Source organism: Delphinapterus leucas, chromosome 4 (assembly GCF_059928025.1).
Source record: "Delphinapterus leucas isolate spDelLeu-1000000601 "Yukka" chromosome 4, BTC_Dleu_Yukka2, whole genome shotgun sequence".
Taxonomy (NCBI): domain Eukaryota; kingdom Metazoa; phylum Chordata; class Mammalia; order Artiodactyla; family Monodontidae; genus Delphinapterus; species Delphinapterus leucas.
Window position 1 is genome coordinate 58547897 of NC_143132.1, and position 288358 is coordinate 58836254.

A 288358-nucleotide genomic window follows, 5' to 3' on the forward strand; every position below is an offset into this window, starting at 1 on the left:
TGGCCATGACAATAAAAATAACATCCTAATGTAACCATTTCCTTTATTAGGGCTTTTGTTCAGATATAAAAAACAGCATTGATTAAATTTAGTGTAGTCAGTTGTTTACTGACCTCTGCTGGTTCAAGTCCTTTTTCCTTTTCCTTCCAAGCAAGATAAATGGTTAAAAAAGGTAGGTCGCAGCAAAGGGAAATATTGTCTGTAACACCCACTTTGCATAACCTACAGTTAAGTAATGAAGAGGTGGTATCATTATTGTTTTGTTTTGTTTACTTTATAGTATTTTTTTAAAACCCATCCACTCAGTTTTTGAGTTAAAGGGAAAAACACTATGACCGTGGGTGATGTGGTCACGCTGTGTTTGTTCCATCCATCCTGAGCCTACTTATCCCCTGACTATTCCCAGTTCACAAGTATTGGGTAAGGGAATGGAGAATAGTACGTTTGGATTTGGTGAATGTTACTTTGAAAAAGCAGAAGCTGACTCTGAAGAGAATGTATTTTGATCGGTAGTGTGGAATGGGGACAGGATGCTGTAAAGATCAGAGTTTGCTCCACCAACTCTCAGCTTCCAATTCCAGCCCATAGGGGTGGTTTCAGGGTCAAGAGAGAGCATCTTCATCCCCATGTGATCCCAGAGTCAATATTTTTCTTGCATAAATTGGTTTTAGAGGATGCTTTTTCCTGGAGTACCCCTCTGCTTCAGGAAGTAAATCTGAAGCACAGGTGCAAACAGACATTCAAGACCTCCAACTTAGTTATTCCATGACTCTCTGCTTCTTGGCTTTGTCTCACTGTGGTGATCACATAATACAGGAGGATTGTTCAGAGGCTACAGTCAGAATCACCTAAACCCGGGGATGAATTATACCAATGATCAGGAATAAGAAACATCTGGAAATATTTGCTTTACTTGGGAAAATTTTAGAAACCTTTATCTTCAACTAAAGCTATCTTAGGATTCTATAAAGAACCCTGAAAATATGGGTCTGTAATTTCCTACCTAAAGAACTCTCCCACTTTCAGAGAAGCCATCACATAGTTTAAGAATCTATAAAGTATGTTGGTCTCTGTCTTAGCATAAATATGGAAGGGTGTGTGTGTGTGTTTTAATGGTTTTTTGAGGCTGAAATTCTTCAAGATATGGCAGGTTTGTCAGTTTTTGTGTTTACATTTTAACTTTCTGAAGAGGTGGGTTTTATTTGAATTTGCATAGTAGTGAAATTTAGCTATTGTGACCTACCATTATCTTGCAAGTATCCGAAATATAATGGCCTGATACTTGTAATCTAGACAATGCATTTCCTTTCAGATTTCTCCAAGGTACTTAAAAAAAAAAAATCTGCTTTTAGGAGCTTAATTCAATATGACAGAAGGTTAGTATTTCGTACTTTTTAAAAAATCAGCAAGGAGCCACTGTATGAACACATCCTTCTTTGTAAACTGAGCCACTATCATTTTTAAGTCAGTATATATTCATATATTTTTATTCATATTGGTTTTCGGAATGCACACATCTTTTACTTTTTAAATATTTTTATTATGGAAAATTTTAAACATACATAAAAATTAAAAGAATAATGCAGTGAAATCTCATGTACCCATCATTCAGTTTCAACAGTTACCTACATATGCTGATATTGTTTCATCTGTAGACCTTACTTCCCCCCAAACATAGATTGTTATAAAGCAGATTCCAAATACTGTAGTATTTTATTCATAAAAAATTTAAAATATAAATCTAAGAGCTTAGGATTTTTAAAAAATACAGCAAATCATTATCACACCTAAAAACAAAAATGGCAGTAATTAAAATATCTTTTTTCCAGTCAGTGTTCAGATTCTCTGATTGTCACATAAAATTTTTGTTTAATAGTTGGATTGTTCAAAACAGAATCCAAACAAAGTCTACATATTGCATTTAATTGTTAATTGGTGTATCTCCTGGTTCTTTTTAAATCTAGAACTGTTCCCTCTCTTATTTTTTTCCTTGCCATTTGCTGGTTGAAGACATTGGTTATTTTTCTGTAGACTTCCACATGTTTTAGATTTAAGTGATACTGTCTCCATAGTGTTGTTTAATGTATTCCTCTGTTCTTTGTATTTTCTGTAATTGGAGACACCATGTTTTGTTGTTTTTTTTTTAATAAATGTATTTATTTATTTATTTTTGGCTGTGTTGGGTCTTCGTTGCTGCACACGGGCTTTCTCTAGTTGTAGCGAGTGGGGGCTACTCTTGGTTGCGGTGCGTGGGCTTCTCACTGTGGTGGCTTCTCTTGTCACGGAGCACGGGCTCTAGGCGCGCGGGCTTCAGTAGTTGTGGCACACAGGCTCAGTAGTTGTGGCTCGCGGGCTCTAGAGCACAGGCTCAGTAGTTGTGGCACAGGGGCTTAGTTGCTCCGCGGCATGTGGGATCTTCCTGGACCAGGGCTTGAACCCGTGTCCCTTGCACTGGCAGGCGTATTCTTAACCACTGCACTACCAGGAAAGTCCGCAGACAGCATGCTTTTAATTTGAGAACTTTCCTACCGCATCATTCTGTTGAACTTAATTTATAACATATATATATATATATATATACTTATTACATTCATATTGTGTCTCCTTCAAATATTGCTAAAGCTGTTTTTTAAATTTTATTTATTTATTTATACAACAGGTTCTTATTAAGCTATTTTATATATATCAGTGTATACATGTCAATCCCAATCTCCCAATTCATCCCACCACATCCCCACCCCCTGCTTTCCCCCCTTGGTGTCCATACGTTTGTTCTCTACATCTGTGTCTCTATTTCTGCCCTGCAAACCGGTTCATCTGTACCATTTTTCTAGATTTCACATATATGCGTTAATATACGATATTTGTTTTTCTCTTTCTGACTTACTTCACTCTGTATGACAGTCGCTGGGTCCATCCACATCTCTACAAATGACCCAATTTCATTCTTTTTATGGTTGAGTAATATTCCATTGTATATATGTACCACATCTTCATCGATTTGTCTGTCGATGGGCATTTAGGTTGCTTCCATGACCTGGCTGTTGCTGCAATGAACGTTGGGGTGCATGTGTCTTTTTTCCTTTTTTTTTTTTAACATCTTTATTGGAGTATAATTGCTTTATAATGTTGTGTTAGTTTTTGCTGTACAACAAAGTGAATCAGCTATATGTATACATATATCCCCATATCCTCTCCCTCTTGCATCTCCCTCCCAACCTCCCTATGCCACCCCTCTAGGTAGTCACAAAGCACCGAGCTGATCTCCCTGTGCTATGCAGCTGCTTCCCACTAGCTATCTATTTTACATTTGGTACTGTATATATGTCCATGCCACTCTCTCACTTCGTCCCAGCTTACCCTTCCCCCTCCCCGTGTCCTCAAGTCCATTCTCTATGTCTGAGTCTTTATTCCTGTCCTGCTCCTAGGTTCATCACAACCATTTTTTTTTAATTCCATGTATATGTGTTAGCATACAGTATTTGTTTTTCTCTTTCTGACTTACTTCAATCTGTATGACAGACTCTGGGTCCATCCACCTCGCTACAAATAACTCAGTTTCGTTCCTTTTTATGGCTGAGTAATATTCCATTGTATATATGTACCATGTCTTCTTTATCCATTTGTCTGTCAATGGACATTTAGGTTGCTTCCATGACCCGGCTATTGTACATAGTGCTGCAATGAACATGGGGATGCAAGTGTCTTTTTGAATTATGGTTTTCTCTGGGTATATGCCCAGTAGTGGAATTGCTGGATCATATGGTAATTCTATTTTTAGTTTTTTAAGGAACCTCCATACTGTTCTCCATAGTGGCAGTATCAATTTACATTCCCACCAACAGTACAAGAGGGTTCCCTTTTCTCCACACCCTCTCCAGCATTTGTTGTTTGTAGATTTTCTGATGGTGCCCATTCTAACCAGTGTGAGGTGATACCTCATTGTAGTTTTGATTTGCATTTCTCTAATGATTAGTGATGTTGAGCATTCTTTCATGTGTTTGTTGGCAATCTGTATATCTTCTTTGGAGAAATGTCTGTTTAGGTCTTCTGCCCATTTTTTGATTAGGTTGTTTGTTTTTTTAATATTGAGCTGCATGAGCTGTTTATATATTTTGGAGATTAATCCTTTGTCCATTGATTCATTTGCAAATATTTTCTCCCATTCTGAGGCTTGTCTTTTCATCTTGTTTATAGTTTCCTTTGCTATGCAAAAGCTTTTAAATTTCATTACGTTCCATTTGTTTTTATTTCCATTACTCTGGGAGGTGGGTCACAAAAGATCTTGCTGTGATTTATGTCAAAGAGTGTTCTTCCTATGTTTTCCTCTAAGAGTTTTATAGTGTCCGGTCTTACATTTAGGTCTTTAATCCATTTTGAGCTTATTTTTGTGTATGGTGTCAGGGAGTGTTCTAATTTCATTCTTTTACATGTAGTTGTCCAGTTTTCCCAGCACCACTTCTTGAAGAGACAGTCTTTTCTCCATTGTATATCCTTCCTCCTTTGTCATAGATTAGTTGATCATAGGTGTCTGGGTTTATATCTGGACTTTCTATCCTGTTCCATTGATCTATATTTCTGTTTTTGTGCCAGTACCTTACTGTCTTGATTACTGTAGCTTAGTAGTATAGTCTCAAGTCAGGGTGTCTGATTCCTCCAGCTCCATTTTTTCCCCTGAAGATTGCTTTGGCTATTCAGGGTCATTTTTATCTCCATACAAATTATGCAATTTTTAGATCTAGTTCTGTAAAAAATGACATTGGTAATTTAATAGGTGCATTGAATCTGTAGATTGCTTTGGGTAGTATAGTCATTTTCACAGTATTGATTCTTCCCATCCAAGTACATGGTATATCTCTCCATCTGTTTGTGTCATCTTTGATTTCTTTCATCAGTGTCTTATAGTTTTCTGAGTACAGGTCGTTTACCTCCTTAAGTAGGTTTATTTCTAGGTTTTATATTCTTTTTCCTGCAATGGTAAATGGGAGTGTTTCCCTAATTTCTCTTTCTGATCTTTTGTTGTTAGTGTATAGGAATGCAAGAGATTTCTGTGCATTAATTTTGTATCCTGCAACTTTACCCAATTCATTGATTAGCTCTAGTAGTTTTCTGGTGACATCTTTAGCATGATCTATGTATAGTATCATGTCATCTGCAAACAGTGGCAGTTTTACTTATTCTTTTCCAGTTTGGATTCCTGTTATTTCTTTTTCTTCTCTGATTACCGTGGCTAGGACTTCCAAAACTATGTTGAATAATAGTGGCAAGAGTAGACATCCTTGTCTTGTTCCTGATCTTAGAGGAAATGCTTTCAGTTTTTCACCATTGAGAATGATGTTTGCTGTGGGTTTGTCATATATGACCTTTATTATGTTGAGGTATGTTCCCTCTATGCCCACTTTCTGGAGAGTTTTTATCATGAAAGGGTGTTGAATTTTGTCAAAAGGTTTTTCTGCGTCTATTGAGATGATCATATGGTTTTTATTCTTCAATTTGTTAATATGGTGTATCACATTGATTGATTTGCATATATTGAAGAATCATTGCATCCCTGGGTTAAACCCCTCTTGATCATGTTGTATGATCCTTTTAATGTGTTGTTGGATTCTGTTTGCTAATATTTTGATGAGGATATTTTCATCTATATTCATCAGTGATATTGGTCTGTAATTTTCTTTTTTTGTAGTATCTTTGTCTGGTTTTGGTATCAGGGAGATAGTGATGGTGATGGTGGCCTCATAGAATGAGTTTGGAAGTGTTCCTTCCTCTACAGTTTTTTGGAAGAGTTTGAGAACGATGGGTGTTAGCTCCTGTCTAAATGTTTGATAGAATTCACCTGTGAAGCTATCTGGTCCTGGACTTCTGTTTGTTGGAAGCTTTTTAATCACAGTTTCAATTTCATTCCTTGTGATTGGTCTGTTCATATTTTCTGTTTCTTCATGGTTCAGTCTTGGAAGGTTATACCTTTCTAAGAATTTGTCCATTTCTTCATGGTTGTCCATTTTATTGGCATAGAGTTGCTTGTAGTAGTCTCTTAGGATGCTTTGTATTTCTTCAGTGTCCATTGTAACTTCTCCTTTTTCATTTCTAATTTTATTGACTTGAGTCCTCTCCTTCTTTTTCTTGATGAGTCTGGCTAAAGGTTTATCAATTTTGTTTATCTTCTCAAAGAACCAGCTTTTAGTTTTATTGATCTTTGCTATTGCTTTCTTTGTTTCTATTTCATTTATTTCTGCTCTGATCTTTATGATTTTTTTCCTTCGACTAGCTTTGGATTTTGTTTGTTCTTTTTCTAGTTGCATTAGGTGTAAGGTTAGATTGTTTATTTGAGATTTTTCTTGTTTCTTGAGGTAGGCTTGTATTGCTATAAACTTCCCTCTTAGAACTGCTTTTGCTGCATCCCGTAGGTTTTGGATCGTCGTGTTTTTGTTGTCATTTGTGTCTAGGTATATTTTGATTTGTTCTTTGATTTCTTCAGTGATCTCTTGGTCCTTTAGTAACGTATTGTTTAGCCTCCATGTGTTTGTGTCTTTTACATTTTTTTCCCTGTAATGGATTTCTAATCTCATAGGGTTGTTGTTGGAAAAGATGCTTGAGATGATTTCAGTTTTCTTAAATTTACTGAGGCTTGATTTGTGACCCAAGATGTGATCTATCCTGGAGAATGTTCTGTGTGCACTTGAGAAGAAAGTGTAATCTGCTGTCTTCGGATGGAATGTTCTATAAATCTCAATTAAATCTATCTGGTCTATTGTGTCATTTAAAGCTTGTGTTTCCTTATTCATTTTATGTCTGGGTGATCTGTCCATTGGTGTTAGTGAGGTGTTAAGATCTCCCACTGTTATTGTGTTACTGTTGATTTCCTCCTCTATAGTTGTTAGCGTTTGCCTTATGTATTGAGATGATCCATGTTGGGTGCATATATATTTATAATTGTTATATCTTCTTCTTGGATTGATCCCTTGATCATTATGCAGTGTCCTTCCTGTCTCTTGTAACATTCTTTATTTTAAAGTCTGTTTTATCTGATATGAATATTGCTACTCCAGCTTTTTTTAATTTTCCATTTGCACGGAATGTCTTTTTCCATCCCCTCACTTTTAGTCTATATGTGTCCCTAGGTCTGAAGTGGGTTTCTTTTAGACAGCATACAGATTGGTCTTGTTTATGTATCCTTTCAGAGAGCCTGTGTCTTTTGGTTGAAGCATGTAATCCATTTACATTTAAGGTAATTATCAATATGTGTGTTCCTATTACCATTTTCTTAAGTTTTGGGGGTTTGTTTTTGTAGGTCCTTTTCTTCTCTTGTGTTTCCCACTTAGAGAATTTCCTTTAGCATTTGTTGTAGAGCTGGTTTGGTGGTGCTGAATTCTGTTAGCTTTTGCTTGTCTGTAAAACTTTTGATTTCTCCATCAAGTCTGAATGAGATCCTTGCTGGGTAGAGTAATCTTGTTTGTAGGTTCTTCCCCTTCATCACTTTAAATATATCATGCCACTTCCTTCTGGCTTGTAGAGGTTCTGTTGAGAAATCAGTTGTTAACCTTGTGGGAGTTCCCTTGCATGTTATTTGTCATTTTTCCCTTGTTGCTTTTAATAATTTTTCTTTGTCTTTGATTTTTGCCAATTTATTACTATGTGTCTCGGTGTGTTTCTCCTTGGGTTTATCCTGCCTGGGACTCCCTGCACTTTTTGGGCTTTGGTGGCAATTTACTTTCCCATGTTAGGGAAGTTTTCAATCATAATCTCTTCAAATATTTTCTCAGGTCCTTTCTCTCTCTCTTCTCCTTCTGGGACCCCTATAATGTGAATGTTGTTGCATTTAATGTTGTCCCAGAAGTCTCTTAGGCTGTCTTCATTTCTTTTCATTCTTTTTTCTTATTCTGTTCCACAGCTGTGAATTCCACCATTGTGTCTTCCAAGTCAGTTATCCATTCTTCTGCCCTAGTTATTCTGTTATTGATTCCTTCTAGTCTATTTTTCATTTCAGTTATTGTTAATCTCTGTTTGTTCTTCTAGGTGTTTGTTCTTTTATTCTTTTAGGTCTTTGTTAAACATTTCTTGTATCTTCTTGATCTTTGCCTCCATTCTTTTTCCGAGGTCCTGAATCATCTTCACTATCATTATTCTGAATTCTTTTTCTGGAAGGTTGCCTATCTCCACCTCATTTATTTTTTTGTGGGGGGGATTATCTTGTTCATTCATCTGGTACATAGTCCTCTGTCTTTTTATTTTGTCTTTCTTTCTGTGAGTGTGGTTTTCGTTCCACAGGGTGCAGAATTGAAAAGCTGTTTTAATAATGATATAAACACAAATGTGAGTCCAATTGGTAAAAGTCACATCTTGAATATTTAGATAAAAGTCAGGAGTTTTGCAAGTGGGAAGGGAATTTGAATGACCCAAATGTTTTTTGAGGTTTTTCCTGCTTTCTGTCCTTCTTCCCCTGCCTTCCTCACAGGCTGAAAAGAGTTATCACAGGAAGCATGCAGCCAAATTCCTTGGGTGGTCTAAAGAATATTTTAAAGTTCAGGCAGACAAGTCTTATTCAAGGGACTGGCACAAAATGGTTTAAACATCCCTATTGATGCTTTACCCTCTTTACAAGAGTCCTCTAAGATTCTTAAGAATTCCTCATATAAAACAATCTAGAGTTATTTAAAAGGAACCTCTGTCACAGGAGATAAAGATCCTCATTTGAATATGGTTTTTGCTATTGATTGTGATTACCTTTAGGAACCATTGGATGTCATCTGGACTTCTTTTGACAGAGCTTAGACTTCAGTGGGCTGGAGATGACAGAAAGGAATGGTATCATGGGGTAGACTGATTTGTTGTGATAGGAAGAAGCCGAAACTTTTTTTTTTTTTTTTTTACTTTTTGTCATCACTTCTTCCATCTCTCATTTCCTCCCCCTATTCCCCATCACGCCCCAGTCCCTTCTGTGCTCCCTTCCTCCCTGTGGCATCATCTGATACTTTTGTTCTTTCCTTAATGGTCTCCCTTACCTCTTCTTTTAGTTGTTTTCAGAACATAATAAAGTAAAAATTCAAAAGGGAAAACAAGGAAACCAAGAAAGGAACTGTGTAATCAGTGTCCTGAGATCATATCAGCATTCCAGTGGTCCTCCCTTTCTCCCCAGCCTGCCATGCATCACCCCAACACCTGGCAAATTCTGAGGATGCCTCAACTTACCTGGGTTCTGAAGAGCCTCCTCTGGCAGTCACAAAGTCTTTGTGCCTTTTAGACTGCTATGGGCATGTGGGCAGTGTATGTCTGTCTCTGTGTGTCTGTGAATGTGTGTCTGTCTGCATACAGTAAGATTTACTGTTGTAACAGGCTCAGTCTGAAAGAACAAAACATCCTCCTTATTCTTGGGTCCTTTTGAGAGATAAAAATGCCCTCCTTGGAGATTATTAATGTATCTACATGTATCTAGTAGATAATAATTATTTTGTTCAAAAAGGCTGATCTTTAAATGACAGAGAACATGGCGCAAGGAATGAGGAATGAGAATCCATTTGCTGCTGTTTATTTGCAAAAAAACCAATAAGGGCTCAGTGTCCACTAACAGAAGTTTGGTTTTATGGTTTTTGTTTTTTTCTTCCCTGCGCTGAGACGTAAAATCTTGAGTGTGGAGGAAGAGTTTAAAGGAACAGAGTTTAGGAGGCCAGGTTGCATGAATGGGAGATGAAGTTCTGTGGGGATGGATGTTGAGACAGTGGGAAGGTCCAGATTTAGGGATGCTTACAAAACCTGTGTATGGGGGCTTCTCTGGTGGTGCAGTGGTTAAGAATCCACCTGCCAATGCAGCCCTGGTCTGGGAAGATCCCACATGCCGCGGAGCAACTAAGCCTGTGAGCCACAACTACTGAGCCTGCGCTCTAGAGTCCACGTGCCACAACTACTGCAGCCCATGCGCCTAGAGCCTGTGCTCCACAACAAGAGAAGCCACCGCAATGAGAAGCCCACGCACCACAACGAAAAGTTGCCCCCGCTCTCCGCAAGTAGAGAAAGCCGCGCACAGCAACAAAGAACCAAAGCAGTCAAAATAAATAAGTAAAATAAATAAATTAAAAAAAAAAACAAAACCTGTGCGTAGGAGGGGATATTTGAAGAACAGAGGATCTGGGAAGGTGTTTGCCAGTGGGTGTGGGGTTGTGTGGAGAGGTGTGGCTTGTGTGTAGAGAAGCAGGAGGCTGAGGATTTAGTGATGAAAGGAAATACATGTGGAAAAGGAGGGTATATTTGCAAAGGCGGAGTCCAGAGGACTGAGGGTTTGTTTAACTGAGGATGGTGTTTGGATAACGGAGGGTGGGGAAAACAGGCTGCTTTCCGATGTCTGAAATGAGAATATTGCTAGAGGAGGAAGTGGTTGTTCCTGAAGCTTCTAAGTAGTCCCCCTCCCCCTTCATCATGTTTTCATGTTGGGATTAGTGGGAAAAGAGGGAGGTTTTTGTGTCCATTGTTCTCCATTCTTAAGCTTGGAGTTTGGGGCTGAAGTAGATTTCTTAGTTTTTCCTATTCAGTCTTCTAAAAGCTTCTTCCCTCAGGCACCACTGGTCACCACAGAATTCCCCCCCTCCCCTCCACCTCCCCAATGGCACTGCTTCTGACAGACTGCTCTAAGCTGGTGTCTGAATTCAATTACGTGTCATCAGTACGTGCTTTAAAACATTGCCATACCGTAAACGTCAGTGCTGAAAGAGGCCAGCCTGTGGACCACCAGTGTGCTGGGAGAGTTTGAAACACCAGGCATCAACCCCTGTCTGTGGCAAACTATGCTCCCAGAGCCAGCACCTCAGCTCTAAGGCCCCTCATAAGAACAACAGAGACTCAAACTTTTTCATAAAGTGGAAATTTTAACCTAAACCCTCCTGATTTTTTTGGTAAGATTCTTTTTGTGAATTTGCTTCTGTAATCTACATCCATCCCCTTTCCCCAGCCATATGAAAAGATTTCCACTTTCCTATCACTTGCTCTTGCACTCCCCCTTTGATTAATTCCTGCTATATTGGGTGATCCTGAGAAGTGTTTGTGCACGGCGATGTAAAATGACAAGTAAAGTGTTGTATAATTTAAGAATCCTCCGAACTCTTGGTATAAATTACCTGGAAAACTGCATTTACATATATAGGCCAGACTTTAAGACTCCTACTTCTAATGCAACACACACAACACAACACAGTAAATACTTCATTTTAATTTGTTCGTTTTTTAAAACTTTGCTCCCTGGGTGTGTATTCATTATCTTGAAACCAAGATCCCTACAACTCTGGCCATCACAGTGCTCTGAAGTCACCATTAGTGACTTACAGTTTGGATGGGATTAGTTTCACTGTGGTGTTATTTGGTACAAATGGAGCAGGAGAATTATATTTTAAAACATATACCAGCATTGTGGCAAAGAGGAAAGAATCTACCAAGAAACTTTCAAACATGATCCCTGAGATTAGTTTTTCCAATAATTTTCTCCTTAAGGGAGAATGTACCGTGACTTTCCGTGGTACCTTCCAGAGATCTCTAAATGACTCCTGGCATTTTCTAATCGATAATGAGATGATATACGTTTCAGGTGATAAAATAACAAGAGAGCTCTGGAGGGATTAAATTTATGGATTGGAAAGTAAGCCCAAATGTTTCAACACACATTAACTTCTTTCCTGTTTAGACGACCCGGTGTTGTCTCTTCTTTCAGATGGGCACCAGATGCCTTCTTCCCTTCTCCACACCGGTTCTGTTTCTGTGCGTATGCGTGCAGTATATGGAGCCATTAGTGCCCTTGGGGCTGTTTTACTTCCACAATAACATAATGCAGTGATTTTATAATTTCCATGAGACTTCTTTTTTGTTTACATAAAATGTACAGGAAAGCAAAAAGAAATACACCAGCGGAGATCAAGAAGCCAGGCTAGAAACCTCGGAGAATTCCTCACCTTTCTTACATGTGTTAACATAGACCTCTCTCCGGCCGCCCTCTCTCTTGTGTGTCACTTTGACAACACCTCTTGCAGTGTGCCCTTTCACCTCCCACAGCCCTAGTTCTTCCTCTGCTTTCTTTTCCTAACCTCAGCTGCAGTCTCTAATACATTGTCTTCAGGGCTCCATCGCGTTGCTATCTCCCTCACTGCTGGGGAATTAAACCCAGTCTCTCCCATTGTATCCTCTGCCCTCCTGCCTCTACTCTCCTTGCCTTAGCTCTCATCCTCATTCAGAGTACATTACTGCTTCCTGTTCTACATTTCCCTATGCTTTTCCCACCTCTAGGCCTCCACTCGTGTGATCTCATCCGCAATGAAAAGAGCACCCTGGAACTGGGGAAGGAGAGAGAGGTATCATGAACCATTATTGTCACTCCTAGGGTCAGAAAGACCACCTGTGTGATTCTCCACCTTTTGAGTTGAATTGATTTATGGGATTAAGAGATCTCAAATTGACACAAGTATACATACATATGTACTCAGCTATGGTAAACTCAGCTTCAGGAAAATGAGTGAATTACATGTTTATACTTGATGATAAATCTTTAAGTGTACAACTTTTTACACATCCTTAACAGACCCAATAAGGTTGAACTGAAAAACCAGGGTATCAGACATGAATATCTTAAAATATTCTCTGGAATGTTCTTCCCTCCAGATCATCTGTAGCTTTCTTCTGCAATATGTGTGGTGGAGAAATGTTGCGTGGCTGTTTCTCAGATGTGGTTTATTATTTGCAAATGTCCTGCTTGTCTCTTCCCTAGAGACTGTAAAGCTGATCTTTCAGCTAGTACTACTGTGGAATATTTTGGTGTTGTATTTTGTTTGGCCAACTAAACTGCGTCAATAATTACATTTTTTGGCGGTGGCGAGTTTTGGCTGAGCTGCGAGGCATGAGGAATCTTAGTTACCTGACCAGGGATCGAACCTGTGCCCCCTGTAGTGGAAGCACGGAGTCCTAACTACTGGACCCCCAGGGAATTCCCAATAATTAAATTTTTTGATTAAAAAAAAAAGTGTATGTGAGGAGGAGAGAGGGGCCAAGTGTTGCCACCCTGTAGGGTAGTAAGAATACCCTTTAGTAGTTTGATACTATGTAGTTTTGTTGGAAGAGGGAATGATATTTGGTAATATTTTGTTTGGGTGATTAAGTAGCATTTGCAACTGCAAACTGGTTGAAATACATTAATACATTTTATCATCTAAAATGACATTAATGTCCTATGCTGCTGAGTCAAAAATTAAACTTTTAAGTATCCTTTTTGACATAAACCCTCAATTCTGCGCCGTTAGAGCAAATATTGAAAATGCAGAGTTTGGGCTCAGTGCTTAGCTTCTGACTTCCATTAAACAGCATCTGCTCTGCCTTGCTTTCTGGATGGCTAACTCTGCACTATCTTAGCTCTGTTTCCTATTTTGTATGCACTACTTTATAACCAAAGTCTTCCCCACTAACTGGCTTTAATTTTTTTCTTGTTATTCTAACATCTCACTTATGGATTTCCCTTTGTATCCTTATCTAAGATATCCTAAATGGTTGGAGGATTGCTGTCCAATTTAAACCACACTTAAGATAGGCATAGACTTGGACCCCAGAGATCCTATCTTACATGGTGGTGGAGACGGGAGAGGACTTAGAGAACTATGAGAGAGAAATACATAGTTATTAAATATAGAAAATAACTGTTGCTTTTTTCCTACACAATTTTTGTTATTAATTCTGTCAGAGACAGGATGTTTGCTGGATGTACCAGTAGTCTGACCTTAGATGGGCTTGAGATTTTGTTTATATTTTTAAAACCACAAAATTTTAGGTGTGGAGGTGGCTTTATGCTACCATTGGATAATACCCATCAGATTCCCTTTCTTCAATAGGACTTAACTCCATTGTCATTTCTTTCTATGATAACTTCCCCAGACTACCAGTCTCACTGGGTTAGCCCCTCTCCATGCTCCTTTACCGATCTGTCAATCGATCCTCTATCAAGGCATGCATCACACCATATAGCATTTATTCGTATGTGTGTTTTCCCCTTTGGACTGTGAGCTATGTGAAGGCAGGAAATGGTATCTTTGACCACATATTTTCCAGGGCCTAGCTTAAAGCCTGGTTTATAGTAGGCACTTAATGAAGATTAACACCTCCATAGTAACACACAACTCCCGAATCTCAGTGGCTTAAGATGATCTTGGATTGGCAGAGACCCTGCTCTCTATTGCCCTCACTGAGGGAGGTAGGCTAAGGAAGCCTCTACAGACTTGGATACAAGTGAGTCATCTTAGCAGGGGATGGAGACGGTGAATCATGCTCCAGCTCTTGGTGTTTCAGCTTGGAACTGACATGTCACTTTCTCTCCTGTTTCATTGATCAAAGCAAGGGACATAGCCACACCTAATGTCATGGGAATGAGGAAGAATAGCACTGCTTTGTTTCTGAAAAGAGAGAACGGGAATAATAGTGAGCAACACTAGTGCCTGTTAAGCCAAAGTCTGATACATGGTAGGCACTTAATACCTAGTCAATGAATGAGGAACCTGAAACTACCTGTTAGGATTTTAATTTTTTTCCATACAATAAGCAGAATCATTCCAAGTAATGAAATAATCTAATAACTACATTAAAAAATGAGCATACTAAATATATTGTCTAAGCCATATTCAGCAAACATCTGGAGACTTTTTTTTTTTTTTTTTTTTTTTTTTTTTTTTGCGGTACGCGGGCCTCTCACTGTTGTGGCCTCTCCCGTTGCGGAGCACAGGCTCCGGACGCGCAGGCTCAGCGGCCATGGCTCACGGGCCCAGCCGCTCCACGGCATGTGGGATCTTCCCGGACTGGGGCCCGAACCCGTGTCCCCTGCATCGGCAGGCGGACTCTCAACCACTGCGCCACCAGGGAAGCCCTGGAGACTTTTTTTGTAACCACTCTGTTCACTTTATTCATATTAGGGAAGGTGTTATGTTTGATTTTGCAGTTTTTTCAGATGCATGAAGTATGGAATGGGTAAATTTGCATAATTGTCATTTTTGCCTGAGTCATTTAGAAGATTTGGAGAAAATGTTGAAGTCTTCAAATATTTACGTATTTAGTCTGATGAAGAAGTTCTTTAAAGTAACCTTTTTCGGAAGAGTTAATATCTGGATCAAAAACTGGACAAGAGCTTAGGAAAATGAGAGTCTAATCAACTTAAAAATGAAGTATTGCTGCAGATTGTATGCTAATATTTTACACTAATTTTTTTTCTTCATTGTTAAGGTAACCCAAACACATTGTATAAAATGTGGAAAATACAAACTAGTTTGAGAAAGGTGAATTAAAAATCACTGGTGTGATTTCTTTTATTCCATTGTTCTTGTTATAGAATACGCATATGGACAAGGGAAGAGAAGATATTGGCTTGTAATGGGGGGTAACAGTGGAAATATCCAGAAATGATCAGATTGAGACTATGGATTAAGGACAATATTGATAGGATTTGTTGATGGATAAAATGAGGAAGGAGGGAATAGAGAAGTGGTAGAGATGGTAGAGGATAGAGGATATAGTGAGAGAGGGGATCAGTGACGATTCCCCAGATTTTCGCTTGAACATCTATGTGTAATCCACGTGTATATGTGGGTGTATATATAAGACTGCACTCATTGTATGTGTGGTTTTTAAAATTTACTTAACATTATATTAATGTATTTTTAATGGTATAAACATACCTTGAAATAAGATTTTAAATGGCTTAATATTCACTCATATGATATGCTATAGCTTTTGATTTTCTCCCTTATTTCGGGGGCAATTAAGGTGTTTTTTCCCCTTTAATAAATAACATGGTAATGTTCTCAGGATCCACCTACTTCCTTGTCTCCTCAATTCAAAAATATTTAACTTGAGGGAATTGACCAAGGTTTGCTGGAATTTCAACATAGCAAACCAACATGTGATAAAGTTAGTCGGGAATAGAAGGAACCAAGACTAGAGGTCATCGTGGTTTCAGTCTTCCAAGGGGGCATGGTGAGATATAGCTCAAACCAGACTGGTGCTGCTTTCGAGGTCAGAATTGGTAGTGGCAGACAATTGCTGAGAGGGACATTTGTCTTGGATGCAGAGATGGCACTGTCCCCCAGGAATGAAAGACCTGGCAAGAGCCAGATGGCAGGGCCAGATCCCAGCTGGGAGGCAATTCTAAAGGAGAATCTCAAAAATTTTTTTGAGGTCCACTTCAAAAGACAATCATGCTTTTATCCATCAGGGTAGGGCTTTGGGTTGGAGGATAAGGTACCCAAGGCAGAGCTTCCTGTGGGAAGCTGCAGCTTTGAGGAGTATGAGGACTCAGCCCATCTCTAGGATTTAAGCAGCCAAACTGTTTCTTTGCCCCGCTCTCTGGGTAAGAAGCAGTTCCTTATTGGGCTGCCTGCATTTGCCCAGGAAATCTCTGAGGCTGACCAAGCAAGGTGAAGGTCCTCCATCTGTGGCTGGGAGGGAGTGGGGAAGGCTGTGATGGACACTGAAAACTTGCGTTCATTGAGTGTCTCACCTGTGGGGCGATGGGAGTCAGGAGGGGCTGGAGATACGATAGAAATACTAGAAAACCCTCTGCCTTAAACTTGTGTCTTGGTCACACGTTATGATTACTAACCATAAGTAATACTGTTTATATATAGTGCAGAGATGCAGTAACCAGTGTTGGAGGTGCCTAAGGAGTTGGAGGACCGTCTTAGCAGTACCTGAGTTCAAATTTATGTTTAAATTGTGTTTTCACTTTGATGATAACTTAAAGAAAATATTTTTATCCGTTTGAAATATAAAGCTTCACATTTACAGTGATAATTTGTGATTAAAAAGACATTTTCATAGACTAAAACTACAGTTTCTTACGTTAATATTGTTCAAACTAGGGTCCAAAACATATTCTTATGGGTACATCCATTAAAAAAATTTTCTTTTCATCGTGGAAAATAGAATCCTAATCTGATCCTGGAAGAATGGGTGGGTTCGGATGGGTGCAAAAGGAGAAAGGTGTTTCCATGAGAGGAGAGAGTTAGATCAAGGATGATCATGGTGCCTCTGGGATGCCTGGGAGCTTGAAGGATGCGTCAGTTTCAGGTTTTTAAATACTCCACCCTGACCCTGATATGTCAGGAATATGGGGAACACTCCTTCCTCTACTATTACCTACCTTTCTCTGGTGGATGCGGGAGCTTTATTAAGTCTTTTTGTTGAGAAGGTAACTCTCATAGTCCCCCTTTAAAGAATCATCTTCTAACCCTCATGTTATTGATCAGCGTCTAACACAAAATTTTCTTTCTCTGCCAGAATGTGAATTTAGTTTCCTCAGGACTTAACTTCTGAGCGGTTAATGATTCTTGCAGAGACATCTAAAGGAAGGCCCATTGCAGCATCCCTTTGGGTTTTTGCTAGGTACTCAGGAAGCAGGTGGTCCTCCAGGGACTAGAAAACTAAAGGGACATTGTCTTTTTTAGGTACCAACCTCATCTTGCACTTGTACTTGGTTAGGGATTTGTTCCTCTCAAATTTCATTGACGTCCTCTTGAGTTATTTTTCTTTTGTACAAGAAACATCCCAGATCAGTGGTCTTTATTCATCTTCATTTTGCAGGACAGCTTTTCTAGGTTTATTACTAAAACAGCATTTGTGTTTTTTAATTACAACAGATTGGACTGCAAACCTATTTGTACTGATGTAGGATGAAAAATGTGGTTCATCTTTTTAAATCTTCTTTGTTAAGTAAAGCTTTCTCTTTTTTTTTTTTCCTTTACAGATTCCAACAAGATTATGGCAGAGCAGAGCCACATGCAAAAGCAGCTGGATTTACAGAATGGTAGCTTAGAGGCGGGCTTTGTGGCGAATTCCCTCGAAAACGATTCCCAAAACATGATGGAGAGCCTGAGCCCGAAGAAATATTCTTCCAGTCTGAGATTTAAAACCAATGGAGACTATTCTGGTTCCTATTTAACCCTCTCACAACCTGTGCCTGCTAAAAGAAGCCCTTCTCCTTTGGGAACCAGTGTCAGAAGTAGCCCCTCCTTGGCCAAAATCCAGGGAACCAAGCAGTTCTCTTGCGATGGAAATGACAAAAATATTTCTGTGAAACCTCCCACCCCTTTACGCAGCACTTCACCCTCTCTTAGTGGATATCCACTTGGGAGAACAGACTTTGATCATTTTACAGGCCGGGACACTGAAAGGTCCTTGAGGCTTTCAGAGAAGCCTCCCTATTCCAAATACAGCTCAAGGAATAAATCCCATGACAATGTCTACTTTCTCGGAGGGCTGGAAGGCCGAAAAGCATCTGGCTCACTCTTGACCATGTGGAATGGAAGTTCCCTGGGTGATACTGGCTCCTTGCCCATCGGTAGGTCAGGGGCAGCCAGCATGCCTTCAAGCCCAAAGCAAGCCAGGAAAATAAACATCCAGGACAACCTGACACTTCAGCCCAAGATGACCAGACACAAGGATCTGGCATCTGAAAACATCAGTTTAAGAACTAGGAAGTACTCGAGCAGCAGCCTCAGTCACATGGGCGCCTACAGCCGATCTCTCCCCCGGCTGCACAGAGCCACAGAGAATCAGCTGGCACCTCTCAGTTTGCCTCCAAGAAGCTCTCTGGGCAATTACAAACGAACGAAACTGGGGGAAAAGGATCTACCTCATAGCATCACAGACAATGACAATTACCTGAATTTTTCTTCTTTGAGCTCAGGAGCTTTACCCTATAAAACCTCTGCCTCTGAGTGCAATCCTTATGTGAGTTCCACCCTCAGCGTCCCTGCCAGTCCTCGAGTGGCTCGGAAGATGCTTCTGGCCTCCACCTCCTCCTGTACCTCTGATGACCTTGATAGGGCTTCCTACTTGGGGGCCAGCCCAGGTCATTCATTCCCTCCCGGAGAGCTTGACAGAGCGTTTGCGGCCAGGAGGAACTACTCGTGTGGGTCTGTTGAGTTTGATGATGCCGATCCGGACAGCCTCAGACAGGCCTCAGGAACCCCCCAGCCTGTCCTTCGGGAACGGAAAAGCAGCATTAGCTCCATTTCAGGACGAGACGACCTGATGGATTATCACCGGCGGCAGAGGGAGGAGAGACTCAGGGAGCAGGAGATGGAGCGATTGGTAATCTTCTCATCTGACTTGACCTCACTGTTTCATTGAATAACTTCTTGGAGACAAACCCCAAGGATATATGCGTAGAATTTCCATGTGCACCAGCCACTGGCCCCTTCCTAGATTTCCTCCTGCTAACCTTCCTCTTCCCAGATCACTATTATTAGTCACAAATGGATAGTTTGAAGGCCTACGTGTGCCTAATGTTATATTAAGTTGCTCTGCAGAGGTCTCACAAGTATAAATTCTTGATAAATCTAACAAAGATAGCTGTGAATTTTACTGAATTACTTTAAAAGTCTTACAAACTTCTCTCTTAAGACTATGAGGAAACACTGATTTGTATTATTTATGTCATCAAATTTGCATGTATATGCTATGATGGTAATAATCAGTGAAATGACAACTCATTGGAAATTAGGCAGTAAGTTTCTCTGTATAGCAAGTTGTCTGTAAAGTTGAAAGGTTGCCCCAATGGTGCTCAACCTTTTTTCTGCACTGTATATAGACACACACACACCATACTCCCTTCAGCCATATCTTAATACATATAGTGACTCCAAACTACACATGCTCAAAAAAAATTACTGAGTTGTCTTTTTCTATGGATTTATGATTACTGTAAAAAATATTGAAAATAATAAGAAAAGAGGAAACAGGAGAGTCCCACTAATGAATAAGAACAAACTGCTGCATTTTTCTATTTTCTTTTAAGCATAATTTTTTAGGGTGAATACCTGTAAGATTATTTTGGTTCATTAATGATTAATGATTTCCTTAATGTGGGAAGCTGCAGGATGGTAAAGCTGATTTACAGAAGTGTAGGAGTATCAAAAGTATTTTAGTTACTAAAAGAAAGTATGCTGGAATAAGATTTCTGAATCACATACAAAACTAGTTAATGCCCTACAGGACAATAAAATTATAACTTCCGGATTATAATGAACAGAAACTTTTGCATCTATACAGGACAGAATTTGCTTGAAATTTTAGAAAAATAATTATTCACATCTCTCACAGTTTTTGATAAGTTAATATCTATCCTTACAGAGTTTCCAAATATCCTAATCACTAATAGTGAATGAAAACAAATGTGTATACCCCTAGAGAATTTGGTATTCTGTGGGTGGATGTTAGATGGTGCTCCAGTATGGCAGTTCCTTTGTTATCATAAATAATCTCCAAAGATTTTTCATGATCACAAAAGGCATTGTATTTGGGTCTGATTCATTGACATAAGCTAGAAAAACTTTTAATTAGCATGTAAAAGCCTTCTTGTATATAGATAGCAAATCTAGTGCTATACTGTGCTGAACAACTGTCATTGATAAAGCCAGAGAATCAACTTCTATGATTTATTAAGTTACCTAGGAGAGCGTTTCAATGGCTTCATCACTCCAGAGGTCTTCCTTAAATGCTTTTATTTACTCTTCTGTTCTAAGGGTAGGAAACCAAACTCTTATTTATTTATTTATTTTTATTTTTGGCTGTGTTGGGTCTTTCTTGCTGCACGCGGGCTTTCTCTAGTTGAGGTGAGAGGGGCTACTCTTTGTTGTGGTGCGCAAGCTTCTCATTGTGGTGGCTTCTCTTGTTGCTGAGCATGGGCTCTAGGCCAGCACGTGGGCTCGGTAGTTGTGGCTTGCAGCCTCTAGAGCACAGGCTCAGTAGTTGTGGCGCACAGGCTTAGTTGCTCTGCGGCATGTGGGATCTTCCTGGACCAGGGCTTGAACCCGTGTCCCCTGCATTGGCAGGAGAATTCTTAACCACTGCGCCACCAGGGAAGTCCCAAACTGGTTTCATCTTTAGCACTTATAAGAGTTGGTGAATTTTTCTTTCCTCTGGTTTTCCCAAATCTGCTAAGGTTCCTGGCTATCCAGCAAGTGACCTTTTTACTGCCTATAAGGTTGGTGCCCTGTAAGCCACAAACAGGTCCTAGTTCAACTTCTTGGGAGAAGCTTTGGGTATTAGCTTCAGATATGAAGTTATAACCCTTTCTCCTTAATAAGGGGCTTGTCATATCTGATGAAGTGAGGCTAATTTTTAAGTAAGACACTCTACATTTGGCCTCTGTTGTATTGTCTATTTGCCTGATTATATTCCAGTAAAAGGGAGGACAGATTCTTATTGAGCCCATGCAAATAATGTTATTGCCATTAAAAAGTCTCAGAAAAAAATGTTTCTTCCTGAATCTGAAGGACCAAGGAGAACAAACTAACATTAAAAGAATGTTTCATTTAGTTTGCAACATCGGAGTCAACTAAATTGATGGTTAGAGATAGATCAGCATGAATGCTAAAAGGGTTTTCCCCATCAGAAGATAGAACATTAAGATAATGCCAGTAATTTTCCAAAATACATGTCCACATTCATAAATTAGATTTCCAGTTTCAGTTCAATCTGTTCTATGTAATTAATTCTTATTCCTCTAACCTTGGGTCATTAATTTGATTTCATGAAGTTATCTATTTCTGAACTAAAAGAAGTCCTGAAAATCTGATTTAGCCTCTAGTACTATCTCATACTTGTCTATGTAATGTCAGCTCTTCTGTCAGCCTCTGACCCTAAGTCCATTCTTTGAATATCAAGAGTGCAGAGTATCTGGTAAAGTTCTGTCCACGAGGCTCTGAGACTGTCTTTCTTTGTGTTAAAGGCACATCCTCACCTATAACTTAAGCAGAGTCTTTAGGAAAGCATGAGAGAAAATCGTGGACTACTGGGTGAGGGTAAAAGTAAGTGGCTATGGTTAATCTACAGTTAATTTAACAAACAGTTTCAACGAGAAAGAGAATTTAAATCTTCTATTAGGCAATAAGATGTTGATCTTATTTTTTTTAATAAATTTATTTATTTTATTTATTTATTTTTGGCTGCGTTGGGTCTTCGTTGCTATGCGCGGGCTTTCTCTAGTTGTGGCGAGAGGGGGCTACTCTTCATTGCAGTGCACGGGCTTCTCATTGCGGTGGCTTCTCTTGTTGTGGAGCACGGGCTCTAGGCACGCAGGCTTCAGTAGTTGTGGCATGCAGGCTGAGTAGTTGTGGCTCGTGGGCTCTAGAGCACAGGCTCAGTAGATGTGGCACATGGGCTTAGTTGCTCCATGGTATGTGGGATCTTCCCGGACCAGGGCTCAAACCCATGTCCCTTGCATTGGCAGGTGGATTCTTAACCACTGAACCACCAGCGAAGCCCATGTTGGTCTTATTTAATCAGTGTTTCCCCTGAGGGTGAGAACGTATTACAGAGAGTGAGGATGTTGACATATATCCAGGGCCTTTCTGTAAAGTATGCAATCACTGAACTTTATGTTATAATATTTTGCCTGTACAAAATTAGCCTAGGGAAGGCTGAGCTTCCCATTTGATTTGACAAATCTTCCTATGCATTTCTTGATAGTGTTGAGCTATTTATCAAGAAGGGGCTTAACAAATAAACCTAATTATTTCTAGCATTCTTCTTTTTGTAAGGTTAAGAAAAAAATTCTTTGTCATTGCCCAATAGTCCTCTGGGAAAACTTAAAGACAGTTCAAATGTAGAAGGTATCTTGGAAAAAATTTGTTTTCCTGAATTTAAGGTCTGATCTTGGGAAGGCGAAATCAAATATTAATCGGAGATTATGTTATTTGAATAATATAGCGTTGTGGATGCCTGAGAAAAATGAATGTTCGCAGTTTGGGTACCTAATAAAGTGAGAATAAGTTATTTATTATAAACAATAAATCTTAAAATAATCAGATGAGGAACTGTTTTTGGTCATTTTAAATATGCAAGTATATATCCCAGTTAGGACAAGGCACAAAAGATTACTCTTGTGAAATACTGAAACTCTTCTCTCTAGGCAGATTACAAAAAAAATAAATAAACTTTTGCTATCATTTGTAAGCATAGGCTGATTTCTCCAAGATAAGTAAGTAAGTAATTTCAATAAGAGATAATTGCATTTTACTTTTACAATAGGATACTTCTCACAAAAAAATTACTTCATAAACTCATCAATGTTGTTCAAACTTTGCCAAAGTTTTAACATTTTATTACATCTTTACAGAATTAACTATTTGCAGATATTATAAAGTAAGTCAAATAAGCTCCCTTTCTGCAAATCTAAAATTTTTAATGTAACTTTATTTTATTAAAGTACAGTTGATTTACAGTATTGTATAACTTTCAGGTGTACAACATGGTGATTCAACATTTTTATAGATTATACTCTACCTAAAGTTAGTATAAGATATTGGCTGGGGGCTTCCCTGGTGGTGCAGTGGTTGAGAGTCCACCTGCCGATGCAGGGGACACGGGTTCGTGCCCCAGTCTGGGAAGACCCAACATGCTGTGGAGCAGCTGGGCCCGTGAGCCATGGCCGCTGAGCCTGCGCGCCTGGAGCCTGTGCTCCGCAATGGGAGAGGCCACAACAGTGAGAGGTCCGCGTACCGCAAAAAAAAAAAAAAAAAAGATATTGGCTGTATTCCCTATACTGTACCATATATCCTTATAGTTTATTTATTTTATACATAGTAGTTTGTACCTCTTAATTCCCTACCCTTCTATTGCCTCTCCGTCCCTCTCCGCACATGTTATCACCAGTTTGTTCTCTATATCTGTGAGTCTCTTTCTGTTTTGTTATGTTTATTCATTTGTTTTATTGTTTAGATTCTACATGTAAGTGCTAACATACAGTATTTGTCTTTCTCTGGCTGACTTATTTCATTAAGCATAATATCCTCCAGGTCCATCCATGTTGTTGCAAATGGGAAAACTTCATTATTTTTTTATGGCTGAGTAATATTCCATTGTCTGTATATACCACATCTTCTTTATCCATCTGTTGATGAACTCTTAGGTTGCTTCCATATCTTGGCTATTGTAAGTAATGCTGCTATGAACATTGGGGTGCATATGTCTTCTCAAATTACTGATTTCTCTTTTCTTTGGGTATGTACCCAGAAGTAGAATTGCTGGATCATATGGTAGTTCTATTTTTAGTATTTTGAAGCATCTCCATACTGTTTTCCATAGTGGCTCTGCCAGTTTACATTCCCACCAACAGTTTACTAGGGTTCCCTTTTCTCCACATCCTCACCAGCATTTGTTATTTGTGGTCTTTTTGATGATAGCCATTTCGACAGGCATGAGGGGATATCTCACTATGGTTATGGTTTGCATATCCCTGATGATTAGTGATGTTGAGCATCTTTTCATGTGTCTGTTTACCATCTGTATGTCTTCTTTGGAAAAATGTCTTTTCAGGTCTTCCGCCTATTTTTAAATTGAGTTGTATGAGCTGTTTATATACTTTCGATATTAACCCCTTATTGAATATATCATTTGCAAACATTCTCCCATACAGTAGGCTGTCTTTTTGTTTTATTGGTGGTTTCCTTTGCTTTGCAAAAGCTGTGAAGTTTAATTAGGTCCCACTTGTTTATTTTTGCTTTTGTTTCCTTTGCCTGAGGAGAAAGATCCAAAAAAAATACTGCTACAACTTATGTCAAAGAGTGTTCTGCCTATGTTTTCTTCTAGGAGTTTTATGGTTTCTGGTTTTACATTTAAGTCTTTAATCCATTTTGAGTTTATTTTTGTATATGGTGTTAGAGAATGTTCTAATTTCATTCTTTCACATGTAGTTGTCCAGTTTTCCCAGCACCACTTGTTGAAGAGACTGTCTTTTTTCCATTGTATATTCTTGCCTCCTTTGTCACAGAGTAATTGACCATAAGTATATGGGTTTGTTTCTGTGCTCTCTATTCCTTTTTTAATTCCTTTAGATGGCAATTTAAGTTGTTTATTTGAGATTTTTCTTATTTCTTGAGATAGTCCTGTATTGCTATAAACTTCCCTCTTACAACCACTTTTTCTGTGTCCCATAGGTTTCGGAAAGTTGTGTTTTTTTTTTTTTCTTAACTATTTTATTTATTTTTGGCTGTGTTGGGTCTTTGTTGCTGCACATGGGCTTTCTCTAGTTGCGGTCAGCAGGGGCTACTCTTCATTGCAGTGTGCGGGCTTCTCATCGCGGTGGCTTCTCTTGTTGCAGAGCCTGGGCTCTAGGTGCATGGGCTTCAGTAGTTATGGCATGTGGGCCCAGTAGTTGTGGCTCTTGGGCTCTAGAGCACAGTCTCAGTAGTTGTGGCACATGAGCTTAGTTGCTTCACGAAATGTGGGATATTCATGGGCCAGGGATTGAACCCATGTCCCCTGCATTGGCAGGCAGATTCTTAACCACTGTGCCACCAGGGAAGTCCCTGTGTATTTATTTTCATTTGTCTCAGGGTATTTTCTGGTTTCCTCTTTGATTTCTTCATTGGTCCACTGGTTTTTTAGTGGCATGTTGTTTAATCTCCACATGTTTGTGTTTTTCCCTGTAATTGATTTTTAGTTTCATACCATGTGGTTGAAAAAGATGCTTGATATAATTTCTAGACTCTTAAATTTGTTGGGATTTGTTCTGTGTCCTAGCATGTGATCTTTCCTGGAGAATGTTCCACGTGCACTTAAAAAGAAATGTGTATTCTGCTGTTTCTGAGCGGAATGTCCTGTAGATACCTGTTAAGTCCAACTGGTCTATATGTCATTTAAGACCATTGCTTTCTCATTGATTTTCTGTTTGGATGATCTGTCAATTGATGTAAGAGGGGTGTTAAAGTCCTCTACTTTTATTGTATTATTGTTAATTTCCCCCTTTATGTCTGTTAATATTTACTTTATATATTCAGGTGCTCCTATATTAGGTATATGTTAACTAATATAGGAGAACCTAAATATGTTAATGAGTGTTATATCCTCTTCTCGTATTGATCCCTTTATCGTCATATAATGCCCTTCTTTGTCTTTGGATATAGACTTTGTTTTAAAGTCTACTTTGTCTGATATGAGTATTACTACCCTAGCTTTCTTACATTTCCATTTTCATGAAATATCTTTTTCCATCCCCTCACTTTCAGTCTGTGTGTGTTTTTAGCTCTGATGTGAGTCTCTTGTAGACAGCATATAGATGGGTCTTGTTTTTTTTTTATCCAATCAGGCATCCTGTGTCTTTTTTTTTTTGCGGTACGCGGGCCTCTCACTGTTGTGGCCTCTCCCGTTGCAGAGCACAGGCTCCGGACATGCAGGCTCAGCGGCCATGGCTCACGGGCCCAGCCGCTCCATGGCACGTGGGATCTTCCCAGACCTGGGCATGAACCCGTGCCCCCTGCATCGGCAGGCGGACACTCAACCACTGTGCCACCAGGGAAGCCCATCATCCTATGTCTTTTGATTGGAGCATTTAGTTCATTGACATTTAAAGTGACTTTTTTTTTTTTTTTTGCGGTACATGGGCCTCTCACTGTTGTGGCCTCTCCCGTTGCGGAGCACAGGCTCTGGACACGCAGGCTCAGCGGCCATGGCTCATGGGCCCAGCCACTCTGCGGCATTTGGGATTTTCCTGGACTGGGGCACGAACCCGCTACCCTTGCATCAGCAGGCAGACTCTCAACCACTGTGCCACCAGGGAAGCCCTAAAGTGACTATTGATAAGTGTGTACTTCTTGCCATTTTGTTACTTGTTTACTGGTTGTTATTGTAGTTCTTCTTGTTTTTTTCTCTTCTTTTAGTTTGTTCCCTTGTGGTTTGATGATTTTCTTCAGTGGTATGCTTGTGTTTCGTTCTCCTTAGTTTTCGTCTATCTGTTGTAGGTTTTGATTTGTGGTAACCATGGGGTTCATATGTTGACCTATATCTACTTGTTCTAAACTGATAGTCATTTAAATTCAAACACACTCTAAAAGATCTACGTTTTTTACTCCCCTCCCCCACTTCTGGGTTTTTGATGTCATATTTTACATCTTCATGTCTATCCCATAAGTGTTTATTGTAGTTATAGTTGATTTTACAATTTCTGTCTTTTAATCTTCATGCTCGATTATTTAAGTAGTTGATCCACAGTCTTTACTATATATTTGCCTTTATCTGTGGGATTTTTTCTTTCCTATAAACATTTTGTTGTAGCCTTTTCTTTTCCTCTTAGAGAAGACCCTTTAACACTTCTTTTAGGATCACTTTAGTATTGCTGAACTCTTAGTTTTTGCTTGTCTGAGAAGTTCTTTATCTCTCCTTCACTTCTGAATAATAACCTTGCTGGGTAGAGTGTCCTAGGTCTTAGGTTTTTCCCTTTCAGCACTTTGAATATATCATGCCACTCCCTTCTGGCCTGCAAAGTTTCTGCAGAAAACTGTATTTTTGGTGTGTTCCTGGGGGGAGATGAGCTCAGCGTCCTCTTTCTCCACTATCTTGATCTCCCTGACATCCAAATATGTAATTTTTAAATTTTTTAATTTCCATCAATTTTTGTTCTTCACGGTCTTCTTTCACTTTCTGGAACAATCAGACACTCCAGACAGAAGCCCTTAACTTAAGATATTGTAAACTGTGTTTAAGCTGACACATCACAGAACATAATTACTATTGATATAAAAAGGTTTGTCATAGTTATAACTGTTTGGTTGAACACAAATTTTATGTTTTTCTTAATCTTACACTGTATATAGAAGTGTATATAGAAGCTTATCTTTTCAGTAAACTAGTAAAGAAGTTCAGAGAAAGTAATCTCTTTATGATAAAACTAATCCAAACTTATTTTAAAGATGAAATTAAACTTGTATTATTCTGTACACTGATAAGACAAGGTAAAGACATACAGCTATTTTTTAAACCAAATTATCAAATCAGTGTTTGATAATTTGTGTAAGGATCCACTTTATTCATCTAAACTTGTTTTCTAAGGCAAAGAAAACTGCTCCTGAAGTCAACAGTTTTGAAGAGGAAGGTCTTTTCTAAAGGAGAACACATTTAAATTTTTAGAATTTCCTTTTTATTTTTTTGGAATTTTGGGAATGTTAGATTTACTTAAATGCTTATTAGTCTGTATAAACCAATCATAATAGAGGTCCTTTATTTTAATGTATTATTATCCTCAGGAAGTAGGAAAATATTTCACTCACACACAGTGATTTTTTTTTCTCAGTTGCAGAGACTAGGTAAAAAAAAATGTCCTGATTTGAGTTCACAAATAGAAAAACAACAAACAAGTGAGAAATGATGACAAATAAATGCTCAGCCATCTCTCACCAGAGCAAGGGTAGCTTCCAGTTCTGCCTGACAGTTCACCAAGTGGTCAGATCATAAAACCAGATTCCCAGTCATTGCACCATCAATGCGGATAACTATTGATTGTGTGCAATCCAAAACCCCGATCAAATGTAGACACGAATCAGAAACCCAGAGCAGGAAAACAAAAATTTCAGAAGATAGTGAGTCAGTGAAGGTAAAGTTCTACTGCCATATGGGGTTTACTCCAGGAGCCAAGAAAAGCTGTGCCTGGGCTTCCAGCCCACGAGCTATTCTTCATGAGCAGTACAGTTTAATTGACTCTACAGGCTGAGTCCACTGGGACCTCCAAATTGTCAAAGCATAATTTTCAAAAAATAAACCCAACTCTTAGACAAATATAGAATTAATAGATGCCAAAAATTTATTGAATTCATTAATGAGGAAACCAAGCAGGATAAAGTTGATTCACTAAGCATAATTTCTGTAGTATATTTTAGCTTGAGTTGTGATTATCCCAGTGTTTCATTTGGATGTTTTTACCTGTGCAATCTTTATTTGAAAACTCAAGGTAATTATATTGAGTATAAAAGGCTGAACCCTAGTCATGAATCTCTAAGGGCCTACTAATGGGGTACAACTGTCCACAGTGAGTCAACATTAAATAGCTTCCAACTGCTGTGCTAGTTGAGTTGTTTTGTTTTTTTATAATTTTTCTTCTTTCTTGCTCTAAGCTGCCAATTTTTCTTTTGTCATTAAGCCAGCCTTCTTTTTTAAATGTATGATTTTTAGAAACCAGATATCAAGACTTGTTTAAAAATACTGCCAACTAAGAGTTACTAGGTGCAAGTGAGGTCTTAAGAGGGTCCTGTGTGCGCGAAGTGTGTGCACTTCAGCTCGTAGACCTTGTGACATCCTTCTGGGCTGGCCAGTGGTCATTTAAACTTCCCAGTTCTGAGCTGTTTTCCAAGTAGGGGAATGGATAAGGTACCTCTAGTGGGCTGGGATGCTGATCCTTTGACAAACTAGATGCTTGAAAGGCTAAAGAAATCGTTACAAAGTAGACAGGATATTCTTTTATTCATCTCATTTGATACCTGCCTCCCTTCCAGTAATACAGAGGTAGTGATGCCCATCTAGTTCATCTTACGGTCCAGGGCAGTTAAAGTCATTTTAGGAAGAAAAGGGGAAAATACAAAACTTAAAGCAAACCCTACTGCTATTAAGAGTATTCGTTTGGTTACATCACCAAAAGCATCTGTGTGCTATTGTGGAGAACCAATAGATTCCCACAAATTGAGTTGTAGCAATCCATTATTTTCTTTCTGGCTGATGGCAGTCATCTGTGGTACCTTGATAAACAGTATTGTCACTGTTTAGAACTATGTAGGGTCACACTTGGTGTTCATTTCTCCAGCAAGTTGTAACATGATGCCAGCTCTCATGAGGCACCATGGAATAAGGTTTTCTAACTTTTTACATATTCTGCCACCCCGGGATGAGGTTGACTTTCTTTCAAGACACGTAATAATACTTCCATGGTATTTATTATGTGAATAGGTGAAATGTCTGTGACAGTGATTCTCTACAATTTAGAAGATGTTTTGTTCTAATAGCGTTTCTGAAAGTGCTTTACAACTAAAGAATTTTAAGTTGCAAAGGGCTGGGACCATGCCTGTCTTGCTCACTGCTGTGCATCCACCTTGTAGCCAGATGAGTAGAGTATGGGAAACATTGTAGACATGTTTTTAGAAAGAGTGAATGATATTCATTCTGGCTTTCCTTATTCTGTGGCCATAGGCTGCTCCCCTAGTTCCCAGACATCTCAAACTTAAGTTTACATACTTAGTTCTTGGTAACAGTGAAGCTCTCCACAAAAGAATGCAAATATCTCAGCATAAATGCATTCTTTTTACTTCCAGAAACAGAAAATTCTCTTCCACTTTTCAATTAAAAATAAAAAGATGAGAATGAGTTATTTTTCTTTATGCTGAAAAATTTGTAGCATTCTTTGTAAGAATTGGTGCTCTCCAGAATCATACAAAACCAAGGCTTGTGTACTTTTGAGTAGACAATAGGTCTAATGTTTCTAAAATTAACTAAAAGTATAATTGAGCATATTTAAGGAGTTATATAAAATGGAATTTTATAAAATAAAAGTGTATGTTCTCTAATCTCCTTAAGGTGGTAAGACAGATACTATTTTAAAGACCAGAGAGTAAACAGGCTTTATAATTCAGTTCTATAATTAGGAAAATTTCGGAACTCAAGAAGAGTGAGCATTGTCAGGTGAGAGTTACTCTACCTGTGGATGTGTTTTGCTTTTATATCTGCTTCTTGCTGCCTTTACTTCCTAGTGACTCCTGACCCCAAAAGACAGTTTGGTCATTCAGACCTTTTTGTACTGTAAATTTGACAACACCTCTTCAGTGGAAGCAGAAAGGACAGTGTTATAAGAATGCCTATGGCTTCCTAGCCATCTTCCTTTTTTCCTAAGAAGAATGTGTTTGAAATGTGAAGGCAAACTTAAGTATTGAAAGCTATTTTGCACTCCCATCTGACTTGAAAGGCATCTGCTTCCTGATGTGGCCCTTCCTCTTGCTACATCCTGACTATAGTTTTAATTAAAAAAAAAAAACAAGGGTTGCAGTAGTGGGAAGTGAGTCAGTTAAACTGCAAATGGGGTGACAGGTTGGTTTACTAACCAAATAAATTTGATGGCTCACACTTTTTAAAGGGATATTTAGAAATTATGACTCTCTTCCTGTATTCTGTGTCAGAATGTCCATTCATTCATTAATTGATTTAATCTTCAGGTTTGACATAAGCTTTAGAATGATTTGTTTCTGTGGAGCCTTGCTTTTCCTAGCTCTAATGTTTAAAACAGTCAGTCAGTTCTCTGCCCCCTTTACTTTCATGACTCGTTTGGATGGTCTGTAGAGTCTGACGCAGAAATACAATGTGAGCCATAAATGTGAACCATGTATTTTAAAATTTTCTTACATTGAGAAAAACTACAAAAAAAAGATGAAATTAATTATAATATATTGGATATTGGTCAGCACAGGATTAGATTGGTAATACTGTCTACTTACTAAATAAGCTATCCATTCTCTAAGACAACTTCTTTAATTTCTAATAAAATAAGAGTAAGTCTATAACTAGTAGATAATATAAAGTAGACTGTTATCTATGGTCAGATCACCTTGGGTCATTAGAGAATAAAGACTTTATCTTTTAAATAGCAAATTGCTGGCATAAATGTAGATGTTCAGTAAATATTGAAGGAATTAATTCTTAGCAAATTAGAGTTGCCAACTGTCCCCAGTTAACTGAGAATAAAAAGTCTTTTTTTTTCTTCTTCAGTTGGAGGGCTAGATGGGTAGAAGAGGAATGGGAAGGGAAAAAATAGCATTTAGCAATAATCTAGTGACTCCACATTGGGGAAAAACTGAGCCAAAGTCTTGGTGTAATTTTGTGTTAAAATAGTCCCCTATACTTGAGAGCAAACCCTAGGTTCTTGTTACAGTGACAGTACAAGCTCTTGCCTCTTGATGGTGCCACACATTTAAAAATCCCAGCTTAGAACTGAGGGATGTGTACTGTTCATCTTATGTAGCATAATTTAGCATTCTCGGGCTGAATGCTGAAGTACAGAATGTAACTTAGACTAAAAGGAGGCCCTGTATGCCACTATGTCTGGGAAAAGTCACATTCTTTTTGTAAAAATGATAAATCAATATAGAAAATTGTACAAGCTACATGAACACTGAAAATACAGTATGTCAACACCAACAGGTACATGGGAGAGGGGCGATGAGGGAGGACTATTGATTCTTCATAGGAAAAGTGATCCCCATATTTGTTGTTAAATTACTTAGTATTTCTAAATCAAAAGCCATTTATTGACCTGCCTTTTAAAAATCTCTCATCAAAGATTAGATTTAGTGACTGTGCTGGCTAATTCTTATAATGAGAAATTTTCTTAGTTCTAGAACAATTTATGGGAATATCTGCTGTGAAGACTGCTTTTAAAGTTTGAAATTGATTCTTCCAAAAAAAAAAAAAAAAAAGAAAAAGATGAAGAAGTCCAAAATAAGTATTAGAAATCAAACACATTCATCACTTTTTCAATGGAAGAATTTTGATTCAGCCATCTCAATGTGTACGTTAAGACATATTAGAAGGCACTTTTTAAAAAAAGTTAATCTCTTTATTTTGCGGTAACTGTGGATTCCCATGCAATTAATTATAAGAAATATTGATAATTCAGAGAGGTCCTGTGCACCCTATACCCAGTTTCCTCCAGCGGTAACATCTTGCACACTCGAGTACAGTGTCACAGACAGTGTTACCGAGTCCGAGCTCATACTGCTTGCCTCATGGCAGACCAGTAAATCAAGAGACGAGTGGTTGGAGTAAGGAATAGCAACTTTGTTGAGAAAGGCAGCAGACCGAGAAGATGGTGCACTAGTGCCCAGGAGACTCATCTTACCCCAGTTAGAATTCAGGCTTCTTTTATACTAAAAGGGGCAGAGGTGGTTGGTTGTTGCATACTTCTTGGTGTCGGAATCCTTTGTTCTTGCAGCTGTCCTTGTAGGTCAGTCATGATGTTCCTGTAAACCTCCAATAAGACAAATGGTATTCAGTGTTCTGCAACTTTGTATCTCTATATGAATGGGAAAGTATTATTTTTTTAAAAGTCAGACCCTTGAGAATGGCCTATCGTGTATTTCAGGCTATAGGCAACATTCTTAACTTGTAGCAAAAGCAATAAAATACAAAGGTTGAAGTAAAAGAAACAGATCTAATATGGAGTCAGATTTGTTCTTCCCTGTTACACCAGGATATTCATGATGATGCAGTCAAGGTACGGAACAGTTTTAACACCACAAGGGTTTCTCCTGTTGCCCTTTTATAGCCACTCCTACTTTCCTCCTACCCTCATCTCCTCCTCAACCCCGGGCAACAACTGGTCTGTCTTCCATTTCTATAATTTTGTCATTTCAAGAATGTTACACAAATATAATCACATACTATGTAAACTTTTGCATTTGGCTTTTTTCACTGCATAATTGTCTAGCGATTGAGCGAGGTTGTTGATGTTGTTGACTCTTCTTCAACTCTAAGTCTGGGACTTATGAGGCAAAAGAAAATCCCAGGGAACCTGTCTCTGTGCTTTTCCTTGAGTCCCTACTTTCCTAACTGATCTGCTGCCTTCTCTCCATTTTTCAGGGTCTTATGCTTGTCTTATATTTAAAATGTCCGAGGTTCTTAGTAGTACTTAGTGAGAAGAATAGGGATAAGGACCCCTACACCATCTTCCCAAAAGCAGAAATCGGTGAGACTGGTTTTTGAAAGTTCAGAATAGCCAAGAACTTTGCTCTGGTGAAGTCTAATTGACTGCAAGGGGGAAATATTTCTGTGGGGGCATGTTTTATAAAAGAATTTTGGTTTGGAAAAATTGATGTTTTTCTCATTCAAAGTGGCTAAGACCCTATCCCAGCTCTGGGATTGTAATTCAGATTTTGAAAAAAGATAATTTTAAGAAAATGCTAAAAGTACAGTTAAAAAGAACAAGTTTCTTCAGACATGTATTATTCTTTCATTTTGATTATAGAATAACAGAGCCAGAACTTTGAAAGTTTGTCTTTTCCATCAGCTCATGAAGACCAAGGCCTAAATCATGTTAGACAGAGATTGCAATTTTTGAAAGTTGTCTTGGGAGAAAGGAAAATATTGTTACTTTCCTAACAGCTCAAATAAAGAAGATATGTCATTGTTTATTTTGAATTTCTATATATAAAACTTGCTAGCATGCTTTTTATTTTTATTTTTTTTGTGGTACGCAGGCCTCTCACTGTTGTGGCCTCTTCCGTCGCGGAGCACAGGCTCTGGACGCGCAGGCTCAGTGGCCATGGCTCACAAGCCTAGCCGCTTCACGGCATGTGGGATATTCCTGGACCGGGGCTCGAACCCGTGTCCCCTGCATCGGCAGACAGACTCTCAACCACTGCACCACCAGGGAAGCCCGGGTTGAGGTTTTATTCTATGTGGTTGTTAGGTTTCAGGTAGACTTGGACTCTCAGCATGTTCTGTTTCTTTGTAATAATATGTTGCGTTTCTAATGGGGTTCTCAAGTAGTCTTTGTGGGGCTAGAAGAAAATACTGTAAGGCAGTTCCAGAGGTGAGCTTTTTAAATTTTAACACATAGTATTTCCCATGAGATGTATCTCCCATCAATAGTTGCATTGCAGTACTTTCAGTTGATATGTGATAGCCCAGTCTCTTTTTTTCACTTGTTAGACTTTCTTACTTTTTTACTCCACCAACTTGTTTGTGCATTAAAAAAAAAGAGAGTTTATTTTCTTTTAGGATAGATTTTCGAATGTGAAAATTGAGTTTTGATACCTCTCATGAACTGGTTTTGATTGAACAAAATAAAATATTACATAATATTCTAAAAGTATTTCAATGGATTGTATATTGTAAACTGTGGTCTTTCAGGAGAAACAACAAGAACAACAAAACAAAACAGAAAGATCCTCTGGAACTTAGTTAAGCCAAGGTGAAGATGTAAAGAAATGACAGTACTATTGGACTTTTGTTTTGTCATGTTTTCTTTAATGGTATAGAACAATAGCATAATTTCTTTAACAGAAGGGACTCAGACACCATGTAGATTTTCTTCCAAAACCCTGTCCGTGTAAGAGGAAAAATACCTGGCATATTTTTCTTACACACTGTGGAAATTATGATTATATTGATCACATGAATTTCATTTCTTTACAGCCAATGTTTTTCAGTCTATAGGGAGAAGTGTATTATTTCCCCCCTTAAATTTTCTGTTATGTAGTCATTCATAACGGGCATTTTCTTTCAAATGGCATCTTGTAATATTTTAAGAGTAGGTCACCACAAGACTGATATTTTATAAAAGTAAAACTTATCAAAACTTGCACGTCTGTCAGTTGATTTTAAATGGCAAAATGATGCAAAAAAGGCATCAGGAAAGGAGTAAAATACAGAAGATCCTAGCTAGGTGGTCAGAGATTAACTTGAGTCTGCCTAGCAAATGCAAGGAATAGATAGAGGTGGAAAAAGCAAGTTGAGAAAACATTCTTGGATTAAAAAGTAACAGGATTAATTTAATCAAGTGGTAGTATTTTAGGACATGCCTGATATAAATGAGAATAAAAATAAACGTTACCTCAGCATACACATGTATTATATGTAATTCATATAATTATATATTAAGCGATGAAACTAACATTTAAATATATTTTATAAATGTGTTAATAATTAAACATATACTTATATTCATACATATTTTTAAAATATAAGCTCTTTCTAGGAGAGGGACACAGCTAAAAATAATAGTAGAGGCAAGCAGGTTTAAGGGGCTATGAGTAATAGTAATTAAAAAAAAATGATCAGGAGTGTGAGGATACATTTATGAAATGAGATGAAAAGAACTGAATTTCTTTGGGTATGAGCAAAGGCAGGATGTGATAAACTCCTCAGGTATTTGAATGAGGCATGTACTCACAGGGCAGGGACTGGGGGTTTTTTTTGGTTTTTTTTGTGTGTGTGGTACGCGGGCTTCTCACTGTTGTGGCCTCTCCCGTTGCGGAGCACAGGCTCCGGACGCGCAGGCTCAGTGGCCATGGCTCACGGGCCCAGCCGCTCCGCGGCACGTGAGATCTTCCCGGACCGGGGCACGAACCCGTGTCCCCTGCATCGGCAGGCGGACTCTCAACCACTGCACCACGAGGGAAGCCCAGGGACTGGGTTTTATGTCAAGGGTGAAGTGTGCACTGGATAGGAGATGGATTTTTTGGAAGGTAGTTCTTTCTAGAAGCTACTCCACTGGACTTATGCTGTAGGGAATATATGTTGCTCTGTAACGGTGGGGATAGAGGGACCAAATGGCAGTCAGTGACAGAAAAAATTCCTTCCTCCCTGGGTTACTATGGCGACTGGGCTCAGGCACATGATCTACCATGGGGAGGCATTTTGGGCAATGAGGGCATTCTCTCTCTTTCCAGATTGGCAAAGGAACCCCATACATTTGTGAATTTTCAGGGAGCCATTTGCCTACATAACATATTTTTCCTGTATTTCCTTTGCCTGAAAACAATTGGATTTGTTTTTCAGGTTTGTTTGTTAACCAGGATTAGAGATGGTTCCCTAGGACCCACAAGACAATTGTCTATTTCACGTCATACACATGAAATGGGAACAATGGGAACAATCTCTAATCCTGTTTAACAAACACTGAGGACCTGCTCAGGCACCAGTTGTAAACTTTATAGTATAAAGTGTATGAAATGTTCTCATACACAAGCTCTTATCGGTTTCTCCAAGAACTTAAGGGTAGGCGCTAATTTTACAATTTCTGTTTTACAGACCAGGTAATAGACTAGAAAGATTGAGCTTCTGTGTTATGGATCTGGTAAGTCCAGAACTTCAAATACAAATAAATGTTCTTTCCGCTTAATCAAACTTAACACAGATTCTGCCCTGAAAATCCAGTGGTTCTCTGAGAGGGAAAAGCCATTTTACCCCACAGATCATTAAAATCTAAGATGACAGAGAGAGTTACCAAGCTCCCTTCATGAAAATATCTTTATTTCAAAGTGCTTCTCCTGTTTCTGGTCACTTTACCCCTAATTTTACTGGAGAAGTGGGAGGTGCCCCCTTCTCTTACCGTGTGTCCAATCCGCACAAATGCAGGACACACTGCCCCAGACTGCAAAGGGCTGGGGTTGATGGGAAGTGACGTGTTGAACATTGGCAACTTCTTTGAGATCGGGAGTGTGGAGTGGTGGGGCACGAAGGAAGGAAGGGAAGTAGAAGGGTAGAGCTACTGCCTCATCTGATAAGGATAATTAGTTGTTTAATTGATAATTTAATTGTTATTGGGGGTGTAGGGAAGGGGTTTGAGTACGTTTTCAGACAGAGGAGAAGGAGTCAATAGAGAGGAAATAAGAGTGTAGGAGGAGAGATAATTAATAGACCAAAGCCACAAAGAAGGTGGGAGAGAAATGGATGCAATGGCGCAAGCAGGGGGCTTTGCCTTGGAAAGACTGAGGGACGCTCCTTAGGTAACTGAGCTAATTCTTTTATTATGTTTACTGTGTCCCAGACAGCATTCTAAGTGCCAGCTATCTATATATATATTTTTAAATCTTCACAACCACCCTATAAGGTAGATACTCCAGTAATCCCCTGTTCTATACATGAGGAACTAAGACTCAGAAAAGCTAAATGACTTGCCCAGGGCCACATGAGTAGCTATGGAAGCAGCATTCAAACCCAAGCAGCATGGCTCCAAAGTTAATGCTTTTAACCACTATGGTACAGTGAGGAAAGGAGGACCAGCTAGATAAAGATGATAGAGGAGGGAAGTTTAGGGAGTTTAAGCAAGATGGCCTTGACCTCCTTAGGCAGTGTTTGTGCATTTGAGTGTACTGAGTATATTTGCGAAACAGGTACTGAAAACTGACTGAGTGGTATGTGTTGCCTTAGTTATTTGCATATGTCTGAACTCTCCCTCAGTACTGAGTTGTCCATTACTATGGAAGGAGAACAGCTGTATGCAATGCAACGTCCTAATGGTAATCTGTGTATAACAAATGTTTGTTGATCAATTAGTAGCTGTCACATTATTAGTAACTCTCTAAATAACTTGCAGTTGCCTCCAGAGCAGATACAGTCACACAAAACCATTACTCTTTTGTTTGTCAGATGTGCCTCCTTCCAGCTCAGCCCTTCTGATGGCACACATGCACATCTATTTAAACTCAGGGTGGCAGAATAAAGTACTTTCCTGACCACAAGCCTGAAGGTAGACTTCCCGGCCAGTCTATAAAGTAAAATAAAATATTCTTAGCTACACATTAGACTGACTTCCATGAAGATAATTTGTAAAACCAAACAATAAAAACTCCTTACTTATGTATACAGTTTCTTAATCAGATCTTTTGTCCTCAACTGATGAAAACAATACTAGGGCAATGTTTGGGTAAGTGTAAGGCCAATTACAAGGTTAAAAGGCACAGTCTCCAAGACCAGTCCTCACTTCTGACACTAACTGCAAGTTCAAGGTGTTCCCCAGACCACTCTCAGGTTCAATAATTCCATAGAAAGACTGACAGAACCCACTGAAACCCACGATTATTGTTTGTTACAGGGAAAGGCTACAGACAAAGATCAGCCAAAGGAAGAGATGTATAAAGCAGAGTCAGATGTTTCCAGATGTGAAGCTTCCACTGTCCCTTCCCTTTGGCGTCAGGATGCATTACTCTACTTTCATTGGTGTGTGATAGCACACATGGAGTAGGCCACCAAGGAAGCTTACCTGAACTTTGGTGTCCAGAGTTTTTATTGGACTTCATCACACAATCCATAGTTGATTGATTGTCCACGTTGTTAATCTCTGTCTCCAGGTCGATTGATACCACATGACCCAAAGCACCCACGTGAAATCACATGGTTGGTGTTTCTGGAGTGTCCAGTCCCCACCCTAAGATTATCTGGTGTGGCCAAACTTGCCCTAATGAACAAAAACACTCATATCAGGTATGAAATAGTTTACCTTCCAGAAGCCAACGGCAGAGGCAGACTTCTCTTTGGGCAAAGTCAAATTCTTTATTATATAGCAAGTGTATCTCAAAAGCTCAACGCAACATAGATCTGTTTCTCCTTCATACCCCATGGCCAGCTTGGGATGAATGAGGCCTCTGCTCCACAGTTCCTCACTCAGGGCCCAGACTGATGGAACCAACGTCATCTGGAGTGTCACGCTGCCATGACAAAGTCAGGCATGTAATGAATCATGTGCTGGCCGTTCAGGCAGAAGTGACACTTGTTGCTTCTCACATTTCATTGGCTGATGCAAGTTTGACAGTCATATCCAGTTTGGGGGTTGGGAAGAGAAGAACCATTTTATTCTGTGCCCTGAAAGAAGAGGACTGATCTTAAAAGCCCCAGGGACTTATCTCTACCCTAAGGGATTTATCTCTAAAAACAAATAGACCCACAGAAAGGACTTTTAGCCATTGCTTCTGTTTTTCCTCCTTATTGACCTACCTAATTGAGACATCAGAGTTTGATTGTGGAATCCTAGAAATTCTGCTTCCTTGCTGTCAGCTCCAGCTCTTCTCATTCTGCCATCCACTTTTAGACCAAGGTCTCTGACTCTTGCTGGTATACCCGATGAATTTATTCCCAAAGTTTATTTAGGGTATTGGGATCTAACAAGTCCTGATATAAAGAGGAAGAAATTTGGCCCATTTCTTGCATGTACCTCATTCCTCTTCCTCCAAAGAACCCCATCTCTCTAGCCACATAGTAGTTGCTGATCTCTGAGCATACTATGAGAATCCATGACTCTATGCCTTTGATTATATGGTTCCTTTACAGAAATGCCCTGCCCACCTGTCCAACAGACCAGACTATTTATCCTTTAGGACTCAACTCACATTTCTTTTTCTGTAATTTTTGTGCGTTGCTTTCCCATAAAAGAATCCATTGGCTTTCGGTAAACCTCTGTTATCACTGTTTCTTTAATCGATTGACTATTTGTGCCTCTTGTTAAAGATTTGAGGGTAGAAATGCTGTCTATTTTCCTCTTTGTATCCCCAGTATGTTACCGGGCAGAGTAACTTAATAGATTGTTATTGAACTGAAGATGTGGAAACATTGAATCCCTAGAGTTAACAGAAGAGAGAGGTCTTTTTTATCAGTTATAACAGGTCCTCTTAACTAGAGAAAAATCTTTCAACTAAATTATTTCTAACCGTTAAAGGTTAACCCTTTGTTTTATGTAATAAATGACCTAACGTATATAATTATAAAAGAGGGATTTCCTTTTCTTTTTTCTTGAGGTTTTTTTTAATTGAAGTATAGTTGATTTATAATGTCCTGTTAGTTTCAGATGTACCCAGTGATTCAGCTTTATATATATATATATATAATATGTAATATATATATTCTTTTTCAGATTCTTTTCCCCTATAGGTTATTACAAAATACTGAGTATAGTTCCCTGTGCTATACAGTAGGTCCTTGTTGGTTATCTATTTTATATATAGTAGCGTGTATATGTTAATCCCAAACTCCTAATTTATCCCTCTGCCCTCCTTTCCCCTTGGTAACCGTAAGCTTGTTTTCTATGTCTGTGGGTCTATTTCTTTTTTGTAAATATGTTCATTTGTACCTTTTTTTTTTCGAGTCCACATATAAGCAATATCATAAGATATTTGTCTTTGTCTGACTTACTTCACTTAATATGATAATTCTAGGTCCATTCATTTTGCTGCAACATGAATTTCATTCTCTTTTATGGTTGAGTAATATTCCATTGTGTATATACACCACATCTTCTTTATCCATTCATCTGTTGATGGACACTTACGTTGTTTCCATGTCTTTGTCATTGTAAACAGTGCTGCAATGAATATTGGGGTGCATCTTTCTTCCAAATTATAGTTTTGTCCAGATATATGCCCAGGAGTGGGTTTACAGGATCATATGGTAACTCTGTTTTTAGCTTTTTAAGGAATCTCTGTACTTTTCTTCATAGTGGCTGTTAAAAGAGGGATTTTAACAAAGATTTCACCTGTGCTTAAGTATCAGCACTTGATTTTCTGCATAATGTATTTCTATATTATATTCACAGTCCTAGGGCCTAGACTGGCTGCTGTTGATTACAAGGGGACTGGATGGGTTCAGGAGATGGAAGAGTTTCCTGACCGAGAACTGTGAACTGAAGTGGGTCAGTGCCAGACATATTCCTCTGAAAAATAAAGAAAGCTCTGAGGTCAAAAGACATACACTCGGCCCACAACATTTTTTTTAACCAGTAAGGAAAATAATTGTGCAACATTTTCTTCAGGTATATATGTATATATATATATATATATATATATATATATATATATATATATATATATATTTAACATCATTATTGGAGTATAATTGCTTTACAATGGTGTGTTAGTTTCTGCTTTATAACACAGTGAATCAGTTATACATATACATATGTTCTCATATCTCTTCCCTCTTGCGTCTCCCTCCCTCCCACTCTCCCTATCCCACCCCTCTAGGTGGTCACAAACCACCGAGCTGGTCTCCCTGTGCTATGCGGCTACTTCCCACTAGCTATCTATTTTACGTTTCGTAGTGTATATATGTCCATGCTACTCTCTCACTTTGTCACAGCTTACCCTTCCCCCTCCCCATATCCTCAAGTCCATTCTCTAGTAGGTCTGTGTCTTTATTCCTGTCTTACCCCTGGGTTCTTCATGACCATTTTTTTTTCTTTTTCTTAGATTCCATATATATGTGTTAGCATATGGTATTTGTTTTTCTCTTTCTGACTTACTTCACTCTGTATGACAGACTCTAGGTCCATCCACCTCACTACAAATAACTCAATTTCATTTCTTTTTATGGCTGAGTAATAGTCCATTGTATATATGTGCCACATCTTCTTTATCCATTCATCTGTTGATGGACACTTAGGTTGCTTCCATGTCCTGGCTATTGTAAATAGAGCTGCAATGAACATTTTGGTACATGACTCTTTTTGAATTATGGTTTTCTCAGGGTATATGCCCAGTAGTGGGATTGCTGGGTCATATGGTAGTTCTATTTGTAGTTTTTTAAGGAACCTCCATACTGTTCTCCACAGTGGCTGTACCAGTTTACATTCCCACCAACAGTGCAAGAGGGTTCCTTTATCTCCACACCCTCTCCAGCATTCATTGTTTCTAGATTTTTTGATGATGGCCATTCTGACTGGTGTGAGATGATATCTCATTGTAGTTTTGATTTGCATTTCTCTAATGATTAGTGATGTTGAGCATTCTTTCATGTGTTTGTTGGCAGTCTGTATATCTTCTTTGGAGAAATGTCTATTTAGGTCTTCTGCGCATTTTTGGATTGGGTTGTTTGTTTTTTTGTTATTGAGCTGCATGAGCTGCTTGTAAAATTTGGAGATTAATCCTTTGTCAGTTGCTTCATTTGCAAATATTTTCTCCCATTCTGAGGGTTGTCTTTTGGTCTTGTTTATGGTTTCCTTTGCTGTGCAAAAGCTTTGAAGTTTCATTAGGTCCCATTTGTTTATTTTTGTTTTTATTTCCATTTCTCTAGGAGGTGGGTCAAAAAGGATCTTGCTGTGATTTATGTCATAGAGTGACCTGCCTATGTTTTCCTCTAAGAGTTTGATAGTTTCTGGCCTTACATTTAGGTCTTTAATCCATTTTGAGCATATTTTTGTGTATGGTGTTAGGGAGTGATCTAATCTCATACTTTTACATGTACCTGTTCAGTTTTCCCAGCACCACTTATTGAAGAGGCTGTCCTTCCTCCACTGTACTTTCCTGGCTCCTTTATCAAAGATAAGGTGACCATATGTGCGTGCGTTTATCTCTGGGCTTTCTATCCTGTTCCATTGATCTATTTTTCTGTTTTTGTGCCAGTACCATATTGTCTTGATTACTGTAGCTTTGTCGTATAGTCTGACGTCAGGAAGCCTCATTTCTCCAGCTCCGCTTTTCGTTCTCAAGATTGTTTTGGCTATTCGGGGTCTTTTGTGTTTCCATACAAATTGTGAAATTTTTTGTTCTCGTTCTGTGAAAAATGCCAGTGGTAGTTTGATAGGGATTGCATTGAATCTGTAGATTGCTTTTGGTAGTAGAGTCATTTTCACAATGTTGATTCTTCCAATCCAAGAACATGGTATATCTCTCCATCTATTTGTATCATCTTTAATTTCTTTCATCAGTGTCTTATAATTTTCTGCATACACGTCTTTTGTCTTCTTAGGTAGGTTTATTCCTAGATATTTTATTCTTTTTGTTGCAGTGGTAAATGGGAGTGATTTCTTAATTTCACTTTCAAAGTTTTCATCATTAGTGTATAGCAATGCCAGATATTTCTGTGCATTAATTTTGTATCCTGCTACTTTACCAAATTCATTGATTAACTCTATTTGTTTTCTGCTAGCATCTTTAGGAATCTCTATGTATAGTATCATGTCATCTGCAAACAGTGACAGCTTTCCTACTTCTTTTCCGATTTGGATTCCTTTTGTTTCTTTTTTCTTCTCTGATTGCTGTGGCTAAAACTTCCAAAACTATGTTGAATAAGAGTGGTGCAAGTGGGCAACCTTGACTTCTTCCTGATCTTAGTGGGAATGGTTTCAGTTTTTCACCATTGAGGACGATGTTGGCTGTGGGTTTGTCATATATGGCGTTTATTATGTTGAGGAAAGTTCCCTCTATGCCTACTTTCTGCAGGGTTTTTATCATAAATGGGTGTTGAATTTTGTCGAAAGCTTTCTCTGCATCTATTGAGATGATCATATGGTTTTTCTCCTTCAATTTGTTAATATGGTGTATCACATTGATAGATTTGCGTATATTGAAGAATCCTTGCATCCCTGGAATAAACCCCACTTGATCATGGTGTATGATCCTTTTAATGTGCTTTTGGATGCTGTTTGCTAGTATTTTGTTCAGGATTTTTGCATCTATGTTCATCAGTGGTATTGGCCTGTAGTTTTCTTTCTTTGTGACATCTTTGTCTGTTTTTAGTATCAGGGTGATGGTAGCCTCGTAGAATGAGTTTGGGAGTGTTCCTCCCTCTGCGATAATTTGGAAGAGTTTGAGAAGGATAGGTGTTAGCTATTCTCTAAACGTTTGATAAAATTCGCCTGTGAAGCCATCTGGTCCTGGGCTTTTGTTTGTTGGAAGCTTTTTAATCACAGTTTCAATTTCAGTGCTTGTGATTGGTCTGTTCATATTTTCTATTTCTTCCTGGTTCGGTCTCGGCAGGTTGTGCATTTTTTAGAATTTGTCCATTTCTTCCAGGTTGTCCATTTTATTGGCATAGAGTTGCTTGTAGTAATCTCTCATGATCCTTTGTATTTCTGCAGTGTCAGTTGTTACTTCTCCTTTTTCATTTCTAATTCTATTGATTTGAGTCTTCTCCCATTTTTTCTTGATGAGTCTGGCTAAAGGTTTATCAATTTTGTTTATCTTCTAAAAGAACCAGCTTTTAGATTTATTGATCTTTGCTATCGTTTCCTTCATTTCTTTTTCATATATTTCTGATTTGATCTTTATGATTTCTTTCCTTCTGCAAACTTTGGGGTTTTTTTGGTCTTCTTTCTCTAATTGCTTTAGGTGCAAGGTTAGGTTTGTTTGAGATGTTTCCTGTTTCTTAAGGTAGGATTGTATTGCTAAAAACTTCCCTCTTAGAACTGCTTTTGCTGCATCCCATAGGTTTTGGGTCGTCTTGTCTCCATTGTCATTTGTTTCTAGGTATTTTTAGATTTCCTCTTTGATTTCTTCAGTGATCTGTTGGTTATTAAGTAGTGTATTGTCTAGACTCCATGTAGTTTTTACAGATCTTTTCCTGTAATTGATATCTAGTGTCATAGAGTTGTGGTTGGAAAAGATACTTCATACGATTTCAATTTTCTTAAATTTACCAAGGCTTGATTTGTGACCCAAGATATGATCTATCCTGGAGAACGTTCCATGAGCACTTGAGAAAATTGTGTATTCTGTTGTTTTTGGATGGAATGTCCTATAAATATCAAATAAGTCCATCTTGTTTAATGTATCATTTAAAGCTTGTGTTTCCTTATTTATTTTCATTTTGGATGATCTGTCCATTGGTGAAAGTGGGGTGTTATAGCGTGTTACTGTCAATTTCCCCTTTTATGGCTGTTAGTATTTGCCTTATGTATTGAGGTGCTCCTATGTTGGGTGCATAAATATTTACAATTGTTATATCTTCTTCTTGGATTTATCCCTTGATCTTTATGTAGTGTCCTTTGTTTCTTGTAATAGTCTTTATTTTAAAGTCTATTTTGTCTGATATGAGAATTGCTACTCCAGCTTTCTTTTGATTTCCATTTGCATGGAATATCTTTTTCCATCCCCTCACTTTCCATCTGTAAGTGTCCCTAGGTTTGAAGTGGGTGTCTTGTAGACAGCATATATATGGGTCTTGTTTTTGTATCCATTCAGCCAGTCTGTGTCTTTTGCTGGGAGCATTCAATCCATTTACATTAAGGTAATTATCGATATGTATGTTCCTATTCCCATATTCTTAATTGTTTTGGGTTTGCTATTGGAGGTCTTTTCCTTCTCTTGTGTTTCTTGCCTAGAGAAGTTCCTTTAGCATTTGTTGTAAAGCTGGTTTGGTGGTGCTAAACTCTCTCAGCTTTTGCTTGTCTGTAAAGGTTTTAATTTCTCCATCAAATCTGAATGAGATCCTTGCTGGGTAGAGTAATCTTGGTTGTGTTTTTCTCCTTCATCAGTTTAAATATGTCCTGCCAGTCCCTCCTGGCTTGCAGAGTTTCTGCTGAAAGATCAGCTGTTAACCTTATGGCGATTCCCTTGTGTGTTATTTGTTGTTTTTCCCTTGCTGCTTTTAATATGTTTTCTTTGTATTTAATTTTGATAGTTTGATTAATATGTGTCTTGGCATGTTTCTCCTTGGGTTTATCCTGTATGGGACTCTCTGTCCTTCCTGAACTTGATTAACTATTTCCTTTCCCATATTAGGGAAGTTTTCAACTATAATCTCTTCAAATATTTTCTCAGTCCCTTTCTTTTTCTCTTCTTCTTCTGGGACCCCTGTAATTCGACTGTTGGTGCATTTAATGTTGTCCTATAGGTCTCTGAGACTGTCCTCAGTTCTTTTCCTTCTTTTTTCTTTATTCTGCTCTGCAGTAATTATTTCCACTATTTTATCTTCCAGGTCACTTATCCATTCTTCTGCCTTAGTTATTCTGCTATTCATCCCTTCTAGAGTATTTTTATTTTATATATTGTGTTGTTCATCATTGCTTGTTTCCTCTTTAGTTCTTCTAGGTCCTTGTTAAATGTTTCTTGCATTTTTTCTACTCTATTTCCAAGATTTTGGATCATCTTTACTATCATTATTCTGAATTCTTTTTCAGGTAGACTGCCTATTTCCTCTTCATTTTTTAGGTCTGATGGGTTTTTACTTTGCTCCTTCATCTGCTGTGTGTTTTTCTGTCTTCTCATTTTGCTTACTTACTGTGTTTGGGATCTCCTTTTTGCAGGCTGCAGGTTCGTAGTTCCCGTTGTTTTTGGTGCCTGTCCCCAGTGGCTAAGGTTGATTCATTGGGTTGTGTAGGCTTCCTGGTGGAGGGCACTAGTGCCTGTGTTCTGGTGGATGAGACTGGATCTTGTCTTTCTGGTGGGCAGGTCCACGTCTGGTGGTGTTTTTTTGGGTGTCTGTGGCCTTATTATGATTTTAGGCGGCCTCTCTGCTAATGGACGGGGGCTGTGTTCCTGTCTTGCTAGTTGTTTGGCATAGAGTGTCCAGCACTGTAGCTTGCTGGTCGTTGAGTGAAGCTGGGTGTTGGTGTTGAGATGGAGATCTCTGGGAGATTTTCGCTGTTTGATATTACGTGGAGCTGGGAGGTGTCTTGTGGACCAGTGTCCTGAAGTTGGCTCTCCCACCTCAGAAGCACAGCACTGACTCCTGGCTGGAGCACCAAGAGCCTTTCATCCACACGGCTCAGAATAAAAGGGAGAAAAAATAGAAAGAACGAAAGAAAGAGGATAAAATAAAATAAAGTTATTAAAAAGAAGAAGAAGAAAAAAAAAAGAACGGAGGGACAGAATCCTAGGACAAATGGTGAAAGCAAAGCTCTACAGAGAAAATCTCACCCAGAAGCATACACATACACACTCACAAAAAAGAGGAAAAGGGGAAAATATAATATATCTTGCTCCCAAAGTCCACCTCCTCAATTTGGGATGATTCATTGTCTATTCAGGTATTCCACAGATTTAGGGTACATCAAGTTGATTGTGGAGATTTAATCCGCTGCTTCTGAGGCTGCTGGGAGAGATTTCCCTTTCTCTGTTCGCACAGCTCCCAGGGTTCAGCTTTGGTTTTGGCCCCGCCTCTGTGTGTAGGTTGCCTGAGGGCGTCTGTTCTTCGCTCAGACAGGATGGGGTTAAAGGAGCAGCTGATTCGGGGGCTCTGGCTCACTCAGGCCGGGGGGGAGGGAGGGGTACGGAGCGCAGGGCGAGCCTGCGGCGGCAGAGGCCGGCGTGACGTTGCACCAGCCTGAGGCGCGCCGTGCATTCTCCCGGGGAAGTTGTCCCTGGATCACGGGACCCTGGCAGTGGCGGGCTGCACAGGCTCCCCGGAAGGGGGCTGTGGATAGTGACCTGTGCTCGCACACAGGCTTCTTGGTGGCGGCAGCAACAGCCTTAGCGTCTTATGCCTGTCTCTGGGGTCTGCGCTTTTAGCCGCAGCTCGCACCCGTCTCTGGGGCTCCTTTACGCGGCGCTTTTAATCCCCTCTCCTCGCGCACCAGGAACAAAGAGGGAAGAAAAAGTCTCTTTTCTCTTCGGCAGCTCCAGACTTTACCGGACTCCTTCCTGGCTAGCCGTGGCGCACTAGCCCCCTTCAGGCTGTGTTCACGCCGCCAACCCCAGTCCTCTCCCTGCGCTCCGACCGAAGTCCGAGCCTCAGCTCCCAGCCCCCGCCTGCCCCGGCGGGTGAGGAGACAAGCCTCTCGGGCTGGTGAGTGCTGGTCGGCACCGATCCTCTGTGCGGCAGTCTCTCCACTTTGCCCTCCGCACCCCTGTTGCTGTGCTCTCCTCCGTGGCTCTGAAACTTCCCCCCATGCCCACTCCCCGTCTCCGCCCGCGAAGGGGCTTCTAGTGTGTGGAAACCTTTCCTCCTTCACAGCTCCCTCCCACTGGTGCAGGTCCCGTCCCTATTCTTTTGCCTCTGTTTATTCTTTTTTCTTTTTCCCTACCCAGGTATGTGGGGAGTTTCTTGCCTTTTGGGAGGTCTGAGGTCTTCTGCCAGCGTTCAGTAGGTGTTCTATAGGAGCATTTCCACGTGTAGATGTATTTCTGATGTATCTGTGGGGAGGAAGGTGATCTCCGTGTCTTACTCTTCTGCCATCTTCTCCTGGTCCCCCCTTCAGGTATATTTGTTAAGCTCTTTTGTCCCCTTCAAAGCTTTCTTTGATATATGGAGTTGGAGGAAAGGGAAAATGGAGAGAGAGAGAAAAAATTAAAATGTATTTTAAATAATATAATTCAAAGGGACCTACATTCTAAACCCTTAACACCAATGTTTTGGGCCATTTAGATATTTGGGCTGTGTGGATTGCTGGTTTGGAAAGGTGGATAGGAATTAGGAGATGTCAAAGAGGGTAGCCTCCTAATTCAGCAGGTTGTTAGGTGAAGCCTCAAAGAAAATTGAATTTTAGGAAGAGAGCCACACATCTCAGGTTGCCAGTGCCAGTTAGCGCTTGCTGTCCCAGCATAATTATTAATAGTGCCCTATTTGATTCTCAAAAGTGTCCTGTGTGGAATGGCCCCCCTCGTTTTAGGTCATGCACGGTGGAGAATATTGGCGTGATGAATGGGAAAGATGAAGAGGGCTCAAGGGAGAGTTATGAGGGTAAATTCTGTGCAGGGTTTCCTTAAAAGGCTTCTCGTGCTTTCTGAAATGCCTCACAGACTTTCTTCTGACGCACTTCTCATCATCAGTTTATTTTTCTTTGATGCAGTTCTTATGGGGCCAGTGTGTCTCAGCACGGCCTGGAATTCTGTTAGACTCGTGGGCAGCAGTGCTGCATCCATGTGTGATTCAAACCTGAACAGATGGGCTGTGAATGGGGTGATAAGAATAGAGAGAAGCACATAGCAGTAGACCAAACTTCCTGTGTACCCGCCTTTGAATACTGTTTCACTGTCTGAAATAGCATTCGTCTTTTGGCTGGGATCATTTATTCCCTCTGGAATTAAGCAATGGCATTGGCAGCAAAAGAAACTATTTTGGGAAGGAGATGTGGGAGGAATTTTGCCATGTATGACAGGCTGGGCAGGAGTACCTTTCATGCTTTTGAGGACCGCACTGTTCATTAGTGCCCTGGTAAAGAGAAACTGACAACTTTCCGATAATCCCAAATGTAGTGAATGTTGAGGTGAATGCATATACACTGTCATCTACGAAGATTAGCAAAGACTGAGTTTAGATGCTTCAATTTAATTCACCTACATGGCAGAAAGAGAACTTTTCTTTGGAGATTAGCCTCTAATGCAGGTGCTTTTGAGAAGGGGTAAGATATAACATCTTGTTCCTGTCCCCTTCCTCACATACGCCCTTGCAGTTGTCTTTGCATATTCACATGCAGACTTTTCTAGATTGTTGGAGTTTAAAATAAGGCAATGAATGCTGTGTGTCTCCCCCTCCTTCCCCAAGAAGCTGAGGTGGGTAGGGCTTGGCAGCTGGTAACGGCTACAGAGATAAATAAGCATCAGGGGTCCTGGGTGGACAGGGTGCAGAAGCGCCTGGAATGAGGTTGTGCAGCTGAGTGCCTTCCGTGGGACGAGGCCATGAGGATGGAGCTGCAGCTGGAGTCCAGAAGTTCAGGCAGTGAAAGGGAGGTGGGACTTATAAGAACTCGTTTAGTAGTCCTTTTGATCAAGCTGTTGCATTTTTGGGGTAGGGAGAGTACTTTAGAGGACAGATGAAAGTCATTTCATGCTATTTTGTCATTTAATGGATGTATTTAATGAAAACCAGGGAATTATGTTAGTCTGCTCCTATTTGATTTTTCTATTTGATACTCTTCCGCTAATAAAGAGAACTACCTTCAGAATTTAGTTTTTACAAATTTTCTGCAATTAGATATTAAAAACAGCAGCCCAGGGCTGCTTAACACTTTTCTATTTTGTTACTGATAACCAGTTTGGAAAACGTTTCTCTTTTTTTTTTTTTTAATTAATTTTTGTTGGAGTATAGTTGCGTTACAATGTTGTGTTAGCTTCTACTGCACAACAAAATGAATCAGCCATATATGTACATATATCCCCTCCCTTTTGGATTTCCCTCCTGTTTAGGTTGGAAAACATTTTTCTATGGAAGGCTTTTGAATTCTCTTTTCAATGTGGTAGATGTAATAACCAAAGATGATTTTTGCTCTTTTATTATTTTTTTCACTTCGGCAGTTGGGCTAATGAGAAAGGTGAAGATGTTGAGATTCCCCACTCCAAAGAGTGCTGTCTGGGTTTATGATAAGCATTTTGTAAACTTTGTGAACCCTTGTTCACAAAGGTATAGTAAGTTTACTTAAAGTCAAAAATCATAAATACCTACGTGTTTTACATGGGGAGCTTGGTGAAGTGTCAGTTAGTGGTACCATTATAGACATCAATGGCCTTATATTAATTTTTTTTAGACAAATAAACTATCATTTTATTTTCCAGCTAAATGATTCAAAGATTGAATGAGCTCAGAATTTGAAATATGCTGCTCTCTTTCTATCTGGACATGACATTAAATGTTCTTCATCTTCTTGTGACATTCTCTTTTTTTAAAAATCATTTCAATTTTTCATTTGAGAAATTGGTGGGAAAGACCTTTATATGGTGACAAGACATAAAAAAGAGTTTTAAAAAATTTGAAGCATTTCAAGAAAAAAATTGAAGACCTAGTTATTATGCCTTTCAAATTAAGGCTTTTCTAAAGTAGCATTTTCCTTTTGTGTGTCTAAACAGTAGAATGACATTTCTATAAGGAAGTTAGAGAATTAATGTTTTTAATAGTTTTTAAAAAAATTTATTTATTTTAGGCTGTGTTGGGTCTTCGTTGCAGGCTTTTTCTCTGGTTGCGGTGAGCAGGGGCTACTCTTCGTTCATTGTGGAGCACAGGCTCTAGGCGCATGGGCTTCAGTAGTTGTGGCACACGGGCTCAGTAGTTGTGGCTCGCGGGCTCCAAAGCGCAGGCTCATTAGTGTGGCGCACTGGCTTAGTTGCTCTGCGGCATGTGGGATCTTCCCGGACCAGGGCTCGAACCCATGTCCCCTGCATTGGCAGGCGGATTCTTAACCACTACGCCACCAAGGAAGCCCTAGAGAATTAATTTTAAACTCAAATATTAACTCTACAGTGATGAATGAGCTAGATATTGTTGAAGGTGGATAGTAGAGGGAGGGAAGGGGATGAAGATTTTAAAAAGGAGATTAAACGAAAACATTTGAAGTGTTTGGAGAGTTGATAAATCAAGAAAGGTCTCACTGAGTGCTAGTATGTGCTAGGATCAGCACTGGGATATACAAATAAAGAATTGAATTTGAGAGGAAAATCATGCATTGTTAACCTAGGTTTCATCTGGATTTATAAATGGGTTCATCAAAGATGATGAAAAACATCACCAGCCAAGTATCTGTGGGATTATGTGTGGGTTGAATTCACCAGGGGTCCCAGCCTCTTCCATCTTTTTATTCGGAGTTGTCGCCTCACAAACTCACTGACCTTCCCTCCTCTGTGTTCTAGGAGAGACAGCGTCTGGAGACCATCCTCAGTCTCTGTGCTGAGTACACAAAGCCTGACAGTCACGTGTCCACTGGCACCACTGTGGCAGATGTACAGAAAATCAATAAGGAACTGGAGAAGCTGCAGCTCTCTGACGAGGAGTCCGTGTTTGAAGAAGCCCTGGTGAGCCCTGACACCAGATACAGGTGCCACCAGAAAAGCTCTCTCCACGATGCAGACCTGGCAGGCTTCGGGAGCCTCAGTCAGAGTAGCGCCAGCTTCCTTTCCCTCAGGAGCTCCAGGAATGATGAACTGATCAGGGACCTCACCAGGACTCCCCCACCGCCCTCCTCTGCTTTTCTGAAAGCTTCCAGCGAGTCCGCTTATCTAAGCATCCTACCAAAGGTAAAGCCGGCCACACACAGATTAAATTTAGGGCCTGAACCATATGCATCTGCACTGGCCTAGACACTAGAGGTTTTATCCTGGTTGTTTTCCAAACTGTTTTCAGTGAAGCTTCAATTTAAGAGGTAATCAGCTAAGCAAGGTGCAGCAAATTAGGGTGTTTACTATAAAGTAACAAATTTGCACTCTAGAAAATGTAGCAGTACAGAAAAGTATAAAGAAAAACAATTTCTCTTCTCCCTGCCCCCTCCAATTGTACAACTGAGAGAGAAAAACACAAAGTGTCTTACACGCCTTCTCAGTATTTCTGTACATATATGGCCGTATATTATAAGCATAGACATACATATATAAAAGTATAGTGTTCTGTACGATTTTTTTTTCCCTCACTGAATGTCTGGAGCATCTTTGCATATTACTATACACAGTTCTGCCTCATTCTTTGGTTGACTAGTATTTTATTGTTTGGAAATCCTATTTAAATGGTTTCCAGTATTTTATCAACAAAATATATATGCAACAAATATTCTGGAAAATATATAGCACAATTGTGCAAATGTGTCTGTAGGATCACTTACTAAAAGTGGAATTGGTAGGTCAAAGAGTTTGTATATTATTCATTTTAATCAATATTCCCAAATTATACTCTCAAAGGACTGTGTATTTCCAGGTGACACAGAGTAAGAGTTTATCCGTGCACCTTGTTATTCATACACTTGCCAAAGTTATGTATTATCAAAAATTTTTAATATGCTAAGATAATGATGTTTTAATTTTCTTGCCTTTAATTATGCATAAAATTGGACATCTTTTCATATTTTTAGTTGTTCGTTTGTATTTTGAGACACTCATGTTCTTCACCCATTTTTTTGTCTTTAGGACACCTTTATTATTATTTAACTTTTTAAAATTAAAGTATTGTTGATTTCCAATATTATATTAGTTTCAGGTGTACAACATAGTGATTCAATATTTTTATAGATTGTACTCCACTTAAAGTTGTTATAAAATATTGGCAATATTCCCTGCATTGGACAATCTATCCTTATATCTTATTTATTTTATACATAGTTGTTTGTACCTCTTTTTTTTTTTTTTTCCCAGAACACAAATTTATTTGGCATTCGGATGAAACAGTTCTCACAGCATCTTAAGAATTAATGCCAACCCAACCAAAATAAACCCAAACTTAGTGAAAGGAAAACATAAACAGGCCTTGAGACAATGGCCTATAGACACCCACCCCCACCAAGCAGGTCAGCAGCTCTCACAGGAGCACGAGACTCTCAGCCAGGGCTGGTCGGGATTCGTCTGACCACGGAGCACAACCAGATCTCATGATGGCTGGCCTAGGCAGAAGGCCGACCCCACCTCTCCCCTTGCTCCCCCATCCCCACCTGCAGTGGAGCTCAGCCCCTGGGGCACTAGCTCCTGGGGACACTGCGGGCAGCAGGCAAGGCCTGAAACAGTGCTGCACGTGGGCTGAGCAACCCCGGAGCCCTGGCCTGTCCAGAAGCAGGCCCCCCTCTGTGGCCCCCACAGCCTGCTTTGGGCCACCCCCTTAGTGACTCCCACACGCCCAACTGGCCCAGCAGTCCTTCGGTCCCCAAGGAAGTCCCCAGTCCCACACATCTAGTGCCAGCCGCCCTGCCTTGTACACACGGGTCTGAGGCCTGGGCCAGAGACATGGGGGCTGGGAGGGACCCTGAGCTTTTGGGGCCAGGCCCCTCTGGGGCTCCACGGGGGAGCCCACTCCAAAGCAGGAGTGCTCAGGACCCTCACCTAGCACCAACAAGGCCTGTGACAGCTGCTCAGTGCCCAGAACACAGTGGAGGCAGGACACGCTTTCTGCTTTTTCTTCAGCAGCCAGTGCAGCCACTCTCCAGTCCCAGTCCTTGGCAGGGGGAGTGCAGGCCTGATCGGCATGCAGCCTGCCCGCGTGGGGCCACCTGCAGCACTCTGGCTCCTGTGGGCCGAGCCCCGGTCTGTGGGCAACTTGAGAAGCTCATGCTGCCCAGGGAAGAACAAAACGGTCCCCAACGGGAGACTGTGAGAAAGTGTCCAGAAATAGACTGTGCCAGCGAGGGCTGTCACCACAGAGCACCCACTTCAAGTCATCCCCCGCTCACTGCCGGTCTGGGAGGGCGCGAGGGGCCAGGGAAGGGCTCCCTGATCTCAGCTGAGGGCCACGCCTTGGGGCCGCCCAGCACGCCATGGCTGGCCCTGGAAAGGGGGGCCCCAGGCCTGTTTGTACCTCTTAATCCCCTACCCCTATCTTACCTCTCTTCCATCCCTTTCCCCATTGGTAACCACTAGCTTGTTCTCTATATCTGTAAGTCTGTTTCTGTTTTGTTATATTTGTTTGGTATTTTTATTTTAGGTTCCACATGTAAGTGCTAATATACAGCATTTGTCTTTCTCTGGCTTACTTATTTCACTAAGCATGATATCCCCCAGGTCCATCTATGTTGTTGCAGATGGGAAAATTTCATTCTTTTTTATGACCGAGTAATATTTCATTGCCTATATATATACCACATCCTCTTTATCCATTCATTTGTTGATGGACACTTAGGTTGCTTCCATTTCTTGGCTATTGTAAATAATGCTGCTATGAACATTGGGGTACATATATCTTTTCAAATTACTGTTTTTTGTTTTCTTCAGATATATGCCCAGGATTGGAGTTGCTGGATCATATGGTAGTTCTGTTTTTAGCTTTTTTGGGGAACCTCCGTACTGTTTTCCATAGTGACTCTACCAGTTTACATTCCCACCAACAGTGTATTAGGCTTCTCTTTGCTCCACCTTCTTCCCAATACTTGTTATTTGTGGACTTTTTGTTGTTTTCTGACAGGTGTGAGGTGATATCTCACTGTGGTTATGATTTGCATTTTTCTGATGACTAGCAATGTTGAGCATCTTTTCATGTGCCTGTTTGCCATCTGTATGTCTTTTTTGAAAATATGTCTATTGAGGTCTTCTGCCCATTTTTTAATTGAGTTGTTTTTCTGATATTGACTTATATGAGCTGTATATTTTGAATATTAACTCCTTATTGGTCATATCATTGCAAATATTTTCTCCCATTCAGTAGGTTGTCTTTTCATTTTGTTGATGGTTTCCTTTGCTGTGCAAAAGCTTTTAAGTTTAATTAGGTCCCATTTTGGGGGCAGTGGGGGAATCCAATTAAATTTTGGTGGAAACTTCAGGGTTTTGTGTATATGGTCATGTCATCTGCAAATAGTGACAGTTTAACTTATTCTCTTCCAATTTGGATGCCTTTTTATTTCTTTTTCTTGTCTGCTTGCTGTGGCTAGGGCTTCTAATATTATGTTAAATAGATGTTCTGAGAGTGAGCATCCTTGTCTTGTTCCTGATTGTAGAGGAAAATCTTTCAACTTTTCACGATTGAGTATGTTAGCTGTGTGCTTGTCATAAATGGCCTTTATTATGTTGAGATTTGTTCCCTCTGTATCGACTTTGATGAGAGTTTATCATGAATACATGTTGAATTTTGTCAAATTCTTTTTCTGTGTCTATTGAGGTGATCATGTGATTTTTATCCTTTGTTTTGTGAATGTGGTGTATCACATTGGTTGATTTTCAGATATTGAACCATCTTTGCATCCCTGGAATAAATCCTACTTGATTATGGTGTGTACTTATTGCCATTTTCTTATTTATTTACTGGTTGTTATTGTAGTTCTGCTTTTTTCTCTTTTTTTAGTTTGTTCCCTTGTGGTCTGATGATTTTCTTTAGTGATATGCTTGTGTTCTTTTCTTTTTAGTTTTTGTGTATCTGTTGTAGGCTTTTGATTTGTGGTTACCATGGGGTTCATGTATTGACCTATAGCTATATCTACTTGTTTTAAACTGATAATCACAAGTTCAAACACATTCTAAAAGATCTACATTTTTACTCCCTTTCCCCATGTTTTGTGTTTTTGATGCCATATTTTACATCTTCATGCATATCCCTTAACTGTTTATTGTAGTTATAGTTGATTTTACAATCTTTGTCTTTCAGTCTTCATGCTCACTTACTTAAGTGAGTGATCCACAGCCTTTGCTGTATATTTGCCTTTACCTGTGGGATTTTTCCTTTCTTATAAATTCTCACTTCTTGTTGTAGCCTTTTCTTTTCCACTTAAAAAGACCTTTTTCTTTTAGGGTCACTTTAGTATTGATGAACTTTTAGTTTTTGCTCGTCAGAGAAATTCATATTTTCTTCAAATCTGAATGATAACCTTGTTGGATAGAGTATCCTAGGTTGCAGGTTCTTCCCTTTCAAGATTTTGAATATATCATGTTGCTTCCTTCTGGCCTGCAAAGTTCCCGCAGAAAAATCAGCTGATAGCTTTATAGGGATTCCCTTGTATGTGACTCTGTTTTTCTTTCGCTGTCTTTAAAATTCTCTTTTTATCTCTAGCCTTTGCCATTTTAATTATGATATGTCTCAATGTGGGTCTCTTTACGTTCATTTGTTTGGGACTACCTGTGCTTCCTGTACTAGAAATCTGTTTCCTTCTTCAACTTCAGGAACTTTTCAGCCATAATTTCATCAAATACATTTTCTATCCCTTTCTGTCTCTTTTCACTCTCTGGGCCCCCTATAATGTGAATGTTATGACACTTGACGTTGTCCCAGAGGTCCCTTAATCATTTTTTAAAATTTGTTTTTCTTTTTGCTGTTCTGATTGGGTGATTTCATTATTCTCTCTCCCAGATTGCTTATGTGTTCTTCTGTATCACCTAATCTGCTATTAATTCCTTCTAGTGTATTTTCCATTTCAGTTATTGTATTTTTGAGCTCCGTTTGGTTTTCCTTTCTTTCTTTTTTTTTTTTTTTATGTTTTCTGGTTCCTTGTTAAAATTCTTCCTGTGTTCATCTATTTTTTTTTTAACCAAGTTCAGTTAGCATTCTTATTACTAATGCTTTGAACCCTTTATCTGGTAAGTTATTTATCTCTGTTTCATTAGGGTTTTCTTCAGGTTTATTTCCCTGTTCTTTCATTTGAAACAATTTCTTCTGTCTTCCCATTTGTTTAACTTTCTCTTTCTCTATGAAATTAGGTGAAATAGTTACCTATCCTGGTCTTGAAGGAGTATCCTTGCATGGGAGTGTCCCTATGCAGTTTGCATGTGCCCAGTGGCTTTGGTGGGAAAGCTGAATCTTAAGTGAGCATGGGTCACATCTTCTCCTGGGGTGTGCAGGCGGTTATCACCTTGGTGAGAGGTAGGGCTAGAGATGGAGGGACTAGAGCCGGAGCCAGGTGCAAGCTGGCTTCTCTTATGCTCGGTGGCAGTCACAGCCCTATCTGGGTGTGATCAGAGCTCAACGTGATGGAACAGAAGCCCTGAGGGTCGGGTCCAAGCTGGTTCATTTCCTCTAAGTGTGCACTCCCCCCCACCCCCTAAAGCACCTCCATCCTAGTAGAGAGCTGCACAGGAGCAAGAGCAGCTGGGTCAGGCACTTGCTGCAGACAGGAGTAGTTGTGGGAAACCAGCCAGAACCCCACACAGTTTTAAATCTGCTTCCTCCCCCTTGTTCCCTAGAGTAGGCAAGCATGTGCACCTGCTCTTCATGAGTAGAGTCTCGGCTTCTTACAACCCTCCTCTAAGTCCCACTGGTCTTCAAACCAGCTAAGGGGACTTGTCTTCCTTGTGTTGGACCCCAGGGCTGGTGTGCCCAAAGGTGGTTCAAACCCCTAACTCTGCAGGGAGGATCTCTGAGCCCATCATATCTCCCTTCTCCTCTGTGTCCTGCTAAATGTGTGGGTCTTGCTGTTGGCTTCTCCTCTCTTCCTACCCGACGCCATGTGGATCTTTACAGCCTTGTTTGTAGAAGAGCCTTTCTTGCAGACTCCTGTTTGTGTCCGGCAAGAGTAGCTCCATATTTAGATGTATTCTTTTTTTTTTATTGGAGTAAAATTACTTTGCAGTGTTGTGTCAGTTTCTGCCGCACAATGAAGCGAATCAGCTATGTGCATACCTACATCCCCTCCCTCTTGGACCTCCCTCCCATCCCTCCATCCCACCCATCTAGGTCATCACAGAGCACCAAGCTGAGCTCCCCACTCTATACAGCAGGTTCCCACTAGCTAGCTATTTTACACATGGTAGTGTATTTATGTCAAACCTAATCTCCCAGTTTGTCCCACCCTCCCCGTCCCCTTCTGTGTCCATATGTCCATTCTCTACATCTACGTCTCTATTCCTGCCCTGCAAATAGGTTCATCAGTACCATTTTTCTAGATTCCACATATATGCGTTAATATACGATATTTGTTATTCTCTTTCTGGCTTACTTCACTCTGTATGACAGACTCTAGATCCACCACGTCTCTATAAATGACCCAATTTTGTTCCTTTTCATGGCTGAGTAATATTCCATTGTGTATATGTACCACATTTTCTTTATCCATTCATCTATTGTTGGACATTTAGGTTGTTTCCATGTCCTGACTATTGTAAATAGTGCTGCAATGAACATTGGTGTACATGTATCCTTTTGAATTAGCTTTTTCAGGGTATATGCCCAGTAGTGGGATTGCTGGGTCATGTGGTAGTTCTATTTTTAGTTTTTTAAGGAACTTCCATACTGTTCTCCATAGTGGCTGTTTCAATTTACATTCCCACCAACAGTGCAAAAGGGTTCACTTTACTCCATACCCTCTCCAGCGTTTATTGTTTGTAGATTTTCTGATGATACCCATTCTAACCAGTGTGAGGTGATACCTCACTGTAGTTTCAATTTGCATTTCTCTGATAATTAGTGATGTTGAGCATCTTTTCATATGCCTCTTGGCCATCTGTATATCTTTTTTTGGTGAAATGTCTATTTTTTAATTAGGTTGTTTGTTTTTTTGATATTGAGCTCCATGAGTTGTTTGTATATTTTGGAGATTAATCCTTTGTCCATTGCTTCATTTGCAAATATTTTCTCCCATTCTGAGGGTTGTCTTTTCGTGTTGTTTATGGTTTCCTTTGCTGTGCAAAAGCTTTTAAGTTTCATTAGGTCCCATTTGTTTATTTTTGTTTTATTTTCATTACTCTAGGAGGTGGGTCAAAAAAGATCCTGCTGTGGTTTATGTCAGAGTGTTCTTCCTATGTTTTCTGCTAAGAGTTTTATAGTGTCTGGTCTTACATTTAGGTCTTTAATCCATTTGGAGTTTATTTTTGTGTATGGTATTAGGCAGTGTTCTAATTTCATTCTTTTACATGTAGCTGTCCAGTTTTCCAAGCACCACTTATTGAAGAGGCTGTTTTTCTCCATTGTATGTTCTTGCCTCCTTTGTCGTAAATTAGGTGACCATATTTGTGTGGCTTTATCTCTGGGCTTTCTATCCTGTACCATTGATCTATATTTCTGTTTCTGTGCCGATACCATACTGCATTAATTACTGTAGCTTTGTAATATAGTTTGAAGTCAGGGATCCTGATTCCTCCAGCTGCATTTTTCTTTCTCAAGATTGCTTTGGCTATTCGGGGTCTTTTGTGTTTCCATACAAATTGTAACGCTTTTTGTTCTAATTCTGTGAAGAATGCCATTGGTTTTTTGATTGGTATTGCATTGAATATGTAGATTGCTTTGGGTAGTGTAGTCATTTTCCCAATGTTGATTCTTCCAATCCAAGAACATGGTATATATCTCCATCTGTTTATATCATCTTTGATTTCTTTCATCAGTGTTTTATAGTTTTCTGAGTACAGTTCTTTTGCCTCCTTAGGTAGGTTTATTCCTAGGTATTTTATGCTTTTTGTTGAGATGGTAAATAGGATTGTTTCCTTAATTTGTCTTTCTGTTTTTTCGTTGTTAGTGTATAGGAATGCCAGAGATTTCTGTGCATTAATTTTGTTTCCTGCAACTTTACCAAATTCATTGATTAGTTCTAGTAGTTTTCTAGTGGCATCTTTATGATTTTCTACGTATAGTATCATGTCATCTGCAAACAGTGACAGTTTTACTTCTTTTCCAGTTTGTATTCCTTTTAGTTCTTTTTCTTCTCTGATTGCCATGGCTAAGACTTCCAAAACTATGTTGAATAAGAGTGGCGAGAGTGGCCATCCTTGTCTTGTTCCTGATCTTAATGGAAATGCTTTCAGTTTTTAACCATTGAGAATGATGTTTGCTTTGGGTTTGTCATATATGGCTTTTATTATGTTGAGGTAGGTTCCCTCTATGCCCATTTTCTGGAGAGTTTTTATCATAAAGCGGTGTTGAATTTTTTCAAAAGCTTTTTCTGAATCTATTGAGACGATCATATGGTTTTTATTCCTAAATTTGTTAATATGGTGTTTCACGCTGATTGATTTGTGTATATTGAAGAATCCTTGCATTCCTGGGATAAATCTCACTTGATCATGGTGTATGATCCTTTCAATGTGTTGTTGGATTCTGTTTGGTAGTATTTTGTTCAGGATTTTTGCATCTATGTTCATCAGTGATATTGGTCTGTAATTTTCTTTTTGTGTGATACCTTTGTCTGGTTTTGGTATGAGTGATGGTGGCCTCATAGAACGAATTTGGGAGTGTTCCTCCCTCAGCAATTTTTTGGAAGAGTTTGAGAAGGATAGGTGTTAGCTCTTCTCTAAATGTGTGATGGAATTTGCCTGTGAAGCTATCTGGTCCTGGACATTTGTTTGTTGGGAGATTTTTAGTTACAGTTGCAATTTCATTACTTGTGATAGGCCTGTTTATATTTTCTAATTCTTCCAGGTTCTGTCTTCGAAAATTGTACCTTTCCAAGAGTTTGTCCTTTTCTTTGTGGTTGTCCATTTTATTGGCATAGAGTTGTTTGTAGTAGTCTCTTGTAATCCTTTGTATTTCTGCAGTGTCAGTTGTGATTTCTCCCTTTTCATTTCTAATTTTATTGATTTGAGTCCTCTCCCTTTTTTTCTTGATGTGTCTGGCTAAAGGTTTATCAATTTTGTTTATCTTCTCAAAGAACCAACTTTTAGTTTTATTGATCTTTGCTATTGTTTTCTTCGTTTCTATTTCATTTATTTCTGTTTTGATCTTTATGATTTCTTGCCTTCTACTGACTTTGGGTTTTCTTTGTTCTTCTTTCTCTAGTTGCTTTAGGTGTAAGGTTAGATTGTTTATTTGAGATTTTTCTTGCTTCTTAAAGTGAGATTGAATGGCTATAAACTTCCCTCTTAGAACTGCTTTTGCTGCGTCACATAGGTTTTGGGTCATCATGTTTTTGTTGTCATTTGTTTCTATGTATTTTTTAATGTCTTCTTTGATTTCTTCAGTGATCTCTTGGTTATTTAGTAGCGCACTGTTAGCCTCCATGTATTTGTGTTTTTTACAGTTTTTTTCCTGTAATTGATTTCCAACCTCATAGCATTGTGGTCAGAAAAGATGCTTGATATGATTTCAATTTTCTTAAATTTTCCGAGGCTTGATTTGTGACCCAAGATGTGATCTATCCTTGAGTATGTTCCATGTGCACTTGAGAAGAAAGTGTATTCTGTTGTTTTTGGATGGAGTGTCCTATAAATATCGATTAACTCTATCTGGTCTATTGTGTCTTTAAAGCTTGTGTTTCCTTATTCATTTTCTGTTTGGATGATCTGTCCATTGGTGTAAGTGAGGTATTAAAGTCCCCTACTATTATTGTGTTACTGTCGATTTATCCTTTTATGGCTGTTAGTATTTGCCTTATGTATTGAGGTGCTCCTATGTTGGGTACATAAATATATATAATTGTTATGTCTTCTTCTTGGATAGATCCCTTGATCATTAAGTAGTGTCCTTCTTTGTCTCTTGTAATAGTCTTTATTTTAAAGTCTATTTTGTTTGATATGAGAATTGCTACTCCAGCTTTCTTTTGATTTCCATTTGCATGGAATATCTATTTCCATCCCCTCACTTTCAGTCTATAAGTGTCCCTAGGTCTGAAGTGGGTCTCTTGTAGACAGCATATATATGGGTCTTGTTTTTGTATCCATTCATCCAGTCTGTGTCTTTTGTTTGGAGCATTTAATCCATTTACATTCAAGGTTATTATCGATAGTATGTTCCTATTACCATTTTCTTAATTGTTTTGGGTTTATTTTTGTGGGTCTTTTTCTTCTCTTGTGTTTCCTGCCTAGAGAAGTTCCTTTAGCATTTGGTGTAAAGCTGATTTTGTGGTGCTGAATTCTCTTAGCTTTTGCTTGTCTGAAAAGCTTTTGATTTTTCCATCGAATCTGAATGAGATCTTTGCTGGGTAGAGTCATTTGTAGGTTTTTCTCTTTCATCACTTAAAGTATATCCTGCCACTTCCTTCTGGCCTGAAGAGTTTCTGCTGAAAAATCAGCTGATAACCTCATGAGGATTCCTTTGTATGTTATTTTTTGCTTTTCCCTTGATGCTTTTAATATTTTTTCTTTGAGTTTAATTTTTTTTGTTTGATTAATATGTGTCTTGATGTATTTCTCCTAGGGTTTATCCTATATGGGACTCTCTGTGCTTCCTGGACTTGATTGACTATTTCCTTTCCCATGTTACGGAAGTTTTCCGCTGTAATCTCTTCAAATATTTTCTCAGACCCTTTCTTTTTCTCTTCTTCTTCTGGGACCCTATAATTCGAATGTTGGCGCATTTAGTGTTGTCCCAGAGTTCTCTGAGATTGTCTTAAATTCTTTTCATTCTTTCTTTATTCTGCTCCTCCGCAGTTATTTCCAGCAGTTTGTCTTCCAGTTTACTTATTCGTTTTTCTGCCTCAGTTATTCTGTTATTGATTCCTTCTAGTGTATTTTTCATTTCAGTTATTGTATTGTTCATCACTCTTTGTTTGCTCTTTATTTCTCTAGATCTTTGTGAAACATTTCTTATATTTTCTCAATCCGTGCCTCCATTCTATTTATGAGATTCTGGATCATCTTTACTATCATTGCTCTGAATTCCTTTTCAGGTAGGTTGCCTATTTTCTCTTCATTTATTTGGTCTTTTAGGTTTTTACTTTGCTCCTTCATCTGTGGCATATTTTTTTTGTCGTCTCATTTTTTTGTTTTTTTGAGGGATAGGATTGTGTTCCTGTCTTACTGGTTGTTTGGCCTGAGGCTTCCAGCACTGAGTTTGTAGGCTGTTAGGTAGAACTGGGACTTGGTGCCAAGATGAGGACCTCTGGGAGACCTCACTCAGATGAATATTCCCTGGGGTCTGAGGTTCTCTGTTAGTCCAGTGGTTTGTACTCGGTGCTCCCACTGCTGGAGCTCTGGCCCTACCCCCGGCTCATGAACCAAGATCCCACAAACTGTGTGGGGCAGGAAAAAAAAAAAGAACGAGGAAAAAAAGGAGAACAATAACAAAGAATAAAAAGTAAAATAAGATTAGAAAAGTAACAAGTATGTTAGGAAGAATGAAAAAATAAAAATATAGATGAAACAACAACCTGAATGTAAAACAGAGCACAATAGTAAAAAAGAGGAGAAAAAAAAAAGCCGGAAAAGGCCTTAGCTGTGGGGGTCGAGGTTTAGGCAGTGGGCGGGGCATATGCTTAAGACCCACAGGGCCCGAAAAGGCCCTGGGGAGGGGTGGGGCTTAGGCTCAGCAGGAGGGGCCCAGGGGTGCCTCTGGCCTTGGAGGTTGTAAGACCAGGTCCAGGACCACAGCAGGCTCACTGGGCCCGAGTAGGCAGGGATAACACTAGGCACATTCCCCCCTCATCTTCCAATCCCGGAGGGCCCCTCCCCATTGGCGTCTCTTTTTCTCCCTCTCCCTCCTATGCTCCTAGGAGTCACATGGTAGGAAGGGACCCCAGAAGGCAGGGGACCAGACCTGGAACCCCAACAGGTTTCCTGAGGCTGAGAGGGTGGGGGAAATGCTCTCCGTGCCTCCCTTGATCTTCCTGATCCCAGAGGGCCCCTCCCCGACCGCCTCTCCTCCTCCCTCCCTCCCACGGCCCTAGGGCCCACAAGGCTGGAGGGGGCCTCGGAGAATAGAGGACCAGGACTGGGAGCCCAACAGGCTTCCTGAGGCTGAGAGGGTGGGGGAAATGCCTTGTGTGCCTCCCTTGGTCCTCTGATCCCTGAGGCCCCCTCCCATCCACCTCTCCTCTTCTCCCCCCACTTCCCTCCTACCCCACTAGGACCAACGCAGCCTGGAGGGGGCCTCAGAAGGCGGAGGACCTGGCCCGAGAGCCTCGCAGGCTTCCTGGGGCCCGACTGGGCTGGGGAAACGCTAGGTGTGCTCCCCCTGGTCCTCCAAGCCCCTGAGGGTCCCTCCAGGAGTGGGAACCTGTCCCCCCTCCCAGCCACCCCTCAGGGGCACCGGTCCTGTCCAGCCTCCACTTCTCCTCCCCCCTCATTCCCCCCATGTCCTACCCAGTCGCTCAGGTGTTCCTCCCATCTCCTTGGGCGTTGAGGTCCTCCACCAGCAACCGGCAGGCGCCCTAGTTGTGGGGAGATGCGAACTCCATGTCTTCCCACTAGAAGTATTCTTGATGTGCTCATCAGGGAGGTGAGCTCAGCGTCCTCCTGCTCTGCCATCTTGATCTCCCTTGTCTTCCTCTTCACCCATTTTTTAAAAATGTTTTGTCTTGTTTTTATTCAGTAGTAGGAGCTATTTGTGGTAAGGAAATTAGTCTTTTATCATGATTTGTCTTCCCCTTGGCTTTATTAATGATTTTTTTTCAATGTATAGGACATTTATATGTAGTCATAATCATTGCTTAGTTTTCCAGTTGTTTGCTGATCTAAAAGTGTCTTCCAAATTTGAGGATTTCTTAAAAGGAGTTCAGGGAAGATCTTTTGGTGCTATATTTTTCACACAGGTTAAGAAAGTTTTTTTCTATGAAATAAAAAGAAATTATTCCCCTACCCGTTTTCTAGAAAGGACTTAAGAGACCTTATAATAAAAGACATCAATTTTATTAGAATAAAGTCTGAACACCAAAAACAGTAAATAAGAGAAAAAGCAGGTACCATAGTCACAAGAATTTATTTATTGAAAGATAAATTAGATTTATTAATTTATTTAAGTAACCCTGACCATTAAATTTCTTGGCAGTCATGCCCGAAGAGCCAAAAATTTTAAAAGGTACATTAATTAGATTTTTGTTATAAGAGGACACATACTGATTCTTTAAGAGAAAGATGTTATCATACTAAATTCTGCAGGTAGTTTATCACAGGGAGTACTATTCAGGGAGATTTGTGTCTTTGGTTTTATTTTTGTTTGTTTGGCTGCAACAGGACTTTCTGACTGAATGTTCCTAGTCAGAAATCCTTATCTACCTATGGAGTTCTCCCATTGTATTCATCAGGACTCTGGACTGTTCAATTCTTCTTTCTTCTAATGACCAGGTTTACCTTACTTATTCTCAAGGGAGAGTAATTCTGATAGGACATCTGTCCCTCTTGCCAGAAAGTTGCAACTGTTAGAAACTAGGATCTGGGGTAGAAATCAAAAGTTGTTGGTTTCAGGCAAAGTAAATGACCCATCATTTGAACATTTGAGCTGTTGTCATCAGCTATTGGGCTTCCTGCACTGCCTTTTTGTGTTAAATTCTTTCCCTTTCTTCCTTCACAGAGATCTACCAGATTTTTGCTGAAGTGGTGAGCTGTGTGCTCTAAGATCTAACTTTTGGGAAATAGGTTTCCTCCTGAAGAGGGCTTTGACAAGAAAGCTGTTGGGTGTAAATAAGTGGATCATGACAGATGTTTTTCATTGCTCCAGTATGCTTTTGTGAAATAGGAGGCCTTTGAAGCTTGGAGCAGCTCCCCTGTGGCATGCAATAGAAGACTGTGCCTCCTTTAGACACAGGGAACATCAAGGGCACCTCTGGGTACCACACGGCAGCTTAGACAGAGTGCAGCTGAGAGGCAATGGGTTTTTCATTTATTACTCTTTGAAGACAGACATATGTTACCTCGAGACAGAAGACGGAAGAATCTTAAAAAAGAAAAAGAAGTCCTGATTATTTGTTTTAGATGCTCTTCCTCTTTGAGTAATCTGCTCACTGGATTAGTTACTTAACAAAGTACAGTGTTCATAGGATTAATGGAGAAGAGAGGAATGTGAAAAACACTCTGAGCTGGTTTAATGAAACAAAGATGTTAATGATATTTAGGAAGCCTGAGATTTACCATTCTAGACTTTGTTTTACCTAAGACTTAAAGATGTAGATGACCTTGGAAATACGCTCATTTTAATTGGCTTTTGTGAACCTGTCTACCACCACCTGAGGTGAAAGCCTAGAATAGCTCACTCTTCTCTTTTTTTTTCCCTTGCAGTTTTACTGAGATATAATTGACATACAGCAGTGTATAAATTTAAGGGATACAACCTAATGACTTGACTTACATATTTTGCAAAATAATAAATTTAGTTAACATCCATCACCTCATGTATTTGCCAAATGTTTTTTTCCCTTGTGATGAAAACTTTTCCACTCTTCTCTTCTTGAGTAATCATTCTGTCTGCAGTGGAAAGCCCTCACACTCGTAAACTTCTCTGGTCGCAAGAGGTTTCTAAGAAGAAATCTGCAAAGAAAAAGAAAAAAGGTTGATGCAAACTGTCTTGTCCCTACTGTCTCCCCTTTCTGTGTATGTGTGTATCAAGTTACCTCAAAGACAGAATATTTGGGGATGCACATATATGTGCTTTCATTAAAACACGTCACTCTCAGTAGTACCCTATACATTACTATTAAAAAAAAAAAAAAACCCGGATAGATCAAAATTTCACTTTTCTCTGTCACCATAAACTAAAGCTATTCAGTGGCTACTACACCCTTGGCTCTCTATTGTTTTTTTGTTTGGATATAAATGATATTACAGTATCCTCATCGCAGTCTATTACAAACCAGAGTTTAGAATGCCTCTTGAAGATTTTGCTTTTTATAAACAACTTAACAATAAAAAACAGTCATTACCTAGATAACATTTATTGCTACAGACTCTCAGGTTGTTTATTATTAAACATACCTATTGTGATAAATTTTCTAGAAACTTTGAGCTGTACAGATACTTATAATTGCCACTATTATCTATCTTTATAGTTTTGCAGATCGTTCAGTTTTTGTTTTCTTTTGATGCTTTGCTTCCACCAATGAGAGGAATATTTTTAAACCATGCTGGAAGTTGAAACCTAGTATGAAATGTTGACCGGACAGGATACTGGCCTTCTTGAAGCTTTCCTGCTAGGATTACTTGTCAGTGATTTAGGAATGCCATTCACTGTTGTAGGCATTCCTCATGCCCTAAAACAGGCACCCAAGCATTAGGACAATGAGATTCATTGTATGTGAAGAAAGGTCAGCAGTTGTTTTACTAGTTCATAAGATATTGGAATTCAGATGACAATTTAAAAGCTAAATGTCAACAAACAAACAAACAAAAAAACAAACAAAAGCTAAATGTCAAGGCTTGGAAGGCCTGCATACCTTTGTTCTAGTCAACCTGAGATACTTGACTTCTCAATGGTTTAATCTTCAGGAGCAGCGAAGTAGGGTAAAGAATAAAGAATATGAATAAAGAATAAAGAACCCAACATGATGCCTATCGTGTTACAGTAATCTTTAGGATTGTTAAACACTAAATGAACTTAGTAAGGAACACAAAATGTTAATGGTTTCTTTAGTTAATTTGAATATTCTTTTCAGTGGTTAGTGAGTAATGTTCAATAATTTACTTAACTAGGCTGCTGTTTCCAATTTCCAATTGTGAAATTATATAATTACTGACTTACTGGTGTAAAGAAATTACTTCTTTTTCAAAGAGAGATAAAATTAAATAAATAATATACCAATACGGGTGCCCCTTCACTTACAGAAAGACTGGTCTCCACGAGGTGATATCCAAAACGACTAGCCTGAAATTCTTAAGAGAAGAAGCTGTTTTCAATTCACTGTATTCTCTTCTTAAAATAATTGGTAGTCATATTTTGGCTGTGTGTATCATCTAAATGTTCCTTTCTTTCCCGGGCATTTGTCATAACTTTGTTCGGGGTATAAGTATGCCCTCTCTCACTTAATTTCTTTCCTGACTTTCTCATTCCTTGTTAAGGATCTCAGTTTTTCCATGAAATAATTTTATGAATAATGGCTAGTATCCTATTTCATGTCACAAAAGTGCATTGGCCCAGTTAGTGTCTTAATCATTACATAGGATAAAGACCGATAAGTAGTGTGCTAATGCAAAAACTGAAACATGAATTAATATTAAGTGTGTAGCTTTAAATCATTTGGGGGGTCACTAAAGTAATAAAGCCTTGTGTTGTCCTGGTTATTAACTTTGGGAAACATTTCAGTGAGGTGAGGCCAAATGCCATGTCCCTCTTCTCCACCTTGTGTTGGAAAGGAAATAAATAAGAGTGCTTGCTCATTTGCAGATAACCCTAGCAGTGGGACCCAACAGAGATTCTAGAGACTGTGGTAGGAGATGCACTCACTTGGAGACGGGAGAGAGTATGGAGCTTATGATGAAGGTAGCAGCGTGCCCAAGAAACATCCCTGAGGAGGTTGTTGAAAGTCTAGTCCAGATTCTAGTTCTCTGCTCTGCTGAACTTTGTCTATAACCTGAGAGAAGTCCTGACAATCTCTGTGGACCACAACTTCCTCCTCTGTATAACCTCTTAGTTATTTCGGCTTTAAAAGGACGCGAATTTGTACACTGAAGTTGGTTTGTAGGAGCTAAACTAAGCCCCTATGTACTGAGGGTCTATGGGAAAATGCAGAGTTCCAAATAAACAATCACAAGGATGCTTTTATTATAGAATCCAAATAGACACAGACTGTGAAACGCTAGACTTGTGACTGGTTTATTAACTGGGAAATTCTGGAATTGAAGTGTGACTAGCCCTTTTCTGTGTTGATTAATCACAGACCCCAGAGGGTATAAGTGAAGAACAAAGGATTCAGGAGTTGACTGTGATGGAAGAGTCCCGGATAGCAATTCTGAACAACCTCGAGGAACTTGAACAAAAAATCAAAGATATAAATGACCAGATGGAGGAATCTTCCAGAGAGGTATAAACCACAAGTTCACTTATTACCCTGTCTCATTTTTCTTTCTTTCCTTTAGCTTAAATATATCAATGCCTATTAGGGCACAGGCCTTGGGGGGCAGAATACATAGAGGTCAACATGAGCAATTTGTAGCTGTGTAAAATGAGTACGTATGTGGGGTAGAAATGCCTTTTTTAATGTTTCTTTCTTCTTTCTGGGTTTTTTTTTTTTCATCCAATGAGGTGAACATATGAAGCCATTTTTAATGTGCGTCATATATGACCGACTTTGTCTTAACTAGTATATGCTTTCTGAGCTGCTTCAAGATCTGTCAGCTGAGGTACCATGTATTTAGACGTTTAAGTTCAAATCCAACAGACATTTTCTGAGCATGTTAAGTATGAGTTGGGTATCATCTTGGCACTATGGGGGGATTTACATAATTAAAGAAAGGGGCAATTTTTTAATACCTCCATGGAATGAGAAGAAGCAGCTAACTCTGCCTAAGAAGGATCTGCATGTCTGTACTCACGGATGATGCAGTCAGCCCATGTGTGGAAGGGGACTGCTCACCTGTCATCTCATGCATAGACCCTGGGGAGCCCCTCCTGCTGGCATTGCTAGGAATGCAGCGCTTGCGTGCTGGGCCGAGTATAATTTTCATTTCCCATGCTCTAGGGACAAACAGAGACGTGGCTGCTCCCAAGATGGTTCACACTTGAGCTTGAATCTAAGCGAGTAGGCAAAATATCCTTGAGAAGTAAGCAGAAAAGGGGTTATCATAGAAAAATTAAATGAGAAGATAACTAGTGTTCTTAGCCAATATATTCTGGCCTCTCCACTTTCTCATATAGGAATCCTGAGTCTCACATGGGTTCTCTGGAGTGTTTTCTGGGCTCCATAATCTGACTGATAATGGTAATACTTTTTGCAATTTGTAGCTGTTAAAAATACACCTCTAAAGGGGGCAGCTGAAAATTTCTCTGAAGGTGAAACACCTCTGAGCTTTGTTTTGTGTCCTCAGTTGGATATGGAATGTGCCCTCTTGGATGGAGAACAAAAATCAGAAACAGCTGAACTTATGAAAGAGAAGGAGATTTTGGATCATCTAAACCGGAAAATAGCAGAACTGGAAAAGAACATTGTTGGTGAAAAGACCAAGGTAAAAGAAAATTATATTTGATACAAATTTTATGGGCAAAATGGTGCTTCCATTTGATTGAATTTAAATGTTGTATGAATCGCCATGGTTTTGGATTTGTGTGTCATGTTCCTGGAGACAGCGGCACTGGAAAAAAGTCTTAAGATGAGGTAAGTAGTTGCAAATTAAGAACTGTCAGGTGCAGAACAGCTGATGCTAAGATAGTAGAGCCTGTTTAGTTTTTGAGCCAGTATTCATGGCAGCCTTTTCTGCTTGAGCTGAGTGAATTGCTTTTTTCCAATCAGGCTTTCTGCTCTTCTGATCCTGCTTTGTTTTTAAAGAATCATTTTAGTACTTTGGAACTTCTTTCCAGCATTGCCCTGTAAGGGTGGCTTAAACATATTCAAATATGGTTGCCTCATTTCTTTTCATTTTTCTGTTTATTAAAACGATGAATGGGAACCATGCATTTCATCTGTCTCGCCTTGCCATTGGCTTCAATGCAAGTGCACTGCTCTTTGACAAATGCACTGCAGTTTTCAGGGGATCCTCACACACTGCTGAGTGAAAACTGTGAAACACAGCTGACACTTATTTTGGAAAAGAATATTTTTGAAACGCTTACACATTTCAGGCCACAACCTGAATGTTAGCCGATACCTCCTAGGGAGTATGAAGAATTACTTGCAGTTTTTAGAATTCGGGGTGGTAGTTGGGATTTTTGTTTTTCTGCTTGTCTGTTTTTTGCGGAAAATATTTCACTTACTCTCCTCTCAAATTCTGAGTTAGTTACAACTGAACTAAGCCTAAATTAAAAATTAAAATTCCAATTTGAGAAAGAAAAACTACTGAGCTTGAACACATTCCTTTCTTGCTCATCACGTTCTCCACTAAGCTGAGAAAAAGAAAAGAAATTCAGTTTGAGTAAACTCCAGTGGTAATATGTGGAAAGGATTTCTGCTCAGTGTGGCTTCCTTTTTAGGCTTCTCTTTGTTTGCATTTGATCTTGGTGCCAGAGAATGAGCTCAAAAAGATATTGTCAGAAATTGAAGTCAGATTAAAAGCTACATATCAATATCTTGGTTGCCTGCTTATCAAGATTAAAATGCACATCTTTTTCAAATTAAATTTTATGTATGTGCCTTCCAGCTCTAGACTTTGAAATAGTAAAGAATCCATTTGGGTAATAGTTATATTTTTCTTTAAAAGCTGAAAACCATATCGAAGGATTGCTTGTCTAGTTCTGCTGTACAGGAGGATCATGGTTTTCAAAGTTTCCGCACTGATACAGCAAGAAACTTTCATTGGAGGCATCAGATGTTTTTGTTTTGGTGCTTACTAGTATTTTACTATTTATGTCATACTGGAAAGGTCACGGGACATAGGAATGGGGTCTCAGGTTCCCTGTGAACCTGTCTGCCTTCCCCATCCATGTAGTTGTTTATCTTTGTGTAGCCCGCATATGACATGACCTATAAATTCTATTTGTCTACCTGTCATTAGCATCATATTCTACACAAAAGTGAAGCAAGTTGAGTCAATGCTAAATCTCACTTCCCAGGCACAGTTGTGTTATATTCTCCAGACCTAAGTAAGGTAGAGTCAGAACTCCAGGAACATGAGTGGAAACAAGCAAGGAGGAGGCTACTTCCATCCTTCCTATTATTGTTTTGGTGGCTTGATAGAGGCTGTGCATAGGAGAGAGGACGCTGGGGGCTTGAAGTATAGAATCAGCTCATGCAGCTGTTAGGGGATTAGTTGGTCTCGGAAGGTGGGATTATCGTCTGTCATCACATGATATGAAAACTGGCAAAAACTGGCTTTGGGTGAGGGATTCCAGAGGAGAATGAGGGAAGTGAAAGCAGACTGAGCTGGATGATGTTACTGCATATTCTTGACAACCAACCTCAAATAGAGACCCATTACTGCTTGGCAACATCTCTCTGTTTCTCAAGTAAAGTTATTCTACCATTTTATAGCACGGCTATTTCATACCTTCGCTCTGTTCAAACTTCTAGTCCACTTTCATTCCCCTGGCTCTGAGATGATCTCACCACCTACTTCACTGAGAAATTAGAGCATCTCATATTCACAACTAAGGAAGGCTCTCTTCCCCTCAAATACCAGTCCCTTTGGATGTGCCCAGGGTACCGTCCCACCATCTAGAGGTCTACAGTCCTTCTGTTCCGAACTCCCCCCAGCCTCTCCCTCTTCACTGGACCTGTACTGTCAGTATGCCAATATTATTATTTTTTAAAATTATTATTATTTAAAAATAAAGTTCCTTCCAGCACCTGCCTTAGCTAGTTTCTCTTCAGCATAGCCAAGCTTTTCAAACAGTTTTCTCAGTGTACTGTGTGTTCCCCTGCTTAGTTCACCATTCCTCCCATTCTTGTTCCACTACTCCATCAGATTTGCTCCTGTTAAGACCACTAAAAGCCCTGGCGCTGCCTAACCCACCCACTGGGTGCTTTTCAGCCCTCTTATGAGCAGACTCCTGAGCGGAATTCAAGACAAGGGACAACTCTTTTCCTTGACACTTCCCCTCCCCCACCCCTTTGCCTTCGTGTACCACACTCCTCTGGTTTTCCTTCTCTTTCTCTTACTTATCTCTCTGACTTTTCCACCCGAGTTCCCATTCCTTCTTCCTCTGCTTTATCCAGCCAGTTGTTACGGTGTCTCTGATCTGAACCTTCTTTTTTTTTTTGAAGCAAGCTCAGACTTCCCCAGAAGTCCACAGAAAAGTTCTGCTTGCTTTCATTGGTCTGAATTAAGATATATGCTTTGAATCATTTACTTTTTTTTTAAATTGAGGTGTAATTAACATATAATATTATATTATTTTCAGGCGTACAACACGATTCGATATTTATATACATTGTGAAATGGTCACCACAATATTTCTGGTTAACATCTACCATCTCTTGTTGAGAACTCTCTTCTCTTATGTTCTCACATTCTTTTATAGCCATGGCTTCAAATAACATGTACATGCTGGTGACTGCCAAATGTATGTCTTTAGCCCACAACCCTATTCTGTACTTCTGACTCATATCCTGTAGCCTACCTGATATCTCCACTGAGATATTTCTCAGGTATTTCCAGCTGAACATGATGTAACCGAACTCTTGATCCCATCCCTCCCCTGGCCTTCCATACACTTCCCCTGCCTCTGATCCTGTTCTTCCTCTAGTTTTCCCACCAGGACATAGCATCTCTATCCACCTATATGTCCAAACAGAAACCTGGAAGTAGATCTTGATACTGCTTTCTCTATCACCCCCACTTCTAATTGATTACAAAGCTATTTTTCAATTACTCTAACTTCTCCGCATCTCCCCTAATAGCATTCTCTTCTAAATCATCAAAATTTCCTTTTGAGTTCCATTTCCATTTACTTCCCTTCAGTCTGTTTGCTTCACAGCAACCAGAGTGATTTTTCTTTTAAAATTTAAATTAGGTCATATCACTCTGGTTTGTGTTCCCCTGTATTTTATATAAATCTAAACTCTGTACCTGTCCTGACCCTTTCTATCACCTTTCTCCCCCTCTTCACACCACTCTCATGGCGGCCTTCCTTCTGTTTGTTTAAAGATCCATCCCATCCTCCACCCCTGCCAAGGTCCCTGGCAGACCAGCGTGCCCTGCCTGGAATTCCCTTTCCTATATTCCATGCCTTGTCGGTTGCCTGTCTTTCAGCGCTTAAGTTCAGTGTTAGTTTTTCAGAAAAACCCTACTAGCCCTTTCCAGCTCAGATTACATTCTCTCGGTTGTTCTTTCAGTCCTTTTACAAATCACATTTTATAATTTATGTTTGTTTTGGGCTTGTTAGATATTTATTTCCCTCTCTAGCCTGTGAAATAGAGGCAGGCACTGTTATCCACTGTTTATCCAGCTCATAATAGGTGCCAGAATACCGCCCAATGTTCTTCGGGAATATGGTACTTGGATCTCCTGCTAACAGTGAGTCCTGGCTGGGTCTGAACAGAAACATTGAGCCAAACACCTGCCTGAGAGCTACGTGCAGCCAAGTTTCAGGACAGCTGGGGTGGCCTGTCCAAGTGCTCATGCCAGGGGCTTGTAATCACGCTGCCTGTCGAGCCAGAGCGTAAGACAGAAGAAGGAAATGGCCTTTGCCCTTTTGGATCTCGTTTCCTTTTCCATACACCTGTTGCTGCTGTCAGATATAAACTGTGGAATGAGAAAACCAAAACCTGAAAAGATATCCCTGTTGGGGAAGCTCCAATTCAGATGTCAATAGCACATCCTGTAAGCCTGGCCCTCATTTTTTGGAGACAAGGCCTGGAGCCATAGGAAGAAAGTTCAGCAACACCTCAGAGTTCAAATCCTGGTGTGAAGTTAATGACATTGTTTCCTTGGCTCTCAAGACCAGTCTTTAGCATTGTTTCTTTTAGCTGATTTGGGAGCTATCGTTCTATTCTACATATTTAGTATAAATTAATGTATTTCATAGGTGACCACTATTTATTGTATACTACCATATAAAATATAAACTATAGACATAATTACATATACAACATAAAATATAGACAGTGTATTTAATTATTTGTTGAACATTTTTGCAGTGGCTCCCTGGGCTGAACTTTCACCGTCCTTATGGGGACCACTGTCAGGAACATCAGTGCACCTGTTTCCATGCGGCTCTGAGCTAAATGCCACCTGCCTGTTGTGTTCTCAGACGGTAGCCACATCACAAATAGAATCTCTATGAACTTATAAACCCTAAACAAATAGAAGTATCAGGGGGGCTTCCCTCCCTGGCGCAGTGGTTGAGAGTCCGCCTGCTGATGCAGGGGATGCGGGTTCGTGCCCCGGTCCGGGAAGATCCCACGTGCCGCGGAGCGGCTGGGCCCATGAGTCATGGCTGCTGAGCCTGCGCGTCCGGAGCCTGTGCTCCACAACGGGAGAGGCCACAACAGTGAGAGGCCCGCGTACCGCAAAAAAAAAAAAAAAAAAAAAAAAAAGTATCAGACTCGAACATAAACCCAGAGGGGATGTTTATTTGAAGCAGTAAGCAATAATCCATAGTGTTTTCTTAGGGCAAGAGAAAGGAGAGAGACTTGTTAACCTCTGTGCTGGTAGACTGTTTTAGGTTGGTGGGCTTGGTGAGTGGGGGTGGGGAAGCCACCAGAACCATGAAGCTCAGTTTGGGCAAAAGCTGGAAGCGGCTTCCCTCCCCCTGCACTTCCCCTCTCCAAGGCAAAGCCTGATTTGGGGCAACTGCTGGAAAGTATGAAAGTGTTCCTGCATTTGTTTATGTACATTTTCCTTCTGTCTTTGTCTATTTCTGACTACATAAAAAATTCAGAACTAAAAATAGTTTTTCAGTTCCTCTATTTTTGGATTATCTGTCTCATTCCTGCTCCTTAGCATATGACAATGAAAAGTTAGCTGTACTGAAATTAAATAAAATGGTTAAGGAAAGGCTCTGCTTACCTAGTATTGTTGAAGAGTCTTTCCATCACCTAGACGGTGATCACAAAGCTCAAACCATCCTTCTGTTTAAGGATCTGTCCTCACACAGATAGGTTGTGATATTTTGTAAGCTATACTGGTCTGCACACTTTTATAGCTAAACACACTTAAAGGTGTGAGCTGAAGTTTAAATCATTCTTCGCCATGCAACACGTTCCTGGGTGAAATCTTGAATTAGTTGACTAATTTTTCTGTAATAAGCATATAGCTTTGTGTCTTAAATGGTTAAATTGTATTCTCCATTATTATCTTGCCAGAGTACCTGTTACTTCCTCCCCATCTTTCCTTCAGAGCCAGGGGAAGACACAGAGCCTGCCCAGAATTCCTCAGCAAAGTGTTAATGCCTCTTGAGTGCAGAGTCTTTGCCAAGTCACAGGCAGTGTTCAGAAGGGACCCAGCCCTTCCCGTGCCTCTTTCTTACATTTCAAAGTTAGCTCCCTGGTTAGAGGAAGTGGAAATATATCATGGGATTTGGGGATTAAATCAACAGGGTTCTAGATTAGTGTGATTTTTTTCTGGTGGTTGTTTGATTATGTAAATCCTTAGTGTTCTGATTTTCCAATGTTTTCTACACTAAACATCCATCAACTGTGCAATTAAAAAGTCAAAGTCAATGGTAAAAAAAAGCCTAGGAAAGTAACATAAAAGTGTGCCTCTTTAGAGGCAGGCAGAGAATGGGTTTTCAGCGATAACCGTCTGGGGACACAGGTCCGTAATCTTTCCTCTGCAATTCTGAAAAGTTTTGTAGAGGAAAAAAACTTTGCATAAGGTTGGCACCAAAACTTAGTTGGTTTCAAAACCTGACTTGGACTGATATTCACACTCAATATGAATATTCATAAGTAGCTGTAGACACAGAAACATGTTTGATTACAGGGTTTTGCCCCAAACCTCAGTGGAAATGCCATACAGTATATGCTATATGATCTGTGTTACCTCTATCAAATGCAGAATATTCTGAAATCTAGAACACATCTGGCCTTAAGAATTTCAGATAAGTGATTTTGGGTCTAAAACAATTGCCTAATGTTGAACCTCTGAGGATGCCTGCCTCTCAAACCACCCCACAGGGCTCAGGAACTGGAAGGAAGGGGACTCTCAGGGTGTTTGGAGAGGACTTTGGATGGGTTACCCTTAAAAATGATGGCTTAGGTACTGTGAATTTTAACATATCACTGCATCAATTCCAAACTTGACCCAGTGTTTCAATAAACATGGCCTGAGTACCTAGTGCGTGCTGGAGTCTATGCTGTACGGTTTGGAAATTACAAAGATGTATCTTAATTTTTAAGAAAATCTTTATCAAGCTAATGAGGCTGCCAAATTAGGAAAAAATGTATAGGATGCTTGGTTAAATTTAAATTTCAAATAAAGAGAATAATTTTTTGGTATAATTATGTCCCATGCATTATTTAAGACATACTTACATTAAAAAAATCATTTGTTGTCCATCTTAAATTCACGTTTAACTGTGTATCCTCTATTTTATCTGGCAACCCTATAAACTAATGAAGTATGCATCTTTTCAGGGTAACCTTGAACCATCTGCTTACCAAATATTAGTTAAATGTGGTAAAATTATTTTTTATAGGTATTCAGAAATTTTTCGTGTAGTATTGGAATTCAGATAGAGCCAGCAAGTTAAATTTCAGTTCGTTCCTTCGAGAATACAACTTAAAGAAAATTTATTATTATATTACTCAGCCATAAAAAGAAACAAAATTGAGCTATTTGTAATGAGGTGGATAGACCTAGAGTCTGTCATACAGAGTGAAGTAAGTCAGAAAGAGAAAGACAAATACCGTATGCTAACGCATATATATGGAATTTAAGAAAAAAAAATGTCATGAAGAGCCTAGGGGTAAGACAGAAATAAAGACACAGACCTACTAGAGAACGGACTTGGGGATATGGGGAGGGGGAAGGGTGAGCTGTGACAGGGCAAGAGAGAGGCATGGACATATATACACTACCAAACATAGGGTAGATAGCTGGTGGGAAGCAGCCACATAGCACAGGGAGATCAGCTCGGTGCTTTGTGACAGCCTGGAGGGGTGGGATAGGGAGGGTGGGAGGGAGGGAGACGCAAGAGGGAAGAGATATGGGAACATATGTATATGTATAACTGATTCACTTTGTTATAAAGCAGAAACTAACACACCATTGTAAAGCAATTATACCCCAATAAAGATGTTAAAAAATTATATAGACTTCATAAGATGAATAAAGGAGCATTCTTCAAAAAAAAAAAGAGAAAATTTATTATTGTCTTTTAACCACGGATCTGGCGAAATCAGTGGTCCTGAGAAAGCCTTAGATTATTAAGTTTATTCAAGATTATTGGCAGTTCTTGTGTACATGTTCAAATTATTTAGGGTAAATTTATAACCACTCCTGATCATTTGTATGATTAGAAGCAAGTCGTTCTGCCTCTGAAAGTGAAATGAATCATTCCTCTCTGAAAGCATATTTGATATTGGAATCTCACAGTTCTTTTTTTCTTTTGGTTTACTTGAGGCATTTAATCTAAAAGTAAAAATTTTACATTTGGGGTGTTACCTGTAAGAGAGGACTTTTATACTATGAAGGAAAGGTGCTAAGGCCAAATGTCTTCAAGTTTTGGTAGATTCTGTATTAATGTCCTATGTCTTCATTACAAAAATCAAATTGTAATTAATTTTGCCTTTGCCTCTCACACTATTCTGGGTGGCTAAATCAGTGATTCTGATTGCATATAAGAACACCTGGAGAGATTTTTAAAAAGCTTGTTCCCTAGCCTTATACCCCCTAGATTTCTAAGTGGAGGCCTGGGAAATAGTATACTTAAAAGCTCACCCAGCTTATTCTAATGTGGTCAGGGCTAAGAACCACTTCATGAGGACGGTGATCAAGTTACCTCGTTTCTCTGTCCTATTCCCCTTATAAATATTTATTCATTGAGTGAATGAACAACTCACCATGGAAGTAGATGTAGGCCCAATTTTATATACTGCTTTTTACTTTCATTTGCTGGTGAAAAATTTACCTTTGGCGTTATATACGCTTTAGGAACATCAGTCTTTTCTTTTCTTTTTTGGCCATGCTACATAGTTTGCGGGATCTTAGTTCCCCGACCAGGGATTGAACCCTCCTCAGCAGTGAAAGTGTGGAGTCCTAACCACTGGACCGCCAGGGAATTCCCAGAAACCTCAGTCTTAAATATGCAAAATAGACAGAATCTTACAATGAACTTGTGACCCAACTGGATTTTTGCTGGCCCATCAAGAGAGGACAAGTCAATTCGAGAATGATGGAGGTGTCTGTGTTTCTAGGGAAGTCATGTTCTGGTCTTTGTTTTATAAATACACCCTTTATATCTGGATCTTCCTGGAGTGTTCCGATTCCTTATAATCTTATTCTTTCCACAAAGTTAAATTTGTTAAATATATTAAAAATGCATTTTAATTCATTTATTTCCTGAAACCAAATTTATGAATCCTAAGAAAAAAATGTTGTGCTGTCTCCCAATTTGATGTTTGGAAAATATTCCTATGCCTATAGTAGTTAGAATAGGTGACTTTAATTTAAATCTGGGGGGAAGAGAATAACACCCAGTGTTCATATTTTACATGTAAAAAGCTAGAATCCCTGAACCCTGGAATGTCATCTAATTTGTCCAACTATTTTACCTTCGCTGTAGAAGGTGATCCTTTCAGCTCTAATTAGCTGCTTGCCTAGAGCTAATTTTTCTTTGAAAACTTCCTGGACAGTAAATAGAAGAGAGGTATATTAATTTCTTTCTGGCTCAGAGGTGGTCTACTTTTGGCTCTTGTAGGAGTGATATCACGTCTGTGGCCCCGTGTGGTATATGGCCGGGCCCATCTGCCACTAGTCCCTCTTTCATCCTTCCCCTCACTTCCTTTGCCCTAGCTTCGGCCCCACTGAGCTGTCACTCTGAGACCCGGGTAGTGGTCACAGAATTATGGATAAACCACAGAGAAGCTGCAGAAGGTCCTGATGGTGTCTGCTTGCATAATGGTTCTAACTGCCCCCTTGTATGGAATTGCAAAACGTTTTGAGCGCCTCAGAAGGAAGGCACTATGTAAACGTAAGGTACTTTTTATTAGTTGTTTATTTGTGCTTATTTTTAGCAATTTAAAAATTGAGAGCATCAGAGGAATAGTTTGGTTATTTCTTCCGAGTTGAGACCTGTGTTTTAGGCCAGTGCCTTTCCATATTATTAAATACCGTATCAGTGTTTTCTATAAAATATTATTTTAAATTTTAAGGCTTTGCATCTTTGCTATTTGATTGGAATGAACAGTTTTCTTATTTATTTAACTTTCTGTTTGAAACTAGAATGGCCGCAAATTCTGGCAATACAACACCTAGAAATAGAACTCTTTGTGGACAAAATTCTTTTGCTGTGTAATAGGGCAACCTTAGATCTGCATGCAAGGGAAATAACACATTTTCTTAGCCAAAGACAACAGGTGTTCTGTATTGTTGGTTTTATTAAGGGAAAAAATTATTAATTCTGAAGCTAAAGACTAAATCTAACTGGCACTAGTATATTCCATTTTACTGTGAGGTAACACTTGAGAATCCTTTATTCTGTGAATGATGCCATCACTTTTTCTCACTCCTACACAGCAGCTGTGCACAGTGAGCACACTTCACGGTAAAGACTGAGGAAACTTTCTTTCTTTCCTTTTTTTTTTTTTTTGGTTCGGCCACATAGCTTGTGGGATCCTAATTCCCTGACGAGGGATTGAACCTGGGCCTTTGGCAGTGAAAGCGCCAAGCTGTAACCGCTGGACCACCAGGGAATTCTCTTTTAGGAAACTTTTGTTACTGTCTGCTAAATTCTAAGCTGTAGAATCATTTTTAGGTTGATATATGGAGTAGGATTCTCAGTTTTCTCACTTCTAGATGTAATCATTTTGAGAAAAAAAAAAGTGCTTCTAAATCAAAATATACATTTCTAAAATGCCCTTGACATTTTAAAATGTAAGTCAAAAGTGGAGATTCAAGTGTACTTGTGTAAGTATTGATGTCATGTAGTTTTAGACTTAAACTCGAACATCTTTTATAAAGAATCTATGTATATGTTTACATAGGAAATCATGACCATTTGGATGAAGAAATGAGAGTAGTATAAATTTATAGGGCTACTTCAAATCTTCATCCTTTAAAAATTTTTTTCTGTGATATGCTTAGAAGCCAGTTTTATTTCTACCAAATCAACAGTGAACATAAGAAAGTCAGGTGATGGTAAATATTTTGCTTATTGAAGGGGTCAAAGGGTGGTGGTGCTTCCATTCCACTAAAGTGCTTCAGTTTAGGTTGAGAGTGTTACCCAAGGAGAGAATTAGGTCTGAAATTTACTTCAAGGGTTCAGAGTATCGTAAAGGGAACATAAGATGGGAAAACTGGCACTAAACGCATTGAAGTTTTGTTTCTCAGTTTAAGAGGTGGCCTTGGAAGACCGTGTGATACTGTATTATAGTATTTGCCTGTTATACCCTGGAGAATGTCCAGGGTCACTTTGGAGTGTGTGACTTGGGAGGGATTTAGTGTTATCGTCTCCTTTCTTCTATTCTCTGACCCTTTCTTTTTTTCCATGGTCCATGTTTCAATTATTTTTTATGTCAGTCATTGTAGGAAAGTCCTTATCTCCACAGTAAATGTCACACCTTTGGTGCATCTGAGCTGTCTAATATGCCTTCCTCTTGCTGCTTTGTCAGTCTTGCATTTTTACTAGCTCTCTCAGTGTCTGAATTAGATGCTCTCTCAGGCAGCAGATTTTCTAATTGCTTAAGCTCTGAAGTTTGCCAAAGAGCTAGAACTGTTCCACATGACCAGGGTATCAACTTGTGCACCTAATGTGCCTCTAACCTGAGAACAAAATGTCAATAATTGCCAAAGCTTCCTTAACACATGCCTTCAGCAAACTGGACTCTGACAGTGCTTGAGGTAAACGCCCGCTATCCTTTGTCTGGTTCCCTGCCGAGTGACTCTTTGCAGGGCTATCTTAGGAATTCGGTTGGCATTTCTTTTGTTCTTTGTTGACCATTGACCAATATGACAGTTGCTTCCCCTGCTTTTGTAACGTGGTGGCAGGAAGGAAGGGAGGAAGGAAGGACAGGGGTCGTTGCCAATACCCGATGGAGTGGACTGGGTTTGGAGAATGTAGAAACGGGGCCCCTTGTCCTTACTTCCACTTATACCCCCTTATCCTAGTCACTAACAAGATATGTTTCTACATTCATAGGATGTCTGGAGTTTGTGTGTGCTTGCTTGTTTGTGTTATCCTCGGGAAATGTTCACTAACGACTGCTTGGGGTGTGAAGGTAATCTCTATTCTTCTATTTTCTGATTTCTGAACTTCAGGAGAAGGTAAAGCTTGATGCTGAAAGGGAAAAACTAGAGAGGCTTCAGGAGCTTTACTCCGAGCAGAAGACCCAGCTGGACAATTGTCCTGAGTCCATGAGGGAACAGTTGCAACAACAACTGAAGAGGGTCAGTAGCAAACAGGAATGTGCTAGTTGTTTTCTGTTTTTTTGTTTTTTTCAATTAAGTTCCACTTACCTACGACTTCCTCCTTCACATAGCATAAATTTGCATAAATTCTGGTCATTAGATACGTTTTAAATAGAAATATGCATGCTGACCATATATATTCCATGCTAATCAGTTGAAAAATTCCTGGTTGGAATCCTTTGCCTCATTAATAATGCAAAAACATCTCCCAAGTCCTTTTTTGTAACAAAAGAGAGCTATTACTGACATGTAACCAACAAGACTGTAGCGTTTAAATTGGCTGATGTCTTTCCCTGCATCCAGTTCTCTGCTGCATCTTGAGTCCTGTTTGCCCTCGAATGTTTCTTTTTTTTTCCTCCTCTTGATTTTATACTCTGTCCACAAATTCTTCTATTCTCTGATTTGCTCCCCACCACCACTCATCATTTTGTTTTTCTTTTCCTTTCTTCTTCTTAGTGACCTTGAACTCATTAGCATGATCACAACAATCAAACAAGACCCAAGATGCAGGGCATTCAACATTTTCTCACACAAGCTTCATATTTTTTAAAACTTCATGAAGCATAGATCTTCTAGTTGAACTTTATCAGGTTATTCTTCGATCTTTAATGTTGGCAGTGTTGAAACGACTTCTATACTTATCTTCCTAGGTGGATAGTTTTGCAGACACTAGCAAGGCCACTTGATATTTCATAGCCACTTGACAGCTGCGTTATTTGCTCTAAACAGCAGTCCAAATAGACTGTAACTCTGGAGAGGCAGTCGTTAACAGTCTTGGACCTCTAAAGGAGCCTAATAGTAATTAGTCCTAAGTCAATAGCAACTTATGCTTCCACATGAGTAGGAAAGAAGACTAGTTTTATTCATATTGCTATGTCTGTACCTTCTTGGGCAACTGGGAAAAAGTCAGTTAAGATAGCACACCCCTGAAAATGTTTAAGATGACCTTGAATACAAATATGTTTGATATCTCTGAGTATCACTAGGTTATGAAAAATTACAGTTGAAACTTTTCAGTGTATTGTACAGGTTGAAAAAAGAGTACCCAGTACAGACAGGTGAAATGACAGTGTAACGGTTCTAATATTTTTAATTTTTTACAATGTTGGATCAAAAAAAGTTTCAAAAATGTTTCTTCCCCTTTACTCATTTTATTGTGTACAGCTTAATTTGCTATAAGAAGATAAAACTTCCTGTCCCTCAGTGTCCCAAGGTTCTGAAAGTCTTAAGATAAAAAATGATTGGAAAAAGAATAGTATTTGTAAAATTATTTTAGCTTGTAATTTTTTTGTGTTTATGCCAGTTCACAAAAGAGACTGGAAAACTGATTTTTTTATATTTGTTTACTGTTTTTCAACTTGCCTTATTGCTAAAGATTTTACATAGTCACCATAATGCTTTATGTAGCATCAGAAGCATGGTTATGTATTTTGTTCTTCCCTTCCTTTAGTTATCCAGTTATTGTTTGTATTCTTCATAAATATTGCTTCAAATAAAAATTGGTATATTCTATTAATAACCTGGAGTCAGCATGATATGAATAATTACTGATTTTGTAATTTTGTAATTAAGTAGTTACAAATTACTTAATTTGCTTAATCTGTTAGATTCTATAGGATAACTCATAAATTTGTATATGTTCCAAGAATTTTGACTACAAACGAGGAAAGGAAATGATACAGACAGCCTATTCCACTAACTGAAGGCAAAGACTCCTTCCTCTTCCTTTCCAAGCAGAGTGCAAAATTCTTATCATAAAACCCCTTTCCTTAGGAGAGAAAACTGGTGCGTGCTAGCTTCTGTTCACCTGATACTAAGAGAACTACTAATTCTGTTTTCCAGGGAAGGATGATGACCAAAATAACTCTTCACCAGTCCTTTGGCTTAATCAGTAAAAAGTTCACTTATTTCATGAGAAGTCCATTCATACTGGAACTTCCTGTCTTATCACAACTCATTTCCCTTCAGACTTTGAACACTTCAGAATAGCACTTCATTACAAAGCTTTCCCCAAGGCATTTAAGCTAGATTCAATAAAGTTGATTTTATTACAAGTAACTTCATTAGGCAGCAAGTCAGACAAAATAGAAAATAAATGAATAGGAAGAAAATCATTTTCTTAAACTGTATCCTGTCTCAAATACTTAAGCCGAAACTGTAGAATGATTTTGTGCATGCAGCACTATGGATTTATGACTGGGCTTCTGACCCCTAAATCATTGCTTTAAAGCAGAATACAGTTTTCATCCGATGTTGATTTCATGGCCCATGATTTAATGTAGTTGATAACGGGCTCACCAATCGAATTGTTCCCTGGGATACAAGTAGTGTGAGAAAAAAACCCTGAAGAAAATTGAGCCTTGCATCTGCTGGAGAGGACTGGCTAGGATAGCACTGTGGTGTTTTGGTATTTACTCAGCTGAATGGTTGATTTCGGTCTCTTGATCTTTAAACAATTCTGTTCAGTGATATCTACAATTAGCCTTTTTTTTTTTTCTCACTAGCTCTACAATGAGTTTATCCTTGAACCTTGGACAAGTCATTCAACCTCTGTGGGCCTCAATATCCTCATGTATAAAATGAGAAGATGGTACTACATGATTTCCATTGTCTTTTTCCAAATTCGAAAAGTATGCAAAACAGTGTTTGACTGTAGCACATAAGATGGAGAAATAGTAACAAACCCTAAGCTCCATTTAAATTTGCTTTCAAAATTGACCTTGAGCTGTCATAAGATTATTCCTGTAATCTCTCCTGGCCACTCCACGTCTAGTCTCTTCTTTCTGTTCCTCTACTAGGCAAAGAAAACATAAAGTTGTACATGTAAACTTCTGCCATATACATTCTCAAAAGTTATTGGAAGGAAAAAAGGAATTCTCTTGAATTTTCTTTAGCACAGCTGCCTTATTTCCTTTCACGCCTGCCCTTTGAACTTGCCAGCCAGTAGAGATTTGTCATGTTCTTTTAGTGGAGAAGTTTAGTTAAAATTTTCACTCAACTGGTCATACACTTGACTTTGAGCTTCCTGTATATATTATTCTGTGTCAATTAAACTACTCCTGCACCCAAATTCCATCTCTTGAATTCTTATTCTTATCTAAAATCTTGTAAAAGTTTTTCCCCTCCCAAGTTGTTTTTCTTTCACATTGTAAGTTTATGTACACACGTTTTAATGGTTTAGATAACTTGATCAAATGATTGATTACACCAGAGGAACCTGAGTGCTGAGCTAAGCTTTAATTTTCAACTTTCCTGCCTAGTGTGCTATTATTTTCATGTAGTGGTTTAAATATTTACTACAAATAAATTAATGGCTCTGTGACCTTCATGTGGTTAAAATAGCATATGTTGCACATTAACCAGATGTGGAGTAAGCCACTGACTAGCATAGTGTATATATTGTGAGCCATATGCCCACTTTGAATGAAGATTCTTTATAAACTAAAAAAAAAAAAGCCTATTCAAATTTTTATCTCAATAAGCTTTAGCTGCAAACCAAGTTTAATTGAAAAACCTTAAAAACTTGAGTAGGGAGGCCTGTATGAATAAACGTATCACTGATGTTTTAAGACTACAGATATTTTGTTTCAAGACATAACACTAGTGTTATGTCTCAGTTCCTTTAGCAGTGACTAGATTTGGTCCACATTCATTAATTCCTGTAGAAGTTACAAGCATGAAATGTCTGATAAACTTGAAATATCACCCAGTTACTTGAAATCAAGACCACTTTACATTTGGCCAGTTAAAATATGAAGGAGCTTTAAGAAATGATGAATATGTTTTTCAAATTGTTTTTCCTGTTCTTAGGCTTTGAGAATACACTGTCTGTGTTGACATAATAATCTTGTTGCTATAGTGTGGGCTGTAATTTCATGGTAGCACATAGTCCTTCTGTGAATCATCCCCAGAATAAACTCATTCCAGAAGATAGAAAAATATTCCATTTGATTAGAAGACTTATATATAAGTTTATCACTTATATAAAAACCAGGGGAAGGGGTGGTGTGTTTAAATACTGATATAGATCTAATTTATCATATGTTTATTTATCCAACTCTTTTTAATGTGTCGATTGAAAAAAATGCCCTGGCACTTTTACCCATGTAGTGCTATGAGCCATGTAGCCTAGCTGCCTTTTTCTTTTATGGCCATTAATTGTTTATAAATCATATTTTTAAAAAAATCTTCTATACATATCACATTTACAGTTCTGTCAAAGGCTCCCAAAATAAGGAGGTTTTTGTGTGTGTGTGTGGTTTTGTTTTTTTGTTTTTTAAGTAGATGGGAGAACAACTCATACAACATACAGCAGTCTCTGCTGAGATACAGATTCACTCCTGTCTTCAGACATCTCATAGGTTGGAGAACGCCTCTTCTAGACTATCTGACTTCTGTCATTTCTGTTTGTTCTTAAATGTCCTGAAGATTATTCCTAGAATAATCTTAACCTTTCAGTTAACCTTTCGAGTGCTTAACCTTTCGAGTCATTCTTTGTGCTTGATGAATGCTTTGGCTCCTACTGTTTCTAGTAAAAAGCTTTGTAAACAATTTTAAGGGATTCGGAGAAGCCCAGTTTAAGAACTCCAATCTTCAAATGTTTTTGGTGACTTCTCCCTTCATTAAAATTATTTGAGGGCTTCCCTGGTGGCACAGTGGTTGAGAGTCCACCTGCCGATGCAGGGGACACGGGTTCGTGCCCCTGTCGGGGAAGATCCCACATGCTGCGGAGCGGCTAGGCCCGTGAGCCATGGCCGCTGAGCCTGCGCGTCTGGAGCTTGCGCTCTGCAATGGGAGAGGCCACAACAGTGAGAGGCCCGCGTACCGCAAAAAAAAAAAAAAAAAATTATTTGAGCATGCATGCCTACATATACATACATATAGGTCACATTATATTATAAATGTATATATTATATGTATTGCATACATGCTCAAAATATATATATTCTTTTAAAATAATGTACATATACTACTCTACTTGAAAGTACTTTAGAGAACATTTATTGAGAATTTGTAAAAGAAGAGGAAAAACTAAAAAAAATATAAAGAAGCTCTAATATTCCTTCCTCACATCCCAGTGCCTTGTGTGGTATGCCATTTGAGGTACATATATTCCTCTTAGAGACCTCTGATCTGTTATGTATGCCAACTTTTTTTTTTTTTTTTTTTTTGCGATACGCGGGCCTCTCACCGTTGTGGCCTCTCCCATTGCGGAGCACAGGCTCCGGACGCGCAGGCTCAGCAGCCATGGCTCACGGGCCCAGCCGCTCGGCGGCATGTGGGATCCTCCCGGACCAGGGCACGAACCCGTGTCCCCTGCATCGTCAGGCGGACTCTCAACCAGTGCACCACCAGGGAAGCCCATGTATGCCAACTTTTGAATCTTTTTTTTTATAGTCAACAACTTTGGAATATTGAATTTAATCTTTATACTAAAGTCTCATTTCATTTGAAAATTTGTGGAAAAGAGGAATTTTTCTCAAGAGATTATGTCACACCTTTGGTCTGCAGATAATGTTTAGGTTATTTATTGAATTCTTTTTATATTTCATGATCCATTTTAAAGCCACCTGGTAGATTTAAAGCAAGAATTCCTACAACCACAGAGCAGTCTAAAACCAGTGGTGAAATAGATGCTGCCCTCCCACCCCTACCCCAGTCCCTTTCAATTTCATCGTAAAGTCACTGCTCTGGGGTTTAACTCCAGAGAGAGGATTATCATGTTCTAACCCTGGTCAGTGTTGTAACTGGAAAGATATTTTGGTCTTTTTGCTTTTAATAATTTTTTCTTCACATTAAGAACGCTGCAGCTATTCTGGTGTGTCTTGTTTTCATTCCCTTTTCTCCAAAGGATGCTGATCTGTTGGATGTGGAGAGCAAACACTTTGAAGACCTGGAATTCCAGCAGCTTGAGCGTGAGAGCCGTCTAGATGAGGAAAAGGAGAACCTGACCCAGCAGCTCCTGCGTGAAGTGGCTGAATATCAACGGAACATTGTTACTAGAAAGGTACTTTTGCCAGGTGTTGTTCAATGTGAAAAGTCAAAATATACCCCTTGCTATGTGACAATAATGATTATTAACATAGCTGTAGCGTGTGTCCATCTGTCTGTCTATCTGTTATATCTGAATATCTTTGTGTGTTTAACCACGTGTCACATTTGGCAAATTATGGAGCCTGCCATTTACATGCCAAATGGTGCTCCCAACTAGATAAACCGAGACTTGTTATACTCATTGTTGCTTGATGCTGTAGATGCATTTATGAATATAAATGTGAAAACCAAGGTAGAGAAAATCAGAAATCTAGGTATTTGTTTTAAATTACTTGCTTTTGCAATCATAGTAACTGGATTTAGAATAATTCTACGAACAGTCTCTTTTAGAATTCCTCTGTTCCCATTGCCCAGTAGTTCTCAAAGATGGCTGATAGTTTACTACTGCTAGAAGCAGCCTCGTGGAATGCTATGCAGATGACCGCCTCCATCCAGCCCTGAGCACCCGGATGTCCAGTCCAGAATTCAACTCCTGTTCCAGAATTTAGAATCGCACCCCTGTGCTCTGTACTAAACTGATAAAGTTGAGGGAGAGGATGGAGAAGGTGACTTCTTAAGCTTTCGGTTTAAATAAGAAATTCCATTGTTTTTTCTCATGAGGCATCTCCCAAAATGATGCCAAAAATTCGTTTATATTCTAACACAAGATTTCCTGTTGACTTCCAGGTTCTTGAAATAGATTTTGAATCACTTGGCCTTAGGTAAAGAAAAGCCTTGAGCTTGTCAGTTCAAAGAAACTGCTCATCGTCTCTGGGTAATAATCACTGCCTACCTACCATCAATGAAATGTGGTCACTGTGCTTCAGGTTATAACACTTTTTCTCCCTTTCCCAGGACAGACTGGAAAACCCTTGAATGTCTAATGTACATCTCTATGGTCGTTTTTTTTTTTCCTCCAGGAAAAAATTTCTGCATTGAAAAAGCAAGCTAATCACATTGTCCAGCAGGCTCAGAGAGAACAAGATCATTTTGTGAAAGAAAAGAATAACTTAATAATGATGTTACAGAGAGTAAGTATTTCCTTTTCAGCACTGGTTGCAGTAAAACACAGGTTCCAACTCAGGGAAAGTTGCTTCCATCAAAGTAAGTACCTTTTAATAAAGAATAGTGAATTATAATTTGAGGAAGAATTTTCTATATACATTTTTATTTAATCCTCCACATTAATGAGCTGATGCTCTGAATGATTAACTAGAATACAGAAAACAAGCAAAGACATTTTATTCATGCTTTTTCCACAGTGTGAAAATCCAAACTATGAAAAATCTGTATGTTTTCTGATTTTCTTCTTTTAAAAAATATCATATTTTTCATCAGATAGGTAAAACATATTCTGCTCTTTTTTACTGCTCTCAAACATTTTGGCTCAGTTGATCTGGTGTTTTGAACTCCAATTATTTGCATGTGGGTCTTCCTGGCAAAGGCCCAATAAAAATCCCAACAGATTTTTTTGTAGAAATTGACAAGTTGATGCTAAAATTTGCAGTTGATCTTCATTATTCATGCAGTCTGTATTTGTGAATCCATCTGCTCACTAAAGTTCATTGGTAACCCTAAAATTAGTACTTGTCATGCAGTCATTGATGGACAGGCACAGAGCAGTGAAAATTTTGAGTCACTCAATGGACGTGCATGTTCCCAGCTGAAAGCGAACAGGGCACTTCTCTGCCTTCTTGTTTTATTTCTCTTACTGTAAACAAGTGTCCGTTTTGTGGACCGTTTAGTGCCATGTTTTCACATTTTTGTGCTTTTTGGTGATTTTGCTGTTTCAAGTGGCTCACAAGGGCTGAAGTATTGTCTGGTGTTCCTAACGGCAGGAAGGCTGTGATGTGCCTTATGGTGAAAATACATGTGTTAGATAAACAGCTTTCAGGCATGAATTATGGTGCTGTTGGCTATGAATTTAATGTTAATGTATCAACATTGTACATTAAATGAGATGTCTTTAAAAAGAGACACACATAAAACAAAGTTATGCAGCAATCAGTTGATGAAAATATTGTGACCAGAAACCCAACGGTTCAATATTCTCTAGTTCAGTGTTCATGGCAACATCATAGAACATAACTACTGCAGATAATGAGAATCGACTGTATATGAAAATGTAAAGGGCATAGAGTAGCTGAAACAACTTTGAATAAGAAGAACAAAGTTGGAGGATTTATACTATTTGACTTCAAGTTTTACTATAATGCCATAGTATTTAAGAGGGTGTGGTACTGGCATACAAATAGACATATAGATCAAAGGAACAGAACAGAGTCCAGAAATAGACCCACACATATACTGTCTATTGATTCTTGATAAAGGTTCTAAGACAATCCAGTAGGGAAAGGAAAGTCCAGCATGTGGTGCTGGATCAACTAGGTAAACATGGAAAAAAATGAATCTCAATACCATTCATCCTCACACCATGCATATAAATTAATTTGAGACAGATTATAGACCTAAACATAAAAATTAAGGTGAAAAAGTTTCTAGAAAATACAGGTGTGCAAGTACACCTTCATGGCCTTGGAGTAAGCAAAGATTTCTTAAAGAGGAAATGACAGAAGGCTTGTATCCAGAATACATTAAAAACTCCTACAAACGCAAAAATAGTAGATAAATAACCAATAAATAAATTTTTAAAAAACAGACAAAAGACTGGAATTGAAACACTTCACGAGAGAAGTTATGTGAAGAGTCAGTAAGTCCCATGAAAGAATACTCAGTCGTTAGTCATCAGGGAAATACAAGGTTGACTCAGTTTAATAGATTTTGTGTTCCTTCAGGAAAAGGAAAATCTTTGTAATTTGGAAAAGAAATACTCCAGCCTCTCTGGGGGCAAAGGGTTTCCTGTCAACCCCAATACTCTAAAAGAGGTAAGCTGTGATTTTTCTTGTCTACTCATATCGCCTTAGAACTCAGGAGATGTGCCTCAGTTTTATGCGATTAGCTGACTAGGAAAAACACTAACTGAAGTGACTTATGAAAGCACTCAATGCTTTGATGGTTTTCCTGCCTTTTGTTATTTGTGCTTTGAGAATTTCAGGGATCATCTTTGTGTCTAATGCAGATTCACTCTGTGTGTGTGTGTGTGTGTGGTGTGTGTGTATACTTTGCTTAACAGTGACATTGTGGGTTAACTTGAAGTTTCAAAAAATTTAGGATCCAGACCAAAGCTAGTCTTAAATTCTCTTCTTTCCTTCCTCCATTTTCCTTTCTCAGTTTCTCCTCTTTCCTACTTTCTTCTCTTTCTCCTGTCTTCTAGAACGTGAAAATGCCCCCAAACATCTCTATCTCCTTTTCCCCCCAATGTTGTCTATGCTATTTTTGCCCCTAAGTCGGAAAATCCTGTTTACATTAAGTTGTACACTCTCTTTATCCCAAACATCCATCTTTTCCCAGGTTCCACCGCCACCCTTTCCCAAATATCTTTTTACAGAGCTACGTTGCTATAATGGTTAAATATTTTAACTCTAATTTGGAAAATTAAAACGCTGACTGAGAAAGAAAATAGTTTTATTTTTTTTCAAAAAGCTAAAGAAAAAGCTTGCTTCTGCATAAAATTTTTCATAATAACAAAAAACCCTTTAAAAAGACAGCAGAGTTAGGAATTCCTACGAGGTGTGTGTGTGTGTGTGTGTGTGTGTGTGTGTGTGTAGGTGTGTGAGGTAAATGCTCATCACATAATAGGAGTGAATAATATGTCCCTCGGAAGCATTTTGTGAAATGTTTCCAAAAAACTTTTTTAGACCATTCAGTTTCGTAGTTTCTCTCCGTTATTTAGAACACAGATCCGGCAGATTCACTGCATAAAGAGTGGTTGTGAATGGAGTGTAGTGGAATAAGGTTGTCAGTGAGGTGGGCAGGGGCTGGGTCTCCTGAGTCATGTTAAAGAAATTTGGTTTATTTTAGTGGATGGGAAGCCACTGAGGGATTTTAAGCAGGGAAGTGACATTATTTGAGGTCCATTTGTTAAAGCTCACTCTGGGCTGCTCTACTGGATTATAAAGAGGAGATGCCGGGAAACCAGTATAGTGGTGATTGCAATAGTATAGGCTGGAGGTGCCGGTGGCTTGGATTTGAACAAATGAAGAGAGGTGGAGAAAATTAGCTGGATGCAGAAATACTTTGGAGACAGAGTTGACAGTTCTTGTTGATAGATTGGATGTGGGGATGAAGTAAATTAAGGGTATTGTCAGGAATGCTGCCGTTATTCCAGTTTGAATAATGAGGTTGATGGTGAGTAGCTGTTACTGAGATAGGGAAGACTGGGGAAAGAATAGATTTGAGAGGGAAGTGCGGTTTGACTCTGGACATACTGAGTTTGAAGGGCTTGTGGCTTCCAAATGCATTAGATAAGCTCTAAGGTCACTTCACCTCTTAAAAGAATAAAATCTTTCCCTTTCTATTCAAGAGTTGTTCTTATTCTCTGCAGCCCTCCTGTTGTCAAAATCCAATTTGCCTTTTTGACTGTATTGGTGTGTCTGCAACTCTTTTGTTTGTTGAGTGGCTGTGTGTCCTCCTTCATGTCAAGCAGACTTGGCTCAGAAGATGTTTTGATTGTCTCCTTCCTTCCTTCCTTCCTTCCTTCCTGTCAAGCAGACTTGGCTCAGAAGATGTTTTGGTTTTCTCCTTTCTTCCTCCCTCCCTCCCTCCCTCCCTCCCTTCCTTCTTTCCTTCCTTCCTTCCTTCCTTCCTTCCTCTCCCTTTCTTTCTCTCTCTCCCTCTTTCCTTCTTTCTCTCTCTCTCTCTCACTCTCATTCTGTCTCTTTTTTTAAAGAGTGATGAATTTATATCCAACTCTTTTAAACAAGTCCCACTTTTGGAAAATGACGTACATTTTTGAAGCAATTAATTAGGATATATGGTTATGACTCATATAAAGAATCCAACCTTGGTTTTGAAAGATTCTACTATCAACTTAGCAAAAGAATAACTCAAAGTTGTTACTCTTCACTGTCATTCATTATCAAAGATAAAATAAATTTGACAACCTAGTTGTCAACTTCCATTCTTCAATTTAATCTTATAAAACTTTACATAGTATCTATTGCCCCTTTCTGAAGTGCAAGACTGAATTCAGCAGCATTTTGATACCTCCAATTTATAAACAGTCAACTCTGGCTTTCTCCACTTTGTCAGAATTATAAATTCTCAGTGAAAACCTTGCTTGCAGCCTGGAATTTTTGCTTCACCAACATAGCAATATCTTGCCTTTCCTGGAGCCACTGTTTGAAAGGATTGATGGGCAAACAGAAGAACCCAAGTGTTAAATTTAACTCAGTTTACTTTTAAAAGAGAGATATTGGGCTTCCCTGGTGGCGCAGTGGTTGAGAGTCCGCCAGCCGATGCAGGGGACACGGGTTTGTGCCCCAGTCCGGAAAGATCCCACATGCTGTGGAGCGGCTAGGCCTGTGAGCCATGGCCGCTGACCCTGAGCGTCCGGAGCCTGTGCTCCGCAACGGGAGAGGCCACAACAGTGAGAGGCCCGCGTACCGCAAAAAAAAAAAAAGAGAGATTAATTTATACCCTTTATTCTTTTTTTCATACTGTTTTATTGGTGTGGTGAAAATCATGGTCTGTACAATTACTTTCCATGGTAATTTACAAGTGCCTTTTCCTCAAATATAAATTCAGGAGTTTTGATTCTCATCAACTTTAATTCATGGGTATTTTCTCTAAACTGAAGCCAGAACTGAATCATTGAATTTAAAAGTAACTGGAAATTCTCTGCCCTAGGGGTAGAGTTGGGAGTTGGGCAAGCTTCCTTAAATTGAAACATCCTCAAGCTGCAACTTCATCTTAGGGATTTGTGTGTGTGTGTGTATGCACATGTGTATACACGTTTCTCTTGCTAAGGAAGGCTCACAAGAGAACAGTGTCCTTTTTATTTTCATTTTGTTGAGACACCTAGAAGCAAGATTCCATTATGAATAAATTACTGCTTTATAAACGTCTTAGTGCAAAAACCAGTAGCCTTTAGTCTACATTTATTCACTCTCTAATTTGTCAGGAAACAGAAGAAGAAGGGAAAATCTAAAAATAAAGATTTATGGAAAAGGCTCTTGAATTCGAGAGTGATTGCACTGTCGATTTTATGTCTCATATTTATTTTTGCTTGCGATGATTTTAAATGCTGTGTAGTGACAACCTATTCAGTCAACAGAATGAATGCCGATATGGATGGATATGTAAATCAAAGGTATTGGGTTATTTATAATAAAGCCATTTTGATTTTATCTGAAAATTTACTTTTAATGTTTGAAATATCATTTTTCAAGAGTGAGCACCATAAATCCATTTTAATAGTTGATGACTGCCTTAATGAAACATCTGATAATACCACAGATATCTGGCTGTGATGCTCTAAGCTAACTCCATTGTACTGGAGCATTAATACTCTCGCATGCCTCAGCTCTTGCTTTCCTTGTGTTTAACTTCTGAATTCCTCCTTTTAGGGCTATATCATTGTAAATGAAATTAATGAGCCATGTGGCAATTCCACGAATCTCTCCCCTTCCACTCAGTTCCCTGCTGACGCTGACGCTGTTGCCACTGGGCCTACCACAGCTGTGCTGGTGAGCCAGCCACAAAATAAAGAGGTGTGTTGGCATGCCATTTCATTCATTCACTGCTTTCCTCATGTCAAGAATTAACCCATGGTTAACTGAAAATAAGGGTGTGTGAGACAAATATTTGTTTGGTTGACCAGAGGACCAAGAGTGATGGTGAGATGAAAAAAACAGACTGATTTGGGGGTAGTGCTCTACCAATGATAATACTAGAAACCATGAAATCTATGGTACAGAGTATAGAGTACTAGGAGAAGTAAGTTCAGAAAAATGAACTATACATACATATAAATACACATACACACATATATATCTCTTAGCACTTTAGCCCAACCTACTTTTCTTACAAAGCAAAAAGCCTTTCTAAAATTGTTGGTTTGAATCACCTTTCCAGTTTGATTTTGTCTTCTCTTTTGTTTGCAGTATGGATTTCTTTTTAATATTAAGCTGCTTTAAAACATCTGGGGAGGTGTAAATAATAGTAAATTAAAATACCTCTTACGGATCCAAGTTGCTCACAGTGTGAGATCTTAACAAGAGGCTAAATTGAAAGATACTGCCCATCATTTATGCCTTCTTGATTAACATATAAGAAAACAAAACAATCAGATTATCGATTTCATTTCTTTGTCTTATTCTTTCATTTCATATGGACACATATATATTTTTTCTTTCTCCTCTAAAGCAAAGAGCACCTGTCTGTTCTGGATTTATGTTTCCTTCCACCCTTTCTCCTCATCCTATCACTCAACCTCCATCGGCCCCTTGGCCTGAAGTCGTGGCTACATCTGTCGATTCTTTTCCTTTAAATGACACACCACCTCCTCTACCAGCTAAGAAACACAGAAGGCAGCAGCAACAGGACCAGCAGGTAATTAGGAGCTGGTGTTTAGAGTTTCACCTTAACAACAAACTTAACTGATGTGAAATCTTTTCTTCAACTTTTCCAAAGGTATTTTTTCGTTTTGTTTTTCCTGATCCCTTTTTATTTATTTACTTTTTAAAAGATATTTTTGATGTGGACCATTTTTAAAGTCTTTATTGAATTCGTTACAATATTGCTTCTCTTTTATGTTTTGGTTTTTTGTCCGTGGGGCATGTGGGATCTTAGCTCCCCAACCAGGGATCGAACCTGCACCCCCTGCATTGGAAGGCGAAGTTAACCACTGGACCACCAGGGAAGTCCCCCTGGTCCCTTTTTAAAAACTCAAAACCTAACAAAGAGGTGGCAGGTGGGTTGCAGAATATGTGCTAGGGTCTTCCAAAGGTATTTTTTAAAAAGATAAGATACATACTCCTGTTTTTTTTAAGGACATTTATTATGGCCTAAGAGTGTGGGGATTGTTAGAAAGTTTGAGACCTTGATTGTCCTCTCCTGGCTTTTGATATGTTTGAGGTAGTTTCACATCCTCATGCTTCAGTTCCCATTCAACCAAAATATTGCAACTTACTTCAGGTATTTTTCAAAACCATAATAATTATTTCTATAAAATCCATGGTGTAAAAAGTTGCTGTGTCAACACAAAATATTTTCCTCACACAATATTGAAACCATAATAATAGACATCATTCCTCTGCTATGAGCCAAAATTTCCTCAACATTTTACAAATGTCTCATTTCTTCCTTCTAACAATCCCGTGAAATACGAACTATCTCCATATTGATATTTAGGGAACTGAGGCTCAGCATTGGTGAGTAGCTTGTCCAGTGTAACACCACAGGAAGTGCATTTGGTCCATAGAACAATAGTTTTTTATTGCACTTTTTAAAATAGATAATTTATTATTCCAAAAGTGTTGCCCTCCTTTTGATACATTCTATGCATACTCATGCTGGGGTATTCAGAAAATCTATTTTGAGAGTCCTTTCCACTATAATCAAATCCTTATGTGAATTTGGCCCTAGAAGATCCTAAGGAGTCAGTCAATAGACCCCCCCCCCGGCAAAATAGGTGAGCTCTAGTTTCCTATGCCCAGCCCTTACCTTTCTTACAGCTACCTTTACTATCTATTACCTTTGGTTAAAGGACTGTATCTCCTCACTACTTTTAGGTTAATAAATACCTAGTATAAACAGATAATTGTAAAGTTAAATTGCAGATATTCTTCATGATTGGCGTGTTTGGAGATTGATAGTAAGTTTGATAACCCAAAGTTGCATTAATTTTTACATATTTCAAAAGCTTGAGTTCAGTATAAAAATGATCAAACCTAAAGAACCTCTAATTAGGAAATAAATTTACTATTGAAGACATTTTGGGGGAGGCCAAGAAAAATTAGGATAAGTTTCGAGTTGGCAAAAATTTTGCCTTAGGAATCTGAAAATAAAAATGAAATAGTCAACAGAAGGATTTTTAAATGTGAGGGATTGCTGTAGAGGCTCCTTGGCCAAGATCTTTTTTCAGTCTAGAAGGATGCCTTATATGGAAACATGTGGATTTGGAGTGTGTTTATGTGATTGAAATATGATTCTAACTTTAAACCCACTTCCCTGTTTATGCTTTCTCTTCATTTCTTCCTTCTCCCTTTTCTTATTCTCCTCACACTGGGATCCGTGCCATCACACAGAACTGTCCAGACAGACAAAGGGAGAAACTGCTTACTTGCTTTGTCCACTGGCTGTTCTGCCATCCACATGGCAACCATCATAATAACTTGTAAGTTGTCCTGAGGCCCCAAGGCAGCAGGCACTACTACAGAAATGACAGGTGGATTTTTCTGAATTTTTCTAGGTTCAGTAATAAATTCTTCCAGTGTACCTTACCAAATGCTAACCCAATTTTCTTAGTGAATACAAGTCTAAGTTGAGTAATTTTTTAAAATTCTGTGTTAAAATTCCAAAGCTTCTTTGTAAATGCATACCTCTTAATTATTTCAGTGACCTGTTTCAGTTAGTCAAGTTTTGCTATTCTGCTTTACATTTGCATTTAAAGCATTTTAGAAGTCTGGAAGAAAGGAAAAAACAGCACCAAGAAGGCCTCTATCTGAGTGACACTTTGCCTCGAAAGAAAACCACACCTTCCATATCCCCTCATTTCAGCAGTGCTACTATGGGGAGAAGCACCGCCCCAAAGGTAGGACACGGGGAGAACCACGGGCTTCACCTTCAGTGAGTCTTTTTGTCCTTATGTTGACTGACATGCAAAGGCCCCTAAAGAAAATGCTAAATAATATACCATTAAGTTTGCTTGTTGGGCAGACGTCATAACTAAATTGCATTTTCTATCCTATTCAGAGGATGTTTGGAATTATACGCTCTGGGACCGAAGCACCTGGTCCAGGGTATTTTCTACCACCACACAAGTGGTGAGTAGCCTTCACTTATGTGACACACTCCCGTAGCTGTATCCCAGATATGGAAATTGGAGGACATAAGCTCTGGATTCCAGGAATAATGGCAAAAAATATTTATCGAACCATTTCTTGGAGCCTGACACTGGGCTAAGCCTTTGACGTGGATTGTTTCTTTGTAAAACCCAACAACACTAGGTAGTAGAGGTACTAGTTAGTATCCCCATTGTATACATGGATAAAACTGAGGTGGAAAGAAGCTAGGTGACTGGTCCACCTGGTCACCTGAAGCTGGTCGGCCCTGAAGCTAGAAAGTGGATCCATGTGGTCTGATGCCTGAGTTGCCCTCACACCTGTTCTGCTGCCTTACCAAGGGGTCATGGCAGGAAGAGGGGAAGGGCAAGTGAGAAGGAGGTTTTGAGTGGGACAGACTTCGGAGTCCTTCCCTTGTCCTTAATCACTTTGTTTTCATCTATTTTATAAACTGGTGTTCCAAGGAATTTGCTATTTTGAAAGCGTGCTAAAACCACCGGGATAGTTAATATTACGTGTCTCCAGTTTTCAGCCCACTCGATCACTTGGAGCAGATGGAAATTGGTGCTCTTGTAACGTGTCTGGATCTCCTCTGTCCTTGTGCATGATGTGCATGCGTTCTTGTCCCTGCATCTGCTCCTCGCGCATGAAGGACTTTGAGTTGTTCTCCAAGGTGGTTTTGGACAGTGTTTTCCCTATCTGTCTTCACTTTTGGAACTGCTGCCACTGGAGGAATGGCTGTGATGTTGAGACTGCTGTGGAGCTCCTGGGGAGGGACAGCGACTGGGCTTTACCATTTAGCATCAACACACGGGGTGCAAAGACCTACCTTTGCTGCCTTCTGCGCTTAGATAGGAGCTAGGAATCAGCGATGTGACCATGTCCAGAAGGACCATTGGGCCTGCAGTTTGCCTGAGTTTTTCCTCCTGTTTCTCACAGGGCCACCTGCCCCTGGGACAGAGCAACAGCTGTGGCAGTGTGCTCCCCCACTCGCTGGCAACCATGACCAAAGACTCAGAATCTCGGAGGATGCTCAGAGGTAGGTACCTTTTAAGCCCAGTGTCATGTCCTTTGTCAAGAATTAGAATTCCTCAGGGAGGGGGAGACCAAACAGAGTTGGGGATCGTTAGGGAGGGGATCAACCTAAGTCCTCAACTTTACTCTTTTCATTTTTTTAAAATTTTATTGAAGTATAGTTGATTTACAATGTTGTGTTAATTTCTGCTGTACAGCAAAGTGATTCAGTCAACTTTACTCTTCATGTGTCCACTTAGGGGAGGGATATATATATGTATACTTCCTTATTGTTGTACTGAGATAAGTCTTCCTATATGCACATTTGGCTGGTACATAACCATTGTATTTTATAAATTCAGTAGACATCTCCAATCAGAAAGGCCCACAGAGAATACTAACCTTCCCATTTGATTGGGAGAAGGAAAAAAGAGACCCCTGAGATCCTGAGAGATTACCAAGGCACTTAACCAAGTCAGATCACTTGCCTGGTTTGTGGCTGAGCCGCCCTGTTGAACATGTGCTAAAGACTCATTGAGCTGACACAGAGCACTAGTGGCCCAGGACAGACTTCCCTTAGGCCTTTTAAAGTCGGTTGAGCTTTTTTTTTTTTTGGTGGTATGCAGGCCTCTCACTGTTGTGGCCTCTCCCGTTGCGAAGCACAGGCTCCGGACGCGCAGGCTCAGCGGCCATGGCTCATGGGCCCAGCCGCTCCGCAGCATGTGGGATCTTCCCGGACCGGGGCACGAACCCGCGTCCCCTGCATCAGCAGGCGGACTCTCAACCACTGTGCCACCAGGGAAGCCCGGGTTGAGGTTTTATTCTATGTGGTTGTTAGGTTTCAGGTAGACTTGGACTCTCAGCATGTTCTGTTTCTTTGTAATAATATGTTGCGTTTCTAATGGGGTTCTCAAGTAGTCTTTGTGGGGCTAGAAGAAAATACTGTAAGGCAGTTCCAGAGGTGAGCTTCTCGTGCAGATTAGATTTATTGTGTTAACACGGTAGTTTAGGTCAGCTTATATTGGCCCTAACTTTTGAGGAGGCATGGTGCTAGACAGCAAAAATACAAATAAATTACATGATCTTTGCCCTTGAAATGCCTAGAGTCTCATGAGGAAGAGAAAAACAAACAGATGCTTTCAATAAAATGTGGTAAATGCAGTGATGGATGTATGCCCGGGATGTGAATGGGGATGCTGACAGAGTGATGAGCGTCTGGCCTCTCAATGTGTTCATTAGTGGGATTGAAACCCTTCCCTCTAAGCCAGCTTAGAGGCAATTCTGACTGCTCGGCCTCTTTGCTAATGTCACCAGGGAATAATCACTAGTACCATTAGAAATATGTTTATATATTGGTGTATATATATGCATGTATACATAATGTGTATATGTGTGTGGATAAGTGAGCTATATATATATATCACTTGAATGAGGATTTCCTATCATTACCAGAGTGATTTAAGAGTTAATAGAAGCTATGGTGTTCCTAAAAGTGGTTTATAATATATGAGAGGTTTACAGTGTTAACCTTTGAATAAAATACATTTGAACTTCTCTTTTATTTTATCATAATTTCTTAATAAACTAAAAATATCTCTTATGGTATGTAAATAGTAAACATAAATGAGTATATTTTGGCTCTCATTAATCACTGTTCGTTTGTGGGTCAAGTCTGTTTTCTGTTGATGCATTTCTCTGTGATATTTATAGACTTCTTTTTAAATGGATTTTTCCCACTGGCTGAAGGCATCAAAGTTTGGACTGGCCACAGCACCCATGCTTTATGTTGAAAGTTTTTGCCTTAAGATAGAGAGCAAGAAAAACTAGTCCTTTATACCAAACAAACCTGTAAACAATACTGTGTAAGAGGATTCTTGTGAGAATATGGTGAAACTGGAGGGATGTTTGATCTCTATTTTTCTCATCTGTGTTCCCCCCAAATAATGGGAATCCCCATGTTAGGTCCATGAAGAAGAACTGAGCCAGTTCCCTTAGGTCACATTAGGTACCGTCTACAAAATCTATTGTCTTTGACCTGTCTTTTGTGCCCCTGTTCTTCATTGTTGGGTCTTTTGTACATCCCAGAAGTCTGCAGCCTGTCCTTCCCTGCTGCCGCTCTGAGTGGTGTTCCTCTTAAAGAGTTTCATGGGGTGATGATGAGACAGCTTCCAAGGAAATAGAGAAGCCTCATATGTGTGCTGATCCAAGAGGATGTGATGTATCTTGTGAGGCCAGCCTGCCACCCTTGGCTTCCCTGCCCAGAGGAGGAAGGGTCAGGGACTGCAGTTTTTAAAATTGGCAAGATTTTCTACTAAAATTGGACCATAAAATTGGCAAGATTTTCTACTAAGCCCATACAGGTGGCCCACAAGGACCAGGGAGGATGACTTATAATTTCATTTGGAATTGTGTTTCACTACTACTTGTTGGCTCCATTAAAATAGCAAACACCAAGTAAAAGTCCATGGTTTTGAAAAAATCAGACCTCGCACATTTTTCATTAACTCAAATTAAATAGGTCTTATCATTTTTATGACTTACACAAATTAACTTAAATGAACTATTTTTTTGCTGCTTATTCGTAATGGATACATCAAGGACGATGGTGTAAGTATGAGCCTTCCTTCAATAAGCACTTTGTTAGTAGACCTGACAGCGTGAATCATGCAAACAAAGATCTCTGAGAGCAGAGTTTAAAGCAAAGAGTCCAGGGACTCAGATCCTAAAGTTGTAATGGTTATTGGCTTTTGTACAACTTGTGAACTATTCCTTTGTAAGCTTTAGAATGAATGAAATCTTTGTCCTTTTATCTTCTGTTCAATGCAGGAAAGTCCAAGAAAGGTACGACAACCTCCCTGTGTGGTGTTTTTGTTTCCAGCAAATAATGAAAGGTCATTGTCATCTTTAAGAAGTGATCAGATTTAAAACTGTACAATGGTGGACTTTTAGTCTAATGATTATTCCTTTTTACACATCAGAGGAAAATTGTTGCACATTTGCTAGAAGCACAATGCTGCGTGCAGCTGCTGTTCGTTGACCGGCAGCTGCATGACCCTCTTTGTTTTGATTTTTTTATTGCAAGGTCAGACCATGCAGGAAACACGAGTGCTTCGGAAGCACCGTTTCGTAAGACTCAGGATCTAGATAAAGAAAAGAGTGGGCCTTGTGATGTGTGTAGGCTAAGTGTAAAATATGATGTTTCCCCTTTATAAAGGCCAGGTATAAATAAGGCAGGCGGCAGGCTATGTGAGAAGATGGAAGGATTTAGGAGGCTCCTACCTATTCATTCCATTTAAGCCTTGAGACTTAGTAAAGAGTGAAGAACAGCCTAAATTGCTGGCTAGAATAAATGATTCTTATGTGGCTGGGAGACAGAAATGTAGGGCATTAAAAGACTGACTTGTTATAAAGTTTGATGGGCTGTGCTTCAAATCATTGAATGGCATTTTACAAACCTTAAGTCTTAAAAACTATTTGTTAATGTCTTCTTGGAAAAAAGAATTGTTTTATAGATATAATCTTGTTTTATTCTCCCTATTTTCTAGTTGAACATGTGTGAAAAATTCTTTTCTCCTGTAACAAATCATTTTTGACTGTGTGCATGTATCAGAAGCTTGTTTTTGTTTTGTTAACTTCTTGAGTTCGTCTCTATAAACTCAAATTTAATCTAAAAATGTGAATATCTTACCTTGTCAAGCTGGTATTGTTACTAACACGGTCAATTACTGCATGTTGGAAGACATTTATTTTCCCTGGCCCTTTGTCATCCTTTTTGATCTTGTATCTTTTTCCCTTTCTCTGTCATTCTCCTCCTCATTCCTGACTTGTCCTGCACCTTCGTCTTCTGGCTGTGGACTATGGTTAGGAAGAATGAATGTCTCAGCAGGTGAGAAATTGTCAGAAATACTGATTAATTTTATCCTCTTAAACCGAGGTTATAATTTTAAGTCATCTCATTTTCTGTATTAAGGCCCAGATAACCATTTTAAGGTATATAACACACATTTGGAAAATATTGGCAAGAGTATATATCCCACAATGGTTAACTCACAAAGCACTTTTCAGGTACAATTAGCCAGAATTCATAGAGATTGACATTAAAAATAACGATAACAATAATAATAATAAATGGGCCTTGAACGTCCAACCTATTGGCTCTTCCGGGGCAGTGAAGAGACTTGAGTTGATTAGGATTCCAGGTATGTGCTATGCTTAGTGACCAGCCTCAGATATTATCAGGTCTTACTTTATAAACTTTATAAAATACCCTATTCAAACAGCCATTTCTATCTGGACAGGAAGGATTTAGAGCATTTACAAGGCCCTTTTTACTTTTCAGATGCTGTCCCACCGCTGAATATTATTCTTGCTACATAATTTAAAACCAAGCAGTCTCAGGGATTTGGGGAAGTCTCATTTTTTCCAGTCCACTTACTTTGCCCCACCCGAAACAGTAGATGCATTCCACTTCCTTATTTAGTCACTAATATATTGGGTTGGCCAAAAAGTTCATTTGGGTTTTTCAGTAACATCTTATGGAAAAACCTGAACAAACTTTTTTTTGGAATTTCTTGAACAAGTGCATTCAGTCAGTGACTCTTTATTTTGTGACATCTGAATGCTAAACAAATGGGGATTCTGTGGTGAACAGGACATATATGACCCCCTCCCTGATAACTTATACTTGAGCAGTGGCTTAATCCAGCTCACACCTGTTCTGGTGCTGCTTCATGCACAGCAGTTCTTCTTGGGCCTCCTACCAGGAACGCTCCTTCCGTCTCCTGTGCTTCTATGGTGTCCTTCTGTTGAAAGTATCTGTACCTTTAAATGGCCAGGCCAGAGCCTGGATCCTAAAACCAGCTCTTAGGAATCACGCTGGTGCAATTCTGGGGTCACGAGGGAGAGGTCCATGCCCTCGATTGTAATTGCAGGGGTAACTTGATTTTTTGGAATTGTTCAGGAGGGAGGAGGCTAAGCCAGGTGACAGCTGAGTTCCCTGAGATCAGTAAAATATTGCCGGTTGCGGGGATAGAAGGGACTGCATAAGATGGGCATTCCCACTCACACTGGATCCACAGGAGACTAAAATCTTGCCTTGGAAGCTACTTGTTAGAAGCAGCCTTTATCGTTTAAGTTGCCATGAAAATGCAAGGTGCTTATCCTACCACCAGAGTGATGCAAGGTTTTCTCAGACGTCGAGCAAAGAAATAAAATAAAAATAAAACACGTAGTGAGGTGATCTAGGGAATTTACATTCACAGTCCTTAGCACAGCACACATTGTAACACGGCTCTCCCTTATGGCCGCATCTGAAAACTTGGAGCCAGTTTAGTTTACTGTCTGCCTCACCTGAAGGTGGTAAGTTCATTTTCTTATTCTGTGGTACTTTTGGGGGAAAAAAAAAAATCATGGAACATCTGAGAAGCAGGGCATACAGTTGCTTTAAGAAGAAATACGTTCCCCCTCTTTTCTGCTTTTCCAAAAAAGTGTTAATTGCATTGTAGGAACTGGCTTTTCCTCATAGCGAAAAACTGAAGGGAAGGGAGGTTGTGGCACCTGTCATCACCAAGGAGATAAGTCTTATATGTTTGAAATGACAGGGCTGTCTTTTAGGGATGTTTTGTTCATACTAAAACAAGGAAATGTCTTCCATGTCATTGGTGCCAGTGTGAAGGTTTCCTTGCCAACGAACCTTTTTTGAAAGTTTAAGGAAAGATATGCGTGTGAGCTTTTCAAATAATTTCTGGTGTTTTTTTTTTTTTTTTATCGTCCCCCTTTTTTTTCATAATGAATAATTGGAAACGATTTAACAGGAGCAGTTAGTAATTCCAAAAGTTCAAGTATCAAAGGTAAATATTTGAGTAATGAATTATTTTGCCATTCTTAAGACAAAAAAAAAAGGCACAAGCTCCACGCTTATGAACGCACTGGCTTTGTGTAATGCTTTTATGCATTAATCATTACAATTAATAATATTCTCTCTAAAGTCTCATGGTGTGCTATTATGTTTTGCACCTTTCCTTAGCAAAGTGATGTGTACATACGTGTATATTTATAACTTATAATTACATCTTATATCAAGGAAGCTTATTTTCCCAGAAATGCCTTAACCTGAACTAACATATTTTCACTTAGACATCTAAAACTGCTCTAAATACTAATGGCATGCAAACTCCTCATGGAACTCTAATCATTTTACAGATTTAGTTTTGGTGTATAATGCTTTGTTAAAGCATCATGGATGTGGCTTCCTTTTTAAATGGAAATATTTAATTAACAGCTGAGGAAGCTGTTTGGAATTACTTGCCTTCTTTTGCCCTCTGGCCTGCTTTTTGCCATTCCATTACTAATTAAAAGCCTCATAGAAAGGTAGGTAAAGTACAAGAAAACAGGGAAAATCCAGATGGTCCAACTGTAAACTCTTCATAGGTCTGGTAAGTAAATTTGATCAGGGAGAAAGTGACTGCAAACTATGGTACTGGTTAAAGAAACATCTTTTTAATGAATTAAGGGATTTGTTTATCACTATGACCCCTGATTCCCGAATACATGCTAAATAGAGAATTGAAAGGAAGAATAAGTCGATTTGTGATGCCCAAAATCAACTACCAGAAGAAAGCCATAGAGTAACACAAAGTCAAGCCAGTGGCCTAATGTGCCAGCTGACCAGGTACCAGGGTAAGGAAAACCCCTCCTGTTGATGGGATCCCTATGTTTTCATACGGTTGATATCACCAACTAGCTGAAGGCTGACTTGAGGCAGAAAAAGAAGAGAGCTGTATATACACTAATTAGGAGGAGTACAGCTATTGGAAGGATTGTTGATTCTGAGTATTTTAAATAAGTAATTGGCAGACAAGGGAATTTGAAAAAAAAGGATGAGGAAAATGTCAGTTTGAACATTAACCAGATTAAAAGTGTGAGTGATATGAGTGAGACACAGATTTCTCAAATCCTACACCTAGATGATCCACCTATTTTATGACCAGATCCAGTACCCTTTAAATTGCAATACCACTGAAGAAGTGACTGCCCGTAAACCCTGGTGTTGCTTGTCACTAGAGTCGTCTTGCTTCACTTAAACCCAGCTATTATCAGAGGATTCACGGCCTTTAAATGTGTTTCTGTTTTGGTTTTGTGTGTGTGTGTGTGTGTGTGCTGATGTGTGCTTCTCGGTTGTGCTGAGATGTAGAAATGGTATAGGAAAGTGTCAAGTGATCTGCTGACAGAAAAGATCATTCCCAAGACCACTTCTTTGAAACTCTTCCTTGCACTGAGCATTATGCCATTTCTTTGATCTTCTTGGCTTCAAAACAAATTAGACCAAGGCCCCAGTTTCATAGGCAGATGTTTTGGGTTCCTGGTTTAAGCCTTAGAAGATCTAAGACTGAAAAAAATGAGGCATACTAACGTATTTATGGCTCTCTCCTTAGGATATAATCACCAACAGATGAGTGAAGGTCAAAGGCAGAAGTCTTCTGAATTTTACAGCCGCACAGCATCTGAATCAAATGTCTACTTGAACAGTTTCCACTACCCAGATCACAGCTACAAGGACCAGGCCTTTGATACTCTGAGCCTAGACAGCTCTGACAGCATGGAGACAAGCATCTCTGCCTGCTCACCTGACAATATCTCTAGGTAAGACGTATTCCTGGGGAAGGTTTCTGGTTTGGAAAAGCACCTGTCGGTTTCAAAAAGTAAAGCCATCAATTTGGGGCCATGTATATGTACAAGCCCAAATTTCTGAAACATAAAGACTCTACAGTAGAGAAGAGGGTTGGGTGTCATGGTGGTCTTTGAAAGTAGTTTCTTTGTATCCTGTGTGACTGAGCCAGTCACACACCATCTAATCCATTTTCTCCTTTACTCTATGCTTTACATTTGACTTCACGCATATACTGTGCTTCAAAATGGATTTGCCTCTGTTGGTTGACTCCACCTTCATTAGGACTACTTTTGATTCAGTAAAGAAGTAATTTCCAGCAACAGAGTAAGAATTTGAAGGATATCTTACCCTTATGTTTTGTTGAAAGAAAGACATTAGCTGTTCTGCATATTAAAATTTTGTAAGGATTTAACCATTCACATTCGTGTTCATACTTTGAGGCAAGCAAAGGTGTTCTTAGGGGATTATGGCCAAAGGTGCATCTAAAATATGGATCTAGTCAGAGCGCTCCTTCAAAAGCTTGTGATGGGGACTTCCCTGGTGGCACACTGGTTAAGAATCCGCCTGCCAATGCCGGGGACACGGGTTCGAGCCCTGGTCCAGGAAGATGCCACATGCTGCGGAGCAGCTAAGCCTGTGCGCCACAATCACTGAAGCCTACGCGCCTAGAGCCCATGTTCTGCAACAAGAGAAGCCACCACAGTGAGAAACCCGTGCACCACAATGAAGAGTAGCCCCCGCTCGCCACAGGTAGAGAAAGCCCACGCATAGCAACGAAGACCCAACGCAGCCAAATATTAATTAATTAATTGAAAAAAAAAAGCTTGTGATGATGCCCTACTACCTTTTTTTTTTTTTTTAATTTGTAGTACGCGGGCCTCTCACTGTTGTGGCCTCTCCCATTGCGGAACACAGGCTCCAGACGCGCAGGCTCAGCGGCCATGGCTCACGGGCCCAGCCGCTCCGCGGCATGTGGGACCTTCCCGGACCGGGGCACGAACCCGTGTCCCCTGCATCGGCTGGCGGACTCTCAACCACTGCGCCACCAGGGAAGCCCTGCCCTACTACCTGTTGAATAAAGTCAGACCCCAGAGCCTGGCATTCTAGATCCAGCCCAACTCCCCATTCATTCTCTCCTCCTGATACACCTCCCAGAGCTTCTTATTCATTGAGAGGGCGAAGAATTCTCAGATCTCTGTGCCTTTGACCATATTGGTTCTAGCTTTGGGCTCATGTAATCTGTTCTTTCTTTTATTTATATGCTCATTCATTCCACAAATCCTTATAGAATATTCTACAGTTAACAGTGAGCTGGAGTCAGCTCAAACTGGCTGGCAAGAGCCAGAGGTGCACATCTCCTCCTAACTCTGTGATCAGTGATGTCATGTTGGTAGCTTGAAATTGGCCACGGTGGGAGTGTTTACTCCACATAAATAGACATTTGCTGCATATCAGGGGTTTTGTTTTTCTCCAGAGAGCTAGTTTACCAGCACACCACTATCTAGAGTCAATTCATCCTCTCATTTGTTTATTCCCTCAACCTGTACTTACTGAGCATTGAGAGTGTCTGGCATTGCAAAATGTCTTTACCTTCCCCCAACCCCTCCCATTTTAGCCTGGAGAAAGTCTTCTCTTCCTTTAAGCTGAAACTTAAGTTGGAAACTCATGAGAATTTCTCCTTTCAGGGCATTTTTCTTTCATGTTTCCATGGAACTTGATACTTTTTTCTATTATATCACTGATCACATTGCAGCATACAGATTTTTTCTTCAATAATTAATTGGTACATTCCTCAGTGTCAAGGAGGATGTCTAATTATCTTTTGGTTTCCACATTCAGCAGAGATCTGGGCACATAGTAGGCATTCAGTAAGTGTCGGCTGAATAAATACCTCGGGATATTTGATTTTTTTTCTTTGTTTGATCTATTTCAATTGGCTGAGAACCATTATGAGTTCAACCCCCCAAGCATCCAATATTTAATCAATGTTCATTGAGCAATTGTGTGTCTCAAGTGAAAATGTCTAGTTGAATAATGGCCATCAAAAAAACTTTGCTCTATTGCAATGAAGTCACAGGCTGGGACAGGAGCTTTGGGGGCTCGACCTGACAACTGTTGTGCTATTGCAAGCAGATCACAGAACTCTCTCGGTCCTGATTTGCTCATCTGCTAAGTGGAGGATTGTTTCTTGAATGCAAGAGGATGATGGATTTTAAAATATTTGGGTGGAAAATTACCATCGTGTATATAGCATTTCTTTCTTTACAAAGGTTTGAATCATTTGCTCCTCACCCCCGCCCCCCAAAAAAGGAGTGACAGAGACAGAGGGAAAGTATCAGCAAGGTATACTTAGCTTTGGGTTAGTGTCTCATAAATGAAAAGAATATGAGAAACCTCAATCTAACCAGATATAGCCGGGAAATCTGGGGAGTGGAAGAAAAGAAGAAAAGGAGAGAGGCTACAGTTTGTGGTAAATAAAATATAGTGTATTTTAATTCTGGCATCATAATGTTTGAAATATTGATATTACTGGATATATCCTGTCAGAGAAGGAAAGGAGTCCCTTGGGAAAAACACTAAAGCAACCGTGAGAATTATAGATATTTCTCCGTGTTACAACGGAAAACTTAATTTAATTTAAATTTAAGTAGGGAGTTATATAATAATAAAGAATAAAGCTGATTTTTTGCTGCCATTATTTTTTAATGTCAGAAGGGTTAGTATTTCACTTCATTCAATATTAGAAGATACGGTATCTCACTTTTTTTTTTTTTTTTTTTTTGCGGCACGCGGGCCTCTCACTGTTGTGGCCTCTCCCGTTGCGGAGCACAGGCTCCGGACGCGCAGGCTCAGCGGCCATGGCTCACGGGCCCAGCTGCTCCGCGGCTTGTGGGATCCTCCCGGACCGGGTCACAAACCCGCGTCCCCTGCATCGGCAGACGGACCCTCAACCACTGCGCCACCAGGGAAGCCCGGTATCTCACTTTTTAAAAAATGAAAGACACTTGAGTGTGTGGAACAATTGGGCATCAAACCATCCATCTCTTACTCTGAAGGAGCTCTCGTAATACCCGCTTATCCCAGGAGGACGTCAGAGAGTCATGCAGGGGTGCCGGGAGCTGATGTTCTCAGGACAGAAAGCCTAGAACTTTGAGTACTTATTCATAAATGCCAGTAAACCGACCAATTAAGTGTGTTACTTTTGAATAACAGGACACAAACAAAAGTCAGCAACTCGGCAACTATTGTATAATGATGATGGGAGGAATAAAAGTTGACAGTGCAGCCGTTTCATTTCCAAGTATAGGGATCTCAGAGGGGTTTCTTAGGCACTCTGCACTTTTGCAAGTTGTTATTTTGAAAACATCAGACTACTTTCCCAAATAACTGTGAACATTTTAAAGCAGTATTCCTGTGGTGAACTCCTGATGGCTTGACCATTTTTTTGGGTCTATTTTTGAGCCATCTTTAATAAATAAATACACTCTATATTATAGTTTTCCTATCTTGGTGGCTTTTTCTGCTCCATTTTCTGCTCCCTGCCTCTTCATCCCCACCAAAAACTGAAAGTAAATATGCATCCCTTCAAATGATCACTTCTCAAACCCCATCTCTCATATTTAAAGGTGGTAACAGCCACAGTGCAGCAGTAAGTACAGGAAATTACCTTAAAGGGAGCCACTTCAGTTAGATTTACCAAGCATTAGAAGTTTAGGTCTAGAGACTTAAGCACAGTGGCCACCAAAATCTTAATTTAATTTTATTTGTTCACCTACTTACTTTTTCTTTAAATGGTTTCCAAAGGTAGAAAATGAGAATTGACTCCACTAAATGTACCATATTAAGAGGATAGCATTATTGCAGAGTGATCATTCCTGGAAGGTAGCTACATGTGGCCATGATCATTTTCCATAGTTACTTCACAGAGAACTGACCCAGTGCTGCTAGCAGTCATAGATAACTAACCAATCACCATGGTCAGAAATTACTAATAGTATTTATTTAAATATGCTGTCAGATTCTCTGAATGTCAAAAAATTGAAGCCAAAGTAGAAGATGCCTACAAAAGGTCTAGTATAAATAAAAGGGACAGAGAGAGAAAAAACAAACAATCATTTCTCTTTTGTGCCACCATCTACCTAAAAAAAATTCATGCTGCCCTAAGATAAGCTTGTACCTATTTTTATGAAGGAAAATGATGTGATAAACATCAGGAAAATGGTAATAGGGAACTAATGTTTGGCATGTATCGTATGACAGCACATCCTAAATGGGAACTTTTTGAAGACAGAAAAAGAAATAAAGAACTAAAAATTTTTCTCTTTTTTTAGATTTTTAAAAAATTATGTATTAAAATATCCTGAAATTATACACATTTTAAAGAGGTAATTCCATGCTGAAGTTCTAGCAACATAAACTTAGTCTTGTGGTTTATTATGTCACAAAAAGCCATTGGTAGAATTATCGAATTACTCAGAGTTGTGGGTACCTTTGCCTTACACTTTTTGTTGAGACATCATTTTCGTGTCCAGCAGAAAGTTCTTTGAGTCAGACAGTGTTTTTGCTTTTACAACATCATTACTTACACTGTACACAAATATAAAGCTAAGAAAACAGGTCTTGGGTCGTAGAAAACAGCAGCTGAAGGTCAATTCTTCATAAAGTCTGTTTTCTGCTAAAATTATTGAATGAGCTCATAGAGTGTAGTGTTCTGAATACCACCTAAAATTATATGTTCTTATTACTATTGCTAATAAGCCCTGACCTTGTGTTCATGCTTTGAGAAAATGTTAAGGAAGTTGATCTCTCATTATAGTTATTACCCACCAGCAGTGTGTGTATGGAGCGGGGACAAGACTGGGTATGGGGTTGAGGGCATCCAAGGCTGAGCTTGGTTTTAAGAGATACATCAACCAGAATTTCAGATACTTCTAATCCCTTCATTTCAGGCAAAGGTTTGTATTCTGCTTTCTACCCTAGTCAACACCCAGTGTTTGCATTTTATTCTAGGGAATTCTTTCAGAAGAGATACTGAAAACCAGAGGATTTCAGAGGAGGGCAGACAGCTGTCAAAGAGACCAGATAGTCTAATCTTTTTGAATAGAGAAAGATTAGACATTTTATAAGGAGTAATAATTTGCTTAACCTGAAAAAATGCTTGAGATAATGAATTGAAAATAAATATTCTGGGACACTGGCTTTTCATTTAGTGGCAACATTGGTATGCTGAAGGCAGTCTTGGAAAAGTTTTATGTCTTTATGGAGAATTTTGTTTTGCGTTTTGCTTATTTATTTGTTTGTTGTATGACAATGTTCTTCTTTGCTTTTTTTCCTTCCTTTTCCTGTTTTTGCCTTTGCCCCTAAAGTGAATATTCTAAAAAGCAAATTCAAATTTTGCTGAAAGGCATTATTCACCACTGAAAACTAAATCTGCTATTTAGATTCCTGTACCCTTGACTGAAGTTTCATTTTTCTTTATGAATATGGGTTTTTACCAAAGTTGGTCACATAAAAAAAGTAATCTTCAGTTGATAAAATAGAATATGGCTAAGCAGAGAAAGGAGGCAAAACTAGTCTTTTTTTTTTTTTTTTTGCAGTATGTAGGCCTCTCTCTGTTGTGGCCTCTCCCGGTGCGGAGCACAGGCTCCGGACGCACAGGCTCAGCGGCCATGGCTCACGGGCCCAGCCGCTCCGCGGCATGCAGGATCTTCCTGGACCGGGGCACGAACCCGTGTCCCCTGCATCGGCAGGCAGACTCCCAACCACTGTGCCACCAGGGAAGCCCAAAACTAGTCAGCTTTATACCATTAATGACCAAGTGATTCAGTATTATTCAGTATCATACAGTAATTACATATGAGATCAGAAATGTGCCTGCCTTCTGAAGGTCAGAATTTGGAGCAATGGGAGGAAGCATTGCTCCTCTTGTAATTTAGGTGGGCTGGAGAAACCAATGATGAGTGTCTTGTGCTACAGGTAATGCATTACAAAGTGTATCTTCAGTGACTTCAGGCTCTCCCTTGGCATGACAGGTGCTAGCCAAATGGCATTTCATTTGTTCCATGCCATTGTATTGACAAGTCTTCACCCTAAATTTCTATAGCAATTGCTTTTGCTTTTCACTGCAGGTGCAGTTCTGATCCCCCCAAAAGTATCAGGTAGTGGCAACACAGTATCATAGAGCAGCAAAAATTTTGCTAAATAAAAGTGGTTTACATGTCAAGGAAATATTAAATCAATAGTAAAAGTGTAGCTATAGAGAACAAGTAGGTGTCCATGGATAAAAATTATTTTTAAACAAAATAACCAAAGTAGCTTTTAAAGTATATAAAATATAATTTTTTTTACTGCCTCCATAGTTTTGTCTTTTCCAGAATGTCATATAGTTGGAGTAATAAAGTATTTAGTGTTTCAGATTGGCTTCTTTCACTCAGTAATATGCATGTATAGTTTCTTCATGTCTTTCCATGGCTTGATAACTCGTTTCTTTTTAGTACTGAATAATATTCCATAGCCTGGATGTAGTATGGTTTATTTATTCATTTACCTACTAAAGGATATCTTAGTTGCTTCCAAGTTTTGGCATTTATGAATAAAGCTGCTATAAACCTGTGTGCACAGTACTGATTTTAAGATAAACCATATGTCCTACATTACTGTGGTCATGTTTCTCTTCAAAAGAACTCTTAGCCCTCAAACATCCTAGGTTTGAGTTGATCAACAATATGATTTAGGGAGACTATACTAATGATTATCTTATTCATTTTTATATGAATTAATTTTTATATGAATGTGTGTAGCAAACATGAACCCCTACTGTGTGCCAGGCTTTATGCTACGGAGGATACAGGCACAAAAGCCTCTCTATAGCCAAGAGAGTCTAGAAAAGAAGATACATTTAAGTGACTATGCAAATAAACATGCATGAGAAATAGCATTGGTTCTCCATGGCTGGAACATCAAAATAAATAAGTTTTGACTTAGGGCATGGTCCTTTTTTTCCAGAATAGTCAAATAAAATGTAAACAAGGGAAAAATAATATATTTTGTTTAATGTTAAACATTTCTAAGTTCTTCTCCTTCTCTGTTAGTTATCCTATCTGGTCTTGCAGCTTTTGCTCCCTTTGGTTTTTTCCTTCACGTGTTATGTGATGTCTTTCTCAAGATGCATTACTTTTGAAGCTCTTGAATCCCTTAATGCAGTTTCCTTGTTCGTACGGTGGATGGGCTTTACTGGCAAAACTGGCCACTACCCTTCTATTGAACCTGTAAGAGAATTCATTTTTTTAATTGGCCATCTTAGATCACCATTTAAGAAATAAAATGTCCACAAGCAAAAAGGCATAACAAAAAAGTAGCTGGTGATACATGATCCCAAACCAAATAAAGTGACTTCCAAACTTAGGGGTCATCTGCGTAGAACTTTGATGATAGTGTTGTTGGTCTGGCATCCCTGAATAATTAAACTAACGGGAAGACTTCCCGCAAGCCAAAATTTTTAGACTTTGGAGGAAACATTTTGAGAACACAGTTTGTAGGAGTTGGTTTTGGTTTATTTATGAGTAAAGCACTTTACTTGGTATTATTTTCCTTGCCTATGTTTTATCTCTTAAAACTGAGGTAAGTTAAGTTTCACCTACAGTTTTCAGAGTTGAATTGACTTGCCTCTTCAGACCAGTGATTCTTGTAAGTAACATCCTTTAAATTGTATCGGATCGTGTCGTGTGTGTGTGTGTGTGTGTGTGTGTGTGTGTGTGTTTGAAGAGACATCAGTAAGAAGCAGTATTCTTGAAAGGCTTTTGTGTTTTCTTCAGTGCCAGCACTTCAAATATTGCCCGAATAGAAGAAATGGAGAGACTTTTGAAGCAGGCTCATGCAGAGAAGACAAGGCTTCTTGAATCCAGGGTAGGCCTAATATCTTTCATGTAGTAGTTCAAGATGCCCTGCACTTGACACTGGGAAACTGTTTTCAGGCCTCAGTAAGCAGCGTGATCTTGGAGTAGCCACTCCACCTTTCTTGGCCTCATTTTCTTTTTTTTTTTTTTGGCCGTGCCACATGGCTTGTGGGATCTTAGTTCCCTGGCCAGGGATTGAACCCCAGGTCCCTGGCAGTGAAAGCACAGAGTCCTAACCACTGGACTGCCAGGGAATTCCCACTGGCCCCATTTTCTTTTCTGAAAAGTGAGGGTGTTAGAGAGATATTGTCTACGGCTCTTTACTGCACTACCATTTTTCATAATGTAAAATGTATATTGTGTGGACATAAACTGAAATGAATGCTTTGTATTACATTTTCCCTTCAATGGCGCCTTTGTTTGCCTGCCGGGGAACAGGAGGAATGGCAGGTCTTTACGCATTCTCTCTGCCTTGCCAGTTCGTGGTAAAGACACTATTGTAATATTAAAACTCCCATGTTATTGTGACTGTATTTCAAGCCAGAATCTGAACTTCCTTAGGAATTCCCCAAATGCCTTTGCATCCTGCCTGAAAGGGCACCTCCTTTCCTCTTCTAACTTCCCTGGGCACTTCCTCTGTGACCGTCGGCCAGGAAGCCACAGAGCAACAACAGGAATTGGAAGGACCTACGGCCATCAAAGAAAGGCCGAAAGTCGTGACTGGTGTTGGGTCACAGTTAGTGAGCCTTTTTTGTATTAAAAATGGAGAGTTTTTAATATATGGGGTCATTAGTATGAAATGACTGAATAGAGTCACAAGCTGTGTTTCACTTAATATTTCATTTTTAATTAAATGTAGTGGTTGCATTTCTGCACAGGATGCTTTTGAAAGTTCTGTGAATGGTGATTACGGGTGTTTTAGTCTTAGATATATACTGGGCTATAAAATCAGGAATTGTATAGTGAGAATTATTTGTTTTCGTATTGGAATCATTCAAGTATAACCAGTATGTCTGAAAATATTTTCTGCATAATGATATTTAGGAACGGGAAATGGAAGCCAAGAAACGAGCTCTGGAAGAAGAAAAACGACGCCGAGAACTCCTGGAAAAACGATTGCAGGAAGAAACCAGCCAGAGGCAGAAGTTAATTGAAAAGGAAGTAAAAATAAGGGAGAAACAAAGAGCACAGGTTGGTTGGTCAATCTGGATGGATTGGAGTAGGTTGCCCCCTGGTGGTCGTTTTTCAGAAGACGGTCATGCTGTGTCTGAGGATGCCTTTGGTTGTGCTGCCTATTAGCCCTTGACCTGTAATGGCTGAGAGAAAGATGTGCATTAATGGGCCAAAAAAATGTGTGTTTATTTCAGAACCCACTGGGAACTACTAACAAAATGATATTTTTCTTTAGTTATATGCGGCACATCTTGATTGGAGAGGCACTTTTTCTTCTACCCATTTTTTTTGGAGTATATTTAAAAGGAGAATGTCTTCTTGAGCAGCTTTGAAAATGCAGCTGGATTCATTACTGAAAACAAATACAACACCCAAACTAAGTTGAGAAAGAGAACGGATTCTATTAAGACATCTTTTGGAAGCAGACACTCCAGAACAGGATACTTTTACCAGCCCGGTTTTTTGGTGGTGGTGTTCACGTTTGGGTTTTTTTTTCCTAACCACTGTGTTGTCACACGTTTCCCCTTTGCTGCATCAGTCCACACACATGTGCACAGGATTCCTGAACTCAAGCAAAACTCGGGAAAACCATCCTCTTTGTTTGACTTCCTGTCTCAGTCAGTAGAGTCTGAGTCTCTGTTCTTGTCACTAGAACTGCTTACATAATGTATGTTTCCTGAGAAACTAAAATAAAATTTTAAGTGCCATGTAATATAAAGTTCAAATCAGTTTTACCAAAGCTTACTAGACTTCATGGAAAAAGGTACCAATTCCCTTATTCCTGACAGTTGCTGGCAGTCTGAAGTACAACAGTTGGAGACTCGCCTTAAGGCTTCATGTGCTTTGAGGGCTCAGTAAATCTGTGGCATCTGTCTAACGTCAAAGTACCACAAAATCAAAGGCAAAATAAAGGCAAAATACAAAGTAAAACTTGTTCATTTTATTTCATTATGCCAAACCTCTGTCACATTTTGATTTAGTGTAAAGGTCATCCATGCCTGTTTTATATCTGAAGCCAAGACCAAAAGGCACAATTCTATTTTAATCCCAATTATAACTTTTGCTTCCAAGTGTATGATTAGGTTATTTTCCCCCAGGGCAAAGGGGTGGGGTTATTTAACAGGATAAAATAAAAGACTATTTTAGAAATACTACCCGTGGCAATATGTGCTTCCTAGATTCGATGAACCTCTACTCCAGCCATAGTAAAATAAAAGACATCTATGTACATCTCTTCAGTGTCTCGTCCTGGACAGTTCATTGGGTACAGCTTTGATTCCACTTCTTACCTTATTTTAGCTTCACTTTTCAAAACATACATCTCTGCCTTCAATTTCTATCACAGGGTGTATGCAAGCCGACATGTACATACATCCTTGGGGGCTGGACTTACTAAATAACGTTCAGTCAATTGTGTCATGTCTGAGGTTATTTAAGGAGAACTATTGTCGAGTTGTGGCAGGGAGAACTCCTGGATACGTTACAGAGGAGGAGGCCTCATCTGTAAGGAGCAGCCCAGATAACTTCATGCCTTATTTCCCTGTGTTTTTAAGTGCTAAGTACCTCTGTTAAAGCTAAGGTAAATGACATGTTTCCATTTTCTCATCTGGCCATTTCAAGGAATAGAATCTGTTGGCCTGAGTTTATCCACATTTTCCCCCCCATACCATAGCATCCTTCTTAAAATGCCATTCGCTTTTTAGATTCCAAATGACAATGTTTAGCTTAAGTTCTCATAATCACATGGACATTTTAACACTTAGGCTTTTCAGTTCACTTTCACTTCTAAACATCTGTGACCTAAAACAAAACAAATAATTAGCTATAGATGAGATGGGCTTGTGCTTTTCCAGGCTCGACCTCTGACCCGTTATCTGCCTATCCGGAAGGAAGACTTTGATTTGCGCAGCCACGTGGAGACTGCTGGCCACAATATTGATACCTGTTATCATGTGTCAATCACAGAGAAGACCTGCAGAGGATTCCTCATCAAAATGGGTGGAAAAATTAAAACTTGGAAAAAACGTTGGTTTGTTTTTGATCGGAACAAGCGCACCTTCTCTTATTATGCAGGTGGGTGAGAAAAAACACCTGAGTGATATATTCAAATCAGGAATTCTCTGTTAAAGAACAAAGGCAATAAAATTCAGAATAAATAATTAGAGTGATAAGTAATAGAATTAATGGCAATATTAGCTTGATAGATGTATATTATTTTCTATTCAGACCATATGGTCCACCTGATATGAATTTCCTCTAGAAATAATAAAAATTATGTTATTTAAAAAGTGTGAGTCTATTCTAGTTCTGAAATAAGCTCAAGCCCAAATAAATATTAAATGGAATTTATTTTTTAGACCAAAATATTATCTTTTAAACCATGAAATCAGAAAAAAAATGTTTCTATTTATTTCTCTATGGTCATATGCTCTAAAGTCACACACAATTAGGCAGCTTAACTGACAGTCATTCAACTGTAGTTTATACACTAGAATGACAATTTCAGCACAGAGAGTGAAGCTTATCAGTGAACTAGTGAATAAGTAAGTATTTATTAAGTGACTGGAATATTTTTGGATTCTTTAAATGATAGATTATGAGAACGATACCCTGCTGAATCTTCTATAAATACAGGAGTATTTGTGTAACCGGTTTACTTATTAAGAAGCCCCTTATTTACACGTAGATCACATATGAAATATGTCCATTAGCAGCATAAGAATAGCTCTGCCCTCTTTTCAACTGCTGAGTAAGAGGAGAATCAGACTAGAGGTTATGAAGAGACCCTGCCTTGGGGTGACTGTATCAGCATTTATGAGCATTGTTGGGAATTGTTACAAAGTGTATCAAGGTAATAAAAAATAACAGTCCAGTCATTTAATCTGTAGTGTGAGGTCAGGATATGTTTATGAATAGGGGTGTGAGCAACCAAGAAGCATGTGGAAGAAAGGAAACACTGGCAATGAAGCCCCAGAATCGGGGTGAGGAAAGGGCAGGGGGTGCATGCCTTTCAGTTAGGGGCTTTTTGGGTGGGGTTCCAGTTGCTACAGGGGCGAGTGGCCTGAAGTAAATGGTCTACTAACCCTCACAGGTTGCCTCTCTTGGGCTTTCTGACCTTGGGTTTTATAAGAATCCAGAGACAGTCTCTTTAGTTACTACAATAGAAAAGATGCCTATGTAATAAATGCCAATTTAGTGTCTGCAAAATGCATAAACAAAACTTTGCTATGTGCTAGTCTCCAAAGACAACCTCAGCCAGAATTTTCCAAAAATAAAATTTTAAAATAACTCAGACAAAACAGCTTCACTCTTTTCTGCTCCTTTTCTCTGGAATTTGTATTTCATTCTTATGCTTGTATTTTTCAGATTCTTTCTCATAACTGAAGTGCCCTACAAACAAAAGTTTTCTTCCCCAGTTTTCTGCCTGCTTTGAAACACTGACAAGGTTTACTTTTATCTCCAGATTTTATTTTACCTCTGTTTCCAAAAAAAAAAGTATTATTGTTTTCCCATGAATTCATTATTGCAGGACCTTTTCCACCAAATGTTTGAGAGACACATTGACCTTCTCTTTCACAGAAACTGGTGGAAACCCACCGAACATGGTATTAATTAAAACAGAGTTTCCCTAGGAGCTAAGTCTATATAATGAAAGTAAGTCTCTTGCCATCACAAAAGTTCTACCTTTTCTAACACTGTTAAGCCTGAAATATCCTTTCAGACTTTCTCCATTCCTTTTCATGTATGTTTCAGTCTATATAGGTATTCTTTCTTCTTCAATACAGTTAGGACCAAATTATGCACTCTGTTCATACCTTTCTTCACATAACAGTATTTCAAGATTTTTCTCTTTGAGCACTTGCAGATTTACCTCAGTCTTTTCAGTGGCTGTGTAGATTGCAGTGTACGGCTGGTCTAGAATTAAATCAGTTCCCTATTAAAGCTCCAGCAGATCTTTTGCAGCTTGTGCTCTAACGAACCCAAATACACGTGCACGTGCATGGGTAGGTCTTATACGATACAGTTTTAGAAGCAGAATTGCTGAGTAAGAATTCTGGCATTTTTCATTGTGTATGTTTTACCAAATTGACTTCCAAAAGAGACTTTCTCATTTGCATTTCCACCAACAGGGTATGATAGAGTCTCTTTCTCTGTATCCTCATCCATAATTTTGAGATTCTTTAATGTGCTTGCATGTGTTATCATCCCTGCAGAGTTTAAATTACAAAATGTCTCAAGAACATATTGGTGTTATTAGTCACCACAGAGTGATGCTGTTTGGTCGGTGGTTTGGTTGTTTGTTTTTGTTTTGTTTTATGCTCTGTTTGGTTTTTATGGCAAATCTGACGAAATCTTTGGAAGCGGTTTGGAAAACGCTGCACTGAAAGGACATTAAATTATTGACATGAAACTCTGTTGAGAACAGGATAAAATATCAAGTATACTAGACAAGAAATTTGATAGGAAAGAAGCATAAGTAGAATATTATTTTAAATTAGAAATCAAAAAACACACTTGTTACAAATTTCATTGCAACAGAGCTGCATATTAATATTTTCATTACAACTACTATCTTGGAGAATGTGGGGAAATAATTTATCTTGATGTCAATGGTGTTTACACTTTGTGTGCTAACCTGACAGTCAGTATTCTGGGTTACCTTTTGACTGCTAATTTGTGAAGAGCCTTGAGTAAAGTCACTTAGTCTCTTTTGTTTAGGGTTGCTAATTACAACATTTTTTCTTTTTCTTTTTTCAGGATAGAGTGCGGCTAATGTACTAACCTAGGTTATCTTAATTAATCTTAGATAATTTAAATGCTAGATAAATATTTTAATGATGATAGTTATAATGAAATTATAAGTCTTCCTGTCCATCAGTGGTGATAAAGTATTTGTTTTAACACTCATCTACCATTGCAGACAAGCATGAAGCTAAATTAAAAGGAGTAATATACTTTCAAGCCATTGAAGAAGTATATTATGATCACCTCAAGAATGCTAATAAGGTAAACATTGAATTTCAGATTCCTACGATTTGAATGCATAATTAAGTAGGGGAAAAGGTATTTTTTTGAATTCTAATTAATTTCGATTTGTTATTCTGACATAATGGGTAGATATGATCAGAATGGTGTTGGAAAAGTAAACATGGAAGTAAAGTAATTAGTGCAGCTGATCTTTTTGTGAAAAAATAATTCATGACAAAATGAGAAAATATTCTGGATATATTGGTTTGGGAGACCCTGCCAAGTAACTCTTTGCTAGGCTTCTAAGAAGGAGCTACTACCTACTTATGAGGAAGATCATAAGGAAACATCTTAGTAGGGCTAAGAATAACATTTATTGAGCTAGTTTTAGAGCACCCACTATCAGCTAGATACCCTGCTGGAGCTTTACAAGTAGCTGCTAAAATGATTGGTGAGCTCACTGTGAGAGTTCTTGTGCAGAAAGGCCAGAAATATGGTCAATCTTGAGAAAGGTGTTGAGGGCGAGGGAATAGGTTACATTAGAATAGAAATAATAGCCACATAGAAGCCTTCACATATCTCTGTGTTATATTTAATGTTATAATTTCAAGATTTTGTTTTATGTTCTTTTCCTTTTTTTTTAGAGTCCTAATCCATTACTCACCTTTAGCGTCAAGACGCATGACAGAATCTACTATATGGTGGCCCCATCGCCAGAAGCCATGCGGATCTGGATGGATGTTATAGTTACTGGGGCGGAAGGTTACGCTCACTTCTTGTTGTAGTGAACTAATGCAATAGTCCACTTCAGGGCAGACTGCAATAATTTCTTACAAGAATAAAGCCATATTCAACACCAGGTGGAAAGACCCAACAGACCCATCCCTTTAACTATGGATACTCAGAACTGTTTTCATATAAACAGGAAGTCATTTGTAAAAGGGAAAGAAGGGATTTTAATTCAAAGCTTGAGCAGAAATAACTCAAAGCTTGATCATAAATAGCAAAGAATTGAAGCACCTAGGAGAAAGAAAACACTATTTTCGTAAATAGCATCACTTATAGGAACATTTCTTATAAATTCTTTTTTATCAATTGTTGATTTTGGTGAAATAAACTAAACCGTTTACAAATGTCTATATGTACTTGGAAAATATGAAATTATTTTAGCACCCAAATCATTGGCATTGACTTTACTGGTAATCAACTGGCTTTGTTGAAAAAGGAGTATTTTGCTGAATGTTATTTTATAAATATAAGCAAATAAGGGCTTGGAAGGGAATATATTGTACGAGGAGTTTGGCCCTACTTTTAAAGTACTACACCAAAACCAAAGACTTGATATCACCTCTGTTTAACAGTAGTAGTTTCAAGTGATGAACTGCAGTTAGTGTTATTCTACATTTTAAAATGGTACTTTGATGCCAACAAGTGCCCAGGAAGTTGACCTTGAAGAATCACTACCAACATAAGCTACTGTACATATATAGCAAACTACTCTTTGTAAAAGAAGAACAAAAAGCTGTGTGTTTTCGGAAGAAGCAGTCTTAGACATTCTGTCACACTGGGCAATTTAAAATAAAGAGAATACTTAGGAGCTATTTTGATGAAGATTTCTCCATTCCCAGTACTGAGAATAAAGGCAACCAGTAGCTGATTTTCTTTATATTATCTGATTTCTCTTTGTTGCAGCCTCACATGACATAACTATGAAATACAGCTGTTTTCACCAAAGAACAGACCAATTAAAATCCTTATTTACAGAAGTATTGTGATTCCATTAAAAGGCAAATGAAGTTCAACTTAATGTACTCTGTAATGTACTATTTTATTATATATTTTCTTTACAATTAGCCTTTGTTTTTTAGAGTTAAATTAATTTTTGTTGAATGAAATGACTTCAGGAAAGTCCTTTTATAATGATTTTCAAATGCCATTTATCCTGGTTTGTCATGTTGTGTGCGTTTGTAAGTATGAATGTACTCTTTCTACACATTGGCAAAAGAATAGAAGCAGAAAATAATGACATTACTTATTAGTACAAGCGAAATGATTAGATTAGAAGTGTCTGTAAAATCTTTGTCAGGCCTGCCTGGGTACAATTTTTTTTTTTTTATTTGCAGTGGTTTGTATACATGTTGCCAATAATAAGATTTTGCAACTGGATGACACATGATTTTACTTGAACAGTGAAGGACAAAATCACAATTGCAGAAGACATTTTTATAATCTGTTTTTTCAGAGATCACCCCTAAACCCTGTAATGAGAGTGAAATACAATTGCTAAACTTTTGTTGGTTAATGTAAAGATATAACTTTTCTGAACTGTACTTTACCTTCTTCATAGGACTGTAAAGATACTCTAATCAACTTTATGCCTTGCATGATATAGTAAACCTTTCCAATATGTGTGTTAAAATATGTTGAGTTTGGATTAAAATATTGACCAGATTTCACACTTGAAAGTAAACTCATCTCTCATTAGGAAGTCACCCATTGGTTACATGACAGGGGATGGATTAATCAGCAAAAGTCCATTGTAGAATCGACATAAAGGTTGTTGTGTGCTAACATTATGACTTGTAGTTTATAAACTGAAGTAATCAGAAATATCTCTGGACACATTCCTGTTGCTAACAAAATGAGATAACCCCTGAGAAACCTGACATCTTTTTGTCTAATTGCACAGATGCAATTACTACTGGGGATTGAAGGACTGTGTTTACCTATCCTTCTCTCTGATGGGGAAAAAAATCATCAGGTGTGAAGTTAAAACTCTAAGGCTTTACTTGGTGGGGACATCATTTGTTTCCCTGAAAAAGGCAGCAGATTTCAGAGGAAGAAACCGCCCTCTACAGTATGTCCTTTCACACCTGTCAATGAAGGCAACATTGATAGTAGGTTAACGGAAACAAATTTGTCTACTTCAGGCCCATTGCTGTCAGTAAAAGCATCTTCACTTGACTCTAGCTACAATTTTTCCTGATTTGTTATACTGATGAAGGTGGATGGAGAAAATGGTCCATGGGTTTCCCTGCTTTTTTTGTGCAGTGCCTTTCCCACTATGAGAACAAGTAAGATTTTTTTTTTCTGCACATAAGATGAAAGAAGACCTGCAAAAATAAAGGGACAGAACAGGGACAGGAATGATTGGGAATATTTGCAAATATCCAGAACCCTAGGGAGAAGTGTTTATTGTTAAGATACAAAGGATGCTGAAGTGATGTGCATTGGGCATCACCTTAGTGATTTTAGTCCCTTTAGGGTCTACAACAGGCTTAATGGAGAACTAGCAAAATAGCTCAGCAGCTTTTGGAGAAAGTTGCTAAATCAAGCAGCTGTCAAGGAGGTGTTTCTGGCAATACACCTCTCAAGAAAGAGATCTATTAAGTTTTTATTTATCCAGCTTTTCTGGTGTGTTCTAATAGGACACGTTCTCAAGACTCCAAAGATAGGCTGGATTCACTGTATCCAGTATTAAACCAGCTACAGTAACTTTTAAATAGAAAACAAACAACAAAAAAAACTAGTCCTTACTTGTTGATGCTTGAGGCCTCCAAGAATTGCTTTGAAGGGTGTCAGAGCAGGAATCCAGAAAGCCTTGTACCACAGTTTATTCAACCATTTTTTTAAATTGGCCATTCCATTTTTTTCTTCTGTTTGCCTCTAAAAATGGTGCTCTAGTAGATAATATGCATCCTTATAAACTAGTATTTTCTATAGGATAGTCACAAATTGGGGCCATTGGGTCAAAGGGCATTGAAAATGATGCATATTTTAAATTGCCATAGGTGGTCAGGTTACTTGACAAAAAGCGTTTGTCAGTATACCCTCCCACCAACCATACATGAGTGCCCATTGCCCAGCTTCCTTGCCGGAAAAAAGTTAAAAAGAACAATAGTTGTTCTTTTTAACTTTTGCCAATCTGATGGATAGGAAAAATGGCATGGGTTATTTTTTTAATTCCAATTTTTCAGTTAGTGAGCTTGATCATCATGTTTACATATATGAACTGCCTATCACAGCTGTTGGCCAATTTTATTGGAATTATATATTTTTTCTTATCATTTCTAGGAGCAGGGTGAACAGAACTATTCCGGTTTTATTCTTCTGTTGAGACCATTTATCTACTGGAATTTATTTTTGCGTATAGTATGAGACAGGGGTCAGAGTATTTCAACAGTCAGGCATACAAATAGCTAAAACAAACTGAAAAAGGGCGAAGGAGCGGCGAATGATCGATTCCACTCCAGGCGTTTATACAAGCAGGATTAAGGTCATATCTTCAAACCATTTCCGGTACAGGTCAAAACTGTCAGGGGGTGAGAACTACTTGTAACGCAGCAAGCCTAGCACTTTATGTTTCAGCTCCCTACTGTCATCGGGATGATGAGATGGTTTCCTATCTGGGAACGATGGGTGGGGTTCCTTTCCTCGCTTCCAGTCCTGGGGTATCTACCCACCGAGAAAGCAGCCTACAGATGGCGCTCAAAACATCCCAAACACAGACCGCACCTCCCCGACAGAACAGCCCAACAGCGAAAGGCTGGGAAGAGCGACGACGCTCCGCGCATGTGCGCTTTCCGGGGGGTCGAAACTCCGACAGGCGCTGTTTACCAAGTTGCGTCTTCCAGAGGGCGGCGCATGCGCAAGCTCAGTTTCTGGGCGCTGTGCGTGTCTCTGTAGGTCGGCGCGGGGCGCAGGGGCCGTCGGGAAGATGGCGAGGGTGGGTCTGCCCTCTTGGGTACTTTGTCGCAGGTGGGGCTGGATGGCCGTCTCCTTCGGCTTCCACCGTGGGCTCAGCACGTTACTTGCACCGAAGGCCGAGCGGGCGCCACGGTGGCTCCCAGGTCAGTGTCCGAAAAGCTGGAGTAGGACGCGTACTTTCGAACATCCCGGATTCCGGCAGTTCCTGTGCCATGCGTTTTTGGCGCCCCGTTCAGAAATGCCCTTCCCCGGTTCTCAGTACCCCAGTTATAGGCGCTTTCGACAATTCTGGTGAAGGCTGTGAGGAGAGCTCTGCCGGACCCTGGGGTATTCTGGACAGCCCGGGCCGTTGGTGGCGTTACGCTCTGCAGTCTAAGGATCCTCTCTGCCCGCCTCCCCTTTGTTAAGCGCCAACATTAGGAAACATTCAGATGTGCATTTAATGCGTTTGATTATTAGTTGCTTTTGCTCTTCTCTGCTAGTTCTAAAGGGTTTACAGATCGTGACTGTTAAGATGCTTAGACCTGCCCTCCCTTGACTTGAGCGATTTTAAAGTATGAACATTTTCTTTGGAAAAGTATAAACGCCGTCATCAAGCCTAATTTCTAGGTTTTTTTTTTTGTTTTTTTTTTCCGTGATCGCAGCCCAGTAAAAACCGTAGTCATTACTCTACAAAGGAAACTAGAATTTGGACGAAAAATTAGAGCCCCTGAATATTTCCGTTCCTTGTGCTTGATTCTTCTCTGTCCCACCCTACCTCCACTCCCAACCCCCATATATGTAGTCTGTCTTTCTGAATTATGCCTTTTTATTTTTTTGTTTTGTTGTGTTCACACCCTTGCCAGACAGCTGTCAGATGCATAGTGCTTGGAATGGGAATTGTCATGGCAAATACCCTTTGAGTTAAAAATTTTAAGCATATTATCAGTTTAACTTACATTTAATTGTACACAACCAAAAGGCTGTTATATATGTTTTTCTAGCAAAGTATAGTATGTCATTACATTAACTAGAATATGATACTCTTTTACTATTTAGTAAACATTCATTGAACACTTATGCCCCAGGCTTTGAGCTAATCCTTACAGTACGAAGATCATTCACGGATATAATGTTAAGAACCTGGCCACTTATAACTCACCAAGATTAAACAAGTTGTAATTATCTCATGGAGAATTTCCTGTTGGAAAGTAATATCGAAGAGAAGATATGAAGGAATTTTGGAGTGCTAAGGAAATGGGAAATGAACATTTTTGCTGCTGCAATCTGTCAACCAACATAACTGGCTCCTACTAGCCTTGTTTTTCACTAAAAGTTTTAAATTTGGCATATTTCACTATACATTGAAACTCTGAAACAGGATTACATATAAAAGGGATAGCTTTAAGGGCTTCAATTCAGTTTTTTAAAAAATCAACTTCTCAAATCCAAAATGAGGAAAACTTTATTAGCTTACATGGAAGAGACTGAGAAGTTTTAATTAGCCACAATAAAGTAGAGAAAGGTTTCATGTAATAAAAAAGAGATTCCATTGGTCCAGAAAAAGACTGTTAAGGGAGTACACAAGCCTAGTTTCTTTGGAGGAAGAAAGTGGGATCATAAATGACTTTTTTTTTTTAAATGTCTTTACATTTTTTAAGAGCAAGTATTGATTTTACAGTAGGGAAGGAACTTTAAAAATAATGAAATGGAACAATCTTGTAAAGTTTACCCATTGTGCCTTTGTACTTGAACTAAGATTTGTGTGTACCATTCACAGAAAACCAGGCCAACAAATAAAACATAGTGATTGGGAGTCCTATGAGAAATCTTTTTCCAAAAATGGTATTATCATGCATTTATTCAAGGTTACTTGTAAAGTAACTGCTCATTGAACCCGCCTCAGCAGATATGGAATCACGATTGGCTGTTACCATGGCCCGTGATTTTATGGGTGGAGAGGGAATCAGTAATAAAAGGGGCACAGCACCTCTACCTTTGAAACAACTTCCCAAGGGCAGACCAAACTTGTTTCTCCCCCTCCCCACTAAAAAGTAGAGGATGTGAAATCCCTTAAACATTAAAAACAAATTTAAAGAAGACAAATCTCACAAGAAAGGGTTAAAACTAGTGTAGGTAAATCTGAATGTTGATTGATACTATTTGGGACAGATGATATAGCAGCAACAGAAAAACATTTTTGACAAGTCTCTCTGTCTTTTGTTGCCTTCAGATTTCCTTCTCATTGTGTATTTTGGAAGAATCCTGATTGGACCTTGCTCAGAGAAGACACTGATTGTGACATGATTTTAAAAGATAACATGCACAGACTTGTGACTTTAATACTTCACATCTGTATTTTTTTCTATTAAATGGAAATAGTATTTGACATCAATTTGATGAGTTAAGAAAGTTAAGATTAAAAATATGTATGGTTTTCAAAAAACTGTGTTTGCAAACTATGTTTTGTGTATTTTGTTTAGCTTGCAGACAGAAGACATCAATCTCTTTTCTTAGTCGACCAGACCTTCCAAACCTGGCTTATAAGAGGCTAAAAGGCAAAAGTCCAGGAATTATCTTCATCCCTGGCTATATGTCTAATATGAATGGTACAAAAGCATTGGCGATTGAGGAGTTTTGCAAATCTCTAGGTCACGCCTATATAAGGTAGGAACAACACATTTTAGAGAAAATATTACTACTATTTACTATGGCAGTAGAGAATTACTTCTGCTCTAACAAACTGGAACAAATGTCAGCATTTTTATAGATTAATTTATTTTAATGGTCTGTAAACTTTCATCTTGTGATTTAGGGTTCTTGTAAAGTGCAGCCTTTAAAAGGCCTTTTTTATAGGTCTTTGTGGGGAATTCCTTGTCAGTCCAGTGGTTAGGACTCCGAGCTCTTACTGCTGAGGGCCCAGGTTCAATCCGTGGTCTGGGAACTAAGATCCCACAAGCCACGCTGCCAAAACAAAACAAAAAACAAAAATAAATAAATAAAGGTCTTTGTGCCACACCGACAATGGTGGTAGAAAAAAACTAGTGGTAACTTAGCTCTTTAGAAACAATATTCTAACATGACCACAAACCAGTATACTAATTGGCTTTCTTGTAATCTCATAATTAAATTGTGGTTTTCCTTTGGGGACTTAAGGACGTTTATTTGACCACTGTTTATTTCCTTTTAAAATATGTAGTTTAAAATAATATATGTGTTTAAAAGTATTGTAAAATTAATATTGTATAATTCGCATTTCCACTGAGTTTCTTTTCTTTCACTTCTGTAGCCTGAATATGTATAAGCATAAATAAGGATATGTGTTGTTTACTGCTTGATTTCACAGTTCCTAATATTTCATACTGATAATTATTTTACTAAAATCATGTGTTTACATTGTTATTAGATTTGTTTACTTATAACAATCATTTATTTAGTGCCTGATTTGCCAGAAGAGATAGTATGGTTTAGTAAAAAGAACACTGGCCTGGAATTCAGGAAACATGGGCTGTAGAATTAATGCTAGCAATAACTGACAAGATGAGTCAGTTAATAAATGCTGGACCTATTTTCTTCATCATAAAAAGGAGGAGATAGGATGAAAGATAATTTCTGAATTCTTTTCTAGCACTAGCAACCTAAAAATCTATTTATCTAGTTTTTAGAAGAGTTTCACTAACATTCACTCAATAGGTCTAGAAAATACAGCTTTTAGAAATAAAATAAAAAATAATTAGAAATAAAAAATTTTTTAACTTTTAGAATTAAAAATAAGACTTTTATCTATTCAATATATTAGCAAAAATTATGTTAATTGTATGAATTTTGTCTTATTCCTGTTATCAAATTAACTGAATTATTTCATTTTCATGATCAGAACTCTGGAGTATTTTTTACAGGTAGACTTTCTAGCACTATACTGGTGCTGTGAAATATACAAAGAATTATAAAACATGGTCGTTGCCTGTAAGGATCTTTTAATCAGGGTGGGGAAATGCAAGATAAAATACATATGGGAAATTAGACAGAAATATTCATCAAAATGTGATTATGTCAAAGAGCCGGATACTAAATTGTATAAGGTGAGAGAAAACTAGGAGTCGAAGTAGATAGAAAAAACTTTATAAAGGAACACTGAAAAATAGTTAGGATTTGGGTAAGAAGGAAGAGCTATCCAGGAAGGGGAGGACTACCCTGAGCAAAACATGATGATATCAGAAAACTTGCCACCATTCTCCTTCTTTGTCCCCAAAAGAATTTGACTCAAGAAATCCCCATTTTATCAGTTCTCGAATTTAAATTGAGACTATGAGAGCTATAACCAGTTCCTAGCTCCCTACAGGACATATAAGGGGGTTTTCTGCATTTTGGATGCATATGAAATAAATTTTCTTTTTAAAGGTATATTAAGTAATGAGGATGAAATTATAATGTATACAGACAATTATGTGATACTGTATTAAAATGTAGCCTAAGTGCATCTTCATAAAACTTTATAAAGTATAGCCCTTCGTTACAATTTTTAATTTGATCAGGTTCCTTTTTATTTGCTTTCATCAAACTTCATTGCAATCTAATCACTGTTAGCTACTGATTGCATTTTAACTTGTTATAAGAGATTTTATCTTCTATTTATACTCCCAATTTCTCAGTTTACCTTTGTTGTGATTTTGTCTGTGAAACTTAGATCTTGAATGAGGAAATGGTTAGTTCTGTATATTACACAAGGAATAGTACATATGGTTCTGTGTAAATGGTTTTTTAATATCCTGCCACCATGCCTAAAATAAGATTGAGTCGGAGCTCAGGAACACATGGTTTTAGGGCTGGTCTTCTCTCATAATTATTTCTAATAAAATTTAAAATTTTAGATTTGGGAATATGTTCCAGAGTATTGGGGCTGCTAAGACAGAATTGCATTACTGTGTTTAAAAGTTTTAAACTGCTGAATGTTTTTTAATTATCTTTGTCACTTGGTTAGGGTTCAGCAAGAATGAACTATATTGTCACCTATTAGTATCACTGAATGTTTATATTTTCCTTTTTGAAGGCCCTCTACATCTGTTTTGCATTTTCACCATGTAGTTGGAAGGCAACTGTAAACGAAATACAGCAAGTAGAGATGTGTGATTGCCCACGGAGGGGGCTAAAGGAGAATTAGTTGGTGTCTTTCTCCCCTCTTCTCCCTGATCTGTCTTCTATATCCCCTGGATTGAGGAGAAATAATAACCGAGATTTAGACTTCAGTAGCTGCCTTGTTACGCTATTTCCCTAGGATCCAAAACCACTTCACTTCATACCTAATTTTAATTTCTTTCTCCATCACTTTTATTTACTTATTTTTAAATTTTATTTTATGTATTTATTTGTGGCTGCATTGGGTCCTCATTGCTGCACATGGGCTCTCTAGTTGTGGCGAGCGGGGGCCACTCCTTGTTGCGATTGCCAGGCTTCTCATTGTGGTGTTTTCTCTTGTGGAGCATGGGCTCTAGGTGCACGGGCTTCAGTAGTTGTGGCATGCGGGCTCAGTAGTTGTGGCTCGTGGGCTCTAGAGTGCAGGCTCAGCAGTTGTGGCACGCGGGCTTAGTTGCTCTGTGCCATGTGGGATCTTCCCAGATCAGGGATTGAACCTGTGTACCCTGCATTGGCAGGCGGACTCCCAATCACTGCACCACCAGGGAAGTCCCTCCATCACTTTTTAATCCCTTATCGCTAAGAAAATAAGTATACACTATATATCACATATATATTCTTCAAGTACACGAAAAACATTAGGATTTAATAGTTTTCACCAGATTTTAAGAATCAGAAAAATACTGAAAACTTTAAATTTAAATAAAATAGTTCTTTATACTTTTACGTTCTACTTCTATTCATTTAATATGTATTATAGTACTCAGTGTGTGAGGTTCACATGCTAGCCACTATGGAGAATGCAGAAACAAAAATAAGATGATGGTATTTCCCCTCTAGGATCTTTACAGTCTCATAGGAATGATGAGACACAAATACATAAGCTGTCTTATAGAGCAGGATATAATAAAATGATTGTGACTAATAAAAGTGAATTCTATCCAAGTTTCATTAGGTAGAGGTTTGTTTTTTTTTTTTCAGCTTTTCTGGGAAGTCTTTCCAGCAAAATTTCATTTGGACTAAGCTCTGAGAGGGGATATTAGTAATGAAGGTGATGGGAGAAGATATTCCACTTGAAGGAAATGGGTGAAGCGTAAAACAGAGACAGAAAACGTAGTCTTTTTTAGGAACAGCAAGTTGATCAGTTTGACTAAAGCAGTAGTTTCATCAGAAGAAATAAAAGTTCAATCTGAGATGACTAAAATATGTTCTTTAAAAACAGGCTAAAGCACTAAATTTTTATGTTATATATCACAGGAAGCCATTGAAATTAATGTCATAGCAATACAATGTGTCAGACAAAACCTGACAGTATAAAGTAGGTCCATTTGGAGAAAGACTGACACAGTGAGGAGGCCGCTGTGATAGGGTAGGTTTAAGATGAGAAAGACCTGCACCAAGACACCAGTCTTACCAAACTGAGGAGAAAGGGGTGCATGTGAGAAAAAATGAGAGAGTGAGGATAGTACAGGGCAGGCAGTGTTCTATACCCTGCGGAAAAACAAACTTGAAATAAAACAGTCTGCCCTTGAAGAACTGACATTCTAGTCAGAGACATATATTTAAAACTTGATTACAACACGCAATATGAAAAGTGTTAATTGGGGGCTTCCCTGGTGGCGCAGTGGTTGAGAGTCCGCCAGCCGATGCAGGGGACACGGGTTTGTGCCCCGGTCCGGGAAGATCCCACGTGCCGCGGAGCGGCTGGGCCCGTGAGCCATGGCCGCTGAGCCTGTGCGTCCGGAGCCTGTGCTCCGCAACGGGAGAGGCCACAACAGTGAGAGGCCCGCGTATCACATAAAAAAAAAAAAAAAAAAAAAAAAGTGTTAATTGGGTACAAAGAAAGTGACCTACTACTACTAAACGACACATTCTGTCAAAGAAAGTTCCTCAAAGGAGGTGACATGACTTAAAGGGTGACTAGGAGTTTAATGGGGAAGGAAGGCTTTTTAGGCAGTGGAACAGCATGCAAAGTCTCAAAGTTAGGAAAGGGCTTATCCAGGCATTGGGAGTAGTTCAGTATGACTAGGGTTTAGGGCAGTCTGCAGGAGTGGTATGATACTTCATGATTTATTGAATTGAGACCTTGAAGGAGAGGTGAAGTTCACAGATCAAACAGACTTTGAGCCTGGAGAGCTAGGAAGTTGGAAGGAAAGAAAACCAAGAGGAGGAGCTAGTGATGATGAATTTGATTCTGGACTTCTCTTTCCCTTCTACTAATTGAGTAAACATAACAGTTAGCACTTACCATGTGCAAGGGACTGATCTAGGCACTGGGAAAGCAGTGTGAACAAAACAATCTGCCCATATGGAGCTTCCATTCTAGTGTGGGAGATAGACCACAAACCAGTAATCAAATATGTGTGTTGTCAGGTAGCAATATTTGCTATAAAGAGAATAAAGCAGGGTAAGGAACTAGGGAATGCTGAAAGAAGCACAACTTTAGTTTGAATGGTCAGAGAAGACTTACGGAGATGTAACATTTGAGCCAAAGGCCTAAATGAAGTGAGGGAGCAGTCTGAGTGGATATCTGGAGGAGAGTAGTCCATGTGGAAGGAGAAGCTGTTGTAAAACTCCTGAGGCAGGAATGTGGGTGGTATATTCCATTAACTTCAAAAAGGAAAGTAAGCATACAACTGGGAGGGAGAGAGAACAGTAAGCAATGAGATCAGAGAGGTAGTTAGGGGCTAGAGGATGGTAAGGACTTTGGATTTTACTTGAAGATTATACAAAGCCTTTGGAGGGTTTGTGCAAGACATGATTTTTGTTTTAAAAGGATCACTGACTACTGTGTGGGGAATAGACTCTGAGGGTGAAAAATGAAAATGGAGATCTACTAGGAGACTGTTGCATTAGTTCAGTCAAGAGAGGATAGTGATTTGGACCAGGCTGGCAGCAGTGGAGGAGGTGAGAAAGTAAGTGGCTATGGGAGATCTTTGAAGGTTAAGACAGTAGGATTTGCTGAAATACATATTGACTTCACTGTTTTACTTTAATATATTTTAGACATTGTAATAATGATTAATGTGCTGTCTTCCTTAAAAAATAGAGAAGCAAATACATAGATATCTAAATATAGATATGTTTTCTCTTTTTCCAGGTTTGATTACTCAGGAGTTGGAAATTCAGATGGCAACTTAGAAGAATGCACAGTGGGAAAATGGAGAAAAGATGTTCTTTCTATAATTGATGACTTAGCTGAAGGACCACAGGTGACTATTTTTGTTAAATATGATGATAATTGTTGACTGCAACCTCATGACATTTGAGCTGTTTCTTTAGATGTGAAAATTTATTTAATATTTTAAATGTCTTAACAGTCCATTTTTATATTTCAATATCAAATCAATCAGTTCTATTATTTTCACTTTCTCATAAAACGAAGGTAGCATTTTACTTTTCATTTTACAAATTTTATTTGTCTAGTTTATTCTCTATGATAGACCTAATACTTTAACAAAAAGTAATCATAATCTTAATTTTACTTTGTGCCAAATATTAGAAGTCTGGGAGCCAATGAATATAGAGAAAGAAAGTATATACATTCTATGAAATTATTCACTTCCTTACAGAAAAGAAAAAGAAATTCCTCTTTAAAGCTACATGTTTTTATTTTTAGATACTAGTTGGATCTAGCCTCGGTGGATGGCTTATGCTTCATGCTGCAATCGCACGGCCACAAAAGGTTGTGGCTCTTATTGGCGTAGCAACAGCTGTGGATAGCCTAGTGACACAGTTTAATCAGCTTCCTGTTGAGGTAAGTCCCAGGCAACCTCCGTGTATCCCTCCTGTCGTTCTTTTGCTCCCTCTTTGAATTTTGTTCATGTGTCATCTGTCCTTTGACTTGTTACACTGGCCCATCTTTTGTCTTAACTGCCTTTTTGTATACCATTTCTTTGCCTTCTTTAACTATTTGGTCTCCTGTTTAAGGTTTTCTTTTTTTTCACAGTCACTTCAAATCATTTTGCCAAATATTTGAGCCACATGAATGAAATCACACTTTAAATTTCTTGTTTTAGCAACATTTTATTAACCATGTTTGTTTATTTGGATCATACATCGTGATCTCTTTTTGGATCTCTTAGTCTTATTTTGTGGCTTCTGGGAAATAATACCTATTCTATGACCATGTTAAGACAGCTAATCAATTATGAAACTATTTTTTTTTTTTAGCCTGAAAGCCTCAGATCCTCTCTCAGAAGAGTTCTCTGAGCACACACTGTCAGTCATACACAGGAGATGAGACTTGCCATTCCTGGCCTAGACACTAAGTTAGCATTCTTTTTCTACTCCTAATTCTCACCTTTAAAAAAAGAAGGTGCTTTTCACCATTAGCATGTTCTTCAGTAACTCATGATAGAAATAAGGTTTCTGGAATAATTGGGAAGGGAATTAGTTTATTATACTTTGTTATTGGACATACGTTTAAGCACTTCAGTTGTCTGCAAGGATAAAAAAAATGGTGGGTAATAGCTGTTTATTTTTGTGTGTGTTGTTTTTTTGTTTTGCAATCAATTAAGTTCTCCTTGGGCATATGCTTCCTAGGGCTCTAAATTTCACTTGTGGGACTAAGACCCTAGCAGAAAGAAAAACAGTCCGGAGCAGTGGTTCAGAAAGTGTAGGCCCGAGGCCAGCAGCAACAGCATCACCTGAGAACTTGTAGAAATGGATATTCTTGAGCTTCACCAAGACCAGCTGAATCAGAAACTGGGAGTGGGGCCCAGTAATCTGTTTTAACCAAGCCCGCAGGTGAAGTGTGAGAACCACTGCTCTACAGAGTGGGGGAGCAGGAGGGGGAGGAAAAGCAAAAGAAGAAAAAAAGCCTGTGCGGTGTTGAATGGTAGAATGTCATTGAATTTGCCTCAAGTTCTGCATTGAATTCAGTGCCATGCACTCTCTGTTCTAAGTTTATTCTTAGTTCACATTGTTCTTTCCATTTCCTTAAGAATGGCATTGTCTGCATAGTCAGGTTCTTCATATGATTTCCTATCAGAGCTAAAATTACAAAGCTGATCTTCTTTGCACTTACCTCCTATTTCTGAATTGTTTTCACTTTCTTGATTGTTTCTTATTCATGGTTGCTCCATGTCCTCATGCTGCTAAATTTTCCTGCCATTGTATCCTTCTGCATGTAAACCTTGGACCCCTTACTCTGTTCTCTAACTCAATAATGCAGTGCTTCTCATGGTAGGAAATTATTTCAAGAAGATGGCCTACTGGAAAAGAATTGATTAAACAATTTTGGGAGGTTATTGGTAAATGACAAGATCTGTGTACATTTATTTTTATGTGTGTGTATCCATCACTCAGAGGGAAGATATGGTAGATACCCTGTAAGTGACTGAGAAGATCTATAGCCTGCAAATCAGGGTATATCTTTGCTAATCCTAAATCAGACCAGCAAAAATTCTTAAACAGAAACATGTTGACCCTTATTAACTTAAAAGCATGTGTAAAGAAAGAGCAGGGACCCTAGGACCACTATCTCTTCTTCTCCACATAGGCAGCCAGTACTAGCGGTGTCAAGGGAATGGAGGTGGAGGTTTTTACTATCTTCTTTAGCCCTGGGAATGTTAAGACCCAGCATTACTCTTTATGTAGGAACTTGACTTACCTCTTAGCTAACTCTAATCATTGTCTGCTTCTTTGGACAGTAGAGGGCGTCAGGCAGGTTGCACAGCTGTTGGAGTCTAAGCTTCACAGCCACATTGCCTTGTTAGTTTCTTGGTGCAGAAATTATGTATATTGTACATTTTCTCTGATTAATACTGTTTTTGCTATTTCTGTACTTTGTGAGGCTTTGAGACATATAAGATTTTGTAAAGTTAAGTTTGTTCTTCAAATGGACAATATTCATTCAACTCAATAGCAGATAACAGAGCTAGTTGGGGTGGGCAATGATGCTTAAAATGAAACTATTATTAATTATGTCTCAGTAATTAACATAGTTCCCACTTCATCTAATAATCAATGAGACTAAGTTCTTATTACTGAAATTACCAATTCAGGAACAGTCATGAGTAGCTTGAAGGTAACTGAATATCATTTTTACTTTAAATATTTGATTCATATGTTGCTTTAATGCAAAGTACCCCATGATACTAATATAGGTTCATATATTTTATAGTTTTTTAGACTTCCACTAATTTTAAATCATTTGGATATAGATATTTAGAAGTCTAGGTTTCAGATATACAGCTTTTTCACTGAATCAAATCTCTTTGGAATTTTATAAAAGACATTAAAATTCCTAAGTACACAGATGGTATATCATACATATTTTACTGTTTAAATTCATTTTTGCCTCTTTGTAATAAGTCAACAATTTTAAATGTGGAAAAATCATAATGTTTTCATTGAAAATGTAAATACAAAATTTTTGAAATATATATTGTATGTAGCTTTTCTTTCCTTATATTTTTCTTTATTTTTGATAAGATGTCCGTCTGTTTTTATAGACAGAAATGCCCTTCATATTATATGGTTGCAAGAGGCTTAAAGCTATTTACATCTTGATTTACTAGTTCAAGTTGTGATAATCTTTCCAAAGAATTTATTATATGCATATAAACCTTTATGTTCAAAGATGTTCATGGAAGTATTCAGCAGTGTGGGAATGGTCAAGTTAATTATCTTAGATGCATTATAGTGGACAATTATGCAGCCTTTAAAAACTTTTAATAGAATCTTTTAAATCCCAGAAATATATATATTGAATACATAAACCAGCGCTGAAAACTATATATGAATTGTAATAGCTAAGTGTTTTACATACTGTATATATAAAAACCAAACACATGTAGAAAAATACTGGAAGGAAATAAGCCAGAATAATAATGGTTGTTATATCCACGAAATAGGATTATGGTGATTTATTTATTTTTATGCTTTTTTTTTTTTAAAAAGGTAGAGTTTTTTGGTTTTGTTTTTAATAAATTTATTTATTTATTTATTTTTGGCTGCGTTGGGTCTTCATTGCTGTGTACCGGCTTTCTCTAGTTGCGGCGAACGGGGTCTGCTCTTCCCTGCAGTGCGTAGGCTTCTCATTGTTGTGGCTTCTCATTGCGGAGCACGGGCTCTAGGGCGCACAGGCTTAGTTGCTCCGCGGCACGTGGGATCTTCCCGGACCAGGGCTTGAACCGGTGTCTCCTGAACTGGCAGGCAGATTCTTAACCACTGCGCCACCAAGGAAGCCCTGTTTTGTTTTTTATTTATTTAATTTATTTTTGACTGCGTTGGGTCTCGTGTGAGCTTTCTCTAGTTGTGGCGAGTGGGGGCTACTCTTCTTGCGGCGTGTGTGCTTCTCATTGACGTGGCTTCTCTTGTTGCGGAGCAGAGGCTCTAGGCATGCGGGCTTCAGTAGTTGTGGCACGAGGGCTCAGTAGTTGTGGCGAGTGGGCTCTAGAGCGTAGGCTCAGTAGTTGTGGCACACGGGATTAGTTACTCCGCGGCATGTGAGATCTTCCTGGACCAGGGCTTGAACCCGTGTCCCCTGCATTGGCAGGCGGATTCTTAACCACTGCACCACCAGGGAAGTCCCTTTTTATATTTTCCACGTTTCTATAATAAGTATATGTTACTTTAACTAGAAAAATTGTTTAAGACAAATTATAATCTAAAAAATAGAAATTCTTCAAGAATCAAAGAATACCCAGCGTTTTATTTTAAGGGTAGAAATGATATGATGCTCAGTTTTCAGGAAGTATTTGGAAGACTTCTTTGTCATCCACAACAACAAACAAATTTTTTCTCATTCCATAGAACTCTAAAAGGCAAAAACTACATTTTTTTTATATTCAGGATAAAATTGGGTGTGTATGGTTGCCCCAGAATAACCACTGTCTTATTTTTCTTTTTTAGCACTATGCTTTATTCTTCTCCTCCCACCCCATCCCCATTTTAGTAACTTCTCGTATATGCACTTTTAGTTTCATAATTTTTAAATGTAAACAATTTTTATTCCTAAGATTTGATTTTATGTAATATGAATGCCACCTGTACTGATTCCAAGAAATTATTGTACTTTTCTCCCCTTCATTTTCCCTTTCAAGTTGGAATGAAGCAATACCTGATTTTTAAGACGTTACACGTTAAAGTTAGTTAAATCTGTTTGACTCCTAGTTACAGCAGTTAACTACCTTTCAACTTTAAACATATGTATTACTCTAACTTTAATATCCTCTTTTGTAAAAATGGAATAAGAACAGATAGTATCAGGATCGTATGAGATACTATGTGGAAAATACTTGTCACAGCTCCTTGCACATAGTAATTAATTACTGATAATTATCATCATTATATTTTTATCTGTTTTCCCCTTCTTCAAAGACTGCTTTTCTTGAATTGTTTAAGACTATTGTATGTGTTAATGTTGCATAAATACTTTTGTTTTCCTCATTTTTCCCAATAGGCAAAAAAGGAAATAGAGATGAAAGGTGTGTGGTCCATGCCATCAAAATACAGTGAAGAAGGATTTTATCGCATTCAGTACAGTGTCATTAAAGAAGCAGAGCACTACTGCTTGTTACATAGTCCTATTCCTGTGAACTGCCCTATAAGATTGCTCCATGGCATGAAGGATGACATTGTACCATGGCATACGTCCATGCAGGTTGCTGACCGAGTAGTCAGCACAGATGTAGATGTCATCCTCCGAAAGAATAGTGATCACCGAATGAAGGAAAAAGCAGACATTCAACTGCTGGTTTACACTATTGATGACTTAATTGATAAGCTTTCAACTGTAGTTAAGTAGAATCACAGTTTTAGTTGGAATGTAAAGTAATGGATCCAGAAGATGGAAGCTGGATAACAGATGAAGGACCCTGATATTTAGAAGGTTTGTTTCTCTTATCTCTACTTTGTAGGTATCATGTGAGTATTTAATGGTGTATTTGCGCAAGTGATTCAGATTGTGAAGAAAGTACCAGCTTCTGTTTGAAAAATGTTCTCCTTCCTTCAATCCTTGATTTTTTTCATTAAAATATTTCCTATTTTTTTATTCACGAGGTGTTTACCTTCTAATGCTTATGTTAACTGTGCCAGAATTGCTAATAAAAGTTGATTTTTTTGTTTTTTGTTTGGTATCATTGTATATGGAGATTTGCAAAATTATTTCTGATTTTAAAATGCAGTTTACAAGATATAGGAAAATGTTTATTGAAATAAATCTAAAATGACTAGAGAAATGACTGAAGCATAATAAAGTTCAAAATAAAGCTATTACTTTATTATATTCTGCATGTTATATTTGAATTTAAAATCAAGGTTATTCTTTTTTAAGGGCTCAAAACTTTACAGATATATAAAGGATATATATCACTTTAAATTTTGGCTTATATGTCTTATAGTTAACTGGGGGAATTTCATCTTAAGCAATGATGTAATATTTTCATATTCCAAAGAAGAAATGAATCTATATACTATCACCTACCTGCAGAAACATTCCTGTTTTATTAATATGTGACTTAAGTACAAATAGCCAAGTGATTGCCATCTAAATCAGAGGGCTTTCTAAAATGTAGAGATAGTAAGAAAATATGAAAGGGAAATACAAAGTTCTTTTTTTTTTTTTTTTTTTTTTGCGGTACGCAGGCCTCTCCCGTTGCGGAGCGCAGGCTCAGCGGCCATGGCCCACGGGACCAGCCGCTCCGCGGCATGTGGGATCCTCCCAGACCAGGGCACGAACCCGCGTCCCCTGCATCAGCAGGCGGACTCCCAACCACTGCGCCACCAGGGAAGCCCCAAAGTTCTTTTTTAATAACTAAAATAAGCTTGTGCAGTAATCAACCTTGATATTGAATTGGTATCTTTTAGCTTTTAAGTTTGACTGGACTTTATTTAGCTTGCATGTGTCAAAAATTTCTTTAACTCATTAATAAGAGAACCAGCAAATGGTAAACCTGGTTCAAAGGACAATTGAAGAAACATTTATAGGTTTTGAAGAATGTTGGGATAAAATTCCTGTGCTGAAAAGAGTTAACATAGCAGATGACTGCTTCTCCTCAGAGAGACCTGCTTACAAAATTCGCCCTTGGCTAACATCTGGGAACTTGGATTTTAGGAGTGTCCCAGCATTCTGTTAGGGAACTGTTGATCAAAACCGCCAGCCTTGGCCAGACACAATGATAACCACTTGCCTGAGTTGTCTCACAACAGGAGGTCCCAATAAAGAACAAGGTGCTGCCACCGAAAACTAACCAGGAAAATTCGGGATGGGCCGAAAGGAGGAGGGAGGAGGTGATATGTCCTGCCTACCTCCCAGAAACCCTCACGCTGAAATCCATCTTGGCTGAGAGGTGCATGTGCCACCAGGAAGGACCCTGAGTCAGAATGATTGGCCAGAGGCAACCCGGAAACTAATCCCATCACAGTAAAACCTATGGGGCTTCCCTGGTGGCGCAGTGGTTGAGAGTCCGCCTGCCGATGCAGGGGACACGGGTTCGTGCCCCAGTCCGGGAAGATCCCACATGCCGTGGAGCGGCTAGGCCCGTGAGCCATGGCCGCTGAGCCTGCGCGTCCGGAGCCTCTGCTCCGCAACGGGAGAGGCCACAACAGTGAGAGGCCCACGTACCGCAAAAAAACAAAAACAAAAAAAACCTATGACTGCGAGCCACGTGGCAGAGCAGTCCTCCTGGGTTCCCTTACCCTGCTGCTCTCCACCCAAGTGCCCCTTTCCAATAAAGTCTCTTGCTTTTTCAGCACGTGTGTCTCCTCGGACAATTCATTTCCGAGTGTTAGTCAAGAGCCCACTCTCGGGCCCTGCAAGGGGTCTGCCTTCCTGCAACAATTCCAGAACTGATCAAAGTGGCTCACTGTGCCTAAATTGTCTGTACAAACAATGTGGTTTGTGCTAGACAAATGCTCTCCTATGAGTCTGGAATTTTGGTAGGTGCCAACAGAGACTACCCAAGTGGCCAGCTCCCAATAAACACTGGGCACTGAGTCTCTGACAAGCTTCCCTGGTGGACATTTCACATGTGCTGTCACAATGCCTTGCTGGGGGAATTAAGCTCAACTTATGTGACTGTACCAGGAGAGGATTCTTAGAAGCTCATGCCTAGTTTCCCCAGACTTCACTTTGTGTGCCTTTTTCCTTTCCTGATTTTGCTTTGTATCTTTTCACTGTAATAAATCATAGCTGTGAGTCCTCCTAAAAAACTGTCAAACCTGGGGGTGGTCTTGGGGACCCCGACACAGATACAAAGCAGATTAATACCCTACAGGGCAATACAGTATAGTCTAGGAGGCAGCTTTCATACCAAACAAAAATCATTTACAAACCAAAAATACATGAACCATCAGTGTGCCACACTGCCTGGTGCAAGAGTGGGTTATTAGAGGATGGCAGGGTGCCTCTTCCGGGGCCTAAGCTGCCCAGACACTGCTAGGCATGAGGATTAGAAAGATGAGGAAAGGGCCCTGCCCTTTAGAGCTTTCTAGGGTTAAACATAATTATAATAAAATGTGATAAATATGATTGGAGATACATAGTATTTCTGTAGAGGCAGTACATATAGTGGTTAAAGACAGACTCTAGAACTTGGGTTTAAGTCCTGGCTCACCATTTACTAGCCCTGTGACTGAGCCATTTACTTAACCTCCCTGAGGTTTCCTCATCTGTAAAATGTCATAATATAAACCTACTTAATAAAGTGTAAGGGTTAAGCACAACACGTTTAGAACAATGACACATAGGAGTCACTACCATTTCACTTGTACTTTTATATGCACAAAACACAGTCCAGTGAGAAATTGGAGGGCACAATTCTTGGGGATTTAGGAAGGAAAGTGGAGGCAAGGAAGTGAGTAGGTCTTCTGAAACTGAACTGGATTGGAACTTCCTAACCTCAAGATCCCAAATTGGAATGTTAGCTGTATGGTATCCATCAATGGCTAGGAAAAGGGAGGGGGAGGAAACTGACTATCTAAAGGCATGAAAAGCTGTCTTAAAATTTAATCTAGCTTTGCAGAGGTTAGCATCATAAATACCAAATGAGTTTGAAGCAGTGGGATTTAGTGTATTCTAGTACATTGTTAATTCCTTTAGTGTGCTTTTCTATTTTTCTCCCAAAGCTCTTTTTTTTTTTTTTTTTTCTAAAACCACTCCATGCCTTGTATTCAGTGACATGGTAAATGCTTGAACAGCCAGCAGGCCCTCAGTGCTTATCCTCTGGAACCCCTGCACTGATTTAAAAGCAGCGACATGACCCCTCTAAACAATCTCAGTGCATGCAATGGAAGGGGATAAGGCCAATGCCAATGGAGAGGAAGGCTAATGAGACCACAGAATACATTTGCTTTTGCAGCATCTGTTGAGCTTACAGGTACTTCCAGACACAAATCTACACAGTAGGCTGTTCTCTGAGCAGCCAATAGAAAGGTCTGTGAGGAGGAGAGAAGGAAAGGAGCTTTGGGCAAGGCTGAATTTTATAAAGCACAGAGATACAGAGCAAAGAGAACATTACTTGCGACATAACCATTCCCAAGGCAGTGCCCAAAGGGGATATGTCGACTTTTCATTACATTTTAAACTGTTAAAAAAACTAAGGAACTCATTTTCTGAAGGAAGAAAGAAGATCGGTGGAATTTGTATATACCTTTTTTTTTTTTAAAGGAAAGAACCAGTAAGATTTTCCAACTTGTTTTTTTAATGTAAATGTATTTATTTATTTATTTTTGACTGTTTTGGGTCTCTGTTGCTGCGCGCGGTCTTTCTCTCTAGTTGCAGCGAGCAGGGGCTACTCTTCGTTGCGGTGCGCAGGCTTCTCATTGCGGTGGCTTCTCTTGTTGCGGAGCACGGACTCTAGAGTGTAGGCTCAGTAGTTGTGGCGCACAGGCTTAGTTGCTCCGCAGCATGTGGGATCTACCGGGACCAGGGCTCAAACCTGTGTCCCCTGCATCGGCAGGCGGATTCCTAACCACTGCGCTACCAGGGAAGTCCCAATATACCTTTTTAAGATCCCCTTTCATTACAGACCTAAAGTCACTTTTTAGTTTAGAAACACAATCATGTAATATGCATAACTTGGTTTAATGAAAAAATATGATGCTTTGGTACATTTAGAGAACATACCTAGAAAAATGAAGGTAATTTTTGTAAACGAAATTTGTCTTTTGAAGAAAGTGTCCTCTTTATTTTCTTGAGCTTGCAGATTTTTACTGACAGATAAACTTCTACTCGAAAAGAAGCTCAAATCTCAGCTTCTCACTGAAGCCTTTCCTGCCTCATCCTCATCTCTGTGTCCAAGAATTTTAATGATGGGTCCTCTGTGCTCTCTCATGAACAGCACTCCGCTGAGGCCTTTTTGATAGAACTTACTACATGGAAATTCTCCGTTTATATGCCAACCTCCCTCTCTCAAAGGACCATTGAGATCAGGAGCTTCGTTCTGACACTCTTTAACCCCAGGTATCCCTGACCATGTCACACCATCTCCTTACGCACTTTGTATTGTTAATATTCCCTTCTGTTCTGACCTTGGCACTCTTCTCATGCAACTTACTTATTCACCTTGAGCAACTTCACGCAGGTTCCTGGTTTTAACTGCTCTCTGCACGCAGATGATTCAAGTACTTTCCTTCATTCCAGATTTTTCTCTTTAGCTCCAGATGCATAAAACTGAATGACCGGGATGGATTGTGGTGGCCCTCCCAAATGCAGTAAGTCCAAATGCTATTATCTTCCCTCTTAATGTACCTCCCCACTTACGGTCCCCTTACAATAATTGGTGCAACCATGACCCCTGTTATACAAATCAAACCCTTGAGTCATTCTGACCCTCTCCTTTTCCTGCACCTAAATCAGATCTGATGGTTCTTTTTCTCTATGAAAACACTCAAGCTCATTTGCGTGATACATAAGCCCAGTGGCAAGGCCAGTAAATATTCAACAACTAGCTGGGTGGGGAGGGGAGCCCCGATTTGCAGCATTTGCCAACAACCAGCTATACTCTTGTCATAGCTGGTTTAAAGCTACCACTGGGACGTCACTGAATAAAAGGAAGCTGGGAAGACATGGCCAGTACCAGACTGTTACATAGTATATACCCCATATAGAGGCAATAAGCATAAATATCCTCGAAAACATAAGTAATAGTAAAATGTAGCAAAATAAATTAGGAAGTGATCCATTTTGAGTATTTAACCTTTGCTTTTAATATAACATATTTAAGTGTAAGCTTACATAATTTAAGTGGTTACAGCGGCTGAGTTTAACAACTGGCTTTCAAAATTCCTGAAAATTTAACCATGGACATTTGCAAGCACTCTACTTTGTAATCTGGAGACTGCCAGACATTCCAGCTTTATTTCTGTGTCTCTTCCCTTTAACCCTATGCTTTGTTGATATTAGAACATGTTCACCTTCTTAAATAAGCTGCCTTTGCTAGCAACGTTCCCAATCCCTCCTGCCTCATCCCATTCACTAGGCAAACACCTAAGTTTTTAAAACACCTAAGTCTCTTTTGAGACTTAAAGCCATCCCATTCATAAATATTTTCGCTAATTTCCTACCCTCTTCCTCCAGATATAAATGTACCTGAGTACCCTGTGCGTATTTTTAGCATGACACCTAGTTGGCATTTATGGTTTACAAGTTTAATGTTGCTGGTAGACCACGTTGCCATATCTCATTCATTTCTTTTTAAATCTCAGATACATAGACTCTTTTAAAAAGTTGTTGAAAAAATTATAATATTTATAGGCACTCAGTAAACAGACGTTTGAGCCAGTTTCCACTGTCACCACCCAGGGGATCAAGTGGTTTTTCTTTAATGATTTCCTATGGATTTCTGGACACTTCTAACCTTCTAGGCCTTGCTTGGACTCTCCTCTTTGCCATTGTATCCTCTCCAGAACCATGATTTCAATCATTCATTTAAAGTACCCCACATATTTTGTTACAATGGCAAAAAAATCTTCGGGTACAAAAGATCTGCAAAACAGAGTCTGAAAAAAAAAAAGGCAAATGTACATCTTTTAGAATTGTTTCCGTTTTTTTTGTTTTGTTTTGTTTTTTAACAAACCAACATCTTCCTTAGAGCAATTCCAGCCACAGAGGAAATAACATGCTTCCTGTTTGGGCTTCTGTTTCCTTAGTCCCGGGTTGGAACTGACCTTATTGCTGCCACCAAGATGCAACTGAGTGACTTCCAAAATTCTGCTGACAACTTCCCTGCTCTGAACTCTGCCCCTGAGCTCCAAGTCTCTGGAGCCAGCTCTGCTGCCTTTAAAGCTCCTTCAACTGACGATTCCATGCAGCATCCAGACCTGCATCCGTCAGCCCTTGTCATGCCTTTTTCTAAACCTACTGCTCTCCTCAAAGCTCTGATTCTCTCACAACCGGTTTTCACAGAGCTCTCTCTCCTATGCCTTCAACTACTGACCACTAAGTCTTTTCTCAAGCAAACCACCCACATATCTACTAAGTAATTAAATTTTCAAGAGTCCAGGCCCCAGCTGGCAGGAGATTTTTCTCAATACATGTATTGTTTGAGGTCATTTCCCGCATACCTTCTAATCAATTTCCCACAGCGACAAAGATCACTATCCCAGGTACTAAAATTGTTTTATCTAATGTTCTGAGTCAATTGATCAATCTGTTCTAGAGGAAAAATTTATATTTTATTTCTCTCCAGTACAGAACTTGGCACAGTTAAGTGCTCAAAAAAAATATTCGTTGAATGAACCAAAGAACAAAATTTATGGTGTTTTTTTCCCATGAAAAGTACCCAAAGACTTACCCAACACCAACAAGACTTAATCTTTATTCCCAAGTGGCTTACAGTCTAGGAAGACAAACTACCAAGCCCTTCAGTATTTATAAAAATTTCAGGCCAACTTAGGTCTAATGATTTCTCCCGAGGTCTTGTTTGCTCACACCAAATACTCAGTTACCACTGACAGTGTGTCAGTGGTGCCTTTCTGATCCTTAATTAAACAGATGAAATCTTTACACTCTATCAAGACCTTTCACTCCAAGCGTTCTTAGCACGTTGAGCTCCTTGTAATTTATAAAACGTACTCTCAGTGTCTTTCGATTAAAAATGGCATTAAAACGCTACTTTCCTTGTATAAGTCAAACTGAGGCACAACAGTTTCCCACCAGGTTGGAAGTTTCAGGATGAAATCTGGCTGACAGCTGAACAAGCTAATGGTTGCAGCTCACAGCCCCGCCCCTCCTGCCCCACCAGACAACTGTTCCCTCCAGGCAGGGGGAAAGTGGTCTGGCAACTCCTGACAGATGGACAGCTGACGGAATGGACCCTCCCACAGGCCTCGTTCCGTGTGCAGCTGTGCGCTGGCCTTGTGTACAATCGGCTGTTCCCCAGAGGAGGGGGAAGAATTGTGCTGCTGAGAAAGCCGCTCTCAGCGGGAGGGAGGCGGGCGGGCTAGACTGACACACGAGAGGGCTGGCTTTTTGGACGGCTCTTAGCAACGGCCCTGGTTTGACCCTCCTCAGCCATGAGAAAATAGAATCAGTGTACCATTCTTCCAGGCGCGATGCAGCATCCGCAGCTCTACGTCAAGGGGGCCTTCCTCCCGGCCTGTTAATTACCTGCTCTTTCCCATCTCAGGGTTCCTGCCTTTGCATAGTGTTCCTGGGAGGAGGGAAGAAACGACCACCCCCCAGCCCCCTTGCTGCCTGGGGGCTTCAGGCTTGATTGTGAGTCATTGTGCATCGTTTCGTCTCATTGATAGACGGGACTGAGCGGGGGGCTTCCAGCCCCCCTGGACCGGCAGGGGCTTTATTCTAAGAGTCACTGGCGCTGCGCTCTTCCTTCCCGTTTGTAGGTGAAACCCCAGTGGCTTCATTGGCTCCTTGATTTAAACCACGCCCGGCTTGCTGCCGGCTTTGCTGCTGCTGGGCCAGGCGGCCCAGCCACATCCCAACCCCGTCTACCGGGAGCCCGGGCTGCTGCTGCTATTGTGTGGATGCCCCGCGTGTCCTCTCTTCTCTTCCAGAGATGGCTAACAGGGGCCCGAGCTACGGCTTAAGCCGAGAGGTGCAGGAGAAGATCGAGCAGAAGTACGACGCGGACCTGGAGAACAAGCTGGTGGACTGGATCATCCTGCAGTGCGCCGAGGACATACAGCACCCGCCCCCTGGCAGGGCCCATTTTCAGAAATGGCTAATGGACGGGACGGTAAGGGCGGGCAGCGATCTCGGATGCTGGGGCGGTGGGCTGGGAAACCCTCCAGGGTCTCCTCTTTTAACGAGAGGCCACCGGAGGAGCTGCGCCTTGCCAAGCTCCTTCTCGGGGGGAGGGGGAGGGGAATGCCTTTATCTCTTCGGGACTGGAAGGTCTGGGCTCCCTGCACAATTCCCTCGCTGGATTAGAGGACTCTCCACCCATCCCAGACATCACAGGTTCCTCCTGAGTTGTTGGCAAATTCGAAGTCTTTTTGCTTTTTCCAGTGAGAATAGAGATAAGTATTTCCCTGAGATCTCTCCAGCCTTCTTGGTGCATCAGCTCCTCTGGCGGGTGGGGGTGGGGGGCGCGGCGGCACTCCTTCCCCCAGGGGAATAGGTTGGATACTTAGTAAAACAAAAGAAGGGTTGGAGGGGCAGGACTCACCGCCTTCCCATTCTTCCTGGAGCCATACGCCTTGGGGGTGCTTAATGCCTGTTTGTCGAATGGCTGGATTCTCTTGAAACTGAAGGGAATCCTTATTTGATAACTGCTTTTCTAAGGAGATGCTCCCGTGTGTTCGGTTGGAGACCACGGGCTCTGCTGATTCCAACAAGCCCGTCTTTTCCCGCAGGCTGTGATTTACTGTTACATAACTGCTATCTCACGCTTCTGTCCGCTTATGCCCAGCGCTTTGTTTATAGGGATCTGGGGGTACCCACCCAGTTCAGCTCCTTTACACATCATTAATTTTTACTGGATGAGTTATTGAAGCCTGATTCTGATCTGCCTTTTGAAAGAAGAAATAGTATTAGAGTCCATCATTTAATCTCTCGGGAGCCACTAACTCTTCCCTCCATGGAAGGTCTGAAATCGTGACCTCATCACTGCACATCATTCCCTCTCCATAAACCTTCTTTCGCTCACCCAGCAAAAGGAAGGGAGGGAAGAGGACTCCCGGGCTCTCTGTGGTCAGGAGCAGCCCTGAGAATGGAGTCGCCCGGGTCTTTGAGGTTCGGTATGGGAGCCTGGCCACCCAGCTCAGAACCCATGCCTTCCTGGGGTGCAAGATGGGCCCATGCTCAAACCCGTGGGCTGTGCCCTGTGAGGCCCAGGATTCACTTTGCATTAGGGGGGGCGGTAAATACAAAGGGAAATGCTGATTCTACCTCCCCCTTTGCCTCTTCAGGTCTTGTGCAAGCTGATAAACAGTTTATACCCACCCGGACAAGAGCCCATTCCCAAGATCTCAGAGTCAAAGATGGCTTTTAAGCAGATGGAGCAAATCTCCCAGTTCCTAAAAGCTGCGGAGATCTATGGCGTCAGGACCACTGACATTTTTCAGACCGTGGACCTTTGGGAAGGTAAAGCCCTCATGCCTTTGGGATCATTATTCCCTCCCCCCATCCTTTCGCTTTTCTCTTTGTGAAACCTGCCCACAGTGTTCTTCCACGTATCTCCAGGCGTGTGTGTGCGTGAGAGGGGATTATCAGCTGTTACCCGCGAGCACTGTTAGCCTCCCACTTTGTGATGTTCTATATTGAAAGGGTTCCTCCTCTAAGGAGCACACACCCCAGGACACAGCAGGGACCCCAGCAAACTAACTGGTAAACAGAAGCCTCCGTGGAGAGGAAGCTAGAACGGTTACACAGATGCTTCTCCTTCCTCTTACTCCTCCCACAATGTACTTTTTCCCCACAAGTGGTAGCTTCTGGAGGAGAGGGGGGCGGCGAGTATGCTTCTGACTCACCAGTAGCCAGGCTTATAGACAAAGCTGCCTGGTGCAATTTTGTCATTCAATCTGAGAAATAGATAGCACCCCACCCTTTTACTAAACGATTATCTGGAAGCTTTGTGACTATACCTTCCAGATGTGTATTTTTCTTAGAGAGGGTGACAAATGATTTTTTTCTTTCATAGTTGTGAATTGATGTAAGAAATCTAACAAGGCATAAAAAGGAAATCAGGTTTCTGGACATATTTAACAATCCACCATGATTAGGGCAAATGATGTGGATGGAGGTACCGCCAGAGAATTTGGGACCGGTGGTCTTAGGGCTTAGTGTCCCCCGGAGCCCAGATGTGCACACCATCCATGCGACTGTTCCACATCGGGCCTGCTGGGGGGACAGACAGGTCCAAGCAGGGCTGCCAGGTTGACTCTGCGCTCTCATGCTCATTGTCACTAGCTGTCATCAGTGGCCCGACCAAGAGGGTGCCCAGGGCAGTGACCTAAGTGGCTCTGTTGACAGTGACAATGGACTAACTCTCCTGTGATCAAAAGAGTGATAGTTAAAGGGGTATTCAGATGATGGTTGAAACAGATTTCTAGCAGAGGACCATTCTACTAAACAACTTATAAAGAAGCCATTGCCTCCTTAATCCTCACCCCCTTCTCCATGTCATACACAGAGCAGGCATTTCCCGTTTCCTTCCCAGATGAGTAGGTAAAATCCTAAGACGCCAATCAGTTTATCAGTAATGTTTTGCCATTATTTAGAAGCTCAGATATTCAGACCTTCAGGCCAGGCTATTGGACTTCATGGATACTTGCCTCCAAATCCCCACAGAATGTCACAGTTGAGACTTGGTCCCTGCTTTTTAGGTCAAAGCTATGATGACTTTCCCTTGCTAATAAAAATTCCTGCTGCTAATTGATATTTTCCTCTACACTAGACATGGTACTCGTGCCTTTCTGCATAACGCCAATCAATTCTCCTAACAATTCCAGGAGGTGGGTGTTAGGAATTTCCCCATTTTATAGATGATGAAACTGGAGCTCGCCCATTATCGCTCGTATAGGTCATATGACTGGCTAGTAATTAGCAGAGCCAGGACTCAAACCCAGGCTCCGTGATGCCAAAGAGTAGGGCCTTAACTAGTCTGCCATGCCATGCTTTGGCCAGGATGCTGTTTCCTTATCCTACACCGTGAGTGTGCTTTTGAGTCATAACAGTGACTGATGAGATGAACAGTAGGGGGAGGATGATTCAGGGCTGTGCGGGATGGAAGGTTAGAGACCCAGTACTTGGAGGTTTGTATAAATGGAAGGGGTCCCAGTGAGACCCCCCAAGTACAGGAAGTATATACGAGGAGGAAGAAACTGGGAGGACTATGGGAGATGGGGATCCCAAGGGTACTTTTCTGTGTTAAGGATGCTTTGCTTGCCTTTCCCCTTTTTCCAAAGACCACACGGGTGAACTTTACACCCAGGAGGTGCTGGTAGTGAAGGGGAGGAGGATAGGAAACAAAGGTCCCTGATAAGCAGAGTAGATGGAAGTCTACACCACCTGCCCCAGCCCTGTGTGTCAGGTACCTCTTAGGGAAGAGGGAAGTTGAGAGGCATCAGTGTGACTGCAGGAGCCTGAGATGGGGTGGTGGACAGATGGGCTCCAGGGCAGGGTGATGCTCTTAGAACAAGGGAACAAGGCAGACACTGAGGGGTCTCATTCTCAGGGCAAAGAAAGATGGGACTTTAAAGGAAATAAGGAAGGAGACCACTCCCAGGGTGTTGTGGCTGAGATGCTATAGGCAGGACAGCAGGCAATAGAACAGATGCTTCGGAGGGTCCAAATGGCCTCTAGAGGCACCAGGGCCTGGCGGCCCCCTCCATGGAGAGGCAAGTCAGGATTGAGGTTTGGGAGATTCATTCTATTTGCTGGAGGGGATACTTGACATCCCCCAAGTGCATTGTCTGCAGCTCAGGCTGGAGCTGGTGACCATACAGTGAAGCAAGAGACAGGAAAGTGGGTTGCTTTGAGCAGAGAAACGGGGAGGGACGGCGGCCTTGGGCGAGCCCAGCACTGAGACCCATGGAACAGCAGCATGGAGAAGTGCGAGGCTGGATCCTTCTGCCAGAGCTGCTTGTCACCCGTGAATTTAGGGATGAGTAAGCCGGAATCAAAGGGATGCCACTGGGCGGGCTGGCATGTGTTGACGTGCCTGTGCGCGTGTGAGGTTGTCCATGTTTGTGTGCTCAGCTATTGGACTGGCCGTCCCCTTAGCTTAGTCTCACATTCTTCCTACTCTTCTGCACCTGGGTTGTGGTTTTAATGCTGTCCTCAAATTTCAGATTACTCACATTCACTCCTGATCCCGTGCACTGTGGTCATGGTGGCTGTGGCTCTGAGTGGCCAGCCCTCCTTGCCTGGGAACTTCTCCTTCTCCTCTGCAGGCATTTTATGCTCGGCAGCTCTCGGTCTCCCATCTCCCCTGCTTGGCATCTTCCTAAGTAGGGCTCTGCTTGCCCATGGCTGCCCATGACTCTGTGCTGCTCTTATGTTGCAGATCAATAACGCCGCAGGAGCCGGGGCTCGCCAAATGCCTTCTCATTTATCTTCAGTTGTTTAGACAGGCAGGCGCCCCAGATGTACCCTCTCTCCTGAAACCCTTTTTAGATGCAAGGCGAAATGTTTGGAATGGACTCAGGGGCAACCAGAATGAAAGGTTCAAGGCTTTAAGAAGGAACCCAGGGCTGAATGGCCTAAAAAAACAACCCAACCTCAGAGATATAGACAAGGCTCCTGGAGTTCCCCTCAGAGGAAGCTGGGGCGACCAGTTCCCTTCAATGATGGGGGAGAAGTGAGGGCAGCTTAGAGCCGTGGAAGGGGACTGGAGAGGTCTTTCTCATGGAAGAGAGAAGGTAGATGCCGGGCAGGTTACTTTGGAATTCGCCCTGAGAACCTGGAAAGGGTGGGCGGGGCCGTCTCAGCTGTGACTGGGGAGAGCACAACGGAGGTTAGCTTTCAGCATCTCTTCGGTGGAGGGAGAGGGGGAAGGAGAGAAAGGGAGGAGACAGAAAAGGAGGTGTGTGTGTGTGTGTGTGTGTGTGTGTGTGTGTGTCTCACTCCTTGAGAGTGAGTGAGTGTACTGGTCAGAAAGCCTGCAAAGAAAGCTTACCCTGAAGGTAGGAGAGCACAGGCTCCTAAGTTAGAAATTAGACCACTCTGTTCAAACCTCTGTTTCACCACCTGTCAATGAACTTTTCTAAGCTTCCGTTTTCTCAGCTGTAAAATGGGGATAATAGTGTCTGTTTCACAGGGTTGATATGGGGTGTAAATGAGATAATGCATTAAAAGTGCTTAACACCGTGCTGGAAAGAACAGACCATAATATATGGTAGCAATGTTCAAATTACTATTGTCATTGGCCTATTTTTTTTAAGACTAATAGAAAATAAGGGCGGCAGGAGCAAGGTTGGAAGGGCACATATTCTGTCTCAGAACAGACGGACTTCATGAAGCGCCTCACGCAGCAGCTGGTAGGGTTGCCTGGATGACCTTTGCCCTCTCTGTCATCTGAGGTGCCTTCACCTCATTGACCATTCTCCAAAACGAGGGGCCACCTTTATGGGTCTCCTTATTGACTTTTTTCCACCTCGTGGTCGTTACCCTTTATGTTTTTCCCCACGATACAGTATTGCTTTGTCAATTCCAGACCCTGGGATCGTGGTACTGTGGAAAGAGCATGAGTTTTGGAAACTAGCTACATACTAGCTACGTGACCTTGGTTAAGCTGCTGAGCTTCTCAGAGCCTCAGTTCCCTTCCCTGTAAACAGCACCTCCCTTGCAGGGGTCTTTCAAGAATTAACTGTATAAAATGCCTAGCACAATGCCCGGCTAAGAGACACCTAATAAATGTTGGCTTTTTTCTCCTCTGTTGTTAGTCCATCAGCAGCTAGCCTTTTTGGTTCCCATGCCTAACCAGGCAACGAGCATTAGCCACCTAGAATTCTAGAATGTCAGAGCAGGCAAGACTCAAAGATCAATCAACTCTGATTGCTCTTCTCCATAATCCTGCTGACGAGGATCTGGGACACATGGCCTTGTCCTGCCTCCCTGTTCCCCTCCTTGATGACTGGGTGTTGGAGGCTGGTTTATACTGGGGGGGGCAGAGTGCCTGGAAGGTCCAAATATGTCCTCTGGGAGGTGTCACTGTATGTGTCATTCCTCAATAGCAGGAACAGAAGAGACATTTCACCCAATGTGAGAGCTGTTTTGGGATATTGTACGGTACCTGTAGTGACTCAAGATAGTACAGAAGTGCCTGCCGCCTGAAGCCTCCTTTTCTCTCAGTGCAGCCTTCACCGCATTTCCTGCAAGCACTGCTCATACCACACTTGAGTTTGGCAGGCTCTTCCTGCAGCGGTGGTCCTCCAACTGCAGTGTGCATCAGAATCTACTGGTAGGCTTGTTAAAACACAGATTGCTGGACCCCAGCCCCAGAGTTTCGGAAGTATTAAGTCTGGGGTAGGGCCTAGGAATTTGCATTTCTTACCAATTCACAGGTGATACTGCTTCTGCTGGCCTGGGAACCCCACTATGAGAACCACTTCCTTACAGATTTTCTCCAGGGAGGCAAGCAACAAAAATTCATAAAGCCCACAGAGCAGCCCAACCTACCCTCTGACATTTCTCCCTTATCCAAAGCAATAATTTTTCTACTCTGAGTGGAGAATTGGGGGCTATGCCTAAGTTATTACTCAGGGAAATAAGAAGTGGTTTCTTCATCCACTGACCGCTTTCTCTGTAAGTCCCAGGAAGATGGAAAAAAAAAAAAAGTATTCTAAGAGTTACAAGGTTGAGTCAAGACTAATGTATAATAGAAGTAACTCCAAAGCAAAGAGTTTTGAATGTAAGACTGATTTTTAGTATTGAAAGTAGAGTGTCCAACCTGACTTTACCCGCCCAGATGTAACTTCTCTGGCCTTTTCCTTTCTCTTTACCCTTCTTTTATTTTTTCTTCCCAAAGACATGTGTAAGATAGCATGAAAGTAATAAAAAGAAATTAAGGGAACAAAATCCTTGTTCAAGTATCTCTATGGTAAAAGTCTTCAAACTTCATGGGCACTAAGAATTCCTAGGTCGGGGCAAGGGGTACTTATAATGCAGAACCCTTGGTCCCTCTCCCCAGAGATGACCATTTAGTAGCTGGAGTGTAAGACCACACTTGGGGAGACATTGCTTTGTGATAATGCAATAAACAGGGAATACAGTACTGTCAAGTCAAAGTGTCAGTTGCTCTCTGAGGTTCTGACAAGGAGAGCTACTGTGCCACCATCTCTTTTTACAACTTCGAGTCTAATATTAGCTTCCCCCCATGATAGAGAGCTAGAAGAGTCCAGGAACCTGATGGAAATCCTGAGCTGTTAGTGTAAATTTGACCCCTCTCTTTCGTGTATCACTTCCTTCTATGGCCAGCGGTCTCATCTGTAGATCACCACTTGGACTCAGTCTCATTCCTGCATTCCCAGCATCTAGAAAATTCCCAACACCTAGTTGGTACTTCTTTAGAACTCTTCTTCTTCTTCTTGGAAAACTAGCTTGAGCAGCAGTTTTCAAGCTGTCTTGCCAAAGTTTCTGGGGGTACCTTTCAGGGAACAAAGAGATTCCGGGCTGCTGGAGCTCTGAGCAGGCTCCCAACTTGTATCAGAGCCCTTTAACTATTGATGTGACTTCTGACTTTGTGGACGATAGCTCTGAAGCAAGGAATTACTGCTTAACAACTTTTATTTCGTGCCTACCACATGCCAGACATTGGGATGCTTTTAAAAATTAAAAGCTGAAGTACTGAGGCAGTGCTTGCTTATGCAATATCGCAGGATATTGTCCCAGAATCTGAATTTTCAAGAGCCTCAGGTAATTCTGCTCAGTCCAGTTGGGAGTCACCAGGTGAAACCCATGTATCTCAGAGTTGTCTGATGGCATGAATCACATGGGGAGATTATTAAAAATACAAACTCCCAGGCCCCACCCCAGGACTGCCAAATCAGCCTGTCCAGGGATGACCTCAAATTTCATATTTTTAAAAAGGCCTTCCAACCCCAGCCCATAAGTAGTCCCGGAAGCTTGGGAAACCATGTTCTGCAGCAGTCTGGGTTCTAGGCAGATGGCACACATTGTTGTGATACAAGAAGTTCAGCTTTTGTTGCTTTATAACTGGTTCGCTTCACAGATCTTCCCTCATCTCACTGCTCCTTCAGACATTTCAATTTTTGACCCTCAGCTACAGGATTCAGTCTCCACAAACCACCCCCTTCTACCCAACAGCACTTGATCTGGGCTTCTGAACTGGCAAGAGAAATGAGGCTGGAAAGAGACCCTCCTCCCATTTGGTTAGCCCAAAACACTGGAATTCTGTCCAAGGAATGTCTATTAGAAAATGAACTAGACATGAACTGGTTACAGAAGGCAAATTTCTGTTTGTTATGTTATTTAGAATCTTGACAATAATTATTTTAACTTGATGGGCAAACTGATGGGGGACTCTGGGCCCCAACTGCTTTCTTTTGCTTTCATCTTCTTTAGGTTGAGACCTTGAGAAATTATTCCAGACAAAACATAGACTTATGGTCACTTGAAGTTTGTGCCCCAGATTTTGTGGGGCCCAAGAACTATTCCCCATTTGTATCCCTCCAGTGCCTCCCTCTGGCCTGGCACTGAAGCAGCCACTGCCACCCTTCAGGTCATTCCTGATCACTGAGCACCGTGCCTCCCAACCAACCTGTGCTGGGGACCCATGGGAGATGGCAGTGCGGCCTCCTGGACCGATTACAGGCTTTGAGTTCAGACAGACCTGAGCTAGATCTGGGCCCTGATTCACTTGTTGGGTGGCTCTGGGAAATTAATTAACCTCCCTGAGTTAATTTTCCCATCCACACATTGGGAGGAATGGTATCAAGTCCACAGGGGCAAGGTCACTTATAATAAAGTGTCTAGCCTAGCATTTATAACAAATCTCTTGTCTCTGGCCCTTTCTTTAAAAAAAAAAAAGCTTTTCCAGTTTGTTCCTGTCTAATGCCTCCTTCCCCAGCTTCTTCTGCCCCAATGGTGCAATTACTTCCTTTTGCACTCTCCCAGGATGAGGGTGGGGTGAGATTTATAGGTCAGGGGGCCTGGATATCTTACCCTTGCCCCCAACTTAATTCCCTGTGTCCTTTCTGGGTTCATGCAGATATATATGCATTAGCCATATGTGGTGGGGACTGGGTCTTTGGTTTAACAGAGTTTGCTTCCCACCCCGGTCTCCAGGGTAGTATCTGTGGCTGGTTGCCAGGTGCCAGGCTCCACATTTCCCCAGATCCTGGACATGCCAGATGCACGCTGTTTCCAACCACCAGAAACAGATTTCTGGTGTGCTTTATGTACAGAGTAGAGATGAGTGAGGTACCTGGACCTTCCTAAGCCTCCATGTGCTTCATAGTTTCTTGAGGTTCTCTTTAATGACTCACTGCTTGAAAGCAAACCTCCTTCCTATCTCTTCCCACGGTGATCCTTCAAAATATCATCATGCCAGTTCTATCAAAAAAAAATGTATCCTGTAATACAGTGACAGTTACAGAAATGCTTTTCATCTGCGGAAGAGAAAGATCATTCTCATAACCTCCTCTGCGTTTCCTCTCTCTGCCTTCTCAGTATCCCTTGTGCCCTCCTCCTTCCATCTGCTGCCCAGGTCCTCCTTTCTCCACCACCCCAGCTGTTCCTTGCTCCTGCGGGGCTCTGCACTGAGAACCTCACATCCTTGTATCCATCAATCCATCCCACAGGGCCTCAGGATCCAGGAAATCATCCTGTGGTTAATGTGGGACGGGGGATGGGGAGAGAGCAAGGAAAGAAGGATCTGCTGTCTCTCTCTCCTCTTTGAATAAATGGACATCCTGACCTGGACTTCCTCTGTGGGCCCTAATTGTTTATTTTGTTAGAGTTATGCTCCATTCTCACTTTCTGTCTGCCTTTCCCCTGTAATTCTGTATTCCCCGGTGACCGGGCTGCAGCAGCCCAGCCGGAGATTACAGGTGGTTCACTCGGTCTCAAGAGGACCTTCAATGTTTGCCCTTGACTTTCACAGCCCCTGCCAGGCTGAATGCAGCCACCCTCCCCCCGCCTAGCCCTTTAGCTTTTGCACTCCACACTCGTGCGTGGACCTTCGATCTGGTTCTAAATTGTGGGGCTAACCACACAGTAGCATCTTTCCCCTTCCTTGTCCAGGACACGTCGGTCCGCTGGAAGGGGGGAGGGGAGAAAGGATGGGAAGAGGAGGCTGCCTTGTAGCCCAGTGGATGAAGGGTCCCTGGGCTCCTCGGGTGACAATGTCCCCCTCCACTGTGTGAGGGAGCACACCACACCTCTCTCTCTCTCTCTCTCTCTCTCTCTCTCACGCACACACACACACACAAGCCATTTATTTATTGTCTCCCTTTAGCTCTTCTCAAGCAGCACAAAATGAAGAGCTTCTCATTGTGTCATGTTGGAGTGCTCTGTGTTTATTTGCTTTTCTTCATCTGCCAGGCCTCCAGCCTAAAAAAGCCAAGTGAAGACTCAATTTGATGCACATGGGTGATTTTAGACCCTTTTAACCCAGATAAAGTGAAAGAAAGAAACCACCTGGGCTTTGGTGTAGTTGACCCACCAGTAAATTTCTTTCCAGTTTCCTTTTTTCTTTCCAGTCCTTACGAAAATCCTCTTGTGCAGACCTCATGCCAGCTTACCCACAGCACCTCCCCTTACCACCGCCTGCAGAACCCACCGAGGCCGGGGCCTCTGCATAGGGCAGGGACGTACCGCTGTCTGAGCTGCTCAGTGTTTGGAATGTGTTATTCATGTAGCGACTGTGAATGGATTAGAAACTCACTATCCCTGGCATGTACCATATAGAGAATAATTAGCCAGATTTTTTGCTCCTTTCTGAGAAGCTTTGCCGTGGTTGTTTTCAGGCCACTTTGAGGAGTATCTTGTATCCCTCTCCCTTGAATGTGCTCGCCTACAGCCTCCTATGAGAACTTTCTTCCCAGAGGTCCAGCCCCATCCTTCCCTCTTCCTTGGCCCTGACACATGCTTGGCTTTAATCTCTCCTTTGGCTTCCAGGGAAGGACATGGCGGCCGTGCAGAGGACCCTGATGGCTCTAGGCAGCGTTGCAGTCACCAAGGATGATGGCTGCTACCGGGGAGAGCCATCCTGGTTTCACAGGTAAAAATCCCTTCCCAGCCACACACCCTCTCCCTCCCCAGGCAAAGGATGAGTTTAACAAGCGCGAGCATCTGAAGCCTTGTAGCTCCCCGGAGGCTGTTTTGACACAAAGTCCAGCCTAGCAACAAGCACTCCCAGCCCCATAACTGAATCCCCTGGAGCAAGGAAAGACGGATGCTGCCTGTTCAGGCCAATATTACCACCCAGGGCAGAAGTCGTTGGGCCTTTCCTACTAGATACCTGGATCCTCCAGCTCTGCCCAGGTTATGTCTCTCTTGAGATTTGAACTTGGTTTCACTAAGAGCCAAGTAGCCTTGAATCTACTTATTTATTTAATTATTTTCCTCACGTAATGAAGGGAAAACATGTTTTATTTGCCAGGAGAGTCCTGAGACAGTCCTGTCACCCCAGTGTATCCATTGATAGCGCTGTCTGTCACTCTCGGAGGAGGCCTGAAGTGGATAATGAGTTATATCGTCATGTCAGTAAAGGGCCTTTCCCTAAAGAGATTATTTGCTTTGTTGTTTGTTTTTTGGGGGGGAGAGGGATAGCAAGGACGCTTAAACTCCACCCCTAGCTCAGTGAGTGATGAAAAGAGCATGTTGTAGCAGGTAATTGACTCTTCAGTCCCCTAATCCCCTCCTCTTCTTGACAGTTAAGAAAAGGTACCAGCTTATGACATTCTAAATGAACCTGGTCTGAAAAGCTCCTAGATATCGGCCAATTGAAACCCTGGTTTTAGCCCCCATTTTGTTAGTGATCTACCATGGTCTATGTGGCCCATAAAACCAACATTATTTACTATCTGGCTCTTCACCAAAGTTTGCAAACCTCTGGTCTAGAGTAGGAAATTTCCCCTCCGAACACCGACATCCCTCAGCTTTAAAGTGGGACATTAATCCTTGGCCCCACACAGGGAAGGTGGAGTAGGGTTAGTGACATGATTTGTAAGAAGAGCTGATTTTAATTTTCACAAGGGCTTGAGGTAACTGTGAGAAGCGGGGACAGGAAAGCTGTCTGAGAGTAAAGTATCCAGAGAGGCAGCACTTGTTCTCTGCTGTGGAAATTCTGGAAAATCACCTGAGCTTCTAAGATGTCGAGAGGTCGTGTTTCATGGCAGGGCCCGTTTGTGGTAGGACCATAGCCCAGAGTAGGGCCATATTTCATAGGATCATAGCCCAGGGTAGGACCATAGCCCAGGGTAGGATCACTGCCCAGGGTAGGGCCAAGGCCAGGGTAGGGCCATAGCCCAGGATAGGATCATAGCTCAGGGTAGGGCCATAGTTCATGGCAGGACTATAGTTCTGTATAAGGCCTGCCTTTCTATTTGGTGACCCCCAGAAGAGCCTGTGTAACTGCATATCTTGGAAAAGTTTTGAAAACAGAATGACATTGTTTCATCTCACTTCCTCTGCCCAGGAAAGCCCAGCAGAATCGGAGAGGATTTTCAGAGGAGCAGCTTCGCCAGGGACAGAACGTAATAGGCCTGCAGATGGGCAGCAACAAGGGGGCCTCCCAGGCAGGCATGACCGGATATGGGATGCCCAGGCAAATCATGTAAGACGCTGCATCCCGCAACCCAGTAGAGAGGACGAACGTGCCACACCATGGTCTCTATGATAAAGAAATAGTTAGTCACCTTCTGACCTTCTCTTCTCAAAGCCTCCTGTCCCTGGTTTTTGCAAGTGCTGCATTTCTGCCGCGAATCCACGTTGCCTACGGCTGCCACCTTCTGTTCATTTAGAACTATGCAAAGACTCCGCTTCCTTCCTCTTCCTGAGCTCCTTCTTTGCCCTGAAAGCCTTCATGTACCTGATTATTTATTTATTTATTTATTTGCCAAAAATTTCCCTCCTCAACTTATAGAACGCACCTAATAAACAAATTAGTCTTGTGTCTTCAAGTGTAAAGTTCCTTCCTCGTCTTAGGGACTTTGCCGGCAGGGCTGGTCTCCACTTCATTCAAGAGGCCAGCTAGCTGTGGCAGTAGAAATATAAGTTAACTTTGAGGAAGCCCTTGCAAGGTTGTATTGCTTATCTTGACTATTGCAGTAGAAGTTTAGGAACAGTTTTGCCCACTCTGACAGCCTAAACCCATGAGTTCAAGGACAAGGTCTTTGGCTCCCACATATTTTTTGAGTACCTACCTTGTGCTTATTATGCCAGACTCTGGGGGGGACACAGGAATGAACAAGCTGACGCCCCAGCTCTTCAAGAGCTCTGCTGTACATGCTCAGGAGCTATCTGATGGAGGGGTGGTTTTATCAGCTAGACGGGTGATGATTAGTTGAAGGAAAGCATTTTTCCATTCTGTATCAACACTCTTTATCCCCACAGGCCAGATTCTGGGTCTGATGCAGACATTTATACAGCTTCTTCATTAGCCAGAAGTGAAAGCAACGTAGATTGCTCTCTTACAGTTGTTTACAGGGTCTAACCCCCTAAGACTCTTGGACATTGTCTAAGACTGAGATCTAGCTAAGATGAGAAAGGTTTTAAACATTTTCTCATCCACAGAACACTTAAGTAGGCAAGTACGCCTGGGGACCACCAACTCATCTTACTCTTTCCTACCAGTAGAAACAAGGAAAAAAAAAAGTGACTCATTTTGGGACTTCCCTGGTGGTGCAGTGGCTAAGAATCTGCCTGCCAGTGTAGGGGACACGGCTTTGAGCCCTGGTTCCGGAAGATAACCACATGCCGCGGAGCAACTAAGCCCGTGCACCACAACTACTGAGCCTGCGCTCTAGAGCCCATGAGCCACAACTACTGAAGCCCACGCACCTAGAGCCCGCACTCCACAACAAAAGAAGCCACTGTAATGAGAAGCCCACGCACTGCAATGAAGAGTAGCCCCCGCTTGCTGCAACTAGAGAAAGCCTGCGCGCAGAAATGAATACCCAAATCACCCAAAAGTAAATAAAATTTTTTTTTAAAAAGTGATGCATTTAATAAGAAAAGAAATAGTCTTTCACTCATATAATGAATTGTTAATTAACAAGAAAAAAATAAAATAAATGAAAATATAGACACTGCCACACTCCAGATGTAGAATGATGATTTTTCAGACTGCATTCTTTGCAGTTCTAGCCTTCCATAGAGAGTTCTGTGGGATTCCCATGGGACTGGGGTGGGGCGGAGGAGGCTGAATTCTGATCCCCACTCCTGCTTCAATGAGAGCGTTGCTTATTTTATCTATTTTATATATTAGGATCCAGCATAAGATTTTTAATATTAAAAAAAAAAACAGGAGGGGCTTCCCTGGTGGCGCAGTGGTTGACAGTCCGCCCGCCGGTGCAGGGGACGCCGGTTCGTGCCCCGGTCCAGGAGGATCCCACATGCCGCGGAGCGGCTGGGCCCGTGAGCCATGGCCGCTGAGCCTGCACGTCCGGAGCCTGTGCTCCACAACGGGAGAGGCCACAACAGTGAGAGGCCCGCGTACCGAACACAAAAACAAAAACAAAAAAACAGGAATTCATCCTCTAGGATCCCTAGTGACCAATTCAATCACTGGTGAATTGTCCATTCCTGAAAAGATGTTATATTAACATGCAGCTGAATTCCTTTCTCAAACTTTACCTTAGATTTGCCATAAAAGCAAGAGAGAGAGGTTGATGGATCCCCACCCAAAATGAAATAAAACTGGGAGGAAGTTCCTGGTGAGAGGTGGAAGGTGGTTAGTTTCCTGTTAGGGATTGGGAGGTGGAGGGCATGGGAAATCACCTCCACCAGCGGTATGTGGGACTAGGTGTGAGAGAGTGCTTCCAGGCTATGCCTGTGCTATTCCCCGCATGCCCTGGCTCCACCACTGCTGTACCAGAGACGCTAAGAGGCGGAAAAGCAGCCCAATCTAGAGTGGTGCAGAGCCCAGCTGAAGGGAGGAGCAGGTAACACAGCAGGTTGCCAGCACCCAGGCGTTTTCTTCTCCCAACATGATCCCACCGACCCTGGCAGGCTCCCCGACCCCTTCAGTCCCATCAGATGCTTACAGCCTGGAGATGAGGGTGTTGAAAAATGTGAGGCCCTAGGACGGAGGTTTACCCGGAGTGCTTGGGATTGAGAAAGGAAGTAACAGAGAATGAGAGAGTCCAGTTTGTAATTCCAAAAACAATCTGCCTCAATATATTTCCAGCTCCAGATATATATTCCCAACAGAATCGATCCAAGCTAGGGCCTGAGATGTTCTCCCTCTTCCCCATTTTGCATTTACAGTCAAGGTAGCAGATAATCTCAGGGCAATGTGAGCTCACGAGCAGCAACTGGAAGACCCCTGAGGAGTGTAAGTACTGTCATCTAAAGACACACTGGAGCACTCTTACCAGATGAAGTGGAATTTGTGGACCAGAGAGAAGAATCATTTACAATTAGTCTAATAACGTACGAAAAATGATAAGGGAAAATATTGGAAACTTGAAGCTATTGCTTCCATTATGAAGAAAAAGCCAATTGGAGATATGAAACATAAAAAAATAAAATAGGGACTTCCCTGGCAGTACAGCGGTTAAGAATCTGCCTACCAATGCGGGGGATGCGGGTTCGATCCCTGGTCCGAGAAGATCCCACATGCCGCAGAGCAACTAAGCCTGTGCGCCACAGCTACTGAGCCTGCTCTCTAGAGCCCGCAAGCCACAACTACTGAGCCTGCACTCTAGAGCCCACAAGCCACAGCAAGAGAAGCCACCGCAATGAGAAGCCTGCTTGCCGCAACTAGAGAAGGCCCATGCACATCAACAAAGACCCAATGCAGCCAAAAAAATCAAATAAAGTCTCTTAAAAAATAAAAATAAAATAAAAGGGAATTCCCTGGCAGTCCAGTGGTTAGGACTCCGTGACTCCACTGCAAGGGGCAAGAGTTCGATCTCTGGTCAGGGAACTAAGATACCACAAGATGCGAGGTGCTGCCAATAAATAAATAAAATAAAATAAAATAAAATACAGATTGATAGTAGAATGGATAAAAAGAACAAGTTAATAAATTAGAATATTAAAACAAGACACTGTAAAAAGGTACAATAGATGGGAATACAAAAGAAACGTTAAGTGATATGCGCCAAAAATCATATAGCTGAAACCTCAGAAGCAAAGGAAAAAAATCAAGGTAGGGGAGGAAAAATTTGAAGAAATAATTTTGAGAATTTCCCAGAATTAGAAAAGAAAAGACCTAAGAACTCAGTTTTTTGTTTTTTGTTTTTTTGCGGTATGGGGGCCTCTCACTGTTGTGGCCTCTCCCGTTGTGGAGCACAGGCTCCGGACGTGCAGGCTCAGCGGCCATGGCTCACGGGCCCAGCCGCTCCACGGCATGTGGGATCTTCCCGGACCAGGGCACGAACCCGTGTCCCCTGCATCGGCAGGCGGACTCTCAACCACTGCACCACCAGGGAAGCCCAAGAACTCAGTTTTAAAAGACTTACAATGTGCCAAAAAATAAATGATAGGAGCCCTCAGTGGGATACATTATAGTGAAATATATGACCACTGAAAATAAATAGGAAACTCTCAAAGATTTTAAAGAATAAAAGCTCATTACATATAAGAAAAAAGAATCGGATAGACATTGGACTTCTCAATAGTAACCCCGGAGGCATAAAGTAATATTTTCAAGATGCTGAAGGGAAAAAAATACAACAGCATTAAACACCTCATTTTCTATATAGCTAACTAATTTTTTAAGCCCCAAAGTGACACAGAAATATTAACAAAGGCCATATTTGAAAACACAATTGGATTGAATATTCCACTAAGAAAAATATATTACCAGGAAAATGCTATTTGTTGTGGGAAATAAGGATAAATTAGAAAATCTCATTCTTGTTTAAATAAAAAAGAACTAAAAAACAGAGAGAGAAAAATTATATCTATAACAATCCAAAACTAAACTTCTAGACAATACCAGTAGGGCGTGTGTGGAGAAGTGCAGAAAAAGCGATGGGTGAGACTGTGCTAAGGACAATGTTCTGTGTGGAGGAAATACAGAGATATTGATAAGTTTAAGAAATTGTTAGGGAAAGACAAACATATTGAGTCCAACTCACCTCATGAGGCTAATTTAACATTGATTCCAAAGCCCAAGAAGGATAAGAAAAGAAAATTAGGGCTTGCCTGGTGGCGCAGTGGTTGAGAGTCCGCCTGCCGATGCAAGGGACACGGGCTCGTGCCCCGGTCCGGGAATATCCCACATGCCGCGGAGCGGCTGGGCCCATGAGCCATGGCCGCTGAGCCTGCGCGTCCGGAGCCTGTGCTCCGCAATGGGAGAGGCCACAACAGTGAGAGGCCCACGCAAAAAAAAAAGAAAAAAAAAAAAAAGAATGAAGAAAAGAAAATTAGACTGATTTCACTTGGGACCATAGATGTGAAAAATTCTAAATAAAATAATATCTAACAATGTATTTCAAAAGTGTATTAGAATGGGCCACTTTTGAGCCATTTTCTTTATTGAGAGAATTCTTTTTTTTTTTTTTTTTTAGCTGGATGGGCTCTATGGGGACCCACTCTCTTGTAGAGCTAGCCCTGAGTAAAACTTGAACTCATATTCCATTCCTTGTTTTTTCTCTTCTAAAGTCCTAGAGAAATCACCTATTCCAAGCCCTGTATTTTATTTAGAATAATACTGGAGACTAAAGGTGAAATGACTTCTCCAACAGCATTTAGCAAATTAAGTTTTGGAGGAGGATTTAAATCTAGCTTCCTAGAGTCCCAGAGCAGCACTCATTTCTTTCTATTACATGGCCTTTCTGCTAAATCTCTCTCACTAATTCTTCCTAAGGTATTACTAACTAAGGTCCTAATGTCTCATTCTATTATTTCATTTATTTATTTATTCAAAAACTGCCCTGGTAATCAGCAAAAGCCATCTATGTGCTGAATGTAGGAAAATGACTAGAAAACCATCCCTGTAATCAGTCAGTCAACAAGAGTTTACTGAGTTCCTAATATATTTAAGGAATTGTATTATGAACCAGGAGATACAACGAAATATGGACGTGGCTCTTAATTGAATGAATTTGCAGTCTAGCTGAGCAAACAATATACCGGATAGCTCCTCGTATCATTAGTTGTTTGTTTAAGTTTAAGGGCCAAATCACAGCAGTGTTCACTCGGACCCTCTGAAGGAAGAGTTCTCTGACCTGGATGGTCAGGGAATGTTTGCTAGGGGACACTGGACACGGGAACTTCTGCTTTGTGCCATTATGAGAATGTATTGGCCTCTTTACCACTTGTCCTAACCTGCCTGGAGCCAAAAGAGTTAAAACAATGAGGAAGCGGCTTGAATTTCAAGACGGATCCTTCCTGGGTGGACTTGAGCAAGGGTGATTTGAGAAATCCCTGTGGTATCCATGCCTCGGAGTCTTATTCAGTCTTAGACCTCTAGGAGACAGGGTTAGAGGTTGAGCTTTTTTAAGATTATTATTATTTATTTATGTATGTATTTGTTTACTTCTTTGTTTATTTTGGCTGCTCTGGGACTCAGTTGTGGCACTTGGGATCTTTAGTTGCGGCACGTGGGATCTTTTTAGTTGAGGCATGCGGACTTCTTAGTTGCTTCACGCAGACTTCTTAGTTGCAGCATGCATGTGGGATCTAGTTCCCCAACCAGGGATCAAACCCGGGCCCCCTGCATTGGGAGCAGAGTCTTACCCACTGGATTACCAGGGAAGTCCCGAGATCTTAAAGAAATGCATAAAAGTTTGTTTTCAAGTTACTTTTTATTTTAAATTGGAGTATAGTTGATTAACAATGTTGTGTTAGTTTCAGGTGTACAGCAAAGTGATTCAGTTATACCTACACATGCATCTATTCTTTTTCAATTTCTTTTCCCACCTAGTTTATTACAGAGTAATGAGCTGAGTTCCCTGTGCTATACAGTAGGTCCTTGTTGGCTATCTATTTTAAATATAGCGGTGTGTACATGTCAAGTTACTTTTTAAAAGGCCAAATTTGGTCAGTGTAGTTAGAGCTCACCTTGACATGGAATGTGCAAAACTTTCCATGGTGATGGTTGCAGGTCCCCGACAGGACCAAGACACCCAGCTCTCCACTTCACACATCTGTTGCCTCAACCCACGAACCAGAATCAAGGTTCCTTGTTATCACAGAAACAAAAAGATTTGCTAAAAGCTAGTGACATCTGTAGACATGCCATCGATAGGGTTGTACCAGGCTGCAGTGTGAATGCAGGTCCCGTTTCTGGCTCTCTGATATGTTAAAGAACAGAAAGATGATTTAAGAAAATGTCTGACTCCAGACAGACAAACTAGGCCACAGTTCTCTACTTTTTATATCATTCCTTCCACCAAGAGCTGTGACTACAGCTGGGTCTTCTGGTAATGGAAACACAAAGCTCACTTTTCATAAGATCTTGTCTTTTTGTTTCCATGCAGGCTGCCATTTTAGTTAACATTTACAGAAAACTTTAATGACATAGTAGGCAGCAGCACTATTGCTGACAATAAATTTAATTGCCATGGACACAAATTAGCTTAACTGCTGATTATATCCTCATTGAAAGTGACATAATCCTGTTGACTGTGTGTCTTTCACTGCTATGGTAACTGTAGAGCACAAAGATTAAAATGTAAATTATTGTGTTATTGGCAGAAATGAGCACATCGTTCCTGAAAGTTGTTTTGTAAACCTAGTTCCCTTGAACATTTTGAAGGCTAAATTTCTCCATTTAAACAGCCCAGCTTCTTGAATGGATTCAAGGCCGTCTTCCTCATGTTGTGCCAATGGTGAATAATCATAAGGCCGCCACATGTCCTGAGCAAGGTAAGATTCTCTGTCCCCAAGCAATGTTTAAGAAATACTTCAAATGGCAGTTGCCAATCCTTGCTGGTTTCTTTACCCATTTCAGCTCCACAAAATAATCTAATGGTTTGATTGGATCCAGAGTATAGTCAAGTCCATTTTTTAAAAAGAGTAACCTTTTGGGAACTTCCCCGGTGGTCCCTCTGCACTTCCACTGCAGGGGCATGGGTCCGATCCCTGGTCAGGGAACTAAGACCCCACATGCCACATGGCCAAAAAGAAAAATAAAGGGCAACTTTCTTCTCTCTCAAATTATAGATCTACTTAGAATGCTATGATTCTTTCTAATTACAAGTAGTGGTGATTTAGGCAGAATAAACTCTAAATAGTCATTATGCAAACACTGTGTCTCTTCAGGGACACCATTATGCCATCAAAACCACTGGTTAGGAGGCCAACTGAGTTGTTTCCTTCTAGGCCTCTGATGCTTAGTTTTTCTCCATGTGATGTGACATACTGTAAATTGTAGAAATGGGAATTTCCATGTCAAATCAGTTCTTTGCCATCATGTGCACCCAACAAAGAAAAGAAAGATAATTGAATATTTTCTAACATTAATCCTTTCTGAAATATATGATTAAGTCAAAATTACCTTGTATTGCCAGTAGTTATGACATAATCCATAGTAGATGAGGCTCTGAGGCAATACTCCTTGGAAGCGCACAGTGATTCGAGATGTTGGCTTATAGTTATTTTATTATCTTGCTGCTGCTTTATTAATAACACTGATCTCAATTAATGTTTAGCATACTTAATTTACTATCACTCTAGCTTCAAAGTATTTGTGCATTGGACCAGCATAATAACTTTTCCATTTTTAAATTTCAACATAAGCATTTTTCCCCTCTTGATAAAACTTTGTAAAATATCTGAACAATTCAGGGAACATGAATGACTCTCCTTAATCCCATCCTCCAGGGTAACCACTGCCCACAGTTCAGTGCCCATCATCATAGAATATTAAAGTACATATGTAATCAGCATCACATTTTTAGAGTGTCTCCATCTTCATTATCCTTTGGCAGGAAACTAGTTCCTCTCGGATACAATCTGTTCATCATTAAAGCTTCATAGAAAGCGAAGGGCAAATATCGTCTCAAGAAACAAGAGGATGCGACTCATGAGGATGTCCCAACAAAATAGGAAGAGGAAGTAATCCCTTCTATGTTGAAAGCTCTTCTATATGGAAACTACTGGATACTTTCCCATTGAAAATCCATTGAATGGATGTACCACATTTCACTTAATTGATCCTTTATTGTTAAATTTTAGAATGTTTCCAAATTTCACCATTAAAATTAATACTACAAAATTTTTTACAGATGTATCTTTAGGATAATTTCCTTAGGATAATTTCCTAGATGCTAAATATCCATTTTTGATTAATATGGCCAAATTTTATCCAGAGTACCAGTTTACACTCACCTGTAAAAGATAAGTGAGGCCATTTCGCTACACTCCATCAGAATTATCACTTTAAAAATCTATTTGTGGGGCTTCCCTGGTGGCGCAGTGGTTGAGAGTCCTCCTGCCGATGCAGGGGACACGGGTTCGTGCCCCGGTCCGGGAAGATCCCACATGCCATGGAGCGGCTGGGCCCGTGAGCCATGGCCGCTGAGCCTGCGCGTCCGGAGCCTGTGCTCCGCAACGGGAAAGGCCACAGCGGTGAGAGGCCCACTTACCGCAAAAAAAAAAAAAAATCTATTTGTGAATATTCTGAAAGACAACGTCTATCTACTAGGATGTTGGTGGAACTTGATGTTCTTCCTCAGCAGCTGCAAAGGAGTTTTATGATTGCTGGGTCCTTGCTCGAAATCCCAGCGTTTTTCATTTCTGCCAAAGAGCACATTAAATCCATGAGCTATTCATGCTTGTTAATAACTCTGAAGTTGACACAGTTGGTAAAAACAGAAGCATCGGCTGTAAAAAAAATATTACAAAATACGGGACCAGAACAGAAATGATTGTTTCCAGAATTCAACTTGAATGTCTTAGGCAAGAGAATTAAAGCAAAATGTGGTTAATTGATTTGTCATTCAGCAAAATTAAAGTTCTGATGTGGCAGTGAGCCTATTATATATTCTCAGAATAAATATGTCAACTTTCATAGTCCTGAGCTGAGAATGTAAAGCCATTTTGAAGGGCAAGGATACAACTCATATGGTTCAAATGGGTTTAGGGTGAATATTACCCTACCGACCTTTATTTAATAAACAGATATTGAAATGGCCTTCTGTCAGATAAAGTTAAAGAGCCATTCTGGTTCCACATTCTTGGAACAATAATTCTTTGGGAGAACATTGCATCGCTCTTGTGATGGGATGAGACTGACTCACATAAACTGCAAAATGAGAAACTCTGCCAAAGAAGGAACCCTGCTTCAGAACAATTGAAGGGAAAAATAATGTCCCAGGGGAATTTCACTTGAATGATATTTATTGAGCACCTACTAAATATTGGGCAATCTATATAATTCATGTCCTTTAATGCATATAATGATCCTGCAAGGTGAGTATTGACATAACTTTCCGGATCAGGAAAGTGAGGATTAGACATGTTGAAGGAAGTAGAACAGTTGTAAAAGGGGGAACTAGAATTTGAACTCTGAACATTATGATTCCAAAGTTTTATGAATTCCATCAATACTGTTTTCTCCATCCTAAGCACACTGCTAGGTTCTGGGGGATACACAAGTGAAGACGTGGTCCCTGTACTCAACCAACACTTCATCTTCCCCCAGTGGGAACACACAGTGAAGAGCTCACCTGTTTGTAATTCAGGAAAGCACAGCTATGGATGATTTTCTGGATCCTTCTCAAAAGATGTACTTAATTCCTTCCTGAATTTGGAGCACCCTTGTGTATACAAGTAACCGACGCTTAAGGTAGCTTGTTTTATGTATGAAAGTTTAACCTATGATTCGTTTTTATTTAACTCATGATTCTTGATCAGAATTATTCCTACAACGCTGTGTAAATATTATGTAAATCTTTCTTTTTCTTTGGAATCTTTCAATTAGGGTAAGGTGAAAGTGGCATTCTCTCTGGGCACAAAAATTAATTCTGAGAGGCAAACCAGTCTATAATATAATACAAAACAGTCTCTAATACTCCTGTGGTAAAAGGAATAAGGATAGAGAAACTAGGTCTTTGGCAATGTTGTATTCATTAATTCATACTAATTAGTACATGTTGTTAATTAATAATTAATACGTTGGCCAAGATTTACTGAGCACCTGCTATATGTCAGGCCCCATGCAACCCTCAGTGTGTTTGTAAGGAACAGAGACTCCTTCAGCTGATGTGGGTTTATCATAAAGAGAGTCCGGAAGCAGAGCCTCCTACCTGCGTAGCCCTGCCTCGTGGCTCTGGATGACTGTGGAGAATGATGACTCTCCCAGTCTGATGCCAGCCCAGTGGATAGACTCCATCCTTTGCTGGCTTGCTAAGAGACTAAGGCATTCAGTCAGTGAGGCTGAAGAGCCTGTATCTTGAGAAAGGAGATTTGGCAGCTGTGGGTAACTGTCAGGTGTTGCTCTCAAGGATTTCTAGTGACATTCAACTTGTGAAAGTACAAAAATACCATTTAAGATAAAATCCTTTCCGGCCCATTGCCTCAAATTGATGCACTGAGTGATCACTTAGCAGAGACATCCACTCATCTGCCCTTTATGCTTGACGAGAAAGTGAGAGGATGGCAGCAATCATCTCAATAAGTCAGAAGCGCTTAGCCTGTTGGGAAAGGCAATAAAATCCCACGAGAGGCTCCTGCATCCTGATGAACACTCCCAACCGTATTGTAGCATTCTCAGATGAGATCAAAAACAACATGACAGGCAGGAGACTTCCTGGCAAATAAACATTTACCTGATGCCCTGAGGTTTTAGGTAGGTCAGCTTAATCAAATTAAGATTAAAAAATTGAATAAAAAAATAATTTAGGAGCTAATGCTACAGAAGCCACACACAGACACTAGGTGCTGGCTGGAACAAGACCTTAACCTACAGTTTGTAATTGAAAAAGAGGAAAAAAAAAACCCCAAAACCAAAACCCTTCTGCAACACTATGTAACTTCCCTCAGTCAGGGTAGAAAATCTTGGTGAGCCCAACCATTTTTTTAGGAGAAAGTGTCTAATTCAATTCAGAAATACTTCTCTCTTGAGGGTGGAAGGGTGGGAAGGGTAGGATTTTTGTTTTACCACATCACTGATGTTTTCATCTGGATTTTAGCTGTGCTCCCAATCATCTGATCTTTGACAAAAATGACAAGAACATATAATAAGGGATTTCTCATTTGACATTTGTAAATTACATCAAGGCCGTTGGGGTCTGTAATTGCAAATGATTTAGGATAATGAGCAAATAGTTGAAGAATATTTATTTCAGATTTCAAAATATGTACACAGCCTACGGGGAAGTTGGAATGACAAGGGGCTAAACTCCAAAGAAGCTTGGAGCATCGAAAAGCATGAGAGAGAGGAAATTGGTGAAGAAGTTAACTCTGCAGAAAGCAGTGTAGGACTTGGATCTGCTACGAAGGGGGATGCTCTCCAGGCCAAATTATGGCATGGAATATACACTTAAAATGAATTAGTTGCTCCTGTCCCTTTGTTTTCTTCTCCTCTTGTTTTGTTTTTTTTTTTGCGGTACTCGGGCCTCTCACTCTTGTGGCCTCTCCCGTTGCGGAGCACAGGCTCCGGACGCGCAGGCTCAGCGGCCATGGCTCACGAACCCAGCCACTCCGTGGCATGCGGGATCCTCCCGGACCGGGGCACGAACCCATGTCCCCTGCATTGGCAGGCAGACTCTCAACCACTGCACCACCAGGGAAGCCTCTCTTGTTTTTATTCCTCCTTTTCCTCCATGCTGCCCTATGCCGTGTCCATTTTTGATTCATCTGGTTTATTTCATTCTTTCTATCCTAACTGTTCTCATTTTCCCCCATTCTGTCATTTCCCCAATCTTATCCTTTCAATCTGATTCATCTCATTTTTTTTAAAATAGAAATTTATTTATTTATTATTGGCTGAGTTGGGTCTTCGTTGCTGCGCAGCCTTTCTCTAGTTGCAGCAAGCCAGGGCTCCTCTTTGCTGCTGTGCGCAGGCTTCTCATTGCAGGGGCTTCTCTTGTTCCAGAGCACGGGCTCTAGGCGCACAGGCTTCAGTAGTTGTGGCACACGGGCTTAGTTGCTCCACGGCGTGAGGGATCTTCCCGGACCAGGGCTCGAACCCGTGTCTCCTGCATTGGCAGGCAGATTCTTAACCACTGCACCACCAGGGAAGCCCTAATTTACCTGTTTTTTTTTTTAGATGCCATCTTTTTTTTTTTAATTTTTGAATTTTATTTTATTTACTTTCTTAAACAGCAGCTTCTTATTAGTTATCTATTTTATACATATTAGTGCATATATGTCAATCCCAATAGCCCAATTCATCCCACCACCACCACCACCCTGCCACTTTCCCCACTTGGTGTCCATACGTTTGTTCTCTACATCTGTGTCTCTATTTCTGCCCTGCAAACCGGTTCATCTGCACCAAGTTTTAGGTTCCACATGTATGTGTTAATATACGATATTTGTTTTTCTCTTTGACTTACTTCACTCTGTATGACAGTCTCTAGATCCATCTACGTCTCTACAAATGACCCAATTTTGTTCCTCTTTATGGCTGAGTAATATTCCATTGTATATATGTACCACATCTTCTTTATCTATTCGGCTGTCGATGGGCATTTAGGTTGCTTCCATGACCTGGCTATTGTAAAGAGTGCTGCAATGAACATTGGGGTGCAGATGTCTTTTTAAATTATGGTTTTCTCTGGGTATATGCCCAGTAGTGGGATTGATGGATCATATGCTAATTTTATTTTTAGTTTTTTAAGGAACCTCCATACTGTTCTCCATAGTGGCTGCATCAATTTACATTCCCACCAACAGGGCAAGAGGGTTCCCTTTTCTCCACACCCGCTCCAGCATTTGTTGTTTGTAGATTTTCTGATGATGCCCACTCTAACCGGTGTGAGGTGATACCTCATTGTAGTTTTGATTTGCATTTCTCTAATAATTAGTGATGTTGAGCAGCTTTTCATGTGCTCCTTGGCCATCTGTGTGTCTTCTTTGGAGAAATGTCTGTTTAGGTTTTCTGCCCATTTTTGGATTGGGTTGTCTGTTTTTTTAATATTGAGCTGCCTGAGCTTTTTATATATTTTGGAGATTCATCCTTTGTCCATTGATTCATTTGCAAATATTTATTCCCATTCTGAGAGTTGTCTTTTTGTCTTGTTTGTGTTGCCTTTGCTGTACAAAAGCTTTTAAGATTCATTAGGTCCCACTTGTTTATTTTTGTTTTTATTTCCATTTCTCTAGGAGGTGGGTCATAAAAGATCTTGCTGTGATTTATGTCGAAGAGTGTTCTTCCTATGTTTTCCTCTAAGAGTTTTATAGTGTCCGGTCTTACATTTAGGTCTCTAATCCATTCTGAGTTTATTTTTGTGTATGGTGTTAGGGAGTATTCTCATTTCATTCTTTTACTTGTAGCTGTCTAGTTTTCCCAGCACCATTTATTGAAGAGACTGTCTTTTTTCTATTGTATATCCTTTCTCCTTTCTCACAGATTAGTTGACCATAGGTGTGTGGGTTTATCTCTGGGCTTTCTATCCTGTTCCATTGATAGATATTTCTGTTTTCTTTTGGGTTTTTTTGTTTTTTTTTAACATCTTTATTGGAGCATAATTGCTTTACAATGGTGTGTTAGTTTCTGCTTTATAACAAAGTGAATCAGTAATACATATACATATGTTCCCATATCTCTTCCCTCTTGCGTCTCCGTCCCTCCCTCCCACCCTCCCTATCCCACCGCTCCAGGCGGTCACAAAGCACCGAGCTGATCTCCCTGTGCTATGCGGCTGCTTCCCACTAGCTATCTACCTTATGTTTGGTAGTGTATATATGTCCATACCTCTTTCTCGCTTTGTCACAGCTCACCCTTCCGCCTCCCCATATCCTCAAGTCCGTTCTCTAGTAGGTCTGTGTCTTTATCCCTGTCTTACCCCTAGGTTCTTCATGACACTTTTCTTTCTTAAATTCCATATATATGTGTTAGTATATGGTATTTATCTTTCTGTTTCTGACTTACTTCACTCTGTATGACAGACTCTAGGTCTATCCACCTCATTACAAATACCTCAATTTCGTTTCTTTTTATGGCTGAATAATATTCCATTGTATATATGTGCCACATCTTCTTTATCAGTTCATCCGATCATGGGCATTTAGGTTGTTTCCATCTCCAGGCTATTGTAAATAGAGCTGCAATGAACATTTCGGTACATGACTCTTTTTGAATTGTGGTTTTCTCATGGTATATGCCCAGTAGTGGGATTGCTGGGTCATATGGTAGTTCTATTTGTAGTTTTATAAGGAACCTCCATACTGACCTCCATAGTGGCTGTACCAATTCACATTCCCACCAGCAGTGCAAGAGTGTTCCCTTTTCTCCACACCCTCTCCAGCATTTATTGTTTCTAGATTTTTTGATGATGGCCATTCTGACCGGTGTGAAATGATATCTCATTATAGTTTTGATTTGCATTTCTCTAATGATTAGTGATGTTGAGCATTCTTTCATGTGTGTGTTGTCAGTCTGTATATCTTCTTTGGAGAAATGTCTATTTAGGTCTTCTGCGCATTTTTGGATTGGGTTGTTTGTTTTTTTGTTATTGAGCTGCATGAGCTGATTGTAAAATTTGGAGATTAATCCTTTGTCAGTTGCTTCATTTGCAAATATTTTCTCCCATTCTGAGGGTTGTCTTTTGGTCTTGTTTATGGCTTCCTTTGCTGTGCAAAAGCTTTTAAGTTTCATTAGGTCTCATTTGTTTATTTTTGTTTTTATTTCCATTTCTCTAGGAGGTGGGTCAAAAAGGATCTTGCTGTGATTTATGTCATAGAGTGTTCTGCCTATGTTCTCCTCTAAGAGTTTGATAGTTTCTGGCCTTACATTTAGGTCTTTAATCCATTTTGAGCTTATTTTTGTGTATGGTGTTATGGAGTGTTCTAATCTCATACTTTTACATGTACCTGTCCAGTTTTCCCAGCACCACTTATTGAAGAGGCTGTCCTTTCTCCACTGTACATTCCTGCCTCCTTTATCAAAGATAAGGTGACCATATGTGCGTGGGTTTATCTCTGGGCTTGCTATCCTGTTCCATTGATCTATATTTCTGTTTTTTTGCCAGTACCATATTGTCTTGTTTACTGTAGCTTTGTAGTATAGTCTGAAGTCAGGGAGTCTGATTCCTCCAGCTCTGTTTCTTTCCCTCAAGACTGCTTTGGCTATTTGGGGTCTTTTGTGTCTCCATACAAATTTTAAGATTTTTTGTTCTAGTTCTGTAAAAAATGCCACTGGTAATTTGAAAGGGATTGCACTGAATCTGTAGATTGCTTTGTGTAGTATAGCCGTTTTCACAATATTGATTCTTCCAATCCAAGAACATGGCATATCTTTCCATCTGTTTGTGTCATCTTTGATTTCTTTCATCAGTGTCTTATAGCTTTGGTTTTTATAAATATATTTTTATATAATACTTGCAAATTGTTTTTTAAATTTTATTTATTTTATTTTTCTCTGTGCTGTGTCTTCGTTGCTGTGTGCAGGCTTTTCTGTAGTTGCGGCGAGTGGGGGCTACTCTTTGTTGCAGTGCGCGGGCTTCTCATCGTTGGTGGCTTCTCTTGCTGCAGAGCACGGGCTGTAAGTGTGTGGGTTCAGTAGTTGTGGCTCGCGGGCTCTAGAGCGCAGGATCAGTAGTTGTGGTGCACAGGCTTACATGCTCCACAGCATGTGGGATTTTCCCGGACCAGGGCTCTAACCCATGTCCCTTGCACTGGCAGGAGGATTCTTAACTGCTGTGCCACCAGGGAAGCCCCAGTGTCTTATAGTTTTTTGAGTACAGGTCTTTTACCTCCTTAGGTAGGTTTATTCCTAGGTATTTTATTCTTTTTATTGCAATGGTAAATGGGATTGTTTCCTTAATTTCTCTTTCTGATCTTTCATTGTTAGTGTATTGGAATGCAAGATATTTCTGTGCATTAATTTTGTATCCTGCAACTTTACCAAATTCACTGATTAGCTCTAGTAGTTTTCTGGTGGCATCTTTAGGATTCTGTATGTATAGTATCATGTCATCTGCAAAAGCGACAGTTTTACTTCTTGTTTTCCAATTTGTATTCCTTTTATTTCTTTTTCTTCTCTGATTGCCATGGCTAGTTCTTCCAAAACTATGTTGAATAATAGTGGCGAGAGTGGACATCCTTGTTGCTTTGTATTTCTGCATTGTCCATTGTAACTTCTCCTTTTTCATTTCTAATTTTATGGATATGAGTCCTCTCCCTCTTTTTCTTGATGAGTCTGGCTACAGGTTTATCAATTTAGTTTACTTCTCAAAGAACCTGTTTTAGTTTTATTGATCTTTGTTATTGTTTTCTTTGTTTCTATTCCATTTATTTCTGCTCGGATCTTTATGATTTCTTTCCTTCTACTAACTTTGGGTTTTGTTTGTTCTTCTTTCTCTAGTTCCTTTAGGTGTAAGGTGAGATTGTTTATTAGAGATTTTTCTTGTTTCTTGAGGTAGGCTTGTATAGCTACGAACTTCCCTCTTAGAACTTCTTTTGCTGCAGTCCATAGGTTTTGAATCATTGTGTCTTCATTGTAATTTGTCTCTAGGTATTTTTTGAATTCCTCTTTGATGTCTTCAGTGATCTCTTGGTCCTTTAGTAACGTATTGTTTAGCCTCCATATGTTTGTGTCTTTTACGCTCTTTTCCCTGTAATGGATTTCTAATCTCATAGCATTGTGGTTGGAAAAGATGTTTGATATGATTTCAATTTTCTTAAATTTACCAAGGCTTGACTTGTGACCCAAGATGTGATCTATCCTGGAGCACGTTCCGTGTGCACTTGTGAAGAAAGTGTAATCTGCTGTTTTTTGAAGGAATGTGCTATAAATATCAATTAAATCTATCTGGTCTATTGTGTTATTTAAAGCTTGTGTTTCCTTATTAATTTTCTGTTTGGATGATCTGTCCATTGGTGTAAATGAGGTGTTAAGGTCCCCCAATATTACTGTGTTACTGTTGATTTCCTCTTTTATAGCTGTTAACAGTTGCCTGATGTATTGAGGTGCTCCTATGTTGGATGCATATATGTTTATAATTGTTATATCTTCTTCTTGGATTGATCCCTTGATCATTATATAGTGTCCTTCCTTGTCTCTTGTAACATTCTTTATTTTAAAGTCTCTTTTATCTTATATGAGTATTGCTACTCCAGGTTTCTTTTGATTTCCCTTTGCATGGAATATCTTTTTCCATCCCCTCACTTTCAGTATGTTTGTGTCCCTAGGTCTGAAGTGGGTCTCTTGTAGACAGCATATATATGGGTCTTGTTTTTATACCCATTCCGCAAGCCTGTGTCTTTTGGTTGGAGCATTTAATCCATTCATATTTAAGGTAATTATTGATATGTATGTCCCTATTACCTTTTTCTTAACTGTTATGGGTTTGGTTTTGTAGGTCATTTTCTTCTCTTATGTTTCCCACTTAGAGAAGTTGCTTTAGCATATTTTTGTAGAGTTGGTTTGATGGTGCTGAATTCCCTTAGGTTTTGCTTGTCTGTAAAGCTTTTGATTTCTCTATCGAATCTGAATGAGATCCTTGCCGGGTATAGTAATCTTGGTTGTAGGTTCTTCCCTTTCATTACTTTAAACATACTGTGCCACTCCCTTCTGGTTTGTAGAATCTCTACTGAGAAATCAGCTGTTAACCTTATGGGAGTTCCCTTGTATATTATTTGTTGTTTTTCCCTTGTTGTTTTCAATACTGTTTCTTTGTCTTTCATTTTTGTCAGTTTGATTACTATGTGTCTCGGCATGTTTCTCCTTGGGTTTTCCTGCCTGGGACTCTCTGCACCCCTGGAGTTGGGTGGCTATTTCCTTTCCCATGTTAGGGACGTTTTCAACTGTAGTCTCTTCAAATATTCTCTCAGGTTCTTTTTCTCTCTCTTCTCTTCCTGGGATCCCTATAATGTGAATGTTGTTGCGTTTAATGTTGTCCCAGAAGTCTCTTAGGCTGTCTTCATTTCTTTTCATTCTCTTTTCATTTTCTTTATTCTGTTCCATGACAGTGAATTCCACCATTCTGTCTTCCACGTCACTTACCCGTTCTTCTGCCTCCGTTATTCTGCTATTGATTCCTTCTAGTGTATTTTTCACTTCAGTTATTGTGTTGTTGATCTCTGTTTGTTTGTTCTTTAATTCTTCTAGGTGTTTTTTCTTTAATTCTTCTAGGTCTTTGTTAAACATTTCTTGCGTCTTCTGAATCTTTGCCTCCATTCTTTTTCCGAGGTCCTGGATCATCTTCACTATCATTCTTCTGAATTCTTTTTCTGGAAGGTTGCCTATCTCCATTTAGTTGTTTTACTGGGGTTTTATCTTGTTCCTTCATCTGGTACAAAGTCTTCTGTCTTTTCATTTTGTATATCTTTCTGTCTATCTTTCTATCTTCCTGTGATTTTCCTTCTTGCTTCTGCTTTCTGCCCTCTGGTGGATGAGGCCATCTAAGAGGCTTGTGCAAGCTTCCTGATCAGAGGGACTGGTGGTGGGTAGAGTTGGGTGTTGCTCTGATGGGCAGAGCTCAGTAAAATTTTAATCCACTTGTCTGCTGATGGGTGGGGCTGGGTTCCTTCCCTGTTGGTTTTTTGACCTGAGGCACCCCAGCACTGGAGCCTACCTGGCTCTTTGGTGGGGCTAATGGCGGACTCTGGGGGGGCTTACCCCAAGGAGTACTTCCCAGAACTTCTGCTGCCTGTGTCCTTGTCCCCATGGTGAGCCACAGCCACCTCTGTCCCACCTCTGCAGGAGACCCTCCAACACTAGCAGATAGGTCTGGCTCAGTCTCCTATGGGGTCACTGCTCCTTCCCCTGGGTCCCAGTGGGCACACTACTCTGTTTGTGTCCTCCAAGAGTGGAGTCTCTGTTTCTCCCAGTCCTGTCAAAGCCCTGCAATCAAATCCCACTAGCCTTCAAAGTCTGATTTTCTAGGAATTCCTCCTCCCATTGCCGGACCCCCAGGTTGGGAAGTCCAGTGGGTGGACTTCTGTGGTATAAGTGTTCTCCAGTTTGTGAGTCACCCACCCAGCAGTATGGGATTTGATTTTGCTGTGATTGTGCCCCTCCTACCATCTCATTGTGGCTTCTCTTTTGTCTTTGGATGTAGGGTATCTTTTTTGGTGAGTTCTAGTGTCTTCCTGTCGATGATTGTTCAGCAGTAAGTTGTGATTCCAGTGCTCTCGCAAGAGGAAGTGAGCACATGTCCTTCTACTCTGCCGTCTTGAACCCTAGATCTCATCTGGTTTCTAAAGTTGACTTTAAAAAAGTATTCCTTTGTATTCTAGTGCCTTTCCATAATTTCCAAAATCAATACTTTTTAGTGAAGCAGATTCATTCCTTTATCGAACATTGAGTTAATTCAGCACCTACAGTGAGCCAGAACTTTTCCAGCTCTATATATTCAGATCTCTCTGTGACAGTGCTGTTTACCAACTTGGGCCAATCTGACCCTCTAAGGTTTGTCTGGTAAGGGATGTGTTGTAGAATGACTTCTGGATTAGTTTACTCAAGTACTCCTTAGCCCGATCACATGCTTTTACTAAATTAAGTACTCTTTACATTACACACTTAAAAAGGGGAAAGAGGTCTATTTTTTTTTCTTTTTCTTTTTTTTTTTAAGTTACAATCTGTGTGACCTGAGAGAAAGGTCACAATTTATTTATTTATTTATTTATTTAACATAATTTTATTTATTTATTTATTTTTGGTCACATTGTGTCTTTGTTGCTGCATGTGGGCTTTCTCTAGTTGTGGCCAGTGGAGACTACTCTTCGTTGTGGTGTGTGGGCATCTCATTGCGGTGTGTCGGCTTCTCACTGCGGTGGCTTCTCTTGTTGCAGAGCACGGGCTCTAGAGCTCAGGCTCTGTAGTTAAGGCACACAGGCTTAGTTGCTCTGCAGCATGTGGGGTCTTCCCAGACAAGGGCTCGAACCCGTGTCCCCTGCATTGGCAGGCAGATTCTTAACCACTGCACCACCAGGGAAGTCCAAGAGATCTTTTTAATGTGTCCATTGAACCAGAAAGAGAAGATGCGGTAGCCATCCACCACCTTATTGTCCCGTTACTGGTCTAATGTAAGACAATCTCGTCTGAACATTCATCCCTTGGTATTGATATGGCTGATCATGGATGATGTACTAACAGCTCCTCCTGGACCATGACTCAGTCATTCTACACCATCCTTCCCTCTCCTCACCAGGGAGGGAAAAGGAGTCAGAAGAGCATGGTGGGGTTTCAGGATAACATCCAGATAATATGGTTAGAATGCCACCTGCAGCTGCCCCAGACTATGACCAGGCTTTAGAATTTTTGCAATACTGTCCATTAAAAGCAAGTTTACTCTGTTGGGAGTGACTACCCTCCAAGAGTCCCTCCCACTCCTACAGAAATTGAGGGTGTTATGGGCTTGTGTCATTTGTTCCAAAGACAAGCTGAAGTTTAAACTCCCACTATCTTAGAATGTGACCTTATTTGGAAATAGAGTCATTGCAGATATAATTGGTTAATATGAGGTCAAGGAGCTTGGAGATAGAATATTCAGATGACAAGCTAAGTAACTGACAAGACAACATGAAAGATGCTGCAAAGTAATGTTTGATGGATTATTATAACTTTATTTAAGTCTCAAGTACTGATATGTACAATTAAGACTTTGAGTTGAGGGAAGAAGAGAGTGCTGTGGTCTGGGGTTGAAAAGCTGGCAGGAAAGTAGGCTGTTGAAAGTGGTTAGGATTTGAATAAGGTAATGTGGACTGGGGGCACAAGAGTCAAAGGAGAGGGCTGCTAATATCAGCCTCCTCTATGATTCTGTGGCATTTTGTTGACACCTCTTTGATAGCACTTATTACGTAATGTTGTAATCATTGGTTTGCCTGTCTGCCTCCTCTATTGAGAGCTTTTTAAGGGCAGAGATATAGTTTATTCAGTTAAAAAATATTTGGCCTCTGTCTCATAGTAGGCATGCAATACGTATTGAGTAAACAGAAGGGTAGGTGAACAAATGGATGAATATAGATTGAAACTACATGATTTGACAGAGAAGGTTTAACAGATGTGATGGGAGGACACAGAAAGGTAGCTTGGTACCACACTGAGGAAGACCTTGAATGTCAGGCTAGGGAGCTAAACAAAAGGAGGCTGGGCTGCCATTGTCAAGGACGGAGGTGACACTGGAGAGTTATTTTAGGAAGATGTATTTAGTAGTGATGTGTACATGGGAAGGATGAGCCTAGACGAGGAAAAACTGTTAAGGGGATATTACAACAGTCCAGATCTAGGGGCTCTCTAAGACACTCCACGTCATTTCAATTTTAAAAATAATCCATGTGATATGATGTAAATATTAGGATCAAGCTCCCTGTGAGTCAGCAGGAAAAGAGACACTAGGATCACTGTTGTGTCCCTTTATTACAGGACCCCAAGGGTGATAGTGTTAAGTGGCAGGCTGGCTTCCCAGGCTCCTGTGGAACCTTGTGTTTCCTCAGGATTCACTCCCCTCTGCAGAGAGCTTGGTGGTGAGTGGTGATCAGGTGGCAACTTTGCACATGGCTATCTGTCATAACAGAGAGAAGTGGATCCTAAATAGCAGAAAAGAACTTTATCTGTTGCGGGAGAGCCGGTGTCTCCTCTGGTTAGGCAAGGATGGAAGTGTCACTCTCCCCCGCCACTACCCCTTGCTAAGTACCTTCTGTGCCAGAGGCTCAGAACCTTGCTCATGTTAGATGGATGACTTGGCCCTACCCCCAGGCGTTCAGATGTGCTGGGCTCATCTTTGGGCAGAAGGTTGAAGCATTTTGAATACTTTCATGCAATGAATTGATGTATTGGCTAGGTTATGTGCTCTCAGCGATCACTGCCGAATCCAATGGCGAGATATTTCTCCTCTGACCCAGCTCACTGCACACTATTTGCTCACCAGCCAGTGGGCAGACACCTGCCTCCCTTCCCTCAGCACAGGGACCTTTGTTCCTGGGAAAGGAACAGAAACTTCTTCACTGTCTTTCACGATCTTTGTGATGGGAAGCACTAGCTTACATCTGGCCATTGTGATTGTCTTTGGCCATATGTTCTGGGAATTGAAGGGATTTTTGCACCAGAACATCCATGCCAGCAAAAGGAGATGAATACAAGCTCATTCACCAAGACTTTCCTGTACCCCAGCTGCCTTTGCTATTGTCTCTCAAAACCAGTGGCTTATCTAGAGTTGACTCCTGGAGATGATAGTTTTCTCTCTAATATTTTATCAAGAAAAATTTGAAACATATACTTGAAAAAATTCTGTAGTGTAAATGCATATATCCACACCTAGATTCTACATTAACATTTGCTACACTTACTTTATCATATATCTATCCATCTGGAGGGGATCATTTTTAAACAATCCTTGAGTTGATACAATGAACATATTTTCAGTAATAATCATGGAATAAAGTGAAAAAACAATAACAAAACACAGTAAAAAGTTTTATTCGACTTTGTATGCATAATTTTGCTAGAAAAAGTAGTTAACAAAATAAGTATTACAGAAAAAATATTATATATAAAATATTATACCTTGCAGTTCACAGTCTGTATACTTGTTTTACATTTTAAATATTAATTAATTTCGAATGGTCACATGGAGTAACAGGTATGAAATAATTGCGATTCTGTTTCTTCATCTTTACAATCATTGTACTATTATTGCTTATGTTGAATATTCTGTCTAAGTGCAGGAATATGCAGTACCACAGGAGACAAGGATTCTACTCCAAGTAAACTTAAATGATTCCAAACTGTTAGAAACTTACTCTCAAAATGAGCATGTGTCATAGAGTCCTCTTGTGCTTGAGACCAACTGTACAAACGGGAGTTTTTCAAATTAACTTCTATATAATATTTCTCATTTATTAAACAATGAGTTATAAAACTGTGCTCATTTTGAAGCTTATGTATATATTATTAAAACTCAGTTGTAATGGAAGCAATTGTTTAGAACTTATACCAAAGATTTTTTTCAGAGAAAAGTATTTTATCACTGAAATTATTTAGAATTGCTGGCAAATGGAGATTAAAAAAAAATTAGCCTGTAGTTGGTTTTATGATTGTCTTAAAATTCTGTATATGTAGTTCAGCCTCCTATGATTTGCTGCCCCTTTCCCATTCTTGGTGTCAAAGAGAAACAGAGGCACACTAGTGAAAAGCTGTAAGGACAGATTTTGTTCAGTACTAGTGTAATAGGGGAAAGAGTCTTCAGAATAGAACTTAGCTCAATTCCAAATACAGTAAAGACAGCTGGTCATTTATGGCAAATGATCAGAGTGAGGGGGTCAGTGGATGGGAGGTGACTAAGAGGAAACACCAAGGGTAGATAGATTCTTGCTAAAGGCAGGACAAGGATTTATACATCAAGAATGGAGGATGAAGAACTTGATCAGATATCAAAGTAGGGGGGATTCTCACTAAGCTGATAGCAAGATTCTTATTACAACTGGGTAGGCAGTTGCTGTCAGGACCCAAGAATGAGGCCTGATCACAAAGAGGGCTCAGAGGAGCCTGTCTAAAGTTTGACTCTCAAGAAGAAAGTCTTCTCAGTGCCACTGCCCAGGACATATATTTTACTTATATTGGTGAAATGAGTAATTCTAGAAATAAGGGAAATAATACAAAAAGGATGGGCAATTAAAGAAATTTTTAAATTTCCCAATCTTATCATTATAAAGGCTAAAGCATTATTAGTCATTTCATCACTGTTATTAATAAATAACAAAGCCAGGAAGTAGATTTGTACAACATGACATAATTTGTTTGTGAGGCTTTAATTAGTAATTTTCCACCACTTTCAGTAGGCACTTTCTCACTTGCTTCTTTATGACCATCCCCTGAATGAAGCAGAGTTTGTGTCCAAATCAGCAGAGCAGTGCTTCCCCTTTAAAGGGCAATTGATCAGCTTTCCATTGGTTCTCAGTGCCTAGAAGGAAGCATGTCTGTGTCACAGGGACAAGGGGTGCAATGTGTCAGCCTTGTTCCACCTGTGTGCTGAGGAAAACCCTGACGGTGCATCTCACAATTACTCTCCGCTTCCTACCCTTGAACCTAATTCAGATCGACATGGGGACGAATGGGAGAGATGGGAAAAGAAGATTTTCATCAGGAAAGGCCTGGGTTTACTGAGGACTGCAAGAGAAGGGGGAGTAAAAAAGGGGGGATCCAACCTCTTGGATAGGGATTTTCAGAGAGTATAGCTGGAAAGCTAAGAGCAGAATTGGACAGTGAGGCTTCTGGAGTTGGCTTGAGATGCCAGCAAGAGAAATGGGTGTGTGTGGGGGGATTTCTTTTCTTTTTTTCTTATTGAGGTAAAATTGGAATGAAACATTATATAATTTCAGGTGTACAACATTATAAACTGATATTTATATACACTACAATGTGATCATCACCCTAATTCTAATCACCATCCATCACCATACAGTTCACCCCCTTCACCCATTTTACCCTCCCCTGGGCAGTATGGGGGTTTCTAAGAAGCAATGCTGAGGCTTATACATTAGATCTCATAATATACTTTAGTAGGTGCAGACAAAAATATAAATGACTTGTAAATATTTGGGGGTTGTTGGACTGTATCCTTGTGAGGCAACCTTGCCTTGAGGCTGGGCTCTGAGAGACCTGACTCATATTAGGGTAACATTAAAAAACCTTTAGTTTGGGTTTGCAAGGCTCTCTGCTAGGTCCCTTTAACATTCACTATATAGTAATGAAGGCAGCTTCAGTTTCTGAACTGGAGCCGGTGGAGGTAAATTGATTCCTTTCCTCTGAAAGCTAGCTTGAATGTGGCAACCAATTCTTCTCAAGTGGGAATGTAAGGGGCTGAAAACTGGCTTGGAGGTACCTCTGGATGTTCACCTGCAGAACAACTAAAAATGGACAAAGAAAACAGTGATGTTTCATCCAAACCTGCTGATGTGAATGTAAGTACATCGAGAGAAGCCTTCTCTGTTACTTGAATGCTATTTATTGCTGACCCTTTTAGTAAAATGAGACTGAGTTACTTTACAAAAATAAAGGAAACAATAATAAAATACTTAGCTTTCCTTTGGAACTTAATGGATTTTACAAATTTGAGCTTGTTTTAAAGTGCTGTACTTGGCAATTGATTTGCAGCTGTTTTTCTAAAACTCCAGGGAAATGGTACTGATCTCTACACAAATTCCACTTTAAAATTTAATCAGGGCTAACTGAGACTGCCTATAATGTGTTCCCACACTTAAAGACCAAACCTTGACCTTGTCAGTTCTACATGGGCTAACATTTCTGTTTGTTTTCCTTTTTTACTTCTTGGGGGGAATATTTGAAAGTAGCTTGACACTATAGTCAAGTCATCCAACAACAGAATATTTTTCTCTTTAGAAACACCATCCTCAGTCCTGCAGGACATCACATTAGATGAGATCTGGTCTAGTTCAGTTTCAGCAGGAGGCATATAAGCTACATTTCACTCCAGGGGTTGAAAGGAGTGTTTGGCAAAAAGAATGAGGGAGCCATGAATTATTTAGAATGTTCTTGGCCACATATTATCCCATTAATTGGTAGGATTAAAGACTGGAAGACATGTACTTTGTAGGGGACAGTGAGAGAGAGAGTAAGAGAGAATGAGAGCATTCTTAGAGGAGAGCTCGAAAGATTATTTCTTTGGAACTGGTGCTCCATATTCTTGCCTTTAAAAGAATGTGTATTTAAAAGTTATTTTGTCACTGAAGTTTAGTTACCCTGATATGTATAAATCTCTCCGTCAAAGAAGTTAAACTCTCACTTACATTATTAAAGAACTGACAGCATCAAATGACAGAGGATAGAGGAAAAAAAGAGGAGGGGAAAGAGTTAAATAATGTATTTTTTCCTGTTGCACATAACACCTTGCACTAAACCCGGTAATTTTCTAATCTAACATGAGTCCCCTATTTCATTCTTTATTTTTTAATCATTCTTTCATTTGTATTGAAAACCTGAGTCACTGACCAGTTTAGTGGCTGGCTTCGAAGTGCATGCTTGTGAGGCAATGGTAAAACAATCAGTTTGATCCTTGTCCTGCATCCCTACACAAACGAGAGCATCATCCTCACATTTTTCTTCCTACTGAAGCCGAATCCGGCCTCTGTACCCCAACACTGAATTAATTTTTGTAGACAGAGTTTTGGGTGAAGTAGAAAAGAATAGCTTTATTGCTTTGCCAGGCAAAGGGGGCCACAGCGGGCTAATGCCCTCAAAACTGTGTGTTTCAACCTGGAGGGGGTAGTGAGGAGTTTTATAGTAATGGTTCAAAGAGGGCATGATCAGCTCATGGACAATCTTCCGACTGGTTGGTGGTGAGGTAACTTCTGGTTCCAACCCATCTGGGGTCTATGTGTTTGTGGGCAGCATGCTGTTAATTTCTCCTGCCTGATGGGGGTTTCAGTATCTGAAAAACAGCTCACAGATACTGTTATATATATCCCTTGATGGGGAACTAGGACCCTGCCCCAAGGCTGCACTATTGTTTCTTTTGACTTTTCCTCCCTTGTCTCTGCATCCCCTCCCTTCCCTAATTAGCAACTGTTGGAACCAGCTTGTTGGAACTCAGGGAAGGTCAGGGAGGCTGAATGAAGCCTATTTCCTGTAATCAAGAAATGGGGGACACAGAAAGGCTTTTGTGCCCAGGAGTCCCACAGGGTCCTGCTCGGTATCATTACCACCAGGTCACGAAACCATAATTAAGAAATCAATTAGTTTCTCTGAGGAACTCACTTCTATTCTTACTTTCAATCTGCCTCAGCCCAGAAGACACTGTGGGAGAAAAGCTATATTGTACAAACACACACATCCCCAGAGTGGTGGACAGATGAATCAACCCCCATAGAATCCTGTCTGACCTTCAGGTCCTCTAGTCTACACTCCATAAAATTCAGGCCTATCCTCTACAGTGTCGGTTTAGCAGAGTTGGAGAGTTGAGGGGACTGGTTGAGGACCTGGGAACCATTTCACTAGAGTTCATATACCTCCTGTTTTTTTCTGATTGGTCTTAACTGTGTGATTCAATGCAAGTCAATGCTTATGTAAATAATTTGGCTTATTTAGGCCTTTTAGCACCAAGATTCTCCTGACTAGGTGGTTGCATTTAAACTCTAGACTACTTCTAACTGTTAACACCTCTTTCATTCTTTTGAAGATATCCAATATCTCAGTTCAGGTGGTCAGTGTCCAAGGGAAGCTGCCAGGGAGACGACCACCGAGAAAACCCATCAACAAACCCAAACCCAAACCCAAGAAGCAACTCAAGAAGAAAGCTCCCTTTTGGAACGTCCAAATCAAAATCATTCTCTTCACAGTATTTTTGTTCATCTTAGCGGTCGTAGCCTGGACACTGCTGTGGCTCTATATCAGTGAGTTGAAATCTGTGTACCTTTGGGGTTAAGGCTTGCCCTGTGAGTTCTGTATCAGCAATGCAGGCCCGATCTGACCTTGGGGGTTTCTGATAGAATTTTCTTATTTCTCAGACTGACAGTCATTTTCAAAACTGTTGAGGTTTTAAGGAAGAAGCCAGAATTGTCTTTCCCATTTCTTCTTTTACCACCACTGCTTTCTTCCCAGACGAGCAGAGATGGGGGAATAGGATGAGAAGAGCTGAGGAGAATGCTCAGGAGCTTCTGACTGGTTCGGAAATGTAATGCATTTTTAGCTTTAAAAAATGAATGGAATGCTAAGCTCTTTTATTTCCTCATCCACCCACTGCCTGTTTCTAGGCAACCTTATATTTCTAGCTCCCTGAGCTTCATTTTACTCATGCATCTTTCTCTCCTCTCTTTTGTTTTTTTTTTTGCGGTACGTGGGCCTCTCACTGTTGTGAGCTCTCCTGTTGTGGAGCACAGGCTCCGGACGCACAGGCTCAGTGGCCATGGCTCACGGGCCCAGCCGCTCCGCGACATGCAGGATCTTTCCGGACCGGGGCACGAACCCGTGTCCCCTGCATCGGCAGGCGGACTCTCAACCACTGCGTCACCAGGAAAGCCCTTCTCCTCTGTTTTTATGTTTTTGTTTATCCAATTGATTGTTTTTGTCAGTCTTATTGATCCTTTTGGATAGGAGTCATAACTAAGTTCTTCCTTAGAGAGTACTTACCTAAGCAGCTCAGTAACTACAGCATTTATTGATTTATGTTGGACTTCCCACCCTACGCATATTAATATACTTGATACAAGATATGTGTACTCTCAAAGATATTAAAATTTGGTTGGAAAGCTAGATTTATAGGCAAAGAATGAATGAATATTGTCTTGAACATTTCAGTTCATTTACGTATAGAAATTGACCACCTATAATTTGTGTGGCACAATATAAGATATCAGGCACACCAAGATACATCTCCTACCTTCAAAAAGCTCACAGATGCATTTTTATACTTCAAAAAATCTCATAGTTCAGTACTAGAGAGGGAGTGTGAGTTGATTTTTTTTTTTTTTTCCTCAAGCAATTACTTTGCAATCACAGAAGGGAGACATCCAACAACCTGCCCAGGGATAGAGTCTAGATAAGTCTTCATGAACTGGTTCTTGAAAATTCATTTGACACATCTTGGGAGTGCCCACTATGAGCTGAGCTCTGTGATAAGCGTGGAACAGAGTGGTAGAGAGGAAAGAATCTGTCTTTACAGACTAGTGGGGGTGGTCAAGTCAATGAGCAATTAAGAAAAACACAAAAGACACACAACCCCAATCCAGAGCAAACCAGTTTATTTCCCTTCAGCTCTCTGCCAGCCCTAAACTGATATATTTGCATTGCCCTTGCATTTTTGTACAAGGTTTCGGGACATCATTGTGAAGAGTTAATTTGTTGGTTGTGTGAAAATCAGTTAAGGGCATTTCAGCAAAACAGACCAGTACAAGCAAAGGAAAACTGGTATAAGTAAGTGAGAATTGTTCAACAAACAACAGGGGTTAGTTTTGATACATGAAATTTGGGCGTGGAGGGTGGCCTTGAGAAATGTTAAAAAACAAAAATTCAACCAAGTAAATCTGATGATCTAATTGGCTTTATTCAATGGCTCATGAATCTGGCAGCATCCCTTCTAGTAAATAAAAGGGCTCTCTGAGGGGGTGTACAAAATGGAAGGTTTTTATAGGCAGAAGGAGGGTGGGGCAAGGAAGCTATTAGCAAAAGAAAAGAAAGGATTGTTTCAGGCCAGGCCATCAAATTTTGGGGGAAGGGAACAGCAGGGGTCTTTATCATGTAGATTATCACACTAGTGTTGATCAGGAAATTTCTGTTTAAAGGTCAGATTCCTGAGAGAATGTGAAACTGTAATTAAGTCTTGGTTTGCAGTCTTGGGAGCAAAGGACTCCATTTGGGGCTTGTGATTTTTTTTTTTTTTTTAACAGAAATGAGATGGACAGCTCATCAGGAAAACCATGTGTTATTGAACATAAGTTTGTGTGCTCAACACACAGTGAGACCAAACGAACCAAAATGGAGCTTGGATCAGAGAAAGGTTTATTGCAGGGCCAAGCAAGGAGAATGGGTAACTTGTGCTCAGAAAAACTGAACTCCCTGATGGTTTTGGAGGAGAAGTTTTTATAGGCAAAATTTGGGGTGAGGACTGGAGGGTGTGTGACTTTCCTCAGATTGGTTGGTGGTGAGGTAACAGGGTGGTATTCCAGGAACCTTGTGCTCATCCTGAAGTTATGATCCTCCGCCTGTGTGTGGTCTTAGTTCTTGCAGAAGAACTCAAAGATATTGTTATGTATATTCCTTGAGGAGGAATCAGAATCCTGGACTATAGTTTATTGATTGTTCCTTTGTTTCTGCATTCCCTTACTTCCCTGATTAGCAGCTGTCTGAATCCGCTCTTTGTATTCAGGAAGGTCTAAGAGGCAGAAGACTTTTTTCTATTTTTGGAAATAAGAAAAAGGGAGACACAGAAAGGCTTTTGTGCCCAGGACGGCCCCACAGGGTCTTCCTCAGTTTCACATGGAGGGCTTGTATGTTAGGCTGAGCTCAAGAGTTAGACAAATGTAATCTGGTTGAAGGCTAAATTGATCTCTCTTGCATTGCTTATCCCTTGATTACTTACTGATAGAAGAAGGATGTGTGAGCTTCTAGGTAGAAGTCATAGCTTTCATTCAAATTTTAAAGAATCTGCAACAGAAAAAAAAAAAATCTAAGGACTTTCTTGGTAAAATCAAAGACAAAAACAACTATTGCTTTATACAAGAGGCCTAGTGAGGCAAGGTGATTTGTCCAAGGTTACATTGATCTTGGGTGGTCTCAGCCTGCAGTGGCTTGAAGTAGAGTTTTGGTTCCCATCCAGGGATTGAGCCAGGAGAGCACCGAATCCTAGCCACTAGACTAGTGGTCAGTGACAAGGCCCTGGTCCTATGGCTTTGCAGAAAAAAGAATTCCCACAAAGACAGAAAGTAGTGAAACAAGTAAAGTATTTATTAGGGGAAAAAGAAGTACAGTATGTGTGGATAGACACATGGGCAGGCTCAGAGATAGAGTCGCGAAGTGGCAGTTTGAATCACTTTTATGGGGCATTTCTTCCATGTCTCCTTTGGCCAATCATTTTGATTTGCCTAGTTCAGAGTCCATATTTGGTATATCTCAGGATCTTTCCATGTGTGTGTGTGCATCTCTTAGCCAAGATGGATTCAACCAAAGAGGCGTATGGGTAGATTTGGCCACTTGGAGGTCTACGCATGTGTAGGCGGAGAGGTCTCCTGACTTTGAGAATAAAATATGTGGTCTCTTATCTTCTATCTGGGCAGGGCCCAGTGTCCTCTCTCAATTGTCCTGTTATTCCCATCTGGAGTATGGTCCACAGGGAATGAACTCAAACTGTTTTCCCTGAGGGCCCATCTATCTCCTGCCTCAACATAACTTTTGTTGAACCTAAGTTCATGTGCCTGATGTACAGTGAGGCCAAACAAATCGAGATGTTGGAGTTTGGAGCAGAGAAATGTTTATTTTAAGGGCCAAACAAGGAGAATGGACAGTTCATGCTCAAAAGACCCTAACTCCCTGATGGTCTTCAAGGAAGAGTTTTTAAAGGCAAATTTTGTTGGGGAGGGCTATGGGGTGTGTGACTTTCTTCTGATGGTTGGTGGTGAGGTAACAGGATGGTATTTCAGGAATCTCAACCATCAGCCTTCTGGTTCCAACCAGTCTGGGGTCTACGTGATTGTGCTCAGCCTGAAGTCACCATCCTCCACTTGGATAGGTCCTTAGTTCCTAGAGAAGAACTCAAAGATATGTATCAGATTATTAGGTTTATCCCTTAAGGAGGAACTAGGACTCTGCACTATTGTTTCTTGACTGCTTTTCCTTTGTTTCTGCATTCCCTCACTTCTAATTAGTAACTGTTTGAATCTGCCTTTTGGAACTCAGGGAAGGTCTGGGAGGCTGAAGCCTTTTTCCTACAATCAAGAAATGGGGAAAATGGAAAGGCTTTTGTACCCAGGAGGGCCTTGAATGGTCCTGCTCTGTTTCAATCCCCCCTTTTCTTTGCTACTCCTTAATCTTGAGGTGAACAAGTACAGGACAAGAAAGGGAGTAAAGTTTTGGATAGAGAGCTTAGACATAAACTTGGCAGAGAAACTCAGTTTTAGGGGGCTCAGTTTCATAACTTCAAAGAACAAATCTAGGACAGGAGCTCAGGCCTCTGGCCCCTTCCCCACTCTCCACAGCCTCACTACACTACAGGGCTAATGTGAGCCTGGATGGGTCACACAGGGAGGCTGTTCCCTGTCCTTCACAGAGGCTGCACCTTCTTTTTAATTCAGCCATCACTTACTTAGCATTTCCACGCACTGGGCATTGTGCTAAGAGAGATTATTCCCTCCCTCTCTTCCTCTCTCTCTTCCTTCCCAGGAACATTTACTGACCTTGAAAGCTAAGTCAGGCACTCGCTACCCTGTGCTAGGGGTTGAAGGACAAGAATTTACTGTTCATCTAGAAAGACAGACATGCAGAAAGAAGCTATGATACCGTGCGGCATGTGTCACAGGAAAGAGAGGTACCACAGCCATGAGAGCCTGGGAGTGATGCCTCATACCCGTAAGACCTTGTAACAAAAAGGAAAGGCTGAAAGGAGAGTCCCTCATCTCCCTAGGCTATTCTCAGGTGCCTGAAGGCATCTCAGACACAGCAATGTCTTTGTCTGTCTTCACAGCAGTGTCTGGCCCACCTGATGCTCAGTCCCATGGTCTTCCCTGGGCAGAGTTTTTGAGCAGGAGTTGATCTCAGGTGGCCTCAGCCTGCATCAGCTTGAAGTAGGATTTCAGTTCCCTGGCCAGAGTTTGAAGTCAGGTCACAGCAGTGAGAGCACCGAACCTTAGCCACTAGACCATGAAGGCCAGTGGCCAGTGATAAGACCCTGGCCCGTGGCTTTGTAGAAATGAATTTCCACATAGAGACGGAAAGTAGTGAAACAAGTGAAGTGTTTATTAGGAGAAAAAAGAGTAAGTGTAGATAAACACATGGGTGGACTCAGAGAGAGAGACGCACCCTCGTGGTAGTTTGAATCACTTATATGGGGCATTTCTGGGTTTCCTTTGGCCTATCATATTGTTTTGCCTGGCTCCTCCCACCAGGGAAGTCCAGAAGAGATGTTATTAACTACATTTAGAGCTTCACAGTCTGTAAAATATGAAGCTGTCTAGGACTTTCCTAGTGGCGCAGTGGTTAAGGATCTGCCTGCCAATGCCTGCCAATGCAGGGGACACGGGTTCAAGCCCTGGTCCGGGAAGATCCCACATGCTGCGGAGCAACTAAGCCCATGCACCACAACTACTGAGCCTGCACTCTAGACCCCACAAGCCACAACTACTGAAGCCCGGACACCTAGAGCCTGTGCTCCACAACAAGAGAAGCCACCGCAATGAGAAACACGTGCACCGCAACGAAGAGCATCTCCCGCTCACAGCAGCTAGAGAAAGCCTGCACGCAGCAACAAAGACCCAGTGCAGCCACAAATAAATAAATTAAATACAAATAAATTATTTAAAAAAACTGCTTAAAGAAGCTGTCTAAAATAAAATCATTTCAGGAGCCCGATAGTGACATATATCAGACAATGCCTCACTGTCACACAGATGGAAAGACTCCTAACCACCTTCTCTCCTCTCTTACAGGTAAGACAGAAAGCAGAGATGCTTTTTACTTTGCTGGGATGTTTCGCATCACCAACATTGAGTTTCTTCCTGAATACCGACAGAAGGAGTCCAGGGAATTTCTATCAGTGGCTCGGACCGTGCAACAAGTGGTGAGGTGATGGGGGGATCTTGAAAGGCTGGGGAAGGTGAGGTCAGGGGGTAAGGGATGAGGGGTTGGGGTTACAGTGTCACAGGTGAGCAGGGTGGATGAAGGAAGAACTCAGGGAAACATGAGATTTAGCTCATCTTGGTTGTAAGATAAAATTGTTTATTTGATAGAATTGCTTTTTTTTTTTTTTCTCCTGAAAGTAAAAAGAAATGGCTCTCTGAGCTTCAGTTTTTCTTATCTCTAAAATAAAAGAATCAGATCAGGTGATATTTAAAATGCCTTCCAGTACAGAAATTACATGCATACTGATTAATTCTGTGATCCATACAGATTTATTTCAACCTTGATGCACTGGCATCTCTTCACTTAAAAAAAAAACCAAAAAAACCTTTCCTATTGTAGAACTGATAAGTATTTATTGTAAAAATTTATAAAATTTACAAAAGTACTTTAAAAATATAATCTCCTTTAACATCGTCTCCAGAGATAGAGCCCCTTTTGATTCTGGACCACGTGGACACAGGACATAGGGCAATATTGGAGTATTAGTAGATATTCAGTTTTATAATCTGACTTTTTCCTCTTAACATAAGATTGCATGTCTCTATGCAAGTTCATATTCTTTAAAAAGCATAAGTTTTGATAACTTCAAGTTGGCAAGTCCCTTTTTATTGGATATTTAAGTTGTTTCCAATTTTTGCTATTAACAGATAACACTATAACAAAACTGCCATGTAAATTGTTTGTATCTCTGATTACTTCCTTAGCTGATTTCTTAAAAGTATAATTGGTCACACAGAAGAATATTTATCATGGCTCTTGGTACCTATTACCAATAGAAAGTTTCTGCCAGTTTGCATCTGCACAGTAATGGAGAGGGTGGCCTAGCAATGGCGACTCTCCTGCAGTGACAGGCGCTCTGCAGTGTAAAATGAAGAAGGGCTGAGAGAGAGAGAGCAAGCAAAGACGGTAGCAGGCATAGTGGCTTTTGTTGATTGAAGGCCTCCTATATACTGGGTAAAGTGTAAAACCCTTTACCATTTCAATATATCAATTATCCTTCAAATTAGCCCAAGGAGATGGACATTCTTTTAAAATCTCTTTACCATTTTTTCCAATCTCAGGCAGTATTCTTCCTTCAACACCCAAAGCCATTCCTCTCTGCTGCTGAAGTTATCCTTCAAAAATAACATTTCTCCTTTGGCTTAAGGACACAATACTGATTCTTAAGAATAGCCAGATAAAATACTGATTCTTAAGAATACCAGGCAAGCACTTTTCTAAATCTGTCCCCTGATTGTCCCAGTCTCATTCCTTACCACTTTCTCCCAACAGAAACCTTGTGATCTAAGGCAGTCATTACTTGTGTTATGAATAATCATTGCATTTACATGTCTGGCAGTCCTGGTTTCTGCTGCTATTCACTCAGGACCTAAAGCCATCTGTCCAATTTCTATGGAGTGAAATTCCACCCGTCATTCATGACCCATCAAAAAGCCTCCTTCTCTGTGAAATCCTCCCCAGCCTCCTGCAGAGTCAATGCTGGCTTTGTGTAGACCCCATTTGTATAGTTAGTATTGCACTCAATGCATTTTATTATAGTTATTTAACATCCCACCCAAAGAGGTAGGCATTTTGATCACCACTTTACAGATTAAAAAAGAGAGAGACAGAAAGAGAAAAACAAATACCGTACACTAACACATGTATATGGAATCTAAGGAAAAAAGAAAAAAAATGCCATGAAGAACCTAGGGGTAAGACAGGAATAAAGACACAGACCTACTAGAGAATGGACTTGAGGATATGGGGAGGGGGAAGGGTAAGCTGTGACAAAGTGAGAGAATGGCATGAACATATATACACTACCAAACGTAAAATAGATAGCTAGTGGGAAGCAGCCGCATGGCACAGGGAGATCAGCTAGGTGGTTTGTGACCACCTAGAGGGGTGGGATAGGGAGGGTGGGAGGGAGGGAGATGCCTGAGGGAAGAGATATGGGAACATATGTATATGTATAGCTGATTCACTTTGTTATAAAGCAGAAACTAACACACCATTGTAAAGCAATTATACTCCAATAAAGATGTTAAAAAAAAAAGAGAGAGAGAAAGAAAAAAAAGAAGCTCAGCAGGCCTTGGTAATGTGCTCTGTGTTGCACAGTGAATTTAAACTCCATGGCCCATTTTTTTCCACAATGCTATATTATTTCTAAGGTTTTTCATTTTTTGGTTTTCTTTCCTGGGCAATTAGGTGATTTTGCTATTATGTAAAAAGGGGACTACAGGAGGAGAAGATTTGCCAGAAGAAATTGGTTTTAGAAATGCTAAGTAAGGGCAAACAGTCAGTTGACTGAAACAGCTCTCTTTTGAGATCCATTTATGGTGTTTTAAAAGATCTGGGTGTGTCCCTGGAAACGAGAGTTCTGCAGTGGGATGTGGAAGTTGGACTGTGGGCACCACGCGCCCTCTAGCGGCTAATATACATTTTCCGTGGCGTGCATTGGTAGAAAAGAGGTTGGGCAGAATACCTTGTAAATACGCTTAAAGGAGTTTCGCTTATTCATTGTGGAGAAAATTAACTTTTGGAGTAGACAGAATGCAGCAGTTAAGCTTGGTTAGGGTGTCTAAAGACAGCAATAAATGAATAAAGGTAGCTGGTTAATCTTCACAGAGAGCAGAATGACAGTAAGTAACCCTGATACAGGAAGTAAGAATTTATTTGAACTCAAGGAATAATGTCTGGGTTTGGCCTTAGAGGCCTTTAGTTTGAGCCTTGCTTTTCACCTTGCTAACTGTCAGAGCTTGGACCTACGGCACACTGGGTATCATGAGAGGAAGCCAATTTGAAAGACTTCAGACATCTTGGTTCTTCTTTTGCAGGTAAACCTGGTTTATACAACATCTGCCTTCTCCAAATTTTACCAGCAGTCGGTAGTTGCAGATGTCAGGTAATGAATGTCCCTTGCTTTGGGACTTCTATGTTCACTGCTGTAATACCTCAAAAGGCTGTGGAAGGGCTGAAAGAGCGCCATTCTCAAGTAACCACTTGGGGGCAGTTGTGGGTTAATACCCTTCTAGCACAATAGCAACCCAACTCTTTTTTTACCCCTTTTATTTATTTATTTTAAAGACTTTATGTATGTATGTATGTATGCATTTATTTTTGGCTGCGTTGGGTCTTCGTTGCTGCGCGCGGGCTTTCTCTAGTTGCGGTGAGCAGGGGCTACTCTTCATTGTGGTGCACAGGCTTCTCATTGCAGTGGCTTCTCTTGTTGCAGAGCACCAGCTCTAGGTGCGTGGGCTTCAGTAGTTGTGGCACACAAGACTCAGAAGTTGTGGCTCGGGGGCTCTAGAGCTCCGGCTCATTAGTTGTGGAGTATCGGCTTAGTTGCTCCGTGGCATGTGGGATCTTCCTGGACCAGGACTCGAACCCGTGTGCCCTGCATTGGCAGGCGGATTCTTAACCACTGCACCACCAGGGAAACCTGCAGCTGAACTCTTTGTCATGCTATCATGCTGAGTTTTTTTCTTCATTTACCAAAGCCTGCCCTCTTTCCAGAACTGGGATCCTAGACCTTTGTATTAATGCCACTGGGCAAAATGACCATAAACACGTCCACTATACTGGGTGAGGGCAAACAGAAAACACAGACCAGTCAGTGTCTCTCAAAATATGTTCAGTAAAAAACTGGTCACTAGAGATCTTCTGAGCAAACAAGGATCCCATGGTCAAATAATTTTTAGGAAACTTTGTGTGCCTTGTACTGTATCCCATCTCCCCCCACCCCTGATATATCTACAGAGATTCACAATCCGTTTGGGCAGATTAAAGGCACTGAGAAGTCTTGGAGTAAAGCAATTTGTTTCCTCTCCTTCACCTTCCATTTCCCAAATTATGTGCTATAGAACACTATCTTATGTTTTTTTCATAAAATATGACAATATCTGTGCAGGTAGGAGCTCCTACTCCAGGGTCAGATTGAAAACCAAATTAGGCTTGATTCCTGACTTGCTACTCAGTAGCTGTGTGATTTTGAGTTGTAGATGACCTTAATTTCCTCATCTGTAAAACTGGAAGCGTAACAGGACCTTCCTCAAAAGATTAAATGGGATAAAGCAGATTTAGCGCTGTGTCTGGACATGGTGAGGTATCAAACATTCTAACTGTTGTTATTTGTAATAGCAGTGAATACTGATTGACATCCATAGAAATAGTATATTCTCCATGGAGATGCAAAATATACTAACAGTTCTAGATTTGAACACAGCACAAGAATACACATACCATGATGCTTTCCTTTCCAAATTCCCATGATAGGAGTCAATGGCTTCCTAAAGAAGGAAGTTAGTTGAAAGATGAACTTGAAAGATGTTGAAAGATGTGTCAGTTGAAAGATGTGTCCATTGGCCTCACCTTGAATTTATCACTTGGGTCACTGGCTCCTTATGAAAGTCTACTTCCTAAGAGGTATCCCTGGACTTCTTTCTCTTTTCACTACAGCAGTAACAACAAAGGTGGCCTCCTTGTTCACTTTTGGCTTGTGTTTGTCATGCCACATGCCAAGGGCCATATCTTCTGTGAGGACTGTGTGGCTGCCATCTTGAAGGACTCCATCCAGACAAGCATCATAAACCGGACCTCCGTGGGGAGCCTGCAGGGTCTGGCTGTGGACATGGACTCTGTGGTACTAAATGGTGATTGTTGGGTAATTCTCCTTCAAGCACTCCTTCCTGCAGCACTCTTGATACTGTCGTTGTCGTGGTCAATGTTGCCGTGAAGTACAGTCTTCCCTCTATATCCACGGACTTCGCATTCGTGGATTCAGCCAACCATGGATAGAAAACATTTGGAAAAAAAATTCTAGAAAGTTCCAAAAAGCAAAACTTGAATTTGCCACAGGCTGGGAACTATTTACACAGCATTGACACTGTATTAGGTATTAGAAGTAATCTAGAGATGATTTAAAGTATACAGGAGGATATGCATAGGTTTTATGCAAATACTATGCCATTTTACATAAGGGATTTGAGCATTCATGAATTTTGGTATCCTTGGGTGTCTTGGAGCCAATCCCCTGTGGATACTGAGGAATGACTGTATTCTTCTCCACAATCCCAGTGGAACAGGATTAGCTGAAGACATTGGAGCTACATTGATAAAAGAAGTTGCTAAATGTTATATACAGTGATTAGACAATAGAATTAGGGTCAGAATACACATGAAAATGAATTTCTTAAAGCGTACCCTTTTCTATATTTAATTTGGCTTCATGCATCTTCAAAGTAAGGCTCCAAGGGATAAGGTCCTGGAGAAGGAAAATTTTGCTGAGGTTTACCTTCCTTGTTTCTTCCCTTGTTCAGACAGAACTGCATCTGTGTTCTATAGTGTGCCCCAGTGCTCCAAAATGGCCTGCCCAAAACACAGAATGCAAATTCCATCATTTGTCTTGACAGTAAAGTGGTTTAATTATTGTCTAACCCAAAATTTATGCAGTTTTCTATTTTGATTTAAATTATATATATACATGTTAGGCATATAGTAGGTTGATAAGTATTTGTAATAAGTAATGAATCAATAAAAAAATCTCTAGTGGAAAATTCTGTACCACATATACTACTTCAGATATAGAACCAATTATTACCATGTTTAGTTGCTTTTTTATCTTCAAAAAATGTTTAAAAGTTGTTACAACAGATGATTTCAAGCACAAAAGTAAAGAGAATTGTTTAATGAACTCTTACACACTTTACTCAGCTTCAACAACTATCAACTCATAGCTGTCCTATTTGATGTCTAAATACCTAAACAACCTCCCTTTTACCCTCTCAGGATTATTTTAAAGCAAATCCCAGATATGTTGGATTGCTTTTAAAGGACAAGATATTTTTACTAAGCAAAGTTCTAACAAAATGAAATGCTGGGACTGATAGTGTTTTTTCTATGTGCTTTTTCAATGCAGCTGGGCTTCGGTCAGATTACTCTTCAACCATAGGATCTGGTAAATTATGTCTGTGGTTTCTCCCCTGCCCTCCAACCTCCCCATCCCCAACTGCCTCCAAATCAGTATCCTTTTTGGCTGTAGTTTTCCTGTTCACATGATGGTGTTTGTTAGTGTTCTTTCCGTTGCAAGTGACAGATATAGTATATTCAAACTAGCTTAAGCACAAAAGAAACGTGATTGCCTCATATAACTGGGACATACGTGGAATATGCTGGCTTCAGGCATGGTTGGGTCCAGGTTCTAAGATAAAATATTGTCAGGACTCTGCATTTTTGTTTTCTTCTGCTGAGACTTCATCAAGTGCGTTCTTCCAATGTGGTGGCATAAATGGCCACCAGCAGATCCAAGCTTATGATTTATCAGTTTAGCTACCATGGTGGAAAAAAATCTCACCTGTATTTTGAGAAGTCCTTGGGCTGAGTTTCATTGTCTCAAATTGACTGACGTGCCCACTCCTGAAACAGCTGCTTTGGCTCTGATTGGTCAGTCTGGGTCGTGTAATCACTTCTGGACCTAGGGTGAGTTTAACCCCAACCAAGCCACATGGACAGGGTAGGTGTAGTTTCTCAAAGTAAAATCTAGGTGCTGTTATCAGAAGAGATGAGAGTGGATTCCAGGCTGGCAAAGACAGCAGATATTCTCCATGTGAGCTCTTTTGCTCTTTACTCTTCTATAAAGATTTCTAGAAAAATCATTCGTAAAACAAAACAAAGCAAAATAAAGTGCTGTCTCCACAGACAAAGGCTGCTCTCAGTACTTCTACGCAGATCACCTGTCTCTCCGCTACCCTCTGGAGATTTCGGCAACCTCAGGGAGGCTGATGTGCCACTTCAAGCTGGTGGCCATAGTGGGCCACCTGATCCGTCTCTCAATAGAGTCCGTCCAGATTGAAGCCGACAACTGTGTCACCGACTCCCTGACCATTTACGACTCCCTCATGCCAATCCGGAGCACCATCTTGTATAGGTATTATGCAGGCACTCTGGTTGGCAAGTGAAAAGGATTTTTACAATGTCTTATGCAGGCACTCTGGTTGGCAAGTGAAAAGAATTTTTACAATGTCTCTCTTTTGCAGTATCTGGCTTGCCCTTGGATTTTTTTAAACCATTTTTGTATATACTCATGAGGTCAAAGATTGACCCGTGCCCTGTTTAGTGCCCCCTGTATTAGCCAGAGCCTGTCAGACACAGTGTTTGCTTTTCAAACAGTCAAAATCATTGGGAACTTCAGTCAATAGTTTTGATACATATTTCACATTGTTTTGGGTTTAATTTTACTTTCATTGCAATCACAGCGAAGGCTACTGTTTCAATAGAATGTGAGAATGAATATTCTGTTATGATTGCATAGCATTAGTAAAACAATTTATTTTCCTTATAAAGATAACACAGTGTTTATTGTGGAAATGAGCTCAATCAGAGAAAACAATGTCAATTATCTTACATTCCCATTACCCAGAATAAATGTCTGTTATATTTTTGCATACATTCTTTCATTCATACGTGTACATAATTACACACACGTATACATATACATATCCTAGTATTTCTTACTCACTAGTAGACATCTTTTTATGAGTGCTTAATATTTTGGTAACCTAGTAATGTCAGTTAGGCTTTATTAAGAATTTGCTATTTTTACTCGTTGTGCTAAAGGGCATATGAATTACCTTATCATTTTAAATGGTGTTTATGTATGTATATAATAGTATTTTATGTAAGTATTATTTATTTATATTTTGATGGTGAATGAACATGTTAAAAATTCAAACAGTGTCTAAAGATTTGTAGTGAAAAGTAAGTTTGCCACTGACGCTCACCCCTCAATCACTGTTTTTGGTTTCTTTTCACTATTCCCAGACATATTTAGTTATTATCTCATTTAATCCTCACCACAATGCTATGAGGAGTATACTGTTATTATTACTACCATTTCAGAGTTGGGAAACTGGCATTTATGAAGAACTAGTTACTTCATTGCCCAGTTAAGTGATAGAGCTGAGTTTTGAACCCAGTTTTCCCTGGTGAAGAGCTCATGACTTTAGCTATTAAATACCCTGCCTGTATACCTTGTTTGCTCTCAAGGAGTGTCCAGTGACAGCCATCCAAGAGAATTCTTCATTAGTCACTGGACAAAAATTTCTGCAGCTATATCAGCTCCGCTCCATCTGTAGTGCCTTCTGACCACTAATTGATGAAGACCTGGCTGGTAGAGTCTGATTCACAGGAACTGTGTGGATGGCCCAAGAAATGTGTGAAATTAGTGGTGGATGGAGGTCCGATCCTCAATAACATACTATTTATGTGCTTTTGTTTTGTTATCTGGTTTCAGAATTTGTGAACCCACAAGAACATTAATGTCATTTGTTTCGACAAATAATCTCATGTTGGTGATATTTAAGTCTCCTCAGATACCAAGGCTATCAGGAATCCGGGCATATTTCGAGGTCATTCCAGAACAAGGTAAGCTTCCCCAATTGAAAAAAAGTCATGAGAAATACTCATTATGATAGATACTCCAGTCTTATCTCTCCCAAGGCTGTGTTGTAATACTAGTTGCATTAGTCAGGACCCTGAGTCAGGTTCAAAGAGGGAGATGGTATTAGGTATTCTAACAGAGAACTTAATGAAAGAACTGTTAACTCAGTACAGAGGTGTTAACTGGGTAACTCAAAAGGCAAAAAAACAGAAACAAAACACAAAAAAACTGTAAGGTATCATGGATGTAACACATGTAGGAAGCAACTAGCACTGTAGATCTAGAGGAACAAAGGAAAGGAATTGGAACGATTACAATTTAGGGCTTGGAGGAGGGGGAGGTAGTCTGTGTAATGGAACTCAGACCTATGCCCAGCTGGTGTTGGTGTCTATAAATTCGGAGGCAGGTGTTCATGAACCTGGGACCCAGACCTTTGAGGAGAGGGTGCCAGACAGCTGAGCTGGCATCTTTTAGGGAGACACAATAAAGCGGAAGTTGGAAAAACTGCTAACAGATTCAACTCTGTTACAGGAAGGAAGAGTAGCTGCAAGGGTGAAGCAGCATTTCTGGGGTGACACTCCCAGGAATAAGAAACAGAGTGAAGTCTTACTCTCCCCTCTCCAGCCTTTCTAGTCTCCCTTTAGCACCCCCTACTGGCAGAGCATATCAGGTAGTGAAGGACAGAAGTGGTTTGTATAGTCCAGCCCAGCCTTGCAGAACAGAGTAGAGAGGGGTGGGTTTGGAGCTGAGGGACAATAGCTCAGTAACTAGCACATTCTTTCATGAATTCTCATTTATAGTAATGCACATAAGTGCCATCTTAGAAAGTGCTCATGATGCAAAACCCAGAGGTATTTTTTTTTTTTTTTCCGGTACGCGGGCCTCTCACTGTTGTAGATTCTCCCGTTGCAGAGCACAGGCCGCGGACGCGCAGGCTCAGCAGCCATGGCTCACGGGCCCAGCCGCTCCGCGGCATGTGGGATCTTCCCGGACCGGGGCACGAACCCGTGTCCCCTGCATCGGCAGGAGGACTCTCAACCACTGCGCCACCAGGGAAGCCCAAAACCCAGAGGTTTTAATGGGTTTTTCTAGTGAGCAAAAAGTGACCTCCTCTTTGTTCTTCTCTTTTTGACTTGGGTTGACGAAGTCAAACAAAACAAAATGAAAAGAGCCTTCACTGAAACTCTAATGTTTTTGTAATATTTGTTGCCTTGGAAACTGGCCAGATCTTACAGGTCATGTCTTGGTAACTTCTTTAAGAGCATCAACAAAGCCAAAGGGGTCAGAATGGGAGATGGGGGTGAGGAGGGAAGAGAATTGGGCTTAAGGAGATAGTGAGAGCTACAGGTTCATCACTATTTTAGGGCAGTGGCTCATTTTGATAGGTTCTTCTCTGTCACATTATTACAAAACAAAATGTAAAATTGATTTATTGAACTAGATATTTGAGATAGTGTTAGGTTGAAAATTATCTGTAACTCCAAAGGTTAAAAATAGAATTATAACAGAAATATTATAGTGGAATTTGTCTATCCACTCAACAAATATTTACTGAGCATCTGTTGTATGCCAGAAATGACTGTAGGTGTTAGGGAAATAGTAAACAAAATAGAAAGAAAATCAGTGCTCTTGGGCTGCTTATATTCTAGCAGAAGGATGACCATAACAGTAAGAATAGACATGTAGATTGTCTTATTTAAATAGTATAACACATTATGAAAACTGGATATCTCTTGAACAACAAATACACACTAATTTGAACAAAATTAACTCAGAAGCTTTAAAAATATATATTTACAGTGCTGCATGTCAAAATATACATACAGTGTTAATATGTTAATTATATCTCAATAAAACTAGAAGAAAAAATATATTTAAACCATGTTTTTTAAAGAAAGGAATAGCCTCCTATAGATCTGTAACCAAAATAAATGATTTGAAATAGCCAGGAGATGGAAGCAACCTAAGTGTCCATCATCGGATGAATGGATAAAGAAGATGTGGCACGTATATACAATGGAATATTATTCAGCCATAAAAAGAAACGAAATTGAGTTTTTTGTAGTGAGGTGGATGGACCTAGAGTCTGTCATACAGAGTGAAGTAAGTCAGAAAGAGAAAGACAAATACCATATGCTAACACATATATATGGAATCTAAGAAAAAATGTCATGAAGAACCTAGGGGTAAGACAGGAATAAAGACACAGACCTACTAGAGAATGGACTTGGGATATGGAGAGGGGGAAGGGTGAGCTGTGACAAAGCGAGAGAGAGGCATGGACATATATACACTACCAAACGTAAAATAGATAGCTAGTGGGAAGCAGCCGCATAGCACAGGGAGATCAGCTCTGTGCTTTGTGACCACCTAGAGGGGTGGGATAGGGAGGGTGGGAGGGAGAGAGATGCAAGAGGGAAGAGATATGGGAACGTATGTATATGTATAACTGATTCACTTTGTTATAAAGCAGAAACTAACACACCATTGTAAAGCAATTATACTCCAATAAAGATGTAAAAAAAAAAAAAGGGCTTCCCTGGTGGCGCAGTGGTTGAGAGTCCGCCTGCCGATGCAGGTGACACGGGTTCGTGCCCTGGTCCGGGAAGATCCCACATGCCGCGGAGCAGCTGGGCCCGTGAGCCGTGGCCGCTGAGCCTGTGCGTCCGGAGCCTGTGCTCCGCAACGGGAGAGGCCACAAATGAGAGGCACGCATACCGCAAAAAAAAAAAAAAAAAAAAAAAAAAAAAGATTTGAAAACAAGTATAGACTTTGAACAGTATATTAGCTATACATCCATAGGGCACTATTTTTTTTAAATAGTTTAATTTCAAAAATATATAAGCTTATTGACCAAGAAAATGTGCATTTGTAGTTAAAGAAATGTATGCTGTCTATTTCCCATAATCTCACAACTGCAAATCATTGTGTGTTACTGGATATTTTTTTCAGAATGTGAAAACACAGTGTTGGTCAAAGAAATCACTGGCTTTGAAGGGAAAATTTCAAGTCCATATTACCCAAGCTACTACCCTCCAAAATGCAAGTGTACCTGGAAATTTCAGGTAGCCTAGTTTTAACAGTATCTTAGAAAAATATTGCTATCCTATTTTTAGTAGCTATTTATTTTTGAATTTAATTATACTTATTTTTTAAATTACAAAAAGAATGTCAGTTAATTTTATAATATTTAAACCTTATTAAAATATATTATCTAGAACATGAAGGTTTGTTGTAATTTCAAGCCGCTGCTCACAATTAACTGCTTTTTGCAGACTGGGGCTTATTTGTCCAGTTTCTTACTTTGTATTAAAAAGAGCAAAGACATTGTTATAGGATCAAAGAGTTTATTTTATTATGGTAGAGCTCATTTATTAATTTTTAATTACTTCATCAGCATTATAATGAGAATAATAAAGAAATAATAAATTGAATTAGGCAATATATATTTCAGCTGTATAAGCAAATCGGAGTGTAAATTTATATGAAGTACATATGTCTCCCTCTGGCGCTAGACAGGTAGTCCCTGGTTTGTTTTTCGAAATCTCAGTGTCTAACCTATTTTTCTTTCTCCAGCTGTTATATTAATGTGGAGGGAGGTCGCCTTTGCTCTTTCAGCATATACATATGAAATCATTTTTGTGGGGCATAGCAGTTAGATGTAAGTGACAAGCAGTGTCTAGTTTGTATTCATTCAACATATTATTATTAAATGCCTGCTCCGTGTCAGACAGTATTCTGAACACTGGGATGCATGAGATCTCTCTCTCTCTCTCTTTCACACACACACACACACACACACACACACACACACACACACAAGCTCTGCTGTCATGGAGTCCTCTATAAAGTAGGGGGAGACAGGTGACAAAGAAATAAACAAGTAAAATACATACAGTGTGTTCCATGATAGTACAATGCTATGGAGAATACAGCAGGGGAGGGGCTCTGTAGCTGAGTGGGGGGTGGTGGTGTGAAAGGTAGGAAGTCTGGGATTTGTTGTCTCAAGTAGGATGGTCAGGGAAAGCCTCACTGACAAGGGGACATTTGCATAGAAACTTGAGACACGATGGAACTAACCAGGTGCGTGCTGAGGGTAAGAGTGTCCCGGGCAAAGGGAAGAGCTGAGGCAAAGGCCCCGAGGAGGCAGGAGAGTGCTTGCTGCATGTAGGGTTCGTGCACAGTCCTAACAGTTAAATATTGAAATGTTTTTATTATACCCAAATCTCTACCTACTAGTAGGCATCCTTAAATTATTTTTTTATCATTATCCCAAATATTTAAAATATAATTAAGACATAAAGGTTCTAGATTCTTGCTCACTGCCCAATTCTTGGTGCCTTAGAGCAGCAAAAGTTCAGAGCCTCAGGTGACTAGCAAGTCTGAAGGTGGGGAGAGGGGTAGATGGAAAGAGAAGAAAAGAAGCGCTGGGGAAAGAGGAGGGAAAGACATCAAACTTCTGCCTCTTCAACTCTCCAATAAGCAGAGTTATCTTCTTTATGATATCTAGAACAGGAAAGAGCCCATTCCCAGAAGCTCCATCAAGTGTTTGAAAGTCCTTTGAGATAAAACAAATGTTGATCCCATGGTAACTCACAAGATTTAAAAGGAAAATCCCTAAACGTTGCTGTGATTAAGTTTTAGTCAGAGTACAAACAAAAATATCAGATCACTTTCTGTTTCACTGGGTCAAGGGTTAGAAATGCTGAACAATAGGAAATCTTTATAAGGAAAAGAGCATGGGGGTGGGGGATGGGAAAGGGGATACAGGAAACATTGGGGACAGACTTGTGCGATGACACCATTCCCCAGAGGTCAAGGTTGGTTGTTCTCAGTGAGGAGGTTAAATAAAGCTGTTGCTTTCTTGGAAGACTTTGAGCAGCCACCGATAGCTGTGTGACAGCACGTTTCTTTTTATTTTTTTTGAATTTTTGAATGTTATTTAATTTATTTTTTTATAGAGCAGGTTCTTATTAGTCATCCATTTTATACACATCAGTGTATACATGTCCATCCCAATCGCCCAATTCATCACACCACCACCCACACCCCCCACCGCTTTCCCCCCTTGGTGTCCATACAATTGTTCTCTATATCTGTGTCTCTATTTCTGCCCTGCAAACTGGTTCACCTGTACCATTTTTCTAGGTTCCCCATATATGCATTAATATACAATATTTGTTTTTCTCTTTCTGACTTACTTCACTCTGTATGATTGTCTCTAGATTCATCCACACCTCTACAAATGACCCAATTTCATTCCTTTTTGTGGCTGAATAATATTCCATTGTATATGTACCACATCTTCTTTATCCATTCGTCTGTCATTGGGCATTTAGGTTGCTTCCATGACCTGGCTATTATAAGTAGTGCTGCTATGAACATTGGGGTGCATGTGTCTTTCTGAATTATGGTTTTCTCTGGGTATATGCCCTGTAGTGGGATTGCTGGGTCATATGGTAATTCTATTTTTAGTTTTTTAAGGAACCTCCATACTGTTCTCCATAGTGGCTATATCAATTTATATTCCCACCAACAGTGCAAGAGGGTTCCCTTTTCTCCACACCCTCTCCAGCATTTGTTGTTTTTTTCTTTTTTTTTTTATTCAAACAGAAAGTCACAAAAATTATAATCATCCCCATCAGTTCACTCAGTCCCAGGTAATTAATTTTTTTTCATCTTGATCTTTTTTTAGCACTTTTATGAATTCATCAGTTTTCCATTAGAGTTCTCAAAATGCTTATTCATTCAGTTCAGCAGTATAGTCAGTTACCAGAAACCTGTACTTGTCAGAGATTTTTCCATGAATTCCTTGAAGATGAAACCCTTTTAGAGGAACATTTTTGCAAAAGCATCAGAGTATACCCAGAACTGTCTGTAAATGACAAAATACTTAAAAATGACCACAGATAAAGATTTGATGAAAGTTCATAATAATGCAATTGACAAGGAAATTTAGTTACTTCTGAGATATACATTTTAAAGTAATAACTAGAATTATAACTTATAACATTATACCAGAACATATAAGATTTTTAGAAATTTCATGTAATGTCTGAAACATTTATATTAACATATTTCTATACAAATAACCCAAAGAAAGATTAGTATTAGTTGTTTTTTGTTTTTTTTTTTTATACTGCAGGCTCTTATTAGTCATCAGTTTTATACACATTAGTGTATACATGTCAATCCCAATCACCCAATTCAGCACACCACCAACCCCACCCCACTGCGGTTTTCCCCCCTTTGTGTCCATAGGTTTGTTCTCTACATCTGTGTCTCAACTTCTGCCCTGCAAACCGGTTCATCTGTACCATTTTTCTAGGTTCTACATACATGTGTTAATATACGATATTTGTTTTTCTCTTTCTGACTTACTTCACTCTGTGTGACAGTCTCTAGATCCATCCACGTCTCAACAAATGACTCTATTTCGTTCCTTTTAATGGCTGAGTAACATTCCATTGTATATATATACCACATCTTCTTTATCCATTTGGCTGTCAATGGGCATTTAGGTTGCTTCCATGACCTGGCTATTGTAAAGAGTGCTGCAATGAACATTGGGGTGCATGTGTCTTTTTGAATTATGGTTTTCTCTGGGTATATGCCCAGTAGTGAGATTGCTGGATCATATGGTAATTCTATTTTTAGTTTTTTAAGGAACCTCCATACTGTTCTCCATAGTGGCTGTATCAATTTACATTCCCACCAACAGTGCAAGAGGGTTCCCTTTTCTCCACACCCTCTCCAGCATTTGTTGTTTGTAGATTTTCGGATGATACCCATTCTAACTGGTGTAAGGTGATACCTCATTGTAGTTTTCATTTGCGTTTCTCAAATAATTAGTGATGTTGAGCAGCTTTTCATGTGCTTTTTGGCCATCTATATGTCTTCTTTACAGAAATGTCTGTTTATGTTTTCTGCCCATTTTTGGATAGTGTTGTTTGTTTCTTTAATATTGAGCTGCATGAGCTGTTTATATATTTTGGAGATTAATCCTTTGTCCATTGATTTGTTTGCAAATATTTTCTCCCATTATGAGGGTTGTCTTTTCATCTTGTTTATGGTTTCCTTTGCTGTGCAAAAGCTTTTAAGTTTCATTAGGTACCACTTGTTTTTTTTTTTTTTTTGCAGTACGCGGGCCTCTCACTGTTGTGGCCTCTCCTGCTGCGGAGCACAGGCTCCAGACGCACAGGCTCAGCAGCCATGGCTCACGGGCCCAGCTGCTCCGCGGCATGTGGGATCTTCCTGGACCGGGGCATGAACCCGTGTCCCCTGCCTCGGCAGGCAGACTCTCAACCACTGAGCCACCAGGGAAGCCCCCACCACTTGTTTATTTTTGTTTTTATTTCCATTACTCTAGGAGATGGATCAAAAAGATTTATGATCAAAAATCATAAATCAAAAAGATTTATGTCAAAGACTGTTCTTCCTATGTTTTCCTCTAAGAGTTTTATAGTGTCCGGTCTTACATTTAGGTCTTTAATCCATTTTGAGTTTATTTTTGTGTATGGTATTAGGGAGTGTTCTCATTTCATTCTTTTTCATGTAGCTGTCCAGGTTTCCCAACACCATTTATTGAAGAGACTGTCTTTTCTCCATTGTATATCTTTGCCTCCTTTGTCATAGATTAGTTGACCATAGGTGTGTGGGTTTATCTCTGGGCTTTCTACCTTGTTCCATTGATCTATGTTTCTGTTTGTGTGCCAGTACCATATTGTCTTGATTACTGTAGCTTTGTAGCATAGTCTGAAGTCAGGGAGTCTGATTCCTCCAGCTCCGTTTATTTCCCTCAAGACAGCTTTGGCTATTCAGGGTCTTTTGTGTCTCGATACAAATTTTAAGATGATTTGTTCTAGTTCCGTAAAAAATGCCATTGGTAATTTGATAGGGATTGCATTGACTCTATAGATTGCTTTGGGGAGTATAGTCATTTTCACAGTATTGATCCTTCCAATCCAAGAACATGGTATATCTCTCCATCTGTTGGTATCATCTTTAATTTCTTTCATCAGTGTCATAGTTTTCTGCATACAGGCCTTTTGTCTCCCTAGGTAGGTTTATTCCTATGTATTTTATTCTTTTTGTTGCAATGGTAAATGGGAGTGTTTCCTTAATTTCTCTTTCATATTTTTCATGATTAGTGTATAGGAATGCAAGAGATTTCTGTGCATTAATTTTGTGCATTGATTTCTGTGCATTAATTTTGCAACTTTACCAAATTAATTGATTAGCTCTAGTAGTTTTCTGGTGGCATTTTTAGGATTCTCTATGTATAGTATCATGTCATCTGCAAAGAGTGACAGTTTTACTTCTTCTTTTCCAATTTGTATTCCTTTCATTTCTTTTTCTTCTCTGATTGTCATGGCTAGGACTTCCAAAAATATGTTGAATAATAGTGGTGAGAGTGGACATCCTTGTCTTGTTCCTGATCTTAGAGGAAATGCTTTCCGTTTTTCACCATTGAGAATGATGTTTGCTGTGGCTTTGTCATATATGGCCTCTATTATGTTGAGGTAGTTTCCCTCTATGCCCACTTTCTGGAGAGTTTTTATCATAAATGGGTGTTGAATTTTGTCAAAAGCTTTTTCTGCATCTATTGAAATGATCATATGGTTTTATTCTTCAATTTGTTAATATGGTGTATCACATAGATTGATTTGTGTATATTGAAGAATCCTTGCATCCCTGGGATAAATCCCACTTGATCATGGTGTATGATCCTTTTGATGTGTTGTTGGATTCTGTTTGGTAGTATTTTGTTGAGGATTTTTGCATCCATATTCATCAGTGATATTTGTCTGTAATTTTTTTTTTTTGTAGTATCTTTGTTTTTGGTATCAGGGTGATGGTGGCCTCATAGAATGAGTTTGGGAGTGTTCCTTCCTCTGCAATTTTTTGGAAGAGTTTGAGAAGGATGGGTGTTAGCTCTTCTCTAAATCTCTGATAGAATTCATCTATGAAGGCATCTGGTCCTGGACTTTTGTTTGATGGAAGATTTTTAATCACAGTTTCAATTTCATTACTTGTGATTGGTCTGTTCATATTTTCTATTTCTTCCTGCTTCCGTCTTGGAAGGTTATACCTCTCTAAGAATTTGTCCATTTCTTCCAGGTTGTCCATTTTATTGGCATAGAGTTGCTTGCAGTAGTCTCTTAGGATGCTTTGTATTTCTGTAATGTCTGTTGTAACTTCTCCTTTTTCCTTTCTAATTTTATTGATTTGAGTCCTCTCCCTCTTTTTCTTGATGAGTCTGGCTAATGATTTACAAATATTTTTTATCTTCTCAAAGAACCAGCTTTTAGTTTTATTGATCTTTGCTATTGGTTTCTTTGTTTCTATTTCGTTTATTTCTGCTCTGATCTTTATGATTTCTCTCCTTCTGCTAACTTTGGGTTTTGTTTGTTCTTCTTTCTGTAGTTCCTTTACGTGTAAGGTGAGATTGTTTATTTGAGATTTTTCTTGTTTCTTGAGGTAGGCTTGTATAGCTATAAACTTCCCTCTTAGAACTCAGTTTTCTGCATCCCATAGGTTTTGGATCATCGTGTTTTCATTGTAATTTGTCTCTATGTATTTTTTTAATTTAATCTTTGATTTCTTCTGTGATCTCTTGGTTATTTAGTAATGTATTGTTTAGCATCCGTGTGTTTGTGTTTTTTACTTTTATTTCCCTGTAATTCATTTCTAATCTCATAGCATTGTGGTCAGAAAAGATGCTTGATATGATTTCAATTTTCATAAATTTACTGAGGCTTTATTTGTGGCCCAAGATGTGATCTATCCTGGAGAGTCTTCCATGCGCACTTGAGAAGAAAGTGTAATCTGCTGTTTTTGGATGGAATGTCCTATAAATATCAATTAAATCTATCTGGTCTATTGTGTTATTTAAAGCTTGTGTTTCCTTATTTATTTTCATTTTGAATGATCTGTCCATTTGTCTAAGTGAGGTGTTAAAGTCCCCCCAATATTATTGTGTTACTGTCGATTTCCTCTTTTATACCTGTTAACAGTTGCCTTATGTGTTGATGTGCTCCTATGTTGTGTGCATATATATTTATAATTGTTATATCTTCTTCTTGGATTGATCCATTGATCATTATGTAGTGTCTTTCCTTGTCTCTTGTAACATTCTTTATTTTAAAGTCTATTTTATATGATATGTTTATTGCTACTCCAGGTTTCTTTTGATTTCTATTTGCATGGAATATCTTTTTCCATCCCCTCACTTTCAGTCTGTATGTGTCCCTAGATCTGAAGTGGGTCTCTTGTAGACAGCATATATATGGGTCTTGTTTTTGTATCCATTCCGCAAGCCTGTGTCTTTTGGTGGGAGCATTTAATCCATTCACGTTTAAGGTAATTATTGATATGTATGTTCCTATGACCATTTTCTTAATTGTTTTAGGTTTGGTTTTGTAGGTCCTTTTTCTCTCTTGTGCTTCCCACTTAGAGAAGTTCCTTTAGCATTTGTTGTAGAGTTAATTTTGTGGTGCGGAATTCTCTTAGCTTTTGCTTGTCTGTAAAGCTTTTGATTTCTCCATTGAATCTGAATGAGATCCTTCCTGGGTAGAGTAATCTTGGTTGTAAGTTCTTCCCTTTCATCTCTTTAAGTATATCATGCCACTTCCTTCTGGCTTGTATAGTTTCTGCTGAGAAATCAGCTGTTAACCTTATGGCAGTTCCCTTGTATATTATTTGTCATTTTTCCCTTGCTGCTTTAAATAATTTTTCTTTGTCTTTAATTTTTGCCAGTTTGATTACTATGTGTGTCAGTGTGTTTCTCCTTGGGTTTATCCTGTATGGGACTCTCTGCACTTCCTGGACTTGGGTGGCTATTTCCTTTCCCTTGTTAAGGAAGTTTTCTTCTATAATCTCTTCAAATATTTTCTCGGGTCCTTTCTCTCTCTCTTCTCCTTCTGTAACCCCTATAATGCGAATGTTGTTGTGTTCAATGTTGTCCCAGAGGTCGCTTAGGGTGTCTTCATTTCTTTTCATTCTTTTTTCTTTATTCTGTTCTCCAGCAGTGAATTTCACCATTCTGTCTTCCAGGTCACTTATCCGTTCTTCTGCCTCCATTATTCTGCTATTGATTCCTTCTAGTGTAGTTTTCATTTCAGTTATTGTATTGTTCATCTCTGTTTGTTCTTTAATTTTTCTAGATCTTTGTTAAACATTCTTGCATCTTCTAGATCTTTGCCTCCATTCTTTTTCCGAGGTCCTGGATCATCTTCACTATCATTATTCTGATTTCTTTTTCTGGAAGGTTGCCTATCTCCACCTCATTTAGTTGTTTTTCTGGGGTTTTATCTTGTTCCTTCATCTCTTACATAACCCTCTGCCTTTTCATCTTGTCTGTCTTTCTGTGAATGTGGTTTTTGTTCCACAGGCTGCAGGATTGTAGTTCTTCTTGCTTCTGCTATCTGCCCTCTGGTGGATGAGGCTATCTAAGAGGCTTGTGCAAGCTTCCTGATCAGAGGGCCTAGTGGTAGGTAGAGCTGGCTGTTGCTCTGGTGGGCAGAGCTCAGTAAAACTTTAATCCACTTGTCTGCTGATGGGTGGGGCTGGGTTCCCTCCCTGTTGGTTCTTTGGCCTGAGGTGACCCAACACTGGAACCTACCTGGGCTCTTTGGTCGGGCTAATGGTGGACTCTGGGAGGTCTCACCCCAAGGAGTCCTTCCCAGAACTTCTGCTGCCAGTGTCCTTGTCCCTGCGGTGTGCCACAGCCACCCCTCTCTTCTGCAGGAGACCCTCCAACACTAGCAGGTAGGTCTGGTTCTGTCTCCTATGGGGTCACTGCTCCTTCCCCTAGCTCCCAGTGTGCAGACTACTTTGTGTGTGCCTTCCACGAGTAGAGTCTCTGTTTCTCCCAGTCTCCTGTCAAAGTCCTGCAATGAAATCCCGCTAACCTTCAAAGTCTGATTCTCTAGGAATTCCTCCTCCACCAGGTCGGGAAGCCTGACATGGCGCTCAGAACCTTCACTCCAATGGGTGGACTTCTGTGGTTCTCCATTTTGTGAGTCACCCACCCAGCAGTTATGGGATATGATTTTACTGTGATTGCGCCCCTTCTACTGTCTCATTGTGGCTTCTGCTTTGTCTTTAAAGATCATGTTTCTCAATGGAAATCATGTAAAAAATAATTTGTGACCTGTAAAATATCTTTGCATTTAATAAAAATGACGAAGAACTGCATGACCTAAGTAACAAAAATATTGACTCAAGTCATGATAAAACCTTTTCTGCACAAGAGTTAATTTTATCATCCTCAATCCTTCTTAGTGACTGGTTTGATTTCCAAATCTACTGAAGAACAATCAATTCCCTTCTCAAACTCACTTCTAGCTGAGTTTTTAAGGTCTTATTTATCTGAGAAGGATTAACTCTTGCTCCAACTTAAAGCTCGATTCTTCTCCCAAGTTCTCCTGTCTGTTCAACAAATGTTTGTTGAATGTCTGCTGCATGTCAGTCACTGTACAGGGATGCCTAGTAGCAAGGTTACCAAAGTCCTTCTCTCACAGAGCTAACAGACTACAGGGCAGAAAGGAGATATTAAATCAATAAAACCAAAAAAGGACTTTGTGGTTATAATATGTTGTCTACATTTGTTTAGTACTTCAGTGTTTTCAGCACACATAATTTTATTTGCTCTTCAAAGCATACCTCTGATGTAGGAGCAATATTCTGGTCGTTTTATAGATAAGGAAACAGAAATGGGGACAAAGCATTTGCCAGAGGCCACTCCAATAGTAAGTGACCCATGTAGGATTAAAAGGGATCACGCCCCCTCCATAAATAAATTCAACAGCCTCTCCGTTTCTGGGCTCCTAAAGATGTTCAGCTTCCCTATCTGTCATAACATTCACTTATCTGAACATTCATCTCCCTCTCTCTTCCTTCTTTTTGTTTTCCAAATAATCAGTTTTGTTTTAGAGTCTTAGAAGAAAAAGTAAAGCAGTCCCTTGAGTTGTTTTATCACAGATGTCATCAGCCCAGCACCACCGAGTTAGGTCCACCAGACATAAGCAGGGATCACTGTGGGCCATGCAAGTTCACCTTCTCATATCACACAGGAAATAGATGGGATTCCCCAGAAGGGAGCCTCTCTTCCATGCTTCTGTGGCAAGCATATTTGCCAAAGAATTTTCCAGTGCTCATCTGAGGTGGGTTCTTGTGTTGTGTGTACACGTGTACACAACCAATGGCAAGTTAGGGGTGACCAAAAGTAAGGTATGTCCTGCATTTTGTTACCACCACTGACTAGAGAGATATTTAAATACAGCAGGTCCAGATCAGAAGAATTCCTCTTCTTACTTGGTTAAAGTTCCCAAAACAAAGGTACAGCATTGGGCAGTGGGAACAGAGAGTACAGAACATAGAGGGAAATAGCGTACTTAGTAGTTTCACGTTTCTCGTTCATTTGTTGAAATAGCTTGCAATACTTTGTGAAACTGCACCTCATCCATCCATTTATCAAGGACGGTAATATCAGTAGAGTCTCTTGGCCAATCTGAGCACAAAAGTAGAATAGTGTATGATTCTGTGGCAGCGGAATCAGTGTGCAAGGGGACATATTTCCTTTCACTGTGGAGAGGCTTTTTGCTTGGGGTGCATATAAATCCATTTTGTTTCAGCGCTCTGGAACTCAGTGAAAATGCCCAAGCAAGCTTCTTGGTGGAGGATTGCATTGGAATATATTCTCATGCTATAAAATTTAATTGATTCCTTAAATATACTTACTATCTTTCAGTTCACATCTTTTTTCTTTTTTTTAATGTGAAGAAATAACCAAATGACAAGAGTGAAAAAAGTGTGATATGTGTTCTCATGAGCCTTGTGAGTCTTATGGTGAATGAAAGACAGTCCTGTTCCTCTGGGGTTCCCGACATGGGTTTCCAGGCAGTGCTGAGAAAAGGGAGGCCTTCAGAGAAATGCAGGACTGGTTTGAGTTTCTGGTCTGCGTTGGGAAATTTGCTTGTCTTTGGTTAGTCTAGGTTTCCTCTTCTATAAGATGGGAATCATACTACCTGCCTAACCATGTTGTTATGTTTAAATCGGTCATAAAGTGCCCAATGCATTTCCTCTCAAAGGTAGACTAAGGCGGGAGAGGAGCTATATTTAAACACAAGTTAGAAAGAAGCACACCATACAGCAAAGAAACTATAACATATAATATGATGACATAACTGAAAAACCAAATGTCTGTCAGAGCAATAAAAGTCAATGGACAAAACTCATCTGTTAAAGGGATAAGACAGTAGGATTGAATTGCAAAGTATTACCTAAAACTGAACTGTATGTTGTTTTTAAAAGACAAAATGAATTTAAAAAGTGATTTAGTAAAGTTGAAGATAAAAGGATGGGCAATATCATACTAGGCGTATGTAAACAATCAGAAAGCAAGGATCACAACCTTAATGCCAGACAATGCTGGAATTACGGCGTTCAGAGGGAAAAGGAAGGCAATCTGCAGTGATAAAGAGGGCGATCCACATAACGATCTAATTACTACAATTATTTATGCACCAAAGGATATAGCGTTAATACTCGTAAAACCTATATGTAGTACAAAGAGAAATGGAGAGTGCTTCAATAAGAGATTTTCCTTTCTCTTGGTTCATGACAGAGACAGTGGGGGACAATAAGTAAGGCTAGGAAGAGTATTAAATCATACAAATAATGAGTTTGGTAATATATATAAACAGAAATTACCCTTTTAAAAAAATGACCTTGGGGCCTTCATAAATTTGATCCCAACAAAATTGTTTGTAAATTAAAAAATTAAAAACTATACTGCAATAAATCATCTGTTATCTAACTCAGATAGAATTTAAAACCTTGAAAATAGGGAAGCCAAAATTCTGCTCCCTGGAAATGTAAGAACTCTCTCTTAAATAATTCCTGGGCTAAAGTGAAAATTAAAACAAAAATTATGGCATATCAGATGTGATGTATGTGCATGTCATACAATGCCACAACAAGGCCAGTTGCATTGCGTGTGTGTACGTGTGAGTGTGTGTGTGTGTATGCGCTCACTTGTGCACGTACCACATAAGTAGCTGCTTCCCTTGTTTGATCTCTTCAGAGACGATGTAGGGATGACTCAGAAACTTCTGAAATACCAAGGTTTAATATGAAGAGGATGCTGATTCATTCCTCCTTTATCTAAAGAATAAGAATAGTGCCTTAAACAAACTGTCATTATTGTCATCTAAGGAGGAAAGTGTGTAAACTTGCTAACAAGTGGGTGTTTTCAAAGTTAAGCTCACTTACTTGGAGGAAACTGAAACCTAGAGGTGATCTAATGTATCTATCTCAGCTCATCACACTGGGGCATCACAGCTGCTCCTTGAGCACAGGGTGGGCTGGGGAGGCAGCTCACTTCCCTCTCTGTTGTGCTCTCCTCTTCAGGTCAGTTTGTTCAGGGGAGCTGGTCTACCCCACCAAGGGCCACAGGGCACAGAGAATAAAATGCCCTTAAAATAGCAAGCCCAAGAAATGAGTTCTGAGTAACAAAATCTTAGTCTGAAACATATTCTTCAATTGAGTCATTTTTCTGACTTACGTTTGTTTTTCATAGACTCCCCTATCAACTCTTGGCATAGCACTGAAATTCCATAACTATTCAATAACCAAGAAGAGTATGAAAGGCTGTGACCATGGATGGTGGGAAATTAATGAGCACATGTAAGTGGTTTCCATATGTGAAGAATCTAATGAAAAGCCTCACCCAGTAGTTCAAAGCCTTGGATTCCTTTCCCCCAGAGAGTCTGCACTTTACTATTTACAGACAGGGGAACTGAGGACTACAGGAGTTAAATAACTTGCTCAAAGTCACTCAGCTCATAAGAGATTAACCCAGGATTCAAGTCCTTATGGCTCCCAAGTCCCTGTTTCCATAACTGCTCTGTACTGCTGGGCTATGGATGTACATGCTCCATACTTTACAAAAATAATTGGCAGAAAAACCATTGCAGCCATGGAGGAAAATAGTAAATAGAAGTCCTGATGATTACGAAAGCTAGAAACCATTAGCCAATTCTGTTTAGTAGGAGAAAGAAGCTGAGAGAAGTTTAGGCACCTGGGCTTCCTGAACTGATCTAGAAGGTCCTTACTCTCTCCCTTAATTCATCCTTTAGCTGTTGTTACTGTTTACTTGCTTCTAAAGCTATAATAGGTCTTGTATTAAAAAAAAAATACAGGATGCCCTGTCTTTGCCAAATAGCTTCTCAGTTTACTTTAAGGAAACTTGTGAAGTTAGCCTGAGGGACTTGTCTGCTAATTCTTTGCTCACAGCTATTCCATGAATGAAACCTTCCCTTTCTAAATGATTTTCCTGAACAACCTTCTTTGATTTCATTTAGACTCTTAGATGACTTGCTAAATGGTCATTGATCCTAGAATCAATGACTTGGAATAGAATCTCCCTGATTTAATGGTTTTCTTGGATCCATTATTAACATGTGGCTTGTACTCCTTTTGGGAGTATTTTTGAATCAAGCGTCTATTAAGTAGGAGGCAGAAGACCTAGGTTCAAATTGCAGCCTTGCTGTTTAGTAGCTACATTAACTAGGACAAATTATTTAATCATTTTGTCAGTCTGTAAAATGAGGTAATGAGGTGGGGTTTTTCGGTAAGAATTCAATGAAATGATGCTTACCACACACCAGAACGTCTTAGCTATGATTAATATGATTAATAGGATTGCTAAGGAAATGACATTGGATGCATAAATACTATGGAATGTGCCCCAAGGCTTTAAAGATACTGCATTTTGGTATTTAATTAGAGGTCCAGAAAACAAATCTTTACAAATCTATTGTAAGCTTGTATGCTTAAGATAAAGCAGTGCTTTGAAAATGAGATGCTTTTTCCCCCTAAGTAGCAACCCCTGCCACCCATGATGTATTGCTGCCAAAATATGAATAGTTTCCTCCTGCAAATACCAGGAAAGCTCTCTGCCCTAAATACTTTCCCTGAAGGACCAGCTCTTCATTTTGTCTTGTGGGTTGGCTGAAATTCTATCAGATTCTTTTGATACTAGTTGTACCCATGGGATTTAAAATGCCAGCCCTTCCCATTATCCGTCCTTTTCATTAGAAAGGCTCTAATTGAACTAATTCCTGGCACCTTGCTGCTAAGATTAGCCTAAAGGCTTTGGGTCTGTCATGCAGAAGGGAGAAAAAGTAATGCTGAGACCAGGAAGCCTAGTGATCCTGAATTCAGAGAACACAGAGGTGGAGTATGAGTGCTCAGGGCAACTAGAATGCAGTATACAAACCTGAAGAAATGGACAGCCTTCCTAAGCTTTTGTCCAGCAAAGTTCCGGAGGGCAAGGCTGTTGGTGCATTAGAAAGTGCTAGGGTTTAGTATCCGGTGAACTGGGTCCTAATGCTGCCTCTGCTTACTAGCTATTTGAACGTTAACGAATTACTTCACCTCTTTATGTCTCAGTTTTCTTACCTGTCACGTGTCTGCTCATGTAAACTAACACTTGCTGGGCTTCTCCAATCTCTCGCTTTATTTTACTTTCATTTCATAAACCACCACTATGCCCCATTACATACTGTCCCCCTGTAAACTCCAGCCCAAGCATGGTTTCATGCTTGACCCCTTTCCTCTTAACTCCTCTTTAATGTCGAAGTGAGGCTAATCTTTGCAAGAAAACTCTAGTAAATATTAATGGAGAATTCCAATAAAAACTATGAGATACAGATAATAATCATCATGGTTTTAGAATGCAGGCTTCTGATCCCAAGGTGACCAACTAGAGTAGACTCTGGCCCCAAGAGCTTGACTAGGCTTTCATGCACCTCTCAGATGCTGGCTTCCGCTTAGCCAGGTGGCCACCTGCAGCTGCTGTCTCTTCCTCATATCCCAGGAGCTGGTCTATCCGCCGATCAGCTCCTGAACTTCAGCCAATTGCAAAAGATTCATCCTGAAATATACGTGAATGCTTTGAACTGTAAAATGATAGGTTATCCCCGTGCTCTTCACACTGAATGCCAACATCTGATCCATGAAATGTGTGGTTCCCAAATGCTTTGGGGACCTGGAGTGATGGGCATTCACAGATTCCAGTGGAGGACGTCCCCCTTCAAGCCTAGTGTCTACTGTTTCCCTTTGAGAAACAATAGACACCTGGGAAAGTCTTGCTTACACAAGGCAGAAGCCTGACTCACCATGGGGCCCCAGTGTAATTGTACTTCATGTTCCACTAACGGCAGTGCTCATGCAAGGATTACTAATAGGAGGGACATTTTCTCCTAGGTGATGCAAAGCAAAACCAAGGTAGGGGAATATTGCAGACAGACATCACTATTTTGAAATTTTGCCAGGGACAAGCCCTGAAGTGCATATCAGAGTTCAATTTGGATTGAAGGATTGTTGTCTTTTGCTTTAAGTGTTGCTGGAGTTCTCTGCATGTTTTCAACCTGAGTTCATGGGTTCCACTCTGCCCCACAGAGAGGTTTGCGGCCAGAGTAGGCAGTTCTTTTTTTTGTTAGGCAGTTATTTATGTTCAAAGAAGAGAGAGGCCTAGGAGAATTAAACCTGTATTTCTTCTAATTATAAGTATTGGTGAGGAAAGCAACAGGTGACAGTTGGTAGTAACACTATTGTTTTATTTAGCAGAGGAGAAAATCAAGGGGACAGAAGTGACTCAGTGGCAATCACTTAGCATAGGATGGATAACTACCATCAGCTCTACCATAAGCATCTCCGTTTATGAAGCTCAAATGACCAAAGTATCAGTGAATTTGCTGTTGACAGAAGACAGGAATGCAGTTGACGGGCCCTCATGCTGTGTGTCCCCCTACCCTTGCTCCTCAGGTACTGCGGCTCCTACATGGATCACCAGACGATTTTCCGAGTGCCCAACTCCTTGGTTCACGTTCAGCTTCAGTGCAGTTCAAGGCTTTCGGACAAGCCACTTTTGGTGGAATATGGCAGTTACAACATCAGTCAACGTAAGCCGGGGATCAGCCCCTTAGAAAACCGTAATGAAGGGTTAAACAGAGGCTAACACTTTATGACTCTAAGCGTTGAGAATTTAAGGAATGAAAACTGCTTCTTTATTTCTGCTATTGACTAGTATACTTTTATAATAATATTTAAATAACTACATAGTAGGAACAAAATATATGATAAATACTACATACAATTATGTATTTATTATGCTGGAGTTTAAATTATAGAAGAAATAATATCGTTGTTTGTTACAATTGAAAAATAGTTTCTTACATGATTCCTGAAATATAGGACAATTTCTTGATTCATTGTTCTTCTTGCTAGCCATAATGTTTTGTAAATATGAGGTTTACGCCAACGTTTGATGGATCGGAGGGCAGCAGCTGCAACTCACTGTGGCTTCTGATGCATAGAAGGGCTGGTCTTTCAAGGAGAGTCCAAACAGCAGCCTGCAGAGTGTTGAACTTCACACTGAGAACTGCTGGAACAGTGGCCAGGAAGCGGTCAGCAGAAAAGGCAATGTCCGAGGGAAGTCATTAGTGCTGGAGAGAGTAGATACTGACTCAGGAAATTCTCAACCCGTTTTTTTTTTTTTTTTTTTTTGTCTTAAAAGGTAGCCTCTGAGGTTTAATAATCTAATTGTATTTTTTGTAGTAGAAATTAAAATATATGACAATTCAAATAGGAGACTTTCATCTGTATTCCACCTACAGTCGCTTCTCCTGCCACTGGGATGCCACTCTGTGCTTGGAGAAACAGTGATTGTGTCTCAACCCATTTTAAAAGGGGGAAAGTAAGAGTTGACCACGTTAAGTCCTGAGAGAAAGCTCAGTTAGACCCTTCCTTCTTTGCCAATGCTAACATACCTGCTTCTGGATTCAGAATTATTACACTTCTGAATATCAGAATATTATAATTCCCATCAATGATACAGGTAACTAGTAAGCCATCTTATTTTTAACTCTTATTTCAAACCGTGAGTATTTCCTAGGAGCTCATGCTCTCCATCGTGTGCCGTTGAGTTAGTGGTTGACCTGACCATGCACCTTCCCCATTCTTTTGCACGAAGCACAGGCTAGGTAGCTAATAAAGAACAGAAATTTATTTCTCACAGTTCTAGAGTCTGGAAGTCCAAGATCAGGGTGCCGGCATGGTTGAGCGAGGGCCGTCTTCTGGTCTCAGACTTCTCGTTGTGCCCTTGCATGGCAGAAGGGGTGAGAGTGCTCTGTGTGGCCTCTTTTTTTTACATCTTTATTGGGGTATAATTGCTTTACAATGGGGTGTTAGTTTCTGCTTTATAACAAAGTGAATCAGTTATACATATACATATGTTCCCATATCTCTCCCCTCTTGCATCTCCCTCCCTCCCACCCTCCCTATCCCACCCCTCTAGGTGGTCACAAAGCACCGAGCTGATCTCCCTGTGCCATGCGGCTGCTTTCCACTAGCTAGCTATTTTACGTTTGGTAGTGTGTATATATCCATGTCACTCTCTTGCTTTGTCACAGCTTACCCTTCCCCCTCCCCATATCCTCAAGTCCATTCTCTAGTAGGTCTGTGTCTTTATTCCTGTCTTACCCCTAGGTTCTTCATGACATTTTTTTTTTCTTAAATTCCTTATATATGGGTTAGCATGCGGCCTCTTTTATAAGGCAGGCACTCATCCCATTCACGAGGGCTCTGCCTCCATCACTTATCACCTCCTGAAGGCCCCACTTCCCCCTACCATCACCCTGGGCATTAAGATTTCAACATATGAATCTGGGGGCTGGGGAACACAAATATTCAGACCACAGCAGAGAGAAAGGATTTATTACTACTATCATGTTTAGCTATAAGCCCAGGATTAAAGATTCCATTCCAGGGAATGGATCTTTGATGAGTAGCCTGGTTGAAGTGCCCTAGGAGTCCTGAGTTTTGAAACCAGTCATTAATCTCTCTAGGTTCAACTTCTAAGATTAGCGGTTGCTAATACATTTTGCCATAGAGATCCCTTGAAAATGTAATTAAAGGCACAAACCCTCAGAATAATGCATCTGGTCATAGGGGATTCAGAAACACCAGAAGGCCATTTAAATTCCCCAGGGATTCTAAAGACTGCACACTGAGCATACTGGACTCAAAGGCATCTTCCAGCTTTCTCTTTCTTCAAGTCTGTGATAAAGCCAGGTTGCTGAGTCAAGGATGGAGGTGTAGGAATTTGTACGTGTGACCTGGCTGCAATGTCGACTCAGAGCTTCTGGTGGATTAGTTTGATTTCTTTGTTCTTAAATACTCTTTTTTGGTCTTTCAATTACCAGCTATAGCTTCGCTTTGATGGAGAAATTGTATTATTACTACCGCTATGTTGCCACTCAGCCACTTAACAATTCACATTTCTTTGTTAATGTGGTCTGGTGACTTTTAGGGACCCACACAGATTTCCTATGTCTTATTGTCTCTAGCCTGTCCTGTTGGATCTTTTAGATGCTCCTCCGGTTTATGTGTCCCTCAGGCCCAGCGCTGTGATGGAGTAAATGACTGCTTTGATGAAAGTGATGAACTCTTCTGTGGTGGGTATTTAAGCTTTTACTATGACTTTCTTAGGAATAAATAGTTTGTCAGGACCACTGTTGCTGCTAATGCATATCCTGGGTCTTTGTAGCTGTTATCTATTGCCACATAATAAACTATCCCCCAAACTCAGTGGCTTACGGCAATCATTTGTCCTGGATCATTCATCTGTGTGTTGTCTCAGGTATGACCAATCTAGGCTGGGCTCAGCTGGGTGGCACTGCTTTAAGCTGTGGAGCCTCCTGAGCTTGGTTCTTCTCAGGTTGGGGTTGGTTCTACTCTTCATGGTTCTTTTCCTTGTCGAGCCAATGGCCTGGCCCTGGCAGTGGTAGAAGCAAAGGAGGGGTGACCAAAAATATAAGGTTCCTCTTAAGTCCTGGGCTTGGAGCTGGCACACCATCACTTGTGTCATATCCCATCGGTCAAATAGCTGAGGCCATAGTCAATGGGCAGGGAAGTTTATTCTGCACACTTTGGGGCCATGGCAAGGGTGGGGGATGCATAATACTATCATAGAGAATGAGGATCTATGGTTAGTAAATCAATCAGCCACAATCTTAAACATAATCCTATTTTAAAGCATGGATCTTCCCTCTAGAAAGAAGTTCAGAATCTGCAGAGAAGTAGACACTTTCAGCATGCTCATTTATGGAGCACAGGTGTTGAGAATAAAAGAATTGATTTTTTTTTTAACCTGTATAGTTTGCATCAACATCACATTGGTAATAACTAAGTGGTGGGGTATTGGATATTCTTATTTTGGGCAGAGAGTCTCTGTATTGGTTTTTCATTACTATTTGCACCTAATTCCTGAATCGATCTCCAGTTTCAGGGAGCAAAATGGGGAGAATAGTTCACTGGACCATATGACACCACTGGCAACACTTTCTCCTAAAGATCCAGAGTTTAATTCCAATACAATTGCAATGATGAAGCTATTTAATCTTTTTCATATTTTGGAGAAATATTAAAGTTAATATAACTAGCTGAAAAATTATGTTCATAAAAAATAACCTGTAACTCTACACCTTTTTTTTTTATTGACAAAACAAATTAAAACCCTCTTAACTTAGGCTTCATTAACAATTTAAATCTATAGGGTCTTCTATTTCTTAAGAAAATAAATACCATTGTATAGTGATTGAGGTTGCTTTTGTTTCTTATGTTATTTTTATTCCCTACTATTATGCTCCAAATGAAAGTGATTACTGTTACTTCGTAACAAGGACTGTTTTTTAGTAATTATCATTTCTCATCATGCCATGTCGGGAGCTATTCTCTAGGAGTTGACTAGGTACTAGATACTCTCAGAGTAAATAAATGAACTATTTCAGGGCAGCAACGTCCTCCCCCCTGCTCCTCACAAGACATACCTCTGAAAAAACAGGAGCAGATAACGAAAATGATAACTTTTCAAAAAACCAGAAATGTCTAAGGAATTATACCTTCTAAGAGTGCTTGCTACTATATTGTGTCTGTCACTGGTCTAAAGGCAATTCCCAAAAATATTCCAAAGAAGAAAAATTGTAACAGATTTACACTGGTATTTCCTAGCTCAGGCAATGAATGTCTCAGGGTAAAATAATTTTAAAGAGAGTTTTCCTTACCAATAGACTACAAGTCTGTTGTTCTTTAAGATCTCACATTCGTTAATCTAGTCAACAAACTTTTAGTGAGCACCTAATATTTGATCAGGCGCCTGAAGAACAGAGATGAGTAAATCAAAATCCCCAATCTCAGGACACTCCGTTTTGTTTAGGAAGGTAGACGAGTCCAATTTAGATAACAGTTTATGATTTTTCTTTTCCTTAAAATCTTATGATGCGTTTAATTGTAATTAAAGAAACAAACCACCAGAGTTTAATGTATTTCTCCACAAGCAAAAGTCATATCTGACAAACTCAAAGCGCTAAGAATTACACCGAAATTTAAACATCTGCTTTTCCTCATGGAGGTGTCAGTTTTGAGAAAACACATGTTTTGTTTTGTTTAAGTCATCTTAACCATGTGCACGTTTTGGGGGCACTGCTGGTCATCAGGGAGTCCCACTGATATCTCAGGCTCACGAGCTTTCTGCCTGTTCTCCTTCCAGTGACTCTTAGACCTGCCTGCAACTCCAGCTCCTTCAGGCAGCACGGCCCTCTGGTCTGCGACGGCTTCAGGGACTGTGAGGATGGCCGGGATGAGCAGAATTGCACTCAGAGTGAGGAGGAGTCCTCTGCACTTTGCTGTTCTTCTAATCAGACTCTTCTAAGCCCAAATCAAAATATCTCTTGGGTTAGGGCAATCGACTTGTCCCAGTTTCCCCATGGAAAATCCCAGGTCCTGGGAATCCTCCTGGGCCCAGACAAAGTGGAAGAGTTGGCCACTTTAACTGGGGTGGAGTGTGTGTGTGTGTGTGTGTGTGTGTGTGTGTGTGAATTCTGGAAGATTTCCCTTGCTGACTTGCTTTTAATGCTGTTCACGACTCAAGGAAACTGAGGATTGGATATAGAGGGATTTGCCAGATACTGTGATAGGGTATGGTCTATTCTAGCCCCTGCAAAAACACACACTGCCAGAGTTGTGAACAAATGTGCAGTAATTCACAAAATCTGTCCATTCCCTCCCACCCCCAATGGTATAAAAGGACTGAGTATGGTGTTGATTTTTGCTCAAAAATTTTCTTGGAGAGCAAGGTAAAGTAATGGCAAAGAAGCCATGGCTTAAGCCACAGATATGGCCAACTGCTTGGCATCTCCCCTACAGTGGAAGAAAGGAGAGACTATTGGGTTGATTCTCAACTAGTGCACCTGCCTGCCTTCCTTTCAGTGGCTCTGCTGAGATGCAGGGACGGGACAGTGTGGGGTTGCTTCATTTCCCTCTGTCATGTTTCCCAGAGCAGCAAACACCGATCCTGTGGCTAAGCCATCCTTTGTGGACGGAATTCAGTGTCATTCACTCAAATCTGTCTCTGAATAGGAAAAATTCTTTCTTTTTTGCTCACTTTTAGGTATTCCGTGCAACAACAGAACTTTTAAGTGCGGCAATGATATTTGCATTAGGAAACAAAATGCAAAATGTGATGGCGCTGCGGACTGTCCAGATGGAAGTGATGAGGAAGGCTGCAGTGAGTAGAAACATGTTCCTTCTGATCCTTTGTATTTGTTCCTCAGTTGATCTGTTTTTCATTTTTATTCCTCCTTGGTGTAATGCCCCAGGCAGAAGTTGCCACAGGCCAGGGAAGAATAGTAAACATTGGTGAACTGAATCTGAAATGGTTTCTCAGAATTAAAAATTCTAGAGTGGATTCTGTCTTCTTTCTTAATAATAAGCATTCATGCACTAGATGTTTATACTGAGGACTTTCATTTTCTAATAACTCTAATCAAGGGATAAGCTCTTAAATAAAAAAAACCTATGAGAAAGGAAATAGGTACTGGAATGCCATGGATGACTTTGTTAATTATGCCTTATGTTGTGATCAATGTCAAGTGCTGGTTCGTTCCTTAGCTATGACCTGAGAACAGTAATCCACCCTATGTTATTATTAGTTGTGTGGTTTCTAATTGGCCATGTGCCAACTTGTTAGTTATGTATCCTTATCAATACTATTTATACTGGAAAATAATTGCTCTGATAACTAGTTTTTCTTAACTAGGTTTTTTAAAAAAATTAATTAATTATTTTACTTTTGGCTGCATTGGGTCTTCATTGCTGTGCGCGGACTTCCTCTGGTTGCGGCGAACGGGGGCTACTCTTCGTTGTGGTGCGCAGGCTTCTCATTGCGGTGGCTTCTCTTGTTGCAGAGCATGGGCTCTAGGCGCGTGGGCTTCAGTAGTTGCAGCACTCAGGCTCAGTAGTTGTGGGTCGCGGGCTCTAGAGCACAGGCTCAGTATTTGTGGTGCACGGGCTTAGTTGCTCCGCGGCATGTGGGATCTTCCCGGACCAGGGTTCGAACCCGTGTCCCCTGCATTGGCAGGCAGATTCTTAATCACTGTGCTACCAGGTAAGTCCAACTAGGTTTTCATTTGTTTGGGACTTACAAATTCTCTCCCAAATCAGCACAACTTCAAGGACACTCTCAATTCTGTTGCATTTGGAAGTAATCTTTTTTCTCTACCTAACAACCTGAACTCCAGGGCTCCTGTTCTTATCAGTACAGCTGTTACTAATAGGTCCCCTCCTCCCCTCATGTGTGTTATTGTACAGAGACTCTGTGTCAAGGCCTATTTTCAGGAGGGAGGTAGTGATTTGTTGGTGCTGGTTTCAGACAGACTGCCATCTCGCCTCCCTGGATAAGCAGGGGATTTCAAATTACTTATCTGGTTAGTCAGTTCCCAACCCAGCTCAAAACTTGACTGGATTTCCAGTTTTTCTTCCAAGTCTGCCTTTAATTTGTGTGACCCTTCCTCTCCTAAAGGCTGCAGCAGGAGTCCTTCCACCCTCCACCGCATCATCGGGGGCACCGACACCCAAGAAGGGGGTTGGCCATGGCAAGTCAGCCTCCACTTTGTTGGATCTGCCTACTGTGGAGCCTCAGTCATCTCCAGGGAGTGGCTTCTCTCGGCTGCCCACTGTTTCCATGGAAACAGGTAGGGCATCTCAATTCTTACTCTGAAGTGACCACAGACCACAGACCATACACCTGCCCCCATGTTGTGGGAAGAAGCTCCCTGTTGGACACATTCAATCATTTCAATTGGTGGTTTTTTATTTTGTTTTGTTTTTGTGACATCAATTGTATGCCGAACATTCTTTTTAGGAATTATTGATATAAAGAGAAGAACACAAAGGAATATCAAGAGCGAACAGGCTTTTACCAGACTGAGAAAACAGGATAGGGCTTTCAAGTCAGAAGAAATTCTGTGAGAATGTGTGAAGACTGTGGAGTATTGGAATGTGTGGAGAACGGGTATTAAGGGATTACTGGGGTACAGGAATCCCTATTTAGAGCGTGAGGGTAGCGATTCTGCATCCAATTTCCAGTGTAGAGCGGGGGAGGATTCCTACAGTCCCAAGCAATTCTCTGACATTAGCCGGGTGTCCTATAATTCAACTCAATTCTGACTTTGTCTACCCAGGTAGACAGATTAAACAGTTTAGGGGGGCTTCCCTGGTGGCGCAGTGGTTGAGAGTCCGCCTGCCGATGCAGGGGACGCGGGTTCGTGCCCCAGTCTGGGTAGATCCCACATGCCGCGGAGGGGCTGGGCCCGTGAGCTATGGCCGCTGAGCCTGCGCGTCCGGAGCCTGTGCTCCGCAACGGGACAGGCCACAACAGTGAGAGGCCCGCGTACCGCAAAAAACAAAACAAAACAAAAAGTTTAGGGGCTCAGTCCTACAAAACTACCCCTCTCCCCCTAATTCAGATGCCAATCCAAAGCCTAGGTTGTCACCTGAGCTTCTGACTGACTGGTTATAGAGTGGAGGTTCTAATGACCCCTTCCTTGGATTTTATTAATTTGCTAGAGCAGCTCACAGAAGTCAGAGAAACATTTTACTTGCTGGCTTACTAGTTTATTATAATAAGATATAACTCAGGAACAGTCTGATGGAAGGCATGCATAGGGCGAGGTATGAGAAAGGGTACAGAATTTTCCATGTCTTCCTGGTGTGCATCATTCTCTCCGAATCTCCATGCGTTCACCAGCCTGGAAGCTCTCCAAACCCCGTCCTTTTGGAATTTTATGGAAGCTTCCTTATACATCCATGATTAATTAAATCATTGGTCATTGGCCATGGATTCAACCTCTAGCCCCTCATTCCTCCCTAGAAGTCAGGAGTGTAACTGAAACTTCTAACCCTCCAATCACATAGTTAGTTCTCCTGGTGACCAGCCCCCAGCCTTAGCTGCAGTCCCAAAGTAACCTCATTAACATAACAAAAGACACATTTGCCCCTCTCATCACTTAGGAAATTCCAAGGGTTTTAGGAATGCTATGCCAGAAATGGAAGGAAAACCAAGTATATATTTCTTATTATAAATCACAATATCATGGGGGGATCATGAAAAAGTCCATTAGGGTTGTCGTCCGAAGGGCTCTGTCTGCCTTTACAAATGGGGTTATTATGGGGCAGACACTCTCCCAGCTAAGGGTGAAAGGGAAGCTCAGAAAACAACTTCACTAAAAAGTAACCTTATTTGGAATCTATTGGAGCTTAGGTACAAAAATATGCCATTCATTTCTCATTCAGAATTTTTTAAAGTGGAGTATTTCAATGAATTTATATAATTAGAGTATTTGTTTCTCCTGGAAGTTACAGGATTCATGTTAATGACTAAAACGGCTACACTTCTGTTCCACCATTAGTCTTTTATGCTAAGAAACTGCTCCAAGTAATACGTGGCCCTCAATACTCCCCTGGGTCCCCAGTGCTGCCCGTGAGATGTCAGCTAAGCAGATAAGGGGCCACACTCTTTGGGATCTGTCCTTATTTTTCTTCCAAAGCTTTTCACCCCACCAGAGCAAAGCTGCTGCACCCACGGAGACAGAAACCTCAGGTGGAGGTTACAAGACCCTCGGTGACTTCATGCCAGGCTAGCGGGGTCAGGATTAGAATTCTGGAAGGGCTCATAGGGAGTGAGACCCTGTGAAGAGTCAAGTATGAACAGTTAGAGCAGTGATCTTTTTTTGCGGGCCTCTCACTGTTGTGGCCTCTCCCGTTGCAGAGCACAGGCTCCGGACCCGCAGGCTCAGCGGCCATGGCTCACGGGCCCAGCCGCTCCACGGCACGTGGGATCTTCCCTGACCGGGACACGAACCCGTGTCCCCTGCATCGGCAGGCGGAGTCCCAACCACTGTGCCACCAGGGAAGCCCTAGAGCAGTGACCTTTAAGGCTTCTGGTAGTTCTCAAGAAGGAGTTTCCTTACATTCCTGCTTGGAATACTTTGATTTCTCATCTATTTTGGTATTCATATCATTTGAATTTGGCAAAAGGATCCCCAGACCACTGTCTTACTGACCCTGTCTGTCTCCATCGAATACCACTGTCAGCATGAATAGGGAGAAGGTAACAAATGAATTCCAGTCACTAACCATCTTGACCTGTGTGTGATTCCTGAAATACTGGTGGCAAGAAAATCGCCAGCATGTCCTTAGAGTTGAGGAAATTTTCTGGACCTTAGCTATCATTCACCAGCCCTGCTCTACCTTACTTCATCTTTGGTTTTACTGAGGAGACAAGGGAGGCTCAGAGAAGTTGTGCTTCTTGCCATGCCCATGGACAGAGGCAACGACTAAGATAGGGACTGAAAGTCAGACCTCCCTTCCTGCAGCCCTCCTCCCTCTGTGATGCTCTCTTTTCCAAACCATGTCTGGTTCTTCAGGCCTCTGACTCCGTGCTTCATTCCTTTTGTACCAGACTCTCCGACCCCACACCATGGACTGCTCACCTTGGCATGTACGTGCAGGGGAATGCCAAGTTCGTCTCCCCAGTGAGAAGAATTGTGGTCCACGAGTACTATAACAGCCAGACCTTTGACTATGATATTGCCTTGCTACAGCTCAGTGTCGCCTGGCCTGAGACCTTGAAACAGCTCATTCAGCCAATATGCATTCCTCCTGCTGGCCAGAAAGTGCGCAGTGGAGAGAAGTGCTGGGTGACCGGCTGGGGGCGAAGGCACGAAGCAGGTGTGTGTGTCAGTGAACGCCATGCCCTCCTCTCCAGATCATAGTAACTCGTGTTGATGTGGTGCTTTAGGGTTCATGGAGAGGGTTTTTGTATATGATCTCATTGAGCCTTCTAAAAACTCTGAGAAGTGGAATGGAGGAGAGTATTATAGTTCTTGTTTTATGATGCTTTCCCCTTGCCCCAAAAAGAAGCAGGACCCACTTCTTAAGGGAAGGTCTCTGAGCAAGGGACTGGATAGATAGTATGGGCTCTTTGCAAACTCAGAGGGGTTTGCTAGTTCCCTTTCATCCAAAAAAATTGACTCATTTTCATAAAGAAGAGAAGGATACTCTGTCACACACACACACACACACACACACACACCTTACTGTGTCAACTCATAGACAGTTGTCTGGAGGATGATGCGACCATGTCTTTCATCAGCCTAGAATGGATCCACCCAGGGGGGATGCCTTTTTACAATTCTTCCACCCAGAGGGGGCATCTTTTTTCATATGCACAAAGGTCAGACTTTATAGTAGGGAAGTCCCTACGTCTGTCCTGCCAAGGATTTTATGGCCTAGGATTCTAAATACACAGTAAGGAGAAGAATCCAAAGTTTTAATCCAAAGGTTAGAGCTAATGCTTTCCCTTGATCTCCCAGTCATCTTGGATTCCCTTGCAGTCATTTCCAAGGGCTTAGGACTGATACATTTTCTGTAAGTCTTGAACCTTATCTTGGCCTTGCTTTGACACTCTCTAAAGATTCACTATGGGCAGCTTCTCCAGTGCTAACTGCCTACATTTAGTTATTGAAATCATGAAATTCACCACCTGTTTGGCCCTGCTGAGGGAAGGCAGATCACTGCTCGAACACCTATAACCTATCAGGACTGTGCTCAGGGCTTTAATTACATCATCATATATCACAAGAGGAAAGAGTCTATTCAAACACCATATCATGGGACATTTTCTTTACAAGCATGAGTGTGTGAGTGTTTATTTTTCTGAATCATCTTAGCCGCAGAGGTCAGAAAAGGAAGTGAAAGAGCTATATCCACAGTGTTATGTTTTTGTGGTTCCGAGGATACTCCCATATGTCAGTTAACATGCTCCACTTAAGGGACCTTCCTGACCAGTGAGCATTGGTAATAACTGTTGCAGATTCACCGTCCTAAAGGCAGGAGGCACTTGGTGAAGGAGTATGGCACAGTAGCTAAGATGGTCGAGGGAGACCTTGGGTCTGAATTCTGCTCTGTTACTAGCTATTCTTGTGCTACTGTTTAAGTCCTTTATCCTCTTAAGTCTCCATTTCTTCATCAGAAGAATGGTTATCATAATAGAATTTACCTAAAAAAATTGTTATGAGGGTAAAAGGAGAAAATGAGTAAATTGTCTAATAAAGTAAATGTAATCATTACTGTGATTTCTACTTCTATGTGTTTTCCAGACAATAAAGGCTCCCCTGTTTTGCAGCAAGCAGAGGTAGAGCTCATTGACCAAACCCTCTGTGTTTCCACCTATGGGATCATCACTTCGAGGATGCTCTGTGCGGGCGTCATGTCAGGCAAGAAAGATGCTTGCAGGGTAAGTCATCTTACGTTTCCCTTGCCTAACATGTTGCACTTTCCATAAATGCCTTCACGTTTAATCTATACAACACTGGGCAATAACTCGGGCAGGGGCCTACCTTCATTCATATATTAATTATAATCCAATAGTCTGAGATCAGGAAAAGGTGATTAAATAGGAATTGGATCTGTAAAACTCATTTTCTAGTCGCCATGTATTTTCCTCCAACAATTAGGGAATGAAGTCAGGATTTATCAGTCTGCCATGATTTTCTTATAACCCAAAACTGAAAAACAAAGCAGAACGCACACACGCAGTGTTTTAGGATCACTAGCTATTTCTTAGCAGTGGCCATGTACTTTCTAAAGAAACAGTGTTTTATTTACTTACTCCTTTAATGCATAGGCTGGGGGAAAGGAAAGAGGAGTGGGAGAGGTGACAGGGACACTCATTTTTATGCCTCTGGATAGGCCTCCTGACAGTGGTGAAGTTGAAGGTCACCTTTGGGGGGACATTTCTATGAGCCTCAGATTCCAATGTATGCAGATATCTATTTGATTGCCAAAAAGTGAACAGATGATTTAGAGAATGAGGAGGGCAGGGGAACTGTTCCCGCATCTTTACATAACGTTAAAAATCATCTTATTATAATACTGTAGTGACTTCTATCTTCTAAGCTCCTATTTTGTGGCAAGAGCTGTACTAGGTCCTTTACATAAATTCATTCAAATTATTCTTTCATCCCCATTTTATAGAAGAGGAAACTGGGGCACAGAGAGCCTAAGTAAATTACCAAGGTCACACAGCTAGTTGAGCTGGGATTTGAACATTTACCTCTGTAATGCTAAAGCTACTATATTTTGGGTGCTTCCTGCAGCTAGTCGGTTATATAGTCCTGTTCCCCATAGCCACCAGGGTTTAGAGGTTAAATTAGACTTTGCAGAGTTGGTGTGGCAACGGTTAAAATAAAAAGATCCCAGTCTCCTACTAGTTAGAATTCACCTAATCGGGTTTAGAATTGTAAGGGTGGCATCCAGGGACACATTCGGAATGCTTTCTTTATCTTTGCCTCTGAGTAAGGTGTAGCTTCAGGTATGCTCCAAAATAAGGAAATAAAAATCCAAATATTATACTTTAAATACTGAGCACAGGAGGAATTCTGTTTAAACATTGAATTATTTCAGCCTTTGCTTTTGGAGTTAAGATGTCAGAAAGGACTCTCAAGTGAGGGTGATTTCTCTGTGATAATTATCAGCCAGTGATCCTTGGGGTTTCATAATTGGACCTGGTCAGCTAAACAGGGTCTCCTTTTCTTTCTTCCTCAGGGCCATGAGCCAACACTAAAGTTGCATGACCTAGAGGTAGAAGTCAACCTACCTTCCAAGATAACCATGCCTCAAAAGGTTCTTGTGAGGATTAAATGACCCAAAACAGTGCTTAGCACATAGCAGCACTAAATAAATGTTAGCTGTTATTATTATTGTCATTATTATTACTATTGAGGTTTGTTATTTTTTTGGAGGTATGTGAGAATTGTTTCCTCTACAAGAATCTTCTAATGTCGCTCTCAGCCTAAAGAATCTAGTTTCTTATGATGAATGCACCTTTTGATTATAGGAAAAATAATTCTAAAATGACATTAGAAGTTTCACATTATTTCTTGTTACTTCCCCAAACTGCATAGTAGTTAGCCAAGCAAGAACCTGTCAGAGTAGGCGTTTGCTCACAATTCATTAGACACCTTAATGCAAAATTGATGATCATGGGACAAATGTGCTTTTTACTTACATTATTTTCTTGTGTAGGGAGATTCGGGTGGACCTTTGTCCTGTCGAAGAAAAAGTGATGGAAAATGGATTTTGACTGGCATTGTTAGCTGGGGACATGGATGTGGAAGACCAAACTTTCCTGGTGTTTATACAAGGGTGTCAAACTTTGTTCCCTGGATTCATAAATATGTCCCTTCTCTTTTGTAATTGTGCAAGTTTGATTTTTGACTGTGTTTTATGTGATAGATTCTTTTAAAAAGAATGCAATAATTATCAGTAAAATGAGATAATTTTTTTCTTCTGGAACTCTCAGATTGCATACATTTGGTATTGAAAGACAGAAAGATTAATATGTATTTTATTCCCTGAAAAATTGCCTCAAGGATAGAGCTGTATTCATTCTTAGGCGTCAAAGGGCCATTGATTCAGGAATGGAAGAAAACTAACGTCATGAACCAAACCTCTAAAATAAGATAAAAAGTGGGTGAGACGCTCAAGAATCCATACCTTACTTTATGTTCCTATTCAAGGGCAGATATTTATAAGGATCCAGGCAAAACTGATTTATTGAAATAAGTTCCATTAAAATACCATGCCAGATCTTCAGTGTTCTAATGAAATTAAATGCATAAAAATGACTCCTTCACAAAAGCAAACAAAGCTAAACTCAGTTATTGACAGAGGAAGTACCTATGTTTTCCTTATTTTCCAATCCAACTTGTCTAACCATATCACAGGACTTTTCTTCAGCTGTAACATGGTAATATTGTGTACAGAGAAACCATCAAACAACTAACAAAACTTATTTGTCAATTGCTAATTAGTAATCTTCACTAAAATGATAGAATGAAACATTGTGGTAGTTGGATTGAAAGCACTTACAGGGGATTTAAGAAAATTGTGGCAATGCTGGTCAGCAGTTGAAAGACAAAGGAATTTTTGGATGACTGTTTTTTTTGTTTTGTTTTTTTTTGCGGTACCCGGGCCTCTCACTGTTGTGGCCTCTCCCGTTGTGGAGCACAGGCTCCAGACACGCAGGCTCAGCGACCATGGCTCAAGGGCCCAGCCGCTCCGCGCCATGTGGGATCTTCCCAGACTGGGGCACAAACCCGTGTCCCCTGCATCAGCAGGCAGACTCTCAACCACGGTGCCACCAGGGAAGCCCTGGATGACTGTTTTGAAAGTGAAAATTTTCAGAATATTATCATCTGACTTCTGATCCCTTTATAAAACTCCAATGGCCAAAACTTTCTTTTATTATCAGAGCCATGCAATACCTAGCACAATTATAAACCTATAGTACATGCTCAATACATCATAGTTATTGATTTATTTTGTTTTGATTTGGAGTGTTTCACCCATAATCTCAGAATAAACTTTTCATTAATAGAGGCTGTACTTAACAATATCACCAAGTAGGTAAAAACAGCAGAAAGGAGAAGAATGATATTATTTTTTTCCCTGGGACAAAGTTAAAGAAAGTAATAGCAATGTTATTTTTAAGTAGGATCCAAAATAATGAAACTGGATTTTATAGGACCTCGGAAAATCTTAATGTAACAGCAAAAGAAGAGAGAGTAAAAGGTGTCATAACCCAGATCAGATAGTAAGACTGAAACCTGGATATGATTTCCCTGAGATAGTGAATGTTTTCCATTTCACAAAACATATTTTGATTTGCTAAAAGACTGTTTCCTTCAGATAAAGGAAAAATGTTTTAATGATACACCTCTGAATAGGTCCCTGAGGATTCAGTAAACTGGCTGTGGCATAGTGCAATTCAGAGGGCCAAGTGTTCTCCTTAATCCACAAAGGGAGATTTAGCTACTGAACCCATGGCATAGAAGAACAAATTAGGCTGACAGTTCTTAAAACCTAGGTTTATTTTGCCTGGTATTGCTGTGACTTAGGTACACGGTGAATTGTACTTTTCACTTATGGTGATTTCTAAGGAGATTTGCTATTCAACAAAATACCTCACAACTTTGCATAAGTTTGTGATCTCAGTTAGGAGATGGAGGATGGCTAGCATGATCTATCAGATTCATCAGAGGGAGTTTTCAAACCACGCATACATGCTACCATTCTAAGCACTTGCTGGTGCTAATGTGAGTGTACCATGTTCCTCATCAGTGCAAACATGGGGAAAAGGTTGAGAAACACCAGTTTAACTTACTTGGCTACTTCATGCCAAGATGCCTTTAGAACCTGAATGATGTAGGAATATCGACTTTATTTTTGCAAAGGTGTGAGTAGAGGCAAATTCCAAGACTGGTTTAGTTAACAGAGTGGAATGGTCAAAGACAAAGACAGGAGCATTTTCATGTGCTAGACTATTGGGGAGAATTTGTAGGGACTCACCCTTCACAGTGCCTGGAAAACTGCAAAATGAAATACCACAAGCCAACCAACTATTTCTCATTTGTTTTCTGCTTGATTATCCTGAGTGGCTGATCCAATTGCTCTAACTGCTGATGTTCAGCATAGTACTGCTTGCCATCTGTCAACATATGGGTACAAAATGTGGTGTTTTTGTTTGTTTGTTTGTTTTTGTGGTACGCCGGCCTCTCACTGTTGTGGCCTCTCCTGTTGGGGAGCACAGGCTCCAGACGTGCAGGCTCAGTGGCCATGGCTCACGTGCCCAGCCGCTCTGCGGCATGTGGGATCTTCCCAGACCAGAGCATGAACCTGTGTCCCCTGCATCGGCAGGTGGACTCTCAACCACTGCGCCACCAGGGAAGCCCCCAATATGTGGTGTTTTGAAGAGGCATAGATCTATTTGAAGCTAATGAGATGCTTTGGTGACCTCACTTTAATGATGTTACTTTATTTTTTGTTTTATATGATAACCATTTAGGAAATTATTTGCTCTTAAAGGAGATGAAGAAAGAAGAGCAAGTACTATGACAAGAAAAGCAAAATTGAAAATCTTATACTGGTCAGCAAGTCGTGGCAAGAAGTATGTTCGAATTTTTTAATGTTATTTACATTTGACCCCCTTGAACGAACTAAAGTACTTGACTCAATAATAATTTTTAGATTATATTAAAAAGAACTATTTGTGCAAGAACAGTATACTTTTAAAAGCACATTTATAGAACTATTTATGAAAGAACAATATCCTTTAAAAAGCTACCCCTATAGAAGTCAGTTTTGAAGAAAATGCAAGAAGAAATCTAGATAGAATTTGATTCCTCATTCACAAATCCTAAACTTCAACAAGAATTATTTAATCTAAACCTGGTTCTACCTCTGGGGAGAAACATTTCTTTCTAACTCATCTGAATCTTCAGTTTAGAGTCAGACTGGCAGGATAAAAAAAGTCCTCAAGTAGAAGTTGGTACATTCACCTACATTCTAGGTCAGCTGTCTGGAGATGAAGAAATTTGCAGTTATCAGAAATCAGGAACAGGTTGCAAATAAGAATTTAAGTAGTTCAGGCAATATGGGGAGGTGTGAGCAAGTGTCAGCAATCCAGAAAATGTGACAAGACAGGAACACAAATCAATATCAAAAGAAAGTATATTGGGGCTTCCCTGGTGGCGCAGTGGTTGAGAGTCTGCCTGCCGATGCAGGGGACACGGGTTCGTGCCCTGGTCTGGGAAGGTCCCACATGCCACAGAGTGGCTGGGCCCGTGAGCCATGGCCGCTGAGCCTGAGCATCCGGAGCCTGTGCTCCACAACGGGAGAGGCCACAACAGTGAGAGGCCCGCGTACCACAAAAAAAAAAAAAAAAAAAGAAAGTATATTGAATCAAACGTTATTGCTGGGTGCAAAGAGTTTGGGGTAGGTGGGTATTAGTTACAGAGATACTCATAGTTATGGAAAGGAAAGGAATATTTACTGCGATTCTGCTTTTGCCAGGCACAGGAATAAATGCTTTACTTTAATTACCTCATTTAATCCTCCTAACTCTACTGGGTAGGGATCATTTTATAAGGAGGAAAGAAGCTCATAGACTTTAAACAACTTGCCTAAGAACACACAGTTAGTGAGGGTTTAAATTTGATCCTAACTCTTCTTGTCTTCAAAACCTATACTACCATAGCGATGTCAACAGTGTACAAGGGCTAGTCTTATGAAATTCTGGAAATGCATTCGAGTCTAGGTAAGAGAATTAATAAACCTCGCCTCGTGGTACTCAGAAGGCATTGAGAGATGTGGTGTAGAATATGTTTGTGACAGGAAACAGTAGCTTTCTGGTTCTCTGGGAGAGTGAAGGAGATTTTAGACATCTGTTCATGGAGAAACCGGGCTTTGAAGATAGCTACAGTCCATCCTACACAAGAGAGGGAATTTCCCACTGAGAATGAGCTCCTGCAGTCAAATGAGGAAATTATGGGAAAGGTGGTCTGGGGCTGGGTAAGGATAGGAGTCAGGGTTAGAGAGGTTTTAATGGTTCTAGTCAGGGTCTAAGGCCCTGGGTCTAGCAAGCTGTCATTACTGAGAATATTCAAATTAATCAACATTTACAGAGGGCACTGTGCTGGATACAGAGCGGAGTACTGGGAACATAGATACCTCGAGGAGATTAAATAACTGGTGGAGGCAGACAAGGAAAAAAAAATTCCTGCTTATATTCCATTTTAGCCATTCTGGCCTCTTTACTGATTCTCAGACAGTAAAAGTCAGACAGATTCCAGTCTCAGGACCTTTGTCCTGGAGTTCCTTCTTCTTTCAGAAATCTGCAGAGCTAATTCCTTGCCATCTTCAACTCTTTGCTCAAATTTCACTTTCCTAATGAGGCCTAAGTTGGTCACCTTATTTATAATCGCAACTCCCAACTGCACCGCTCAGCTCTCCAACCTCCCATACTCTTCTTTACCTTTTTTTTTTCCCCATAGCATGCACCACCTCCCAATATTCTAAAAACATTATTTAAGTTTGCTCCCCCTTAATAAATATTAGTTTCACAATGGCAGTGATTGTGTTTTATTTAGCTATCTCTTCAGATACATCTCAAGCACCAAGAAGAATGCCTGACACATAGCAAGAATTCAGCACTACTTGTTGAATTAAATTAGACTGAATATGTGACATGGTTAGCACAGGAACAACGTGTATGGGTAGCAGAGAAGAGTGGATAACTTTTGGTGGAGGAAGGGAATCAGAGAAGGTTTATTGGGAAAAGTGTGTTTCAGCTTGGATTTAAAGATGAAGGGGAGCTGTCCATACAGAAAGTGGGCTGGAGTGGAAGGAAAAGCATTTCAAGCAGAGGGAGCATCATATACAAAGACGTGGGGAGTGGCAACAGAAAGGGAGAGGGAAGGGCCAGCCAGGAAGAGGAATCTGGTCAGACCAGAGGAGTCTACTGACCACTGAATGTCTGAGAAGGAAGACTAGAAGTTAGTTATTGTAAGGAAAGGTATACATGCAGGTTCCTCTCTCTTTCACCTCTGATTCATTCTCTGCTCTTAGCCCGGGAGGCTGACCCCCAACCTCCATCACCAGTTTCCAGTGGGAGTTAACGGGCAAAATCCTGGCAGGTGGAGACAAAGATCAGAGAATTTTTCCTCTCTGCTGGACTGTAGTCCTGGCAGTGGCTGCAAATTTTTGTGACTACAGATCCTATCAAGAGGGCCCAACTGATGGTTCTAGTTTTTAATCAAGCTCTAGTCCCTTTTAAGCCTCAGGGTATGGAGGGCTTTCTGCTGTTGCTAGTCCTTGGGTGCCATGGTGCCCCTTCTTGGTTCCCTTAACCCTTGCTGCTTCATCAGAAAGCCTCTTACAAAATCCCAGCTGAGAATGCAGACTGAGTCCTGCCTTTTAGGGCAGAGAAAGCAGAAGTCAGTGCCGGCCAGCAGCTGAGTGGCTGCAGTTAGCACAACCCCAGCCAGCAGGCAGATGGAGTCCAGAGTCCAGATGAGCTGGCAGCAGGCAAGAGACAACTAGAGACCCGATATCTAGGCAGTGTCTGAACAGTAGGCATCGAGGGTGCTGGATTTTTGGACACAAGTCAACATCTTCTGAAATGGAGCTGATTTATATGTGCCAGGTCCAGGTCTCAAACTCATCTCAGTATGTATGTTTGTTGGGGGCAGGGAAGAAGTAGGGAAGCAAGCCAGCTCTGAGCAGAAGCTTGAGAGCATCAGCACACCCTGCAGAGCAAACATAATTTCAGGCTCTCAAGACCAGAAGTTCTGAACTATGGACTGTGGATTGTGTGTGGGTGCATATTCTTTTTCCTCAGGTTGTGTGTGTGTGTGTGTGTGTGTGTGTGTGTGTGTGTGGTGGTGGTGGTGATGGTGGGGTATCTGTGACTCCTCTTCCCAAAGGTAGATAAGAGCCAACGTTTATGAATGTTTGCTATATGTCTGAGTGCTCTGCTGACATCAACTCTATGAATCGGGCAACAACTCCCTTAGGGGGGTACTAACATTATGTCAGCTTTCCAGATGAGGAAACTGGGCATAGAAAGATGAAAGTCCAAGGTCTCACAGTTAGGAACCCTGTGAGAGGGGATTAATCTGGGCAGCCTGGTTCCTGAGCCTGCTGTTCCCTCCACCACTCATTACGGTGTCTTTGCCTGACTCTGGACTGGTAAGAGGAAGGAGTGTATTCGTATTGTGCACCTTCATTGGCTCAGAACCTCGCACGATGCCTGGCACGCAGGAGATAGTTATATGTTCATAGTTATATGTCGATTAAATGAATGAAATTTTGCTAGACAGCGAAAACTGGGGCAAGCCCGTGCAACAGACAGCTCCTCGAAGAGGGTGGAATGTCCATCCATGCCACAGCCCGACGCCCAGTCAGGCCCTCGGATCAGCTTCTGCTTTGTATATGTACAAATAGCAAAAGGCAGAGCAAGCAGCGCCCTGAACAAACCAGAAAAACAGCCCTCTTCCGCTGTGTTCCTGAGCTCACAGCAGGCCAAGGCTGCGGCACCTGGCGGGACCTAAGGGCGTTTCCCGGGGGTCAAAGCCCGCCTCCAGCCCCCCACGCCCCACCAGGCCCCGCCCACCGCCCGAGGGCTCCCCGCCCCGCCCACCGGGGGCGTAGGGCAAGCCACGCTCGAGGCCACTTTGCACCCTCGGGTGTATGCGTCCTGCTTCCTGGCGGGCTGTTTAATCCTCCTCTCCCCGTCCATGGAGGGGGCCGGGCCCCCATCGCCAGGAGATGAGCTGGAGCTCTCGGTGATCCAGGGGCAGCCAGACGAGCAGACGCCTCTCAGTGGAGCCGTCCAGGGCATCTTTCCTCTGGAGGAGGAGCCCTGCCCAGTTCAGGTAAGGTCGTCTTCGCTCTGGCGGCGTTATCCGACGGGCTCTGAGCCAGGCTGCCGGCCAGGACCCGGGCCTGGCACCGCACAGTTTCCGGTTTCCAGCCAGCTCTCTGGGCGCAGCAGACCCCAAGCGCCGGTGGTGCGCGCTGGAATATTCTGAATGGAGCAGACACAACAATGCCCTCCACCTTGAGCCTGCCCGAGGCCCCTCGGATCCCTCCGGCTCCAAGGAACTTGAGGAATCTTTTCCCGGAGGTGTGCGGCTCCTCTCTTCAGAGAGAGAATCCCCAGAGGTAGAGGTGGTTTTAAAAAGTTCATTAACTTTTAATTTGGTTTTTCTTTTTCCAGTAGGGAGAACCAGCGATAACTGGTGTCTCCTTTTCTTGAGAATTCTTTGTCTTCCTTTCCTATACGACCTTGCTACTTGCCCTCACCCTCCACCCTCCCCCAGCCTTCACCCACCGCCCACCATCCCCCATCCCGGCTCGCCATCCCCTGGGTCTACACTTTTTGTCTTCTCTCAGTCTGGCCATTTGATTTCACAGGAAGAGATGTAGGGGAGAAGGGAGAAAAGAGCAAGTACAGAAGGCCTGGGGGGTGAACTTGCCCTGCTCAACTAAGGGAAATAATTTCCAAGTTCTTGTCTCAAAGAACTAGACTGCCTCATTTGCTTTGGCCTCACCTCAGTTTCTAAGTAAGTCCCTGGTGATGTTTAGGCTGAACTCTTCTGATTCAGCTCTAACAGGGGCAGGAAAATTATTCATTCTGATCAAATGCTTGTAACACAGCAGAGACTTTGAATTCTACCTTCTGATTAACCCTTCTAACTGGCTTGATGTTTACTTGTTATATGGAACTCCACATATATACACATATGGTTCCAACCTGATTTTTCTAGGGCCCTCTCTTCTACTGCCATCCCTTTGGCAGCTCAACTGTTGATTTCGGGGATAAGCAGGAAATTCAGAAGTTGAAAGCATTGCTTTTGCTTCCTCCTTGATTCCTAGTAATACTGTAAAGTCTGCTTTTATAGGTACCCTGGAGAGTAATTTGCTACCTTATATTTGAATGAAAGATGAATACCATAGAAAAATGAAAGTTGGAGGAAGATGATTTGATCTCTGTGCAAGTGGCTGCAACTGTGGACTTGCTGTATGGATCCTCCAAGGCAATGTCTAGGAATGGGAATTGGGAGTACTTGCCTCATGTCAGATAGACCCAGGACACCCCACGGACTCCATGGTTTGGAACTGAATCCAGAGATCTGAATTCTGGTGACAACTTCCCCATTAAAAGGTGTGTCCCAAGGCAAGGCACTAAGGCCTATGTTTTCCCAGCTGTCAACTGGTGGTAATGTAATGTGACCAACCAGTCTTCTTTGTGAGGTCTGGGAATGCATGTTGAATACAGTGGAGGAGTAGACTGTGCAGGACACATACAGGGTGTCAGTATTTATTATCATTTAACCTACCTGGTAGAGATTGCTTTTTCATGTTTTAGTTACTTCCTTGTTAGCCAGGTGTATACAGATATCTGAGACTTCCTTGTGAACTAGCTTTCTTTGTAGGAAATGCAAAGCTGTGTAGGAAATAGGAAAGCTGTGTGAGGGACAGAATGGCGTGAAGATGAAGGGTTACATCAGCACTTGGAGAACATTCTAGAAATGCTTGAAGAGGAATAATTTTTAAAAAGAGGAAAAAAAAATCCTCATCCAATGTGTTAATCATTCTCTCTGGTTCCATAGAATCAGCTGAAGTGTGTTTTAACTTGAAAAGTCAACGAATGTAGCCACAAGCACAAGATCCAGACTCTTAAGACTTTTGTGTGTAGGTCTCTTTAAACTGTATGTTAAGATTTCCAACTTTGAAATGTAGCATTAAGTCCATGTGTTTTTATTAAACATATGTTTTGTACCTATCGTGTGCCAAACACTTCTGCTACATAAATGCATTTAATGAGCACAACAAACTTCAGAGGAAGGGGGTGGCATTCTGATTTGACAGAAGAAGAAACTGAGTGAAGAACTTGAGATGCAGGCGGAGTTACCTAAATACTCAAGTTCACCCAGTGGTGGCTCTGAGATTGAACTCAGGCTGTTTTTCAAACCTATGCTGCATTTGTTGATTTATTTTATATGTCTATATATATGTACATAATTTGAATATATAAATATATATAACATATTTATTTATGTATAATTGCCTGTTATATATTATTACTAATTTCTGTAAGTTATGGAACGTAGGTGAAATATGAGGAATTGAGTAGCGTATCTGGCATGATGAGGGAGATGTAAGCAGACGGGTAGATGCGTGACGAGCAGGGAACAGTTTGAGAATCATCGGGAAGAAGACATCCCATATCATGGGTATCTTCCTACTTGGAAGGGCTAATCTGGGAGGGTATTCAAAGGCAGTAGAAAGAACTTTCTGTTTCTTAATTTGGGTTTGGGGCTTGAGGGAAAAGGATTGTAAGCCATTGAACTTCACTTTGCCTGCCATCACTGTAAACATGGCAATGTAGTTGGGTCAAAACTGGAAAAGGCATTAGGGATAATTGAGTAAGACTACTTTTCTTTTATGGCTCATTTCACGGACTCTGACCTCAGTTTTCAGGTAAAAGTCCCAGAGGCATTTTAAGGGATGGCAGCATCATTTTAATAATAGCAATAATAATCCATGGGTAGTTTTGAGGCAGGCAATACATATATGAATGGGCTAGCTAAAAATTAGCCCATTGACATGTGTTGTTCAGAATTTAGGACAAGAATCAGCTGGCCCTTTTGTGCTTGAGTCAACAAGTGGATTAAATCCCACAATGAAGATTACAAAATATAGATTTTACTGTGTGCTAAGAAAAATTTCCCCTGATCTATATAATACCTTTTCCTAATTGAGCCAAAGAGAAGAAAAGCTTTTTGTATCCAAGAGATACGTAGTCCTGCCATTGTTTCAGGACCTTATGTCATGTATTTGGACCTTATTTGAAGAGGGATGTGAATATATCTGGGGGAATAGTCAGAGGAAAGTCACAGAAATTCTTGGGCCATATGCTGCCATCATAGAGTGTAAGATGCAGTTTGCAAAAATCTTCAGAAGCCACTCTGGAGAAGAACCTGCCTGTGGCCTCTCCTCATGACCTAGAATTTGGGCAAGAAATGCTAAAGAAGGCAGTGAAGGAGGCATTGTGTTTCCATGGCCCAGTGTGCATGGGTAGCATGCATCTGCTGGATCAGAGGCTCTCTCAAGGCAGGGTGGACTCTCCTGGGGGCACTTCGAAAAACTAGAATTCCTGTGTTGATTCTAGTGTGCAGACCGCTGAGAAGCGCTGTACTCTGTTGATGGGTTGGGTGTGTCTGACAGACCATTTTACGATGCCTTAAAATATGTGAAGATCAGCCATTCAAAGGATAGTGGTCTCTGGCTTCGGGCTGACGGCAGGAGAAGGGGCCAGCCTGTAGGATGGCAGTGATGGGCTGGACAGGAAGAGGCATTTCCTACAGAGGAGGGCTATATAATTCTGAGCTGAGTTCCCCCAGGAAGTCAGAACATTGGTCTCCTCACACCACCAGCGTATCCTAGTTTGTGGTCTCTAAGGGATAGCATAGGTGAAGGCACAAAGGGCCGAAGAGGTGCATTGACCCTCATTCACGGGCTCATTTGAGACTCCAGACCGTTTCATTTTGCACTAATCTTTATGGTTCCTGCTGTGTCTTGTACAAGGACTGAAAATGGCATGTGTCTCAGGAGCTCTGTAAATAGGAAGATATGTTTCTGTCCCCTGAGAAGTTCAAGGCTTCTTGTACTGGGACTCCTCTTTCTTATGTGCCTTGTTGAGCCACTAGCTTTGGTGACCTTGGAGCAATGCTCAGTCTGTGGGTAGGGGTGAGCGGTGGTGCCATCCCTGGACTCCACACCCACTTACCTCAAGAGGGTTTCCCTCTGTCCAGATATTGACGGGGACTTTACTGCACCCCTCATACCCCACCCGAAGGGCAAGTGCATGCAGGGGCTCCAAAGTGTGACCTCTACTCTAGAGCTTCTCAAAGTGCATTCTCAAAATTTTGGGCTCCCACTATAACTAAGCAACACACATTTATTAAGTGCCTGTTACTTGTATGAGGCAGAGGTATGGGATATAAGAGTGGGGAATTTTAAGAGCCACCCTTCCTTCTATGTGGTTTCACTTTCCCTAGGAAGATAGGCCAGCATCTGTTTATATTCGGACCTGAAACCAGACAAGACAGGCAGTGGCAGCGGCAGACGAGCTGTGTGTACTGGGAGATCTCTCCACGGGTGGGCTGGTAGGGAGGCCTCCACGAAAGGAGAGATTTGACCAGGTTCCTGAAGAGCAGGGAGGCTCCAGACCAGGGGTCCACCTCTCGTAAAGCCGCTGATTTACCTTGGGAAGTCTACATTGACAAACTGGGTCTGCTCGCACCTTCCCTGCAATCTGATCCCCTGGGTCCGGGTAAGGCCTAGGTGTTTGTTGTTTAAATTCCCCTTCACGTGATTCTGATATGCAGGCTTGGACCCTCTCATTGAGAAAGATTAAACTGTAGTCCTTACGTGGACAGTTTCCTTTTCTGATAGCTGCCACTAAAATCACGACGGAAGAGAAAGTTAACGAGGCACGGATTCAGGAAGTGCCTGCTGCCGCTTGGTGAGGCAGGTGAATACTCCACGTAACCACTGGCTCCTGTGTGTTGAGAACCAGTGTCAAGTGCGCTCAGGGGCTCCGAAGTGTGACCTCCACTCTACCCTTGTTTAGCAAGTGCTTCATGTGCGTGATCTCTAGTTTTTATAACAGCCCCGTGAGCTAGATTTATTACTTATGTGTTTTACAGGTGAGGACCTTGGGGCTGGTGAGTTTCAGTAAGGAGTTTGCTGATAGCCACCCTGCCTTTAAGTGATATAGCTGGGATTGGGATCCTGATACAGAAACACATTTTTTCCGCATCATATTCCATTGTTTCCCATGGTCTCCATGTAGGAAGTAGGAGGAGAGGAATGGGACCTTTTAGGGGCAGGTGGCAGTACTGAGAGTGAAGGTGGCCGGGCGCACTCTTAACCTGGAGCCCCACACAGTGCCTGGGGGACCCTGTAGACCAATGGGAGAGGAGTGTGTGGGGCAGTGTCACACAGCAGGGGTTAGTCCTGGCTAATCTCTCCCAAGTGCATCTTTGAAATGGGTTAATACCTCCCTTGCAGGGCTATTCAGATGAAGTGAAACGGTGTTGGTGTTCAGTAGACCAGAGCAGTTGAAATTATTTGCTTTAACCCCACCCTCTGCCTCACTACACACATTGCAGCTTATTTTCTGGTATCTCTCCCGTCCTTGTCCTCCCTTTCATTCCCTTTCCAGGCCCTTATTACATAGAGTCTGGGCCCCAGCAGAAGGTTCTCTTGGTCTAAACTATACATCATTCTCTTAATCTTCTCCTCAGCTTTTTTGTGCCAAAAACCTTCAACGAGTTCCCAGTACATGCCAATTTAAGTCCAAACTGCTCTGGCAGCATTTAAGACCCTCTCAGATATGCTTCAACCTTTCACTCCCTCTAATCTTAACTCTCATTACTTGCCTCTGAAACCCACATTCCTATCAGATGCATCTCTTGGCCAATTTCATTGTGAGTCGACACGGAGGATATTCTTTCCCGGGTTTGCAATGCCTTTCTCTGTCCATCCTTCAAAATCCTGCCTGTCCTTCCCACCTCAGAGTCCCCAGAGCATTTTCTTGCTAACTTCTTTGTGAGGTTCCATTCCTGTCCTTTTGTAAACTTGACTCAGTAGGGTGGAGCCCCTCGAGGTCAGGATCCTGCTGCCTTCATTTCTGTGTCACTGGCCCATAGTGAGTATTAAAAAATGTTTGTTGAAACCAAATGCCTGCCTCTAAGTCTCCCTCTGCTTTCCAGGCTGACAAGGAAAGCCCTTGGAACTCCTGTAATAAGAACTTGGTTGGAAAGTGCAAACTGTGGATGGTCCTCGCCTCTGTTTTCCTAGGTCTCGTTATAGTCATCACCATAAGCTTATGTCTGATTGGAGGTAAGAGGTTTTAAACATGACTAAATTGATGCATTTTGAGAACTCATGTAATGTTTATGACACTTAAACGCTGAAATCAAAGACGGACTCACTGCTACTTCATCGTTTATAATATGAATTTAAAACTGCTTTGCAATATGTTGAATAGATGGGACTTATACATGATTTTTGCTTTTCTCTTTTATTTCCTTTTTTGTGTGTTTTATAAACTCTGGAAAAAGTATGGGGGTCATTGTTTTACTTTAAACTCTACCCATTGGATGTTGAAGATTTCTTAAATTTTTAATTTCCATAAACACTATGTTTTATTGTATCTTACCCATGCGTGTTTGAAAAGTTTTTAAAATAATTTGTTTAGTAAAGATAATTATTGTAAAAAGGTAATTATTGTATAACGATAACTTTATCTGATATACCTAGTATATTATTGTAATGGTAAAATGATGAATAATGTATTTGGAAGCATTTAAAAAACTTTATACAACCATGTATCTGTAAGCTGTCATTATTTTAACTTATTTTAGAAATCACTGTTATATTTGTGTTGTATGTGGTACAAAACAAAAACTCACATGGTGCTAAATATATATTTTACATGCATTATCTCATTTTATTTTTTATTATGAATATGAACATAGTACATGTTCACTTACCCATAAAGCCCATCCACATTATTAATATTTTGTTATATTTTTCTCTAGTCTTTTCCTTACTTGCATTTTAAAAATAATTTGCAATCAGATTGTTTTTTATCATTCTGTGACTCACCTTTAGGATTTTAATGTTACATTGAGATCATTTTGCCAATTCATTAAAAATTATTTGTGAACTTTTTTTTTATAACTGCATGATGTACTCTTACACATTTTTTTTTTTTTTTTTTTGCGGTACGCGGGCCTCTCACTGCTGTGGCCTCTCCCGTTGCGGAGCACAGGCTCTGGACGCGCAGGCTCAGCGGCCATGGCTCACGGGCCCAGCCGCTCCACGGCATGTGGGATCTTCGCGGACCGGGGCACGAACCCGTGTCCCCTGCATCGGCAGGCGGACTCTCAACCACTGTGCCACCAGGGAAGCCCTTCCACATCTTTTTAAAACCTTTTAGGTAGTTGCTAATTTTTTTATGATTATCGGTATTAAGGTTTTTATGATGCATAAATATAGCGCCCCCCCCTGCCCCCAGTGGGCAATATTTCAATTTCAAAATAGGAAAGAAGAAAAGTGCTTTCATTTCTATGTGTGGGTGATTGTAGGGTACAGGGGTGTGAGGGGGGCTCTTCTGGAACCTGGATACTTGTGAGGATGATCCGATCACCACAAGATAAGGGTTGAGCTGGACTCTCCATAGCAAACCAAGTTACAGGATGAGAGCAAGCATGGCAGCCCCTGAGTTTCTCCAGAGGGGGCCCTGGGAATTCTCCTAAGGAACTGCATTTGTCATTCACCTCCTGTTCCTCCTTGTCCCAACCCTTTCATCTCCTGTCTCAAAGTTTTACAGTACCTGAAGAAACAGGAAAACTCTGATGAGGTGTGCCAACCTCTAGCATGTGAGCTTCCCAGGCAGGCAGCATGTTTGCTTAGTTACTTAAGGCAGTGTTGAGGTGGAATGGCTGTGTCTTTGAGGCCAGAGGCTGGTCCTGAGGCAGGGAGAAGTTGATAAGAGGTGCTGCCCCTCCTTCATCACACTGAGGACAATCGCTTTGGTATGAGTGTTGATACTCCCTCTTCCCATCATCTCCCACATGTGGATATTGAACCTGAAATTGAGTCACACAGCCTTGTCCTATCACAACCAGCCAGTGCTGTCCTAAAAGTTGGCTGAACCATCGGCTGGTATCTGGGGCCTATAACAAAGGATGATGCCACAGATTTGGTTGGTTTGATATTGAGGATTCTAAAGCTCAAGACCCAGGGATTTCCCTGGCGTCCATTAGTTAAGACTCCATGCTTCCACTGCAGGGGGCACGGGTTTGATCCCTGGTTGGGGAACTAAGATCCTGCAAGCTGAGTGGCCAAAAAAACAACTCGAGATCCAAGAGCTGTCTTCCATTTTCATTCTCAGAAAGTCATTTGACCTCTTCAGATCACGAAGAGCAACCTGCAGAAGAAGGGATTCCATTTTCCTCCAGTTTCTCAGGGGGACATGAGAGTTCACAGGATCAGATTCAGGGAAGAGTTTTTTAACACTTGCCGTGCAAACTTTGTTTTCAGTTTCGTTATAAAATTGTGTTTAAAATATGTTAATGCCATAAGAGAGATTTTCAAACTTTTACTTTTTTTAAATCAGGGAAATACTTTTATTTTACTTGGCATCTCAACTTTCAAGAGTTTGGGCTTGTGGGGAGGGTCATAGTAGGCAGTGGTGGGTTTAATGGATAAAAAGGAGCAGGGACAGGACTCCCTTCATGACAGTCCCAGCCTCACCCAGAGCAGCTCCGCGGGCACTTCTGGGATGACAGTCTGCAAAAATCAGCCATTGTCCAATTGTCAAGCCCGTTGGTATGAATCGAGTATTGGTAGAACTTCTGGGCGCTGTGTAGAAAATGCTGCTCTCTGGGAAAAGGGCAGGTGGGAGAGTCGAAGGCTGTGCATTCGTTAATGAATGTGGGAGGGGCGATATGTGGGTAGGGGAGAAAGAAATCCAGACTATTAGGTATATTGTACAGCACGGGGAATATGACCAGTATTTTACAATGACTGTAAATGGAGTATAACCTTTAAAAATTGTGAATCACTACATTGTACACCTGTAACTTATATAACATTGTACAGCAACTATACTTCAATTAAAAGAAAAAGAATGAGTGTACATTCTTTAAGAAGTGGTGCTGTCTGGTTCATTAAGAAGTGAAGTTTCTCAGCACCTCCATTTGCCATTCCCCTCCTCCTTCCCTTTCTCCCAACTCCTTACTCTCCTGTCTCGGGGCTCTGTAGTCTCCAGACTGAGGCTCAGAGGTCGAGGTGATAATAAATGTGGAGCTGGAGTGGACCCAGAGGGTACACTAAATACATCCCAGTACAGAAAGATATCCCATTTGGGGAGGGGCCAATAGGGTACCAGAATGAGGTGCCCAGTGGGGAGCTGTAGCTTGTCACTGACATTGATAGGAATGGCCATGATGTGGTGATAATACAGGCAGACCAACCTGTGGTCAGGTTTATTATTATTAATTCTCTACAGACTGTGCACCCCTTCTTGCCTGCACCTGGAGTGGGCTCTCCCCCGACTCTGCCCATGGTACACCACTGAAGTGATGGCAAATTCAGGATCACGGCTCGGCTTAAGGCATTGAGCCTGGGCTGTGTCCACAGTGTGGAGGAGAGGCTAGCACTCCACCAGGCTCACAAGAGACGATGAAACCTTCTTAAATTGGACAATTTGGTGTTGGCGGAGGGACGCGGGCAGAGCTCAGGGAATCCTTCCCGTTAAATCTAGAGGCCTGGTTTTGTCCCAGATCTTTAGGAAGAAAGTATTAATGGATTTTCTCTTTCTCCCTAAGGAATTATAAATTCCTTTGTGTGAAGGGTAAAGGAAAAAAAAAAGTTTTCCTCTCTCTCAAAGTCATTTCCTGTCTGGATAATTTGGAGAATCAGATAAACATCCTCAAGGATTCTGCTTTCTTTACTAATTTGTCCGAACAGTGAGGGGAGAGACCCTAGGAATGCCTTAACTGGTGAAACCTTTCCTTGGTTTGGGCAAAATATTTTAAATGTTACAGAAACCAAACTGTGACAAGTAGGTGGATGCTTAGAAATATGAGTTAAAGGTGACCAGTTTTAACAGTCTAGGAACCCTTATGTGATGTCCCCCAGCTCTCTTACCATACGTTTTTTTTGTATGAGTAGGGGAGGCTCTGGTACTGAGATGCAGGCAGGGACTTCCTATGTGATGCTGTATTGGATGGGTTTGTTTTGCCTTGAGTTGGGAATAAGAATCACATATTATGACATCACATGGTCCTGGCAGACAAGCAAGTTGCACCGGTTGCTCCCTGGTATAGGGTGACTCATGGGAAAATCCTAGGCAGACAGCAAGCCCAGTATCTTGAAATTTCTTTGCATTTTCACCTGCTTCTCTTTCCCTCACATCTCATATGTTCTCCTGTCTTCCCAAGACTGACCTCTTCACCTGTGCTCTCCATAGAATCCTCTCCAGCTTCTTCTGACCCGTGGACCTTCAGATAGCGCCCTTTCTTTCTAAGCATCCTCTAGGGCCTCTTCAAATGTGCTCACATAGTCTCTCCCTCAGAGCAGTCTTCCATCAGCATCTTGCTACTTCATTTATATATTTTTCTCTCCCTCTTTTTTCACTGGCAAACTTCTAGAAAGAGAGGTCTGTGATCTTATCTCCTGCTCACTCCTAAACCACTGTATCCATTGGTCCCAAATTGTTCTTCCAAAGGTCAACAGCAAGTGTCTGATCATAAAACCCAATGACCTTTCTCCCTTCCCCTGCCCTGTTTGCAGCCTTCAGCTCTCTCCACTGTATTGTACTCTTCCAGGCCTTCAGAACTCTGGACTTCAGGACTTTATTTCTGCCTTTGGCTCCATGTTGTGATTGCAGGAGGCATGTCTTCAGCCTTCTCACTTTTCTCATTCTTCATTCTTTCCCTTGAGAAGCTCATTTAGTCCCAAGGCAGCAGCCATCCCCTCTCGGAGGTGCCCCCTGGAACACTTTTCCTGAGTTTTAGTCGTGCACTTTGCTATAGTTCTCTACCTGGAAATAACTGTCATCATTTTTATCATTATCCATGTGAAACTACTAGTCATGTGTATCCCCTTCTCCACTGAGCTCACCTTTTATAGTTTCATGGTGAGTCATGAGGCCAGGTTTATATCATCCAATTGTGTAACTTTAGGCAAATTCTTCAACGCTCTTGGCCTCAGTTTCCACATTTGTAAAATATAAATGATTTCTGGATCTGTGTCTATAAATATACCTTGACCCTCCTACTTACTAGCTCAATTGACTGACCTAAGCAAATTATGCATTTTTTCTAAGCCTCAATGTCTTCATTTTAAAATAAAAACATTAATATTTAATTAATAGGGTTGATTTGAGGATTACACGAGGTAAATACAAGTGCATACATGTGCATAATACAGTAGCTGTTATTCTTCCTGTTACCTAGGCTTGATACTTTGGAACACTTTTGATTTCTTCTTCTTTCCTATAGCTAGATAATGACCAGGTCTTATCAATCATTCCTTGGTAGTGTCTTGATAGAAACTTTCAACATTGACTACCTGCCTACTGCAAGGCTCTGTGCTGTATACTTTATATATGGTGCTTCTTGTCTTTACCGTCACCTACAGTGTAGGCATTTCTGTTGAGGAAACTGCTTCAGAGATTTAAGTGACTTGCTCAAGTAACATGGCTAATGCCTAACTGAGCTGGAATTCAAACTAAGTCTGGCTGCCTTTACAACCAGCTCTGTTTCCACCATCCTGGTCTTTCTTCTCCCTCCCTTCCTTCCTTCCTCTTCCCACTGCTGTCAGTCGAAATCTGTCTCTCCCATTCTTGCCCAGTGGCCTCTCTGCCTCCAATCTCCCCCAGTTCCATTTCATCCCATCTGTCACCAGCAGATTTACCCTCATCTCCTTCCTGGGAGGCATTTTACAACCTCCATTATCTCTTGAAGACATCTGGCATTTAAGGCCTACCTCTCCAGCCTCATTTCTTATATTCCTGCCTAAGAGCTGTTTTTGTGTGCTTCCAGTGTCCTCTATGTATGTACTACAATTTTTTAAAGACGTTTTCTCTACATGGAAATACTGACTAGGTTAAATCCCATTAAAAACATGAAAATTCTACTGACTGGGTAAGCCTATTTTTTTTTTTGCTGTTGTTGTTATTTTAACAAGCACGACTATTTAGCCAGGTCGGGTACAGATTCATTCAGATAATACAAGTTAAATATATGTCATTAGAGCTATTATTGGAGACCTCTTTTTGAACTTGGCATTTCTTTCTTCCTTTTTTTTTTTTTAAAATTATCATTTATTTATTTATTTATTTTGGTTGTGCTGGCTCCTTAGCTGTGGCACACAGGCTCTTTAGTTGCGGCAGGCAAGCTCCTTAGTTGCAGCATGCATGTGGAACCTAGTTCCCTGATGAGGGATCAAACCCGGGCCCCCTGCATTGGGAGTACAGAGCCTTAACCACTGGACTACCAGGGAAGTCCTGAACTTGGCATTTCTTAATAAAAGGGATCCAAATTGGAAAAGAAGTAAAACTGTCACTGTTTGCAGATGACATGATACTGTACATAGAAAATCTTAAAGACATTACCAGAAAACTACTGGAGCTCATCAATGCATTTGGTAAAGTTGCAGGATACAAAATTAATACACAGAAATCTCCTGCTTTCTTATACACTAACAATGAAAGATCAGAAAGAGAAATTAAGAAAACAATCTCATTTACCATCACATCAAAAAGAATAAAATACCTAGGAATAACCTACCTAAGGAGGCAAAAGACCTGTACTATGAAAACTATAAGACACTGATGAAAGAAACCAAATAAGACACAAACAGATGGAAAGATATACTGCGTTCTTGGATTGGAAGAATCAATATTTTCAAAATGACCATACTACCCAAAGCACTCTACAGATTCACTGCAATACCTATCAAATTACCAATGACATTTTTCACAGAACTAGAACAAAAAAATCTTAAAATTTGTATGGAAACACAAAAGACCCTGAATAGCTACAACAATCTTGGGAAAGAGAAACAGAGCTGGAGGAATCAGGCTCCCTGACTTCAGACTATACTTGAAAGCTACAGTCATCAAAACAGTATGGTACTGGCACAAAAACAGAGATGCAGATCAACGGAACAGGATAGAGAGCCCAGAAGTAAACCCATGCGCTTATAGTCAATCAGTCTGTGGCAAAGGAGGCAAGAATATACAATGGCAAACCTGGCATTTCTTAGTGCCCTTGAGTTCAGCAGCTCTGTGACTCCTGTATCCATTCTCTGGCATCCTTATTCCTTTCTGAGGCAACGATATCTACTCTGGAAATGTATGTGGTGGGTGTAGAGCTCAAAGATACCCATTGCAGCAGCATTTATAAATTGGAAAGATAAAAACACTAAATGGTTTTAGAACATTAGTGCAGCCATTAAATAATCTTTGCAAGGAATTTTAAACACGTGGGGAATGGCTTTTGGATATAAAGGAAAATATGGAGGCAACCAGGTACAAGCTTCCAAGAGTCTTTGCCCAGTGCAGTCACACAGAGTGCACTTAATTCCTCCAGCAATGAGTTGGACAACACGTGTGAAATGTTGCCCACCAGGGAAGCTCATTAGAGATTCAGTTTTTATTGGAGTTGGTCTCATAGGCAGGCTCTGCCCGGTACCTACCAAAACTCCAGACTCCCAGAAGGAAAGGAGAGGCTCAGCGCAAGCCACACTGTTTCTGCAAACAGTTGAGGCACAGCCAGCCACTCTTTACCAGGAAACGTGGGAACACTCCAGAAATCTAAGCTCCAGATTCCAGCCAGGGGCCAACATTGCGCTGGACTTGCTAAGGCTGGCAGCCTCCGGCCCGCTCTGTTAATTCTCCTGCACATTCCCTTGCTTCTCATACTTCACACTTCAGACTTCCTCAGGGAATAAGTACCAGGACTCTTTCTTCCATCATAAACCCAGAATTGATGCCACTGTGGCCTTTTCAGAGTCCAGTAAAAGAGGCTGATAATGTTATGTTTGAGGTGTGGGATTACAGAAAAAAATTCACGACAAACACCTGGTTCCAGTCACCCACACCTTTCTCAGGGCCGGAGAGGTTGTCCCCTAGTGACCCTGGCAGGAAGCCAGGGGAGCATAATTAGTGCCAGCATGCCAGCTTTGAACTCCTGTCTCCGACTTTCTGTGTTTTTCCTTTGGCTCTAACTGCTTAAGAAATCAATTAGCTCATAGTCCTTAGAACAAAGCAGCCAACTGTTGTCCCAGGAATGTAAGTCCTGTGAGCCCTGGGGCTCTGAGTGCAAACAGAGTGTGTCAACATCCCCGCCTTGGGACATCTTGGAGAGCGATGACTTCATGCTCACGCTCTCAGATTCTAATCCCCAAGCTGTTCTGCTCGAGGATGGTCACTTCCTCAGCATGTGTACAGAACCGAAGAGGATTCAGCAAAGTTCCTTGCTCTACTCCTTGTCCCCCATCCCCCATTGTTTTTTGGCCCCTCCAGAACGTCTCCAGCGTCTGCCTTGACACCTGTGCATGTAGCTAAGCTACAGGGTCAGTTTAACAAAGGAGTTCACGTTCTTCCCGCTTCCTCCCACCGCCCTTCTCCCAGTCTGTGTTCAGTGGAATCTGAGCCCCCCGTGGCGTCAAATAAAACAACAAAATTTATATCATGATAGAGGTGAGCCCTTGTCTTTATTCAGCCTTACTGAGAAGAGAAAACATTTCTGCTTATTCTTGCTTACTGTGTCCAGGCTTTATCCCTGATGAATATTCGTTGTTTGTTTTTTAAGTATAGCAGCCAATGGAGTAAATAAGTTTATTATTTTATGCATGTGTTTACTTTTACTTTTTATACCCCCCCGTTCTCTTTAGTAACCTATGTCGATGAGGATGAAAATGAAATACTTGAATTGTCGTCTAATAAAACATTCTTGGTCACGCTAAAGATTCCAGAGGAGTGTGTTACTGAAGAGAAATTGCCTGACCTGCTCACGAAAAGGGTAGGATACCTTATGCATTGTTACTGAGTTCTTAGCATTAGAGTATGAATTCTCCTGGAACAGTTGGCTTAGAGCTAGCCGGTAGGTAGCTTCAAGCTTGGATTCTTTGTCTGGGTAGTGGCAGAAACCGGTGCTTAGAAATGGATTTTCTGTAGTGCAAAGCCAGAGGGAGGAGCCCTGGCCTCCAGCTAAATGTATCCTGGAGGACAGTGTTCGGTTTCTCATTCTGGTCTTATACTTGATTCAACCTGAAGTTTCATTGAGGGTCTGCGATGTGCTCAACAACATGCCCGGTGCTAGGGTCACAAAGTCTGAGCGCTCAATGGGAGCTCACGGTCCAAGTAGAGGAAGCAATTAAATAGTTATAAACAGTGTGATATGTTCCATCACTGAGATACGTACAGTGTGTTTTATATAAACATGGAGGTGGGGATGGAGGCACGCAGGGCCTCCTGGAGGAGGTGACACTCAGGAAGAATCTTGAAATATGAAGTAGGGGTGTTCCAGATTAGAGAGCAGGGAATACTAGAGGATGTGCCCGGCAGTGTGCTATGGCCCCTGCATACTGTGTAGCGGACTTGCAGAGGTGAGGCTGAACAGGAGGGGACGGGTCAGCTCATGAAGGTTTCTGTGTTCTTTGACGAGGCCCTGAAAGATTTTAATCTGCAGGCTGACATGGTCACCCTCTGATTTCAGTTGTTCTGTGTGATGATGGAAAAACACTGGAAGTAGAGCACTTAGTTAGAGGGTGTTGTAATAAGTTGGGTGACAAATGAGAGAGCCTTGAACTAGGGCAATGTCAGGGGGAGTAATTAAGGTTCAGGTGAGATTTCAGAGGTCTTCTCCCTCAGTAGGACTTCATGGCTGGTTGGATGTGGGTCTGAGGGAGAGCATGGCTCCAGGCTCTTGGTTGGGTGACCACGTGGGTGGACGGTGACATCATTCACGGAGCAGGAAATGCAGGAGAATGAGCCTCTGTGCAATATGGGGGCTCTGCAGCCAGACCACGAGGGTTGGTGGGCAGCCCTGGTCACCTTGTCAAAGACAGGGTGGTTCACGGCCAGACCCAGAAAAGTTTTTGATAAGAAAACCTAAGCAAGACTAGCCTGCTGTCTGTTACCCTCTTCCCTGCAGTTGATAGTTTGAATGGAGTGAGCCCTCTTTATTTGGCTTCCGTCTGATTCCATCTAGGTCACCCCAGAGTCAGTTTCTGGGCAGCCAGGTGCATACCGTTTGATTGCCCCTTTGATCACAGGAGTTTGTACCTTGCGAGGATTATTCCAGGTTTCCCTTCCTCCTCCGTTTCCTTGTTTCTATCTTATCTGCAGCTCCCTTTTCCACCTTTCCTGCCACCTGCTTCCAGAGCAAGCTGCTGAGTGAATAACCTATTGCTACTTTCCTCTTGGTTGCCTTTTTTTTTTTTTTTAATTGTTTGGCCACGTCGCGTGGCATGCAGGATCCCAGTTCCCCTACCGGGGATCGAACCCACACCCCCTGCAGTGGAAGCTCAGAGTCTTAACCACTGGACCACTAGGGAAGTCCCTTGGGTGCTTTTTTGATTGAGGGGTTTTGCACTGGCCGAGCAGAAACCAAGTGAGTCAGCATCCACATGTGTCACCTGTTACAGACTGGACACTATGTCAAAGGGAACTGGATATTAATCACTCACTTTAAAGCCATAGCTCTTTTGCACAGAAGCAGGCGTTAGCAGATTCTACAGGTGTTTTTAACTCATCACCGTGTAGTGGCTGAGGAACAGGGACTGGCAGATCTCTGGGGCAACTTCACAGGCCTCTTTGAGCTTGTTCCTGCTCTGATAAATGGAAATCACTGCACTTTCCCTGTATACCCACAGGTGCATATGAGGTGCCTATACAGAACTTTGTAGAACATTTTTTTTTTTTTTTTTTTTTTTGTGGTACGCGGGCCTCTCACTGTCGTGGCCTCTCCCGTTGTGGAGCACAGTCTCTGGACGCACAGGCTCAGCAGCCATGGCTCACGGGCCCAGCCGCTCCGCGGCATATGGGATCTTCCCAGACCGGGGCACGAACCCGGGTCCCCTGCATCGGCAGGCGGACGCTCAACCACTGCGCCACCAGGGAAGCCCCTGTAAAACATTTAAAAAAAGAATTATCTGACTTGCAGATGATAAACGTAAGGTGCAGTGAGCTGAAATGACTCCTGCCCCTGGCTTCCCGATCAGATATGTTCAGGAACAAAAATGAGGAACTTGGAGACATTACTATCTATCTAATTATCAGGTCAAGAACCCCTTTCTTCCACTTAGGCCAGTTTCCAGAAGCTTCTGGACGTGGAAGGTAAATGGGGGTCGATGTTGAAACACTGTGCCCTCTCTTTTGCTTTACTGTCTTGCTTTTCTAAACACAGTTTTCCTGGCCCCTCTCATATCTCACTGCCAGTTTCCTTCTCTTAGGGTTGGGGCCGATACTCTGCTTAAGCCAGCCCGTTAGCTCTGTGGTGTCATAGCTCAGTCCACGTGCTTGTTGCCGAATTAGCGTTGGCCCCTCTGATGATGCAGGGAAGGCATCCCTCTTCCTCTGGAAGCTGTTTTCTTTTCTTTCTTTCTTTTTTTTTTTTTAACACTATCACTTTTTAAAAGGTTGAGGTATAGTTGATATACAGTATTATAAGTTTCAGGTGTCCAACATAGTGATTCACAGTTTTTAAGGTCACACTCCAATTATAGTTATTATAAACTATTGGCTATATTCCCTGTGCTGTACAATATATCCTTTTAAGCTTATTTATTTTATACATAGTAGTTTGTATGTCTTAATCCCCTACCCCCATCTTGCCTCTCCCCGCTTCCTTCTCCCTACTGGTAACCACTAGTTTGTTCTCTGTATCTGTGAGTCTGTTTCTGTTTTGTTATATTCACCAGTTTGTTTTATTTTTTACATTCCACATATAATTGTTATCTTACAGCATTTGTCTTTCTCTGTCTGACTTATTTCACTTATTTCGTAATACCCTCGAAGTCCATCCGTGTTGCTGCAAACGGCAATATCATATTCTTTTTTAGGGCTGAGTAGTATTCCATTGTCTCTATACACCACATCTTCTTTATCCATTCATCTGTTGATGGGCTCTTAGGTTGCTTCCATGTCTTGGCTATTGTAAATAATTGGAAGCTGGTTTTTGGTGAGCCACTGTACCTGACTCTGGTGATCCGCTCACCGGGCTCTGAGCTCAGTTTGTACCCAGCCACATAGGCGTAGTGTGAGAGACACCAGAGCAAGGGGTGAGGAGCCCCTCTTTTCACTTTTTTGGTCCCAAAGTGGGTAGTGTGGTTAACAGCTCCTAAATATGTAAATATGTCCTAATTATAGCCGGAGACCATGCCACCAAAAAGAATGTTAGAGTGGACACTGAAAGTGATCTAGTATACCACTCCATCTCTTAACATAAAATTTTAACTTAACATTTTTTCTGAGTACCTACTATGTGCAAAACACAGTGATTAGGGCCCTAAGGATTAATAAAGGAAGGATGAGAGGGAGGGAAAAAAGAAGGAAGGACAAACATAACTCCTGACATAAGAAGCTCAATCTTAAAGGAAGAGAGTGGCATTATTGTTGTTATTATTGTTATTATTTTCAGCTCTTGAAAAATAATCCCGTCTGTAGCATCCTCATCTTCTTCCCTCTCCTTCTGAGCAGCCCTGGGAGAGCCACTTTCCACCCTCCCGGGTCTTCTAAATGACTGTCAGCCTGTTAGCAATATTCTTTTCTGTGGGGCTCAAAATCTATAAGATGACCCAGTCGTTTTCCCCCAAAGTTCTTAACGCTTAATGCTACTTTCCTCCTTGATATTCAGAAGGATCCACTTTCCTCCTTGCTTCATCTCCACTGCGTGGTTTGATAAAACATGAGGAAGCTGGCCTTAGTGTCTGTAACATCTAGGATTGAATCCCTTACTAGCAGAGTGGCCTGGGCCATGTTCTGTAACCTCCCTGAATGCCTGGAATTTTTTTTTTTTTTTGATCAGTGAGAAAGGGAGAGATAGCAGAGATAGCAATGCCTCTTTTGTCAAGATTCCTATGCAGATCACAGCAATAGTGACAGGATTAGAGGAGGTGGTCTAATCCCGTCTGCTCTACCTGGGAGAGAATGAATTGTCACCAGTGAGTTAAGTGGGAGCGAAATATGGATGCAGCCTGCATGAGATTCCGCTTGGAATGGGTGGGAGACAGGTGCGCAAGTTTTCCTCGGGGGTGGTTCTGCTGCTTGCTGCCGGATAAAACAGTGAGGCACCGAGCAGTGATGGGTGCTGCAGGGCGTGCCAGGCTCAGCATGGGGGAAACCGTAGGTGTGGAATTTCTAGAACAACGTCAGGGCTGAGGCTTTAGGCCGGCAGGAGTGGCTCTGGCCGGGCTCTCAGATGCCTGGCCGTGGGCTTGCTTCCAGCCTCAGAGCTGGGTCCATGCTGGGGGGTGTACCCAGATCCCAGCACTGTCCTCCTGCCTGCTAAGAACAAGGCATTTAACCTTCAAAGTAAATTTTAAAGAGATGCAACGTAAATACATTCAGCCACAAGTCCTCGGGTACTATAGGTGAGAATTCACATCTCTGAAACACGATGAAAAGACTAATCAAAGACTGGGAGAAGATATTTATGACACAAAACCAACAGCTAGTGTCCAGAATGTAACACCAATCAGTTTGGATAAGGCAACCCAAGAGAAAGACAGGGCCCTAATTGGCAATTCAAAGGTGAGAAATCCCACAGAGTTAATAAACACACAAAAAGATACTCAACCTCACTAGAAAGCGAGACATTGCCAATGAAAATGATGTAAAACACGATGTTATACTCATCAGATTGGCAAAAATGGAAAAATCTGGTAACATTAAATGCTGGCAAGGCTGTGGGAAATAGAGCATTTATACATTGCTGGGAGGGGAGTGAAATGGAGAGCAATTCAGAAAGATTTAGTTAAGGTAGAGATGTGCTAACTCTTGGACCCAAGTCCATCTCTTGGTGTATGGCCCAGGGAAACTCTTACCTGTATGAGAAGAGGGGCTCAGAGAGGTTCAGGCAGGATCCCCCCAGCATAGTTTGTAGCAGGAGAAAATCGGAAACAAAGCCCATGGCCACCAGTAGGGGAAGGGATGAAGTGGAGCAATCATTTCATGGAATCTCTGCAGAGTTAGGAGTCACATTGCATGACCTCCATCTAGATGTACCGTTATGGGTAAACCTCAAATGTGATTTTGAGTGAAAAAAAAGCAAGTCAGAGAAGATTATGTAGAATATGGTATGTTTTATTTGAATAAAAATGTCCATTAAATTTATGTATAGTTATGATTACACGGGAGTGTTAGGCTTATAAAAACATGCATGGAAAGGATACATGCCAGCTTCAGGACGGTGGTTAGTAGTGGGGAGGGAGGGAGGAAAAACAGAATAGTGTGTAGGAATAGCTTTAGCTGTGTTGGGTTTCTTCACGTAAAGGGCTCAACTAAATACTGTAAAATGTGAGGGCATGAAACCTGGGTAGTTGGGAACACAGATGTCATTATTTTTTATGGTTGCAGCACTTCATGGATAAAATAAGAACTCTGACTCTTTGCCATTGTCCCCCCACTTAATCCCATTATCCAGAAACAGCGTGGCTGTTTCTCCTTGGAGTGAAGCTCTGGAGAAAAGAGAGAAGAGGCCCTTGTTTGGTTATAAACGGGGCCCTGAGCGGCCTGTTTTGCAGTCTTCCTAGCCCCGCGGGGGTTCCCTCCTTCCCATGGTGCTTAGGGTCTGTGTGGGCTCAGGCTGCCGACCAGTAAGGCCACAGGTCTCAGCGCAACATACGAGATGTTGAAAATCCCAGCCTGGTCACTGGATCCTTACAAATGAGATCCCTTGAAATGAATGCTAACTTGAATTTTGGTTGGTGAGGGGCCCACCCCTTCCTGTTTCTTCATCCAGAGCCTCTAAGTAAGTTGATTCCTCCCTAGAGTTGGGTCTCCTTTGCTTAGGAGTATTTTTGCTTTGTCAGGTGATATGCAGCATGACCTGGCAGTAATGTGTGTGGTTGTTAATTTGGCCCTGTTTGTTTTAGCTCACAGATGTGTACAGTTCATCACCAGCTCTGAGCCGTTACTTTACTTCAGTTGAAATCATAGACTTCAGGTAAGAATGTGGAGCATTATGTGCTGGTGTCTCTCGACACTCATCGCTAGTTACCAAAAAGGACTTCCCTAATCCGAAAGCACGGAGGGGACCAACGGAAGATAGAACCATAGTGTCAGTGCCGGGAGGGTCTTTGGAGGCCAACTAGCTCAATGCCCTTATTTTACGAAGGAAATAAATGAAATCCAGATAAATTATATGACTCAACACAGTAACAGGGAATAGAGCAAAAGCCCAGACAAACCATTTCTGTTTCCCAGCAGATGCTCGAATAAGCTAAGAGTAGAAATAGAAATAGATCTCAGATAGTGCTGGATTATGTACTGGCTTTTGCTTTTGAGGAACACAAGTCATATACAAGTTCATTCTCCTTGTATAATATTAAAAAATAAAGATACATGCTACCAGCAAAGTACACATCCTGCCTTCCCCTGCCCCACTACCCCTGGACACTTCCTGTGCCAATCAATTCCGCAATGAATTCCAGTCCCTTCTACAAAATGAATAACAATCACTGGTCTGTGTGATTTCTTCTGTGCATGTATTTACCATATATACTTTGTGTATTATATATGTGTAACATATACACACGCATATGTATTGTTTCCTTTCCTCTTAATCTCTTATGTTTTTGTATATGTCTATAGACACTTAGGTAAAAGTGTGTATGTATGTAGAAGAGTCATTTGATTATCCTTTTATATTGTTAGGACAAGATTTACAAGGCAAAGCTTTATTACCTGCTGTGCCTAAGATAGCCCTGGAATGTGACCATCAAAGACAATTTTACATTGAGGTTCCTCCACTCAAACCATAAATTTCCCAAACCTGGGAGGGGAAGCACCAGTGCACAGTGGGGTAAAACCAAAGGGATTTGGAGTCTGAAAACACAGTGGCAGGTTGCCTTGTCAACAGCACTATTCCTCCTTCTTTATGGACCGCTAGTGTGCATGCTACCTTATGGTGACACTTTTGACCTAGCCTATTTTATTCATAAATTACTGGTATTAAAACGCCAATAGAAAAGGGAGAAATGCATAATCAGACCCAACTTTCCTCTCAGTGCGCTTGCCCTAACTTACAATTCAAAGACAGGTGAGAGAGGAAGGATATTCAGAGCGTAAAGGGTCTTACCAAGAATCCAGCCCCTATTACGGGTCTAGAGGAGGTGGGATTGCATAAGGGGTTGGGGTAAATACTGAGAAAACCCATCAGAAAATTGAGTGAAACAAAATCTGAAGAGTAATGTGAGAGAATCTATTTTTAAAAGTTATTTGAAAGAAAAACCCAGGGGTTTTAGGATTTTCGGATAAAGAAATTCTGCTGGGAAACATTTTTGTTTCATTTTTTAAAGTCCAGACAGAGTTTCAACAGTGTCGAACTGAGAAACAAACGCAGTGCCTCCAAAGCCTGCGCATCAGTCCGAGTATTGGTGTATGTGACCTCTGGCCACAAGAGGGAGCTCTTTGCCAGTCGTTGGCAGGGACAGTGTTCTGATTCACTCCTGGGACTGGCTTGTCTGCAGAACTTGCCCTTATGTAAAATAGACAGCTAGTGGGAAGCAGCCTCATAGCACAAGGAGATCAGCTCTGTGCTTTGTGACCACCTAGAGGGGTGGGATAGGGAGGGTGGGAGGGAGGGAGATGCAAGAGGGAAGAGATATGGGAATATATGTATATGTATAACTGATTCACTTTGTTATAAAGCAGAAACTAACACACCATTGTAAAGCAATTATACTCCAATAAAGATGTTAAAAAAAAAAAAAGAAGAAAAAACCCTCAAACTTGCCCTTGGGTGAGGGTCTCAGATGTGGCCACTCTTAAATATTTTATTGCTGGCTCTTAATCTGGACCTTTTTAAAAAATCTAGGCCTTCTTGAACCAAAGGATATCTGTTGAGAAATCTAAATGTTAAGGTAGCATTTAACAAGCTGTATAGACTGTTGATTAGCTGAGGATAGCCTCATGATTATTTTTATTTTAGAAATGGGAAAGTATGTTCTAAGAAGATGAAAACTCCCTTTCCTTAGGTCCCCTTACTGAGAGTTGCAAAACGTTAGGAAGTGGAAATGGGACAGAAGAAGTTTCTCACTTTGGGGACAAACCAGGGAGGTATGATTTGCTGCTGGTACCCAGGGTCATCTGTGAGAGTTTAGGAGTCTGCATCCAGCCGATGGCAGGGAGCTTTGGGCCCTACCTTGAACATTTTATAGGTTAAGTAATGAACTAGTTAAACTGAGTAGCTCTGACACACACTTGTTGGGGCAGGGAGAGGCTGTGGTGTGAGAACAGGGAAAAAAAGGGGTTCCCTGGCCTGCCTCAGGGGTAAAGCCTGGTGTTGGGCAGCTCTTGGAGCCTCGTTGACAATAGCCGAGTCAGTATCTCCCCTGCATGGCCTCTCCTGGCGGACTCCAAGGGGATGGGTTCTAGGTGGAAGGAGGAGGTTAGGACCACCTCAACTTTGTGTGATGGATGCATTGATGAGGGGGCTTCTAGGGCAGTACACTCTTTGCCCTTTTGTCCTGGGAGGGAATGCAGAACTAAAAAGATGTTTTTCCTAAAATCAGTTTCATGAGTTGCAGTGTGATTTCGTTGATTTTTTTTTTTTTTTTTAGCGGTACGCAGGCCTCTCACTGTTGTGGCCTCTCCCGTTGCGGAGCACAGGCTCCAGACGCGCAGGCTCAGTGACCATGGCTCACGGGCCCGGCCGCTCCACAGCATATGGGTTCTTCCCGGACCGAGGCACGAACCCGTGTCCCCTGCATCAGCAGGCGGACTCCCAACCACTGCGCCACCAGGGAAGCCCTCTGTTGATATTTTTAACTGTCTCTGTTTGGTTTGCCTTTCAGTGGTGAAAATGCCACAATAACCTACCACCTGCACTTTGGGTTTCCGTCAGAAGACCACAACTTTATGAAGTATGTGATGAGTGAAGAGTTGGTGCTGGGCGTTTTGCAGCAGGATTTCCATGATCAGAACGTGTCCGGTTGTGAGACTCTGGGGCTTGACCCAGCGTCCCTCTGGTTCTCTGGTAAGTGGAGCACATCAGAAGGCAGAGCTGTGATGATAAACAAGTGAACCAGACAGGGCAGATGGCTCAGTTTGCTTTCTGAGCAGGTGATGTTCCACGCTCCGTGGAGGTCACCCAGTTCCTGCCCTCCGTGAGCAGACAGAGCAACTAGAAAAAATGTTACGAAACAGCTAAACTATAAACATGAGGGTTGCTATGTGTTTCCTTGCTGTGGTTCACCCACCTTCTAAGCCCCATATCCCACATCAGAATATCATTAGAAACTTTCATGGAAACACTGTGATCTCACAAGAGAAGCAAGTGCTGAAGAGTTTGAAGTAAACAATATAGTTAAATTGTTGAAAGATGACCTCAGTATGGGGAATCTATCTCTTTTTCTATTGAAGGCCACTGAGTCCATTAAGACAGGGGTCCCCAGCCCCCCAGGCTGTGGACCGGTACCGGTCCGTGGCCTGTTAGGAGGCGGGCCGCATAGTAGGAGGTGAGCGACAGGCGAGCGAGTGAGGCTTCATCTGCCACCCCCCAGCGCTCCCCCTCGCTCCCCATTGCTCGCATTACTGCCTGAAACACCTCCCGACTCCCACCTCCACCCCCAGTCTGTGGAAAAGTTATCTTCCGTGAAACCGGTCCCTGGTGCCAAAAAGTTGGGGACTGCTGCATTAAGATATTAATAGAGGGACATAAAAAGACAAGTTCGTCTCTTTCCATAGAAGATTGTAATACATTTACTCATCTACTTTTAAAACTAAGAAAAGGATGGGGAAATGGATATGTTTTTTAACAAGCATAGAAGATACCCGACTTGTCAGAATCTGAGAACGTTGTACAAAACCTGCCAGAAAGGAAGGTGGAAAGGTGAGATGACCACCAGCCTTCGAGACCTCCTTCCCTCACGTGTGTCTGCACTGAGCTTTGGCCTTACTTCCCATTCTTCTTCTCATTTCCCACTTCTGATTCCTCACTTGGAGAGGTTTTAGCTCTTCTTTAATGCCAACAGTCTTGGATGGTTTTTCAGCCACAACCCGTCAGAAACACTGCACATCAGCAGTGGTAAATACTAGTTGAATGAATGAAAAAGGTGAACGAGAAGGAGGTGTGGTGAGTGGCAGGCACGGGGCCAGCAGCCGAGGGTCAGGAGAGTGCAACAGATTATAAAGCGCACACGTTACCACAGGCTGTGAGAAGAGGCGTTTATTGTGATGACGCTTGATTCTTGGGAACGGAAAGTGGAAGTGGACTGATCTTGGCCTGGGAAGGCAGAGAGTTTTATAAAGCAGTTCTTAAAGCTCTCTTTTTCCCAAATGAATAAAAGGAATGACTTTCAGAGGGCCAACTTTTAGCTCACTGGGAAAGTCACGTAAATGAATAGTTTCTTCACTGAGCATCTAAATAAATGAAGTGTGTCTCTGGGCCAGGCAGATAACATACTGTGTGGAGTGAAGAGGTTCTGCCCCCTGTACAGGAATTTTAGAAAGAAAGAAGGGGGTGAAGGAGAGGGAGAGAAGGAAGGAAGGAAGGAAGGACCTTTCAGCCCACTCCTGTGCACGGCAGAGAGAGGGGAGGCCCACCCTGCCTGCTGTGTGGTGACTGACCTTGACTTTCTGAGCCTCCTCTTTGAAGCTGTGGTCCCCAGCACTTTCTAAATGAAGACCATGGGGTGGGAGGAGGGTGAGACAAGGTTGAGGAGGATTATGAGGCCGGCAGGTCCACATTATGAGGGCAGGTGGCTTATGAGGTCTGACAGAAGACCTGGAACTGAACCTCAGACTCTGCATTGGGGATGCAGCCTGAGCAACACTGTTTCTGCTCCTCAGGAGACGGTACTCTTTCTCTCAGGCATTTTTCCTGGGGATGGGGATTTCTGTGACCCCCCCACCAACCCACCTTGCAGAGCATGAGCAGTGTTTGATATTTTCAGGAGTATGAGTACCAGTCCCTTCTCAAATAGAAGGGTAGACAGTGACCATTTGGGAAGCGAGGAAGGAAGAAGAGAGATGCAGAGAAGGCAGGGAGGCAGAGGGAGGGGCAGCTCAGAACCAAGTCTAGAGGGAGGGAAGAGAGGGGTGTGAGGCCTCTGGGATGGACCAGTGAGGCTCGGGGGTACCGACGCCAGCTCCCTGTGTTCGTAGGCACGGTGGGCTTGGCGAGGTATCCCCCCGCTCCTGTCAGGAGCTGGGCAGCCACCGTCCCACAAAGATGATGTTCTGATTCTTCAAAGAGAAAAGTTTTTTGTTTTTTTTTTTTAAAGAAGATGTTGGGGGTAGGAGTTTATTAATTAATTTATTTATTTTTGCTGTGTTGGGTCTTCGTTTCTGTGCGAGGGCTTTCTCTAGTTGTGGCAAGCGGGGGCCACTCTTCATTGCGGTGCACGGGCCTCTTCACTGTCGCAGCCTCTCTTGTTGCGGAGCACAGGCTCCAGACGCGCAGGCTCAGTAGTTGTGGCTCATGGGCCTAGTTGCTCCGCGGCATGTGGGATCCTCCCAGACCAGGGCTCGAACGCGTGTCCCCTGCATTAGCAGGCAGATTCTCAACCACTGCGCCACCAGGGAAGCCCTGTTTGTTTGTTTTAATGTTTTCCTCCTTTTTAAAAAAATTTATTTTTTTGAAGTGTAGTCGATTTACAATGTTGTGTTAATTTCTGCTGTACAGCAAAGTGATTCAGTTATACATATATATACCTTCTTTTTCATATTCTTTTCCGTTATGGTTTATTGCAAGATATTGAATATAGTTCCCTGTGTTATACAGTAGGACTTTGTTTATCCATCTTATATGTAATAGTTTGCATCTGCTAATCCCGTACTTCCTGTCTATGCCTCCACCACCCCCATCCCCCTTGGCAACCACAATTCTGTTCTACAAAGAGCAAAGATTCTTAAAATTCTTTGGCTTATATGCCCCTTAGAGAATTTGGAGACAGCCATGTACCTTCTCCCAGGAAAAAATGCACACACTCTTCCCCCTAGACAGGATTTTACAATTTCAGGAATTCCAAGGATTCTCTGGAGCCGGGCTGCAGTTCCTCTGGTGTTCCGATGTGTGTGCTAAAGAGTCAGAACCTTAAATTAGCTTGTAATTTGGATTCCTAAGGGATTTTGTGTGTATTTCTCATTCTCTAATTTGGACATACAACTCTTTGGCCTAACTGCAGGCATATTGATGCCTTCTACAAATAAAAACTTCCCTTAATATTATAGTCATAAGTGATTTTTTTTTTTTTTTTTGCTGTATGCGGGCCTCTCACTGTTGTGACCTCTCCCGTTGTGGAGCACAGGCTCCGGATGTGCAGGCCCAGCAGCCATGGCTCACGGGCCTAGCCGCTCCGTGGCATGTGGGATCTTCCCGGACCGGGGCACGAACCCGTGTCCCCTGCATCGGCAGGCGGACTCTCAGCCACTGCACCACCAGGGAAGCCCATAAGTGAATTTTTAAATTTATATTTTCTTACAACTTTATTGAGAGATAATTAACCAATAGCACTGTGTTAGTTTAAGGGGTACAGCATAATGACTTGACACATGTATTAGGAAATGACTGCTGTGATAAGTGTAGTTAACAGCCATCATCATCACCTCGTATAGTTACAAAAGTGTCTTTTCCCTCATTACGAGAACTTTGGGGATCTGCTCTCTTAGCAGCTTTCAAAGGTACCGTGCAGCAGTGTTATTGATGGTCACCATGCTGTACACTGCATCCCCAGGACTGATTTATGTTGTAATATAGGAAGTTTGTGCCTTTTGACCACCTTCATCCAATTCCCCCTCCTCCACACCCCACCCCTGGCAACCACCAATCTGATCTCTTTTTCTGTGAATTTGTTTTTTTAAGATTCCACATATAAGTGAGATCCTGCAGTATCTGTCTTTCTCTGTCTGACTTATTTCACTTGGCACGATGTCCTCAAGGTTAAGGGAATTTTTTTATTGGATCACTGCCCCCACCTCCCTTCTACCTTTGAGCTTCTTCACCGAGTGGAGGGAGGGGTCCAGAGACAAGGAGGGGAAATCTGTTTTACAATGTAAAACAGCTGCATGAGTTACTTTGGACGTGGGGCAAGTTATTTTGTGGTGTTTTCTGACATGTGAAGGAGTTAACCAGTAGCCTGAGTAAAGAACAAAAGCAAAACTGATTAATGTGAGAGAGAAGAGGAAAAAGCTCTAGGCATTGAGAATAGTGAATCTCGTTTGCACAGATTTGGGGTAAATGGATGGGCTGGCTGCTGGCAGAGAGGCCAGTGTATGCATTCTGCCCTTGAAAGGACTGCCTGGGGTGTCAAGGGAAAACATTTAGGTTGTTGGTAGATTCCCCGGGAAACACAGAGTTTGGCCAAAGAGCGCTGCTTCTCAGCCAGGACAGTTTTGCCCGCTCCGAGGTATCTGGCAAAGTCCAGAGACATTTTAGTTGTCACAATTGGGGGTGTTGGTGGGAAACTAGCATCTAGTGGGAAGAGGCCAGAAGGATTTTTCTAAACCTCTTACAATGCACAGGACAGTTCCCGATGGCAAAGAATGATCCAGGCCCAACATCAACGGCCAGAACCGTGCTGTGGCGCACGTGGGTCCCCTGTGTCCTGTCCCGAGTCGTTGCCTGGGTACCTCTGCTTTAGTCAGGCCAGCTGTGCGCCATTTCCCTCATCAGAATGTCTCACTGAATATTGCGCTGTATTAAAAATGAAAATTTAGAGGTATTTTTATGGTTAGATTATGCAAAAAAGACTGTTAGCATGTCCTCTGCATCCAAAGGGCCTCGTCAAAATGTTATTTATCACGAATTATACTGAAGCAAATAAGTAATGTCATTTGCCTTTTGAAAGGAATTCAGAGTTGTGTGCCTCTGCGTGCATGCGTGCGTGTGTGTTTGCGCACGTGTGCCTCTGTGTGCGTGTGCGCATGTGTGCGCCTCTGCATGTGTGCCTCTGCGTGTGTGTGCACGTGTGCGCGTGTATGCGTGTGTGTGTGTGTTGCCTGAAGAGTAAACCTCCTCTGTTAGGAATTTACAGATATTCCACTTTTACATTAGAGTTTATAATCAAACCCAATGAAATAAAATAAAAACATAAATGTTTAGAATAACCATGCTTTTTAAAAAATGGTGACTTTGCATTTTCTTTTCAGAATGAAGCGGTCGAGGTCGATCTGTGTCTGAAAGCAGCACTCCACTGAACTCTGGAATGAGGAGAATTCATTCCGTTTTACAGAAGAGATCCTGTGAATTAACGTAAAAAGACGCACAGTGACTACAGGGCTGGAGACGGCCCTTTTTCTCCTGATTCTGCACAGAGTCTGGCACTACGTCCAGCAAAACAGCACCCAGGGCTGCCCCGGCTGGGTCCAGATGGGGCGGGGTGACCAGGCGGCGGGTGGACCTGCAGGGTCAGGTCGCTGCTGTTCTTGAAGCACTCTCTGCCTCCACCCACACGTGGACACGCTCTCTTCAGGGTAAGGGTGGCCTTTGAGGCAGGATCCCGCCAGCCTGAGCCCCTGGCGAGACAACGGGGAGAGGCGAGGTGAGGGAGAGCTGAGCCAATCGCTCCCTGAAATCCTCCGTCCCACCCCGATGTCTGATCTACCTCCAAGCAAGGCTGTGAGGAAAAGGCAGGCATCTCACCAGATGTAAGCAGCATTGTCTGTGTCTCCTTCCATAGCCGCATATCTCAGCAAACTAGCCTTGGCACTCCATGCAATGTTATGTAGAGCTACAGAAATGAGGTGTGTGTTTCTTATTTCCCTTCTGTGTATAGTTCCTGCGACTGCTGAACACCTCTTATGGAAACACGGGTCCATGTTAGTTTTGAACACACGACTCTCATTTTGGATAGTTTCTCCATTTATATTTTCATCAGCTTTCATCAGAGAATCATTAATACTGCTTACCATCTGCTCTAGGTAGTACATGTTGGTTTTTGTTGTCCAGAGTCACTAGCCTTCCTGTAGGATTCAGTGTCTTCAGGCACTGATTGTGTATCTTATTGAAGATGGTTGTGAAACAGGAAGAACCACGCTCGGAAATAAACTGCTGGAAGTTCAACGTCAGATCCTTTTGGAGGGGTGAGGGTGGAGTGAACAAGAGTGACTCTATTGGTCGTCTACGGATATAGAATTATCTGTCATGAGGGAACAAAGTGTCTTGTTAGGAAAATGGCTTTGCTGGAAATTTCCAGGAGAGTTTTGTGGTCATGTAATGAGAGTTTCTCAGCCTCAGTATCTCAGTTAAATTGGCCCTGGGTGGACAGTCAGGCTGGGGGCAGCTGCGTTCCGGGATGTGTTGGAGTACGAGTCTCAGGTCGTAAGTCGGTGTTTCATTTTGAGGATAGTTCCTCCAACTAGTGAAACAGGTGAATTTCCCTTCTCCCTCTTATTTTATATGTCAAACCTAAACCTTCGTGTTTGTACTTTTAAGAAAATAATGAAGAACTTTATGTTTGCCTCCGCATTGCCACGTTGACCTTTGCTGCGTAGGGGTTGACTCTCCAGGGCCAGGATTTGGGTTGGCATGTTCTCACAGTAAATGGTATTGGAAGTGACCTTTTCATTTCCCCAAGGGCAGCTTCCCCTTCTGAGTGAATAAGATTGAACTGGGCTGGCCTGTGTCTTCCTCTCCCTGTTCCTGTTGCCTGGGGAGCAGGGGAGCCGTCTCTCCTCTCCACTCCCCCCCAACCCCCCACCCCCGCCCCGGGGCCCCTCAGGCAGGACCAGGTGTCTGAAGAGCCTGGGGCTGGAAGGAAGGGCTGTTTCCTGTCTGGAGGCAGGACTGGTTTTGGTTCTGATCTTCCCTTCTCTTTTGGAAACCACCAAGATGCAGGCACCTTGTCTTGGGTTCTGACCACTTGAAAGTCATAGAGAGGATTTTCCGTTAGTTTTGACTCTTCTGCCCAAATGGTGTGGAAAGAACTGAACTTTGTGACTAAAGCATTTTGAGGTGTTTGGGGGGGAAATGGCACTTATATACTGCTGTGCTATAGGGGATGAATTGATTGGCCATCACACATCTTCATGACGAGCATAATGAAGGTACATAAGAAGGTTTCAACGAATATCTGTGGTATCACTGAAAGGCTTTTTTTGTTTGTTTTGTTTTGTTCTGTTCTGTTTTGTTTTGTTTGGCCACGCGGCTTGTGGGATCCTAGTTCCCCGACCAGGGATCTAACCCAGGCCCTCGGCAGTGGAAGAGCAGAGTCTCAAACACTGGACCATCAGGGAAGTCCCTCACTGAAGGATTTGAGGAAAAAAAACTGGTCTTTTCTGGGAGTCACTGAGGTACAGGCAGAAAGGATACAGCCAGATCAGTGGAACCTGCCCCTCCTCCCATTACTCACAAAAATTCTAGCCACGTGTCCTATTCTTTTCTCCCTTTCAATTTAACTTAGTTCTGCAGATTTTTAAATGATCTGTGTTGCAAAAGGCTATAGAATATTCCAATGAAGAAGAGGATGATAAGGAAAAAAGCCACTGGTTTTATTAGGGAGTCAGGCTCTGCACAGGTGAAACAGGAAACAGCAGGAAAAAATAGGTGTTAAAAATAAATAAAGACAAACTGCAGGGCTGCGTGATGGTCAGAGGAAAGGGTGAAAAGTATAGTTTAATTGGAGAAGGCTTTGCCTAGGAAGTAGGACTGGCGCTGAACCTTGAAGCAATGGTGGGATTTGAATAAACAGATTTGCTTTCCTTTACACGTGTTTGTGTCTTAGGATGAGCTGCATGTTTTCTCCTTTCCCCTTTAGATGTGGACTCTAGACATGGATTCTGCCCTATTCAGAGTCTGATTAGTGGTGAGAAAAATGGGAGAAATCTCTATGTCTTCCCTTCTCTGCTCCCATTACTGTTTCATTGTTTTAAAATAAGCTAATTCACACTATTACTGCATTGCTAGCAGCAATCTTTCCTTTATGATTAAAGTTCATTATCCTCTTAGTAACAGAAGGCAGCCCTCTCATCTTATAGTTAGGAAACCAGAGTCTGGAGAGGTGGAAGGACCAGCCCAGAATTGCACAGTGTTGGGGAGCAAAGTCCAGTCTAGTGGGCAACCACACATGATCAATGGCCTCCAACTGGTGGGCACCCCAGGGTCATGCTCAGTTCAGGCTGGGCTACCATCTGGGAATCCATGAGGAGCACAGGTGGTGAGGGGGAAGGGATGGGTTGAGAGCTGTGATTATCAGACTGTACAAGACTCTCTGGAGTGATAATGACCACTCAACGCTTCACCCAGTGCCTCGCAAAGGAACCCTCTGTTAGGAAAGGGGGAGAGACTTACGCAGATCCATTTAACTGTTGACAGAACTGAGGCACACTCAGATCAAGTGGCTTTCTGAACTCAGTAGGTTGGCTTGGAAAAGAACAGAGTCAGATAAATGTAAACAGAATCTCCTTTTTCTCTGAAGCCTCCTGTGGCATCTTGGGGACTCAACTTTCCTGTTCTACCTATGCCTTTCCATTCCTGAGCATATCTGAAGCATCTGTCACCCAAGGTTGTCTTAAAAACGTGAGGATTTGAATTTATTTGTTGTCAACGGTAGATTTTCCTGACCTGTCTTTGTCTTTTTCTTGTACCTCTCTTCTGTTCTATGTAAGAATTTATTCACAGGCTAAGACTATTTATAGCTACTAGTATGAACTTAAAGCGGAAACCACAAAGCCTGCGGATACTGCATAAAATATGCCTCTGTGAACTTAGGCCATGTATAGCTTTAAGATCAACATCAGGGAGGGGAATTTTCTGATGATATATGTGACTTAAGGGACCAATTTAAATCCTCAGTCTCAGTTTCTTATCAAGAACAGGAATTCTTTAACTTAGGGGTTGCATCCCCAACCCCTTGAAATTGTATCCAGATATGTGTGTGTTTGTGTGTGTGTGTGTGTGTGTGTGTGTGTGAATGTACATTTTCTGTAAAGAGGGTACCCTGCTTTCATCAGAAATCCTGAAATCTATGGAAAATAGATCAGCATTATATACAGCCCTAGTAGGTATTTCAGAGCACTCCCAAAGGGTTCTCCCGCTCAAAAATAATTCCCTTTCAGAATCCCTCTAAATTTCATTATAAGAACAATTTTCTTTGTTTAAGCATTTATACTTAACATGTTCCCTATAAAACGTATTTGGGACAAGTAATTCTTTCATGGGGTAAGACTCAAACAACTACAACTTATCATGTTGTACTAAGAATATTTAAACCAATCAACTTCCACAGTGGTCCAACGTCCAAGTGAAAAATCCCAGTGTAAACCCCAGCAATTTTGTGTTTCTGCCTCTCTGGAAGACTGCCAGGTGGCCCTGCATCACCAGGCCCATCAGCACATGTTTTTCTATAGACATCATAAAGAGTTTTGTATCTCTTTACTCTTTGATATCATTTGTTCAGAATCTGTGACAGGTGATGTACATACATTGAATATAATCCTCCTGCTTATGGGTGATGGAACTGAGCCTCCAATCTACATGTTCAAGTTCTCAGAGGGAGGAAGAATGGGAATCAGGATTCGAATCATTGATTATCTGACTCCAGTATCCACATTCTTTGCCCTAAGCCATGTTACGTCTTGTACTGTATTCCCTGCTATCATGCATGTCTCCTTTTGAACTTGAGTGAATCCTGGCCAAAGGTCAAAGTTAGGATTCCATGTTGAAGGATTTTGCAAAAAATAGGAAGTTAGTGGAGTATAAGATATTAAGATGTGATTGGCTCTTAGATCAAGACCATCAACTGGCTGAAGTCTCAGCAAACCTGTGTTGACACATCCAACCTTAAGCCACTGGATTTATCCCTGCTGGGCCCCTAGCACACTTTAAATAGCAAAATTATTTAACTTTGGTTCGGTTGGGGAACAAAACAGTAATTAAACTCATAATGCATCTACTGCTTATCTCAACAAACTTTTTACTATTTTAACACCCCTAAAAGTTAGGACAATAGCTATGGGTTAAATAAAACAGGAAGTTGAGAATGCAGGTGTGCATATAGAAATAGTCTAATTTGCTAATTATTCTTGCTCTCACCCTAATTTTTGGTTTAATATTTCCATACCATTTTATTGGTACTAGCTCTTACGGGTTACACCAATACCCAAACACACTTTTGTTTAGTTTATCTATAGTTATGATTATTTAAGGAAGGGGTCTGCAAACTTTTTTTCTGAAAAGGGCCCCAAAATAAATATTTTTGGTTTTGCAGGACCTACAGTGTGCATCACAACCTTTCAACTCTCCTGAGGTTGAGAAGCCACAGACAAATGAGCCATAGACAAATGAGCGAGCTGTGGGCCAGTGACATTTTATTTACCAAAACAGCGAGTCGGCCACATTTGGCCTGTGGGCCATAGTGTGCTGACCCCTGTTTTAGGGGATAGGCATAATTGTAGAAACACTAAACGAAAGATAAGGGAAAATAAATAATTGGAGCATAGGGAGAAATGCTCATTAGAGAAGGGGGTGTGTGTGTGTGTGTGTGTGTGATTTTTCCAGTGTGGACACTATTCATAGTTTATACGTGGCATATTATTTAACACATACATACACCCTGTAGTAGAGGCCCTTCTATGTAGTATATTGGAAGAGCACTGAATTGGAAGCCAGGAAATCAGGCTCTAGGTAAAGTTCTGCCACTCACTTGAAATGTTGCATTGAGCTAGTTATCCTCTTTGAGCCAGAAAAAATAATGGGATTAAAGGATCTCCAATGATCTACTCTATCCTTCTCTGATGCTATGATTTTCCTAAGATTTCTAGGGAGAAATACAAAGTTAAAAATTATGGATTAAAAATATATAAAAAATATATAAAAACTTGGCCTGGAACTTACTAATTCAACCCATGTAGCCAACCACACCACCAGAGCCAATGAGTCAAAGGACGCTCTGCGAAGGCCACTGCTTAGAGGTGTGGAGTAAGAGCAACGCCACAGGTGCCCACCCGGAAGGCTATGAGTGAGGAGCTGGGTCTACACACATGTGTGGAATGAAGACTCCCCTTTGGGTGCACTTACTATGATGGGTGAAGCTTCCCTGTGACTTCAGAGGACAGTCATGTGGACATTTTATAGGAAGAACCTGAACAGAGGAGCAGGGGACCAGGGAGTTCTTCCCACCACTGAGTAGAATGGCCCATTTCTTAATGCCACTTAGAACCAAAGATGGTCACTTCCTTCTCAAAGAGTGGGTGTTTGGTATAGTTGGTTGATCTTTGGATGTTGGACATTGAGAAGGATCTAGGAGGCCCTGAGGCTTGCAAACTACATTCTCCAGTGACCCCAATAGAAGGGGCCGTTGTGTGTGTGTTGAGGGGGAGATAAGCTGAAAGAGCTTTGTGCCCCATGCCTGCTTCAACCAGAGCTCCCCAACCCTGGCTTTTATTTGCTGGTATTAAGTGCTGATCCAATCACTTCATTAGAAATGAGAAGATTGAGCCTGAGAAGGGGGCATAAGTGGATGTGGCTATATCAGGGAGTCAGAGAAGATTCTACTGGGCATGAGAAGTTTATATTCATCTTCTGGGGAGGACGGACGCCTAGGGGCGGAAGGCACACGAAGAAGCGAATACTCAGTTCCGTTTCCGTCCAGCGACTCTCTGGGTCTCTCAGCCTTGAGGGAAACGTTCTCATAGCACTCCTCAGCAACGTTCCCTGATGGCCTTTTCCCGAGGACGCTGTGGTTGATGAGGGTGTAGCACAGATCCTCCGAGGAGCCCTGGTCAGCATCGTCCTGCTGGTCAAAGGACAGTCATCATCAAGACCTGGCGTCTTGCCATTCCCTTTATACTTCGTCTCAACAGAGGTTCAGCCTTGGGCAAAGTCTGTCTTCCACGGCCGCTTCCCTTCCATCTCCTGTGTCTGGTTTTCCTAAATGGCTGCCCCAGCCCAACCACTAGCCCAAGCTGCCAGAGTTCTCATGCTGCTCAGAGAACTCAGCCTACTCAGGCATGCATTCTCTGCCCCACGTCCCAGAGTGACCCCAGACCACACTATGTAATTCCCAAAGTCTCAGGACCCTGAGGCTGCTCATTCTTATATAAGAGAACAATCTGAAGACACCTTAAAGTGCTTGGGTTATGATATTTAACCACCCATTCTAGAGATATCTGCATTATTAAAAAGAGAATCCACTCAAGAAAAGGTCTCATTCAGTGAAATCTCAGGAGATAAAAAGCAAAACAGCAAGGTACAGGAGAAAGAGCATGGATTTGGGAGTGAGACTTGTTTTTGAATCATGCCCCTGCCATCTTGTCGGCTGTCCGGCTTTGAGGGAACATCACTTAATGTCTCAGTTTTCTCATCTGTAAAATGGGTAGGAAAATAATGGTACAAATCTTACAGGGTCGTTGTGACAGTTACACGAGATGATGCGTGTGAAGCGCTCAGCCCACTGCATGGCATAAACCAAGTACTCACTAAATATTAGTTCCTTTCAATAAATTGTGCAACAGAGATGGCTGTTGCTTCTGCCGTCAGGCTCTGCATATGTCCCTGGGCTCACAAGCACTGGTGTCTAAAGAATTCAATATTAAGGTCAGAAGGGGTGTTGGAGGTCTTCTCCTGCTATCTGAGGTGTCTGCATTTCTACTGTCATCTCAGAAAAAGTCTCAGAAATGTTTGCATTACCTGGATGGGAGCACATGATGTTTCTTCATCTGGAGAAAGAAAACACACAATGAATTTCAGGTCACGGGGAGATTTCTGGGAGGGGAGGAGAGGAACACTGAAAGAGAAGCAACCAGAGAATCAAGGAACAGCAGGGGTAGTCTTCCTCAGGCTAGCCTGATCTTCAACTCCCTGGGGAGTGACAGGGCCATCCAGACAAGAAACAGCCAGAGCTGTGCTGAGACGCTGAGTGGACGGAAACACATTCAGTGGGTCTTTGGATAGGAAATCACACTTCCCTCCCTTCCTCACTCCTTTCCTTCTCTGTCCTTCCTTCCCTAAAGTTTGTTGCATGTCTACCCTGTACCAGGAACTGGAGAGACAAAGAAGAATCAGACAGTCCCTGTCCTCAAGGGGCTCACAGGCAAGCATAGGAGGCAGACAAGGACCTAAGAGATCCACAGTGCAGAGGAAAGCTGTCGTTTCTACTGTAGGTGACAGGGGATGATGGCAGTGTGGAAGTTGGTGCTCAGGGAAAGCTTTACAGAGAAAGAAACTCTTAAACTGAGCATTTCCGTTTTTGAGACTGCTGGCAGAAACAAACATAAGCAGACCAATTTTTCAAAAGCCAGTGTACTTAAAACCAGCTGGCTCTGGCCACTCAGCAAAGAGGCAAACACACTAGCTGAATAAGCAAACATGAGAATTCACAGAGAAGCCTCAGGATATCACCCTGCGTGGGAGGTGGTTGTGCTGATGCAGGCCACCTTGCTGTGTAAAGATTTATATTCCCTCAGTACTGACATTCCAGATTCTCACATCTCTGTAAATTCCCCTGGCTATCTAGGACTTCCGTGACTATCGCTGTAAGAAAAGGGTCTGTGGGGATCCAAGATGGTGGCGTAGGAAGACCCTACAATCAGCACCTCCCATGGACACACCAAATCTACACCTACATATAGAGCAATTCTTTCTGAAGAAGAACTGAGGGCTGACTGAACAGCTTTGCACAATGACAGAAGGACCAAATAGAGATGGGTAGGAAAGACGGTATGGACAGGAACCCCATCCTTGATACAGCAACCTGCAGGAGGGAGAGGTATCACTGAGGGGCCCATGCGTACATTCCCCTCCACCCCCCGGGGGGGGCACAGCAATAAGAATAGCGGTTTAAAAGGCACCTAGACTCTATGTGAAGAAATCCATTTACTACCCCTAGAGCATCTGCCAAATGGGCAGGCAACTACTGGCACACTCCTCAGGTTCAAAGGCACTAGAGAGCACCATTTTTTGCATTCCTCCTTCACCTTGATAGCACAGTTGGGAACATAGTCCAGGTGCTCCAGCCAGGCTGCCAAGATTGCCCCTGCAGGCTCCAGGCCCACAGAAGCTCCAGCCATCCCCCAAAAGCAACACCAGGGGGGTGCACTCCGGCTCTCCACCCCCGACTCCTACCCCAGCTCCAGCCATCCCACCAAAGCTGCCCAGCACATACAGTCTACACAGAGGCTACTCCTGCACAAGGCCATGACTGCAAGACTGGAAGAGGTAGCTGTTTTGACTAATTCATAGAAACAAACACAGGAAATCAAACAAAACGAGGAGACAGAGGAATGTTCCAAACGAAAGAACAAAATCACCCCCCAGATACAAACCCTAATGAAATGAAGATAAGTCATTTACCTGATAGAGTTCAAAATAATGATCATAAAGATGCTGACCAAACTCAGGAGAAGAATGGAGGAACACAGTGAAAACCTCCACAGGGAATTAGAAAATGTAAGAAAGAAAACCAATCGGAGATGAAGAATACTATGACTGGAATGAAAAATACACTAGAGGGAATCAACAACAGATTAGATGATACAGAGGAAAGGATCAGTGATGGGAAGACAGAAGAGTGGAAATCACCTAATGAGAACAGCAAAAGGCAAAAAAGAATTTTTTAAAATGAGGATAGTTTAAGGAATCTCTGGGAAAAACATCAAGCAAACTAACATTCACATTATAGGGGTCCCTGAAGGAGAAGAGTGAGAGGAAGAGGCAGAAAATGTATTTAAAGAAATAATGGCTGAAAACTTCCCTAATCTGGGGAAGGAAACAGACATCCAGGTCCAGGAAGCAACAAGATGAACCCAAAGAGATCCACACCAAGACATATCATAATTAAAATGGCAAAAGTTAAAGATAAAGAGAGAAAAGGCAGCAAGAAAAAAACAAGTCACATCAAGGGAGCTCTTATAAGACCATCAGCTGATTTTTTAGCAGAAACTTTGCAGGCCAGAGGGGAGTGGCATGATATATTTAAAGTGCTGAAAGGAAAAACCTTAACAACCCAAGAAAACTCTACCCAGCAAGGTTATTATTCAGAGTTGAAGGAGAGGTAAAATTTCCCAGACAAGCAAAAACTAAAGGAGTTTATCACCACTAGACTGGCCTTACAGAAAATGTTTAAGGCTCTTCTTTAAGCAGAAAAGAAAAGATTATAACTAAAAATAAGAGACTATACGAAAGAAAATATCTCACTGGTAAAGGCAAATATATTTTAAAGCCAGTGGAGCAGCCGCTTAAGAAGCTAGTATGAAGGTTAAAAGACCAAAGTAGTAAAATCGACTGTAACTGCAATAAGAAGTTAAGGGATACACAGAATAAAAATGTGAAATATGATGACAATAACATAAACATAGGTGGGGAGCAGTAAAAATGTAGTGCTTTTAGGATGCATTCAAACAAGTAATTATCAGCTTAAAACTAACGAGATATATATAGAGAGAGAGAGAGGGAGAGAGAGAGAGAGAGACACACACACACACACACACACAATCACAAGAGACAACTACAAGTAAGCCAACAAACTGGACAATCTAGAAGAGATGGATAATTCCTAGAAACATCCAATCTTCCAAGACTGGTTCAGAAAGAAATAGAAAAACTGAACAGACCAATTACTAGTATCAGTAGAATCAGTAATCAAAAAACTCCCAACAAACAAAAGGTTAGGGGGAGACGGCTTCACAGGTGAATTCTACCGAACATTTAAAGAAGAGTTAATACCTAGTCTTCTCAAACTCTTCTAAAATATTGAAGGCTTCCACGCTCATTTTACAAGGCCTGCATTACGCTGATACCAAACCCAGACAGACACCACAGAAAAAAAAAAAGGTACAGGCCAATATGCCTGATAAACTGAGATGCAAAAATCCTCAACAAAATATTAACAAACCAAATTCAACAATACATCAAAAGGATCATACACGGTGGTCAAGTGGAATTTATTCCAGGGATGCAAGGATAATTCAATATCCACAAATCAATCAATGTGATAGACCACATTAACAAAATGAAGGATAAAAATCATATGATCACCTCAATAGATGCAGACAAAGCATTTGACAAAATTTAACATCTATTTATGATAAAAACTCTCAACAAACTGAATATAGAGGGAATATACCTCAGCATAAAGGTCATATACATCAAGCTCACAGCAACATCATGCTTGATGAGAAGCTGAAATCTTTTCCTTTAAGATCAGAAACAAGACAAGTATGCCCAACACTTACCACTTTTATTCAACATAATATTGGAAGTCTAGCCCCAGCAACCAGACAAGAAAAAGAGATAAAGGGCATGCAAATTAGAAGGGAAAAAGTAAAACTATCACTCTTTGCAGATGATATAATACTATATATAGAAAACCCTAGGGCTTCCCTGGTGGCGCAGTGGTTGAGAGTCCGCCTGCCGATGCAGGGAACACGGGTTCGTGCCCCGGTCCGGGAAGATCCCACATGCCGTGGAGCAGCTGGGCCCGTGAGCCGTGGCCGCTGAGCCTGTGCGTCCGGAGCCTGTGCTCCGCAACAGGAGAGGCCACAACAGTGAGAGGCCCGCGTACCGCAAAAAAAAAAAAAAAAAAAAAACTATTAGAACTAATAAATTCAGTAAAGTTGCAGGATACAAAATTAACATACAGAAATCTGTTGCATTTCTATATATTAGTAACAAGCTATCAGAAAGAGAAATTAAGAAAACAATCCTATTTACAATTGTATCAAGAAGAATAAAATACCTAGAATAAATCTAACCCAGGAGGTAAAAGACTTGTATTCTGAAAACTATAAGACATAGATGAAAGAAATTGAAGACCATGCACAAAAAATGGAAAGATATACTGTGCTCATGGATTGGTAAAACTAATACTGTTTTTCACAGAACTTGAAAAAATGATCCTAAAGTTTGTATGAAACCTCAAAAGATGCAGAATAGCCGAGCAGTATTGAGAAAAGAAAAGCAAAGCTGGAGGTATCATGCTTGGTGATTTCAAACTATATTACACTACTATAGTATGCTATTACTATAGTAGTACTATGGTACAAATACTATACTACTATACTGGATATTATTAAAAAGACAACAAATAACAACTGTTGTCAAGGATGTGGAGAAATGGGAATTTTTTGCACTGTTGGTGGGACTGTAAAATGCTTCAACCTCTATGGAAAACAGTATGGAGTTTCCTCAAAAAATTAAATATACAACTACCATACGATCCAGCAATTCCACTTCTGAGTATTGATCTGAAGAAAACAAAAGAACGAATTTGAAAAGATATATGCACCCCAATGTTCATTGCAGCATTGTTTACAACAGCCAAGACAGGGAAGCAACCTAAGTGACCCTCAGTAGATGAATGGATAAAGAAGATGTGGTATATGTATATACAATGAAATATTACTCAGCCATAAAGACAATGAAATCTTGCCATTTGCAGCAACATGGATGAATCTAGAGGGTATTATGCTGAGTGAAATAAGTCAGACAGAGAAGAAAAATATCATATGATTTCACTTATATGTAGAATCTAAAAAACAAAACAAATGAACAAACATAACAAAATAGAAACAGACTCATAGATACTGAGGACAAACTGGTGGTTACCAGAGGGGAGGGGGCAGGGGTGTGAGTTAATAGTTGACGGAGATTAAGAGGTACAAACATCCAGTTATAAAATAAATAAGTCATGAGAACATAATATGCAGTATAGGGAATATTGTGAATAGTACTATAATAATTTTGTATGGTGATGGTATATTATATATATTTGATATATATGGTATATATATCAAATCACTACGTTGTGCCCCTGAAACTAGTGTAACGTTATACGTCAATAGCTTCAATAAAATTTAAAAAAAACTAAAAGGGTCTGTGAGTTTCAGCATTAGAGGTCTTATTTCTAGGTCTATTTCTCTTCCTGTTTTGCTGTGATGGAGATTGGGGTTTCCTGCTCCCACAATTCCCCTGGGTGAAAAGGCTAGGGGTGGGAGGGCTGTATGATATTTTCACACACCAATAGGGCTCGTTTTTCAGAGTCAGAGTGAATGAACCAGGCTCTCCTCTTTAAACCCAGGAAGGCAAAGGCAAAACTCATTTGTTTTTCTTCTTTAGAAACGTTGTGCCCTGTCCTCAGGCTTGTACTTCCTTTGCTTCCCCCCTTACACGTGACACTCTTCACCACCCTCTCCTTCAAATGCTTTTCTTTCCTTAACTTTAGCCCTGTTCAGTCACCAGAGACCGTTGCATCAGCCTCCCAAGTGGTCTTCCAGCATCCGCTCTTGTCACTCCTTCCTACAATCTGTTCTCTGCACAGCAGACTGGGTGATGTCTTTAATGCAAATGTGGTCATACTTGGCCCTTGTTTAAAGCCTTTCAGTGCCTCCTGTAGCTCTCAAGACAAAAACCCTAACCCTAAACTTGACCCCAAGGCCCTGCCTCTCCTCTGTGCTCTCTGTGCCCACACTGGTCTCATTGCAGTTCCTTACATGTGCCTCACACCTCCACCTTTTGCTTTTATTGTTCCCTTTTAACTCCTTCAGCCTGCAGACCTCGGGAAATAACAGAAGGCTATGGAGATGGATAAGCCCGTTCTTGCCTCAATGAGCTCCCAATTTAGTGGAGAAAAAGAGACACGCAATTGAACAAATTGCAGCAAATGTGTGAGTGTTATACTAGAAATATGCCCAAGGAGCTTTGGGAGCAGAGGGAAGGGGCAGCTTGGAAACCTAAGTCTATCAAAAGTAAAAATGATGTGAAAGCAATGACTTACTTTGCTTTGGGGAGTCTTGTCTCGCTTTAAAAATGTGCATTTTTTTCCTATAAAAGAAAAGGAAAAGAAATCGGTTGTTTTAATATTCAGAAACTCTCAAAGGGAGTTACACTCAACTATGAAAACTTATGCTTAACTCATTTGTTAAAGTTATAAGCCTCTTATAATACCGCCTTCAGCCAGAGAAATAAGAGGATAGGAAAAAGAAAAAATTAAAGATAAGACCGAATAGAAATCTACTCCTTTGCGTTTCGCTCTCTCCCTTTTTCTCCTTCCTCCTCCTTTTTCTGAGGCTGGTATGGAATTGATTTATAGATGGAGAACTATGGTTATGTTATATATAATTTTTTTTTCTTTTATTGGCTGCTTTGGGTCTTCGTTGCTGTGCGCGGGCTTTCTCTAGTTGCGGTGAGCATGGGCTACTCTTCGTTGCGGTGCGCGGGCTTGTCACTGCGATGGCTTCTCTTGTTGCGGAGCATGGGCTCTAGAGCGCAGGCTCAGTAGTTGTGGTGCACGGGCTTAGTTGCTCTACGGCATGTGGAGTCTTCCAGGACCAGGGCTTGAACCCGTGTCCCCTGCATTGGCAGGTGAATTCTTAACCACTGCGCCACCAGGGCAGTCCCCTCTACATAACTTTTTGGAGAGGTTTTTTTCTGACAAAATTTCAATTTCTTTTATATCAAGGAGCCATTGTTATATCCAATCCCAACCTCAATCCCAATCTATGATATCCAAACAAACAAGCAAACAATCAAGCAATCAATCAAACACCTCCCGTATGAGCACAGAGGTGACTGCACTGTACTGATGACCCTTGGAAAAACACATTATAAATATAATGGCAGCCAGTTATCATCACAGGAGACAAGGACAGCATCTGCTCTAAGGAGAATGACCATATGTCCTGGTTTATACAGACAGTTTAGTTAACGTTGTTATCAATCATTTAGTGACACTTAACTATTTTTAGCCTCCTTTTCACTCGCAAAAGTTTCCCAGTTTGGACAATGAATTATATGGTCACCCTGGCTATACGTTCTCTGTGCAAGGGACAGAAATGCATGCTTCTGTCCCAGGTAGACGCTGGGATTTGCAGTGTAATTAAGGGGCTTTTCTCTACATTGATAGCCAGTTTCATCCTTACTTCTGAGGCTTTCCTGTTTGAAGAGTGTGTAGCCACCCATGAGACTATTGTTCCTGTTTCTCACCAAACTCGAAGCATCACTTTCCTGACTGACTCTCAGATGATGGTGCCTGGGCTAGTGCCCAGCTTCCACTGTGGCCACAGACAGTGGGTAATTCACAGGTAACTTACAGCAAATACCACATTGAAACTACACTTATAGGGAAATAACCCCTGAAAACAGTTCTCCACTCACCATGGTAGGCAGAAACACCCGTCAGCGATGTGGCAGTCCCAGCATCTAAAATACCCAAGAGATGACACAAATCATAAGTTGAGTTTCTGTAGCTTTGTTAGGGTGACTCTCTTCCCTTTGTCATTTCTGTAAAAACCCTTTTTTTTTTTCTCCCCCAAGAGAATATTCATTCTAGGTGACTTGGACACATCTGTCGTACTAAAATGGCTTCGTCCTCCCAGGACATTAACTGGACCTTTGGAAATATGACATTATCAACTCCTAATCAGAGAAGGAACTTTCTGCTGTGTTCCCAGCAAAGAAAAAAAGGCTTGCTTATCTCCAATTCCAGCGATTTATGTGGCCTCTTGTGATGAAGGACACACAGAGTTATCTCCAGGAGATCAAAGTAAAAGTGTGTGGACATTTGAGAAATTTCTTCTAGGCATCAATTAGGCAATATTTACATAGGATCCCGCTGCACTCTGAATTTCTCCTATTTACACTCTTATAATTTTCTGCTCACTTGTCTATATCCTACACTAGAAGGTGAGTTTCACAAGGTTGGGGACCATATTTGTCTGTTCATCGTGGTATAGATTACCAGCATATGCCACAGTGTCTGGCACATAGTAAATATATTTTCAATAAGTATTTGATAAATGAAGGAGTGGCTAAGAACAAAGCAACTCTAACTGGCTCAGATCATCAGATCTGCCTTATTGACCTCAAGGTATAGCTATATAAACAGGACTTGTTACCTCTTTAATGGCAGAAAGGCTCAGGGTCTCTCTGCAGTCAGACATTGAGGCTAAGTCTGGGCATCTTTCTGAACTGAGGCATGGTTAACTACCTACACGGTTGACTGGGAAAGGCCTTTATAAAATACTGCATGTACCAGTAACACTATGCAAAAATGTTTGGAAAACACAAAAATATCTCCCCCAGTGAGCTTTTTCAAGGAGTTCTCTTGGAAAGGGCAGTGGAAGAGAGGCTGCTGCACTTGAGCTTGGCTGTGGGCACCATCGTGCTGAGTCTTCTGACAGCTTCTGGGGTCTGTGTACCATTAGAGCCTTTGGGGCTGAGAGGTATAGCTGTAGTTCTTCCTCCTCTTCAGGCTTCGTTCAGGGTTCTTTAGCCCATTTGCTTATATCTCCTATTTCTGACATTAAAGAAACACCGGAAGGAAACCACTAAATCACACTCACGCTAAGAAATCAGGTTCGCTTAGGAGATACGGGAGTGAGATGAAAGGAGATGATTAATTTTGCATTACTGGATCAATATCCCTGGACTCCCTGAGCCACAGTTTCTTTATGTGTAAAATGAGGATACTTATACCGCTTACTTCATGGAGTTGTAAGGGTCACATATAGTTAAATATGCGCAAAAGCTATTTTCAAACTGACTAATTCCCCCAGTCAACTTTTCTGCAATATATTCTTGCATTTCAGTTTGGAGTTTTGGTCTGGGGTAGGTTCAGGCTACGTGCCAGCAATTCCAGGTTTCTGTCTCTTACACAAAGCTTCCCTGGCTTCAGTCTGCCCAGTGCTCTCCCTTCTTCTAATGCCCATGGCCCTTCCAGTCTGTTTCATCCTTTGGACTGTATACTTTAACCTAGGTCCAATGATACACACCAAATATTTGATCCTTAATTTGCACCGAAGAAAAGCACCCTGTTGGGGGGATGCCTGTGTAGGCTTTGGCTGTGTAGCTGCTTTTTAACTGATACTCTTTCAAAAGCTTCTCCTGAAACCATGGGGAAAGCGTAGATAACTCTTCAAGCCACGGAACAACTGGCTTTACCACACTTCGGGATTCTTGGATTCAGGGACGCTCGTTCCATATTTTAGCGATTCCCTGACACTCAAAAGGCCTGGTCAGAAAGGATTGATGAGGAAGACTTTGTTTAAGAGCACCAGGGTAATCACAAGTGTCTCTCTGCACAGCCCTTTCAACAATTGTAGCCATGTGGAGGATGTGATTACCTCAGAAATAGAAACTCAGAGCTTAAAGTGAAATGGCCAGGATGGAGCTGGAGCAGAAAGGTACATGAAATCGACAGACAAAGAGACAACAGGAAATAACGGTCTTCTTTCCAGCTGCTAGGAGTTACACTAGATTCCTAGCAAAATGGCACATCTTCTGTCCAAGGTTTCAGAGTGTTTTTGTCTTTTGTCTTGTCTTCACGTTTACTATCATTACAACTGCTGCTGCATCTAAGCAGGGTCCTCTGTTGGGGCGTATGTGAAGTCCAGGACCTGACAGACTTCATTCCTCACAGGCAAAGCCTGGGAGAAGTTTTGTTGGATTTGCTCTCACCTGGATGTTCTCTGTTTGGGGCTTTGATTTCTCAGATTCCAGGGTGTCTCTTGAGAGAGCTGCTGCCACCCAAAACTCAACATATCAAGAATGAGCTAAGTCT

The 288358-nt window shown here is 41.0% G+C and overlaps 6 protein-coding genes and 1 long non-coding RNA gene across 16 annotated transcripts in view; 5 read left to right on the plus strand and 2 right to left on the minus strand.

Annotated features, from left to right (window-relative positions):
• Nucleotides 1–17664: 17664 nt before the first annotated feature.
• Nucleotides 17665–125146, plus strand: PHLDB2 (pleckstrin homology like domain family B member 2). Of its 10 annotated transcripts, XM_089910532.1 has the most exons (21): nucleotides 17747–19095; nucleotides 51525–51908; nucleotides 68729–68872; nucleotides 69876–70013; nucleotides 81861–81989; nucleotides 87862–88017; nucleotides 88964–89074; nucleotides 90839–90928; nucleotides 94511–94654; nucleotides 95310–95495; nucleotides 97558–97698; nucleotides 98888–98987; nucleotides 101789–101803; nucleotides 102828–102848; nucleotides 104776–104811; nucleotides 106396–106603; nucleotides 114446–114536; nucleotides 115571–115717; nucleotides 117553–117772; nucleotides 120621–120706; nucleotides 121312–125146. In XM_089910532.1, exons 1-21 carry the CDS (start codon nucleotides 17761–17763, stop codon nucleotides 121450–121452), a joined length of 4023 nt encoding a protein of 1340 aa, XP_089766658.1. In that variant the 5' UTR covers nucleotides 17747–17760; the 3' UTR covers nucleotides 121453–125146. The 10 variants fall into 10 exon arrangements, with proteins under 10 accessions (XP_089766657.1, XP_022454357.2, XP_089766656.1 ...); XM_089910533.1 differs by lacking the exon at nucleotides 101789–101803 and having other exon boundaries at nucleotides 17725–19095; XM_022598649.3 differs by lacking the exons at nucleotides 95310–95495; nucleotides 101789–101803; nucleotides 104776–104811 and having other exon boundaries at nucleotides 17666–19095; nucleotides 94580–94654.
• A 110-nt stretch (nucleotides 125147–125256) lies between these two features.
• ABHD10 (abhydrolase domain containing 10, depalmitoylase) lies at nucleotides 125257–139560 on the plus strand. The gene is made up of 5 exons (XM_022599214.2): nucleotides 125257–125517; nucleotides 127837–128020; nucleotides 133587–133698; nucleotides 134106–134243; nucleotides 138897–139560. Exons 1-5 carry the CDS (start codon nucleotides 125385–125387, stop codon nucleotides 139239–139241), a joined length of 912 nt encoding a protein of 303 aa, XP_022454922.2. The 5' UTR covers nucleotides 125257–125384; the 3' UTR covers nucleotides 139242–139560.
• A 7162-nt stretch (nucleotides 139561–146722) lies between these two features.
• TAGLN3 (transgelin 3) lies at nucleotides 146723–160476 on the plus strand. Its single transcript, XM_022599321.2, has 4 exons — nucleotides 146723–147633; nucleotides 148808–148982; nucleotides 158481–158583; nucleotides 160003–160476. Exons 1-4 carry the CDS (start codon nucleotides 147454–147456, stop codon nucleotides 160142–160144), a joined length of 600 nt encoding a protein of 199 aa, XP_022455029.1. The 5' UTR covers nucleotides 146723–147453; the 3' UTR covers nucleotides 160145–160476.
• A 33223-nt stretch (nucleotides 160477–193699) lies between these two features.
• TMPRSS7 (transmembrane serine protease 7) lies at nucleotides 193700–236061 on the plus strand. Its single transcript, XM_030760817.2, has 16 exons — nucleotides 193700–193816; nucleotides 196698–196765; nucleotides 198319–198512; nucleotides 199778–199816; nucleotides 200557–200785; nucleotides 202151–202281; nucleotides 205250–205362; nucleotides 217881–217987; nucleotides 221132–221268; nucleotides 223714–223821; nucleotides 225915–226025; nucleotides 226815–226931; nucleotides 228225–228396; nucleotides 231165–231433; nucleotides 232864–233000; nucleotides 234791–236061. The coding sequence occupies exons 1-16, from the start codon at nucleotides 193724–193726 to the stop codon at nucleotides 234959–234961; spliced, it is 2196 nt and encodes a 731-aa protein (XP_030616677.1). The 5' UTR covers nucleotides 193700–193723; the 3' UTR covers nucleotides 234962–236061.
• LOC115802341 (uncharacterized) lies at nucleotides 220907–221802 on the minus strand. The gene is made up of 2 exons (XR_004022771.2): nucleotides 221543–221802; nucleotides 220907–221287 (listed from the first exon to the last, which is right to left on the minus strand). It is a non-coding gene; the product is annotated as an uncharacterized LOC115802341 (long non-coding RNA).
• Nucleotides 236062–241751: 5690 nt separating the features above from the next.
• On the plus strand, nucleotides 241752–265984 carry C4H3orf52 (chromosome 4 C3orf52 homolog). Its single transcript, XM_022599504.3, is given in 6 exon segments — nucleotides 241752–241980; nucleotides 247891–248020; nucleotides 256595–256722; nucleotides 262799–262869; nucleotides 265721–265917; nucleotides 265920–265984. Coding segments are annotated over 6 exon segments (729 nt in total). The 5' UTR covers nucleotides 241752–241842.
• Nucleotides 265985–276162: 10178 nt separating this feature from the next.
• The window catches only part of GCSAM (germinal center associated signaling and motility), a 12365-nt gene continuing 169 nt past the window's right edge, over nucleotides 276163–288358 (minus strand). Inside the window, 5 exon segments of the mRNA XM_089910535.1 lie at nucleotides 276163–277600; nucleotides 278494–278522; nucleotides 284576–284622; nucleotides 285955–285999; nucleotides 288256–288358. The exon segment at nucleotides 288256–288358 is cut by the window's right edge and continues 7 nt beyond it. Coding sequence (XP_089766661.1) covers nucleotides 277283–277600; nucleotides 278494–278522; nucleotides 284576–284622; nucleotides 285955–285999; nucleotides 288256–288358 — 542 coding nt within the window. The 3' untranslated portion in view covers nucleotides 276163–277282.

Bases quoted from the DNA above. Each gene is read 5' to 3' on its own strand.
- PHLDB2 (XM_089910532.1), top strand. From the start codon at position 17,761: ATGGCAGAGCAGAGCCACATGCAAAAGCAGCTGGATTTACAGAATGGT. The intron at 68,873-69,875 runs GTATAAACCACA...TTGTGTCCTCAG, and splicing joins TGGAGGAATCTTCCAGAGAG to TTGGATATGGAATGTGCCCT. The intron at 115,718-117,552 runs GTTGGTTGGTCA...GTGCTTTTCCAG, and splicing joins GGGAGAAACAAAGAGCACAG to GCTCGACCTCTGACCCGTTA.
- ABHD10 (XM_022599214.2), top strand. From the start codon at position 125,385: ATGGCGAGGGTGGGTCTGCCCTCTTGGGTACTTTGTCGCAGGTGGGGC. The intron at 133,699-134,105 runs GTGACTATTTTT...TTTTATTTTTAG, and splicing joins ACTTAGCTGAAGGACCACAG to ATACTAGTTGGATCTAGCCT. The intron at 134,244-138,896 runs GTAAGTCCCAGG...TTTTCCCAATAG, and splicing joins TTAATCAGCTTCCTGTTGAG to GCAAAAAAGGAAATAGAGAT.
- TAGLN3 (XM_022599321.2), top strand. From the start codon at position 147,454: ATGGCTAACAGGGGCCCGAGCTACGGCTTAAGCCGAGAGGTGCAGGAG. The intron at 148,983-158,480 runs GTAAAGCCCTCA...TTTGGCTTCCAG, and splicing joins GACCGTGGACCTTTGGGAAG to GGAAGGACATGGCGGCCGTG. The intron at 158,584-160,002 runs GTAAAAATCCCT...TCCTCTGCCCAG, and splicing joins GAGCCATCCTGGTTTCACAG to GAAAGCCCAGCAGAATCGGA.
- TMPRSS7 (XM_030760817.2), top strand. From the start codon at position 193,724: ATGTTTCGCATCACCAACATTGAGTTTCTTCCTGAATACCGACAGAAG. The intron at 196,766-198,318 runs GTAATGAATGTC...TTTTCACTACAG, and splicing joins TCGGTAGTTGCAGATGTCAG to CAGTAACAACAAAGGTGGCC. The intron at 199,817-200,556 runs GTAAATTATGTC...CTGTCTCCACAG, and splicing joins CTCTTCAACCATAGGATCTG to ACAAAGGCTGCTCTCAGTAC.